Source organism: Equus caballus, chromosome 13, assembly GCF_041296265.1.
Source record: "Equus caballus isolate H_3958 breed thoroughbred chromosome 13, TB-T2T, whole genome shotgun sequence".
NCBI classification, from domain to species: Eukaryota; Metazoa; Chordata; class Mammalia; order Perissodactyla; family Equidae; genus Equus; species Equus caballus.
In genome coordinates this window covers 35,184,778-35,430,557 of record NC_091696.1, presented here as the reverse complement: position 1 = coordinate 35,430,557, position 245,780 = coordinate 35,184,778, and the positions used below count along the sequence as shown (strand labels likewise).

The 245,780-nt window shown below is 44.9% G+C and overlaps 2 protein-coding genes across 13 annotated transcripts; one reads left to right on the top strand and one right to left on the bottom strand.

Annotated features, from left to right (window-relative positions):
* Positions 1-115,601: 115,601 nt before the first annotated feature.
* On the bottom strand, positions 115,602-189,116 carry USP31 (ubiquitin specific peptidase 31). 3 transcript variants are annotated; one of them, XM_023616127.2, is made up of 16 exons: positions 188,360-189,114; positions 154,601-154,738; positions 153,240-153,328; positions 153,057-153,149; positions 152,319-152,454; positions 149,858-150,002; positions 144,576-144,756; positions 141,745-141,856; positions 141,047-141,141; positions 139,344-139,421; positions 138,621-138,750; positions 134,702-134,821; positions 132,121-132,346; positions 127,702-127,860; positions 125,955-126,107; positions 115,602-123,791 (listed from the first exon to the last, which is right to left on the bottom strand). In XM_023616127.2, exons 1-16 carry the CDS (start codon positions 188,996-188,998, stop codon positions 122,221-122,223), a joined length of 4,065 nt encoding a protein of 1,354 aa, XP_023471895.1. In that variant the 5' UTR covers positions 188,999-189,114; the 3' UTR covers positions 115,602-122,220. The 3 variants fall into 3 exon arrangements, with proteins under 3 accessions (XP_023471895.1, XP_023471896.1, XP_070088213.1); XM_023616128.2 differs by lacking the exon at positions 134,702-134,821 and having other exon boundaries at positions 188,360-189,116; XM_070232112.1 differs by lacking the exons at positions 141,047-141,141; positions 141,745-141,856 and having other exon boundaries at positions 188,360-189,116.
* A 144-nt stretch (positions 189,117-189,260) lies between these two features.
* Positions 189,261-244,821, top strand: SCNN1G (sodium channel epithelial 1 subunit gamma). 10 transcript variants are annotated; one of them, XM_070232114.1, is made up of 18 exons: positions 189,261-189,678; positions 197,688-197,830; positions 198,123-198,286; positions 211,067-212,801; positions 217,795-217,929; positions 218,275-218,413; positions 222,161-222,508; positions 224,347-224,656; positions 226,381-226,571; positions 227,851-227,954; positions 230,407-230,570; positions 238,435-238,533; positions 240,124-240,241; positions 240,753-240,831; positions 240,914-240,971; positions 241,166-241,227; positions 242,975-243,050; positions 243,345-244,821. In XM_070232114.1, the coding sequence occupies exons 7-18, from the start codon at positions 222,192-222,194 to the stop codon at positions 243,723-243,725; spliced, it is 1,959 nt and encodes a 652-aa protein (XP_070088215.1). In that variant the 5' UTR covers positions 189,261-189,678; positions 197,688-197,830; positions 198,123-198,286; positions 211,067-212,801; positions 217,795-217,929; positions 218,275-218,413; positions 222,161-222,191; the 3' UTR covers positions 243,726-244,821. The 10 variants fall into 10 exon arrangements, with proteins under 10 accessions (XP_070088215.1, XP_070088217.1, XP_070088216.1 ...); XM_070232120.1 differs by lacking the exon at positions 211,067-212,801 and having other exon boundaries at positions 189,359-189,678; XM_070232119.1 differs by lacking the exon at positions 211,067-212,801 and having other exon boundaries at positions 189,365-189,949; positions 218,297-218,413.
* The last annotated feature ends 959 nt before the right edge of the window (positions 244,822-245,780 follow it).

Genomic DNA, 245,780 nt, shown 5'->3' with positions numbered 1-245,780 from the left:
ACTCCCGTGTGCCTCGAAGGCCTGGAGATGTGTCTGTGTGACTGACGCGCGTGTGGCTGCTCCGCGTCTGACCAGAACATGATTGACTACACAGGACTAATCGAATCACGGCTGACTGACACGTGCTCCGTGGGCACGGCCCGCCCAGCGCAGCTCTGGCTGGAGCTGTCTGGGAGTACCAGTCCGACGTCTGCTCAGCCTCGCAGCGGGGCTGGCATCTTGCCACGTGCTGCTGGGCCTGCAGTCCTGCCCTCAGGCTTCTGGGAAGGGGCTCTGTCCCTCTCTGGGCCCAGAGCAAAGGGTGCATTTATGGCTTGGCTGTAGCTGCTCCTCAGCCCTGCCCTGGCGCTCCTTCCGTGCTGGGCATTTGGCTGTATTGGAACCCAGCACGGGCCCTGCGGTGTATTCCTCCCGGTCGAACCTGGTCCTCATGGGGTTCCGTTCTGGGCTCCTCAAAGTGGCTTTAAAGGCATCTCGTGCCTCCTTTAGAGTCCTGAACCCTCTCTCCAGAGCAGCTCAGAGCCCTCGGGCGGAGGCAGAGCAAGAGGACTCTGAGGAAATGGAGGCACAAAGTTAAGATGGCAGAGGCAAAGAATCCAGGAAACAAAGGTATTTATATAGGACTTCAATCTTTCTCCTGCCTTTGAGTAATGGTTACGTGACTTTTAAACGGGTCTAAGGGGATAAAGTTCTTTCACATACTTCACACCATTTTATCTTTGTAATAACTAAGGTTTTTATTCCCATTTTGCTGAGGGAAGAAATTGAGGCCCGGAGGTTTTTTTTTAAAAGCAACCTTTCTGAGGTCACATTGCTAGAACTCATATCTATAACTTCTAACTCCAAATTCCTCGTCTTCATGAGGAAGAGACTTGTGCCGCAGCGCTAAAATTTAAGTTGTCTTTTGGGAAGAATTTGACATCAACAAGGTTGGTTAGACCCGGGAATGAAGGACAGACATGCGACATCTCTTAGCTAGCGTTCTTTAAGCCCACTATATGAATATCTGAGAAACGGACATAATAGGAAATTGGCATAAATCTTGGTGTTTTGCTTGGGCACGCAGAGAGGGGTGAGGATAACTCACATATTAGTCTTTCTTACATAAAACAATGATAAACATAAAATAATGATAAATGTAAAATAGTAAGAATATGAGATAACGGGTCTATTAAAGGATGCTCTGGGAGATCAAGGTGATACTGTACAGAATACAAATGATGGTTGGTCCAAACTGATAGATGGATGAAGGCTGGAGAATCCTGAGAGGGAGTAATTATTGTCTCGTGCTTCCTAGAACGTCAGCCGTCTGAGTTCCGCATTAGCTGTAGGCAAATGATCCACCACTGATGTCCCCCGTGAGCATACGAAAGACGAGTATTCCGTGACTTCATGTGAAAGACCTTCTAATAAAGAAATTAAGCAAACAGTGAACAAAACTATAATTTATCATGAAAACAACTAAAAAGGAGATTATTATAAAAAGAGGAGGATTACTGGAGTAACTACCGACAGAGCCAAGAATTTGTCTCCCCAAACGGTCCTCAGTTAATTAAAAGATTCAACAAATATCCAGTGATTCTCCAAAACACCATCATGGTCCTAGCCTTGGAGATTCTGCAGTTAGAAAGTTCCAAGTTCCCACATTCACCTTGTAGCACATATACCAGCATATAAGGTGGCCCCACAGCTAGGACAAGCCACCGTTTTCCCAGTGATATTTTTAAGTGTTTTGCCCACTTGAGTTTACGAAGTTCAACCAGGTGAAATTGCCAGAGCTCAGTTGTTTTCACTGGCAAAAATGGCAATCTCGCACAGTCTTCCACCTAATGCAAACTTTCAGGAATTTAGAGGACATCGTGAGCTCTCTACTTGCAATGTCTGATTTTAGTTACTGAGATATATTTAAAACCACAGTATCTGGACAAACGTATGGACTTAAAATGCTGCTTTTTCCCCTTCTCGTATCTCATGAAATGATATTATTTAACTTCTCCTCATTAATCTTTGGCATCAGGATGCTGTTTTGAGTTAATCCAGCAGTTCTCTAATCTAGCAGAGGTTCGGTGCTCTCACCACCGCAGCCCGGGTTCTTTTCCCGGTCACAGAACCCCACCACCTGTCTGGCGGTTGTCACACTGTGGCAGCTGCGTGTTGCTGGGATGCTGAAAGTTAGGCCACCGCTATCTCAAATACCAGCAGGGGCGCCCACAGTGGACAGGTTTCAGCAGAGCTTCCAGACTAAGGCAGACTAGGAAGACGGACCTGGCCACCCACTTCCGAAAAAGTTGACCTCGAAAACCTTATGAATAGCAGTGGAGCATTGTCTGATATGCTGGAAGGGGAGAGGATGGCACAGAAAGACTGGGCAGGGTTCCACTCTGACAGGGTCACTAGGAGTCAGAATCTACTAGACAGCACTAACAACAAGGCGGTTCTCCACCATGCTTATCTCCAGTCCCGGGCACCCATTCCCAGGACATTAGGGCATTAGGACAGTTGACCTTTCTGGTGGACCCATGATTCCATCCACAGAATCACTTAACGTCCCGCTTGTTAAGATGACCTTCCAATGGCTTGTTTAATCCAACACTTGCCCTGTGAGTTCACATCCCAAAGCATAACAACGAGATCCGTGTTCAATTTCTTTTGCCTTCTCTGTTACCAAGTCCATCTGGCAACCTACATAAACATCCCAAATTAGCACTGAGTCAGCTCACTTCAGGTCGTGCAAACAGCACTTCATGGTTCAAAATAAAGTAATTTAGAGACTGTCCTTTAATACAGAGACTTTGTAAGGGCTCAAATATAGGATGACTCCATCTTTTCTGAGGGAATATTTTAGTCAGGGGAGCTGTCACCCCTGATATGTATAAGCATATTTAGAGACTACTTTCAATTTGGGGTACAAGTGTATAGCAATTAACCTTTCAAGAAAATTTGGCAGCGAAATGGCCCCCAGGTAACCGAGTGAATGAAACTTTTGATTAGGATAATTTAATGTTTCCCATTTGGATGCCAAGATTTTTTTGCCAAGTGCAGGTTTTCTTTTTGGCATAATTCACATTTAGCTAATTCTACCTGGCACCATTTAGCCAACAGGTTTGGCTGTTTCATGTTGTCTCCCGGAACCTGTGACTATAACCTTGACATCCAGTGGATACGAGGACACCATCTCCCTGTGTGCCATGGCAGTAGGACATATTTCTAGTTCATCTAGAAATGGCATCAAATTGTTGAAGGACACCATCTTATTTTAAGCCATTTGAAAAAACGGAATTTGCAATCTTACCCACTTTAATTCTTATAGTGAATTGAGAAAAATGAGAGAGAGAGAGAGAGAGAATTAAAAGCTTTGGATCAATACTACTAAGATCATATGACTTGACCCATAAATGATTTATATATATGAAATCAAAGCCAATAATATATCAAGGGTTTTAGTTTATTCGATTTAACCACTCTCTATTGAGTGAAACAGAATCAGGCCATGATCGATGGTCAGATAACTGAAGTACGGCCGCCTGTCCCTCCTGGAGAACGTCAGGACGGGGGACCCTGGTCGGCAGTTTGTGAAGGTGAAACGCGGCATTGAGATTTCAAGGAATAGTAACTGGACCAGTGTTTCCCAAACTTTAGACACTGAAGCATCACCCACCTTTACAATTTTTGCCATATCCACATACTACCTGTACTATTATTACCGTAGTCTTTCCCTTTTAATCATCTCCTTTTTACTTAACAAATAAATTTATTTTAAAAGGAAACTTTGTGTCTCCATCATAATGGAAAATCAGTTCCACTAACCCTAATTAATTAAAACACAAAAGCATAACTATTGCTCTGAGGGAATGTCTTTTCCCCATTCTCCTGGTTTCAAAGAGAAGGCATTTTCACAAAACACTCGTAGATTCTTGCCTACTCTTTCTCTTCTTCCAGAGGTGGCGAGAATTTACCTGGCTGCTGGATGCAGACATTGGGCCTCATTTCCTGGATGGGTAGGGCTAATTTATCAAAAATCCTTGTTTTGATAGGATTCCCTTCTCTCTCCACCCAAACTGGAGTCAGGCAGTGATCGGGTAAGTGGGTCTGTTCCTCAGACTCACACTTTCCCTCAGGTGGGCTACCCAAGGTCCCAGCAGGGGGGCACGGTGTGGAGGGTGTTAGTAGGGTCCCTGGATGCTAATAAAGCCAGGTCTCAGCCTAGCCTTTGTCATAATAAGAATGTCATTGGAATCTCCCACCTGCCTTGTGCTTTTTTGTCTTTGTTCTCAGTAGATTCAGAATTCAGATGGAAAGAATAGAGTTGTACCTCAAACCCCAACAAATATTAATTTTTTTTTTAAATTATCAGATCGCTACCTAAAATCCTCTCACGTACCAACGAGACACTCATCCCACTTTGGGATACACCAAATACAGACGATGGGATTTGGGAAGTCGTGGAAATTTATCCTTTTTTTCTTTCCCTAGCTAGAATAGGTTATACTTTGCATTTACCCTGATGGACTCTATTCAAAGAGTTAACGATAATAATTTGTAATAACTGGGGCACTCAAAACTGAGAGCAAAATCTAAAGCATTCTAGTGACCAGATGTTTTCTCCAGGAGCAGGGTGATAGTCCAAAGATTGAAAAACCAGGACAACATTGTCTCTGACCAAGGAAAATAGGTTCCGGCCATATGCAACCAGCGTGGCCTCCTCCAGCTTAGGCAATGAAAAGTCCTCTGAGACCCCGCTACCCGGAGCAGGTCCTGCGGAGCAGCAGCATCGGCACCCCTGGGAATTGGTGGGTTAGAAATGCAGGCTCAGGCCCGCTCTGGACCTGCTGGATCAGAATCCGCATTTTAACAAGACCCTCCTGTGACCCCCCCAGGCACATTAACATGTAAGAAGCGCAGTGCATTTCTGCGTTTCTAAAAAGTTGCCGGGGGAAGGCGAAACGGGATTTTTGCTCAATGAGTACGAAGTTTCACTTACACAAGACGAATAAGATCTGGAGCTCCGCTGTGCAACACAGTGCCTGTAGTTAACAATACCGCACGGTGCGCTTCAAAATTTAAGAGGGTAGGTCTCCTGTCAAGTGTTCTTACTGAGACAGGAACCAGCCTAACGAGACAGGGTCGTCCACAAGGCCCCTGGCCTAACAGCATAAGGCCCCTAACCAATGGGCAAGGTAAGAGAATCAGATAGAGACCACCAAGATCCATGTTCCCCAGCCTCGGGACGTTCCTGGGCTTACGCATGCGCCCTAGCACCCAGGAGTCCACTGAAGGTGACCCCAGCCCCATTAACATCGTAAAAATCACACCCAGGGCTGGAAAGGTAGCATGTTACTAGTACACGCGTCGCATGTAGTAACATGCCAGGTGACAGTGCAGGCGCAAGCACAGCGTCCCCCTACATGCCATGACAAGCCCCTCCCCCCCAGCCTTTGCCTAATAAAAGCCCCACAATCCCACTCCCTAACGAGCTGGTCACCTGCCCCCTTCCTTTCTGCACCAGCTCCCTTGTGCCTCTCCTGTGCACAAGCTAATAAACTTCTACTTTTCTACTCCCGTTTGTTGTCTCTCTTAATTTCCATCCTGGGAGACAGTAGGAACCCAATGTGCCAGTACCATTACCACAATAATAGTAATAATAATAAATACAAAGGGACACAGGAAATATGTTTATTACCTTGACTGTGGTGACGGCATCATGGGTATGCATACGTCCAAATTCATCAAATTGTATACTTAAAACACACGCAGTTTTTTCGGTATACAATTATACCCCAATAAAGCTGTTCAGAAAAAGACAGTTCTCACGGATCCCCCCGAAACAACCCTGCCAGGGGGTACTAGTGTACAGACCCACTCTAAGTAGGAAGGTTCTCGGTTGTCTGTCGGGCAGGGAGCAGATGCCACCGGACTCCAGACCTGGGAGGAAGCTTGCAGGCACCAAGGCTGGGTGTGCTCCCCCGACTTCCCCCCTGAGGGCTGGACAACAGCAGCAGTGCCCCACATCTTAGGGAGGTCCCTGGACAGCAAGTACCAGCCACTCTTGACCACGTTAGCTGCCTCTTCCACTGTCCAGAATCGAGCTCTTTCCAGAAGGACTTCAGAGAATCCCTGAGTTAACTTTCTCTGAGCACTGAAGCCTTTGATCATGAAAGACATAGATGCCCTAAAAAAAAAAAGGATCTGCAACAAATAGGGCAAATGTTAGCATTTGTTAAACTCCTATGGTGGGTACCTAGATGTCTGTTATACTATTTCCTATATGTTTGAAACTTGGAAATTAAAAGATTAAAAATCTATCAAGTAAAAGTAATAGATACCCAACTGAGATAAGAAAAATTGCAAAGAGGATAAAAAGCATCCATAATTCTAAACGAGACAAGGATGCCCTCTATCACCACTCTTATTTAACATAGTACTGGAGGTCCTGGCCAGAGCAATCAGGCAAGAAAAAGGAATAAAGGAATCCAAATAGGGAGGGAAGAAGTGAAACTCTCGCTGTTTGCAGATGACATGATCTTATATATAGAAAACCCCAAAGAATCCATTGGAAAACTGTCAGAAGTAATCAACAACTATAGCAAAGTTGCAGGGTATAAAATCAATTTGCATAAATCAGTAGCATTTCTATACTCCAGTAATGAACCAACAGAAAAAGAACTCAAGAATACAATACCATTCACAATCACAGCAAAAAGAATAAAATACCTTGGGGTAAATTTAACTAAGGAAGTGAAGGACCTATATAATGAAAATTACAAGGCCTTTCTGAGAGAATTGGATGACGACATAAGGAGATGGAAAGACATTCCATGTACATGGATTGGAAGAATAAACATAGTTAAAATGTCCGTTCTACCTAAAGCAATCTACAGATTCAATGCCATCCCAATCAAAATCCCAATGACATTCTTTACAGAATTAGAACAAAGAATCCTAAAATTCATATGGGGCAACAAAAGACCCCAAATTTCTAAAGCAATCCTGAGAAAAAAGAACAAAACGGGAGGCATCACAATCCCTGACTTCAAAACATACTACAAAGCTACAGTAATCAAAACAGCATGGTACTGGTACAAAAACAGGTGCACAGATCAATGGAACAGAATTGAAAGTCCAGAAATAAAACCACACATCTATGGACACATCTTATCTTTGACAAAGGAGCTGAGGGCATACAATGGAGAAAAGAAAGTCTTTTCAACAAATGGTGCTGGGAAAACTGGAAAGCCACATGTAAAAGAATGAAAATTGACCATTCTTTTTCACCATTCACCAAAATAAACTCAAAATGGATCAAAGACCTAAAGGTGAGACCTGAAACCATAAGGCTTCTGGAAGAAAACGTAGGCAGTACACTCTTTGACATCAGTATTAAAAGGATCTTTTCGGACACCATGCCTTCTCAGAGAAGGGAAACAATAGAAAGAATAAACAAATGGGACTTCATCAGATTAAAGAGCTTCTTCAAGGCAAATGAAAACAGGATTGAAACAAAAAAACAACCCACTAACTGGGAAAAAATATTTGCAAGTCATATATCTGACAAAGGCTTAATATCCATAATATATAAAGAACTCTCACAACTCAACAACAAAACATCAAACAACCCAATCAAAAAATGGGCTGGAGACATGAACAGACATTTCTCCAAAGAAGATATACTGATGGCCAATAGGCACATGAAAAGATGCTCATCATCGCTGATCATCAGGGAAATGCAAATCAAAACTACACTAAGATAAAAAAAAAAAAAACTACACTAAGATATCACCTTACACCCGTTAGAATGACAAAAATATCTAAAACTAATAGCAACAAATGTTGGAGAGGTTGCGGAGAAAAAGGAACCCTTATACACTGCTGGTGGGAATGCAAACTGGTGCAGCCACTATGGAAAACAGTATGGAGATTCCTCAAAAAATTAAAAATAGAACTACCATACAATCCAGCCATCCCACTACTGGGTATTTATCCAAAGAGCTTGAAGTCAGCAATCCCAAAAGTCCTGTGCACCCCAATGTTTATTGCAGCACTGTTTACAATAGCCAAGACGTGGAAGCAACCTAAGTGTCCAGCAACAGACGAATGGATAAAGAAGATGTGGTACATATATACAATGGAATACTACTCAGCTGCAAAACAGAACAAAATCATTCCATTTGCAATAACATGGATGGACCTTGAGAGAATTATGTTAAGTGAAATAAGCCAGCGAGAGAAGGATAATCTGTGTATGACTCCACTCATATGAGGAATTTAAAATTATGGACTAAGAACAGTTTAGTGGATACCAGGGGAAAGGTGGGGTGGGGGGTGGGCACAAAGGGTGAAGTGGTGCACCTACAACACGACTGACAAACATTAATGTACAACTGAAATTTCACAAGATTGTAACCTATCATTAACTCAATAAAAAAAAAAAAGCATCCATAATTCTACTACCCAGATATACCTTTCAGTCCCTTTTCTTGTTAAAAAGGAAACTTAAAGGACTGGCCCAGTAGTGTAGTAAATTCATGTGCTCCACTTTGGTGTCCAAGGGTTCTCAGGTTTGGATCCCACTTGCAGACCTACACACCGCTTGTCAACTTGTGCTGTGGTGGCATCCCACATCCAAAATGGAGGAAGACTGGCACAGACGTTAACTCAGGGCCAATCTTCCTCACCAAAAAAAAAAAAAGAAACAAAATTTGCATTTTTATTATAATTATTTCAGCACATGCTTTTAATTCCTCTCTTTCATAAATCCCAATTAAAATGGTCACAGAAAAATAAAAATAGGTGGGTGGGGGCAGATCTTTATCAGCATTGAGAAATAGGGAAGCTTGACAAGCAACAAGCTGAATGTGGGATTTCCACAAAGAAGCCCCAGCTCAGAGTGATGGGGACAGGACAGAACACAGGACATGAGACGTGGGCCCATGGAGCTGCTGGTCCTGGCAAGTCCCCCGGCGAGCATGCCAAGCAACGTGTAGGCCTTTCCGCTGCGAGCTCCTAATGAGGGCGCTTAGAGGAGGGGGCGGGGCCTGCTAACTTCTGCTGCCAAAAAAAACTCAGAAAGGAAACTGCTGGGCCCAGCGCGGAGCTTACCTCCTGCAGTGCCGACTCCCACGGAAACTCACTTCCTACTCATCGCAGGCAACCCAACCCTCGTCCAACAAAAGACAACGACAAAAATACCAGCTTTCCCATCTCCCCTTCCTCGGAGGCAAAAAGTTCGAACAAGGACCCACTGGCTCTCTGACAGAACCTCTTTTTTAAACCCCAGGAATGAAGAAGAAGATCTGGGTCTCTGAAGATGCCCAAGGACAGAAAATGACAGGGAGGGTGGGGGACCAAGAGACGATTCAGGAGTTTCAATAAAGATTGTGTTAGACTTAAGCCAAAAAAAATGGGAACGCTTTTTATGATGATTCTTATTTCATTTTTTTTTTTGAGATTTGAAAAGACATTACATTTTACAAAAAGACGGTAATTCAGAAATACTGTTTTTAGCCAAAAGAAGGCATAGATTAGGTTAAAGGACAGGCTTTGGATTTAGACAGCCCACTTGGGTTCAAATTTTGGCTCTGCCATTTATTGGCTGTGTGAGCTTGACCTCTCTGTGCCTTAGTTTCTTCCTCTGTAGAAAGGGCTGGTAATGATAGTCCCCATCTCAGAATTCTCAAGAAGATGAATGGGATGATACAGCTCAAGTGCTTGCCACAACAGTCACTAATGGTACATATGCTTCATGCTGTTTTTAAAAAAAAAACTTACCAAATTTTAAAATGCCATGGACAGCTTCTGGTTTCTAGAGAGTGAATTTAGCCTACATATTTACCTCTATTCTCTCTCAAAATACCACTGAAATGATAAAAAGCAAAAATCTTAGCAAGCCTGGAAAAGGGAGGAAACTACTACCAATAGACAAGAATCTCCGGGGAATTCCTGGAGGACGCGAGATGGATTCAGTCAGACAGAAACCCACGGGGGAGCTGGAAGCGCGAAGAAGCCTTGGCCGCTGGCCCTCCCCCCCGGAGGAGCGCTGCCCGAGAGGAGGAACAGAGGGAGCGGAAGTGTGTGTGTAGCGCTCGTGTGAGTGAGTGGGGGTGTGGGTGTGTCCATGCACGAATTGGTACTCCAGGACCTCAGGCACAGCCCTGCGGGCTCCTGTCCATGGAAGATGACCATTTGGGAAACTCAGGGAGCATAGAGAAGGAAGCCCTCGCTGCATCAAATACAAAAGCAGCTGTGTGTGGCAGAACGTGTAGTTACAAACTCCTAGGCAGCTGTCTTCATCCCTCCAGGGTCCATGCATCTTCCCGGAGCGAGCGGACTCAGAGAGACACTGCGGCCTGTTAATAATTTCCATAATCCTCAGTATCAGCTACTAAGCCAGCAGCCTACTCCACATAAGCAATAATAATTTATAGTTGCAGTTAATGGGCTGTTTTATAGGAACCCACAATTATAATTGGATGTCAAGTGTTGTGAATCTCATCGGATGGAAAGCGACAACCACTGGGGCCTGGTGTGTAATTTTTTAATGTGATTATTAAATTTCCCATCTCCTTTTCCTCCATCTTCTCTCAGTGCGGCTTCCAGCTGCGGCCCCAGCTCTGTCAGTGCTGTCTTCTTCAGCCTGGAACTTTGAAATTTACTTCTGCAAACCTGTTTCCAGCCCTATGGTTTTCACTGAGCATGGGTACACAGTCAGCCACTGGCCTGGACCCTACAGAAATAGGGCAGCTACCAACTTTCCTGATTAGGAGTCCCCCCCCCCCAAAAAAAAAACCCAGCCAAGAAAATCCCAGGTCCCCAGGTTTTCTCAGCTCGCTTTGCACAAAGGGAACCCCATGGCGCTCAGCCTGGCCACCCCAGCGCATTCAGAAGGTGACCACAGGGAGTACAACCCAGTGGCCACAGGCTCTTGGAAAGGACGCCTTGGTGTTCTGCAGTCAGAATCCGACATTAGAGTTCTGTTCTAGATTTCAGGACTTGGATTAACATAAGATTCACCAGTGTCAGGGAAGTGGCAGAGATGTTTGGGGAAGTGGTAGCCAGGCTGAGGAGCCGTGCAAAGCAGGCTTTCATACGTCCACTCCTGGTGAAGGGGAAGCATGGCCTTCTCCTAATGACGGTGCGGAGGACCTCCCAGGAGACCAGACTGTAGAGGCTGGTTGAGCAGAGAGGGCAAGAACAATCAGAGAGAGGCTGGCCGGGATGTTACTCTCTAGCGGAGGCCCTGAGCCCACCCTCCTCGTCCATGTCAGATCCCAGCTCAGCCAAGACCCCAGTGTCCAGAGGCAAGTACAGAGCCTAATGGAGCACAAACTTAGTCCCAATCCTAGCCAAAATCACAGCCAGGCCAGGAGACAATTCCCGGGGCAATCCAGACACGAGGCAAAGTCTAATCCAAGTATAACCCTGAGCCCTCTCCATAACCCATTCCAGAACACCGCCAAACCCAGAACCGCATGGAACAGTAGCCCTGAACTCAGTCTTGCCTCAAATCCATTACCAGGGCCCACATCCCAAGCCCAGGTCAGGATGAGCAATAAGGTGGGGAGTCCAGGGTATCAAGTTATGGGAAACAGGCATCCAGTGATCGTTACCTGAGTCCAGAACCCTCTGACCCAGCATTTCTCTCCCGAGAGAGAATCGCACTCTGAATAGGCTTGTCTCATAGCAGCCAAAACACCTTATTTCACATGGCCTTCCAGTTCTCCGGGGACAGAGGCTATCTTCCATTCAACTAGGAAATCCCAGGCTTCGCACAGGGCCCAGAACAGTCAATGCTTGCTCGATTACTAGATGGAAATCATGGAGTCGATTAAGAAGAAGGCGGCCTTTGGAGTCCATCAGACCTGGATGAGAAGCCCTACTCTGCCACTTCTTATCTGTGTGACCTTGAACACGTCCCTTACCCTCCCTCGGCTGTGAAATGGTGTCCACGGGGCAGCTGCGAGGAGAAAAACGGAACAGTGGCTTGAAACTACCTGGCATAGAAGATTGGTTTCCTTTTCTTTCTCTGAGGGCAATGTCTCCCAGGATACTATTAGATAATATCTATTTTTTTCTATCCATCACTGAGTACAGAACCCTCAGAGGGTTTCAGATTCGTAAAGACCCTAAGACCGGTGGAATCTACTTTGCCAACCTGCTGCCCTGTGTTCTATTTTGCCTGTTTCCAGGGTGGAGTCTCTGTAGCTTTCTGTATTAGTTACATATTGCTACAATGGGGCTGTGTAACACTCAATCACAAAACTTCAGTGGCTGCAACAATAAACACTTATTGTGGCTCATGCCTCCCGGCGCTGGCCGAGCCATTTTGCTGATCTGGGCCATTATCAGGCGATCTCATGTGTCTGCAGTCAGTTGGGGCCCTCAGCTCTACTCCATGGGTTTCTCATCGTCCTGCAGGCTAGCCTAGGCTACTTCATACAACACTTGGCAGGGTTCCAAGAGATGAGCACAAGCCTACGAGAGCCCCTGAGCGTGGGCTCAGACCTGACACACCATCACTTCCAAGGTGAGTAACAAGGCCAGCCAGTTTCCAGAGTGAAGAGCCCCTTGAAAGGAGAAACTCCAGAGTCATCTTGCAAGGGGAAAGGATCCAAAGAAGGGAAGGATTGTGGCCATTTTTTGTAATCAGTCCATCGTCCTTCTTTGTCCTCCTTCAGGCTCTTTGGTTTTGAGTAGGTGCATAAGAGGCTAGAAGGAATGATATACTTGGACTGGAGTGAGAAACATTTGGGTTCTAACCCCAGCTCTACCACTTGTGTTACTTAGCCTTCCTGGACCTCAATTTCCGCATCTGTCCAGTGACGTCAATAGTAAGAACTTCTGACCCCTTGGCTTATTCCCATTATTCCTTTGGGGCATGCCCAATCCTCCGGTAGTAAGGGCAGAAAGAAAAATCTAAGTAGAAGATTGCCAAAATCACTGTCTGGTGGGTACCCCAAGCCACCCTTCCTATAGAAGCAAGAATTGACCATCTCAGATCCCAGCCATGACCCCGTGTCCAAAGACAAGTACAGAGCCACAGGTCACCAGAAGGATGGTCTTCCACCATTTCCCAGGAAAACGTTTCTCCAGGCAGCTATGCCGATGGTAGGAAAAAAGTCAATCTTGACAAGCAACTGCTCAATTTATTATCCATTCCATTTTTACCAAAGTCTGTGGGAAAAACCAAAGGCACGCTCCAAGCCCAGTTCTCTCAAGGTAGCTTGTGTACATAACACAAATGTTTCCCTCCTGCCCTCATCTACTGTCAGTCATCTCCCAGGGTGGTGCTACCTGGACCACACGCAGCTCTTTCTCTAATTACTGTTGATTTCATTTGCTTTTTCTCATTATAATGTTATTATCCTAAAGTGAGAGTCCTTTTACTGGGGCAACCAGAAGCGGGGCCTGTGTGGATTCAGTCTTGGCTGAGATCTAAATTTTACTTGGTTAAGATCCACGCTTAAGGTCAAAGAATAAAAAAACACCCCACAGGTCCACATGCCTTCTCTCCTTATTTTGTCTTTCTCCAGACAAAACTTAGTTGACCTCTATGGTTTCTCCCGAATGTACTCACATAATTCATTCGCCTTCTGCTCACCAGCCACAATATCTCATCTCCTCCCATAAGCGGATTCCCCTCTGATCAATACCACCTACTCTAGACCTACTTTGTGGGGTTGGGATGAGGTTAAACGGATAATGCATTTAAGTTCTCAGTTTGTGCTCAGTGCAGAGCAAACAACTCAATCAAGATTAATGACCAGTGGCACTATTAGTATTAATATCAGCGTCAGTATTAGTCTGTCCTCATCTTCCTCAGAAGTCATCGGAGTCTACGTCAGTTGTTACTTCCATATCCTATGTCCTCTTTTCAAGACAAAACCTGCCTCCACAGCAGATTCTTTACTATTCTCCTCTCATGCTCTGTTCCTCACCTCCGCAGGGCTCCACACCAGCAGGTAAACCTACGTCAAGGAACAGATACTGTCTCAGTTGGCAAAGAAGCTTCTGGGCCAAGTCCAGAGAGGAAGAGAGAAGAGACCTTACCCTGCGTTTTCCCTATTGACTCCCGACCCAAGCAGAGGCCAGTGCCATGGGGTGTGAGCGGTCCTGGGGAGGGAGCTGTGGGTGTTCCCCCAGGACGAAGATGAGGAAGCCAGCAGCTGGCAGGAAACGAATATGACACAAATGCTCTGCTGGAATTGCTATAAATAGGGAAAGTCAATGGAGTGGAAAGGAAAGCATTTAACAGCTAAGTGTTCTTTGCAACAGCAGGCTCACACCTCATTTTATCAGACATTATTTACACAAAAAGAGGTGTGATGGTGCTTATGGCATCATTAGGCATGGATTACTTCCTTAACTGTGAATATAGAAGCCCAGGGGAAGCAACCGCTCTCGAACTCCTCAAGGACACCCCGAAAACCAAGTACAGACTCAGCCACTCCCTTAGTCAACCGGAAATGGCGCCATCGCTCCCGTGAAGCGTCTCGTCTGTCACTTGGTTCTCAGCCCACCAATAATAAATATAGAATGGGTGTGAATCTGCATCTCAAAAGTCAGGGGAGCAAGAATGGTCACATCTCTCTATTTGCAGTGACCAGCCTAATTTACCCTTCTGGACCTCTCGGTGCTAGCAGGAACCTCCACCTCAGTTCTTCGGGGCCTCCCTCAGCTCAACCAGGCTGTACTGTCAAGGATCTGGGGTCTTGTGCACTGCCAGGGCCGGGGGCACAGGATCTTCAGTCACCAGTCAGCCCTGAGAGTTCTCTCCTTCCGTCTGTGTGGTGCTTTCAGCTCTGCGTTCTCTTTGCTGCTTCCGCCCCAGGCGTGGGACACAGGCATCTCTGGCGAGGCTGGGAATGCAGGTCCCCGTGGTCTACGTCCATGGACACACCACATACCAGTTTCTTCCTGGGGTCGTTCTGCCTTCCCACTGCTCCAGGGACCCACTGCTCTCTCTCCCCTACCCCAGCCCAGGGGATGTCTCTTTTTTCTTAGTCTGAAGGAAGAATCTCTCTCCTTCCTGAGCCTTCCAAGCCACTCTGCCTCCTCCCACAAACCTTTCCTCAACATGTTTAGGTTTTCAGCAACAATGACAGAAATCTCGGGGGATACTCTGCCTTCAGCCCTGACACATTCCTCCCCCGACACAATCAAACACCAAGCCTGCCACCTGCCTGCATGGGAGGAAGCAAAGAGAGGAAATACAAATTAATGTCTCACAATATTATCCAAACACTAGCATTTAAGAAACTCTGGCTACGTGTTATATCCACCCAAACAGTCTGTCCTTTCAGAAGCACGTCTGCACACTCAGAGGAGGTGGGTGGAAGCATCTTGGAAGCTCAGGATAGGGCCAGGCAGAATCCCTCGTGGGCTGACCCATCCTGCAGAGTGTGGCCCACATCATCCTCTCCTGTTCTTCAGAGACCCCTCTGAAGAGTAAAATCACCATGCTGCATGTACTGAAACACAGAACCGTGACATAAGCGACAACGTGAAGCCATTGCCAATCTCGGCGCCCCTTTAGTCACTCCATGAAGGCAGTGGGTGCCTGCCCTGTGTTGGGCTCCGTGCTGGAGGCTGGGGGAGCTCCACATAGCCATTCACTTTCCAGTTCATCTCACTGATACTTCTTCACGCATACTCTGTGCCGGCCACTGTCCTGAGTTCTAGTGATACAACAGTGAACACGAGACAGCAAGGCGTCTTGTGGAAATAACATTTTATGGGGGAAGACATCAGACAAACAAATCAGTGAGTAAATAAACTGATGACAGAAAGAAGACAAAGCACAGTAAAGGGACAGAGAAGGACAGGAATCTCTATTTTACGTAGACTGATAATGGAAGGTCCTTTGGATGAGGTAACCTGGAGCAGAGATAAGAACGATAAGAAGATAGGGGAGAATAGCATTCCATGCAGAGGGAGAAAGATGGATCGTGCTGGGTGTGTTTGAATAACTAGAAGATAGCCAGTGTGGCTGAGCATAAGTCGTGAGGACAAGAGGGTAGGAGATGTCAGTGAGACACAAAAAGGCCAGAAACCTATACAGCCGCTAGTCATGGCGGAAGGTTTAACTCTATTCTAAGTGCCATGAGACACCATTGGAGAGTTTTACTCAGAAGAGTAAAATGTTTCATGTCAAAATGATTTCTCAGGCTCTGCTGTGCAGAAAGGATTGTGGGGGAAGAGTTGAGCATGTGGTCAAGGTTAGTTAAATGGCTGGTGCAGTACTCCAGCCAAAAATGATGGTGGCGTGGACCAGGATGGAGGCAGCGGAGACAAAGAGAAGTGGACACATGCAGAGTGTATTTTGGAGACAGAGATGGCAGGTCATGCTGAAGCACTGGGTGTTGGGGATAAGGGACAGAAAGGAGCCAAGCATGTTTAAGACATTGTCCCTATACTGGAGAAATTCACAGTAGATCACAAAAGACTTTGGTAAAATACATTATTCCTATCAAATGCCAAGGACCAATTTCTTATTACATGGCCTTGGAACTTTCTAGAAAGATGAATGTTCACTCTCCCTAGTTGCCTGCTCAGTATGATCTAGAGTGTAGATTTCTAACCAAGTAGTCTCCTGGGATGGGAAGGATTCCCACCAAACTGAGGTCTCCCAGGGTTTGAGTAAAACTGGTCTCAAGGAAGAGAGTGATGATGACAGGATTCCTCCTCCAGTGTCCCTGTGACACCAGCCTCTGCTCAAATGCCTCCTCATGATGGGAAACTCATTACTTCCAAGACAGTCCATTTTGGCTATAGATCATTTTGACTACTAGCTTGAGTTCCCTAATAAAAGCTGTTCTTTGAACCAAACGTTAAGGTCTATATGAAACCAGGGGCCAACTTGCTTTAACTATACTCAGTTGTTTGTTTGCAAAAGTAGTTAGAAAATCATCACTAAAGCCCTCCCTATAGGTAACATCTCTGAGGCTTGGGTCACCATGGTAACGGGTGGAGTGCTTGAGCTTTTCAGGAACTGAGACTTGGCCGCTTGCCCAGTTTAGGCCAGTTGAGACCACCAACCCATCAACTGGGCCTGTGCAAATGCTCGACAAATGACATTTTTGACACAAAGGGGCTAAAAACTCCACTCTCAGATCATGGTAAGGGTGCCATTTTGTGAACATGCACCCTATCTTCGTAGGCATGAAGCTTGACTACGCTTGCACAGATCAATTACCTCCAATCATCTATTCCCACTCCTCAGACTGCCCCACCCCCTTATCCCATAAATATCCCTGAGTCCTCATGTTTGAGGAGGCAGATCTGAGATTGATTCTCCTGCCTCTCACTTGGCTGCCTTGTGCTTAAATCCTTTCTCTTTGCAAACTAGTCATCTTGGTAATTGGCATAAGCAGCGGGCAAAACAAACCTGGTTCAGTAACACATATATCTCTTGCTTGAACTTATTTTCCTTTAATGAAAAAGGAGTTGAAAGATCAAAAACTGATGTCTTTACAAGAACCAGAGATTATTGCCTGAACAATGTCTTCCATTCTCTCCCTGTTTTGCTCCATTTACTGGATACTTCTTGTGGAATGAACTCCTTTTCGAGGGAAGGTGCAGATGAGCCCCTGCACATGAGTTATAACAGGGTGTAGTAGTCAGTAGAGGTCAGCTGCTATAACAAACAATCCCAGCATCCTGGTAGCTTAACAATAAAACTTTCTATCTTGCTTACATCACAGTCTGTGGCAAAGTAAATGCTTCACCACTCTTCCAGCTGAAGGATGGGGTCTTTTTCTCCTCCCCTGAATCTGGGTTGGTCTATGACCAGCTTGACCAATGGAATTTGGCAGAACTGACACTCGTTCTAGGTGTAGCCTTTAAGAGGCTGGACAGCCTCTGCTTACACTCTTGGGTAGAAGCTGGCCACCATGTAGGAAGTCAGATTACCCTGAAACTTCCATGCTGTGAGGAAGCCCAAGCTAGCCAGGAGGAAAGGCCACATGAAAGAGACAGAGAGGTGCTGGCCAGCACCCAGCTGTTTCAGCCATCCCAGCACCAACCTGTGAACAAAGAAGCCATCTAGAACATTCCAGTCCCTGGCCTTACATTCTGTGCCTGTCTCCCTCACCTTAGCTCAAGCTGTGCGTGAGTCTCCCAACACCATCCCTCTTGGCCATCACCTAGAGGAGATGACCCCAGCTGTGGTGGGGAGGAATCCAGACAACACAGCCCTCATGGAGCAGCTTTGACCTCTTTAGTTTTCTACAGCTGACACCTCCATGTGTATATGGGTGTGTGTGTGTGTATGTGTGTATAGTATTACATGTGCTCATCCTTGCCTATTTACATGCTACCTAGATCTTTAGGCGGGAGGCCCTAACAGAAACTATTTCTGATTTGGGTTACAGGACCCCAGAGCCAGGATGTCCAGAGGTCAGAGGTGACCCCAATCAAGGGCCAGCAAGGCCCCAGGAAAACATTATACACAAACTCATATTTTTTTCAAAAATCACTCAATCTTATTTATTTGCCAGGCCTTATTCAAAATTTCTTCTCATAGACATTTTGGTTGCTTTCCCAACCAAATTATTTTATTAGCCTTGGATAATTCACTTTACAACTGATCTGTTGCTTACATCAACAACTCCTGCCACTCAGTTACTGAGTTCTGGGTGCCTTGTAGCGAGTGGGTACAGAGTCTACTGTTAAGACCCAGACTCTACGAGCCAAATTGCCTAGGTCTGGATTCTGGTCCTGCCACTTCCTAGCTGTGGGACTCTTGGCAAGTCACTTGACTTCTCTGGTTCTCTTCATCTAGAAATGTGGATAATAGGAGTATCTACCTCATCGAGTTACTGTTAGGATAGAATCAATTCATATATGTCAAACACTTAGTGTAGTGTTTGGCACAAGCGTCAGCTGCTAGTGATGTAAGCATGACCAGCAGGGATAAGGGTGCTGCTGAGTTCTGATTGGCTGAACTGGCTTGGAATGTGACTGGTCCTAATATCAGTGAGTGATGATGGTTGTCCTAGAATGCATTCCCCAGAAGCAGGCTCCAAAACCACGATTCAGGTGAAAGGCATGTATTAGACGCGCTCTCAGGAGAAGCCTGTGGAGGGGTGAGAAGGTGGGACCAGGAAGGGAAGGGGGGAAGCAGGGGTAGGACATCAAGCAGAGTAGTTTCTGTTTATGCAGCAGAACCCAAACCTAACTACACAATGACACGCATTCACACCCTATGGGCTGCAATCACTAACATCTTAATATTAGCATAGCTAACTGTCATAGAGCAAACGCCAAGTCCTAGAGACGGCGCCAAGTTCTTCACATACATTCTCTCATCTAATTTTCAAAACCTGATGAGCTATTACGTCATCATAACAGGTCCTAACAGGCAAATGATGCACCGATGTTTCCGTTTGTTTTAAGAAAACATCTGAGGATGTTGAGTTCATTAGATTCTGCAGATTAAATGTCCTCAGATACGTTATCTTCCTCTAGATAACGGCTGAGAAGATACGCACATTTATTTGTAAAGATATTGGCTGATGCAAACTTTTCTAGTGCAATGAAAGCTGAAATGTGCTAATGCGCAACAACTGTGGGTTGTTCATTCTTAAGCGAGGCCAAAAGAGTATGACTGTGATGTAGCTTGAAGCCTCTGGTCTGCGAGGCCTAAGGCCGGGGACGGCTTGTAGATTTCATCCTGAGCACCAACCCTGATTGACTAGCTGGCGCTTGGAGTAATAACTGATTCTGTAGGCTTAGCAGGAAAGACCGCTGCCATCGATTAGTCATGTCTGCGTGGCTGGAGGACTGTGTCTTGGTCCCTTCGGCTGCCGTAACAAAAATACCATAAACTGCGTGGCTTATAAAACAGAAATTTATTTCTCACAGTTCTGGAAGCTGGAAAGTCCAAGATCCAGGCACCAGCAGATCTGATATCTGGTGAGGATGTCCGCTAGGTCCCGCTTCCTGGTTCATAGACAGCCCTTTTCTTGCTGTGTCCTCACAGGGCAGAGGAGCTGAGAGTGCTTTGCGGGGGGTGGTGGGGGGGCGGTGCAGGCACTAATCCCATTCCTGAGGGCTCCACCCTCACAACCGAATCACCTCCCACAGGCCTCACCTCCCAACACCCTCACATTGGGCGTTAGGATTTAACACATGAATTTGGAAGGGAATGTAAGCAGTCAGACCCTAGCAGACTGGCAGCAAACTGTACGTGCCAAGCCTGTGAGAGCATGTCAGCTTGAGGAACCTAGTTTAATAATTCCATTTTGCAGATGAGGAAACTGAGGCCCAAATAAGTAATTTCTCCAAAGTCATAGTTAGTGAGAGGCAATGCTTGAATCACACACCCAAGCTTCTTGAGTCCAGGGCTGATGCTGACAACCACTATGTTAATATGACAGCCACCTCATTTGACACCAGCCTGCCTGGCCCTTAGGGAGAAGGAGAACAATGGGAGCTGCTTCCGGCTTGGGCTGCAGCCTCCCTTCAGATCCAGGATTAAGTTCCATCTCTGCCAACCCCACCCCAACACACTGCCGCGAATCCCAGGATTCCTAGGATGGAGGGGCCCCAGCCTCTTGTAGGATGACAAAGCCTCGTGTGGCCTGGCTTCGGCTCTGCCGGCCTAAAGTTCAGAGCGCGTCCTGGCCTTGGGCCACTCCCCCGACCCCCCACCCCACCGCAGGGCCAGCAATCAGGCCGGGGCTGCGCGGCCCAGCGCTCGCCTCCGCAGGCCGGGGCCGAGGGCGCAGCTATTGATCCTGGCGCTCCCCGCAGCCGCCTCTGCCAAGAGGCAATTTACCACCAGCTCGGAGGTCACGGGCAGGGCCCGGCCGCCCGCCGGCGCTTTTATGCAGCTATAAAAACCATTTAAAGGGCCACTTTGTGAGCCGCAGCGCAGCTCTCCCCAGAGGAGGAGGGAAGCAGCGGAAGCCGCGGGCCCACAAGCCCTGGAGGCTGGAAACCCCAGAACCTCTGCTGCCCGCTCCCCGCCTTCGGGAGAGGCTGCGGGAGCTGCGGGCCTCTGCGCCCTGGCTGGAGAGCAGCACTGAGAGGCCCGCAAACCCACGTCAGTCAGACCCCCATCCCAGCCCCTCTCTCGCGCTGATCGTCGCGAAGCGCCTGCGCCCTGCTCTGTGCCCGATGCCACCTGTGTAGCAGCTCTGCCGGGGTGGGGGGACAGGTACAATTATCTTCACGCCCATTGCTCGGAGGGCAGGCCCGAGGCTCAGGAAGTTAAGTGACTGGCTCGACATTTCACAGCTGGTAAGCAGCAACACCTGGATGTAAACTCGGCTAGTCCAACTCCACAGCCACTGGTCTTAATCACGCACGACTCCGCAGGACCCACATTTTAATAAAGATACGGCATCCCTTCAGCCTCAAAAGCCGGCTGCATAAGTATAACGTGGCTCACCTTCTACAAAGGTGAAAGAACCCTCTGGCAAACGCAAAGAACCATTGCCAGCCCCCAACGCGCTACATTCCAGGCTGTTTGCCCCCACGTCTGCCGGCTCCTCCGTGCCCTTCCCACGCTCGTCTGTCTGTTCAACTACCGCCACCTGCAGGTAGAGTTGGTCACTGTCTCTTATGGGCCGCGCTTGAATCCATTCATTTATTCATTCATTCGGTGCGTCATTCCACAGACATTTATTGATTTCTGCTCTGTGCCAGGAGCACGGAACTGGGCTGGAGGCTGCAGGACACAAGGTGCCTACAGTCTAGGGAGGAGTCAGACGTTTAAACAGGCGATTGTGATACAGGACAGACGCATGGTGAACAGCGAGGGAAGCGAAGGAGGGCTGCCGGAGGAGGGGCCCTTAAAATTACTCCCTGAAGGATGACGAGAAATGGGGCAAAGAAGCGTCGAGGAATGTGTTCCAAGCAGAGGGAACAGCATGGACGAGGACCCAGGGGCGAGCGCAGGCACAGCACAGGCTCTCTGTCATCAGTTAGGAGAGGAACCACGCCAAGCTTCGCGTACGACAGGAGGGAGGAGCGAGAGAAGCCCAGAGAGAGGCTTGTCGATTTTCTGCCTTCCCGCAGCCTCCCTTCTTTGAGATGGACAACTGAGGTTGTCTCAGTCTTAGGCAAAGTGTTATAAGCGTTCATGCCACTAGAAAAGCTTGTATAACTTCAGGACAAGTGCCCTGCCTTCCTGGCGGGAGGATCTGAGGCCCCTCTGGGGAGAGGATGGGCGGTGAGGTGTGGCAGGCAGGGAAGCAGCGCCAGGCCTAGGGGCCTCGTAAGCCAGGTTAACTCGTTTGGCCTTCCTCAAGCAAAGGGCAAATGGCAGGTCGTCGAAGGGCTCAGTGATGGGGACCCACTCAGATTCTCCTTCCCATATCATCACTCTGGGGACAGTGACATCCTGGCTGCTCTTAGGTTCCTAGGAAGGCTAGGGCAAAAAATGCATGCTTCTCAGATTAGAAATCTTGTCAGTTCTTTTAAAAAATTTTTTAGTGGGATAGGGGTGAAACCAGTCTCTAAAAAAGCCGAGGAAGGAGAGGATGTTTCTGACCAATGTCATCCCATTGGTCTCTCGTTGACCCCGGGGGCAGGACCAGAGGAAAGGAATCAGGCCAGAGCTGCCCTTCCTTTGCCAGCCTTTCTCAACTGCTTCAAGATGCCACATCAGTGTCGCCCGCCTCACAGAGACCGGGAGGCCCCTTCAGCTGAGAGCCCTCAGCTTCCGCCTCTCTCCCTCGGGCTTCTAGGGCATCTTCACGCTCGATGGAGGCTTCGTCACCGCCGCAGAAGCAGCAGCCCCACCCCTCTTGCTTGAGTCTCTCTTCTCAGCGCCCACCCTGGGTTCCGCACCAGCCTGGGTTTTCCAAGGCTTATGCCACCTATTGCCCATCTCTTTCGAGTCATCAATATTTTTTCATTCTCCCTCTGCCAGGGAGCATACTTAAGTGTCCCGAGCTAAATGAACGCCCTTTGCCCTCAGCCATGCCGCCATCTTTCTTTCTCCACTGTTACACTTTTCCCCAAAAAAGCAACCTCTGTTCCCCGCCCCTGCATCCTCACCCTCGGATAATTTGTCTAATGCCAACAAGGCTACCTCTCCTTAAGCATTTGCTGTCTGCCAGCTCTGTGTCACTTTATGTACACGACCTCATCCATTTCACTTACAACCATGTGAATTAGATACAGATGGGGAAACTGAGGCTCTAGGGAGAGAGGGACTCATAGCTCAGTCATACCGCTGGCCCTAAACCCTGCCTCCAGTCATCTAGTCTTAAGGAACCCTCCACGAGGGCAGCCACCTGCCTATTCCCTGCCGTACCCCTGGTAGATGTGAGGCACTCGGTAAGTATTTGTTGAATGAATGAGTGTTCAAACACTGTAATGACATTTTGTCAGCTTGTCTAGAGACCTTTTCTGAAAAGTTTTATAATTTAGTAATAAATACATTTAGTAGTAAAGTTATATGTATCATTGTGTCTCATAATCCCAAAATCCCTTTATGAATTAAGTATCTTGAAAAATAAAATAGAGTGGCATTCAGTGCAATTCTGAGCCCATCTATCTTCTGTCTTCATCCCTGCTGTCAGAACGCCAGTGCCTTCTTAAACAGGAGAGGATGCTGGCTACAGACTAATTTGCTTTAGCTCCTGAACTACACGCAAGCATGCACAGTACAAAACAAAACCAAAAAAAATCAAGGAGACAAAAATAATCAAAAGTGATGAATTTGGCAAATCCTGTAAAAAATGCTGCAGGTCTGAAAATATTTATTGGGAGAAACATACACACGAAAGAAAGGTTATTCAGCAGACAGAAGAGGAAAAAGATATCTATTAGAGTAAAATAGTACACATTTAGAAAATGTTTCAAAGAAACTAAAAATTAAGTAAAAAATTCCCTTAGGCAAATTGCAGAAAACATCCTTATATTTATGTGTACAGGCAACTGGGTGGATCAGCTTTAGATGACTTAGCTGCCATCAATCAGAATGGGTTAAGTTCTGCTGCAGTAACAACCCTCAGACGTCAGGGGCTCAACAGTGAAGATTATTTCTTGCTCACGCCACATTTCCAGCACAGGTTGAGTAAAGCTCTGCTTGAAGTCATCTTCATTCCAGGACCCAGGCTGACAGCACAGCCTCTCCTGGAATCTTACTGAGACGTGGTAACCATGCCCAGCATCAGGAGGTTCTGCTTAGGAGTGACGCATGTCACTTCTGCTCCCATTTGATTGACTGAAGCAAATCTCATCACGTTGCCTGAGCTCACCAGGCAGGGATGTGCAACTCTCCTACAGAAAGGGCAGCACGCAACGACCCTCCACTTCGAGCAAACTGATGTCTGGTGGAATAAGGAGCATTCTGAGGAACATTGAGTTAATCTCAGATGGAACTTGCTATCTGGATCCTTCTCACACCAAATGACCTTTCCTCATGCCTCATTCAAGATGCATGCAACCAAAACCCCTCAAAATATCAGTAACTTGAGCAATATAGAAATTTACTTTTCTCTTGCAATAATAAGAAGCCTTTAGATAGGGAGTCCAGGACTGCACCAGTAACTCACGGCTATCAGGGGCCCAGGCTCCTTCTATCCTAACGTTCCACTATCATTAGCCTATCACCTCATGGTCCAAGATGGATGCTTGTGCTTAGCCATTACATCCATATTCCAGGCAGCCAGAGGAAGGAAAGAAGAATGTCCCCTTACCTTTAAGGAAACTTCCTGGAAACCCTCACACTCCCTTTTACATCTCAAGGGACACAATTTAATCACATGCCATACTCACCTACAAGAGAGAATGGAAGATAGTCTTTTATTCAAAGTGGCACCAAGTCCCACTAAATATCAGCATTTTGTTACAAAGGAGGAGTGGGCTTCTGGCAGTCCCTGCCACATGGTTCTTTGCCTTTCTACAGCATCTCATCAGTGTTGACACCCTACCTTTTCCTACCCACCCCACAACTGGCCTTGGGGGTGCTGCTCTCACCTGCGATGGTAAAGTTCAGCGCACTCCACTTCAGCAGCCCAGGTTCATGGGTTCGGATCTGGACCGCAGACCTACACCACTCATCAGCCATGCTGTGGCAGCAACCCACATACAAAGTGGAGGAAGACGTGCACTGACGTTAGCTCAAGGCTAATCTTCCTCAAGCCAAAGAAGAGGAGGATTGGCAACAGATGTTAGCTCAGGGCTAGTCTTCCTCAGCAAAATAAGTAAATAAATTAATTAATTAAATTAAAAAGGGGGTTACCATATGATCCAACAATTCCACTTCTGAGCATATACCCAAAGGAAATGAAATCACTATGTTGAAGAGATATCTGCACCCCCATGTTCATTGCAGCAATATTCACAATAACCAGGACATAGAAACAACCCAAGTGTCCTCGAACTGATGAATGGATAAGGAAAATGTGGTACATATAAACAACAGAATATCATTCAGCCATAAAAAAAGAAGGAGATCTTGCCATTTATGACAACATGGATGGACCTCCACGACAGTATGCTAAGTGAAATGTCAGAGAAAGACAAGTACTGTATGGTCTCCCTTAGATATGGGATTTAAAACAAGAGCCAAACCCATAGCAACAGGGAGTAGAATGGTGGTTGACAGGGCGCAGGGTGAGGGGTGGGGGGAATGGGCAAATGTGGGTCAAAGGGCACAAACTTCAGTTAGATGAATACTTCTGGCGATCTAAAATTTTGCATAGCGACTAGAATTAACAACACTGTATTATATACTTGAAAGTTGCCAAGAGAGTCAATCTTAAATGTTCTCACCACACACACAAAAACTTGGTATGTGAGATGATGGATGCGTTAACTAATCTTATCACAAGATGTTAAAATTAAGGGAAACTGGATGAAGGGTACATAGAAACTCTCTATACCATTTTTTTTTTTCAACTTTTCTGTGAGTCTAAAATTATTTCAAAATGAGAAATTAAAAAACGAAGTTATTATACAAATATTCATCGCATGGGATCACGGTGATGTTAAAAGAGATTATGTCCATAAAGAATACGGCGTTCTATTTTATCCCTCAGTCGACTTCCGCGGAGCCCCGCACAGCCGCCCGGATTCCGCAGGGGCTCAGTAAGTGCTGGACAGAGTGACTTAGTTGGAGAAAAGGGAAAGGAAAACCAACTTTCCATAAGTTACACCCTTTCATTCTTACAATAACCCTGTGAGGAAGGCATTATCCTCTTTTTACAGATGGGACACGGAAACAGAAGGGTGTACAGCTTCCGCCCTGGAATGCAATTCGCTTCTGCCAGGCTGCGGTGAAAGCGCCCTGGGCCGCGGCACTTCCGCCCACGTGCTCTCCCCGGCACCCGGACCCCACCCTTCCCAGCCCCCCGGGGGGTGGTGTTTTCATAAAAACAGGGCTGCTTCTGCCGGTTTCCTGCTCCGGCACTTGGATTTCATTAGCAGGCACAATTCTAATTGAACTTTGATTCACTAGCCCCAGCTTGGCAATTAATCAGGCTCGTCCTGAGCCTGGAGCCTCTGCTCGCCTCCTTTCACTGAGCCAGAAAAGAGGCAGCAAACCTCAGCGCCCCTTCCCAGGGCGATGTGCCCTGCTCGTGTGCTGGTTCCGTGTCTCCCTGTGTTCCCAGGACACTGTGCACTTAGTAATTTCTAAAGAAGGCTGTTAGAGTCACGTGGTAATCACAGCCCCCTTCTGGCGCATTCCCTGGACTCCTGGCCTCGTTAGAAATCCTCTCGTTGTCTGCTTCCAGCCTCTCGCTTGCAAGTAAAAGCTGGCCTCTGCTCTCCTTCCTGCCAGAATCTCAAGGCACCTCATTTACTTTTTTCTTAATGTAACATTTATTGCCGTTTCCCCCCTGTTCTCTGATTAAAGAAGGAATACGTGTTCCTTGCAGAAAAAATGGAAAACGTAAAAAATCACAAAGAGAATAAGATAACTATAGTGCCATCAGCCAGAAATAAGCACTGCTAACATATGGAGATGCAAGTGATCCTTGACCTTCTTAAATAAAAATGGCTTTCACGCAAATTGCTCATTATACGTCAAAATCCCTAATTCAGAGATCCAAAATGCAAGTAAAAACAGGGGCAGGGCCACCTCATTGCACAATTCCAGGGGACATCATTCATATTAGTCTATGGGAATGACACCCTCTGAAGTTGTGCAGTGCACAACCTGTGCAACTGTACTTGGCAACCACGTACAGGACCTGGGGAGACAACAGGAAGCAAGTTATAGGTAAACTAAAGGGCAGAGCAGCTCCTGAGAATTTTTACAATGTAGGGATGTGGGACCAGTGGGGGCAGAATCTTGTGATTTTTCAAGAGGGGCTAGAAATCTGGATTTTTAAATAAAATCACCCAATTTTTGAATGCTGGCAATTAATTCGATTAAAAACGCTGTGCAAAACAAACAGGCATCATCCAGACTATGGGGTGTCTGGTGACTGAAAATGTTTTTGGGTCATCACAGGACCTTCCCCGCTCCTGGAGCAGCTTCTCTTCCCCCTTCCTACTCCTGCACCCACCATCCTTGCTTTTCCCATGGAGTGGCCTCCACAGCTTTCTTCCTAGGCAGAGAGCCTGACTTTGAATGTCTTGTTCTTGGGCAGTGGTGGGGGCGGGCAGTCCTCAAAGGCCCCGCTTATTCCCTGCCACTAAGACAGTGAGGGAAGATGATTTCCTCTGCCCGTCTCTGGCACTTCATCCCTCCACAAAGGGCTCATCAGCAGATTCCTTCAACCACAGAAGGACCTCTCTTTGAGAGAAGCTTTGATAAATACAATGTTCAGTGACATTTGAGTCCCCCAGCGATGCTTTGATTGATGCCTCAGATGAGGCTCTAGGTGGAAGATTTAAGGTTGGGGGCTGCCCAACCACCAGTCCTGACTCCCAGGAAGAGGAGAGAAGGGCCCGCAGGTCCTGGGGACGTGCTCAAGGCCATTTTCCCAATCATCCCTGGTAAGGGGGACCGTTAACATGTTCTTTTCTTTGAGGGCACATTCGCTCATGTGATTATTTCATGAAGATGTGTCCCACCCACTGGACTGTGAGCTCCACGGGACTAAGAAATGAGTCTGGGTTCATCCCCTGTCGTGTCTCTGGTGCCAAGCAGAGGCGCTGGCACATAGTGGGAACTAGTGAACACCGGTGAGTGAATGGAGGAGCGCAGTGTCCACGCTGTCAAACCCTCCGACCCTCGGCCTAGGCAGAGCACCTCTGGGGAGTCACCCTCTCCGTATGAGATTCGGAGCAACCATAAGTCAGGATTTTCATTGTTTTTGGCTCTCTAGGAATAGAAATCCTTTATAATATGCGAGCCTACTGTTTCACTTTCAGAGAGCCAATTTCCAAAGATACTTCTAGTAAAACATTATAAACATGGGGAACTTTGTAAATACTCCTTCAATATTTTTATTTGTGTGTTATAATACTTAATATTTCAAAATCATATCTTTCATACAACCACATATCATAATTGTTTTCCAGGGACAATAAATATTTTTCTGTAACATTATTTTTTAACAACCACAGAGAATTCCATTGCATGAATGTGCCACAAGTATATTTTCTGTTGATGAGCATTAAGATTGTTTCCTATTTTTTAATGTTGTAAATACAGTGGTGGTAAATATCCTCGTCCAGAAAAGCTGGCCCACAGCTCTGATTATTTTATTTATATCATTTCCTTTATAAATTTATTTGTTTATATTATTTTATGTTAAACTCCCTAGTCATATGGTATGCCAGTTTTGATGCACAGGTTGCCCTATATAAATGTTGTACCAAATTTCCGCATACTGTGGATGAGTGATCATTTCTTCACCCCCTCACCCACAGCAGATTTAGATTTATGGGGCAAGACACCTGAACACCCATCTGAGGTATCAATGAAAGCATCGCTGGGGGACTCAGATGTTACTGAACATTGTATTCACCCAAGTTCCTCTCAAAGAGAGGTTCTTCTGTGGTTGGAAGGAACATGCTGATGAGCCATTGTAAAGAAGTCTTACTTAAGGAACAAATAGATGGCCATTAAACTAATGTCTGAGGGGGGTGGGGTCCAGATAGCTGCAGAGACCTTATTTTGCTCAGTGGAGCATGCAAGGTCAGGGCCAGAGCTGAACTGCTGAGCCACAGACAGAGAGGCTGAAGACTGCTGCAAATTGCCCTCCTTTTTTACCCTTCCCCACAAAGCACTCAGCCAATCCACTTTTTAACCACTGAACAAATGTTTCAGGAAAATCAGTTTTAATCATGTAGAGCGTTTTGCCTCAACTGGCAGGATATCCAGGATAAACTGGTAACTGATGAAAGCAAGCTGAACAACAGGATCTTGTGTATTTCCCACTTTTTAAAGAGAACCTCTGTAAGCACTTATATGTTTCCATGTGTTTGTACAAGCAAAGGAAAATATGGAAGATAATATACATTTTTAACAGTGCCTATTAGATTAGTTTGTGGAGGGGAAGAAAAGATTATTAATTTTACTTCAGATGCTTGAATTGCATCAATTCTTTGAATTGTTCAAACAAGTACATACAACATACATATACTTCATATGTACAACATACATATACAACATATACAACAACATATACAACATACATGTAATTGAAATATTTAATTTTTTAATTAGGTGTGAAGAGGCAGCAAATTGTAACACATCCAGAAAAGGCCCCTTCTCAGACCGTCTCTCACTAGATATTATTATCTTCAAAAATCTTTGCTGAAAAACTGGCAGGGTTAAATATTGAAGATATGGAAATGATAATAGGCATCTCTTTTTGCCCTTTACCATATGAGATTATCTCTAGTATTTTGCTTTTAAGTTAATGAGGATATTTTTTTAAGATAGAAATTCTTTATCATATTAAGGAACTACACCTTTTTTTCTTAATTTTACCTAGAGTTAAGAAAAATGAATATTAATAGTTATCAAATATTTTTCACAAAATCTACAGAGTTGATCATTTGCTTCCCTCTTTGCACTTATTGATGTAATCGGAGATGTTAATAACTTTTGTAATATTAAACCATCCTTGCATTACAAGACTAAGCTTGATTGGGTCATACTGTATTGTACTGTTAGTATAGTGTTAGAACCGATTTGATTAGAATCAGTTTGATGAGGCTTTATTTAGGATTTTTACATCAATATTCATAAGGAAGTTTGGTTGGTAATATTCTTTTTTTGTGCTGTTTTAATCAGATTTTGCTATCAGTTATGCCAGCTTCATAAAACGACTCGAGAAACTTCTCTTCTTTTTATTTGCTCTATCTGTTCAAATAGTCTGGAAATGATTTATTCTTTGTATGTTTAACAGAACTCATGCATAAAAAAATTGAGCATGGAATCTTTTGGAGAAGTGGGGTTTTGTTTGTTTGTTTACAACTTTTACTATTTCTTTCAGGGCTACTGGTCCATCTACATTTCCCACTTCTTTCTTTAGTCAATTTTATTCATTTGTATTTTCCTTGAAAAGAGTCCATTTCATCCAGATTTTCAAATTCATTGTCATTGTATGGTAGTATATCCTTTGATGATTTTTAAAAAATATCCTCTAATCCTATACCTATGATTCCTTTTCCATTCTGAATTTTGCTTATTGTCTTGGATTTCCCAGAGTTTTGTCTATTTCATTGGTCTTTTTAAAGAACCAGGTCTTGGATGTAGCTATCAATTTTTATTGGTCTTAAATTTTCTAGTTCAATTTATGGTTGTTCTTTTATTTTAAGTGCTTTCTCCTGCTTTCCTTGTGTTTATTTGGTTGACCTTCCTTTCTAATTCTTGAGGTCAATGCTCATTTCATTTATTTTCACTTTTTACTTGTTTAATGACTAAAGTATTTAAGGCAATTATTTTTCCTGAATCCAGCTTTAGCTTTTCCCATAAAATCAAAGATGTTGCATTTCATTTCCACTTTCTTTGAAACTGCTTATATCCACAGCTGAGTTTTTAGGAGAGAGTTTTTATGGTTGTTTTTTTAAGTAACTGTTTCAGAGATTATTTTAAATTAAAAATAGGTTCATTATACAAAACAAAAAGAAGGGGAAAATCATCCAGAATTCTACCGCTCAGATGGTTGTATACGTCTTTCCAATCATTGGTGCATATGGTTGCTTCTTTCCTTTCCTTTTAAAAAATCATATGATCTATTTTGTCTTAAGAACCACTTTCTTTCCCAGATATTGAAAGTGTGATTATCAGGACCTCTTGCTTCTCCCTTGGGGCTGTGTACTTTTGGGGTCCTGCAGTAACTTATATGAACCTGAAGATTGCTTGACGGGCAGATTTCAGGAGATTTTGTTGGTGTCTTCTCTCCCTCCTTATGAGAGACAGAAAGAGGAGCTGTGACCAAGACTTCACATCTGAAAATATGGCTTTGCCTCCGTCTCCTTTAAATAGACACCCTCTCATCAAGCTTAAAGACAAAGGGAACAAGAAAAGGCTCCTCATGCTCCCTAGTCCAGGCCCCCTGTCTGCTCCCCAGCATCCCAAAGTTTACAGCCAGATCCATCCTTTACCGACTGGGCAAATCACGGCGATTCCTCGGAGCCTTGCTTTCTTCGTCTGTAAAGTGGGGACAAGAGTAGTCTCTAGCTCATAAGGCAGTGGAGAGTTTTAAATAAAATAATGCATGGAAAGCCCTTATCACAGAGCCTGGCACATAATAAATACAGTAAATGACATCTGTTGTCGTTGTGACTAACCTCGCTACTTTCCACACGAGCCAAACGAACAGAGATCTCAGTTCTCAGCAGAGACTCGGGACCTCGATGCCTGCTACTCATCCGCAGTTTTACAAAAGCAATTAAAGCTCGCCTGCGACCGCGAGCCTCCCGGTCGTCCTTGAAGGCGCGTTACCCTACTGAGGCGGGAAGCGGTGCCCTTGCGCCGGCGCTGGCGCTGTTTATTATGCCAGAGAGGCCGCTCCGACTCATTACTGCTGCGGAATACAGGCCCCCAGGGGCTGAAGTGGAGCCGGGTAATTACCAACAGATCCCTAATAGGTATGGACTCAATGGAAACAAGTCAATCAGGAACGCGGCATTCATGTCTAAACTATTCCCGTCCACGCTCAGCGACACCAGAGACTGCTAATGAGGGCCGCACGCCTGAGGCCGAGGACCCGACCGCCGGCTCCACCCCTGGGAGCCCCGCTCCTCCCGGAACCAGGCGATGCTCACATTCGGGAGAACGAAGAGGCAACCTGGTTGGGTCTGATGGCAGAATCTTCTGGGCCTTGATGGCCTGGCCCTGCCCTCTTCGGTAAAAGACCTGGTTCTCTCAGGAATTCCACCTTTCAGAGAAATCTCTTGCAGCCCGCCTCCCTCTCTGCTCTTCCTTCCCTCGGCTCCTGCTCAGCGGCCCTTCTTCGTTCTTAGCACAGGTAGCACCGTTTTTAGAATCAGCAGTGGCTTCCGAGGGCCAGCTCACCTCTGTTCACCACTTCTCTCAGAGCCACAGCGTTGCCTTCAGGTAACGTGGCTTTATTTCAACATTTGCTATCAGCCTGGCGTGCACACATGCAATTTAATCTAAAACCTGATGGATTAGGATTCCTCATGGACTGCTCCCTAAAGGAAGAATCTCAGTCCACAAATTAGGGGTGCAAGAAATGGAGCTCTCTGGATGGTTCTATAGCTGATCTTCATTGGTATTCCAAGCCCCATTTCCTTTGGGTATGGAACCACAATCTCAGCAATTCAGAGAGGCCCCCCCTCCACGCTTGTTCCCTGGATGGGTGGGACACCTCCATTCTGCAGGAAGAAGGGCCAAGTGCTGGAGGGTGAATGTGGTCCTTGGTCAGTGTCCATGGCCCATGCTCACATCCTCCAGCCACCCTGCTCCTCTCCTGTCTTGGCCATTGTCCACTGTCCATGCAGAGTCCTTGCTGACATCTGCTCCTTCCCATGGCAGAGTCCCCCTGCTCCATCATTCAGCTATTTCCACACCCTTCTCCCCAACGAGCGCACGCTCACCTGCTTTTCTGCCGTACCATTCCTCCTGTGAAGCACTAAATGCCGCTAACTTAATGGACGAGGAAAGACAGAGACTCCTTGGTTAATATCTACAATAATTATTCCCCTACAAGTGTTACAAAGGAAAAATGGTGGGTGGTTGGGAGTGGGTCAAGGGTCCAAAAGGAAGACCCTAACCACTTAGGGAGCATCTGTAACGCAGTGCAAATTTGGACCCAGCTGGTGCTCCTAGAAGGAATGAGATAGGGTGGATCAGTAATGGAGAAGTTAGTGGTAGAAATTATCACAGGGAGGGAGCTTTCTCTGGGTTCAGAGGCCATCAGTGGCTCTCTTCACTCCAAAATTCCATGGAAACATAAAAGGGGCGGGGGTAAACGATCCCACAGATGGCAAGAAGCAGCGAGGTTTCTCTCCTAAGCCTGTGGGGGCGTGTGTGATTATGTGTCATTCAGGCAACAGGTGGGTCCGCCATGGTGGCTTCCCAACACCCGTCTCCCCCTGCCGCGTTTGTTTCTGCAACAAATTGTTTAAGACCACAAACTATGCGAGACCTTGAACAAAAGTCAGAAGTAGCCAATGCCTCTTGAACTCCTGAAATTAGCCTAAGCCAGAAATTCGAAGGCAGTTCATGCCGCCAGACAGCTCTGCCATTCTTGGCCACCATACAACATGCAAATGGTTTGGACCGTCTATCCTCTGGATTTTTCCCATCCCCACATTATCCTGAAGTTCTTCCAACCCCTAGTGAAAAAGAAGTGCGTGCCATCCGACCATCTCTCCCTCTAGCCTCATCGCTGGCATCCGGGACGTCCTGGACACTCCCGCACGGCTTGGATAACTTCAGTGTCCATGAGGATGACCTAACAAAAAGCCCCCCGCTTCTTGGACTCCACACCTTTGAGGTCTCCCTACATCACCTGGAGCCATACCTGGAACTTCTCGGCATCTCCTGGAAGTGCCCCATGTCATAAATGCTCAGTACTCCAGCTGTAATCTCTTATCCTCTGCACTGCTCCAAAAACATTGAGACCTTCAGGGTCTCGTCCTTCCCTTTTTCCTAGCCTGTGAACTTCTTCGTAGCTTCACCTCCTTCCCTAAGCAGCATAGACCCCACAATCTCTCATTTCAACTAACTGCTTGCCACCCACATGTGCAATCCTGTGTTCCTCTGCCACCGCCTGCCTAACTCAGAATCCACGCAGGCTTCTGAAAACCGCTGCAGAAACACACACACATGTCACTACAAATGCGTGATCTCCTCCATCGACTTCACTCTGCAGCCTGTCTAGGAATTAGGTGAAGAACGAGTCAAGTACAAATGTGTTTTGATTTAATTGTCAAACTCAATCAAGTCTTTTGGCTTCGCTGAAATGTTGGTGCTTGTACCAAGGAGAACCTGTGACAAAGGTAAGACCAACCACTGCCTCTGACTCGAGTAGCAACAACGTTCTGTTTTAACAGATTCTGTGGGTTATGATACTGCTGACATCGTTCCATTTAAAAGACCCCCATGCTTGCCCTGGGAACAGTCTCAGAGGCTTCTGGAATCAATTCCTCATCACCTTGCAGTGGAGCCTGGTGGGAGCATTCTTCAAAGACCCTTATTGGTCACTATGTCCTTGCACAATGACCTGAGGAAGCCAGGGGTTGTCCATGTATGGGAGGATTCGCACTCAGGGGCGAGGGCCTCTTGCATGTCCTGAGGCGTTCTTAACTCTAGAGTAAGGATGGAGCTAGTCTCTTTGACAACAGATCTCCCCATCTTTGGGAACTAAGAGCGCACTGGCAAGACTTACTCATCCGGTCCATGAAAGCCATGTGTGAGGGCATCAGAAAGAGGCAAGCCTTTCCCACCAGTATAAGCACATATGACCTTTTGTCTTAAATTCATATGATGTGTTATACTCTAACTCTTTAAACAACGATGCAGCTACACTGGATCCAATTTAGCTCTAGCCATCAGGCCATGGATCATTCCAACACTCAGCCCACATGGCTGCCTTGGGAAACCCCTAAGCCATGGCTTCACCTGTGTGGCCTGAGTGACATGTTGGGGCTCACTTGACTTGTCTGTCTCTAGTACTCACACTGTGACATGGTCACTCACCTCTTCCCAGTTGGCAAATCCCAGGAACAGGCAATAGGCATGCGAAGATGAATTGGGTGCAATTAGTGGGAATTACACCTACTGTGGGATGCCAGAGCTGAGTTCCAGCCATATTCCTTGTTTCCATTCAGGAAACGAGATAACAGATATAAAGGACCTAAAACAGGGCCTGGGAACAGTAGGTGCTTAGTAATGGCTAGTTGGGCAATAATCTTAGGCAGTGTAGGGTAGTGGCTCAAAGCATAGACTCTAGAGCTAGATTCCTTTTGTTCAAAACCCAGTTCTATGGCTTACATGCTGTGTGACCTTGATCTAGTTACTTAGTGTCTCTGTGACTCAGTTTCTCCTCCTTGAAATGGGGATCATAATAGTCACTACCCTGTTGGATTTGTTGCGGACAGCACATAGGAAGTATTCAATAAGTATTAGCTAATTTTATTCACAAGCTGACGATGATGAAGAAGATGGTAATGATGATAATAATGATGAAAACGAAGATGATCAGAGGAAGAAGAGCCCTTTGGAGCTTGCCTTACTGCCCCCCTTTCTTTTTTCCCATCCTTTTAGCCCCATCTGCCCTGCAAAAGCCCAATCCAGGATCCATGCCCCTCATCATCTCTGCTGGGATGCTGGGGAGACATTTTCATCCTTGTTTGGATTGGCCTCTGTGGTGGATTAAAGATGGACACAAATTCTTTGACATTGCTCCCGCTGAGACATGGGGTCTGATTCCCGCCCCTGCTCTTGAATCTGGCATACTCTTAGTGACTTGTTTGATCAACAGAATGCAGCAAAAGTGATGTTCTGGGACTTGCGAGGTTAGGTCACAAGAAGCCTTTCACCTTCTGCTAGGACCTTGTGGACTCTTGCTCTTGAGATGCCCCTTCTCAGAACACAGCCATGAGGCAATGAGAAGCGCAGGCTACATAAAGAGGCCATGTGTAGGCACCCCAGCCCCGAGCCCCGCCAAGCTCCCAGACGTCAGCCAGCATCAACTACCAGCCGGTGAGTGGGCCATTTTGGGCGTCTGACCCAGTCAAGCCTTCAGATGGCTGCAGCCCACCTGCCATCTACCTGCATGAGAGACTCCCATAAAGAACCACCCAGCTGAGTCCAATCAACCCACAGAACCAAGAGAAATAAAAGTGAATAGTTGTGTCAAGCCACTAAGCTTTGGGGTGGTTTGTTAGAGCAGAAATAAACAACCAGAACAGTGTCCAACCTAAAAGAGGTTGTCAGTGCTTCCTGTCGAAGGCCATGCCTTCCTCCTTCTAAGCCTTCGCCCCTCGCTGCCTGCCCCTCGCCTTGCAGCGATGCAGCTCATGTTGCAGATAGTAAAGATGAGCCTGTAGAAAAGATGGAGAGAGAGTCGGTTTGTTTAGAATGCCTGAGGGGCATTAGGCCTTGCAAGTCTTCCAGAAATCCAAGAGGGGAGTCATAGTCAGGCCAGCCTTGGTGAGACTGGGAAGCCGGGGGTGAACAGAACCTGAGGAAGTTCCAAGTGTTTCTTTTTGCCCCTCCAGCGCCCATAAACACCCACCGAGTGCCCACTCTGGACCAGGCTTGCTCTCCATTCAGCTGCTCTCTCTTGATGCTTCCATGCATGTCCTCATCATCTACACTTCATCTTTTCTCTACATTATGAATCCTGTTGCTCCACAATTGTCTCTTGCTCATGACACACACCCCTCCCTCACATGGCCCCTAAGCAACATGATAACCTCTCTAAATGTCCCAGGCAAAATTCCTGACAGCAAGAATGGACCGGCCACCACTCGGGCCAGGTGTCTGTCCCTGGTCCAGTCAACACGTGGGAGGCCAGCACCATGCTGATGGGGAGAGGTTCCTAATAGGAGGGACGACAAAGCGACAAGTCAAGAGCTTAGAGATCAGGGGACCTGCCTCTGAGAATGGCTCTGTCACTATGCCTGGAGCAACCTGCTTCCATCTTAGGTCTTCTTGTCTCCGCCTGAATAGAATGAGGTAGTTCCATCATGTGGGGGGGGGGGGGTGCACCTAGTAGGTGGTCCAGTATCTAAGAGGAGAGAAGCATGTGGCGTTTGGCAAAGGATACTTGCCTTGTCTCTTTCAGTCCTCAGACAACTCTACCCAATAGGCACTTGTATCATCCTCATGTTACAGTTTGGGAAACTGAGGTGTGGAGAGATGAAGTGGCATGCTCACGCTCACCCAGCCAGTAAGTCAGTCAGCTGGGACCCAGACACAAAACTGTGTGCCGTGAGAGCCTGTGTCCCGGGTCATCCCCCGTGCACCTTATCTACGCCACAGTCTGTGTGCCCAGGAGGAAAACGCCGTAAAATAAAAAGGGTTGAGAAATGCTGCAACAACCTAGAGTATTTTTTTCAGCATCACATCTTTTCCTCCTATAGTCTAATATTTTGTTTTGTTAAGCATTTTGGGACATTGGAGGCCTGGTAAATAATAATGAGCTGGATGTAAACCAAAGGCCTCAAGGAGAGATGACTGCTCACAATGCCACCGCCCCCGACAGGGTGATTTCATGATATCACATAATACAAGCGTGGGGAGATGCCTCCTTTTCTTTCTATTAATATCATTCAGTGGAGATTTGTTAAAGAAATAGACCTGCATCAGCTTCTGCGGCTGGAGAAGCGGGCAGAGGCCTGGTCTCTGTAATGCTTTGAGCCCTACAAGGCTTTGCATGCAGAGCATGTGTGGGTCCTGCCGGGTCGATGAGCGCCCCCATTAACTGAGCTCTCCCTCTAGTGAGCACGGCCCCCACCCCGAGGAGGGAGGGCAGAGGCCTGGGTCAGAGGGAAGGGCTCTGCCCTCCCTGCAGATCATGGTCTGGTCCAGAGAGCAGGCTTCGCAGGTCGCAAATGGGCATTTGAATTTCTTTCTCTGTGCCGTCTCTCCCCGGCTTGCATACAGATGAGCCTCCTGAAACACAGCGGCCGCTGCAGCGAGGGCGCTGGCTCGAGCCTATTTCATGTCTGCCAGGAGATGAGGAAGAATCCTTCCACCCAGGGGTTCTCAGCCGGGGTCCCCCCAGACCAGAACACACTTAGCAGCAGCATTAGGGCATGCTCACAGAATGAGGGGGTGAGGAATGCTGATGGCACTTGGCATTCGATAGTTCCAAACAAACTTTGTAGACATCCTTAACATGTATTAATTTTTTTTAAGTTTTTGTTCTAATTACATACGAGATGAGTGATAGAAGCCATCATCGTTTATAATAGCTATGCTTATGTGTAGCACTTACTGTATACCAGGCCCCATTCTGAGAATTTTAAAAATATTAACACATTTAATACTTGAACATTGTAAATTACATGATCTATTTTTATCCTCATTTTACAGGTGAGGAAACTAAGGCACAGGGAGGTTAAGGAACTTTTCTCAGGTGAAACAATGAAATAACGAGGCTGGGATTTCAATCTAAACAAATGTGCACCATAGTTGTATTAGTTAGCTTTTGCTACGTAACAAGCCATCCCCGAACTGAGTGACTCTCAACAGCACACATTTATTATTTCTCAGGGTTACGTAAGATGGCGGGCTGGTACTTCAGGGCTGGGCCAGCTCATCTGATATCTGTGGTCAGCTGGCTGCTAGGGTGGGGCTGGATGGTCTAGGATGGCCTCACCCACATGTCTGACGGTTGGATCCAAGTCAGCTGGGGTGATGGGAATGACTTGACTGCGCATCTCTCATCATCCAGCAGGCTACCTTGGACGTATTCACATGGAGAGGCTCACAAGGATCCCAAGATGGACAAGAGAGGGAAGATCCCAAGGAGCAAGTGCTTTTCAAGCTTCTGTTGGTATCATGTTTGCCAATGTCCTATTGGCCAAAGCAAGTTACAAGCCCAGCCCAGAGTCAGTGTGGGAGGGGATTAGCCAAGGTCCTGGACATAGGGAAGGGAATAATTATGGACTATTTTTACAATCTCCACAATAGTCTTAAGTCTGAACCACTCACTAAGCTGCCTCTTAGGCTTCTAATCATCTTAACTCAACTCTGGCTCTCAATGGAGCCCAGAGCAAGAACAGCCAGGAAGAATCTTACAGCCAAAAGGGACCAGATACTCCTCATGCATGCCCAAGTCATTCCTCCCTTCTCCCATTGCCCCACCCAATTGGCACCCCACCATTGTGTGGAGACAGAATCTGACTAAGCATCTGTGGAAGGAAAAGGAAATGGATTATGAATCAGAGGGTTTCAGTCCCTCGCTGGTTTGATTTTATTCAATTCAGTAGCCCCCTTCATTCAATACACCTTTATTCGGTTCCCACTGTGTGCTAGGCATTGTGTTGGACAACACAGACACAGTTATGGAACTAGATAGTCCTGCCCCTTAGGAAGAATTCAGCATAATAGGATAATGAGCGTTAAAAAATAATCTCAGTAATGAGCATATAATTGCAGACTGAGGTAAGTGCTCTGAAAGGCAAAAGCCCAGTTCTATAAGTTACCACAAAGGAACTTGGTGTAGACCATGAGAGGGAGGAATGAAGGAAGATCCCCTCAACTGAAGGACGATTGAGAGGAAGTTAAGTGGGAGGATAGGGAAGATGACAATTGAACCCAAAGTTATTGGGAGACAATTCTCCATAGGTCTCATGCTCTGCTGCACATCTTGAAAGCAGAGGTCCTGGGTTAGCTTTTTAAGGATGTTTGTATAGCGCACAGCCTTGAAAGATAAAGATGATAACTCCTTCTGGAGCAATGAGTAGGCACGCTCACTGCACGGGATAGAAGGTTCGGATTCCCTAAGCTCTGGGTTCCTCTCCTGTAGTGCAGCCCCTGTGTGCACAGGTGTCACTTGGCCCTCTTCACATCAGCCCATGGGAACCAGGGCTCATAAAACCAACACAAAATGATGATACTCTGGACTCTGCTATTGCTGTGCGTAATAAACTGTCCTCTTTCTCTGACCCAGGTATCTCGTGTCTTTTGCCAGCGTCCATGAAGCTGTGGCACAGCTAACAGGTTAGCTCCGAGGAAGGCAAAACTCAGACCCTTCACAGCTCTCGATACTCACAGGTTCCCAGACAAAGTGACACAACTGAAGCCAAAGGATGAATAAAACAGGAGGAGAGAGGGAGGGAACAGAGTTCTAGGCCGAGAACACGTGCAAAGGCTTGGAGGTGGTGGAGAGCAAGGACATGGAGACAAGATTTGTTCAGTATACAGGGAGTAGAGCACCTGAAGAGGAAATGGAGAGAGGTGAAGGGAGAGGGGTGTGGACGCTGGGCGGCCATGTCAAGCAGGGAGACTTCACCCCACGGGCAGTGTAAGCCGCGGAAGGATATTTGTAGCAGACTAGACTGAAAATCCATCAAGGGAGGTTCTAAATCCCCCCCACCTTAGCCTCCACAACATTTTCTACCTCAGTACCCCCTAGAAAATAGCCTTGGTTGCAGCACAGGTTGGCATAGCAACAAATGATGTGGCTGTTTTTACCACAGTTTTATTTTTACCAGCTCTAGGCTGTAGAGCTGGCCCCAGGTGTGTTGGGACAGTCACAGAGCGCTGGACAGGGGAAGAGGGTCAGAGCGTTGACCTCTGTGGCTGAGGACTGGACAGCGACACGAGGTAATTTCTTTTAGGAGACAGAGACCCCTAACCAGTCCTTTCTGGCCTGACAATCAGGCTTGTTAAATCCAGCCACTCCAGGCAAAGCAGCCTCTTTCCTGTAACCCATGAAATGCAAGGTGAGAGAGGTCATACCTGAGGCTTCAGAAGGCTCTCACTCCTCGTACGGGAGTGTATTCAGTACATACAGTATATTTGAGTGTATACAGGGTGGTCAGACGGCCTGGGTTCAAATCCTGGCTCCTCTGCCTACTAGCTTTATGACTTCAGGCAAGTTAATTAATTGTTCTGTGCCTCAGTCTCCCTATTTGTCAAATGGGACAAAACTTACAAGGTTGTCATGAAGATTAAATAAGGATTAAGTATGTCAAGTGTGAGAACGGTGTGTGGCACATAGTATGTATTCAGTAAATATGAGTTATCATTATTATTACTTGTTTGGAATGTACCTTCTCACAACCTCTGTCATTCAAAAACTTCAAACGTGTACAGCATTTCCACCAGAGCAGGCTTCACACAGCAGATTGAACATCTGTAGTCAGTACATCGTAAAGAAAGAAACTCCCTGTTGGAGTCGGTTGGAATCGCTACACTTTTATATTTAAAACCCGCCACAGGGCAGTCTAGGGGCTTACGTGGACCTAAGTAGTTGATTACTCCCTGGTGCCTACAAAGGTTCCTTGCTAAGGGACGCATAGACCTGGGGGGAGGGTTCCCACAATTGTCCTTGGGCTCCAGGGTCTTTAAACTTTAAACTGGGGAGGCCCCAGTCAGCCCACAGAATGTGAGAAACCATAAACCATTATTGTTTTAAGCCGCTAAGTTTTGAGGTGCTTTGTTCCTCAGGACTAGACAACTGATAGACTGATAGACAACAAAGGCAGATGCCTCACCCCACGCCGAGACTCTGCCTCGTTAAGGCGGGGACAGGGTCTGAGCTACTGTTAATGTGAACCCCCAGGCGGTTTTAATTCACATGATTTCCATCATCATCCCCCACCCCCCTGAACTCCCCTGCAATGCCTTTCCTGATGAGAAGAATCACCTGGAGATTCCTGGGGCCCCAACCCAGAACTTCTGAATCAGAAAGTCTAGGAAAGGGGCCTGCCCTGTGGTGCAGCAGTTAAGTGCCCACGTTCTGCTTTGGTGGCCCGGGGTTCACCGGTTTGGACCCTGGGTGTGGACATGGCACCGCTTGGCAAGCCATGCTGTGGTAGGCGTCCCACATATAAAGTAGAGGAAGATGGGCATGGATGTTAGCTCAGGGCCAGTCTTCCTCAGCAAAAAGAGGAGGATTGGCAGCAGATGTTAGCTCAGGACTAATCTTCCTCAAAAAAAAAAAAAAAGTCTAAGAAAGAAGCCCAAGAACTGAGAGTCTGAATATACAAATGGACACTGGCCAGACCTATAAAAATGGAACTCTGACCCATTATCTGCAGCAGCCAGCCCAGGAAGCTAAACTACACCTCCTGTGGCCATCAGCCCCAAATGCCCAGGACGTGATCAATAGCTTCCCTAATTATTGGCCCCACTTCCGATTTAGGAGCAAGCAGGGAAAGCCAAATACGTCCCCCTAACCCATCACATAGGATGCTCACTTCTAATTAGCCCACCCCAAGCTTCCCCAAGCTGCTGGCCTCCAATCTGGGCACATCTGGAGCCTTCTCTTTTATCCTCTATAGGCCTTTCCCCGCCCTCCGCCTGCCTTTGAGTCTCTGTTAAACTCCAGCGGTGGTGGCTGACTCCCTGGCTAGAGCAAGCTCCGAATAAATAGCCTTCGCTTGTTCTCATTTGAGTGGCCTTCATTTATTTCCATAGAATTTGTATAATTAATAAAAACAAGTGATTCTTATCATCAGGCAAGGCTGGAAAACACCCCTGCTACTCAAACTGTGGTCCCCACGGCAGCAGCAGCACCTGGGAGCTTGTTAGAGATGGAGATTCGCAGGCTCCGCCCCAGACCTGCTGATTCAGAAGCTGCGCCTTAAACAGGATCCTGGAGGTGACCCTCCAGCACGTTGCAGTGTGAACAGCATTGACCAGGAGCATTGATCCAGGTCAGTGGGTCTCAGCCCTGGGTGCACATTAGGATTCTCTGGGGGCTGTTTGAAGTAGCAAAGCCTGTCCTCCATACTCAGAGCATCTGCTATAATTGGCCCTGGCTGGGGCTCGCGTGTCAGTGGTCTTAAACGCTCTCCAGTTGATGCTCACATGCAGCCAGTGTGAAGACCCACTGAGCTAGGACAACGGTTCTCACTTCGGTGTGTGTCAGATCCTCTGGAGAGCTCACCATGGACACAGAGGGCCCGCTTGCCGAGGAGGATAGTCCTAGGCTTGGTGAGAATAACCAAGTTCCCAGGCAGTTGTGAAACTGGCCAAAGCAGGAGCAGCTCTGGTCTCAAGGAACGGCTGTGAGGGGTCCCCGCAGCCTCCCAGGCAGCTCTCCCTTCTCCCTCATTCTTCTTCTTCCTCAATGCTGCTTGGCCAGCACCACGGCTCCTAAAGCACAAGGAACGAGAGATTCTCAGAACTGGAAGGAACAGAGGCATCTTTGAGCACGGTAAACAGGGGTCTGCCAGCCAAACCCAGCTCATGGGGTGTGTGTGTGTGAGCTTGTTTTAATCTGTATGCTTGTTTCTTAAAAAAGCATTGAATCCATTGCCAACATTTTTTTAAGGAGATTTTACATAAAAATCTAGATTTCTAGATTCTCCGGGAAAATCAGGGACTCTAGCAACAAGCACCCCACATTCCTGCATGGCAGCAATTGGCTGGAACTGCCCCTTAAAATGGGGCATGTGTCCCTCAGTTTCCCGTAGTCCCCACGTGACTCATTTTTGTTACCTGCCTGGCCCTGCGAGCATTTGAGTTTGGAACTTTTCATTAGAGTCCAACCCCTCCTTTTGCAGATGAAAAAACCAAGTCCCACGCCCAGTGGAAGCTCAAAGTCCCTGACTCACGGTCAGGCCTGGGACTTAGAGTCAAAATTCTGACAGCTTCCTGTTGTGAGAGGGCCGGGATTCTGCCTCCTGAGAACCGACTTCCCCCCAGGGCACCAGGACCTAGACTCCCCCCCCCCCCAAGTTCCCACTCGGAACTTGAAGTACAAGCAATCTCTGCTTTTGACCTTGGGGCTGTCGCCTACTCAGATGCACCTACACAGCAAGTTATCTAACCTCTCTGAGCCCCAGCGAACTCATCTACACAATGAGAATAACAGCAGTCTGATCTCTCGGGTTATTTGAGGGTTAAACTAAATCGTGTTTGTAAAACATTATTCTGGCACCTGAGACACAGGAAGGGCTCCACAGTGTGCACCAAGAACTACTAATGACTTTTTTCCATGTATGTGTTCCCCTGAGAACGCTGTCACTGTCCGGCATTCACCATGGTCACCGTTCAGCTTCTGCCAACCCCAAATTTACTCAGAAGCATTGTGTTAAGAGAGCCCCCTATTGGATGAGCAGCTTTAGGCAAAGCTCTTAAAACTTGCTAAGCCTCAGTCTTTTCCATCAGTAAAATAGGGATAATAATAGCACTAACTACTCAGAGATGTCTGAAGTTTAAATGAGAAACGCTTGTACTGCGCTTGCCCATTTCAGCACGCAGCTCCCAGTCAATAGCCTCAGGCTTTTAACTCCTCCAAGCCGAGTCGCCACCTAGTGGTGTAAGCGAGTAACTGCAGGGCATAAGAGGAAAGGAAGGCAAAAACAGCGCCCCCCTGGCTGGAGAGAAAAGTCTGATTTGACACTAGAAAGTGAAGTCAGAAGTGGCTGGCTACTCAATGAGCTTAGGAATTGTCCCAGGTCCATTCCTGGACCCCTCTCTGCCATTGCACTCCACTCCTCATGGCAGCCCTGGCTTCTCAGCTTGTTTGGGGATTCTCTTCCTGACCGTGGCCAGCTGGTCCCTGGACTGAACTGCTTGGCCCCTGGTTTTGGTTCATGGTTATTTGGAGTGCTGCTTGACCACTGGTTTGGTTCATGTGTCCAGTTTCTGGTCTCAACTATTTAGTCGTTGTATGCTGCGCATGTTTGGACCCTAATTCGGCTTCGCACCATGACACAGCTCAAGCCAGCTGGTCTTCCCCCAGCTGTGGATAAGAGCTGCTCCTCTCTGCTGGGAAATGGGGCAGCTTGGGGGCCCCTTCCCTTTCATAAGAGACCTGGATACGGACCCTGCCCTGCCCGGAAGAAACCTGAACCACAGTGAGGTGGCATCATCTACTCGACGCTGTCAAATGGGGCCGCTAATCCGCAAAAGTGCCCTGGGCTGGCGTCTGAAAATGTAGCTTGTGGCTTCTTTTCTCTGCCACTGCCCTCATTCTCACTCCTCCCCAAGCAGGAGCCAGAAGAAGAGCAAGATCCTCCTCCTGGAGGGGAAGGGTGCCACGAGGCTCAGGTGGGCTGAAGGGTGTCTTATGTTTCCCACCATCCTAATAATGGCAGGGGGAGGCCATGCCATGTGAATGGGGCCTCTCCACACTTTCGTTCTCCCTCAGCCTCCTTGTTAAGATAGATGAAAGAGCCTATGGCCTCATGAGGGAAAGAGTCACCCAAGGAGATGGAGACTGAAGATTCACTTTCGTCTTTCAACTAATATTTAATCAGCAACTACTATGCACCAGGCGCTGTTCCGGGTGCCGGAGATACAGCTGAGAACAAAGCAGACATTGCTGCTCTCCTGGACCTAAATTCTAAAACAGAGGGATGGACAATAAGTAACTAAGACACATAGTGTATTAGTTGTAAGTGCTAAAGGAAAATAAATCAGGGGAATGAGAAGGTGACATGTGGATGAAGACCCAAAGGTGGGGAGGGATGGAGCCATGTGGCTATCCAGGAGAGGAACACACCAGGTGGAGGCAAGGGCAAGAGCAAAGTTGTGCAGTGGCACGGAGGTGTGTTCCAGGAGCTATGAGGAGGCCAGTGTGGCCGGGGCGGGGGACGGAGGGGAGAAGAGTCAGAGAGGTCAAAGAGGTACTGAGTGGGCCACAAGGCAAAGGTCTTGGGGACCACTGGGGAGTTTTATGCAGAGCAGTGACAAGATCCAAGTTATGCGTAACAGGGTCCCTGTGGCTGCTGCGTGGAGAATGGACTGAAGGGGACAAGGATGACAAGGGGCAAGTGGAGAAGCAAGGCATCCATTTAGGAAGCAAGAGATGTGGTGGCTTGGACCAGGGGCTTGCAGCAGAGACGGTGAGAAGAGTTGGGGTTCTGGAAATGACTCTTTCTGGTGACAAGTCTTACAGCGGAGGCAACACACCTCACGTGCAGACCCTACTACAGATGCAACTAATTCCATAATCATTTGTGTTCTGTCCATCTCACCTGACAGATTGTGAGCTCTCTGCTGTCAGGAACCAGCCCTGTCTCTTTTATTCTGCACCCCAGCGCCCAGCCCTGACACTGAGTGGGCACTCTTGTGAGTGGACGGATGGATGGATAGTCATCTGAATCACAGAGGTGGAAAATTTCACTTCCCCAACTTCGCCTTGATCAAACTATGGAGTTGTGGTTGGTCAACTTTAGAAGGATTCATGGAGCTGACCAGCCAGCTAAGGATATTCCAGAGATGCCCTCCGCTAAAAAAATAAATGTTGTAGACACATCTGAAGCCCTGAGAAGTGAGGACCCCCATCAGATGCTTGGAGGGAGCCAGAACTGGAGCCTTTCCTCCTCTGTAGTCACCCCAACTGAGAGGAGAGAGTCTAAAAACGGGGCTTTGGGCACCATAGGGAATTTTCAGTGTATGGGAAACATCTGCTGACTTAGGACTTGGTGTGTGGGTCTTTTTGTGAGCACTTTTTACATAATCTTGCATAAAGAGAACTCTCGAGGCCAAGCCTACCCCATAGAGTACATATTCCCAAGGGGATAGTCCTGAAGGGACCGCTGTCTGTGCGGCACTGAGGGAAGATTGCAGTGCATGTGGGCATTGTGTCCAAATGCTTCTCCGAGGACCCACTGCAGGAAGAAACGCTTTTTGCCGCTAAGAATCCAGGCTCTCAGGGGCATCAGCCTTGCCCAGACTGTTCTCCCAGCTGTGCCTCCCCTGTAGGCACAGGGAGACTGCAGACAGAGACTTTATCAAAAATAAAACCCACTTTGACTACCTCAGCAGACCATGTCTCAAGAATGGTTAGTCAGGCAGTTCCCAGCCTGGAATCAGTCTGGCCACAAAAGCTTCTTCTGTTCCACCTGGTCATTAGCAGCCCTGAAATCAACAGAGAGCCCAGGCCAGCCCTAAGAAATGGGAGAATAGTCATAGCCACAGGCCTGGGTAAGCTTCTGCGGTGTTTCAGGAGCTCCCTAGGGGCAAAACTTCAGTCAGATGAGTGTATATTTTCCCATTTTCTCATAAAGACATCTGCATAGCAGGCAAGTACATATGTCTGTGAGTGTCTTCAATCTGTCTGTCTCTCTCTGTCTCCTTGTCTCTGTGTATAGGTCTCTCTCTCTCTCTTTCTCTCTCTCTTGTCTTTGTCTCTCTCTCTCTCTTACACTGACACACATTCTGGATAATTTTTTCTGCCTTTATAAATAGCATCTGCAAGCATGTGCAATGATAACGATGTCTGAGACAGTTAGCCAAAGAGAGAAAAGAAATGTCTGCATGAGGAAGAAACAAAAGACCCACATATGAGACAAAAGTTCAAGGGAGAATCTTAAGTAATCATTAAGATGCAGCAACAATAAGGATATAATTGCCTGTTTTCCATACCAAAAAAATGCTCACTTTCAAAGTGGAGAAATCAATCCATATGTTTAAATTTTGTAAAAAAGAAATTTTAATGAAATAATAACTTCTTATAGAAATGTACAAAGAAATATGCAAATAGGTAAAACTTCCATTCATAAAAATTGTTTTAAATGAATATTTATCAGTACCAGATGTGTTCATTACATATTAAGGAAAAAAGTGAAATAAAAACAACATGGGACTTGCATTTCTAATACTGTAATAAACTAGATATCCTGAAAAAAAATCTCAGACAGAAAATATGTAGAAATCCTTTTAAATGAATAGATGAATTAATATGCAAATAACAGAAATCCCCAGATGCCAAAATATGAAGTGAGAGCTAAATATCAGAGTGACAAATTGACCGCGAGATTATAGCAGGCTTGGGGACATCTGCCAATCCCAGTGACCAAGAGGTTTTTACAGTTTTAATAGGTTCATGGGAACAAAGAACAAAGACCTAGACCTACCCATGGTGGGAAAATAAGGCCAGGACCCTCACCATTTTGGTGAAAAGTTTAACTAGAAAATAATTCACTCACTGGCAAAGAGATAAGACGAAGGAAGCCTGTTGGACTCGGTCTGGGATCAGAAAGGGGAAAAACATTTCCCTGAGAATTCAGAACTGCAAAATTATTCTCACGTGCATTTGGCCCCTACATGGTCTGGAAAACCCCAAGCTGAAAAATTAGCAGCATGATTCCAGGTTGGCAGCACTCTAGAGTGCCCAGAAGAAGAAGATGCAAATGTTCTCTAGAGGTTCCCACCCTGTCCCCAAGTCTTCCAGGAATCCACTAAACATTAGCTCATGAATCAAAACTAAGAAACACACAAGTAAATAAGCCACCATGAATGAAATAAGGAGAAACAACAAACAGCAGAATTAGACCCCTAAGAACTTCGTAACATAGAAGTGTCGAATTCAGAACATGAAATGCATATTTTTTTAAAGGAGAAAGAAATGAAACATGATTAAAAAAAGCAGAGTCAAGAGTGAAAAATAACCAAATATCACTTTTGGAAATAAGAAAATAATTTAAATGAAAAATTCAATGAATGGATAAATCAGCAGATTAGAAACAGATAAAAAGAAAATAATGACATAGAAAATAGACCTGAAAAAAACACCCAGAATATTGCACAGAGAGATTAAGAGATAAAATTATGACCAGTTAAGAAACTCTGAATCTAGAACATATTATCTAATAGTATTTCCAAAAGAAGGGAATGGAGAGCTGTGAGTAAGCAAGAGGTGGAATAGAAGATTCCAGCCCTCATACCTCGACAGGAGCATGGATATTGACAACCATCCGTGGACAGGAATACCTGTCTTGGAACCTTGGAGTCCAGTGGAGAGATTCCAGAACCCCATTCAAAAAAAAAAATCCAAGAATAGATGCGATGAAGAGAGTAGAAAGAACAGTTTCCTTTTCACTGTGTCACCCCGAGGCTGCACAGCTCAGTGACAAGAGAGGCGCCCTGGGCCCACAATTTCTCCCATGTGGGAAAGTGAGAGCAGAGTGAGTGCCTGGCATCCCCCAGCCTCCATAGATGTTGCCCAAGAGGCCCATTTCTGCCTCATCCCACCCAGATCACTGAGGGGATTAGCATGACTGACAGTCTGTAAGGAGAAACCAGCAGCAGGGAAAACACACATGGGCTCACAGCAACCACCCCATGGATCTCAAAAATGAGCCACAGATCCTACTAACTGGCTGTCAGGCTCTACCAAGAGGCCTGCCCAGGAATCCCACAGAACTCCTCACCTGCAGCTCCCTCCCCACCCCCGCTGGCCAATGTAGTCCCCAGTACTCCACTCATACCCCCTTGACAGTGCACGTGAGCCTCTGCAGACAGTGTGTGAGGGTTCCTGCAGAGGACCCAACAAACCTCCACACGCCGTATACAGATATCAGGAGTGGGCTCCACTCTGTGGGGTTGGGAGAAGGCACACAACCTTGAACACTTCAGGGCACTGCCCTGGGGAAGACAAACTGGAGGCTCTCGGCCCCTGGCCTGACTTTGTGGGGTGGAGAGAAGGAACGAAGTCCTGTGACTTCCTCTCACCTCCAAAAAGAGAACAAAAGAAGGGAACGGAAAGAATGAAGAAAAGCAATCCTTGAAGAAATAATGAATGAGAATTTCCCAAAATTGATAAAGAAATTAATCCTCAGACTCAGAAAGCATACAAATTCAAAAAGGTTTTTTTTTCTTGTGAGGAAGATTGGCCCTGAGCTAACATCTGTTGCCAATCTTCCTCTTTTTGCTTGAGGAAGATTGTCCCTGAGCGAACATCTGCACCAATCTTCCTCTATTTTGTATGTGGCACACTGCCACAGCATGGCTTGATGAGCGGTGCATAGATCTGCACCCAGGATACGAACCCATGAACCCCAGGCCGCTGAAGCGGAGCATGTGAACTTAACCACTGTGCCACTGGGCGAGCCCCCAAAAAGCTTTTGTAAATCCACACGTGTGCATATTACACAGAAACTGAATAATATGCAAATTCCTCCCTCTCTCCTCCCTCTACCAACCAGGGAGAAAGATCTTGAAAGCAGCCAGAAATAAAAGACAAAGGAATAGAAATTTGAGTAGCAGAAGACTTCTCAATAGCAGCAATGGAAATCTGTAGACAATGGAATGAGATCTTAACGGGCCGAAAGAAAATAACTATCAACTTAGAATTGTATACCCAGCTAAACTTTCATCCTCTAACAAGAACTAAATAGTGCCATTTAAGGCAAATAAAAGAAAATAATGTCTTCACTAAAGAATTAATAAAGGAAGTATTTCAGAAAGAAATAAAGTTGATCCCAGAATAAAGGTCTAAAATCTACAAAGAAATGTGCATACAATCAGATCCATGGATTGGTGATCCTGTGAAAGTTGGTCAGAATCATAGAGCTTGAGGCATCTCAATGGTGTCCTGAGGCGGGGATGGTCGGGTGTTCCTTTTGAAGATGCTAAAGTGTGCAGAAGCTCCCACTCTGAAACATGCTGGTCCAGAAAGTCTTTTGCCACCAGAACTTCATAAAGCCTTTTCTAATGGATGCTTCACAGTTCCTCCATTGTGCCTAGTCTTCTCTCCCCTCTGGATGAACTCAACCTGCAACTTTATCTTCCCCTAAAGCTACAGAGCTGTCAATTTTCCAGATAATCTTTCAAATCCATATGCCAGCCTTCTACTCAACTAACTGCAATTCTGGAAAATCAGCCTGATGCCTTGTATAAGCAGCAAATGTATTTAAGGCACTTATCGTATATTAACCACAAAGTTTCCTTTGCCTTATGAAGATATAGGACAAGAGACAAGCAAGGCTATTGGAAACGTTTATTAACTTTTCTCATTGGTCTTTGATTTCTTGGATAGAGTTTTCCAAGATCTAGGAACTGGAGGTAAATCTTCAGGCATTAAGTCATTTAAAATGTCTGTATCTTTATTTCACTACAAAATCCAGAGAAAATAAGACTAGTGTGGGGAGAGATCAAATCTCCATTTTTGAAACAAGGTTCCATTATAGCCAAGTTCTCTAATTTAGACCTTGGTAACTTGATATATTGCCTCTCCATGAATTGAGTCCATGCCATTCTGCCACAGCAAATAAGAAGAGAAGTACATGCTCATGTGCTGAGGGCATGGTTTTATTATCTTGAACCAAGACTTACTACCATGGACCTCATGAAACAAGTAACTCTGGTACTTAACTCCTATCATAAAAAATTACTGCATATAAGCCTTATAAAATGGAAAATTATTGTCTTTGGTAGACATTCCTCAAATTCATTTGATCAATATTAAATGACTCTCCAGCAAGTTAACATTTTTGGGTGTCTACATATATTTTGCTGCTAACTCAACCTGGCGACTCATAGGGAGACTGTGTTGTCGATATCAAATGTCCTTTGGAAGCATGACTGAGGTTTTCCTGGTCGAGACAGAAATAATAGTATGTACAAATTCACAAGGGCAAGAAACAAAATGGTTTGTTCAAGAACTATGAATATTGCTACTGCATGAGTGTTGGGCACAAAAAGTAGGATGTAAAATTGAAGAAATAAGCAGTGGTCAGCTCACAAAGACTGTGCTGTGCCATGATGACAAATGTGAAACTTTATCTTATAATTGGATTTCTACCCAAAAGGTATTGATCTGGGAAGTGGCATGAAAACTCTTCATGTAAAAAGTATGGGATGTGTCCAACATAGCATAGAAAGGTAAATTTATAGCTTCAAGTCCTACTAATATCTGAAAAGAAAAAAAAAGCATTTCATCTTACATTTTCAAAGGAAAGTAAAAGGAAGGAAATAATTTGGCTCTCAAATCTCATTTTACACCTCACATGTTCCATCACTTAAAATATTCTTGCTCCTTTTTGCCATATGCAAACTCCTACTCATCCATCAAGACCCAAATCAAACCTAAGTTCTGTGAAATACTTCTTGATTCTCTCTATATTAATGCTGTACCTTACACATAATATTTCCGTTTTTGCCATTATTGTCCTATATGTCTCTCTCCATCACTAGACTGTGAACTTCTTAAGGAGAAAAATGGTTTTCCTGTTTATCCCCAGTTCCTGCAACGGCATCTAACATATAGTAGGTACTTGTTCACACGTGTTTATTAAATGAATGAACGGTCCCCATGGCTCTGGATTTACAGATGAAGTTATTGGACAGATAGCGATGATTCAATTACTAGGTAATCAGGTCCTACATCAATATTCTTGATCCTGGGGGAAATCTAGCTCACAAAATGTAAGAGCCCCCAGTAAATACTTTCTAATGAACTGGGAGGATGTGGTCCATTACAAAATAAAGAACTAAACCTCAGCAATATCATTATATTGATGTCCCATGGGATCTGGGGTCAAAGATCTGTGACAAGAAAATAATGCAAAATTGAGACCTGGGACTGCAAGAAATACCGGAGGGCTCTCAGACCTTATCAACCACCATGGTCCTGGGGACATTCAGTGTGAAATTTACTTATCGGGGTTGGTGACCTCTAGATTCAGATTTGTCTCTCTACTCTCTAAGCCACTCATTAATCTGCAGGGAGTTCTCTGAGCCTTGATCATTACTGCCTTATTAGCATACCATTAATTTCTATGTAAAACAGGGGTCACAGACCATCACTGTGACACAATAATTCCAAAAATGTGGGGAATTGAATCACTTAAATTTCTGAACAGAAATGAGAAGATATGTCTCAAAAAATGGTTCACTAATAACAGAACAAGAAGCATCCTTGAGTAAGAAATGGCATTTTGTAGAGCAGGAAAATGAATGTCAAAAATTCCAGGCAAGGGCCCTTGTTAAAAAGGTAAATGTCCAGAAAAGGCAAATCTATAGAGACAGAAAGTAGATTAGTGGTTGCCTGGGACCAGGGGCGGGAAAGGAGATTAAGTGTAAATGAGCTCAAGGGTCTTACTGGGTGAGGGAAATTTCTAAAACCAGATTATGGTGATGGATGCACAACTCTGTCAAGTTACTAAAAGTCATTGAGTTATACAGGCTAATTTTATGTATGGTACGTAAATGATGTCGCAATAAAGTTGGGTTTTTTTTTAATGGTTTTAGTACATCAAGGCAGAAACAAAGTTTGGTCAGCTGCCACTCAAAGCAGCATTGGACCCAGCCACATCAAGAATTAAAGAGACAGAGAGCAGGGAAATGTTAAGAAGGGGTTTATGACAGGATGTTCACAGCAGCGCAACTGTTTAACTTTCCATGATAGAAAATGCCAGGCATATACAGAAGTGGAGAGAAGAGTCTAACAAACCTCCACGTACCCAGCCCACTGTTTCAACAATTACCCAACTTGCGGACAGTTTTATTTCATCTAAAACCCCACCCATTCCATCTCACCCCACATACTAAATTATACAGCACTGTATGTTTTTATGTTTTATTATAGAAAATGTCAAACATATACTGATGTAGATACAACGGTACAATAACCCCCAGAAAGCTACCTCCTAGCTTCAACAGTTATCAATCCGTGGCCAGCCTTGTTTCACCTATCTCCGCCTCGCTTCCCCCATCCTCGCATTATCTGTGAGCATACCTCAGACCCCAAAGCATTTCATCTGCAAATATTTCATTAAGTAGCTCAAAAGGGGAGGACTCTATTCTTTCAACAAAACCACAGTACCAGTATCACCTCCCAACAAAATTAACAATATTTGCCAAATAGCACTAAATATCCAATGTTCAGATTTCCAATTGTATCACAAATGTCAAAAATATACTGTTTTAGGAGTTTGTTTATTTGAATCAGGACGGAATTAATGTTCACATGTTGCTATCTATTGATATGTCTCTCAAGTTTCTTTTAATCTGTAGGCTTCCCTCCCCCCCTGCTTTCTCTCTCATTCCCCTTGCAATTTTGTTGCTGAAGAACCCAGGTCATTTGTCTGTCTAGTTTTTCACAGTCTAGATTTTGCAGCATTATTTTTAATAACAAAACACTGGAACCAGCAGATGCCATCCATCAAAAGGAAGTCAGTTAGATAAATGAGGATATAACCACATAATGGAATTCACAAAAACTGTGTAATTAATTCACATCATCCAGAAAGATGCAACAAATATTTATTAAATATATACTATGTGCCAGGTTCTACTCTAGGTGGTAGAGATAGAACAGTGAATAAAACAAAATCTCTGCCCTCTGGGACCCTGCACTTTAATGGAGGGCGAATTACAAAGCATAGAATGTCAGGTGGTAGTACCTGTGATGGAGAACGACACAACAGGAAAAAGGAATAAGGAGTGGAAGGAGATGGGGGAAGGGAAGGTTGCAATTTCAAATAAGATGGCCAGTGAAGGATCCAATGAGAAGGTGACGTATGAGCAAAAACCAGAGGGAGGTGATGCCTGAGCAAGTTATGCAGTTAAATAGGGGGAAAGAATCCAAGGCAGAAGGAACAGCCAGTGCAAAGGCCCTGGGGTGGGAGTATGTCTGGTGTGTTCAAGGAACAGCAAGGAGGTCAGGTGACTGGAGGGTGGCAGGGAAGAGGGGTAGGAGACGCGGTCCAAGAAGCGTCCAGGGCTCAAATTGTGCCGGGCTTTGCAACCATCACAAGGACGGCAGGCTTTTGCTCCAGGTGAGATGGAGTCACAGGAGAGTTTCCAGCTAAGAAGAGACACGATCTGATAAAGCAGTGTGAAGGAAGAAAGTTGCTACACTCCCTATATGGCTTGAGCCATTTTTGTTTGGTATAAACTCTATCCAGAAGGAGGGTAGTTGGGCCTTGCTGGACTGTTTCTCCATCACCATCTCAGGTCCTGCACATGACCCCATGTGCTGATGACCCATCCTCTTTCATTTGTCAGAGAAGGGACAGTGCAAAGGCCCTGAGCCCTTTCCCTGAGGCTCAGAACAAAGAAATCCCGGGTGGGTAAAGTGCATTAGGAAGTTCTCCCAGAAAGCTAGATTCCGTGACGAGGCCCCGCTTCCTGCAGTCTAGACTGGGTGCTGGCAGTCAGGCTGGCCCTCCAGGTGGCCCTAAAGCAAACTGCAGCCTATTGGGGACCTGTTTTTGTAAAGTTTCATTGGTATACGACCACACCCATCGTTGCCTACTGTCCAGGGCTGCTTCCAGTCAGGGCAGCTGGGTAGCTGTGTCAGAAACCTTGTGGTCCCAAAGCGTAAAATATTTACTATCCGACCCCTTGCAGGAAAAGTTCGCTCAGCTAGGAAAAGCCTCTCAAAGCCCAGGGTCCCCCCAGCGAGGCAATTCTGGGTCTTTGGAGAGTCACAGCCTGGTCCCGGCAGAGACTTTTCGTGCCCATTTTGAGGGTCTTCTTCCTGAGATGGGGACGACACCCAGGGCCCCTCTGCTCCCCCTCCCCTTTCTCTTCCATTGGGAACTCAGGCAAGTGGGCTCTGCCCCATTGACTGCCATTCCCCCCGGCACAGTATAGGGTGTCCTCATGGTTCTGATCCCTGGGCCCAGCCCGCAGCTCTCCACTTGGACACCTCACACAACTTCTCTGATCCTTGGTCTCCTCAACTGCAGAAGAGAGCTGAGAGCATCTCTTCAAAGGCTGCTGAGAGAATCACGGGGGATAGTGTCACTCAGGGAAGTCCCTAAAAACGTTTTCCATGTCTAATGCTTTGTTTTTAAGTTGCGCTTGCTTATAGGAACCAAGGCAAAATATTGCCAGATGGCCAAACACAGAACGGGTCCAAAGCAGAAAGGCACACGGTGCCAATAGGGTGCCACGGGCAAAAGGAAATACATGCAAAAGGTGACGCGTGCCACAAGGGAAGGTCTGCGCATGCCCAAATGCCCCGCCCCAAGCGCTGACACAGAGGCCCCTCCCCCTTCACATCCTGCAAGAACCCTGCTCGCCTTCCCTTCGGGGAGAAGATGTTTTAGAGCACGAGCTCCACCTCCTCCATTCATTGATCAACGAATAACGTTTCTGCTCTGCTATTCTGAACCCGGTCTCGTTCTATTGGTGCGGGCGGCTCCAGGCAAAAGGAGCCACCTGCAGGTCACCGGTCCCTTAGGGCTCAGTAACCCTGGTGTGCATGGAGGCTGGTAGTCACCACTTATGTAGGCCTGTCACCCCGTTTGCTTAGCCAAAGTACAGTTCTACCTGGATGCAGTGATGGACGTTTTATCCCTGACCGTCTCAGCCGTTCCAAGGCTTTGCCGACCTATGCCCGTCGCTGCGTCGTTGTCGTTATCACAGAACCCAACTGTCATTGGAGGAGCCCTGGGTGCTTAGGCACAGCGGACATCTCATGCTTTCCTGGCAACCCTCTCACCTCTTCGCATAAACCCACCTCCCACTTTCAGTCTGTGTGGCTTGGGTGGGGCTGATACTTCAGAAGGAATCTGACAGGAATGGTGGGGACAAAATGAGAGAGCCCAGCATGCCCTCCAGGATGACGAAGCGTCTGCTCTGCAGCAGGTGGAGATGCAGGGGCCTCCTGGGAATCAAGCCCATTGCCCGCAGAGCCTTTGCACTGCACTGGCCAATTTAAAAATGCCCACCCACTGTGGGCACGGGCTAGAAGCAGCCGCCTGTTTCTGGCTCTTGCGCCGCCAGGCTCTCAGAGCCTCTGTGGCTATTAGGTGGACATCATGTCTCTGGTCCCTTTCCTCACCTCCACCTCAGGTGCTCACATACACGTTCAAATCACATTTCCATCCTGCATCATCAGAGAGGTTTCTGGGGCCATAAGGATCCCTGTGGGACCCGACACCCTCCCAGACTCAAACTGCATTATATTTGAAAGTGTAGACAAAAGCTGTCTTTTATGTTTCCTCTAAAAAGGAGAGGGAAACCCTGTTTGAATGTGCTAATGACTAGGTGGGGGAGCTGCGGCGATCAGACTGGAGTCCCCAAGGCCAAGCAGAATAACAGCTGTGTTCCACAGCCACTGCTTTCTGAGGCAGCCGTGCCATAAGTAATGAGAGGGAGCCAGTGGGAGGAGGGGGATCAGAAAGCCCTTCTGGGAAGATGGGGAGCCCATCCTTTCCACGTCTCATTATTTCATCTACAATAGAAGCTAAAGGAAAGAAATTGTTCACTAATAACAAACAAATGGCCAGCAAAGTCTTTGATCAGCTGCAGCCCCAACTGGACAGCCTGCCATATGACAAAGGATGGATGTTCTAAGTCTGGTTGGAGGTGTGTAGAAACAGTGTGATGGACACGTTCTTCTGTCCAGCATACTGTCCAAAAAGCATCATGGTTTTCTTTCATGGAACCACTTTCCCTCCCTGCCCCATCAACCTATAAGTCCCTGAGGTTTAGGTGCAGGTGACCCCACTCTCTGGCTCCAGAGATGGGCAAGTAAGCCAACCTGGCCAAAGAGGGCACTGCCTGTCCTTGGCCACAGTGATGGGTTCAGAAGTGAGTGGATGGCCCCAGCTGCACCGATCAGAGCCAGCAAGCGTCCTCCCCAGGGCTTCAGCTGGAACTCTTAGGCAAGAGACTCTCTCTTCCTTCTAGATGTGCAGGCTAGTTGGCTGTGAGCCTGGAGCCACGGAGCCATCGTCCTTGCCACCACTTGAGGAGGGTCTGCCTGAGAATGAAGCCAACCTAGAGAGTCTAGGAGAGCCAAGAGACAAATCCCGACAGCATTGTCCGTGCCCCTGACTCCAGCTGTGTCTGGAGTTTACTGTTCCCCTGACTTTTACAGTTCATAAGCTACTAAATTATCTTTTTCATCATTTAAACCAAGAGTTCTGCCCGATGCAAATATCTGCCAGCCACCAGGAAGTTAGGAAGGGCTGTTTGAAGCATCCTTTCTGTCTAACCTGTGGGAAATCTCTTTCTGAGCACTTTGATATCCTTGTGTGTTTTTCTTGCCACTGGAAATTTAATATGCTAAATTTTTTTTATTCTCCTTTGGCATTCTCTAATAAAAAGAAAAATGGACTAGGGAGGAACATTCCTTGCCATGGTACAAAGGTCTGTATTATCTAAATGAGTCATTCAGTTTGATAAGAAACTCATCAAAATCCCAGTGGAGACAGGGTAAAAGGCAAAAACAACTTATGCAAATGCAGGGCAGAGAGGAGGGGATATACCAGCCAAGCATCCCCTTGGTGCCGGCTCAGCCTAACCCACTCAGCAGCAGCTTATGTCAGGGGCCTCCTGGGGCCCACAGAGTGATAGCTTCCCAGACGGATGGTAAGGAGGAACGTCTCCAGATCGGGGAGGTTTCCTTACAAGTCTTGCCTCTTGTCCCTCCTGATAGCAGCCTTGCCACTATTCATGGGTCACGGATGGAGATGGCGGGAGAACTGGAGAATGGACGGAGAGAGGACTGTGAACATTTTTTTAGTGTAAAAATAATTGTTCGCTTTGTACAGATTTTATTGGCCATGTACTCCCTGAGCCAGGCTTGCCCTGTTGCCCTTCCTACTTCCGTGATGCCAGATGGCACTCTGAGGCCCAGCCGGAAAGTTGGATAAAATTCTTAAAGCCAGAGTGGTCTCTGCCCTTCTCCATATGACCCTGAGGGCCAGGCAGCCTCATTGACTAAGCAGGGGACAGTCCTGGGACTTCTTCCGGCTCACACACAAGTTGGTGAACACCAGCTTCACTCGGCTAGTCCGAATCCCTCTACCTCTTTGTCCCTCTCGCTCAGTTTTGATTTCTGGAGTAAAGCACTATTCAGTGGTTGACCCCCACTGAGCTCCAAAATCACCATTCCAAGACTGTGTATCCGTTCCCCCATGGATGTAGGCAATCCTTGGGAGGTCACTCTCCCCACAGACCGGGAAACCATCATACTAAAACCTCTCTTCTCCAGGGCCACAAGTACAAAAATGATTTCTTCACATAGCAGCCATAATAATAATCCATGCAAAAACAAACTTTCTTTGCACACCTATTTTGTGGCAGCACTCAGTCAGGCACAGAGAGGACAAAGATAAACCAAGCTTGGTCTCTGCCTCTGAGGAGTTCATGGAAAAGTAGGCACATAGGAAGAGGATGCCCCCACATAAAGTCATCCACTGTGAACAAAATTCCGTATAAAGCTGAGTTTCCAGATTGTCCACCTGCCTCTGTATTCCCCCGGAGTGTGTCGTTGTCCGACTCTCTCCCAAGCCCCAGCCCATCCCATCCCCCCCTCCCTTTGCAGATTTGGGTTCCCTCCATTTCCTCCAGGTCGGGAACCAGTCCTGAAAAAGCCTTCCTTCCTGTGGCTCTGAGCAGGGTGGCTGTTTCTGAACTGAACTCCCTCAGCGGCACCCACAGCCTCTTTCTCCTGCCCCCATCCCTTCTCCTCCTGGAATGCAGCATTAGTCACAGAGCCAGGCCTGGAATCTGGGTGCCCCAGTACTCACCCTTGGGCCGTCTCCTACATTGCATCTCCTTTTCTGCGACTCTGATCTGAAATCCGGTGCCAAGTGATAATTGCTGGGCCCTGTACTGTGCCTCAAGCCGTAACCCTCCTAGTTTTCATCTGCGCTGCCCCTGCCTTCCTCTCTTGCTCTGGCATCATCTGAGGAATAGAAGCACATCCCTGAATGGGGCCTAGAGGCCCTGCCGAGGAACAGCTTCCTCTGAAGAGACAAATAGGATTGTCCAGTGAGGTACCCTAGAAGTTCAGGTTTCCTGGCAGTGAGCTAGAGGGATCAGAGTTTCCACTGCTCTGAGAGGCTGCAGCTCACATCCAACTTCCACAAGGTCTCCAGGTACAAGAAGCTGGCAGTCTTGTGCAATTCCTGCACAGCTGGCACCTACATATAGATTTCCTGTGCCAGACTTATATTCCCCACACAAGACCACTTATACAAAGGCACTACAAACAGGGAAAGATGCAGAGAGCCAGGTTCTTCCCAGAGGACAGCCCCATGTGATGTACAGACCACTCCGTGGGATGGGGAGAGAGTGGGGAGAGAACTGTTGCTCGCCTCATCTCCATGGCTCTTGGTGCAAGATTCCCCGACCTCAGCGCACCGTGGGCTGTTTGCCCTCGCTCACTTGGCCACAGTGTCTCTTGAAATGTGTATCCATTTCCTAAGGCTGCTGTAGCGAAACACCAACAGCTGGGCGGCGGAAAACAAGAGAAACCCATTGTCTCATGGTTCTAAAGCTTAGAAGTTGGAAATCAAGGTGTCAGCAGGTCCATGCTCCCTCTGATGGTTCTAGGGGAGAACCGTTCCCAGCCTCTTCCAGCTTCTGATGCTCGCCAGAGTTCCCTGGCACTTCCTGTCTTGTACATGCATTGCTCCCGTCACGTGGCCAACGTCTCCTTGAGTGTCTTATCATCGTCTTCCCTCTGTTCATGTCTGTCTCTGTGTCCAAATTCCTCCCTTCTAAAAGGACACTGGTCATATCGGACTAGGGCCCACTCTGATCCCATTTTAACTTAATTACCTCTATAATGGCCTATTTCCAAACAAGGTCGTACCCTGAAGTATTAGGGCTTCAGACTTCAACATATCTTTTTGCGGGGGACACAATTTAAGCCATAACAGAAAGGCTCCCTGACAAGACCCACCTGCTTTCCAAATGGCCGATCGAGTATCGTCAGCTCTGTCTCTCTCACCACGGGGCTCCAAGCACCTGCAGGCCCTAAGACTTCCTGAGCGACGGCCCAGGACACACAGGCCCACGGAGCCCGCCCTGCCCACCAACAGCTGGCGCCTGCCGGCTCATCCCAAGTGTCAATCTTCATAATCTGGCCAGACTCCACTTTGGCTATTTGTCTGATTGATTAGTGCCAGACACGGTGAGATGGTTGAGAGAAACCTGCTGAATGCGCCCTGGAGCGTTCTCATCAACTGTCCTCTATACTCAGCAGGTGCTGAATGTCATAAGTCACTAAGGTCTCAAAAATGCGAAATACAAAGACACCATCCAAAGCCATAATGTACGTGAAATTTGCTTAAACTACCTCTTTTGATGAGTAGGGTACCTCCCTGCCACTTGACATGGAAAGTAGGTTATTAAGATGATGAGAATGGCTGAATTGGTTGATGACTTAGGAAACACTTTTCAAACACACATAACTCCTTTGAGTTTGCCGGGCACTCATGGTCCTATTGCCCTGGTGTAGAAAGATCATGACATTAATAAAGCTTCAAAGGTGTTGTGATCCATTCTGGGCTCTGACTTTTCTGTGTTTAACCCAAATGTCCAAAGGGACACAGTCACAGCCTTTTGTCACAGTCCGAATAGATCGTTTCCTCTCCATTCCAGCTGTTCCTCCACTTCCTAAGTCAATGGGACCCCTTCTGCCACCGCCCTGGAACCTCTCCCTGTCTTCGTCCAGCTGGGACAGGGCTGGTAAAACTCCAACAGCTGTGAGTCTAAGAAACAAGGAGCAAGAGAGACAGAAGCCATTCCAGCTGGGTGGAGAGTCTGGCACCAGGATAGATTCGAGATGGTTCAACCCAGAATTGATAATCCTTGTCAAGAGCCGTATGTTTGGCATCCCCTGTCTTATTCTGTTCAATTATTCATCCGTTAGAAAGACACACAGAATTTTTTACTAAGTAGGATTGAACTCTAGTTTGAAACCCACTATGTTTCTCAATTATTCCTCTTCCTTCTGGTTCCTTCCTCCAGCCTGTGTATTCTAGGTATTGTGTCTGGATGGAATGCAGCAAAAGACATTGAATTTCCCAACAAATTTCCATCTTATGAAAACACTCCCACACTGGAGTATTATGTGCCAGGAGTCCAGATCTGTGCTGCTAAGCACTCACTTGTGTCCCGCTTTTGCAGAAGAGGAAGGCACCCAATGGCTAAGAATTTGAAACTTATTCGTTAAGTAGAGGATTTGCTGGCTCAGTTCCCATGCCTACATTTCTGGGAGCCTGGCTACGGCCTCCCCTCTCCAACTCAAAGAGGGTTTCCATTAATCCTTTTGTGGAGTCTACGTGGACAATTTCTCAAACATAAGGGAAATTCTTAGCTACAATTTTCTCCTGCTAAATTAAATTCAAACACCAAACACGTGATATGTGTCAAGCATTATGGGGGACACCAAAATGAGAAAATCTTAGTTCCTGCTTTCCAGGGGCTAGTAAATTGAGAGGGAGAGCTGGATATACAGAAATAAGTGATCTACAGCAGATTCTGCTAAACGCTATGTATGGGGCAACTAGAGGACACCACGTGGGCTGCCCAGATCTTCCCTGTATGGCTTACAGGGAAGCTTCATTCCTCCAGCTGCCAGAAGCATGGGTAGCCATCAGCTCACAGCTGGATCCTTCTCCAGGAGCTGCCCTCAGCTGAGGGAATCTGTCTTGTTTAAGGTTGTACGTCCTTCCTGGGGGCAGCCTCATGCAATGACTGGATGATGTAGGGTTCCAAGAGCCCTGCCTCATTTAAGGACATCTCTGAAGAGTCCTCCCAGCTATGGAGTCCCCTCTGGATCAGCCGAGGTCTCTCTTGCAACTCCAATGCGACTCAACTTCTCCCCTCGCCCATTCCCGCTTCCCTTGCTCCCTCCCTGGTGCTGTGCCCAAGAGCACCCCCCACAACGTTTCCCACGTGCAAATCTCTGCCTCAGAGCCTATTTCCTTAGAACCCAACCTATCACAAGGTAGAAAGGCAAAGGAGTTTATTCTAACTAGAAAATTTGGAAAGGCACTTCAGACATTTATTCAACCAATGTCTACTGGGTGTCTATTCTGACCTGGCACTGTTCTAGGCACTGGGCAAGCAGCAGCTACAGTCACTGCTCTCAGACACAAATAAATAAACAAGGTATTTTCAGTGACCAATAAGTGCTAAGAAGAAAAGAAAGTGGCATCAGCTAATAATATGATAGGAAGTGACAAGGAAGGGCTCTTTTGGGTAGGCGGTCTTCTCCCGAAATGTCGAAGGGGTCAGCCACATGCAGATCTGGGGGAGGAGAGCCCAGAGGGAGGAAATGGCAAGTGCAAAGGCCCTGAGATGGGAACGAGCTGGGTGAGTTTAAGGAACAGAATGAAGACCCATGTGACAAAATGAGAGTGGATGTGGGAGAAAGCCCCACGGGGCCCAGATCATGGAAGTCCTTGTAGATTAGGTGTTTGGATTTTATTCTAAGAAAGATGGAAAGGTGGATTGGCAGAGTCAAAGCTGGGGAGTGATATTTTCTGTAGTTTAGAAAGATGGTTCCAGTTGCTGGGCGAAGAGAGGATGGAGGCAGGGAGACGTGCTAGGAAGCTCCATCACAGTGGGGGTTAGAGTTGTTAGTGACTTGGGTTAAGGAGGTGGCAGAGAAGATAGAAAGAATGAGAGGGATGCTAGACCCACGTGGAAGAGAGACAGCAAGACTTGCTGCTGTCCTGCTAGATATGGGTGAGAAAAAGCAGGGAGGCTAGGACATGCCTAGATTTGGGGTTTCAGCAACTAGATGGACAGTGGTGCCATTTGCTAGAAAGAGGAAGAAGGACAATTAGGCAATTTGTGGGTAGACATTAGCTGAGAAGGATTCCGGTGCAGGTGATATTGAAGCCATGGAGATGGGAAAATTCAGCACACATTTGAGAATGTGCTGCTAGTTGAATGCAGTTGGAGCGTAAGGTGGTGGGGGTGGGGAAGGAAATGTGGAAGAAGTCATTCAACAGGACAAGGAACCCAGAGAGAAAATCAGGTGTGAGACAGGAAGATAACTGCATCTGTGTTGGGCATTTTAAGTCAGAGGTGACTGAGTGGCCTCTAGGTAGAAAGTGCTGTCGGAGATTAAAAGTACTTACCTGGAGTTCCCGAGAGACGTAAAGGCTCCAGACGTAGACTCGCGACGGTCGAAGCGATGGGCGCAAATGGGATTGCACGGGCAGACAGAGCTAGTGATGAGGACTGGGCTGAGGGAGGAGCTCTGGAGGACGGGGTCTGAGGGCGGGGAAGAAAAGGATGCAAAAGGAGACTTCGGGGTCAAGGAAAACCAAGATAGCTCAGAACGGTTGTGGAAGCCAGAAGAGGAGAGAGAGCACTTCTGCAAAGTAAAGGCTCCATTAATGAATAGCCACCCACCCTCTTTCTTTGCATCTTCAAGTCTTCCAGACAGGTGTGGCTCAGGGGTCTGCCCAGGTTTATGGAAAGAGTCGCCGGCGCCTCTCAACAGAGTCTAGGTCCCAGTGGCCAGAGAGCATCCCCAGGGACCAACGCCTCCCTCCCCAAACCTCGCTGCTTCTGCTTTATCTTCTTTCCTCCCTTCGTTTCTCACAGCTGCAAGGTTATGGCTTGGAGACGTTGCCGTCTGGAGCTGAGGTTAACGCAAAGACACTTTACGGCAGTGGTTCTCAACTTTGCGAGCATATAAATCATGGGAGAGCTTGGTAAACTGCAGCCCCAACCCCAGAGATTCTGGTTCAGAAGGTGTAAAGTGGGGTAGGCTCCCAGCTGCTGCCGCCGCCGCAGGACGGCAGACCACGCTTTGAGTTGCAGTGCCTTGAGGCATCCTGGACTGTAGGCAGGCCTCTGGTGTTGTAGTAATATAATAAAAATAAGAGTGCGCATTGATTGAGCTCTGCCCAGGTGCGACTCACTGCCAAGGGCTTCCTATGCCTTATCTTATTGAATCCTAAAATAATGCTATGAGGGAGGCACGATTATTAGTCTCATTCATTCTCAGAGAGATTGAGTAACTTGCCCAAGGTCACACAGTTTTGGTAGCTGTGAGGTTCCAACACAGGCTGTCCTCCCTATGAGCCGGTGACCTTAACCAGTGCTTGCATGTCCTGCCCAAGTGGGTGGGACTTGCCAAGAACCTAGCACACTGAGGACCAGGCCAACCCTGCTGGTGGCCCTGAAACTTCCCGTTCTAGAGAACAGCCAACTGTTCACCGTAACCATGGTTCTCACCCATCCCCCACCACTGACACACATTCCAGGTGGAATTCACAATATCCTTCCACAGACATAGCAAAATTTCTCCTTTGCACATGGGTAAAACATAAGAGAAACTTGCAGCAAGTACAAATCACAACTCACAAGCAGTCCAAGAATTCCCAACTCTCACAGGTGAGAAAACATCAACACGGCCACAGTTGATCACTCTGAACCACGGCTGAGATCAGAGGGTCTGCAGGTCACGTGTCATTCTTCATACACTGCCGGGGACGCGAGAGGGCGAGAGCAAGGCACTATGAGCGAAACTTTAAATCCATTGTAATTTGGGGAGTGCCCATCTGTTTGACATCTGTGTTTTGTTTTTTTTTAAAGATTGGCACCTGAGCTAACAACCGTTGCCAACTTTTTTTTCTGCTTTATCTACCTCACCCCCTCACCCGACCCGGTACATAGCTGTATATCTTGGTTACAGGTCCTTCCAGTTGTGAGATGTGGGACACCGCCTCAACGTTGCCTGACGAGCGGGGCCATGTCCGCGCCCAGGATCCGAACCCTGGGCTGCCACAGCGGAGCGCGGGAACTTAACCACTCGGCCACAGAGCCGGCCCCAACACCTGTGTTTTTGCCTGCCTAATATCCATTCCACCTCCACTTCAGCCTGAAGAACAAGCCCTCCCCCTTTCTAAGGTGATGTGGGTGGAGCCGGCTCCCGTCCTGGTGCCAGCAGTGGGCGTGTGGCCCAGACTTGGCCAATCAGAGCACAGTACACCCCCAGCCAGACCCTGGTTTCCAGAGTGGTCACTTGACTCAATCCGAGCCTGTCAGACTCTGTGCTGGGGCTTTTGTCAGAACTGCTGAGAGACAATCTCTTGTCTCTCCTGTCTCTTGGCCTCAAACCTGGGAGGAGGTAGGCCTGGAGCTCCTGAGGTCCATACAGGGAGTTGGGTGCCCACACAATTTATCATCCAAACCGGGACCAAAAGGAGATGCTATTAATAATTATGCCGGATAATAGGCAAACACTGGGACTGTCTCAGGGAAACTGGGGCGATTGGGCATTCTACCCTTGAGACGAGCTGACAGACAATAAGGAAAGCAGAACTCAGAAACAGACAGAAACTGGGTCCTGCTGATATTTTCATTTTTTTAAAAAACATTTTTTAAAAAGACTTTTTTTTTGAGGAATATTAGCCCTGAGCTAACATCTGCTGTCAATCTTCCTCTTTTTTGCTGAGGAAGACTGACCCTGAGCTAACATCCGTGCCCATCTTCTTCTACTTTATGTGTGGGACGCCTGTCACAGCATGGCTTGACAAGTGGTGTGTAGGTCTGCACCAGGATCTGAACCGGCCAAGCCTGGGCCACAGAGGTGGAACTGTGACCTTAACCACTGCGCCACCGGACCAGCCCCCAGACTTTATTTTTTAGAGCAGTTTTAGGTTCACAGAAAAATTGAGTGGAAAATTCACAGAGTTCCCGTATACCCCCTGTCCCCATACACCCACAGCTTCCCTTACTGTCAACACCTCCACCAGAGTGGGACATTTGCGACAATCAATGAACCTACATTGACACATTATCACCCAAAGTCCATAGTTTCCATTAGGGTCCATTCGTGATGCTTCGCATCCTCAGGGTTTAGACTTGGGTAAAATGTATGTGTCTATGTATGTATGTATCCACCATCATAGTATCATATAAAAGAGTTTCGCTACTCTACAAACCCTCTGTGCTCTGCCATCCCTCCCTCCCTCCTTCCTAACCCCTGGTAATCACGGATCTTTTTAACGTCTCCCTAGTCTTGCCTTTTCCAAAATGTCGTTGACTTGGAATCATAGTATGTAGCCTTTTCAGACGGCTTCTTTCACTTAGTAATATGCGTTTAAAGTTCCTCCACGTCTTTTTGTGGCTTGATAGCTCATTTATTTTTAGTGCTGAATACTATCCCATTGTCTGTTCACCTACTGAAGGACATCTTGGTGCTTCCACATTTTGACGATTATGAACAAAGCTGCTATAAACATCCGTGTGCTAGCTTTTGTGTGGACATAAATTTTCAACTCATTTGGGTAAATACCAAGGACTTAGTAAACTTTTTACTTTGGATCAATTTTAGATTTACAGAAAAGTTGCAGAGATAGTACAGAGTTCCCATATATCCTTCACTCGGTTGCCCCCAATGTTAACATCTTACATTGCTCTGGGACATTTATCACAGCTCAGAAATCAACACTGGTACGTTACTATTAACTAAAGTCCAGACTTCAATCAGATTTCACTAGCTTTTCCACTAATGACATTTGTGGCTCCAGGATCCAGTCCAGGAGACCATTCCATCTAGTTGTCACATTTCCTTGAGCTCCTATAGCCTGTCATAGTTTCTCAGTCTTCCCTTGTTTTTCATGGTTTTGAGAGTTTTGCAGAGTACTGGTCAAGTATTTTGCAGAATGTCCCTTAATTTGGGTTTGTCTAATGTTTTTCTCATGGACTGGAGTTATGGGCTTGGGAGAAAAATATCCCGGAAGTGAAGTGCCCTCCTGGTCCCATCATAGCAGGGAGTACGTGTTACCAAGATGACTTGTCACTGGTGATATTAACCTCGATCACCTGGCCAACGTAATGTTTGCCAGGCTTCTGCACTTGGCGTTACCTTGGTTTTTTCCCCTTTCCATACCCTGTTCTTTGGAAGCAAGTCCAGCTCATGCTCAAGAGAGAGGAGGTAATTAAGCGCCACGTCCTGGCTAATGGTGGTTTTGAGCCCCTGCATCTACCTAAACTTGAGCCCTACACTCCCAGCCTTCTCAGTTACGTGAGTCAAAATGTCCTTTCATTGCTAGAACCAATTTGAGTTGAATTTCTGTCACTTGCAAATGAAAGACCACTAGCAGATGCCCCATACCTCGTCTTGCCTCCTCCAGTCCATCCTCCATGCAGAAGCCAGCATGACTTCTTAAGTGAATATATAAGTTCCCAGAACCACCACTAGGTCACAGCCTGTTTGTACAGCCTGCATGATGAACATCTCTCGAGCTCCCAAACTGATGTCGCCCTGAGGCTTCAGCCCCATCTGCCTCTCTGGGATAGAACATTCTGTTGACCCAACCCTGTTAGGAAAGCGGTCTATTTAGACTTGCTATTTTACCGCATTTAAAGAGCTCAAATAGCCAGAAGTATTTATAGATATGATCTCCACCAAGGTGGGGGAAAGAGGTACTTTGTCAATCTCAGTGACCCAGATTGGAGGTTAATGATCTTGCTGGGTCTGTTAAGTTCAATCTTGTGCGTCTATACATTTCACAGACTCACAAACTATGAGGGGAGCTCTGAAATACTGGAACACTGAGTTCATTCACTCATTCATTCATTCAATAAATATTCATTGAGTTTGTTATGTGTTGGGCACTGTGCCAGGCTCAGGGAATACAGTGGTGGACAAGACAACATCCTTACCACCAGGGAGCTTATTTCTAGTGGGTAGACAGGTAATAAAGAGGTAAACAAGGAAATAAACCAGGTAATTTCAGATGATAAATGCCATGAGGGAAATAACAGAGAGATCTGATCAGAGACTGACTGATGGGGGAGGTGAGGAGAGGGCTTTACATGGGTTTCTGAGGGAAGATGTCTCTAAAAACCAAAAGGAGAAAAGGAACCAATCATGAGAAACACTAAGGGAAGATCTTTCCAGGCTGAGGGAACAGCAATGCAAAAGCCAGAAGGCAAGAAAGAGCTTGGTGTGTTCCAGAAACTAGAGAGAAGCCAGTACGACTATAGTGTGGAGAGTGGGGAGAAGAGCAATGAAAGACTACATCGACGAAGTAAGCAAGGGCCGTCACATAAGACCTCTGTAGCCATGGAAACGAGCAATTGGAAGAAAAGGGGCGACATGCTCCAATTTAAGTTTTGTTTTTGTTTTCTGTTTTTTTGGTGAGGAAGATTGGCCCTGAGCTAACATCTGTTACCAGTCTTCCTCATTTTGCTTGAGGAAGATTGTCCCTGAGCTAACGTCTGTGCCAATCTTCCTCTGTTTTGTATGTGGGACGCCACCACAGCATGGTATGATGACCAGTGTGTAGGTCAGACCTGGGATCCAACCATGAATCCCGGGCCGCCAAAGCAGAGCCAACAAACTTAACCACTGGGCCGCCCCCTCCTGTTTATGGTTTTTAAAGACTCTTCTGGCTATTGAATAGAAAATGGAGTATGAAGTGGCGGAATGGAAACAAGGAAGACCAGCCAGCTGTCACCAAAATCCAGGCAAGAGATGATGGTGACTAGATCCAAGGTCATGGCTATAGACGAAAAGAGAAGGGACAGATTTTAGCTTCCTTATGGATGATAGGACATGCTGTTGAACTAGAAGTGAGGAAAGAATTAAAGCTGACCTCTAGTTTGGGGCTTAATGATGGCACCATTAAGCCTGAATTGATCAGGTGGAGGAGTGTAGAGTTCCATTTGGGACATGTTACACTTGTGACATCTGTTAGTGAATAAAGAAGCGGGGCATCTGCTGAGAGGGAGGTGGGGGAAAAGAAGGAGGTTTGAGAAGAGATGGAAACATTTGCAATAGTCTCAGAGAGCAATTAAGCAAGTTTCATGAGGAACATGTGTTGGGGTTTCTGGGGAGCTTTATGTGCCCATTCAAAATTCATGGTCATGAAGCTGAGGTGCAACAAGGCAGCCCAGGTATGTGATTTTCTCCTGTAATATTCAGTTGCATGAGTACAGAGCGATGGTTTGGTCCAACCAGTAATGATTTTTCTTCTAGATGAAAAGATGAAGGGATAGTGGAGGATAGTGTGATGATAGTAATGGGACATGGATTCTATATTGAATAAGATAGACTGGAAGGATATTCAAGAGGCTAGATGAAAACTTAATTAGGGCAATGGACTAGATTAGAGCCGCTCTGTCCAATATGGTAGCCACAACCACATGTGGCTATTGAGAACTTGAAATGCGGCTGGTCTGAATCGAGATGCACCGTAAGTGTAAAGTACACATGCGTTTCAAAGACAATAGGTACAAAAAAGGTGTAAAATATCTCATTAATAATTTTATATCGTTTATAATGATAATATAACATTTTGGATCTATTGGGTTAAATAGAAAATATCATTAAAATGAATTTAATTCTTTATTTTATATTCTTAATGTGGCTACTAGAAAAATTTAAATGACATGGCGTTGCTTGTCATGATGTGACTTGCATTGTGTTCCTATTGGACAGGGCTGAACTAAAGATCTCACTGAGCTGGGAAAAGGTTTGGAGTGGAGGTATTAGAGTAGGAGAGAAAATAATGGTCAGAAAGGAGGAGATGTGGAATTCAGACTTAAGAGGCTGTACAGTTGCCATCAATGGCAAGGTTACGGGAAGGCTGAGGAGGGATCGGGGAACAATCTTGGGTGTGAGGGAAGGCCAAAGAACAGAGAAGTCAGAAGATTGGCTCCATGTCAATGTCGAAACCACCAAGAAAGATGAAAGGAGGGTGGAAATAAAGATAGTGACTCGTTAGGCACTAGAGTCTTGAAAGATTGAAAGGATGGTAGGTGACCACTTTGAGGAGGAGCAGCTGGTACTGTGATCTGACTTCACTTGAAAGATTCTGGGATTATTTTGAAAGGGAACATGTTTTAAAAGTGGCAAAGGGGAGCCCTGACATGCCGAAGGTGAGAGAGAAAAGCAACCTACAATTGGGAAGACTGATCAGGAGGCTAGGGGACCGCTGGGTTTAAGCCAAGGCAAAAAATGAAAGAAAGTGTTTGGGAAGAGGTTGAGGATACAGAGATGTCTGTGGGTTACCGACGGGGAATTCCAGATGGCACAGAGGAAATGTTTGTTGGGGGGGAGGTGAGGGAAACTGGTCCAATCAGGATGTAGAAAGCACTGTGGATCTAAAGATTCTGAGTGATGACAGATGCCCTAGAAGACTTGGACTTCTGGGGGCGAGTGATGCAATCAGATAGATGCCTGCGAGGGCGCTGGTCCTGATAGTCTCCCAGGGGCAAGTGGATGATCAGCTGAAGCCGCAGTCCTGACTCCCTAGCTGGATGGTTTGGAAGCAAGGTGACAGTCTTCAGCCATCTGACATCCTCACAGTTCTGAGAGACGTTTTAAAGGAACAGTAATTAGTAATGATTTAAAAAGAAGAATCATTATAATGAGAGGTACTGGGAATAATCAGAACTCACAATGATGTTGCTGCTGTGAAGACGAGTTAGAAAGGGCTTTTGATTAAACTAGATCAATGGGGAAAGATATTGGAAACAATGAGTGAGAATGCCTGCAAATGTGTCAGTGGAGACGCGGGTGAAAAATGCTGCTGATGGAGAATTTAAGAATGCTTACCCAGGAAAATTGGCTCGCTTAGAGACATATTTCTTTTTTAGTATTGTTTTAATGGTATATGCAGATTAGTTTATGAACTAAAAGGAACCAGGAGGAATCTACACCAACTAGTTAACTGAGGCCACCAATAGGAATTGAGTTTAAAAAGACATGGTCACTATCATTATTGCATATTTCTGTGATGTTATTTTTATGAGCATATATCACTTTTGTAAATATATATATAAATTTTGAAACTATACATTTTGAAACAGGAAGTATACATATCAATATAATTTGAAATTCTACATAAATCCTTTCAAAAGGATTTGAGGTTTATGATATAATGCAGAGCTTGGCAAGCTTTACAGATAGTAAATATTTTAGGCTTTGTGAACCACACGATCTCTGCCATAACTGCTGGTCTGCCATGCGACATGAAAACAGCCACAGACAATACGTAAATTAATGAGCATGGCTGCATTCCAATAAAAGTTTATTTACAAAAAGAGGCCTTGGACCCAGATTTGGCCCACAGGCTATGGTTTTCGAACCCCTGAAATAATACACACACAGAAAGAAATAGTGGCCAACTGAAGAGAAACGATAATACAAAAGACACAGGCATTCTCTCATGTTTGCATGGTAAGAGTTATTTAATGTAATTCTGGGTGCAATTTGCACCATATGTTAAAATTTTTAAAGAGAAAAAAGGCAATATAAAGCAAGGCAGAGGCAATGAAACAGTTATTTCAGACAATCAAGACTGATAGATGTAACCGACATCCTCCAGAGAACTGACCTTCGAGCTTCTGTGAGGTCAAGGCGAAGAAGGAAACATGAGCGCCTCCAAACCTCCCATCAGCAGATGAAAGGAAACATCCTGGGGCAGCAGGAGAAAATGATCTTTTTCTCTCTTTTGAGCTTCAAGAGAATCTTGTTTGCCTTTGGGTCTTTATTTGGGGGAGGGTGACCAATTTGTCCCAGTTTCCCTGGGACCATCCCACTTTAGCACTGCACGTTTCGTGTCTTAGGAAACTCTTCCATCCCAGTCTTAAAACTGAACGTCCTGCATCCCAAGAATCTCCTTCAGCCTTGGGCAAATGAGGATGGTTGGTCACCCCAATTAATGGAGGGACATTGAGGATGAGTTCTCAATAATAATGTCTACAAAACACACACAGTTCTTTTTATACATGCCCATTTCTTGTATCAATCAAAAATAATGGCAACACATCATTTGTGCAACACTCAAATATGTATTGAGTGTCTACCACGTACCAGGCACTGTAGATACCAAGGTAATTAAAATACTTACCTCCCCTGCCCAGAGTCAGACAGTAGGTCCTAGGAAATGGAACAGAAGCCTGTACAGCTTGCCTGAGTTGATGAGACCACGACGGGGAAGAGGAAGACAAAATCCTGGATTCTGGAGGAGGGATAAGATGAGTTGAACTGTGAGCTTCTAACATGCATGGCAGAGACAGTGATGCGATTGTTTTCGTGGTCACAGTGGAAGAGGAGAAAGCAGAGGAAATCTCAAGGAGGGGACATGAGCTTTCCTCTGCTGAAACCTCGAAGGCATTTCTGACGCAGAGCTTCAGGTTGGGAACTCTGACTTGCAGAGGCCACCTGCAATCTCAGAATTTTTCTCAGTTTGCTGGAGCTTCTAAACACAACTCAGTGAGGACAATGCTGCTGAAGGTCACAAACAGAAGCCTGCAGGCTGGCCCTGGGCCATAAACACCTGCACGTTTGTCATTTCTGTGAAGATCCTTGTATTTTTGAAAATTACTTCAATTTAAAAAATCTGGGATGTTCTGCAAAATCATCTGAATTTTGCTAAAAATCAGAAGACCTGATGATTTGCCCCCAATGGCACAATCAGCTGGAGTTAATGCTGGTGACCCCTTTAGACAGGTGTCCATGCTCCAGTTTGCTAAGGCCCCACCACTCCCTGTTACTTCTGACACTGAGGCAAGGCCAGTCACCATTTACCATCATACTTGCCCTATTCTTTTGTTCACACTTTGACTGCTTCATTTATTTATGTTCAGTTCCTGCCCTGGTAGGCATTTCTACTCAAGTTAGTGACCCCCAGGCTAAGCCAATAAGCTAAGTCATGGAGTTTTCTGGTGCTCCACGGGAACTGAGAAGAACTCAGACTTCACAGACCTCTTTAGATCAGCCCGTAAGTGTTGGAGCTCTAACCTCACCTAGGAGATGGTGTCCTTCCCAGTCCTTGCAGAAGCTGTAAAACTCTACCTCAGCCCTATGTCAATCCCTGCCCTCGTCACCTTTAGCTGACATTCTAGCCTCAGTTTCCCTACTGCTGAACCCCACACTTCTCCTTGGGGAACTCTCATCATCTTTATTATCTGCTACCCCACCGACCATCACTTTCACAAGGGCATGGACTATCTCTGTTCTGTTCACTGCCGGATCCTGAGTGCCTAGTGCCAGAAGTTCTCCATAAAGAAGCTGAATGAGCAAATAAAATGTCCTTCCTTCATCCAAGACTAATCTTGCTTCTGGCTCTTAGTCCCACTCCCTCCAAGCACCCATGGACACCGTGCCGTAGTCAGGGGTCTTCTCCAAAATCTAGCATCAAGAAATCACCCTTCCTTCCCCCTGAGGAAAGATGAAGATTAAACATTCTAAGATTCAAGGGACTGTAGAGGTAGAAGGCAGAATTCTAAGATAGCCCCCAAAATTTCCAGCTCTAACACCCCGGACTGTGAATATGATGCAAAACACACCTGTGATCACATTAAAAAAAACCCTATGTGTCAAAACGGATTTTGTAGATGTAATTAAGGTTACTTATCAGTTGACTTTGAGTTCATGAGATGGGAGGTTGTCTTTGAGCCTAATATAATCATGTGAGCCCTTTAAAAGCTGAGAGTTTTCTCAAACTTATAGCAGAAGAGTAAGTCAACAAGATTCAAAGGATGAGAAAGATTGGACATGCCATTGCTGCCTTTCAGTATGAAGGGGACCAGGTGTAAGGACCAGAGAGTGGGAATAGCCAGCAAGCAGACAGGAACCTCAGTCCTACAACCACAAGGAATTGAATTCTGCCAACACTCTTAGTGATGCTGGACGTGGTTTCTCCCCAGGGCCTCCAGATGAGAGCACAGCCCAGCTGACACCTTGGTTTCAGCCTTGTTAGACCTGAAACAGAGAACCCAGATGAGCCCACCTTGACTCCTGACCCATAGAACTGTGAGATAATAAATAGATCTATTTTAACTTGTTTTACCTAGTTTGTGGTAGTTAGTTACACAGCAATAAAAAGCTAATACCACTAGTTATCACCACCTGGCTCTGTTCAACAGATGAGGAGATACAGGATGACCAAGAGGTGAAATATTTCCCACACCTGAATAACAAGGATGAGAAGACACAAGCCAGGGCGTGTTTGTTCCAGAACTGCTGCCTGTTTATTGCAGGGCCTACTTTCCTGAAGCTGACTGAGTATGCCCTTTGAGGCTCTCTCCACATGAGACAGCCCAAGCCCCAATGTGCAGCCAAGCCTGGGAGGAGAGGAATTGGGAGAAAGAACATGGAAGCAGAGAGCATTACAGGAAAGGGAGCACAAGCTAATAAAAGAGCCCCTGAGATCTGTGACAAGTCATAGAGGAGCCTGGGTCCCACCTAGTTCCCAGGTGCTCTGTTTGTAGTGCTTAGCACACCACACAGGAGAATTATGTAACCTGAGAATGCCCCCAGGCTTACCAGCCTGGGGACACCAATGAGGTCACATCAGCATTTATGCTCATAATTTGCTTGCTCAGACCCCTTCGTTAGGGCACAGGATAAGTTGCTGGAACAGAGACTCAAATACATAGTAGTTCAAGCAGAATAGAAGTTTATTTCTCTTCCATGTAACATCTCAGAGATATTCAGTGGTGCTGGGCAGGAAGGCCACTCTGCTCCACAATGTCACTCAAGTTCCCAGGTTCCTTCTACCTTGTTGATCCCTGAGGTGTTATTCTCATTCAAGTCAGAGCTCATGCACCACCACTAAGTCCACATTCCAGGCCACATAGAAGAGAAAGAGAGGAAGTAGAGGCCAAATAATTTCCTTTTAAGGAAGTGACACATCACTTCCTCTCACATTACATTGGCAAGAATGTGGCCATGCCCAGCAGCAAGGGAGGCTGGGAAATGTAGTCTCCACTGGGTAGCTGCCAAGTCCTATTACTAAAGGAAGGGAAGAGTATATGCTGGGGAGCAGAAGGGGTCTATGTGACAGCACCACCTCAAGTTTTTCTTGGAGCCTTGGAGGATGTTTTACATGTGCTTGAACACCACCCAGGTACCATGGTTCCCTATGCCAGTGCTCTGGGAATTGGAAGAGAAAGCACTGCCCTAACCAAGGGGTGGTCCCCTGAGTTCCCAGCATTGTATGACTTAGTTTAGCTTCCTCAGAGCAGCCAGAGACAAGGAGTTGAGCGCTGGTAGTTGATTTGAGAGGTGATTCCAAGAAGTAGGAGTGAAGAAGCAGGGAGAGTGACAGGTGAAGGAGGAAGAGCCAAAAAATTGTTCTCTGTTGACCTGATTACTACTGTGAGTAACTAGGACTCAGTCCCAGGGTGGACTCAGGAATTGTCCCTCTGAAGGACAGGAGGCTGGGACATTAATCCACCACATCCCTTATCTCATTGATTGAGGACTAACCCTGGGGGCGTTATCTCCCACTGAGGCAGAGAAGCAGAGAGAAGGAGGCACTTGAGGTCCCTGTGCATGAGAACTTCCCACCATGGCTGCTGCCAAAATCTGACAAGGGCCAAGGAATGTGATGTGGGCTGGACTGAGGGCATGCCATCCTGTCTTCTCTGAGCCTGGAAATGAGCACTTAAAACGTCCTTGTCACAGTTCCCTTGCTCTCATGCAACCCACCCATGTAAATAATGCCTGGGGGTCCTAGGCTTCTGGGTCCAGTCTCAGCTGAGGCATAGCCCTAATCCCCACAAAAATTACCCATTAACCTGTCTGTCTTCTGGAGATTAAGTGGATTCATCAAAGCATTGTTTGGCTTTCAATAAATATTAGCTACTATTATTAGCTTGAGGGTTTATGAACAACGTCTGGCTCCTACGAAGTAGGCTGCATGTACTATAAAAGCTAACATTATCTGGGGCCAAGATCACACAGTTATTAAATGGTGGAGCCAGGATTTGGTCCAGGCAACATGATTCCCACTCTATGCTCTTTGCCACCATGGCCTGCCACGTCTACAGGGGTCATCACTGGCAGAATTTTATTCTGTCATATTATAATTGTGACTCTTGTCTACGGGGCTACCTCAGGAAGTACCTAGGAAGAATGCTCAGGGGTGGGAATGGATGCTGCAGGAATTCCCAACCAAACCAAGCCCTCCAAGCAGCCCCATTCTGTCCTCCCTTCCCCAAGCAGCGCTGAAGAGACCATCTCAGCAGTGCTCAGCGCTGAGACCTTTGGCTGCCCCCATCAGACGGAAAGGATCGGGAGGCAGGGACGAGGTCAGGTTTTGGGGAACACTGAACACTGGTGCAGGAGTTTTAGAGCCTCACTGTAAGCGATTTCAGCTTGGTTAGCTTTTTAGGACACTGCAAAGAAATTGGATGTGGAGGGGGCAGGTGCTGGGAGCAGCCGCCGGGCCTGGAAGGCTGCCATGCCACCTGCCATGGGAGAGAACAGAGGAGGAAGCTCATTAACTGTCCCCGGATCATTAACTCATGGTCCCCAGGGGCACAATCACTGAGTTCGGACTTCTCCTTTGTCTCTGCAGGGGTCTCTGGGGGCTCCAGCCTGGGCTGGGGCTCTCGTCTCAAGAAGAAAGTAGTTCAAACCTCCCTTCCAGACAGACAAGTCCAGTGACCATTGTTTGGGCAGACTAACAAAGGCTACTGCCTACTGAAAGCATCATCTGCTCAGGTGGGGAAACTGAGGCTCAGAGAGGTTGACTAACTTACCCAGGGCACACAGTTTGAAAGCAGCAGAGCCAGAGGTCAAAGAAAGCCCATCTAAACCCTCAGCCCATATTCTTAACCATTACCTAGCCCTCTGTCTTGTAGGATGGATGACAACAGTTCTCCATTGCTGGTGAGAGCATCTGAGAATGTACCACACACGGGCCTGAGCAGCCGGCAGAGGGGTGCAGATAGGAGGAGAGCCAGTCAGACGGCGTGGGTTGCTCAAGTACGCACCGATGGTCCCGTGTTCAGTAAACAAGTGTATTTGTTGATATTTATTAAACACATGCTGTTTGTCAGGCCTTGGGGATGGAGGGGTGAATGAGAGAAACTGGGTCCCAGCTCTCACGGGGGGGGGCGGGGGGGACACCAACACTGACCATTTCAGATGGTGGTGGGGACAGGAAGGAAAAAAGGATAAGACACAGAGTGACAGTGACACAGACTGCAGGGTGGTCCCAGAAGGCCTTCATGAGGAGGAGATATTCAGCTGAAGCCTAAATAGTGAGAACTGGCCCCTGAAAGGTCTGGGGAGAGAGAATCCAAGGGAAAGAGACAGCAAAACCCATGCAGTGAGAACAGACTTGATCGCTTTGAGACCTAGAAAGAAGCAATGTGTCTGGAGAAAATGAGTGAGGGAGAAGTGGGATGAGAGGAAGTCAGAGAGGGGGCAGCCTTGATCCCACCCCTGGCTGGGCTCCATGCCTTCCTCCATCTCCCACACTTAGGTTCTAATTTTCTGTGTCAGGTCTGCTGACCCATCTCTGGCACAGGTTGGGGCATGGAATCAGCGCTCAATTGGTGTTCATGGAACAGATCTGACCTGACCCCTCAAGGAGAAGATGGGAACTGTTGGCAGGGTTTGGATGACAGCCCTCATGGCCACCAGGTGGTAGGAAGCAGGTTAAACTTTGCTACCACAGTGAGATGGGCGCCACGGCCTGCTGAGACTTCCCCCTGGATTGAGGCTATTCAGGTCTTCCTACCTGAAGGCCAGGGGTCTTGCATCTTGGCTGCTCCGGGATTAGGCAATGTTCTGTCCCCTCTGCCAGCTCTCCTCGAGGGCTATGTGGCTTGCTCACTCACCTCTTTCAGGACTTTTCTTACCTTCTGAGAAGGTTCCCTGATCACCTCTCCCCCAACCCCAGAACTTCTTGCCCTCTCCCCTGTCTTATTTTTCTCCAGAGCATTTATCGCTCTTAACATGCTGTATTTTATACTTTATATATTGACTTTATCTCTTGCCTCTCTCCCCAGCACTAGAATGTACACTCCGTAGAGGCAAAGATGTTTGTCTTTTGGTTAACCACTGTGACAAGCTCAAGAAATATTTGTTGCATGAATAAATGAACAAACGAATGAATGAATGTTACCAGAGCAAGATGACTCACGAGGCAGAACAAGCATCATCCTGGGCCACCAGTTAAGCAGTGACAGCCCCAAAATAAGACTGCTACCATTTCGGTAAACTTACTCAACCGTCGCCCATTAGCCCATCTAGAAGGAAGCTATTTCCAAACGTACACTTTGTGTTTTATGCTTTAGTATTGCTTTTATTTTGAATTAATAGTGGCAGATCTGGGGAACACCATACTCTGTTCAATCCTTAAAGCCTTTAAACTCACCTTAAATACTGAAGCTCACCATCCTGCCAAAGCTTATCCATAAAACAGAGCCACCTAGTGAAAAACTCAGCTTCCATTGCCTGGATATTTTTTTAACCTTTCCTCTAAAATTTAGAGCTATATCAGTTAAATCCTAATCTTTCACTTGAGTAAGTTTTACCTGACTTCAGCACAGTTTAGTAAAATGCAGATTCCTGGGCCCAGCAGGTCTGGGGTGGAGCCTGGCCACGGACTCTACTACGAGAAACACAGGTCTCACTCCTGGGAAGGATGGATTTCACGTTGGGCTCCATCAGGACACGAGGTCAGAGAAGGGGCACTCAATACAGCTTAGTAAACAACCCACGTACTCCAAATACTCTGAATAGGCACTGAAAATCCTAAAGTGATGAAGAGTTCCGGGGGGGAAGATGGGGACTCCCCCAAGAGGGAGCAGCAAGCGGATTTCTCCATCTCCCGACAGCATTCCTTCCCGATCCCGAATCCTGCCCATTTACACCATGTGGCTAGTTATAATCCTGCACTGGAGAGAGTAAACATTGGCAAAGACTATTTACTCTTGCCCTGGGGGAAGGTGTTTCCGACGGCCTATAAATCTCAGGCAAAATCATCCCCTCGGAGATAAGCTTGAAGCAAGTAACTAGACACTTGAAAACACTAAAGTCCCTCTATTTACTGCCAGCCAGATGGGTCTTTGATAATTTTTCAACTTCCCCAGAACCTAAATAAGCCCCACATACTAAAAAGTGGGGCCCTAGTGAAGTCACCAGCCATGCATTTAAGCCCCTTTGCTGCTCAGTTGTTCACATCTCTTATCTCACTGTCTCTTCGCTGCAGGCACCTGAGTCCTGGAGCTTCCATGGTTTGCCCAAGGTCACCCAGAGGAGTGTGGAAGGAAGTTTCTCCTGGCTTCTGTGATCTCAGCTCAGAGGAAGGCTGGGCAGCCTTCCAGGGACAACCCCAGCTCCACGAGGGAGGGCCGGCAGATGAAGGTAGACTCAGGCTCACAGAGCAGGGATCCCAGCCCAGTACCCACGGAGACCAGGCAGGCAACACTGAAGACCGGAGTGGGCTAGCCTGAAAACCACATGCCCTCTACCTGGGGCAGCTGTTGCTCGGTTTGTTGCCACACAAGATCCTCCAGGTTTGTCAAGACGACCTGAAAGTCTACATTTTGAAATGAAATATCCTTATTTTTCAATGATGTCAAAGAATTCCATTCTTTAAAAGTTGTGTGAGCCATAGAAAACATGTCCATGGACTGTCAGTTTGCAATTCCCTTTACGGATGAGCTGGGAGCCTGGACAACACCCATAGTAAGAACGTGGGATGAGCAGCAGACTGGAATCCTGGTTTTGTAACAGAGAGACAGAGATTGGAGAGCTCAGGACTTGGGGCCAGGAGCCTCTTGATCAGACAGGAGCATCTCAAGAGAAGGGTGGCCTGGGACTCTGGGATTCTGGAGATCAGCCTGCAGGGAGTGACACTCCACTTTGCCTCACAGGATCAGACCTGCTTCCTTCACTCTGGCTTGGTTTGGGCTTGGGGCTAGTCCAGTCCGGTAAAGGAGAACTTAGCCCAGCCTCAGCAGGGCTGAGGATGACAGGGCAGGAGCATGGGAGCAGAGGAGGAGGTGTGGGGAGTGAAGTGTGGAGTGAACATCTTACTTCTTTCCTCCCAGCATCTGCTCCTTTTGCCTCTGGTGTGGAACCACCTCGTTTTTCTTTGGGGACCCACCGCTCTGCTACCCGCAGTTCATGCTGTCTGATGGAACTGGCCATGGCCTAGCACTCCCACAGTGAGCCCAGCACCTTATCTCATCCCTCCACATCTCTCCACAGTGATTGGACCCAGGCCTGGCCAATCCACCATCAGTATCCCACTCTCCAACTGCCTTACGCCATCAAAACTCCCAAATGGAATCTCATTGATCCGGCTTGTTTGAAGTGCCCATCACTGAATTAATCACTATGGCCAGGAGGATATGGATCCTGACTGCACTGACCAGGTCGTATGGCCACCCCTGGAGCCAAGGATGAGGTCAGTCCCACCCAAACATAGAGTGGCAGGAGGGTAGCCACCTGACTTATGAGTTCTTCTTCTATTTGTCCTGCAAATGTTTAAGCATCACAATTACTTAGTTAAGGTAGGAGGTCAAAACAGCCCTTGACTATCTTCTGATAGAGACATAGCCATTGCTGCCGAGTGTGGATAAAACCATGAGCATCAGGTTCAACTTCTGCCTATTCCACTCAGGGACTGTTTAACCCTGAAAAAGTTGTTTAGCATTGTGTGCCTCAGTTTGCTCATCTGAAAAATGGAGACAATGCTCATATCCACCTCATTAAACTGCTTAAGAGAATTAAAGTGCTTAGACAGTGCCGGCCAGGGTAACAGCTGTTATCTTCTTCTGAGATTCAAGAACCACTCCTCTCCGATCATTCTCTCGTGCCATGATTTGGGAGGGAGTTGCGTGCAACTCTTACTCTGAGTTTCCTCACCTGTCAAAAGGAGATGAGAATAGCTGCCCTTGTTGCCTGGAATTCGACCCAGGCACTGCTGGGTAGGCTGGATTCTGGATTCAATACTGAATGGGATGAAGTGGAGGCAAATGGAATGCAGCGAAGGGGGAAGGCTGAAATGAAACAGGAGAGATGGAGTGAAATGGAAAAGAAATGAGTGGAGCAGATGGGAAGCAGAGGAGTGTGGGTTGAAGTGGGATGGGGGTGGGGAATAGGGGGAGAGAAGAGAAAGGAGTGAGGAGGTGTGAGGTGGGATGGAGGGGAGAAGAAAGCATTGGTGAAGTGGGGTAACCTGCCTCCTGAACAAACTTGGGATCCTTCAACAGTCGTTATCTAAACAGGGCATCAAGAGATGGTCTGGGGAGCGGACCCCAAGACTGCCTTCCTTGGTAAGATTAATAGGAGAGGAGGATAGAGAGAGGCCACTGTACTGGTGCAAGTATGGATCCCCCTAAGTGTACTTCTTGATTCTTACCCACTTCAAAGTTCACCAACACTTGTGCTTCCCTCTCTCTCAACCTGCAGAGCATCTCCCTGGACCTGGCTATGACCTTAAACATTCTGTGAGCTCCTCAGTGAAGTGCTGTGACCTTCATGCTATGACTTCATCCATGGTTCTGGTCCAGTAACTAGCCAAAGAGACAATCAGGCTCCCACAGTGAGCCCTCACAGGTGATGGTCAAGTCCCAGGCAGGGCTGGCCTGGTGGCACAGCGGTTGAGTTTGCACGTTTCACTTTGGTGGCCCGGGGTTCGCCAGTTTGGATCCTGGGTGCAGACATGGCACCACTTGGCACGCCATGCTGTAGTAGGCATCCCACGTATAAAGTATAGGAAGGTGGGCACGGATGTTAGCTCAGGGCCAGCCTTCCTCAGCAAAAAGAGGAGGGTTGGCAGCAGATGTTAGCTCAGGGCTAATCTTCCTCAAAAAAAAAAAAAAAAAAAAAAGTCCCGGGCATTGAGGGCAGCTATTCTCACCTCCTTTGAAACTGGTGGTAGTTAGGTGACTTGCCCCATGTCCAACGGCTGGTGTCAGAACTTTAGTGAGAATCTACATTCCCAAAGTCCCAATTTAAACCATTTTGGAGATGGGCTGACCACGGAAGTGAGAAAGAGACTCCAAGGTGTAGGCTCCAAGGAAAACCCGTTGTAAGTTGGAGCTTGCTGCTCCTCACCCCAGGGGGACTGCTCTCATCTCAGGACATCGCCTCACTCTCCCTGTCCTCAGACTGGGCTCAGGACACCCCGCAGGGGGAATCTCGAATGAGAACCCTCAAATATCTGGGAGCTGGCTGGGTCTCGGCACACACAGGGTTGTGAGTTCACTAATGACTGTGGTTGAGCAGGGCTTGGGCTGGCGGGCAAAGTGCTAGGAGACATATAGCAAGCAGGGAGGAGATGTGTTGGGACTCCAGCTTGCAAGGAATAGAAATGATACTCAAACTTACTTAAGCACCGAAAAAGTGAATATACTGCTTCACATGCCTAAGAAGTCCATGAGTTTGGATGCTTCAGACATGAATACAGATGATAGATAGACACAGATACAGATATAGATATAGGTAGAGGTAGAGGTGGAGACATAGATTAATAGATTATTTAATTAATAGGTTAATTCTCTGAAAGGTCTCTGATCCCACGTGGCTCACAACCCCCTGCATCCTTCCCTCTGTGTTGTGGGAGTGGTGGGTACGGAACTTGCACATCCAAGCTTGAGTGTGGGTAAGAGCTCGGGCCTGATAATCGTGGGGTCAAGGCCTCTTTATTGATCACATCATAGAGTTAGAGGGAGAGAGGAAAGGGAAGTTTCCGGAAGTAAAGGACATGACCATTTTCTATCGGATGGGAAGGCGGGCCAGAGCAGAGGGGATGAGCCCGAGCTCTGGAGTCGATCGCCCAGCGTGTGGACCTGGGCAGGTGCCTTTGCCTCCCTCCTCGGTGCTCTCTCCATCCATTTCTCTCATTAACATTAAAAAAACTTTTAATTTTATTAAAATTCTTTTGATTTTAAGAAATTATAGATTCACATGCAGTTTTAAGAGAAAATAGAGATCATAGATTCTTTTACACAATTTTCCCCCACGGTAACATCTTGCATAAATATAATACAATGTCACAGCCAGGAACTTGACATTGATGCAATCCACCAACCTTATTCAGGTTTCACTAGTTTTACTTGCACTTGTGTGTGTGTGTGTGTTTAATTCTATACAATTTTGTGATATGTTTATATTTGTGTGATCACCACAGTCAAAACATATTACCACAAGAATCCCTTGTGCTGTCCTCTTATAGCCAAAGCCACCTGCATCCCTCCCCTGCTCTCTCATCCATAGCAACCATCACTCTGTTCTCCATTTCTATAATTTTGTCATTTCAAGAATGTTATATAAATGGACTCATATAGTATGTAATCTTTCGGGATTGGCTTTTTTTCCCACTCAGCCTAATTCCCTTGAGATTCATCCAAGTTTTTGCGTGTATCAATAGCTTGTTCCTTTTTATTGCTGACTAGTAATTCATGGGATGGATGTTCCACAGTTTGCCTAAACATTCATCCGTTGAAAGACATTTGGATTCTTTCCAATTATTGGCTATTATGAATAAGGCTGATGTGAACATTCATGTACAGGCTTTTCTGGGAACATAAGTCTTCATTTCTCTGCGACAAATGCCCAAGAGTGCAGTTGCTGAGTTGTATGGTAAGCACGTGTTGAATTTCATAAGAAAGTGCCACACTGTTTTTGACAATGGCTGTATCCTTTTACATCCCCACCAGCAATGAATGAGTGATCCAGGTCCTCCACATTCTCACCAGCATTTGGTGTTATCACCATTTTAAAAAATGTTAACCATCCTCATAGAGGTATAATGATATCTCCTTGTGGTTTTAACTTGCATTTCCCTAATGGCTAATGATGTGAACATCTTTTTTTTTTTTTTTTTAAAGATTTTATTTTTTCCTTTTTCTCCCCAAAGCCCCTCCGGTACATAGTTGTATATTCTTCGTTGTGGGTCCTTCTAGTTGTGGTATGTGGGACGCTGCCTCAGCGTGGTTTGATGAGCTGTGCCATGTCCGCGCCCAGGATTCGAACCAACGAAACACTGGGCCGCCTGCAGCGGAGCGCGCGAACTTAACCACTCGACCACAGGGCCAGCCCCCTGTTGTGAACATCTTTTCACATGACTCTCACTAACTCTTACAAGATCAATCTTGAGAAAGTTTTCCCACTTGATAAATGGAGACAGCAGGACTTACCTACACAGAGACGCTTTGAAAGTTTTCATGAAGCACCTGAAGAGTGACTAGCACATAAGTATTTAAGAAACGTTAGCTGATACTATTCCTGTAAGAGAGGGGTTAATAGCATAAGCTTCAGAGTCAAACAGAACCTCACTCTACCTCACTTTATTCCTCTACAGAATGGGAAGAATAACATTACTTACCTTACAGGGTTGCCATGAAACTCAAATAGATAAGACATGCAAGGCACTACTTAACTCTGCTTTTCCCTCCAGCATTCAGCTTATTAGAGGCCCCAATTAAACCTTGTCTCCCTAACAGACTCTTCATGCCTCTCCAACCATTGCTTCCCAGTCCACCAGGGTCACTCTGCTGGGGCTGGGGTGGGAGATCCTGGATGCAAACTCGCCCTTTGAAGACTATTACTCCACCGGGGCCTCCACTGCTCCACGAGAAGAAACAACAGATGTGGCTGGGGAGCCGGGTGAGATCACATTTATGTAAGAAGCTTCCAAATGAAAACTAGCATTTGTACTTATTGCATTTCACCTCCAAATTTGATTACATTTCTCTCCTGCTGTAAATCTGCCTTCCCTTCTGCCAACTTATTATTAAAGCCGGGACGGAATTGGTGGAGTGATACGTAAAATTTCCTCCCTGGCTTTGACATTCCAGGAAGTTACAAACCAATTACAGCTGCTGAGCCTCAGGCCCTGATGAATCACAGAGCACAGCAAGGGATGGAAGAGGCCAGAGCAGGACGTGAGGGAGAGAGTGAGTTGGGAATCAAAGGTCAATTAAAATAAAACAGTCAATTTTAATTTGAATGTCTTGCTTATATTCACATCCTTTTCCCATAAATGAGGAAGCAAATGAAGCTTGTTCGTTTGTGTGGGTGTGGTGTGTGGCTTTTTGAAGACAAGGAGGACTTTTGAAATGGTTTCAGAGTCTCAAAGACTTGAAATTTGAAATGTCCCTGGGAGAAAACATGCAATCTGGTGACCTGCCCAAATGTCAGCAGCTCTTGGGCAGCTGCCTAACAAAGAGCCATTGGCACTAGCCTTAGGGGCGTGAGAGTCTAACGTCAGCACTTCAGCTTTGGAAACCTCTGTGTTTGAGCCCTGGCTCCACCCTTTAATAGCTGTGTGAGCTTGGTCAAAGTATGAGCAACATCTCTGTGCCTCTATTTCCTCATCAGTAAAATGGAGATCATAATAGCCACCACGGCTGGTTATTTTAAAGATTAAGATAAACAATGTACCCAAGATGTTAAGCACAACGCCTGGCCATATGTTCAGTGTCATTTCCTTTCTCCTTGGTCAGTGGACCTGAAGCCCAACCAGATGACCTCAAATAACTACAGTTTAACCAGACCTTAATTTAGTGGTATGCACTTTCCTGATGGGGGCTTAGGTTCCAGGGCAGTAGGTTTTAATTTCCTTCATGTGGACTTCCAGATCCTGTTTCTCTCCTAGAGGCAAATGGTTGGAGGGTTCAGCACCATGGACAGCAACCGCTAACATCCTTACCACGGAGTTCCATCCACCAACTGGTATTTTGGCCCCTTCCTGTCAGCTCATGGCTGAAAGACTTCCTGTGAGCTGTACAGTTGACTTGGTGTTAGGCTGGAGTCTTATGGTTCTGGCCTTCATCAGTGGGGGACAGTTGCTTCCAAGTTTACATTTCTCTTCTCCAGTTCAGGGCAGGGATTCCTCTTGAAGAAATTCGCACTCTTTTCCTTTGAGGCTGCTCGGTCTGCAGGCATGGTACTGGAATGGGAAGAGTGAGATGAAAATTACTAGGCAGAACTAGGAGTGGGAATTACTTATGGTAACCTACAGCAGTGTAGCTTTGGTGGAGAACTAAAAGAATTTTTGAGAAGAGCCAAGTTGCTATAAATCTGAAGGATGAAGAAAAGAGACGAATGGGAGAATGCATAGCAAATTCAGTAGCCAGAAGAGTCAAGTGCAATGAATGGATCAAAGTGGTTCAAGAATATAATCATGAATGGTGAGTGGGCACCAGAATGCACTTTCTATATGATCCATAAAACAGGCAGGAGAAGGTAGGGTATTTTAAAGGTAATGGGTCAGCCTGGTGAGAACAAAAATGGAGCACCCAGGGAACAGAGACCAGAAATGGAGCAAGGCCCAGATTGGCAGGTGAGGAACAGTGTAGTAGCAATGCTTTATTTTCCTTTTTCCTCCCTCCATTGACCTTTCCTAGGACATTGAGAAAAATTCTAGCAAAGGTATTGGTGGTGATGGAGATTGTGGGGGTTTCCAAGAAGGAGGCAAGAAGGGGGCTGTTTCTCCACTCCTTTCTCATATTCCTCATCAAGCTACAAACCACTGCCCTAGACGAAGTAGACAGAGCAAAACCGTGGACCTATGGAAAAGTCCCAAATTAAGTATGCACATGGGAAGAGTTCAAGAGCAGCTCTAGCTGAAGGGGGTGAGGTGGTAGTGTTAGCCTAGGGCCAAAGGGAAAAGAAGGCAGAAAACAATATCCACACATAACACACCTCTGCCTGGCAGCAATCAACATCTGTTAATTCATTTGCAAGGTTTGGTTCTTGAGAACACCTGCTCCTCTATTCCCCAAGCATCCGATGTTGTCCTTGAAACCAGAATGCCAGCTTCCCAGAGAGGAGCAGAGACACCAACAAACACAGCTGGCAGAAGTCACCCAGCCCGCCCTTTCTCCTCCTCCCAGCCCTGTACCTTTGCTAGCAAGGCCAATCCACAAGCTGCTCCCTCCCTCTGCCCACAGCTGAGCCCCGCTCTGCAGGAATCCCTGGCATTCATGTTTGCCAAGGATTCCAGCCACATTTTACCTGGCCCATGCTCTGAGTGATCAGGTTCGGGCTCCAGGCCAGTGGAGGGGAAATCAGAGGGTACCCCTCATTCTCCTCCTGGACTCCTGCCCAGGCCTCTCTGTCTCTCACTGTGCTGTCCCAGATCTGGACTAGGTCACACTTGAAGAAGATTTTCTCAGTTCTTTCCATATCAGTGGTTCTCAAAGTGTGATCCTGGGACTAGCAGCATCACCTGGGAGCTTATTAGAAATATAAATTCTTTGACTCCACCTCAGACCCACTAAAACAAAAAACTCTGGGAATAAGACCCAGCAATCTGTCTGAACAAGCTCTCCAGAGGATTCTGATGCACACTGACATTTAAGAACCCCCGTCTAAAGGAATCGCAGGAATAAGTTACTTAAAATCCCACCATGTGCAATTGTTCTATTGCTCACCCCAGTTGGTGGACTCCTGGATTAGTTCCGATTTTTTCTTACAACAACAAAAAGTCCGTGTTGGATACTCTTTCATACATAACTTCATGGACCCATGCAAGTATTTCTGTAGGGCACATTCTCAAAAATGGATTTGCTAGGACAAAGGATGTACACACTTAAAGACTGGTAGATATGCCAAATAGACCTCTTAGGAGGTTGCACCAATTTGTATTCCCACCTCAGAAGATGAAAAAGCACGTGTCCTCAGCAGTCTTCCCAGCTTAAACTAAGTGTTCTCAATGTTTTCATTTTCTTTTTCCATCTGAGAGGTGAAAATGATATCTTGTTTTGATTTGCATTTCTTTAAGAGTGAAATTGAGCATCTTTTCTTATGTTTATTAGCCATTTGAGCAGAGTACTTTTTTGGTTATCTCTGTGTTTGGCAATCAGCATGCATGATGTAGAATAAAAAAAAAATCAAACAAATGAAAAATGCTGGCCCCTCTTTCCTGCTTAGCGCTTTGCAGTCTCATGAAGGAGCCAGATGGAAGTTTTAGGGTTGAGTGTAGGGTGACCAACTGCGGGGGGCCAGGGAGGGGGCTGGGAGTTCCCAGGATGTGGGACTTGCAGTGCTAAAACCAGGAAAGTCCCTAGCAAAGTGCACAGAAGGAGCTGCCACCTAGTCAAGTGATTTGCTTCAGCCATCACATAGCAAGTCAGCAGCCAGTCTGAGAGGGGGCTCCCAGACCCCTGACCCCTGTCCAGGGCTCCTTCTTCTCCCTCAGGCACCACTCATGGAAAAACACACATGGACACAGGGACATTGGGCAAGAGAACTTTGTCAATCTCCCCCAACTAACCAGGAAGGTCCTTTTGCTCATTTACCTCTTAGACCCAGCATTTATCACAGAGCCTGGCAAAGAGTCGGTAGCCAGAATTAGACTATAGGCATTATCCCAGGTTGAGGAGAGAGAGACCCAACGACTGCAGCAACCCCATCACACGAAATCAGAATCCATCAACTGATTTTTTTTTTTTCCTCAGGAAGATTCACCCAGAGCTAACATCTGTGCCACTCTTCCTCTATTTTGTATGTGGGTCCCCACCACAGCACGGCCACTGACCAGTGGCATATGTCCATGCCTGGGGAACCAAACCCAGGCCACCAAAGCAGAGCACACTTAACTTAACCATCAGGCCACAGGGCCAGCCCCTCCATCCAATGATTTTTACAAGGAAATGTAATTGAAAGACCATGGGCTTTAGAGCAGACAGACTTGAGTTCTAATCACCCCAGTCCATCAGTTACAAGCTACATAGCTGTGGAAAACTGCTCTGATGCTCAGCTTTCTCATCTCTAAAATGGGACCATTAATACCTACCTCATGGCAGAATGGTTAACATAGGAGGAGGACATGAGGAAGAGAAGACAAAGAGGGTAGATTATCCTTTCTCTTAAAAAACAAAATTCAGGGCCTGGCCCTAAGGCCGAGTGGTTCAAGTCCCATGCATCCACTTTGGTGGCCTGGGTTCATGGGTTCGGATCCCAGGCACGGACCTACTCCACTCATCAGCCATGCTGTAGAGGCATCTCACATACAAAGTAGAGGAAGATTGGCACAGATGCTAGCTCAGGGTGAATCTTCCTCAGAAAAAACAAACAAACAAAAGCAAAATTCAGGGGCCAGCCGGGTGGCACAGTGGTTAAGTTCATACACTCTGCTATGGTGGCCTGGGGTTTGCAGGTTCAGATCCTGGGTGCAGACAAACACGCTGTTCGTCATGCCATGCTGTGGCAGCATCCCATATACAAAATAGAGGAAGATTGGCACAGATATTAGCTCAACAACAATCTTCCTCACCAAAAAAACCCCACGAAAATTCAACTGAGTCAATTTTAAAGATCTTATTGATTTTACTCAACAATTCATGAATCAGGCGGCATCCGATGTGGCAGATAGAAAGGAGCTCCAAAGAGCTACACAAGGCAAGAGATTTTCTAGGCAGAGGGAGCAGAACAAGGACATTGTACCAGGCACAAAAGCAGGTTGATTGTGGCAAGGTTACTCTCCTTCAAGGGATGGCAGGGTCTATCAGGCAGGTTACCTCACTCACTGGTTTAAGATGACATTTCTGGGAGAACCAAAGCTGTAACTAAGTCTTGGTTTGGTGACATGGGGCTTAGCATAAGCAACTCCATTTTGGGCCTGTCCTCTTGTTTTTAACACTCTCAAGGTGAGAAGACCCAGCAACCAGTTGCCATGGGGGAACGTGCAGCATCTACATCAGGGCTCTGCACTAAGGTGCCTGCCAAGGGGTCAAGTGGGGCCTGAAATACAGTCCCCACCCTCCTCACCCTGGCATGTTCCCTGGCACGGGCTATATGTGCCGGGAGAAAGAGGCACATTGTCTTCCTAGAAGGAACACCCCCCTTGCCAAATGGTGTGGCAGTGGGGCTGTGTCCACCCAGGGGGGGCACATTTTGCAAATCCACACAAAGGCGCCATATAGGCTGGCAGCGAGCCCTGCTCTGCCTTACCCCTGAGCTCTTGTGGCCTCTCCCATCCCTCCTACCCCTCAGAACATGGAGAAGAGGGTCCTCTCCCATGGACCCCAGCCTTGGCTCAGGCTCACCCTGACAGGTCATCTAAAGAGCAATTTTTTGCTCATTATGAATTACATATCATTTGCAAATATGAAGTTTCCTAAATGCTGGCAGGAGGTATCTGAGAATTATTATAGGAGGCAGATGGCTACCAATTAAGGAGGGCCTCGCCATCATGAATTGAGGATGGCCTCAAACAGGGTGCCTGCAGCGGGCTTTGTTCACAAACTGAGGTTCTGGCTCTGAATGCCTGGCCTGGCCTTGTGTGTTTACAGCCCTGACGAGCCCAGCTGTGGATATTCAGGGACATCTTCGGGCAGAATAGCAATCCTCCCGGCCGCCAGCCCCTGTTCAATTAAGAGAAGAAGAAAAGATGACTGCTAAATGTTCAGTTTACTTCCATCCTTACAAACATCCAACCCAAGGGAGAGGGTAATCTAATATATTCTGAGATGATTTAAACTCATTTAAATAAAAAAAGGAATTCTGCCGCAATGAGCTGCAGAGAGAAGGGAGGTTTGATGATTCCACAGAACAAGCAAAAAATGTACTCAGAAAAGAGGAGAAACCCACAGAGGTAACTTAAAGTACGACCACTCAACTAGCTAGCTAACCAACTAAACAGAGAGGCAACCCAGGACCTGACAATAAGCCCGGAACGCCTTGTAAACCAGCATGGATGGTCCTTAGTCTGTTTTCAATGATAAACCTCAATGAATTCTCCTGGAGGAGGGAGAGCTGTTATCAATTAAATGGAAATAATATGCTGATAAAAGAGCTGTGTGATGATCAAATTAAGCTCATTCATTCAGGTGCTGCACACACATTTCACACCCTCTTCTCAAGGCACAGACTCCTCATCTGTCACATTCACACAGACACAATGCATGCACTCCCTCTGATGCTTTCAGAGGCAAAACCCCACTCCCTCAGTATGCACACCGCTCACCCAGAGACCACCCAGGGAAAGCGCGCCCACACACAGACCCCACACACACAGTCATTCATCACCCACCTCAGAGCCCCGCCTATACTGGTGGCCAACCGTCCCATGCGTGACAAGATGGCGGGAAATTCTGCAGCTCTGGTGGTGTCAACTCCACTCCTCAGGAAGTTGCCACTCCCCAGTGGCTTTGTGTGGCCCCTGGCTCAGGTCACGGCACTGCAAGTGCAGCTCTGCTCTCCCGTGGGTGTAGACTCTGTCCACCAGGACTCCATGTTGGGAGTTGGGGAAATGTAGTCTTTAGCTGGGAGCCATGTGCCTTTCAGACCCACTGCAGAGGGTCTGAAATCCACTGACGTTATTAGCCTCTGCATCACCCTCCTGGTGTCACCGATGTTTGTAAATGATGGGGCCTTTCACATCTTACAAGATTTGGTGGTTGTCATCCACCCAACAACCTTCTCATGTATTTGCAACGTAGAAGCCCCAAAGAAAAAGCTCAACAAGGTAGAGAAGTTCCCAAAGAAGGCAGCCTTCTTGAGTTCTAAGAAGTCTGATAGGGAGGCCTTTGCTCTGGTGCATTTCGGAGGTTCACCATCCAGTTCTTGGTTTATTAGGCTGAAATGTTGTCTGCACTCCGACAGTGGACCAATTTCACGGAGGTGGACTCCCCCACCTCAGAAACTGGGGCTAGACTCAAGCTGTAATTCCAAAGGATTCGTTCACAACGAGAAATACAATTGTTCACTAAGCCCAGCGGGCTGCACACTCTTTGCTATAGAGAAAGCAACGTGGGAAGCCAAATTATAATCAAAAGCTTGCCAATTAAAAATAAAACTGAACAAAATGAGTTTGATTAACCTCAAATGTGGTGGCCATGATGAGTGTGGCCAAGACAGGGCCTCCGACTTCTCATTCACTGCTGAAGCCACTGCAGGCTCTCGAGAGCAGGAATGTTCCAGGCAAAATTACACTTTGTACCTAAAGGCTTTTGTCCCCAATCTAAACCTTCTGAGGCATTCTAGAGGTAAGCCAAAGTCCTCCTCCAACGCAAGCAAGTCTTTCTCCGGGGTCCCTTCCGCCTGCATTTACTGCTTGATCTTGGGCCTGTGGAAGACACGGAGATGCATCACCCAAGTTCCCCTTCAAGAGAGAGCATGGTGCCTGGTGCCAAAGAGTGTGAATAACTGACAGCCTCCATCTGGCAGCTCCTTTAGGTCCTCAGCTTTCGAACCAAGGTCACCCTCTTCTTGCACTGGCCACTGGCCAATGACTGAGCACGGCAGTGGTACCGAGGGCTGGACATTTCTGCCCACGGCAGGACTCCTCTAATGGGCAACCTGTGCTCCGGAGCTCCCCCTGGGCTGGCAGAGACTTCACGAGGGCTGCCATGTAGTCTCACGGCTCCTCTGGCCCCTTCCTGCCTTCTCCCATTTTCTTTACACAGGTGTTACTCCTCATAAAACCTTTTGCACTCTAACTCCATTGCAGCGTCCCGAGGAGCCCAGCCTTCAGAGTACTCTAAACCAGAAGTCAGCAAATTACAGTCCATGGTCCAATCCTGGCCTGTGGACTGTTTTTGTAAATAAAGTTTTATTGGCACACAGCCAAGCCTGCTTGTTGATCTACTGTCTATGGCTGTTTTTGCACTTACAATGGCAAGGTTGAGTAGTTGCAACAGAGACCTGCAAAGTCTACAATATTTAGTATCTCGCCCTTTACAGAAAAAAGTTTGCCAACCTCTGCTCTAGATATTACAGTTTTGATGGCAACCAAAGACTAATGCAATGAAAAAAGAGGGTCTCTTCCCGAGGCCTGGACTCATGAACTTGAGACACCCACTCTGTGCCTCATTTCATATGTGCTCCTCCCTGGTTCATACCTGTTCTCGAACAAGACCCTACAGTAGATAAGGGAACTACAAGTCCAGAGTTCAGAGCCTGAAAGATATTGGAAGATCAAAGGCAAGATGTGCATCCTCTCACCGTGTCCAGGTTGGCTCCTCCCTCTGGCCACCGCCTTCATGATGCAGCTACACCAGCAATCCTACCACGCCCAGAGTGTGTCTGAGCTTAAAGGGACTTATAAGCTTTTGACCATGACCGTGAAAATCAGGAGGTGAGGATGTGGGGTAATCTGTTATGTTACCCAGCAAACGTCTACCACCTTAGGGAATTGTACTCTGATTTTCCTTTGGGAAACCATCCCTCTCCCATTCATAATCATGTTGTTTTCATAGGCGCTAATCCCACCTCTGGATCCAGGGATGGGCATGTGACCCTGGCCTGGCCAATCTGAATGTTCCACTCCTCTGGTTGCTGTAATTGGATTGGGATGGGCACATAACCCAAACTGATCTTTGACTAGACCCATTAGCAGAGAGAAGCCACCTTTGCTGAAAGGCTGATGTGTAAACTTGGTGCTTCCGGGAGCCATCTTGCCACTACATGGGGAGAGCTTGTCTGAAAGTAACGCCAACATCCAGGGAAGCAGAGTCAAGGCTGAGGGGGGCGGATTCCTATGGACATCATTTCAGCACCTGGATCCAGTCATGCCTGAGGCTAGATCTAGCCCTGGACTTCTCAGTCACATGAATCAACAGGTTCCCCATTCTGCTTAAACCAATTTGAATGGGATTTTCTGTCACTTGCAACTGCCAAGACCTGACTTATACTAGGAGTACATCCAGACCACACCCTCATGACACACAGGGTGTTCCAGAGAGAAGACTGGAACTCACCGAGAAGGGGGGAGATGTTGAGAGGATACGAGGAACAGGTGACCTGGGCTTGCGTCTCTACATTCCCAGAGGCTGCAGAAACTCAGACCTCAGCGATGGTCGGTATCTTTGTCCCGAAGCCCTCTGCTACAGTTGTGGTGCCCTGAGCAGGTATTTTTGCAGTTGCAGTGAAACAATTCCTTCATGAAACTGGCTGAAGTCATTTCCAAATCCTCAAAGCTGGGTAACCAGACGGATTTTATTAGACAAACTTATTCTATAATCAGCATCTCACAAGACATCCGGGGCGTCTTTTAAGTTGCCTCTCCTCCCTCCCAGGCAGAATTCTCATGTTGCTTCTCAGCCATAAAAAACTAGATGAAAAAGCCCCTGATGTGCAGGCTCCTGCTCCCGCCCAGCCAGCTGGTGGACATGCCTGCCTTCCGCCTCCTTCCGGTCAGCTAGACCTCCGTGTGGCCGAGTCTGCGTCCGCCGTGGCCAAACCCGCTTTCGACCTGCAAGGCTGAGGAAATGTTGAAATGCAACACAAAACTACACTATTTATATTTTCACTTCTATTAGATCTTTATAATGATTTCTTATTGAACTGAAGCTTAAATGGCTCAAGACTGATCGTAATAGAACATTTAATTGTTTGCTTGTCTAACTCTCTCAGCCCTAATTAAATATTGTTTTTCATTGAGCAGCTTGCCCAGTGATGTTTTTTTCCTGTCACTGAAGAGAACAAGGGGACTGAGGCGGAATTCAGATGAGCCCAGGCTCTCATCCTGTTCATTTTTCATCCAACAATGGGAAGCAGAGCCCTCTGCAGGCAGAATCGCGGAGGGAGCAGCTTTCAGAGATGATCTCATGCAGGTCCTCGGAGTGGAAGAGAGAGGTTAAAAGCGGAGTTATGAGAGATCGCGTTACCTTGCGGGGTCTCCTAGAGAAGGAATGAGTTCTTGGCATTCAAAGCTGCGGGTGGAGCCATCGCCAACACCCCCTTTCTCTCACACTCCCTTTCTCAGCAGCACTATCTTTGGTACCATGAGAATCCAGCCACTTCTCATCACCTCCATGCCGTCCTCCAGGTCCAAGCCTCCACCGCCTCTCACTCAGATTATTGTAGAAGCCTCTTAATGGCCTCCTGCATTTATCCCAGCTTCACTACAGTCTGTTCCCAGCACAGCAGCCAGAGGCCTTCCCGGTCCCTCCCCATCTCAGAACCCTCCGATGGCCCCCAGCTCACTGAGAAGAAAGCCAGGGCTCTGACAAGAGCCTCCACCCCATTGTTCCCTCTGATCTCGTCTCCTAGTCCTTTCCCTTCACTCCCTCAGCTCCAGCTCCATTGACTCCTTGCTGTCTCCTTGAATACTCTTCCCACGCCTCCTCTTTAGGGCTTTTCGCTTGTCATTCCGTCTACCTGGAATCTGTCTCTCCCGGAAATCGGCATGGCTCACTCCCGGCCCCTGCTCCCCCCGTGTCTTGATCCAAATGTCACCTCTCTGAGGGGCCTCTAACCACCCTATTTAAAGTTGCAGCTACCCTAACTCCTTATCCTCCATCTCTGTGTTATTTTTCTCCATAGATCTTACTGTTGACGTACATTTCAGCTGACTTATTTATTTTATTTAGTGTTTATCTGCCCTACTAGAATGTTAGCTCCAGGAGGGTGAGGATTTTTCTGTTTCACTGCTGAATCCCCATAGTCTAGAAAAATGCCCAGCACTAAGTAGGTGTGCAAATACATATTCTTTTGAGTGAATGGAGTAAATGAATACACGTCAACATGCATAAATGAATGAACAGTCTGTCATTCGTTTCTGGCCATGAATTTCAATGGCCACAGTCTACGCTAGGCCAGGAGCTTGGATGCATTTGCACTTTGCATTCTAGGATTCCGGGCATTAAAGAAATCTTCCTGTGGGGGACGGAGATGCTAGGGGCAGAGTGATGTCCAGAGCTCAGAATGAGCCCCAACCTTCCAGCCGTAAGTGCTGATGGAAGCCTAGGGCAAAATGGTGAAAGAGGGGGCTGGCCCCGTGGCCGAGTGGTTAAGTTCGCGCGCTCCGCTGCAGGTGGCCCAGTGTTTTGTTGGTTCGAATCCTGGGCGCGGACATGGCACTGCTCTTCAAACCACGCTGAGGCAGCGTCCCACATGCCACAACTAGAAGGACCCACAACTAAGAATATACAACTATGTACCGGGGGGCTTTGGGGAGAAAAAGGAAAAAAAATAAAATCTTTGAAAAAAAAATGATGAAAGAGGAGGGAGCTTGAACCTGAGTTCATAAAGCACCCTGGTTCACAGCATGAGAAGGGGCATCAGAGACGGGGACAGCTCACCGAATGGATAAGGCAGCCCTGTGGACACCCATGAGGTCTGTGGGTGCTCTGGGAGCCTTCGGATGATTTTGTCTGTTAAAGCATCAGGACAATCCAGGAAAAATTTGGGAAAAAGGAAAAGGGAAGAGACGTAGGATAGCCAGGACCATCCCCTATGTACAGGACCCATGAGATCATGGGGCTGAGGTCATGGTGCCCATCTCCAGGACCAAAATGATTGAGACACGTCCTTCTCCAAAGGCTGTTGAGAGGGGGTTCCACTTCATCCCCTGCTCACCAGGTTCAGGGCCCAACTTCTCACAAAAAAGTAGTATTTTTTCATGAGACTTCACATCTGAGAACCTCATTCAATTCAATCTAACATTTATTTATTCATCAAATTTTCAGGGTATGCACATTTTACATTTTGACAGTTGTGTCAAACTACCTACCAGAAATGTACCAATTGATACTGTCCTTTCTCATACCTTACACTGAGTATCTATCTTTGTTTTCACCTGCTTTGAGGGGAGTCAGACTTCCTAGAGATTTGTCTAGTTGATTTATCTTTTCAAAGTTCTGGTCTTGATTCAATTAATCAATTCCACTCACTTTTTGCTCTGTGATTAATGCAGGCTCTTATCTTTATTAATTCCTTCCTTTCCTTTTGATTTTGCCGTTCATTTTCTAGCTTCTTATTTTGAATTCTTAATCCAATTCTTCTCAATCTTTCAACATTTAAGCACATTTATTTTAGTCATAACAGCCTTAGATTATGGATTTTACTAAGAATAACTTTCATCACATCCCCAAATATATTTTTATACAGTGGTCTCATCATCTTAAATGTCATCTATCTTTTCAGTATTGATATCCACTTCGACAAGAGTTATTTTTTTATTTTGTATAATTTCCAAATGGATATCACTTATCTTACTTTAGAGATACTCTTGCTATTAATGTGATCAGGAAATACAGTCTGTAAGATTTTAATTTGGGGATTTGTTGCGGACTTTTTTACCTGGTACATACGTTGTATCAGTCAGGAGAGGTTAGGTTAAGTGCAGCAACAACCAACCAAAAAAATCTCAGTGGCTTAAATAACATGGGTAACCTGAGAGTTCTTCTCATCATAGTCATTCAGGTACCCAGGCTGCTGGAAGCTTCATTTTGACACATGCTTCCATGATCACAGAGGCAGAGAAAAGAGAACCTGGCTCTTAAAGCCACTTTTTTTTTTTTTTCTCACCAAAGCCCCCCGGTACATAGTTGTATATTCTTTGTTGTGGATCCTTCTAGTTGTGGCATGTGGGACGCCGCCTCATCATGGTTCGATGAGCAGTGCCATGTCCCCGCCAGGATTTGAACCAACGAAACACTGGGCCACCTGCAGCAGAGCGCGCGAACTTAACCACTCGGCCACGCTTTTGTGCCCATGTCATTGGCCAAAGAAAATCAAGATGCCTGAGTTCAACAGAACATGGATGTCTTATCCTCTAAATGGAGGAGTACTGAATATTTGTGAATAGACATTCTAATACGTGCATTCAACAGATCTTTATAAAGGACTATGGAGATACCTCCTGTTGTACACCAAAGATTGTTATAGACGTTGGGATCCTGGCAGATACTGTTATTTGGTGTCCTGCCTCCCATCCCATCCCCATCCCCAACCCTCCTTTTTCCATTCAGCCAGAGGCGGCCATGTGACTGAGCTATAAGTGGAAGTCAGCGGGGTTCCTGAAAAAGCTTTTACTTTTCTGATATTGATGCTGCCCTGTCTCCTTTCTCCTTTTTTCTGTCCTGACTGCTAATGTGAGAAAGGCCAAGCGAATCCCAGAAATATTTGCCTTAACATTGTTGAGCATCTGAACCAATACCAGCAGCTGCCTACTTCCAGATTTCTCATATGAAGAAAAAAATAACTCGTTTGTATAAGTCACTGTGGTTGGGTTTCTTGTTACTTGCATCTGAAAGCATTTCTGAGTCATGAAAGAATTCATCATGTAAACAAGATAGACAATTCCCATCTTTAGTGAATAACAATCCTTTGGAAGTATTCTGTTGTGAGATAATATAATATATATACATATTGGTCTCTGCCCTCAATTCTTTCACAGAGCTCCTAAAACTCTTGTAATATCCTAATAAGAAAAGCACTAGGGGCATCTTTTGCTCTAATATTTGGTCGGTCTTTGACCCCGGTTCCTGACACAGAGTTCCTAAATCCCTGGGAATTTCCTAGGTGATAGCAGTGTCTTTTGTTCTAATAGGTGACTCTTGGTGGGTTCATGGATGGACGCTGGTCACCAGAAACACCAGGCCATGGTTAGAAGCTTGGAATTTGGGCCCCACCCCCCATTCTCCAGGGAGGGGAGAGGGGCTGGAAATGGACTTAGTAATTGATCATGCCTACATGATGAAGCCTCTGTAAAAATCCAATAGTATGGGGTTTGGAGAACTTCCAAGTTGGTGAACACACCCATGTACCAGAAAGGTGATGCACCCCAAATTCACAGGGACAAAAGCTCTTGTGCTCAGGACCTCCCAGACTTCACCCTATGTATCTCTTCATCTCTCTGTTCATCTGTATCCCTTATCATCATCCTTTATCGTCCTGGTAAATGTGGGTGTTTCCCTGAGTTCTGTGAACTGTTTTAACAAATAATTGAATCCAAAGTTGGGGTGGGTGTCATGAGAACCTCTGATCTGTAGCCAAGTGGGACGGAAGTTGTGGGTAACCTGGGGACCTACCACTGGAGATTTGCATCTGAAATGGGGGGGAGCTCGTGGGACTGAGCCTTAACCTGTGGGGTCCTCACTAATTCCACTTAAGGTCACAATTGAATTGAATTGTAGGATACCCAGCTGGTATCACAGAGAATTGCTTGGTTTGAGAAAAAACTCTACACATCTGGTGTCAGAAGTGTTGTGAGTGTGGTACCGTGTGAGAGTAAAGGAGAAAGACACAAGAGGAGTGAGCCTTTCCTATTCATTCGTGGACATCTGAAAAGAAGGCTAAATATGCATTCTAAATATGCAAAAGAGTTTATATGGTTCCAGATTATCATTGATCTTTAAAAATATGCTATGAGAAGAAATAAGATTGGCAAAACATTGATAGTTGTCGTACAAAGAATCTCTTTTTTTCCAATAAAAAATATTTTTATCAACTATAATACGCTTAACAACTGTACTAACAATTAATTAGCCAACTCTAACTTTCACTGATATTATTGATTCACCACCGTCCTATTTTTTTTTTTTTTTTTTGAGGAAGATTAGCCCTGAGCTAACTACTACCAATCCTCCTCTTTTTGCTGAGGAAGACTGGCCCTGAGCTAACATCCATGCCCATCTTCCTCTACTTTATACGTGGGACGCCTACCACAGCATGGCTTTTTGCCAAGCGGTGCCATGTCCGCACCTGGGATCCTAACTGGTGAACCCCAGGCGGCCAAGAAGCAGAATGTGCACACTTAACTGCTGTGCCACCAGGCTGGCCCCTGTCCTATTTTTTATAACAGCTTTACTGAGATATAATTCACATACCATATAATTCACCAATTTAAAGTGTACAATTCAATGGTTTTTAGTATATTCAGAGTCATGCCATCATCACCATAATCCATTTTAGAATATTTTCATCACCCCAACAAGAAATCCTGTACCCATTAGAATTACTCCCTATTTCACCCCAACCTCCCCTCACCCTTTCACCCTTTCCCCATCCCACTCACACCCACAGCCCTAGGCAACTGCTAATCTATTTTCTGTCTTTATAGATTTACCTTTTCTGGATATTTCATACAAATGGAACGATACATTACGTGGTCTTTTATGACTAGCTTCTTCCACTTAGCATGTTTTCATGGTTCGTCCATGTTGTAGCATTTCTCAGTACTTCATTTCTTTTTAATCCTGAATATTACTTCATTGTGTGAATATATCACATTTGGGGGGTGGGGTGAGGAAGACCGGCCCTGAGTCAACATCTGCTGTCTGAGGAAGACAACCTCCGAGCCAACAGCTGCATCAATCTTCCTCCACCCTGTATGTGGGGCACAGCCACAGCATGGTCCAATGAGCGGCGAGCAGGTCTGCCCCTGGAATCCAGACCCATGCACTCCAGGCTGCCAAAGTGGAGTATGTGAACGCAACCACTACACTACTGGGCCGGCCCCAAATCCCATTATTTTATTCATTCATTGGTAGACGGACATTTGAGTTATTTCCATTTTTTTTGCTATTATGAATAATGCTGCTATGAATATTCATGTATAAGTTTTTGTTTGAACACCTGTTTCCGATTCTTTTGGGTATATACATAGGAGTGAAATTGTTTCGTTTTATGTTAACTCTGTGTTTAACTTTTTGAGGAACTTCCAGGCTGTTTTCCACAGTGGCTGCACCATCTTACATTCCTATCAATAGTGTATGAGAGTTCCAATTTCTCCATACCCTCTTCCACCCTTGTTATTATCTGCCTTTTTATTTTAGCCATTCTAAGTGGGTGTAAAGTGGTATCTCATAGGGAGTTTCATTTGCATTTCCCTGATGGCTAAAAATGTTGACGCGTTTTCAGAAGTTTCAGTGGACAAGTTTTGCATCTCTTTTGTTAAGTTTATTCCTGAGTAGTTTTTTTGATGCTGTAGTAAATGGACTTTTTTTCTTAATTTCTAGATTTTTCATTACTAGTGTATAGAAATACAAGTGATTTTTGTATATTGATCTTGTATCCTGCAACGTTACTGAACTCATTTATTAGTTCTAATCATTTTTCAGTGGATTCTTTAGAATTTTCTACATACAAGACCACATCATCTGCAAATAGAGATAATCTGACTTCTTCCTTTCCAATTTGGATGTCTTTTATTTCATTTTCTAGCCTAACTGCCCTGGCTAGAACCACCAGTACAATGTTGAATAGAAGTAGTGAGAGCAGACATCCTTCTTATTCCTGATCTTAGGAGGAAAACATTCAGTCTTTCACCACTAAGTATGATGTTAGCTGTGGCTTTCATAGCATCCTTTATCAGGCTGAGGAAGTTCGTTTCTAGTCCTAGTTTATTGAGTATTTTTATAATGAGGGGATGTTGAACAGTGTCGAATACATTTTCTGCGTCTATTGAGATGATCATGTTGCCTTTATCCTTTATTCTATTCACACGGTGTATTAAATTAATTGACTTTGGGGTACTAAACCAACCTTGCATTGCTGGGATAAATGCCTCTCGGTCATGGTGTGTAACGCTTTTTGTATATTGCTGGATTTGGTTTACTAGTTTTTGTTGAGGACTTTTGCATCCGTATTCATGAGATACTGGTTTGTGGTTTCTTTTTCTTGTGATGTCTTTATCTTGTTTGGGTATCAGAGTAATACTAGCCTCACAGAATGAGTTGCAAAGTGTTCCCTCCTCTTCTGTTTTTCAGAAGAGTTTGGTATTAATTCTGCTCTAAATGTTTGGTAGAATTCACCAATGAAGCCATCTGGGCCTGGGCCTTTCTTCGTGGGTAATTTTTTGTTTTGTTTTACTAACTCAATCTATTTATTAAAAGTCTATGCAGATGTTCTACCTACTTCTTGAGTCTGTTTCGGTAGTTTGTCTTTCTAGGAATGTGTCCATTTTGTCTACATTATCTAATCTGTTGGCTACAGTGTTCATAATATTCTCTTACAATCCTTTTTACTTCTGTAAGGTCGGCACTAATGCTATAAGGAGAAAAAACTCACTGCTTCCCCTCTCAAATCTTTGCTCCACTACTATTCTCATTACTTCACTTCTGACTCCCAAATGTGGGAGGGTTTTCCTACGCCAAGCAGTTCTCCAATTCTCTGCAGACACCAACTCAATGCCTTACAACTCAATAGTTCTGACACTGTCTATCTGGAGTTAGTGCAGACCCCACGGGTTCCACCAAGGGCTCTGTTCCACAAGACTGCCCCCTCTCCATTTCAGACACCAATTGCATGTCCAGGTTGTCACCTGTGCTTCTGGCCAACTAGCTATAAATCAGAGATTCCCACAACGCCCTCCTCAGGTCTGGTAATTTGCTAAAATGGCTCACAGAACGCAGGAAACAGTTTACTTACTAGATTAACCGTTTATTATAAAAGGATACAACTCAGGAAAGCCAAATGGCAGAGATGCATAGGGTTGGGGTGAGGAGCTTCCATGGCCTCTCCAAGCACATGACCCTCCCAGCACCTCCATGTTCACCAACGGGGAAGCTCTCCAAACCCTGTACTTTGAGGATTCTCAAGGAGGCTTCCTTACATAGGTCTGGTTGATTAAATCATCAGCCATTGGCAATTACCTCAACCTCCAGCACCCCTCCTCCCTAGAAATTGGGGGGAGGGGCTGAAAGTTCCAAGCCTCTAATCACAGGGTTGGTTCCCCTGGCAACGAGCACCCCCCCCATCCTTAGGGACTTTCCCAAAGTCACCTCATTAACATAAACTCAGGTGTGGATGAAGGGGGCTTGTTATGAATAACAAAAGACACTCTTTTCACCTTTATCACTCTTATCACTTAGGAAGTTCCAAAGGTTTTAGGAGCTTTGTGCCAGGATCTTGATGAAAACCAAATATGCATTTCTTATTATAAATCACAATATCACAAATGTCCTCTTTTTCTTTCTTGACTCTAGTAACTTGAGTCGTCTCTTTTGTTCTTGATTCATCTAGCTAAAGATTTGCAAATTTTCTCGATCCATTCAAAGTATTGACTTTTGGTTTTGTTGATTTTTCTTTATTGTTTTTTCTGGACTCTATATTACTAATTTCTTAATTCCTTCCTTCTGCTCACTATCGGTTTAGTTTGCTCCTCTTTCTCCCATGTCTTAAGGTGGAAGGTTGTGTTGTTAACTTGAGATCTTTCTCATTTTTTTTTTAAATATAGTATTTACAGCTATAAATTTTCCACTGTTTTAGCTGTATCTAATAAGTTTCGGTATGTTGTATCTCCCTTTTCATTCATCTCAAAGAATTCTCGAACTTCCTGTGATTTCTTCTTTCATCCACTGGTTCTTTAGGAGTATGTTATTTAATTTCCACATATTTGCGAATTCTCTAAATTTCTTTCTGTTGTTGATTTCTAATTTACTCCATTGTAGTTAGAGAACATACTTTGTATGATTCAATTCTGTTAAATTTACTGAGGCTTGTTTTATAGCATATTAAATGATCTATCCTGGAAAATGTCCCATGTGTGAACCTGAGAAGAATGTATATTCTGCTGCTGTTGGGTGAAGCGTTAGACGGACGTCTGTTAGGTCTAATTCATTTATAGTGTTGTTCAAGCCTTCTATTTTCTTATTGATCTTCTCAATTCTATCCATCATTGAAAGTGGTGGGTTGAAGTCTCCAACTATTACTGTTGAATTATCTATTTCTCCCTCAATTTTGTCTATTTTTTCTGTTTTATGTATTTTGGGGCACTGCTGTTAGATGAGCATATATCTAAGTATTATATCTTCCTGATGTGTCAATCCTTTCATCATTATAAAGTGCCCCTCTAGTATCTGGTTTTTTGTTTGAAAGTCTATTTTGTCTGATATTAGTATAGCCACTCCAGCTTTCTTATGGTTACTGTTTGCATGCTATTTCCTTTATGTCCTTTTACTTCCATCTTACTTCTATCTTTGAGTCCACAGTGTATCTCCTATAAATAGTATATAGTTAAATCTTGCTTTTAAATCCAGTCTGACAATCTCTGCCTTTTGATTATATTGTTTAATCCACTCACATTTAATCTTATTATTGATATAGTTGGAATCCTGTTTTTTGAATATCAAGTCTTCTCTTTGTTCAGTTCCTTAGTTTGAACTTTTCCATTTTGCTGGAGAGCTGCTTCAAGTAAGTTTCTTATAGCTATATGTGGATGGTATCTTTTCTGAGTTTTTGAACAACTAAACATCTTTTATCCTAATGCAAAAACAATGGTTGGGAAGGGTATAGAATTCTAGGGTCATAATCATTTTTCCTCAGAACTCTGTAAACTTTTTGCCTTTGTCTTCTAATATTCAGTGTTGCAAGGGAGCAATCCAATGCATCTATTTTTTTCCCTTTTTAATAATCTCATTTTAACCTGACTTTAATATTTTCTTTTTATACATAGAATTTATTTTAAAAAAACACAAAATATGTCCAAGTGCAGAATTTTTTCCAATTAATCCTGAGCATAAATCAGAAAGCCCTTCTGACATAAAAATATAAGTATTCAGGTCAAGTAAATTTTCTTCTTTATTTCTTCTCCATCTACTTCATTATGTATTTCTGGAACTCCTTTTACATAAATATTGAATCATTTGATCTAGTTTCATATCTTATTTTGTCTTTTATGATTTTTGTCTCTTTGTCCTCTTTAACTAAGTTCTAGGGGAGTTTCTTGATAAAGCTTTTAATTTATTCATTTGATTCTGCTATTTCATTTTTTAAATCATACTTTTTTATCTCCAAAAATTCCTTTTGCTTCTCTGACAATCCGTTTTCATAGTATCCTGTTTTTACTTACATCATTGCCTTATCCTCCTAACCCTCACCACAGTCACGTGGCTTCACAATGTGCCACTTGTTCTGAGTCCTCCAGGTGGTACCCCTCTTTCACTCTGATTATTTCTTCATGTGTCTGGAGAGTTTTCTCAGAAATAAGGTGAAGATGCCAGGAGCTGAGAGTGAGTTTCATTAACAATTCCTCATGTTGATAAATTGTGAGACCAGAGAAGGAAATTCTTCTTGTTTGATGATTAGAATGCTTATCTAAATTGATCTCAGTTGCAGAAAGTTGAAGTAAATATACCCCTCAGTTTACGGCATATTATCATCATTAGTCTCTGAAAAGCCTCCTTCTCTTATTTTATTTATGCATTTATGTAGTTACTGCCCTTTCCCCTTAATTCATAACCCTTCTCCATTTGGCTACCCAGCAGGTACTGATCATGGCAGGATCCCACTCTCTACCCCTACAGGTGTGAAGGCAGGTTCTAGGCAGCCCTGTGGAATCCCCACTCTCCGGAACCTCCATCCACGGTCAGAAGCTCAGGACTCGTCCCTCTGATTGTTCTGCTCTCAGTGGTCCTTGTCTCTATCCTCTCACTGATTCCACGAATGCTAAAGGGTTTAGGGAGGTTGGAGGTGGGGGAATCCTTTTACCATTTTAGGAGGCAAGCATCTTCTCAAGGCCGTGGGTTTCAGTGGGCTACTCCTTCCCCCCAGACTGAGCTCTCTACCGACGCTGTTCAAGTTTCAGGTGTGGAGAGGCTCCACTTTTATTTCTAGCAGTGGCTTACAGCTTTCTCCTTTGTTTAAGCTAGGACACTTCAATGGGATATTGGAAGAGTGAGCAGTCAGACACACGGTTTTAAATCATCCCCTGGTCTGTAAAAGCTTATCTTTTGCTGTCCCATCAGCAGGAAAAACCTAAGTCACAGGAATCGAAATAACATTAGAGTTCTTCCCCATTTCCAAGAGAAAAGCTACTGATGGCTAATATTCCTCTCTTATTTTTCTGATAGACATGAGCAAAGCAGAAAAATTCTCCGTGAATGATGTGGGTCTGTGAAGTTATTCAATTAATATCTTTCTCCTCACCTGACTGCAAGCTGCATAAAGGCAAGAGCATGTCACTTTTGCTCAACACTATATCCCCAGGGTCTACCACATTGTAGCTAACACACAGTAAGCATTCAATAAATATTTGTTGAATGAATGAGCAAATCTTCAGCAAACCCACTGGGCAGACAAGTGGAATCTACAGTGAAAATGTGGGGCTTCAGCTGGACCTGCTGTTCCATGTTTTGACCCCAGGAACAGGGCATGGAGTCTGGTTGCACATCATTGCTTCCTGATGGCAGTAAGACACGGGGCTCAAGAAATAATGTCCCTCTGCCCTGCCAGGCTTTGGACAACAAACCAAGAACCTGAGCCAGCTGAGAGCAAACTTGAAGGGGAAATGGGAGCGAAATCAGTGTGTAAAATCACAGTGTGATAAACGCTGTAAACCAGGGGTGCATGGAATCAAAGAGGCGTTTGACAGTGGCTTTGGGGGATGGACCCGGTCACAGTCAAGGATGACTTTTCCCGTACTTGAGAAGAGATTAATAGAGATCACCTAGGTGACAAAGGGAGAGGGAAATCCTCCTCCTCTTTCCTTCTTGCCCTATGCTTCTTCCCCTCCTCTTTCTTCTCTTCTCTGTCCTCTTCCTAGAATTCTAGACTGTGCCAAAATTAGAGCCAAACGAATCATATGTTAGGGTACAGGCTATGCTGTAGAAACAAAGACCTAACAATGTGGTATCTCAAATAAAAGAATAGGTTTTATTTTCTCTCACATAACAGTCCAGAGCTGCAAGATTGCATTGCCCTCCCCAGTATGTGGCTTCCATTTCTGCCCTAGGGGTCACCATTTCCCAGCCAGCAAGAAGCGGGAGAGAGAGGAAGTGGAGGGCAGTCGGCTTCCTTTTAGAAGATATGATGTGGAAGTTGCACACATCATGTCCTCTCACACTCTCCCGGCCAGAACTTAATCACATGACCACACCTACCTGCGGGAAGGCTGAGAGAGGCAGCCTCTGGCAGGGAGAGAAGAATCGGGGATGGAGGACAATTGCCAGTTTCAACTGCAGAGGCAAGGGCATTAACCCAGAGAGATAATTCCATTTCTCAACGCCTCTTAACACCTGTCTAAGTGTTCACAGAAGTTCCTACTTCATGGGCTACAGCAGGAAACCTGATGGCCCCTCAGCCCCAATCCACAGTAAATGATCTATCTCGGAATTCTCCCAAACTCCGGCCATTTTAGAACCACTTTCCTAATTTTTGCCATATTTATCATCCGTGTCCCACGTGAAATCTCATTGCAGCCCTGACACCAGAGGTGTGCACACCTTTCCTGATCTTGTTGTCACCAGTCCTACACACCTCTGCAGATTCTCCTGACTCTTCTCTTCTTTAACAGGGAAATGTGTTGCAGAACGACCATATAGGAAACCATAAAAATACACTGTTACTTGGGTTTCACCTTAGACCAATCGGATCTGAATTTCTAGGCAAGGGTTCTAGACTTCAGTAACTTTTTTAAAACTCCCCAGAAGATCATAGTGTGCAATGAGGGAAGAGATCCAGTGTGTTGACATTCAGAAATACTACTTAATTTCCACAGAGGGCAGGAAAGCTTTGTTCCTTTCTATTTCATAGGAAGAGAGTGCCTTGCTCACTTGGCCCTGGCTTGCATGAAGAAGGTTCATCTCGCAAACCTAACAGCACATTTACGTTCATCCTTGGTGGGGAAGGGCGGCAAGGGGGATTCCTTTTCTTCAGTGAGTCAACTGGACAGAAGAGGATGTATATTTTCCCAAGGCCATTCGGCAGGTTTGCAAGCTCCAAAGCTGTAGTCACATGACCTTTTCGATATGGCTCAAGGCTCAGTCACTGAGTTCCACGGTCCTTCCTCATCCACTCACCTTGGATGAAGATCAGGGAAATCCAAGCGATAATCCAATTAACACCAAGTACCAGACATTTTTCTAAGTACTTTACATATACAAACCGAGGCACAAAAATGTTAAACCATTTGCCCAAGGCCACAAAGGTAGGAAGTGGTAAAGCTGGGGTGTGAACACAGCAGTCTGGCTTCCCAGCCCATGATTTTAAAGCTGCTACACTAAACCATGCCGGCTGCAGGAAGGAGGTGGTTATTCCCACTGCTATGATCATAGGTCAGAAAGAAGCCTGCGTGAGATTCAGAGTGAACAAACATTTGCTGAGTATCTAAATGTGTGGGGAAACTTCTCTGCTACCTCTCATGGAGGTTCTGAAGCAACAGATGCTCAAAGCGCCCCTCCTCCCTCCCTGCCCTCTGGCCCACCTGTTCCCCAGTAATCCCACACCGGCCTCTCTAGAACATCTCTGCCCTGGCCTGCTCTCTGAGACCCTCAGGGGGCTGCTCCCCTCTTCTCTTTGCTTTGCAGGAGCGCTCAGCAAAGACTGGTCAACTGGTCACCCAGCTCTGACCACAGCCACGTCTGCTCCCGCTGGGGTTGGGGGGAGCGGCAGCACGCTGCAGACACACGGCCCGAGCTTCTGCAGAGACGGCTCTGCGCCCTCAGCGCAGGGAGGGCCTGGCTGCTGGAGCCCCATTAGCCCCCACGCGCAGGCTCCAGAGAAGGCGTTCAGGGAACACGAGAGCGGGTGATAAGTAGACAGCACCATGCGTGTCGCCCCTTTGTTATTCCCTTCCTGCACTGTCACTCTGACAAGCTCTGCCTGACACAGGGGCATTAATTTTTCATGCCACCCTGCCGCAGACACAGATTTGTTTGGAGCGATGATAAATGAAATGCAAATGTGGCTGGAAGCCCAGCGCTGAGTCGCCGACGCTATGGGTCACATCACGCTCCCGCCTCCTCCTGTCTCTGCGACACCTTCGACACCTTCGGCTGCATCCCTTGGCTCCTCCGAGGAAAAGGGACTGCGGAGGAGGCGGGACACAGTATTCTCAGCGGGGAGCAGGAAAGCTGATTAAGAAAAATTCACTCCCTCAGTACGGTTTCTGATCTCTTGTTTATCTTCGTTTGAACCGTCCTGGGTAGATGTGTTTTAATTGCGAGCCACTTACATTCTTTCTCCGGAAGTAGGCAGGGCATAAATTATAAAATAAATAAATGATTAAGAAACATCTAATTATTGTTATTAGTTTCTTACTTGAAGGTACTTCCGAGCTGCTTCTTATTAAAGTCATTCATCAAGGAACCACCGTGCCCTTTCTGGAGGCGCTGCTCCCGGGACCAGCGCGGGGCTCGCCGCCTCCCGCCACGCGCGGCGCGTATTAAACACGGAGAATATTGATGGGCGCGAGTTCCTCCCCCACCCTCACCTCCCGCATGATGGATTGATGCTTCCCAAACATGGCGACTATTTCTTCGGCCATTCATCAGCCCTACCACAAACACAGGTGTCAGCCCAAGCGGGCGTCGGCCTCTGCCTGCCTGCTCCAGAGCACACGCAGAGAAAAGCCCGCACCTCCCACACTGGGACCTCATTCATTTTTCATGCGGTGCAGTCCCTTGACTTATTAAATATTTATAGCAATGTCATTATTTACCAAACAAGCTACCAAGCTGTGTCCGAGGCCCCCAGAGCCAGATTCCTGTGTGCACAGAGCAGGGACCTCCCCGGGGCCCCCTCTTGCTCTGAGAACCTCCTCAGGGGAGGCGGTTGCGTCTAGCAGACAGGTTTCCCCGCCTTCCTTCAAAACCGCCTCTGGAGGTCCTCTCCAGGCTTTGGTAGGAGGACTGCAGGCCGAGGGCATCATCCTGAAGGAGACCGAAGCATGAAGAAGCTAAGGGTGTTGCCAAGCTGGGGACTCTCCCACCAGGGTCGCACACTTGCCCCTCTGCCATCCCGGCTACACTGGCCTCACCATTCCCCCGAGCCAGTCTCCAGTCACTCTCTTCTCTCTGAGTCCCCAGGCCAGAGCTCTAACGCTTCCAGCTAATGGCAGGTTTGTCTCCAGGCAAGACATGGAGAACTCATTCAACCTGCAAAGATTAGCTGAGCACCTACAGGTGCGGGGCACTGCCTCGGGCGCTGGGGAGGACACAATGTGGCAAAAACCAGGGGCTGCCCACCCCCCAAGTGCTCACTCCTCTGAGTTTCTTCTCCACCGGAGCCCACCCAGCCACCCCCCAACACTGGCTGGAAATGCCACATACTCACGTCCTTCGCTTCCCTTACAACTTGGTCACGGGCGGGTAACCAAGATCCTGGTCAATGGGGTCCGAGGGGAGGTTTTCAGAGAGCAGGGAGAGGATCTGAGAAATATTTCTCCTCACTGGTCGGGACACCTGGGCAGGGAAAGGTCCTGCCTTCTTCAACAGGATGTTGCCACTGAAGGCCAAAGCTGAGGACAAAGGCCAACATGCTGAGAAGAGCAGAGAGAAGACTAAGAAGAGCCTTGGTCCTCGATGATGCTGTTGGCACTGGGCCAATCTCTGCACCTATCCCACTTCCAGACTTCTTAAGTGAGATTTTTAAGTGTCTTTCTTTCACCATTAGAATACCATAATAACAAAAATCGTTGCAGGCAAGATCCACTAATGGATGCTAAAATTAGTGGGCCAAAGTTTGAGGAGAAACAGGACATTTGTATGATCTAACGGGATCTCCCTCAAGACATTTATTAAGGATAAAAGGAAAAATAGTAACTCTACAGTGGAGAAACCCAGAAGACACCACCTTAACCAACTGACCAAGGTTTTAACACCACCAGTAATAAGACAGATCAATGTCACGTTCTCGCTATGACACACTGAGAAGGGCACCTTGCTTTTGTGATGTTCTTGCCAAAAAATGCAAAACCTCAATCTAATCATAACAATGCATGAGACAAACCTAAACTGAGAGGCATTTTATATCATAACTGGCCAATAATCTTCAAACTTGTCAAGGTCATGAAAGACTGAGAGCTGGCACAGATTGGAGGAACTAAGGAGAGAGGACATTTAAATGTAACGTGAGATCTGGGATTGGTTTCTGAAACAACAACAAAAAAGGTGTTAGTGGAAAAACGGGTAAAAACCAGATAAAGTCTGTAGTTTAGTTAATAGTTTTATACCAATGTTAATTTCAGGTTCTGATCATTGTATATGGTTATGCAATATGCTGACATTAGGGGAAGCTGGATGAATAATACATGGGAATTCTCTGAACTATTTTTGCAACTTTTCTATAAGTCTAAAATTATTTTTTGTAAGTTTCCCCCCAAAAAATTGAGTCAAAATGGCCCTCCTAAATTCTGTTACCAAAAGTAGAAATTTCCTCACTTCCTGAATTTGCTGTAGTAAAAATTACTCAGTGATTACAAATAAAAAGGACTTCATACAATGTAGAAAGATTCCCTTCTAGTAACTGCATTACTAAATGCAGTTGTATATGTTGTTTATTAAACTCCCTTATTTAATATAGTGTAGGGTATTAGAGTAACAATATAAAAAAACAAGCTTTGAAGTAATAGGCTGAAGTTCATACCCAAGATCTACCACTTATTACCTGTGTCATTTCTAGGTAAGTTATTTACTCTCTCTGAGCCTCAGTACGCTCATGTGGAACACTGAAATAATGGAGCTGACTTTGGACATTTTGTTACTTAGCCAAAATGACATAAGTAATAGAGCAAAGACAAAGACTCTGCTCTCATGGTAACTACATTCTGGTGGGGAAGGCACATGATAAACTAGTCAATAAATAAATAAGAATTTCAGAGACTGAGAAGTGCTTTGAGTATAAAATAGATTAGGTGTCAGGACAGGGGTTGAGGGAAAAGGCAGAGTCAGGGATGGATCCCTGGTTTCTGGACTGAGCAGTTGGGACAGACAGTGATGCCCCTTACTGAGTCCTAGAAGAGGATGGAAAAGTGGATGAGATGCAATATTTCAAGAGATAATGGCTGAAAATTTCTTAAGTCTGATCTATGAAGAGCAGGATAAAAACAAACAAATTTTAAAAAAACCCCAACACCTAGGTCCATCATAATAAAACTGATGAAAAACAAAGAGAGGAATCTTCAAAGCACTTAGGAGAAAAAAAGTCATACCCTCAAAGGAACAGCTATAAGACTAATAATTGACTTACCAAGAGAAATAATAAAAGGCAGAAGACCATGGAATAAAAATGAAAGAAAATGACTTCCAACCTAGAATTCTATTCCCAGTGAAAATAGCCTTCAAAGGTAAAGGCAAAATAAAGACATTTTCAATCAAACAAAAGTGAACAGAATGCATCATTAGCACAGGCTTAAAAAAGAAACACTAAGGGGAATTCTTCAGGCAGAGGAAAATGATCACAGAAGAAACTCTGAAATGCAGGAAGGAATGAAGAGCAATGGGAAGTAAACACATTGGTAAATCTGAGTGAATATTGACTTCCACTATTAATAATAATGTTAGTTATATGAGTTTTATATCTATGTATGTTAAATATACATAGCATTAGAATGCACAAGAAATAGCAAATGGTGGAAAGGGTAAATGGAATTAAAGTGTTCTATGGCCCTTAAGGGATAAAAATTACTCATTTTTCTTAGACTCTTATAAACAAGAATGCATGCTGAAATCACAAGGATAACCACTAAAAGAAGAGCAAAAGAATGAATAACAAGCTAACAGAGGTGAAAAATTGGAATTTAAAAAATGCTTGATTGATCTAAAAGGCAAGAAAGACGAGAAAAAGAAACATAAAACAGGTGGTACAAATATCAAAGAAACAGTAGGATAGGAGATAAAACCAAAATTACATTAAATGTAAATAAACCAACCATCCCAGTTAAGCCCAACGATCATATAGATACTATTAGCCACATTTTACAGGTGAAGAATTTGAGGCACGGAGAAGTTGAGTGACCTGCCCAAGGTTGTCCAGCTAGAAGTCACGGTACCAGAATTCTAGCAAAGCAGCCTGCCTCCAGGGCGCGAGCATGTGACCTCTCTGGGAGCGGTCTGCCTCACGGTCCACCCAGTGCTGCTTCAGCTCAGCCCTTCACAGACACCCAGATTCCTCAGCAAGCTCCTAACCAGGGCTCCTACAGCTGGTGCCACATCGCTGCCATGGTGACCACACTCAGGCTCAAACTGGATCTCCTCTCTCTCCTAAATTAAAATCTCTTCCTGGATTCTCATTCACTTCCAGACAAACGTAGTAGGTCATAAAAGGTCCTTCTAGATGAGGCCTCTGCCAATCCCCTCCCCTTCCATCCACTGCTTCCTGCCTTCCTGCCCTACATTCCAGGAAGACTGGACTCCTGGGCTTTCCAGAAAGTACAAGCCGTTTTCCCAGCCTGGAATGTGTGAGTTATACTCTAGTGCCCCTCCTCTGTAAATCTCCCATGAGGGTCAGTGCCCACCCCCGCCAAGTCCGACCCCTACTGTTACGATGATAAATGGCATCCATCATTCACTGAGCACTTTCTCTGCGCCAGGCACTGTGCTGAATGCTATATAGGCATCGTTCCACTCTAACCCTCACAACTCTACAATGCAGGTACTGTTACTCATCTTCTAGAGAGAGGAAGGCAACTCAGAAGGGTTGAGTGGATTACCCAAGCAAATCTATTTATTCAGTTAGTAAATATTTACTAAGTAACTACCATGTGCCTGGCACTCTCTGAGGTGCTCAGAAAGGAGCAGTGAACACAACAGGCAAACACTCCTGCCTTCCTGTGGGCATATATACTGTACATGCATATACACTGTACATGCATCTATACTGTGGCAGTTGGTGATATGAAGAAAATAAGCAGGGAGGAGGGAGAGAATGTGAAGCGGGTTGCAACATTATAAAAGGGTGGTCAGGGAAGGCCTCGCTGAGACGGTGACATTTGAGTCAAGACGTGAAGGAGCTAAAGGAGTGAGCTGTGTGGGCATCTCAGCAACAAGCCTTCTAGGCAGAACAGCAGGAAGTGTGGTGGAAACGAGTGGGAACATCGCGATGTATGATGGAAGAGCACTGAAATGTTAATTATCTATCAACCAACTTGACTCCCTGACTAGACAGTGACCTCGGGGTGTGGTCGTATCCCCAGCATTTGTGCACACAGAAGCCCCTGCTAAAGGCAGGCACCTGGACTTAGAGTGTGGCAGTGAAGGATCACCTTCCCCACTGCAACCTTGTATGGGCTGGCGCCACCCACCCTTGGTCCACACTGGCCACCCTGTGTCTTCCCCTCCCCACCCTCTGAAGGGATGATGAATCTGACACCTGTCCCTGAGCCTCGGAACTGGATCTGTGTACTGTGACCTCTATGAATTCTTCGTAAACAAAGGAAAGGCACAGGAGGGCCTGCCAGGGGCAGGGAGGCCTGATTCTGACTACAACACTGGTGTCACTCACGTTATCGTCCTACTTTCTTTAAGAAAAATTGAGCTGTTACAAGTCCAAAGAGCAAGTCAAATTAACATCATATCCCTGAACGCTCTAAGAAATGGGGTGCAAGGCCACTGGGCTGCAGAGCATCATGAAAATCCAGTCACTCTGGGAGAGGAGAGCCCTTGTCCTCTCTCTCTGCAGCAATGGTTGGCAGGGGGTGAGAAACACGGGGCAGACCAAATCAAGGCTGAATTCCAGAGGGTTCCATATGACATAGACCCAACCCACCCAGAGAGGTGACATTTACGAGATGACCTGTTGGGGACACCTGAGACACGGAACAGGGCTGCGAAAAGGAAAACCGAAAACAACCCCCTGGGAGAACTCAGGAGCTGGCCTGGGAAAGAGAAAGGGAATATTGGAGGTGGGGACAGGCCACAAGCCACATCCTGCAGAGTGACAGCGGCCTAGAATCTCTCACAGGGCACACAGGAACATGTGGTCCAGGGCAAGGGGCTTCATCATGGCTTTGCTTTCTCCTGGAAGATGGATAGAGGAGAGAAAAGTGTTCAGGGACAGAATGATCATTCAAATATTTGTAAACAATCTTCCAAATTCTAAGGCAAGACAAAATGATCCTTAACTACTTGCATAACTATTAAAATCGACATACTTAACGGCATGCGAACACTTTCAGGCATAACGAAGCTTCCTGAGTAATCTGTGTACTACATGGGTAAACTTTTTAAAGAACCCAGCATACAATTTTACCATTTAAAATGAGAGAGGTTTGGAAGTGCTGAACCTTGGGTTTTACGGCATGCGGTTTACACTTGTCCTTGGTTAGGAAGTTTCTCTGCCCCAACCTTAAACCATAATGTTGTGCTTTAGGAAAACAAGATCTGCTCTAGGACCTGTATCTAACGGTTTCTAGGAAAAATGACGGCTGGTGCTACTCATCGACAGTGAACCCCCTGCTCCCTGAGAACACACTCATCTCATCCTGAATGAGCATTTCCACAGAGAGGCTAAGAACACGCCCGGGGGACTTCTACAATACGCTTGATAATGACAATCTTTAGTGCCCCCAAGTGGTCGTAAGTGATGTGATATCCTCAACAGGAGTCCTGTCCTGAAGGGTGGTAAAGACGGCTGGAAAATTTGATCAGAACAGGATGGTTAAACAAGAAGATATCAGGGGCAAGAGAGGGCCCAGAAAAGAATGGTTCCTTTTATGCCTTTCTTCCCATCATAAAGTTTGGCAGAAGGCGATCATATGAAATGCTGAAAATCCACTGGAATGGAGTCAGAATGCAAGCTCTTGTCCAGCACCACGGCCCCGGACAACTGCCTCCTGGAGAGAGTGAGAATCATCACCCCTGCTTGTGAAAATTCAATTAGCATGGATGTGACTTTCCTTTTAAAATTTTACAGAGTATCTGTATGAATCTTTCTGTAATTTGCTTTTTTCATTTAACACTGCGATTTTAAAGTGTTTCGTATAGACTGATGTAGTACAAATACAATTTCTGCTTAATTTCCAAGGTTAGTCAACACCAAAAAGATATAGGCGGGCAAGGGGAGACAGAGGAATATGGCTTGAAGAGGGCATCATGTAATAAATTTATTATATTTTGTTACATTTTCCACTATTCTCTTAATTCCAACTGTATACTGTATTACCAACTGCTGTTCCAGAAATAAAACGTTTTAAACATAAAAATATAAATTCTGCTTCTGAAAAGTGCATACACCTTGAATAAGAAAACATACACATAAATAACAGAAGTCAGTGACACATCCCATGCATTTGTTGTAAAATAATTTAAAATGTATGATACACTTCTCTTCCAGCCTGAAGGAAAGACATCCTGCCTTCCAAATTACTATACAACTAAAGAAGAAAATTACACAGAAATCCCTAGGAACAGGGAATGAACGATCCGAAAGCATTTTTGTGTACAGTGATAGGACATGCAGCTTTTCAGACAGCCATAGAAATTCCAGTGTAGAAACTCAAGAGTTCGCTCCAGAAATTATTTCTGTAATGGGGCTTGAATTCAGTTTTAACCAGTGGTGAGAGGCACAGTTGGTGAGCGAGCCCAGAGGGAACACTAAACGTGTATCTGACAGGCCGACAGAGGGAACTGGAGCTCCGGACTGCCCCTCCCTGCTGCCGCGACCCCATGCCGACCAGAATAGCACCTGGGAGATCTCTACTTCATCTTCACCACGACAGCGGCCCCCATGCTCTGGGCGGCCTTTCTAAAGAGGACTTCCAACTTGGATTTTGACTTACATCTTTCTTCCTTGAAATGTTGAAAACGTCAGGTAAATTGTATTGATTTTTTTTGTAGGCAGCATAATGCTCACCAGGATGAAAGCGCTGGTGAGGAGAGGCAGGGTAGTCTGAAGACGTTGCAGTGTGCTCAGCTCACCATAGATTAAAACTAAATTTCATCTGCTGCCACAGGTAACATATACCTGCCCAGTTTTTGGATGAGTATTATTTGATTTAAGTTACATGAAAAAACGCCAACGAAAGTTGCAAAAAAAGACGACTTCAAATAAAATACTTCACATTCATTTTTAAACTAAAAATAATTCCTGAAACTACATTCTGGAGAAGTAGAGAATGAGCTGAACAGGACATGTGGTGACAGCCTAGGGTTTGCTGTTATAATTACTACAAAGAGATAATCATTCTATCAAAATCAGGGACAGGTTTTCCAAGGCCAATGAAGGCTTTACTTCAGCATTTTCTAACTCAAAGTGACTTCCCTACCCCCCCCAGGGTGGCATCCAGGGGAAAGGCTCTGGGAAGGACGCACACCGCACAGGGCTCTCTGCTAGCTCTAGCAGATGAAAGACCAATTCCCACCGGACTGGCAAGTGCTGGCCACCCACAAAACGAATGCTCCCAAGTCAGGCCTCCACTCAGAGAGGCCCCCTCATTTCAACAGGAGGCTGAAACTAGTAGTTCTCAGTCTTTGTTTCTTTCCTCTTGGACGTAACAGAGGAATCTGAGTCACTCCTGAGTACTTCGTATGGCAGTGATTCTCGCCACAGATCTTGGCAAAGGGAGGTCAAATCACAGTGGTTCTCAGTTCTGACTGCAAATCAGAAACACCAGGAGCTTTAAAATATATGGCAATTCCTGGGACCTGCCCCTACGCTAATTAGATCAAAAGCTTCGGAGGAGGACCCAGGCATTTTCAAAAGTTCTCTAGACGATTCTAGTGAACGCCGGGTATCAGAAATCTCAGACAAGTCATTCAGAAGAGGCTTAACAGAATGTTGAGGAGAGTACGTGTGAGATTTGAAAAAGCTTCCCAGGCTGCTATGCACCTCCCTTCTCCCCAAATTGGGAAACACCAGTTTTAAATGAATGTGAGATGGATCTAGAACCTAATCCATAAATTCCACAAGCTTAGTCTTATTGTGACCAGCGGTTGGGAAGCTCCAAAGCTTTCCAAAACAGCTCTAAGTCTCTACAAAAGTGTTTTAAAATTGTTAGCACTATTAGAAGCCACATTCTCTCCTTGTGACCAGGATAGAACCCTGGAAGATATAAAAAACTAAAATCTATAGAAAATGGCAGGTTATTTTTAGAACAAAATACTTTAGCAGTCTCCAGCTAAATAAGGTATATAAACCAGTGTGTGTTCAACATACCCAATTCCACTCCTGCTTGCAAAATACTTTACACACGATCTTGCCAATGATCAAAGAAATTGGCCAAGAGAAACATGTGCAAAGCAAAACGAAAAATCACATTCGTGCTCTTCTATACTGATGCTTAAGCCACATTTAAAAAAATCACAAGTTCAAAAATAGAGCTCCATAATCTAAGAGTTGCCTTTTTTTTTTCAAACTTACATTTAGTGTCATCTCTATTCTTTATGAGTTGCTTGCATAGGTAGTAACAGCATGCTTTCTGGGTTAGATGGAGGCCACGCAAAACTGTTGGCATTACTTGGGGGAAAAAAAACGATTGGTCACGCCCAAAATGCAGCTGCAAAACACTCTGTGAGCTGACCACAAGGCAGTGTGAGACACTGTCCATTTAAATAAAAGCAAAGTATTTCCCCCAAAATATGTAGTTTGGTTTAGCAGTAACGTACCCTTTATGAAATTAAAGACAGTCTGCACGGTAACAGCTACTTTTTGTGTTTATGTTTATGACACAGGCACTGGTTTGTCAGCAAATTTTGCCCTTCTCAATTCCGAATAAAACGAGTTCAACGCACCTCAAAGAATATGTGTTTTATTGAAACTGTGCTTATGATTTGCATATTATCTCAAAAACCCAACCCAGAAACACTAATTGTCTTTGCATCCAATAATTATAATAACCTACACGGGACACAATAACTTTAGCTGTTCAGTAATTTGTCAGAATGAAACTTAAGGTGAGATGTCAATCTACTTTTAAAAACATGTTTATTTGAAATAAACGAGCTTTGTTCACAGCTCTTCTCTGCTCCAATTTTCCTAACGGCTGCCACTACTGTTTCCTTTACATACTGTTCCTACTTTTTTTCATGATAGCTATTTTACAGGGATGACAGTTTTTCTCTCCACTCTCCAAAAAACCCCCACTTCCAACTCATACAAACGTGGATGACCAAATTCTAATGAAAAGTGACTTCGTAACGGATTTTCAACCCCTAAGTAGTAGAGACAGCTCAGTCTGAAAAAGTGGATGTAAGAGTAAAATGCTCCAGAAGAAGGGCACTTTTGGTTTCCAGAACAGAACAGACTTGCTCAAGAGGGGCCACAAGCCTAAGCTGATTCACCAGAATCCATGTGATCTTTTTGTTCGGGAGGATTGTCCCTCCATTTAGGACATCACTGGCATCCCCTGGTTCATAGGCTGAGCTCCCAGGACTCCTGAGCCCCAGCAAATTCCTGAAGCTTTCAGCTTGCCTTTACGAGTAAAGCAGGGCCTCAACAAATGTTGGCAAAATGAACGAATGAATGATGAAAGAATGGTTACAAAAGAGTTCAGGGCAGCCTCACAGATAATACAATATTTTACCATACCACAAATACTCCCAACATCCGTTTCTATTGGTCCAGCGCAGTATTACTTAACTTCAGTTAAGCTGCTTTTAGGATGAGAAGATACAAAAAGGGTGGGAGATGGTCTTGAGATGACATGAGTTTAACAGTTTCTTTGTGCTTCCACATTATACAGGGGATTACAAAAACAAAGGTTAGGGCTGTCTTAAGGAATGATATAGCCTTAGTGCACTGGATGTTTACAGGAAAAGAAATCAAGAGTAAAAAGTTTTTTTAAAAGCAAACAAACATGCTGCACTACTGTTGGGGGTTATTTTGTGCCTACCAGGAAATGTCTGCTCTAATCGGGCCCCCCTGGTCGTCAAGCAGAAACCCAGGCCTACCATCCTGAGCAGGCGATTCTTAACCCCAAACACATATATGCTCATTGTGCCAAAGAGCAGTGGGAAAATAAAAAGAAACACCACGTCCCAAACCCTCTCAAAGAGCTGAGCTGAACCAAGTCACAATTTTCCATAAGATACTTCACACCTCAAGGACCACTTCCACATTTTGGGGCAAGTTCTCCTTTTCTGTGGCTTAAAGGTTGTACCTCGTAGCTAGGGATGAAATTCTCATTGTTCATCAGGCAGGGAAATATAATAGCCTAAAGATGTCTAAACGATGCCATAATACTTTCTGATTTTTTTTCCATTTAAATCTGAAATAAGGACTAAACTCCATAGACATACAGTTTATAGGTATTAAAATTTTATTTCTAGATCCCATGGAAAATTAAAGGAGTTTGTAGTTTGTTTTTTTTTTTAAGACACTAGTTATAATGGAAAATCCATTCCTGGAGGACTCAAGAATAAAAATATTTACCATTGTGAAAATTAAACTAGTTTCTATTAATGCTTAACTGATTACAGCCCCCCCCCAAAAGTTATTAAAACCCTTTGTGCAGTCAAACTATTTAATTCTAAAACTGTTTCAGAGCTTCAGGTAGGAGATTTCAAATGAGATTTACCTACTAAAGAAAGATGAGAGGCTCAAATCAGACATTCGATTCCTGATATTGACAACCCCATATTTGGTGTATCTTTTTCAGGAAATAAAAACGATACAGGAAAACTAGCAGTGGTTAAACAGCGATCTGGCTGTCAACGTGCTGTCGGAAGCAGTAACAATATCGAAGGCAGCCAGTTGTCGGTAGTCACACTACAGCAGAGGAGGGCAACGCTGCTTTGGGAAACCAGAGGTCTGTCCAGCAGAAGGAGGACAGTAGAGAAGTGGTGAGTCCAGGACTGAGTGCAATGGGCAACAGGCTCATGTTAAATGAATTTCATGGAGCACTAGAGTAACTTTCACAAGGCTGTACATGTGTCTTAAATATTGCAAGGGTCTAAAATTCCAGCTACCCTCAACAAAAATGGCCTCCAGACTTGCAAGTTACCTGCTAATGCTCAAATTAGCAGCAAAATAAAGTTAAGGGACCTACTGGAAACATTTCCCAAGAGGTATTCATGGAAAAAAAAGAAAAAAAAAACAAACAAAAAAAGGCAGTGCAGAATTCATAGCTATGCGTGTACATGTGTTCTAGTTACTTCACACACAGCAATACTGAAAAAGAAGACTATAAATGGATCTGTGCACCAAGAGTTCAGGAAGAAGTTGAGGAATATGATTTTTTAAAAAGTTAACATTTAATAGCATATAAACTTAGCATGCTATATTTCATGGCAAAGTGACAAATGCTATTCAAAGAGAGTCAGGACCATGACTCTCCTCACATTTTAAAAAAAAATAGAAAAAGGGGGGAAAAAAGCTAAAAATTCCCGGGATACCCCCAAAAACCTTGAAAAATTATGCATCTTGCTTATCTGTAAGATTTTTGTGAGGTTCCCTTTTTTCTAAACAAGAAATGCAATTTGCACTGACAATGCCAGATGGAACATGCTCCAATCCTGCTTGTGAGTTCTGGGTAAGAGATTAAATCTTAAGCACAAAGAAGAAATAAATGAGTTACTGAAAAGCAGTCACAACTAAGACCGACAGGCAGGATCAGAGGCGTACATGTAATACTTCGTCACACATCGCTTCAACATACCATCACTGACTTTTGGCATTAGGCAACTTCTTTCCTCTCCAAGTTTCAAGATGAGGAAACATGGGCATGCACACATGGGACAGCATGGAGCTTTCAACTTCTAACATAGGAAAAAGCAACACCAGAGGAGGAAAATGGTACAGATTCATGCATCCAGTTTAGAATCCATTTTTTTCCAGGAATCTTTCAAAGGTGTTAACTGCTCTATTACATTTCAAACTCCCAATGGCCTTAGCTACCAAATTGAGAAGGAAAAAAAATTTAACTACCAGTGACTGACTTTCTGGCCATCCAATTTTCCATCTCTTAGGACACAGCCCAAGAGGCAAGAGAGCTTATGGTACACACATCTTTGCAGATATTAAGGTAGTGAAAGACTTCATTTTTACCTCTAAAAACTTCTATCTATGGCAGGAGAAATGACAGTCACCCATAGGCCACCTTCCTCTCTAATCCTGTTACTGACGCGCATCCATCCTAGACTAGCTGAGTATATACCTGAGAAACATTAGTGTTAAAATATTGCCCTTTACAAAGACTGGTAGATGGGGCCAAAGTGCAGAAAGCAACAGTTTTCTCTCAGTTTGTTTCGCTGTTAGTGTCACAGTTTTTAGAGCTCCTGGTGCCACATGACTATCCGTAGTGAGGACAAATCCTGCTCAGATGAAACCCAAGTCAAACAATTCATCCTTCCACAGAGCACACTAATGATAGCTTAACTGGTTCACAGGTTCCAAAACCCTAGTGTCCAACAAAAGTCATTAGAGTCCTCTAGAAAGAAATATGTACAATTGCTAAAGGGACCATCCAGGGTATCGTCTACAATTATTCCAGTTAGCTTGGTATCAATGCTTTGCCTATGGCTGTTATTTGGTTCAATGGTAGAATAAGGCGACGCTTTTAACAATTTGCAATTGAATTCTCCTCTCTCTCTCACACACACACACACACACACACACACACACGCACAGACGCCCAGATATACACACATCAGGCACGTGACCCAAAAAGTACAAAACAAAAGCATAGAGGGCTTTGGTGGGAGGGACAGGGTTCTAAATAAATAAACATCTTTACAGATAAAACACTTGGGTTGCAGAAATATCACTGAGGTTTTTGAGAAGGCCGTGCAGAGGTTTGCATGCTAGAAGATAACTTTTTTGAAGACTTCTCAGCAGACTGCCTGCCTCCAGGAGACGAGGGCACTCCAGAATCTAGCTGGGAAGACTTGGACTTGCGAGCGGACAGCAGGGAATGTTTAGCAGAAGCAGGGTCCTTGGAGACAAGCTGCTCTTTTCCAACTGCGTTTGCACTCGGCTGCTGGGAACCTGGAGCCTGGTAGCCTTTCTCTGCCTTGTCATCCATGGCATTCTTACAGGCCGACTTGACAGAGCTCCCGCTGGCCTTCTTGGAGAGCAAGGTTGTCTTGCCAAGATCAGTCGACCGCCGAGTTTCCTTCTGTCTCAAGGCTGACTTGAAGAAGGACAGCCCCTTGTCCTCCGACTTGCTGTCCCTCTTCAGACCGGCCTTCATGCTCGTGTTGGGGGAGCGCAGGCTGGCCATGGAAGAGCTCCTGACATGTTTCCCGTCCCCTCGGCCCTCCCCCACCCTGGCCTGGCTCACCCTTGGGGAGTTGGGTTTGGAGCTGGAGGCTATGCTGGCTCTGTCGGAAGCCAGGCTTTGTCTGGAGCCCTCTCTACTTAAGCTCCTGTCTGAAGTCCTGCCCTTCCCAGGAGGGAAGGGGCCCCTTGAGGCAGGGCCTGAGGCTTTTTTGGCAGACGTGGAGGAAACAGTGCACGTGAGAGCAGGGGCCGACTTCTGCTTCTGGGGTGAAGGAGATGACGCGGAGTCCTGGCATTTGGGGGAAGACTCTTTTTTGGGCTGGGCGGGGACAGGGGAGGAATGGCGTCCACTGGCCCTGGAAGAGGAGTCTGCTTTGCTTCGGGAGCGGGAGGGCTTTACAGAAACTTTCACAGGAACAGGAGAAGAAGGGGACGTACTTGAAAGCGATGATTCCTGGCTTGCCAACACTGGTCTCCCCTTCCGCACACCTCTATCTGGCTCAGAAGCGCCTTTGGAGCTGGGGGATCTCTTGGTTGTGCTCTCTGGTTTCTTCGTGAGGGAGCCTGGGTGGCTGGGGGGTTTCACCTCTTTGACTGGAGAGCTGTCTACAGAATCACTCTGATCCACATAAGCAATCTGGTTATTGTTATCAAAAGGATCAGAGATGGGGGGCACACGATCCCCTTGTGCTGAGTTTTTGCTCTGTGCATCTACAACACTGGAGTTCAATTTGCGGGTGTCTGATTCGTCCTTGAACACACTTTCCATGACAGCCAGAGGGGCCCGACCCACAGCCTTGTGCTCACGTCGACTGTGACTATCGCTTGGCTCCTGGTAACTGCTGGAAAGGTTCCTCAAGCTACCAAAGCAAGAGATGGAGACCTTGTCGTCCACTGCCTCCCCGATCTTCTCCAAGGTGGAGGCGGAGGTGTGAATCGGAGAGTCCCCTGAGAATCGGGAAGGAGAATTGGAGCGCATCTGCAGCTTAGCAGACAGGGACCAAGAAGGTCGAATGCAATTTTCAGTGACGGCCAAGGGGCTGGTGACAGAAGATCTGGACGACAAGCTCTGACGCTGGACACTTCTCACGAACGGTCGAGTTGAGAAACCTCCTGAATACAGCAAAGAGAATTTTGTTAAGCTAAATGACAAAACTTGCCCGTAACATCTAAAGATGGAAGGAACATGGAAGGCAGGCAAAACTCGTGGTATGAGAGAAGCATGGCGTTCAGAGCCAGCACGTCTGGGGTTAAAGTGTGGCCATATGACTTGTACTGTCCTGAGCCCAGTTCGCTTATCTATAAGACAGGGACATTCTAACCTAGGGGTTGCCACACTCTCTCTTTACCTTCTTACTCTACGTCAGGGGTCAGCAGACTTTTCCTGTAAAGGCCCAGATGGTAAATATTTTAGACTTGTGGGCTAGCTACCTAACTCTGTCACTGTAGCACCAACACAGCCACAGGGGACACAGAAACACATGGGTGTGACTGGGTTCCAGTAAAACTTGATTCACAAACAAAGGCAGGGGCCATGTTTGGCCTGTGGGGTGCAGTGTGCTGACCCCTGTCCTGACTCACACGGCTACTCTGAGAATTAACTAAAATCTTGAAAGTCTTATGCCCAGCAAGGCACCTGGCATTCACAGATGCTGAATAAAGGTGAACTACTGACCCACCTTCTTCCTCTTACTAAGGACATCCAGGGCTCACCGCAGTGAAGTCCTGCCCGTGATTACAGAGACATTAGAGGCAGTGCTAACACCAGAACCACAACCGCTTGTCCCGCACTCAGTGCCACATGGAGGTTGGCCTGCAATCGCTGATTATCCAAGTGGACTAGTGGGAAGAACTAAAGAGACTTCGAAACAATGTACCCCTATGCAGAGTGACTTAAAACTTTCAAAGACAATATTCATAATTGCGATAATATACTCCCACCCTGAGTGACTTAAAACTTTCACAGAAAATATTGATAATTACAATATACTCCTATTTTGAATCACTTAAAACTTCCAAAGAAAATATTTTAAATTAAATTCTATACATACTTGACACCAAAGCTGTGGTATTTATACAACTGTGTCTGGATGAGATCGTACGAGATAAGCACTGTTCTCTGGGCACCGCCCAGCATCACTGTACGACGAGGATGCTTAAGAGGATATTGATTTCACCAACTGCACTGTTTAAAAATAGATTGGGGGCAAACAATGTCTAGGCTTATTGTTAAAACAGCAGTAAATTCTAAGTTTAAAGGCTGTGCTGCAAATAACCTCTACCTAAACAAGCAAAGATGCACTGCTCAGTTTTTCATAAAATGTGAGGAGCTTAGCAATTATGGCCTAATACTCTTATTTTACAAAGAGAAAAGCAAGAAGCTAGAAGAAGTGGCAGAGCCAGAGCTACGACACAGACCTCTTAGTCTGGCATCCTTCTTCCAACCTCCTGCTTTTTTCCTCCATTTCATGTTCTCAGAATTACCCATCACCACTAGAAGCAGATTACAGCGATCGAAATGCTGGCCACAGAATGAGATTTGTTGGAAGATGAGTCATCGTTCTCATTATAGAAACTGAGCTCATTCTCTCCTCCCAGCTCTCGGTGCTTTGGCTGCCTGATCCTTCCCACACCACCTGGGGGCCCCGTTAGAACTAAGGGCCGAGAGGCCATTACTCAAGCAGTAAGTTGAAGGTAAAAAAAAAATTTTTTTAAAAGAGGTCAATTTTTATCAGATTTTCAAAGTTTTCATATTACGACTATCTTCAGAATCCCTGAGAATTACTTTTATGCAGAGGCGACAGTTTTTGTCCTAGATGCTGTACTTAAAAGAATATGCCACAAATTCCTCTAAAGGTGAGCAGCTGAGAGTCAGGGAGCCTCCATACCAGGCCCAGCACAGCGACTCTTCACCAGGTGGCCCTGGGCTAATCACAACCTCACGGAGTCCCCTTACAGCTATTTTGAGGATCTTAAAAAGCACTTTGAAAAGAAACGTATACACTACTATACAGTTAGCTCCAGCCTGCACACTAGACCTTAAGAGTGGAAAATAATAAAGTGGAAGGAAAAGTCCTAGGGCGCGAGGAAAAGCAAATGCCCCCGTTTTATCAAATGTTACTTAGGATCATAACCCACAGCTATGGAGCCCCACTCTCTGAAACCCCTTTTACGTTCTCCTACAATCTTCTTGGGACTTGTTCCTAAACATGAGGGACTCTCTGCTGTGTCCATGAGTTGCCATTTTGGAAATCTGTGACCAAAACCCACACCTACCATCGTCTTCACTCCTTTCCCCGGTCATTTCCACGGACTCAGACAGCGAGGCCAGGGAGGTGCGTCTGGAAGAAGCTGCAGAGGTCACGCTGGCTTGCTTGCTCCCTGGGAGCCGGCTCACCCAGTGTTCACACAAGGAAGAGCTTGTGGAGCCTGCGGAAAAGGAAGCTGCCGTTGAGGTCAGGCCAGAATCCCAGGGCTGGCCTGCACTGCACACACTCACAGGAAGGCGCTGCCGCCTGAGCTGGCGGGCGGCTGGTGTCCTCACCACCAGGACAGCATGAACTCCCAGACTCCACACTGTGTCTGCTCAAATAACCCCCGTTAAGATGCAAAACTTAATACGGAGGGCAGGTTCCCGCACACATTTGCAGTAATAAAATACAAGCACAAGGATGGACACTTGATAAAGCAAAGTCCAAGTCTTCAGTGCTGGCAACAGAATGGAATATAGTCCATCATTCATTTATTCATTCATTCTATAAAAATGTAGTAAGCACCTACATGCCAGGCACTGTTCTAAGCACTCACAGTAATATTTCTGACACAGAGAAAGAAAATAAAGAGAGGGGTAGTGTGTTGTTATTTCCTTAGCCTCACTGTTTTGTGGCATTTTAAAATCATTTTCACAATATTAACACACACACACGCACACACAGGGCTGTATGTCAGTCTGTCCTGTCTGTTCCAAGGATGCCCGTACGTATAATTAGAGCAACAGAAGCTGCTCTTGAAATTAAGAACAGGACTCAAGTAGACCTCAAGAGGGTGTAATTTCTGAGCCTCTCTCAGACTCGGGAAAGCACTGTGGGAGAGCATTAGAGTACTGGGTTCCCGCTTGCTGTTACCAGAGTGAGCGCTACAGACAGACAGGGGTACTGGGTGGGGGTCTGACTTCAGCAGGGGGTCACTCTGCTTCAGTGATGCTTCCCTTTAGTGGCTTCAAACTTAGCCCTTGAGAGCTTCAAGGGGAGCAGGGATTAATATTCCCTACCCTGAGCACACCTGACCACGCCCCAGTCCTCTGTCATATTCTTTTAACCTCCGCATTAAGAAGCATGCGCCCCCTTGTTTGGATTGTGTGTGGATCCATCCATCTTGGGTGTAGGTATGGGTTCCTGCATTTATTAAACACAACAGACTAGATCCCATCAGGCTAAACCCAATCTATCTAATATTATTATAGCCTTCAACGCTTCCCCTAACAGAAGAGGCCACTCTTTCTGGAAAAAAGAACTATTTCTAATGGTGCTTTACCCTTTAGAAAAGGCTGTAATGTACATTTTCCTCATCTGACGAGTACACCACCCCATGAGGTAGGCACTGTTATGATACCCATATCACAGATGATAAATACGTGGCTCAGATGGGAGGTGCTCCAAGATAGCCCAACCAGAATGTGGCAAAGCCAAGTCTCCATTCCAGTTCCAGATCCCTTGTTCCCTCCTCTCTTAGAGGAGCATGCCCTGCTGCTTTTAGCTCATTCATTCATTCACTTATTCCACAAGGAAATATCCTGAGCTTACTTTGAGCCAGGCTCTACTCCACCTCCATGTGAACTCTGCTGCCCACACACTCCACTCCATTTCCTTGATTGCAATCATCTTGGTTTCCAGATTAAATGCAAATGTAAGAACTAATCTGACCAAACTGACAGAGTCATGAGACTTTCTGGAGAAGTTCTCTGCACCATTAATTATAATCTTCTGCTCTGGAAAAAACTGCCCAAGAAGAGAGCCAGCCTTACCTGCCACTGAGCTGTTGGCCGACCACGACGGTATAGCCGTCCGCCTCTGGTAGAAGAGGATGTAGGCCGTCTGCGTGCAGACCTCCTCTTCTGACAGCGGCTGCACATCGCTGTCGTCGAAGCAGTACCAGAGGCCGTCCACGGAGTTCTTACAGTGCGCTGCCAAAAGAGCCCCCCGTCAGCACAAGGATGGCTGCGCGAGCCGCTCCACTCCACCCACACACCCCACTTCTCTGGCTCGTATAATTAATTCAAGAACTTTGTAAGACTGTATGTAGTAACACAGAAAGAAGTAAGAATTCCAAATCCCATATCACACTCAGGCAAAATGTTTCAAGAAATTCCAAACTAGTCCAAATAGATGAAATTCTATTTAATCTTAGAAAACACAATATCCTTATTTAGTTAAACCAGTGGGTCTCAGCCAGGATGATTTTGCCCTCCAGGGGATATCTGGTAATGAATGGAGACATTTCTGATTATCACAAATGGGGGGATGATGCTACTGGCATCTAGCGGGTAGAGACCAGGGATGCTGCTGAACATCCTACCAAGCACAGGACAGCCTCACAATGCAGAATTATCCAGTAAGAATGTTAACAGTGCCAGAGTTGAGATATCCTGATTTAAGTATGTCATAACATTTTAGTGTTTGTTAAAAGAGATAGAAAATAAGAGAACTAGAAATAATATCAGTAACAGCAGCAGCTAATGTTTGTTTACTACTTATCATGTGCCCAGTATCTCATTTAGTCCTATGAGACTTGTTCTATCATTATTCCCATTTTACAGAGGCTCAAAAACATGAACCAGCTTGCCCAAGGTCACACAGCTGGTGAAGGCCAGGGCACAGCTCATTTCAGATTATCTAGACTCTGAGCATGCACTTACCCCTACCCTACCCTGCCTCCCCCAGGGGTGGCACCAATGATGCCCCATGGAAGTCCCCTGGCAAACTGAGAACATTTGAGTTCATCAATGCACGTGGCCTTCTCTCTAGGCCAAGTTCTGAGCCTGAGATAGAAATAAAGAGCATCCAAGTACCAGCAAGAACAGACAACTTAGTGTTCATGAAGCCACATCATCCTATAAGGATATATCACAGGGCATGATAAGCTTGATCTAGAAAGGTACATGCTTATCCTACTTTCTAAAATACCCATTTACTGGGCTGAGAATAAATGAGCACTAGAATATTTAGCTGAATGCTAGAAGAGACTCACCATGGCCCCAGGGGCAGGGCACATAAGGTCCTGAGAGGCACCACGAGTGACCCCTTCAATAGGCCCCAAGCACTTCTGCAAGTATGGAACCCTAAGAGAGGAAAGGGAGCCAGGAAAGGAAGGACCATACCAGACAGGTCCCGAATAAGAAGAGCAGAATACGAGCCTACGATTGTAGGGAGGAAAGTCATGTGCAGCTATGGCCTCCCTAGAACTAGAAAGGGAGAGAAACGGAGATACAAGCAGCAAATGGAGCTAGTACAACAGCGACTGTTTGGTCAATGGTGGCGAGTCAGGCTTGACGGATCGCTGACCCAGCTGGTGAGGTGGCTGCTATTTCTGGAGGGAGAGTGGGAGCAGAAGTGTAAGGGGCAACATGCCAGGCCCCGTGAGGCAGGCATGACCCCTTCTGGCTCACTAACGTGGTCGCCAAGTTAGAGTAAGGTTCCTCGCCTGGGGTCGCGGAGCTAGGAAGGTGTGTGCAGCTTCTAACCCAAGCTTCTCTCCCCAACTTGTCCTGCCTCCAAGGTAGTTGTGGGTTTTCAGAGATTTTCCAGTCTATTCTACATAAAGAGCAACGTGATAGTTAAAACCTAGCACTGTCCTATTTTTCTCAACAATTTCTTGCCAGAAACTACACAACACGCCAGTGCATATTTTCCTGAGAAACAGCGTTATACATGGAAGATGCATTCTTTACCCAGGCTGAAGGTGGAAGAACACCAACCAGGGACTCCAGCCAGCAAAGGCATTACTACACCAGCTAATGAGTGAAATTAAATTACTTCTAAATCTCTCACTTCTAAGAGTCCATGAGTATATAACTCTATGACTCAGTCTCAAAGAACACAGATATGACTAGTAATGCCACAAAAGCAAAGATCCAGCTAGACACACAACATTTATTATACAAGTGGCCCCCAAAAAATATAAATATAAAATATGCAAGACACAAAATATACTATTATCAGAATTTAAATTTGCTTTAAATGAAAAGACAAGGTGAAATACATTTAAACATTTAATTAATATTAACTTTGTCTTCTATGGACTGAGAGGATCTTTTGAGCTTCTCTATCTCCTCTTCCTCCTTGACAGTGCTTCCTAGGGCAAGCAGAGGCAATCCACACTGCTCCACTATGAGACACAAAGTTGGGATCATTCCTCTCACAAACAATTGTTGCTGGCAGCATCTACATATTGCAGAACTTGAACTGGAAGGGTTTCAAAAATAAAAGATTATCGTATCCAGTGACGCTCTGCATCCCCCACCTCCCGTGGGGAGAGGTTAGAGGGTGTGCTGGGCTGACGCGGGGTTGGGGGCTTGACGGGCTCCTTTACCTTGGTGGTGGAGGTCTCGGGGCTAACTGCGAGGGAAGAGCCTCAGAGACTGAAATACCAACTGGAAGAGCCCACCCTCCTCCACCTCCCCCGATCTTTACGAATCACTAGCACCCTGGAGTCTTGTTGCAGAAACCACTGAATTAATGAAGGAAAAAAGTCCCTGAGAAGCATACATGCCAAATATGCTGAGCATGAAGAATGCAGAAACCCGAGTCCTGGCCTCCCATACAGACAGCTAAATTAACAGTGATTCCCTCACATCAACTCCACATACTCGGGTGTCCAAGTAAGAACCCCCAAATCTACCTGCCTCCCCCACGTCCCGGTATGCCCTTAACTCAATAATTCTATTTCTGAAACTCGATCTCACTGAAACACAGAACTAAAATACAGAAGATACAAATATGCACAGAGATGTTCATTAGCACTATATGCAAAGTTAAAAACCAGAAACAATACATGTATTCAACAATGGGGAACGGTTATATAAAGTCAGAGTTCTATCAACAGAATATTCTGTGGTCATTAAAAACAGTGTTTATGAAAATCAAGCATCTCCCACATTAGCCCCTAAGGTCCTCACTGCAGGCAGCAGGCTGCTCCTCCTGTCCCTCCAGGAAGAGAGTGCTCTGACCACTGTCTCCTCTGGCCCCCTACTCTACCACTGTTCACACTTCCACACAGAACCTATTACACGTCACTCCTCCTTCATTTCATTTGTACCCACATCCCCCTCCTTGATTACACTCTTGGAAGGTAGAGGTTGGGACCTGTTCGTTTCCAATGTGCCTCTCATATGGTACAACCCAGTGTAAGCTATAGAGGAGGTGCTCTGGAAATGTTCACCTAAGCCCAACATGCCAGTATAATCACAAGTGTAAAATAATGGCAAAAACCTACGGAGAAACACTGGAAGGAAACACCAGACATCAAAATGTTACCTACATACAATGAGATATTATTCAGCCTTAAAAAAGGAAATTCTGACATAACGTGGGTGAATCTTAAAGACATTATGCCAAGTGAAATAAGCCAGTCACAAAAGGACACATTCTATATGATTCCATTTATCGGCAGTATCTAGAGTAGTCAAATTCATAGAGACATAAAGAATGGTGGCTGCCAGGGGATAGGGGGAGGGGGCAATGGGAGTTATTGTTTAATGGATATGAAGTATCAATTTGAGAAGATAAAAAAAGTTTTAGAGCTGGATAGTGGTGACGGTTGCACAAAGATGTAAACGTGCTTAATGATGCTTAACTGTATACTTAAAAATGGTTATAATGGTAAATTTTGCTACGTATACTTTACCACAATTTTTCAAAATGTTGCCAGTGGTTATTTTTGAGGGATAAACCCAGGGATGACAGCACTGTTCTTTCCAACTCTCTCTAGTCAATGAGCACTGCTGCTTTTACAAATGAAAAAGTAAATTCAACCTTAAAAGCAAAAGAAACACTCTTCCAAGTCGCTTTAAAGATACTATAAAAGTGGTTCACAATCACTTCAAACAAGGGAGAAGCTAGAACCTCGAGGAAGTGGATCGAAACGTTAACTAAGAAGTGCAGGAGAGAGAAACACAAGTCTGCAGCGACCCAGACGACGCTCTCTCTCTGCACACACCATTGCCCGATCAGGTCAGACAACCACCGGATGGTCCCACTCAGGATAAGGGGAAGAATTCCGTTTCTCTGTTCTTGGACGGAGATCCAGAGGATGAAAACTGCCCTCATAGTTGGCATTCCGCCTACTGGAAGAGAAAGTGAGGTTCTAAAGCAAAGTGATCCTGTCACAAGCAAAACACATCTGAAGGAATGGTCAGCACAGACACCCAGCCTCTCGCACTGCAGACCTGTGTAGTGCCCCCCTTGCATGGTGCCATGATGATTGCACACAGCATACAGGTCATAGATGTAGTCCTCAGGATCCCTCCCGAGTCCATAGGGACGTCTCCACGGAGACCAATGGGATGGCAAACTCCAGCTGCTCTGGCTCCTCTTAACCACATGAGGTGTCATGTCCAGGCCAGTCAAGGGGAACTTGACCATGTTCTGAAGTTTCATACGCCTGTCTCCTTCCTGTTGCAAGAAGAAAGAAGAAAAACAAGTTCTGATGATATTTTCACGCAAGCAGATGGTAGATCAGTTTAGCATGGAATGCAGACTCTATCAGCTGAAGTGGGTTAGAATTACCTATCTGATGTTTCCCAAGACACATACAAAATAAGGAAACAGACTAACAGTTTTAACTATCTGGAGGAACAGGTTTTAACGTCACCAAAAATGGAATCAACAAGGATCTACATATAAGGGGTAACGAGCCTCTCTGGGTCTTCATTTCCTTATCTGATGAAGAGTTTTTAGGTTTTTGACTCACAAAATGACAATTTCAGGTGATTCATCCTGACACTTGTCACAGAGGCATGCGTGGCAAGCAACAGAGTAATAAGACACGTGAAGGGCAAAGCACAGAGCTGGCCTAGAACAGCCATTCAGTAAGCAGTGCCTCTTTCCTCCCCAGCTCCTCCAGCAAGGACATTAAGTTAACAGTGACTTAGCTTAATCTATTCATTTAGCTGACAATCTTGGGTAATCTGTATTTTTCATTAAGCCCACTGGGAAATCCTTTGAAATCCAATCATCAGTTGAATAGATATTTACTGACTGTTTCCTGCGTCTATGGAGCTTTAAAAAAATTAACTGGGCATGGATAATGCCCACTCCAAGGAGCTATGATCTACTAAGAGAAGAAAAATTTTCACGAGAGAGGTAGGGTGGGCCCTGGATGGTCAGGAAGGTCAGGCTAAAGAACTGGATCCTGTTCCGTAGTCAAGAGGGAAGCAGCCAGGCTTTGAGGGAGGAGGTGATGTAGTCAGAGTTGTGAGTGGAGAGCCGCATGCGTGTGCACAACACATGGAAGAAAGGAAAGAGTACTGTAGGTTAAGAGACCAATCAGAACACACTGCAAACGCAACCAGCTGGAAAGTATGACAAGTCTGAACTGGCAGGTCACAGCAAGAACGGGGAGAAAGAGACACAAACAGAAGTCAATGAACGGAGAGGCACAACCAAGCTGAAGAGGTGACTGCCTAGATGAGAGTGACAAGAAAGAAGAGTCAAAGATGACACTGCAGTTTGAGTCTGGGGTGCTGGAACGGTGACGATATGCCTTCAAAAGAAACAGAAAGCAAAGGGAAAATGTGTGTGTGGAAGGAGACAGGGAAGGCTGGGGTCTAAACCCTCAACCAGCCATCCACCTGTGGATCCCAGTGGAAATATGCAGTTGGGACACTCAAAGCAAATGCCCATTCTTGACTACTACAGGAGCTGGACCCCAAACCTGTGTGTGAAAGCCCCAGCCCTGGAGACCATATGCGTGCCACCTCTGACACCTTCACGTCATCAGCAAGTCCTAAGCATCTCTCAAATCTATTCAGGTCTCTCCACCTCCACTGCCACAACTCTATTCCAAGCCAGGAGCATCCCTCCCACATGGATGACCACAATGGCCTCCTTCAGATCTCCCTGTCTTCATTCTTGTGGCCTCTAAGTCTCACACAGCAGGCTGAACGGTCTCTTCAAAACACAAATTTGGTCATCCTGCTTCTTTGCTTAAAACCCTCATCAGAATCCCACCCTGCCGACAAGGTCTGCTTGGATGACCAGCCCCTGCCCACCTCTTCTACCTCCCCTCACTCCTTTCTCCCACCCTCTGGAGCTCCAGCCAAGTGGGCCTACGTGCAGCCTCCTGTACATGCTTTGCACCCACTGCTCCCTCTGCCACTACGCATGTGCAGCCCTGCTTCCTCCTCGCCTGGTAAAAGCCTACTCTTAATCCTTCAGATACAAACCCTGCGAAAGCCGGGCCTCAGAGACTCATGTAACATTTACCTCCCATGCACCTCTCTTACAATGGGGCTGCCCAGGATAGCCCTATCTTTAGGGAATAGACAGGCTTTTTGGAAAAACTGACTCACAAAGCCATACAACTCAAAGCAGATCTTCTTTGTATATATTTATGACTCATCTCCCCAACTACACAACAGCTCCTTGGGAGCAGGTCGACAGCTGTTATTACTTTAGGTAGAGATAGAATTCTACGCACTCACAGAAAGGAGCTCTACTTTTTTTTTAATCCCAAAGTACACTTACCTAAGCACAACATTTACAAACCTAAAGCAAACCCTCAAGAACAAGTAAAATATCTGCAGTATGAACTAAAATGTTTAGGATTTAGAGTCACAGGAGCCCAAATGTTGCTTTGGGAAAGAACAAAACATGACCCCAAACACAGGGGCAGAGAGATGTGTTTCTAACAACACAGACAAACCACTGGATCAGGCAGGGACACCAAAGAACCCCACACAGCCCACCAGCAGGGGGCATAAGAAACTTGGTCACAGCCTTTTTGCCTATGACAGAGGATTTCCTTACCTGTCGAAATCTCTTTAGATGTATAATAAGCACATCAGGCAGGGTCCAGAGGCTTAACGTAATGCTCCCCTGCTGCAGCTGCTTACAGTGTGGGCAACGCCAGGCGTCATCCGGGGCAAGCTGAAAACAAGGAGCACGACTTCCGTTAAGTGCCACTTTAGGCAAGACTTTCTTACAGGAGACAGCTGGACGCACTTCCTGGCCAGGGCACAGTCAACTCAGATTCTCTCTGGAAACTACATATGATGGAGTCAATGGAAAACACAATCAAAAGTGGCACCTGGGCAGAGTTGGCACCCAGATGTTTGCTGAATAGGTTACCTCTCAAAAAGGAATGACTAAATAGGTAAATATTTACAAAGAGGATGTTAAATGCACAGAAGCACCTCACACTCAGCATACTCCCAAACTAACTCACTGCCTTTCCATCAATATAGTTCCCCTTTCTCTTCCTTCTGTATGTCCCACCCCAGCAAATACCACTACCACCCACCACAAGCAGAACACAGGTAGTTATCCCAAACCCTCAAACTCTGTCCTCTTCCTCCTGCTCCACATCCATCCAAAGTAATACTCTCTGCCATTTCTGATACCTGTTTCCTCCTCTCCAATCCCACTAACACTGCCTTAATTTAGTCCTCGCTCATTCTCTTACCTGGACTTCTTCAAGTGTCTTAACTGTTCTCTCTCCCCCAAGCACTGAACTGCCCCAACACTCCTCCCCCTCCTGCTGTCAACAAGACCTTTCTAAATGTCAATCTCAGGCCTCAAATCCACGCATGTCATCTCTGTAGGGAAGGGTTTCAGGATGGGCACACATTTTAGAGGTACCAATAGGCATGTCTGGTGAGAGATTTTAAAAAGCCACTCTGGAGTTTAGAAGATGCATTAGATCTGAAACCATCAACCTGATGAGGTAAAGGAAGCATTGGGAATGGATGGCAATGTCCACCATGATGGAAGAGAAAGAAAGAAGCCAAGAATAGAATCTTGGGGAATGCCTGTTTCTAAGGGAAATACAAAAGTTGAGAAACCACGAGAACCTGAGGGTGCATAGGCAGAAAAACAGGCACATCAGAAGCATTCCCTTTTATGCATACTAAGAAAACAGAGTGGCGAGAACAGGATGGTTATCAGCACCACATCCTATGCAGAGGTTAAAAGCAGACTGAGCAGAGGCCATGAGGAAACGAGGAAACGAGGGGCCACTGAGAACTTCAGAGAGCAGTGTCAGAAATGCAAGTCAGAGAGACGACACAAGGTTTGGAAAGGAAGGAGAGAGGACGGGAAAAGAGCTGAAACCACTAACGGTGAAGTTAGGCAGAAAAGAGGAAGAGAAACACTGGCGAGGTAATTTAAAAGGGAAGCAGAATGGAAGAATTTTCTTTCAAGACAGGGGGACCCAGTCATGTTTGTAGGAAAGGTGGGAGGGACAGAAGTTTGGGTGGATGAAAGTGAATCAGAAAGTTAGACTGAAGGGACCTAAACTGTCATCTCCTAAGTCCACATCTGTGTGACATAATAGTCTACAAACGTGGCCATCCAGCCCAGTGCTTCTGGTAAAGGAGCAGGCTGTTATTTATTTTCAATTTCCAATACATTACAAACACACACTTTTCTAAGATGCAATAAGAATGTCATGACAATGTCTGACAGCTATGATGGTTTCTAAAACACTTCTCTGATTTTTGTACTTATCTTGTTGTAAACTGTTACAAAGAGCTCCCAGACCCACAGACCACACTTTGAGCATCGCTGGTCTAGCTAACTCTGCCTAGCAAATGAAGGGGAGCTATCTCAGGAGGCAGCTACTCCATTTTCATAGTCTGTAACCAAGTCCTTCTTCATATTAAGACAAAATCTCTCCCTGTAATTTCCAATCTTTAAGTTCTGCTTTTTAGAAAAAATTAAGCCCAATCTCTCATCCACAGACAGTCCTTCAGGCGCCTGCAAGTAACTATCGGATCCCCACTGAAGGCCTCCTTTGTCACAGTACATGCAGTGAGTCCTGATTTCCAGATGCACCGTTCCTTATCCACTCTCTCTGCCTGTGCCCCAGTTTGTCAGTCTCCTAACAGCGAACATTTAAGTACTGAAAAGAGCAGCACTATCATCATCTGAGCGCTGGACAGGACTCCTAAGGTAGCATGACAGTGGCTGACACCCACACAACACTGCTGGTCAATACTGAGCTCGCAGACAACTAGACCCTCAAGTTATTGCCACACGGCCTACTGCGAAGTCTCCCCTTCTCCCCTTCTATGTTTGTACTGTTATTTTTGGACCCAGTGACTGACCCTCCCAAGTAACACTCATTCATTCATTCATTCCAGTCTAAATTTATTAGATGTTTTCTATGTGCCAGGCACTGCTAGAACCATGCCAAGTGCCTTCCCACCCCAGGGCCTTTGCTTCCTTTATTTACTTGTTTATCCCCACTAGACTGTAAAGAGCCTGAGGGCAGAAACGGCAGCTGTCTTGTTCCCTTCTCTATCTGCAGTACCCAGCACGTAGTATGTGCTCGATAAACATCTACGGAACGAGTGAGTCCCTACTAAAACGCATCATCCCCCTAGATCAGTGGGATGTTTTATAGAATACGAATGCTGCCATCTATTAGATCTGCTCACTTTTAGCCTTTGTGACATTTTCAAACATCTGCCAAATCAATTTTTAAAAAGTGAAATAGGATAAGGTGCTACACAGAGGATGTAATCAACCAGTTTCAAAGCCAACTATTTTATATAAGCCCCAAACTGAAAAAAGATGTCTTATGAAAAATTATTAAAGGAACTAGCTATGAACAGCTCAGGGCTAATGTTCCTCAAAAAAATATAAAAAAATAAAAATTAAAAAATTAAAAATTAAAAAAAAAAGTGAGCAGTAACAATTGGTGGTTAAAATTATGGTCCTAAACATCAACTCAAGATTGGATAGGGGCCAGCCCCGTGGCCGAGTGGTTAAGTTCGCAAGCTCCTCTGCGCCGGCCCAGGGTTTCGCTGGTTTGGATCCTGGGTGGAGACATGGCACCACTCATCAGGCCACACTGAGGCAGCGTCCCACATGCCACAATTAGAAGGACCCACAAGTAAAATGTACAACTACGTACTGGGGGGACTTGAGGAGAAAAAGCAGGAAAAAAAAAAAAGAAGATTGGTAACAGTTGTTAGCTCAGGTGCCAATCTTTAAAAAAAAAAATTGGATAAACTCCATGTGGTCTAGTCAAGGTTTCTCAAAGTGTATCAATTGGGAGAGTTTTAAAGCCTAAGCCTGGGCCCCATCCACAGAGACATTTATCCATCTATCCGTCCATCATTTCAGTCAAATATTTACTGAGTCCCTACTACCTGCAAAGCACTGTGCTAAGTGGTCCAGAGCATGCTGTCCAGTAGAACTTTCTGTCTATATCTGCACTGTCCAACACGAGAGCCACTAACCACGTGTGTCTATTGAGCACTCAAAATGTGAATAACAAAACTAAGGAACTGGATTTTTAACTTTAATTAAGTTTAAATTTTAAATAGCTCCTACCACCTATGTCCCTAGCACCAAAAAAGTTGAGACTCACTGGTCTAGTTACTAAGGAAAATAATTTTAAATCTCTAAATTGAAACATAATATAAATTTATCAAAATTTATCAAAAATTTATCAATTTATCCAAAAAGGAAAAAAAGAATTAACTAGAAAGGTTCATTTCTAGAGCATTTCAGTTAATCAAGGTTTTCTGGAAACTTACACTACTTTTTGTTAAAGCCCTAAAAGGAATAATAATAAGATGTCCATTATGTGTATAGAACTGTATGTAAATGAAAAAATCCCGGAGAACTTTTTGGAGCATAATTTGTTCCTTCATTGTCATCTTGCCATGCCCCCCTCCCTACCACCCTCCCCACCCAAGAAATGCTGCCCAGTCCTTACCCGTTCCTCTTTGGTGTAGAGTTGGAAACACTGGGATAAAGTGCAAGTTTGAGGCTGATGATGACGCTCCCTTTGCAGACGGACACTTTCTGCATCAGGAATATACTCATCTTCAGTATTTACAAACAAGCTATAATTAGGGGGGTAAAAAAAGCATTGTTATCAGAGACCATCTTGCAAAACGGACACAAAAATAAAATCGCAACTTCACAATGTAACCATAAATTCATAAAAAAAGAGTGTATAAGAAAGCAAAAGCGGTAAGCCAACTTTTCTATGTTCCTAAATGTGCATGAAAAGTTCTCAATCTATAAAGTCATTTTCAAGAAATAACCTGCAGCTGGTTTTTCTGGGATTGGCCATCAACTGTGCTGATTAATTCATATACTATTGTCCTTTGTCTCTAGGGGCATTTGACAGAACTTACTAGAGTTAATGGGCCTGTAATAAAAATCAAAGTAACTGGACCTATACAGTAGTTAATGAATATACAGCTTCTGTCTCATTAGCAGCAAACAAATGTTCTAAGGTTTGGGAGCCAGACAACACAATGTATAGGAAAGAAAGAATAAACTGCTTACATAAAGGATTAGCACTACACTTGGATACTTAGCTAAAGAAAACAGAGATTTGTGTTTCAGCTAATTTGAAAGATCAAAGGTATACCACTAAAATGATCATTAAAACAATGACTCTATAAACACTAAGTAAAAAAATACTCACAAATCTTTTGTCTCCTTGTCCCATTCTACCACTAATTTCACATGAGCAGTGCCACCTGGTCCACAAGATTTTAATGCCCTATAGGATGGGGAGGGGAGGGGAAGGAAGTCACACATTGTTTTCTAAATAAACGGATTTTACTTAAATATGATTATGTCATATCTGAAATTGGAAATCACAATGTGATTACTGAAAATCTTCATCATCATTCTCCATCAGAAAATGGTTCTAGCAAGGCCATTATAATGTCATATTTAATAACTAGGTTACAATTGGACTGAAAAATCCTTAAACTAAAATGTCCACATAGAAACAGAGATTGGAAGAAATCCAGTATCATGTTATAAGGCTGCCCACAATCACTCCTAGATGTTCTTTATGACCTTTCCAACTTTTTGTCCCATTTCTCACCACCCCAAACAGAGACAGGACAACGGTCCCTCTGGGAACAAAGCCTGCTCCTGCCCCTCTCCACCTCCCCCCATATACATGCCTAGTCCTCGGACTATGCCCATGCCAATCTAAGCAACGTGCTCCCTGCAAGGCACCATGCAAGTTCCACCTCCTTCCTTCCTAAAGCCCCCCAGTTCCTTGGCTCACTGCCATCTCCTGAGAAACTCTTGCAGCACTAATAGTCAACGTTACCAAAATGCAGACACTACAATATTTGCTGAAAATATCGTTACAATAAAAACAATAATGGTTTTATACTTATGTATCCATATATGTGCAGTGAATATATATACATATATATACACACACACATACATCTCTTTTTTTTTTTTTGAGGAAGATTAGCCCTGAGCTAACATCTGCTGCCAATCCTCCTCTTTTTGCTGAGGAAGACTGGCCCTGAGCTAACATCCGTGCCCATTTTCCTCTATTTTATATGTGGGACGCTTGCCACTGCATGGCTTGACAAGCGTTGCCATGTCCGCACCTGGGATCCGAACTGGTGAACCCCGGGCCGCTGAAGCAGAACGTGCAAACTTAACTGCTGCGCCACCAGGCCAGCCCCCACATATCTCTCTTTTTTTTATCAATAGAGTAGAGTGTTTTCATGTAACAGAAACATGTAGAAAGCACGGAGGTGGCAGAGTAGAGTAACTAAATCTACCAGAGGGCAGGGAAGGAAGGACAGTGCAAAGAAAGACTCAAAGGAAAGGAATTTATCAACAGAGGAAACCACACATGCAAAGACACACATAACCCAGCATCACACGTGCAAATCGTCCTCAGGACTCTGATATTGCTGAAGGTTTAAGATGCTGGGGAGAAGAAGAGCGAGGCCTGACAAAAGGGAAGTAATCAGAGTTCAAACTGGAGAACCTCACACACTGTGGAACATAGGCTTTTTCTTTTAGGACACAAGTTACCATTTAAGGATTTCAAGGAGCAAGTGGTATAAATAGAATTCTACTTTAGAAAACTTCAATCTTGGTGACTATGAAAGTGTAATTCATCTGTAGTCCTGGGACACATATGAATTTACTTTCTTAACATGAGTCCTCCAGGCTTATCTGATTTCAAAAAAGATCATTGAACTTATCATACTCAAATAGGAATCAAAAAGTAAAATAAGTACTGAATTTCTAAATGCGCCTGAGGAACCTACCACATTTATGTGGAAATTATACCAGACATCACTAGATATTATACATGAGTATGTATGAAATTCCACAAGGTGATTTTTTTTTTTTTACCTTTCTACCGTTGGGTGGCACAGGGGCTGCTCCTCTTGGGGCAGTAAGTATGTTATTCCCACAACACTGACCACACGCAAACTGAATGGACACACCTGTGTCAAACAGTAAAGGAGAATTAGACTGAATTTCTCTTCAAGGGCATCTGTTTCACAGTGGCATTTCCAAAACACATTAGAGGGACAGCAAACTGTTTTGCAAAATTCTGTTAGGTTGTGGAGCCACTCTAATGTACTTCAAATATGATTTACCCAAATGCAATTTACATACCAAATATGTTATGCAGCACAAGTAATATGTTACCGCAGCTGGACACTAACTTAATGTAAGTCTTCCATGGATACCTTAATATAGGAATCATAATTTTGAAATATAAAGACAGATGTTCCACAAAAATCTCTCCAAGCTAATCATGTGCTGATCTTTATTAGACAAATATTATAAAGGAATACGCAGCAGTTCAAGGAAAATCTTGCAGTGGCCAGCTCCCTTCACACAATGAGGGATAAGTCCTCAGCCTTGAAAAGCTGAACATAGCTGACTTTACGAAACAGCTTTTCCGCAGGGCTTCCCAACATTCCAGCTCAGTGCCTAGTGTTCCCTGAGGGCAGAGTCTGAATTTCAGATTTCACTGTAATGACTGTTTCTTCACTGGGTACACACGCGTGCTATGCTGGAGTATCAAAATGCTTACACACCTGAATGCAAACCGTGGGCCTCAAGAAATACTTCATCTTCTCCAAGATTTCCTTCTGCAGAAGGTCCCATGCTATTGTCTTCTCTAAGTGCAGCACAAAAGGCAGTCCAAATCTAACACACATAAATATTGTAATTGCCTTAAAAGTATGGCAATTCCTTTAATACTGTAATTCTTTATTCACGATCTTTTTAAATGGAATCACTATAAAATTGGTTTTAGGATAGTTCTCAAAACAAACAGGAAATTTAATAGTAACTCTCATAAGTAGATAAGGCAGTCAGAAGAAGCTTAGATTTTTAAATAAAATTTAACAGCTCATACACCAAAATGGATTCTAGGGGAGTATAATGCTAGGATATTAGGTAGCAAGAGGACAGGACTAGTGGAGATGGTGAGGGAACCACGTGCGACTGGACATGAGGCTGGCACACGGCATGGGTCAAACATATATGGGGTTAGGTGTCAAAAGAATAGACAGGGCTGGAAGGTCTAGCAGGCAGGCGGCCATATCCCAATAGTCTGACAACAAGGAAGGCACTGGCAAGACAGTGACACAGAAAGTCAGCTCCTGGCCTAGGGTAGAAGCCATGTGGCCCCTGCCAGTGCTGGGCTCTCAGGTGTTAGAGAATTAGAGGCAGTACTGTGGTTCTCAGCTTTGGGTACACACTGAAATCACTGAAGGAACTTTAAAAAACAAGGATGCCCAAGTGCAGCCCCCCAAGATTCTGCTGTAATCACTAGTATGTGGCTTGAGCACTCAGATTCTTTTAGGAGCTCCCTCCCCAGGTGGTTCTAATATGCAGCCAAGGTGGCGGACCACTGGCCCAGCCTCACTCTCACCCAAGCCCCAGTCAGTCAGACCTACTTGCTGTGCCCTGAAGGTGTCCTCCTCACACACCCAGGTCTTTGTGCAGCCAGTTCCCTCAGCTTGGAATACCCTCCCCACCCTCTTCTGGGCTATCTCCTACTCATCCACATGAAAACCTAGTGGAGACATTCTTCTCCAGGAAGCACTCTACAGACTTGTTCCCTGTGCTATCTGCACCACAGCACTAAGTACACTGTGCTACCAAGACTGTCCATTTTTCTGCCTCTACCAATAGACTGAGTTATTCGACAGCAGGAACTGTGACGCATTTATCGTAGCAGCCCCAACAGCCACTGCCTAGGAAATAGTAAATGCTTAATGAACGAAAGACTGAACCAACAAATGAGGAAACAGACAAACCCTGACTCAGGCCGAAGCAGAGGTGCTAAAGTCACCAAGAAACCCATCCCTGACAAGCATCAGTTTACTCGCAATTCTCAGCAGTGAACCTATCTGTCTAAAAATGACTGTGATGTGAAATAAGTTATAAGCACATGTAAATCAGCTGACCATATTTTCACATAGTATCTTTACTTTTAAGCGACCAGCATCAGGAAGGGGACTCTACAATTCCTTTATTTTATGCCAATACGATGAGCTGCCTTTCCTTCTGTCCCTCAAACATGCTAAGCTCCTTCTAGTCTCCGCATCTTTATACTCACGTCCCCTCTCCACGGAGCGTTTCCCCCAGAGGCTCACGCTCTCTCCTCACTGGGGCTCGGCTCAGTGGCTGCCTCCTCAGGGACGCCTTCCCTGACCCCTCTCTCACACAGTTTGGCCAGCCCCGTACCAGGACACTATCACACCAGCTTGTTGTAGTATCTTCACGGCGCTAACGACCGTCTGGAGGTAAACATGTTCGCATGTTTATAGCCAGCCTGTCCTAACTAGGATGTCAGCTCCATGAGAGCACAGACCCTGTCTGTCTTGTTTGCTACTGTACCCCGTGTTTAGAACAGTGCCCGACACACTGTAAACACTTAAGTATTTATTAATGAATATCATAAATTTACACATCAACACATTTTGCTTTTAGGTTATTTACCATCCTTAAATAAGGAACTTATTTCCAACCAATATTTCAAAAGGCCAATATAAATGCTACCCTGACAAATACTGGAAACACAGTCCTTTCTCTGTGAAACATATCCATATCTTGTTAATACTCAGGTTACATTACTACAGTGATAAAGCTTCTTTAAAAGCTAGCCTTAAACTCTCAAAAATTGTTACAAAGGGAAACAGATTTGAGAGAGATTTCTGACATAAGCAGCTGAATGAATAGTGGTGCCATCTGCTAAGACAGGAAATACTGGAAGGCCAGGTTTATAGGGAAAGATAACGAGTTCACTTAGGGACATAAGATTGAGGTGCACGTACCATCCAAGTAGGTATGTTAAGAACTTAAAAAAAAAAAAAAAAGCTGTTAAGAAAGTAGCTGGATATAGGTCTATAGGTCTGGAGTCCCAAGAGGAGCCTGAGCTGAAAATAAACATAAGAAATGAGCCTTCAAAAACCAGATGAACTTGAAGAGCCTTTCTAACTCAGATTCTTTCACTCTAATTTTATTCTCCCCCACCCAGCCCCTCAAATCAGGTCAATTTATACATGTATTCTTTCTAAATATCAGAATCAAAGATTAATTACTAAAAATAAGGATTTTTCATCCCTACTTTTAAAAATGTTTGAAAGTATTAGAGTTTAAAGTCTCAGTACTGGGGCTGGCTGGCCCCATGACTGAGTGGTTAAGTTCATGTGCTCCGCTTTGGTGGCCCAGGGTTTCCCTGGTTCGGGTCCTGGGCGCAGACATGGCACCACTTGTCAGGCCATGCTGAGGCGGCATCCCACATACCACAACTAGAAGGACCCACAACTGAAATATACAACTATGTACTGGAGGGGTTTAGGGAGAAAAAGCAGGAAAAAAAAAATCTATTAAAAAAATAAAAAGCAGTTTCTACCTTTTCCCTTGCTGCCCAGTGCAGGCTCGGTTACACACTAACAGAACAATCTTGTCAGTTCCTGTTCTTGTTGGGGGCAAGTCCACTTTCCCTTGCTTTGCTGCTGTGTGTATAGGAGAAGACAGCCTGCAATGATCCAAGCCAAATTTCAAGTGATTCAGATTGTTGTTTAAGTGGATTCCTGAAACAGAATGAAAAAACAACTTTTTTATCTCTTCAAAATTCTTTCCATTCATTCATTACAAAGAAATTTACCCAATAGGGAAATTAAGAAGCTTTCATTATGTAATTTAAACTGCAACAGAAAAAAGGAACAAATGGTCTGCTTTGAGACTACTCATTTAGCCATCAAGATAATTTCCTTAGTGTCCATTTTTTCCTTTAAACAAGCCTCACCTATCTTAAAAACTGGAAATTAAAACTCGTTCCCTTAGCAAATATTAGATATAGTGTTAGAAAGGCAAGTTTGCAGAAAGAACCTACCAGACAAATTTAAAGGGAAACCATGCAACTAACAAGCAAATAATTTTAAATAAAAAATAAAGACTAGTACATGTGGAATGATTTTCAATATTCCAAGAGCAGTTTCTTCTCCCTGAAGAGCCAGACTTACAAGAAACAAAAGCTAAACTACACTTACTAGACCCACAGCCATTATAGACCACGTCAACTTTAACACCATCCACTAGACTGGATCAACCTACATTACAGTGAACGAAAATATGTTTCACAGGCACCGTTCTGGTTGCGGAAAACCAGGTCTTTAGAAATGCCCCAAAGCAGAGCTATGTGTCAATCAAACGTACTCAGCAACAGCACCTTAGCACAATGCCCTGCACTCAGGAGGAACTCAATAAATGTTTGACTAAATAATGGTTCATTTCTTTAATCCTTTGGAAATGCAGACTAAGGAAATGATACCTGAACAGGAGAAGAGAAGGAAGCCCTCAACTACCACTACACCACCACCTCCCTCCATCACCAGCACGCGCACACACACACACAAATAACAATACCACCAGAAGGAGAATAAAATAAAAAATGATTTACACAAAAGCATTCAGAGCAGAATTCTGGCAATAGCCTAAACATGGAGCAAGGAATACGAGACTTGCTGAACCTATTAAGGTACACCAGCATGACAGCAATTTAAAATGACAAGTTTATGGTTAATACCAAAATAAATTCCAGATAAATTAGAGCTTAAAGAAAGAACACAGAAACTAGAAACGAGGGAAAACTGAATCTTCATCAAACTTCTAGAGGGAAGCAAACTTTCTTTTTCTCTGTTTTATTTTTTATTGAGGTTATGATAGTTTACAACCTTGTGTTTCAGTTGCACGTTATTATTTGTTGGTCACACTATAGATGCGCCCCTTTACCCTCTGTCCCCACTCCCCACTCCCCCTTTCCCCTGGTAACCACTAATCTGTTCTCTTTGTCCACGTGTTTGTTTATGGGGAAGCAAATTTTTTAAGCTTAAACACCATGAAGAAATCAGAAAAGGAAGAGCAGATTTCACTTCAAAGCCATTTGAAACTTGGGTGTGAGAAAATAAAAATAACAGAAGTCTGGAATTGAGACAATGCCTGACTTCCTTTCCCAGGTTCTTGGCAGAAGACTGGGAAGACTGTTCTAAAAGCGATGAGGATCCCTAATGAGATGAGGAGATGCCACAGAAATCAAGCTCTACATTCAAAGTGTAGGCTCTTTACTATCAGCCGGGTAACCCAGGCAGTTACTTAGCCTCTCGAAGTCTCAGCTCCTATGTTTGTAAAGTGGGGAAAGTAGTAGTTTCATATGCATTAAACAAAAGATTTATAAGGCTCTAGAACAGAGGCTAACACATACTCAATAAGTGGGTATATTCTTCCAACAAAAGCACTATCTGCCTATAATATGATAACCTTGGACCTCACCAAACTCACTTAAAAATAGAAATTTAGTCCTAACTCTTAGCAACTGGGGTGCAAAGGGAGATTTGGGGAAATTCTCAGTTGAACACATCAATTGAGCTCTTGTTGTATATTAGGAACTATACTGAACTGCCGGGTACAGAAAGATGAAGCAAAACGTAGTCACAACTGCAGAGAATTTCACAGTAAGGAGGAAGGACAGGGGAGAAAACAGATCATTTCCACACAACTTGCTAGAGTCAGAGATTAGCAGAAGTTACGAGTGGAGCACAGAAGAGCAGGAGTCAGCCAGCCAGCCCAGGGTCGGGTATGTGGGGAAAGGCTTTCTGGATAAGGTGATGATTGGGTATTTTTGACTGTAAAGCAATTAAAATTAGAAAATAAACAAACAAAAGCACATGCACGAATACGCAACAACTGGAAAACAAACAAAAAATGTTCCTGGGTCAAAGAAGAATGAAAACTGAAATAAGAGACTGTCTGTCGACAATAATGCTCACATGAGTAGACCAAAGAAAATTGAATCCTAAACTGGCTATGGAGAAAGCTAACCAACCCATTATAGAGAATTACCAAAAGGTTCTGAAACTAGAGGCACCAGAGATTTCTGGAAATAGGAGGTGAAGGAAGAGAGGAACTAAAATAAGGACTTTCAACAAGGGCATTAAGACATTCAGTGAGAAAAGAATAGTCTCTTCAACAATGGTGCTGACACTACTGAATATTTACATGTAAAAGAATGGAGCTGAACTCCCTACCTCACACCATTTACAAAAACTAACTCAAAATGGACTAAAGACCTAACTGTTAAAAATGACCAAAAAAAAAAAAAAAACAAAACCTCCTAGAAGAAAACATACAGGTAAATCTTCATGGCCTTGGATTTGGCAATGGATTCTTAGATATGAGACAAAAAGCATGAGATGTGACAAAAAGCATGAGCAACATAAGAAAAAAAGATAAATTAGACTTCATCACAATTAAGAACTTTTGTGCATCAAGAGACACTATGAAGACAGTTAAAAAGATAACCCACAGTACAGGAGAAAATATTTGCAAGTCATATATCTGATAAGGGTCTAGTATTTAGGATATACAAAGAACTCTTACAACTCAACAAGAAAAAGACAAACAACCCAATTGTAAAATGGAAAAAGGACTTGAATAGACATTTCTCTAAAGAGAATATACAAATGGCCAATGACCACGTGAAAAGATGATCAACATCATTTACCATTACAGAAAAGTAAATAAAAACCACAACAACATATAACTTCATACCCACTAGGATGGCTATAATCAAAAAATCTGAAAATAACAAATGTTGGTCAAGAATGTGGAGAAACTGTAACCCTCATAATATTGTTGGTGGGAATGAAAATGATGCAGCTGCTGTGGAAACCAGTTTGGCAATTTCTCAGAAAGTTAAACATAGAATTATCATATGACCCAGCATTTCCATTCCTAGGTATATACCCCAATAGAATTGAAAACAGGTATTCAAACATATACTTGTACGTGGATGGTCAGCACTATTGTACATGAATGTGAAATAGCACTAATATTTCACAATAGCCAAAAGGTGGAAACACCCCAAATGTCCACCAATAGAGGAATAAACAAAATGTGGTATATACACGTAACAGAATAACATTCAGCTGTAAAAAAGAATGACGGACAGATACATGCTACAATGTGGACGAACCCTGAAACATGCTAAGTGAAAGAAGCCAGTCACAAAAGGCCACTTATGATTCACCCACGTGAAAGTCTAGACCAGGGAAATCTGTAGAGACAGAAAGTCGATAATGGCTGCTTGGACTGGGTGGGATGGGAGATTGAGGGGATGTGTGCGTAGGGAGACAAAGGAGGAGCTAATGAGACAGGAACTGAAGAAGCAAATTTTCATCAGAGCAAACAGTACGCAAAGGGTAAAAGCATGGGGTATGTTTGAGAAAGAAAGAGGATCTTGGAAAGGGGGGAAGGGGTAAGAGATGGCATATAGCAGAGAGGCTGGAAAGAAAGGCAAGGACCAGATCCTGGGGAACCAGGATTCTTCCCAGGAGTTCAATTTAATCTTACACAAAGGGAAACCACTGGTCAATCAATAAGCATGTAACATGATCAGAACTGTATGTCAGAACAGGCCTGGTGGCACTATGGAGAAATAACTGAACAGGAGAAAGCCCAGGGGTGAAGATAATAGTAAAGAAGTTACTAGAAAAGCCCAGCTGATTCTGGTCTGAACTGTGTCCATGGCAGTAGGATGAAGAGGAAAACTGCACAGAGTGATTGATCAGTTCTATGTGAATTTTGAGGGAGAAGCGCTGGCACCCAGCTTGGGTAAAGGGAAGGATGGTGCTACCATTATTCCACAGAAGAAATGCAAGAGGACCCAGTCTAAGAAAGAACCACTGAGTGTAAAAGCCTGTAGGACTTCTATGCAGAGATTCTAGGGGACAGCTGGAAGTCAGGAAATGGAACCAGAAGGCAAGTGGGGGCTGGTGGGGGTTTTAGTTCTAGAAATCATGGCAGTAGAAAATACTGATAAGGCTGGGTAGAGTAGTAGTTCTCAAACTTTCATGTGCATCAGAATCAGTTGTTTAAACAGATTACCGGCCCCTGCCCCTGCATTTCTCATTCAGAAAGTCTGGGCTGGGATCCCAAGAATTTGCATTTCTAACCAGTCCCCAGGTGACACTGATGCTTCGATAACCGCTGGAGTAGAGCAAAAAGAACAGGAGCTCCAGAACCAGGAAGAACACTAAGGCCGGGAACAGTTGCCTGGCAACTCTAGAATCAGAAATAGCCCCGAAATCCTCCAAGCATAGTGGAGAGACAGGCTAAGTTCCAAATCACAGCCCAAACGGAGGGCAAGATCAGCGCTGTCCAGTTTCACTATCTTTTGCTGCCTATTTATGAAGAGTTACATGCACATTTCTTAAATGCAAGTATCAAGAAAACATTCTATAGCAATGATTTTAGAATTTAGAAATTAAGCATCAAAGCTGGTAGCAAAAACCAAACAAAAGAAAGCTACAGCATACTATACCTTCCTGAGTGCTGTCATAAGGTGCCACATAAGGCCACTTACAGGAGGACATATTCTTGAGCTTCAGAAAGGGGCTGCCCCAACTTCGGACAGGAAAGCTTAGAAATTAAGGAAATAACTTTGCCTAAAACAGTGCCTTCTTCCAGGGAAATGTGTTACCATAAAATTTATACGATCATTTAAAAAAAAAAGCATTATAGGTATTTTATTACAATTAAAAAAAATTATACCATCATATAATAGACATCTAAAAGGGTAGACTTTTGTTAAATCTGCAAATCCAGGTGGAATTCTGGAAACAGATGCTCATTTACCTCTTTGACTGAGAATTCCTTCAGGCCTAAATATTTCTGGAGTCTCAAAGGCAAAAATGCAGTCGCTTTCATGGACTGTTTCCAGGTCATCTGTGTCACAAAAGGAACGATGGAACCCATCATAGTACATTTCTGTTAACACAATCTAAAAATGGGAAAAATGTAAATAGTTGGATAACCAGAAAGGCAATACGAATTGATCTCCCAATTCTGATATGAACTTCTCCAGACCGTCAGGACTCGCAGTGATCTGAGAGGGCTCTGAAGCATCTCCTAGAGCCCACATTACTTGCCTTCGATGAGAGAATCTTAGAAGCACAATATTCTCTATAATTGTATAACAACATACTCTGGTTTCAGAATACTACGGCAGGAAATCCAGAGTTCCTCTAAGTTTTGGTGAGCAAGAGACCCAGGGGACTATAAAATTTAACGCCTTGTTTCACAGGGGGAAGAAACTAAGGAGAGGGAGTGACTTGCCTAAGGGTACACAACTCTTCAGTCTCACAGCGAGGATAGAGACTGCATCTGACTGAAATTTTCTCCTACATCATTACATTTTCTTTTTTTCAGGTTGAAAAATGTCAAAGAACCATGGATATTTGTATAGAAAAAAAAGATGATATCAATTCAAATGTCCAACAATAGGAACTAGTTACATATATTACAGTCCTACCGGAATTATAAAGCTATTACAAAGAATGAGCTACATATATCTGCACTAATATGGAAAGAGCTCCTAAGTGAGTAAGAAGCGAGGTAAACGACAATGTGTGTAAATAATGCCATTTTTAGAAATTTAGTATATGCACAAGATAATGCACAATAATAAATGTAGTATATGCACAAGAAAAAAAAAGGAATGAATATACCACATAGTATTAAAGTTAGTAACCCCTAGTTCTAAGATACTTAGTACGAGATACTTTCACTTTCTAAGTTACGTTTCTGAAACGGTTGAGTATTTTACAATGAAACAGAAAAACAAAAGATGGGGAAAAAACAATGGAGATATTTAGACCCTTCACTGCGTGCTCAGCAGCATTGTTAGTGAAAAAGCACTGGACTGGGCACGAGGAGGTTCCAGTCCCGGCCTGCCACCAACCAGCCCTGTGACCTAGAGTAAGTCACATGGTTTCTCTGGACCCCTTTCAAATGAGAGGGTTGGACTGGACCCCTGAGGTCCCCTCTACTAACACAAACACACTACGAGTCTATGAGGTGAAAGGAGCTGGGGGCATAGTCCACAAATAGTCCAAGATAAATATTCCTGGAACATTTTCCGTCAATGATTTTAATGACCACGTTGTTTTTCTGCAGGTGAACATCACGTGTAACTCACTTTCCCCAGCAAGTTGAGGTCAAAAACAGAAACAAACTTGTACTTATATCACTGAATTAAACCACATGCAAAAAGAGCCAGACAACCCTGGGAGCTTTAAAGATACCACCAGATTTGCCTTAGACACACACCTCTCTCCCTCTCTCTTTCTTGTTCTCCTCATCCTGAAGGAAAGAATAAGCATCAGCGAGCTCTTCAGAGTCAGGAAGAATATGAACATTTTATCAATGTGCCAGTACTTAGCCTATGAAAATATGAGATACTTGCTACACATCAGGGCAACAGTGCTGGCTGTATTTGTTTTACTGTGGTAACCTCCCAGATGAGGTCGCATGAGGCCAAAGTACAAAACACCTTTATTATCCAAGTGATTACAGAGAGGCATCCAGAAGCTATCTGGGGAAAAGCTATTCAGCCACTGAATCATCTTTCTTTAGTAAATCCTAAATAGGAATGTTTTTCCAAATAAAATCATAATAGTGAATTGAATAAAAAAATGTATGCAAAAATATGTCAAGTCACAAATAGGCCAAAGAATTTTGGGTCAATTTAAACATAATTACTTATCAAAAGTTTACCCACAAAGCAGGGGTAGCACACAACTTTCCTTTCTCTTATCTAAACCAGATAAGAGACTGAGGCAGCTTTAATCAGAAAACAAACTGAAGTGAGCATCTATTACGCACTGTACTAGCAAGAGGAGGCCCACTCTGATCACCATAATGGGAAGGGCTTTTCAAGAGCCACCAGCCGAGTTTTCTAAGCCTCTCTGACCCTCAAATACCACAAGGATGCTCCTCCCTCTATCCCAGCGATAAGCATCCATAAAAATGATTTTAAAAAGGTTAAGTAATTATACTTTACTAAAAAGCTAAACGAAAGTCTTGCTGTAAACTCACAGCTTTTCCCTTTAAAAATATATAAACAATTAAACAAAGCATGAAAAGTTGTGTACATTTTTCTCCTTTGGGTCTTGATTTTTTTTTCCCTCAACACAAAAACAATTGGTTTTACATTTATATCTAACCATATTTGGCAGAAAAGTGTTAAAAAATCCTAGGAGAACAGAAAGTGACACTTTTGCGGCTGATGCATACTTCATTTTAGCAGGCTTCTTACCTGATCAGTGGGGATCTTTGTTTCCACGGACACTGCTTCCCGAAGTCTAGCGACAGTCCCAGACAGAGGCACGGCCACACCAATCCTCATGCAGTGAGAACACTTCCCTTGGTACACTACGGTGACATAGAGAGGCCTGTACAGATCAAAGTCAGATCTTCTCATTAGTCGCTTACTTCAACCAAAATATAGAAGCAAAAGAAACCTGATCTGAAATCAACACAAAACTGAAGCTAACCCACATCTTTTATTTGGAAGCCAAATGGAAAAACTTCAGTTGGCCTGAAGTAGAAGTATCAAACAATAATCGAGAGATCTTCAGAAAAGGCAATTTTCATAAAACAAAAATATAACATAATACTTGGTTCTGTGCTTTATATTTTCTTTAAAACAGCATAACTCCTAGAAATTGTGAGAAACAGTTCAAATAAAGCAATTAATTAGAAGTGCAATGTAAGGTCTCTAGAGAATCCAGAAGGCACTTGACAACCTTTCCCCTTGTCCCCCACACTGTCGATGGACAACCACCTGAACAGACTTGCTTGCCCCATGAACCTGGTCACCCTGCAAACTCAGACAGGTATTCATAAATTTCTGTAAGGTTTTAAAAATGCCTGTATTCAATTTATCACTAATCCCACTACTTGTCTAAATAAGTAAGAAGATCTAAGAGGAGCCTACAGAGGAAAATGAACACATAGGAATATACAGTCTTAATTTTATTAAATCTGTTCTTACCTTGTGTGGGGTAGAGGAATTGGCAAAGAAATGCAGAGGAAAGGGTCAAAAGTGTTGCTCTGCTTCTGACAATGAGGACATGTCAAAGAAGATCTTCAAAAACAAAAATGTAACACACTCACAGTAAGATCACCTAGAACTATGTAAGGACACAACATAAGGGAAAATTTAATTTGCTCATACCTGTACTGGGCTTGAAAAAGTTCCTGTACAAAAGTGCTACAGACAGGAAAGGATGGTCCCTCAGGCATCATATCAGTCTCTGATGGTGGCTTAAAGAAAAAAAGTATAATTTCACAGACTAGAAGTACCAATTAGTCACTGAAGATGAACCTGAAAAAGTCACAAATGTCGTTGACTTCCTTTATAAGCTATGTGTCAGGTCCAGACGTGTCAGTGAAAGGCTTAAAGGAACCAGAACCCAGCTGCCAGGATGTGGGTCCCATGGACTCATCTCCTCACAGGCACTCCCATAGCCCATGCTTACCCCTGCCTCTCCACCCCATCCAGGCAGTCATACACTTCTCCTTCCCAAGGATGCTCCAATCTCCCTCCAACTCTCAAAGTCCCCCTCCAACCTCTCCCAGGAAATAATCCCAACCACTTCGAAAGGACCAATTCCCCCCATGTCTAAATTCTCCAGCACCTATTAGCTGCTTATTTTGGTGTCTAATGTCTACTTCATATTTTACTTAACTTTCCCATATCCCTCCACCTAACAATGAGTTACTGAGCATCTGCCACCATGTGCAGCAGCGCTGTAAAGGGCATTAGGATACAAAGATAAATAAGACACAGTGCCTGACCCTGAGAACATCTCAAGCTAGTGGGAGGGTCAGCAACAAGCATATAGTCATATGATAGGACAGAATGTTCAGGCACAAAAGGACCTTGAATCAGAATAATTTAACAACTTACCAAAACTAGAAATTTAAAATTTGAGGTACAGAGCAGAATTATCAAAAACTTTAAAAGTTGCAAGAAGAAGGCAACTCTTTAATTATTTCCATAACATAAATCATTTTACCCATATTAAGGCTACAGGCATAAAAACTGAGAATGAATCACTGTTTCTCAGTAAGGATTTTCAAGGGATCGTTTCCTACACTCAAATACAATCATAACAGCAGAGTTATCTATGTGTTTCCTTTTTGATCGTGTATTCATTCCAGTGATCTCTAGGCTACATGTCTCATTGGACTTAGAAAGCAAATTTGTGTTTTAAAGACAGTTTAGTGAAATGGAATTACTTAAATTTATCTAAAGCTAGTCATATAGGCAAATGTATCCACTCTCACTAGATTGGAAGCTCCCTGGAGACAGTGTCTCTTGTAGCTCACACTGCCAATAGTAGTAAACATGGGAAAATCCTCTAAGTATCCACGAATTTTATACTCACCCAGAGTTTAGTCAATTTCACTATATTAACTAATGCGAACTGCAACAACTCCTCAGTGGAGCCCTGGGAGAAGAATGTACACTCTCCTTATTCCATTCACCAAACAGCCACTCCCTGACTGCCCCAGCGGGATGCACATCCTCACCTTCAAAGGAGGCTGGCCACTCTGCTTCACAGCATGATTGAGGTCTTCGTGAACTCGGTCCAAAAGCCACAGCAGAAACTCCTGGGCGTCATGCTGGGAATTTCCCCGATATTGCAATGCATTCTTTGACACAATACTCTATACAGGCAAATAAATCAGCATGAACAGTTGTGAATTCCCAGCTTTAAAGATAAACTATTCATAACGGCAAAAGAGGGATGTAAGATCTCAAGGGTGTTAGAGAGTACTTCCCAGAAAGAAAACAATGTAAAAACCCCACCCCCAGAAACATGTACCAAAACCCTTTTTTTTTTTTACTTTTTTTGAGGAAGATTAGCCCTGAGCTAACATCTGCTGCCAATACGCTTCTTTTTGCTGAGGAAGACTGGCCCTGAGCTAACATTTGTGCCCATCTTCCTCTACTTCATATGTGGGACGCCTCCCACAGCATGGCTTGCCAGCAGTGCATAGGTCCGCACCCAGGATCCAAACGGGCGAACCCCAGGCTGCCGAAGCAGAACATGCGAACTTAACTGCTGCGCCACTGGACTGGACCCCAAAAACTTTTAAATGTACCTACCCAACAATTCTACTTTTAGGAATATATCTAAAGAAAACCATCAAAACAGCATGTCAAGAATTCTAAGAAGATATTCACCCATCTGGCTTTATAATAGCAAAAACTTCGTAATAAGAAATATTTTAAACAGGAGAATTGGTTAAACAAGTAACATAGTATTTTGAATTATAAACTAAAGTATAAAATAAACAAGTCTACACAAACATAAATGATTGAATGAATAAACAAGTGGGAAGAAGAGACAAATCTTCCTTAGAGAAGAATTCCAAATAATTTATGTCAATAATCCCCCTTCCAGGAGGTGGACCTTAACCCCCACCTTGCATGTGGGCCGTGGTAGTGACTTGCTTGCAAAGACCACAGCATGGAAAGAGGGGCAGCCAGTGAAAGGCTAAAAGTGAACTGGTTAAGATCTTGTGCTCAGGAGCATACAGCCCGGGGTCAAATCTCTGTCCCACCACCTACTATTTGTGAGGCTTGGACCTACTCTCCTCCAAAGTAAAAAGGCTAATAATGATTTAGTGTGATGGCTAAGTGAGAATGCATGCAAAACATTTCACATGTAGATGAGATATAAGCACTCAAATTTTAGCTATGAGTATTAAATTTGGAAGTAGGGAGAAAAAAGGAGAGACAACTACACAAAGGGAGAGCAGTTAGGAGATAAAATGATGAGGCAAGAAATAATGAGGGTCTAACCTAAGGCTGTGATGACCACAATATGAAGAGAGCTTTGACAGAGATTTAGGAATTGAGGCAGAAGAATCAATAGGATTTGTGACCTAATGAAAGTGGAGAATGAAGAAGGAGGCATTAACATCACCCAGGTGTCTTATCTGGATGACAGGTAACTGGTGGTACCCTTCATCAAGGCAAAACAAAAAAGGAAGAAGGCTGGAAAAGAGGATGATGAGTTTCTGTTTGAATCCACTGTATTTAAAGTTATGTGGAACCTCCAAGTGAAGTATCTGATAAACAAGTGAAAAATACAGATCTAGGACTCAGTGGAACAGTCTGGCTAAGGATAAAGGTTTGGGAGTCAGCAGATGGTGGTAGTTGAAATCATGAGTATGGCTGAGATTGCCCAGACATATTCAGGAGAAATCAAGCCAGAGGACAGAATCTAGAGGACACCTATATTTAGGGGGCCCTCAAAGGAGACCAAGAAAAAGCCATCGAAGATGTGGCAAGAAATCAGGAGAATAGAGTCTCAAGAGTCAAGAGGAGAGTTACAAATGAGAGACAGAGCTCAATAGTGTCAAAAGTTGAAAAATGATCAAGTAGGCCAAACAACTAAAAACTGTCCACTGTACTTTCCAATTCAGATAATGATAACAGAGATGAAAAAAAGGGACAGATTTGCAATTCAATTATGAAGAAGAACCATCATAACTCAATGGTCAATTAGATGTGAATGATAACATAAAGCTGATTTACAAAGATTCAAATTTAGGGAGGAAAAATCAAAGGGACACAAACGAGAAAAAATATGGAGGTGTCACTGGCAAAACTTACTAACTGAATAAAGTGAGCAAGAGAGAGCACGGCCCTTACAACAAACAAGGTTTCAAGCGACTGGAAGGATACCACTCGGATGCCATCTCCAAAACAGGTACACAAGTGGAAGAAAGGTGTGGGGGAAAGTCTTCACTATACTATAAAACTTGTCCCACAAGTCAGATGCCACTTCAATCACCAAATCCAATTTCTTTCTTTGTTTTCACCTTCCTCAATCTTCCTATAGCCTTTTATATACTTGACATCTTACTCCATCTTGAAATGGTTTGGCCTGTGGGCTTCTGTTCTCAATTAGGAGAATAGAAACCAGAGCCACTGGTATGGACAGTGGAAGAATGTGAGCTAGAGAAGAAAGAGGAGATTTCCTAGTAAAGAAAAATGGATCAATAAAAAACTTAGCTCTAGCAGTACTGCCGATCATGTTGCTGACTCAGGATGGAAGAGAAACAGGTAACTGGTGACAAGTGAGGTTAAGTCTGGTGCTCAGGAGAGATCCGAGCTGGAAAGTTAAATCAGAGCACCCATACCCGACGGGAGAAAGAAGTTCTCAGCTTATGCATCCTAAGAAACAAATTAGCTGAAATCAAACTCTTCACTGTGTGTCAAAGCAGACATTTTATACACATTGTCTGTCAAATTTCAAGGAAGACACAATATTCAATTCTTTATCAGGACTGCATATCATAAATGTTTGTGCTTCCTGCCTCTATCACTTCAACTCATCCAGCATTTGTCCACCAATCAGCATGCACAAGGCTCCGTGCTGGGGCTGCTTGACAGGATTTTTGTTGGGCATGACCGAACAGGCCACAGGACTTCCACAACCCTCTGGAACTGGGGCAAAAGCTGCTCTGGGTCAACTCCACTCTAAATCACAAACTAAAAGAAATCTTACAGAAAACCTCACTGAACGTACTCAAAGGCTCCTCTTTCTGCCTCTTTTTCTCCCTTCACAACGGTGACTTCTCACTGCAGCAACTCAAAGCACTGTTTATTTTACTTCTTCCCCAGACAAAACAGAACATGGAAAAATCTAATAACCATACTTAGTATGTGTTACGGAAGCAAGAAAAATAGTGGGAGTCGAGAACCCTGGGTTTGAGCCCTGGCTCTGTCCCAAGCACTGGTTGTCTCGGGTGCCTCACTGGACCTGTGATTCCAGGTTTACAGAACGAACAATGGAGCTGGGCCATCGATGAGACTTTGCCTGGCACCCCAAATCTTCACCCAAGCTCTTCCCCTAGAGTCCAGCAAGTGAACTGATTCTTGGGGGGCCCACGTCTGCACTGCTATGATTTGTCTTTATGATTTTTTTCATAATTAAACCTTGGTTTATTTGATGTCCTAAAATTAATCCTTCTGTATTTTTGCAGTTTTAAAAAAAGTTGTATATCACTGGAATATGTCAGCTGTAAACAGAAGCATTACTAACAACTGAGAAATTATTTAAATTTGTCACTTCTATGAAAAATAGAATATAAACTTCTTAAAGTTTATATTCATATTTGTGTCTATTTTATAGAATTTTAGAATTTGGGCATGATGTTTGTTTGGAAAAATATTAAACTAAGTCTATTGGCTTAAATCCTATACATCCTACTATAAATAAATTTGACCATCACTCCAATTTTCCCCTCAGTTGCGATGATCTTTAACATCCAGTTACTAAACAAGAAAGTAAAAGTCAAAATATATTTGCACGGGGCCAGCCCCGCGCTCTGCTTCGGCAGCCCAGCGTTTTGCCGGTTCGAGTCCTGGGTGTGGACATGGCACCGCTTGTCAGGCAATGCTGAGGCGGCATCCCACATGCCACAACTAGAAGGATCCACAACTAAAAATATACAACTATGTACTGCGGGGCTTTGGGGAGAAAAAGGAAAAATAAAATCTTAAAAAATATATATGTATTTGTAGGGCTTTCAAATTTCATAAAATTTCTCTTTACCCTTCAAATAAAACCCTAAGGACTAGAGCTCCAAAAAGGACTTTTCATCCCCTTACAGGAAAAAAAACCAAAAGAGTTGGAAACATGGCCCAGAAAATAGAATGAAGTCTATACACCTGGAGCTATGAAATTAGACATAAGGGTCTTTCTTTCCACAGAGCCCTAGTAAAGAAGCAGCACAATCCTGGGCTCCAGGGAAACGACAGTACACCTGGTTCAAGCCACCCTTTATCTGATCCCAGGAAGAAGACAAAGCAAGGGCCGTGGGTGACTTCCTCCCATGGGGAATGATCGTGGCAATATGGGTCTAACATGACTGACCAAGAGTTGGGTTACTCTTTTGGGGAAAAAGTAACTTGCCAAGACTCATCAAACCCAATCATCACCCACGCTCCTTGATTCTACGCCAGAAGAAATGGAGAATTTACTTCCAGTGATTCTGGGTAAGAAACAGAAGAACTTGGGAGGACAACAGCAGTGGCATTTTAAGAGAAAGATGAAATGTGACCAGCAGGGTTCACAGATGGTATCTAAAAGTGAAACCTGGTTTCTGGAGCACTGGAAAGAAGAGAATGATAAGCACTTGCCTTGAGAAAAGTTTCATCTTTTGAATCTGACTTTCTGGACACCTACTAAGCTGATAAAAGAATAGTTAACTAAAACACAGGGGATGAAATTGGTACAAATGGATGAACACTATAAAAACACATATGATCATGAAACACAGTGAAAAAGAAAGTGTCCATACCATAGTATTTCACACCAGGGTACAGAAAGCAGGCATGCCCCAACAGGGCTCTCTGTGCCCTTCATCCATTCTTTCCTCCTCATCTTCACCTCTGGTGGAGAGGTCTTCCCACATAACAGCACAAATTAGGCTGAGAGGCCCTCAGTATTAGCCAGCTGTGGCAACAACCAGCCCTTGAAAGAGACTCTAAGGCCTCCAGACTTTCTCACACACTTTCCCTATGAGTGGAACGTCCTCCACTCCCATGCCCTAAATGCACCCCCTCACTCTCCTTCCTCAGCAGGATGGAGCTGGGACCGTGGTGGGAGAAGAGAGAGACAGAAAAGGGAGGAGGCAAAGGGAAAGGAGCTTCCGTCCAGGATGGAAAAACAACTCAATGAGAATAGCAGAGAATGCCATGAACAGCCTGTTCATGTGTTCACGTTCGGCCACACAGAAAAGTGAGTTATTTCTGGTACAGAGCTCCTTGATCCTTACAGACAGAAGGGCCTAACACAGGGTAACTCAAGTACAGATGTGCCTTGTATCCAAGAGACACGATCCAAACTCAGGAACTAAATTAATTTGGATAGCGAGGGATATTTGCACAGTTATAAGATTAGCTTTAGATATTATTAAACAAAGACTTGGTCGCAAAGACTCATTGCTGAAATAAAGATCAAGAAAGGATGTATATGTGTGTGTGTGTATAATATAAAGAAAAAGCTATAATAAAAGAGTTGAGAAATGCTTACTATACTTCAAGAAATTATAACTAAGCATAGAAGTATGGTCAAGAGCATTAGGGCCAGGACAAAAGGGAGAAATATAAAAACGAACATACCACGAGTGGTTCAGCCAGATGAAGAATGAGCAAAGATTTCCCAACAGATCATAAAGCTGTACAGGTAGAAAATATAGCCAGCAAGAGAAGACCTCCAAGTATTTGAACGGTGGTTGGAAGTTTGTTAGAAATGCGATAGAAACCGAAAGACTAGATTCTAAAGACTTGAGGTCAAGTCTTCTTTTCATCACCTTTTACTTAACATGTATCTTCTCTGAGCCTTGGCTATCTTTTCTACAAAGGGGGGATGACAATATTTTTTTTAAAGGATTACTATAAGGCCTTAATGAGATCATAAAAACATTTTATAAACTCTAAAACTCTACACAGCTGCTACTATGTAAGTTTAAAAAGTCAAGGAAAAAAGAAAAAGAATTACCCTACAGTATTATATAATCCTGGAAAACGCCAAAGAGAAAGAAAAGGGGACAATATCTAAAGCACTGGCTCTCAACGCTGGCTGCATAGTAGAATCACCTGCAGAAATTTTAAAAAGTAAAAACCCTATCGTGGCAGGAGCCTAGAGATGCTGATTTGGTTAGTCTCTGGTAGGGCCTAATCATTGCTAACTTTTTTCCGAGTGTGATTTTTTTTTTTTTATGATTCTATTTCTAGTGTGAAGCCAAGACTGAGAATGAATATGGCCACACTGGAAAAGCTCTGATGTTTCAATTCCAAAAGCATGAAAACTTATGGGAGGCTCTCTTGTCACAACTGTACTGTATCACTTATTACACTGTATCTTATTCATATCACCAGAACATAAAATCTCATATCTGTCTCCAACACCAGACAGTAATCAGGAATGTCTTACTCAATATTATTTCCCCGTATCTAGCAAATATGACACTTGACACAAAGAGTAACAATAATAATAACAGTTAATATTTGAGTGCTTGTAATGTATCAGGCACTACACTAATTATTTATAGGTGTTATTTCCTATAAAATTAATCCTTAGACATTTACAATCGCAACAAAAAGAATAAAATATCTAGGAATAAATTTATCCAAGGAGGTGAAAGACCTATACAATGAAAACTATAAGACATTACTGAAAGAAATCAATGATGACATAAAGAAATAGAAAGATGTTACATGCACGTGGATTGGAAGAAGAAACATAGTTAAAATGTCCACACTACCTAAAGCAATCTACAGATTCAATGCAATCCCAATCAGAATCCCAATGACATTCTTCATGGAAACAGAACAAAGAATTCTAAAATTCATATGGGGCAACAAAAGACCCCGAAGAGCTAAAGCGATCCTGAGAAAAAAGAACAAAGGTGGTGGCATCACAATCCCTGACTTCAACACGTACTACAAAACTATAGTAATCAAAACAGCATAGGACTGGTACGAAAACAGACACACAGATCAATGGAACAGAACTGAAAGCCCAGAAATAAAACCACACATCTATGGACAGCTAATCGTCAACAAAGGAGCTGGGAACATACAATGGAGAAAGGAAAGTCTCTTCAATAAATGGTGTTGGGAAAACTAGACAGCCACATGCAAAAGAATGAAAGTAGACCATATCTTACACTGTGCACAAAAATCAATTCAAAATGGATAAAAAAGACGTGAAGGTAAGACATGAAATCATAAAACTCCTAGAAGAAAATATAGGCAGTACACTCTTTGATATCAGTCTTAGAAGGATCTTTTCAAGTACCATGTCTACTCAGGCAAGGGAAACGAACGAAAAAATAAACAAATGGGACTTCATCAGACTAAAGAGTTCCTGCAAGGCAAAATAAACCAGGAACAAAACAAAAAGACAACCCACCAACTGGGAGAAAATATTTCCAAATCATATATCAGACAAGGGGTTAATCTCCAAAATATATAAAAGACTCATACATCTCAACAGTAAAAAAACAAACAAACTGATCAAAAAATGGGCAGAGGATATGAACAGACATTTTTCCAAAGAAGATATACAGATGGCCAACAGGCACATGAGAAGATGTTCAACATCACTAATCATCAGGGAAACGCAAATCAAAACTAAACGTCTGGCAGAATGACTATAATAACCAAGACAACAAACAGTAAATGTTGGAGAGGATGCGGAGAAAAGGGAACTCTCATACACTGCTGGTGGGAGTGCAAACTCGTGCAGCTACTATGGAAAACAGTATGGAGGTTTCTCAAAAAATTAAAAATAGAAATACCATACGACCCAGCTACTCCACCACTGGGTATTTATCCAAAGAACTTGAAATCAACAATTCAAAGAGATTTATGCACCCCTATGTTCATTGCAGCACTATTCACAATAGCCAAGACACGGAAGCAACCCAAATGCCTATCAACTGATGAATGGATAAAGAAGACGTAGTATATACACACACACACACACACACACACACACACAATGGAATACTACTCAGCCCTAAAAAAAGACAAAACTGTCCTATTCACAACAACATGGATGGAACTTGAGGGCTATTATGTTAAGCAAAACAAGCAAGACAGAGAAAGACAAACACAGTATGATTTCACTCATATGTGGAAGATAAACAAATATACGGACAAAGAGAACAGATTAGTGGTTACCAGAGGAGAAGGGGGTTGGGGGTTGGGGGATGGGCATAAGGGGTAAAGGAGCATACATATATGGTGACTGACAAAAAGTAATATACAACTGAAATTTCACAATGTTATAAACTATGACCTCAATAGAATAAAAAAATTAAAAAATTTAATACCTAGAAAATTCCCTATGCTATAAGTATCATCATTATTATTATTATTTACAGATGAAAAAAATCAGGCTCAAGAGAAGTGAAGTAACTTGTCCAAAGTTAAGAAACAGCCTTAAAACGTTCTTCAGTAAATGACGTTGTTCCCTTACATGACTCAGGATCACACAGGGCTGAGGTTCCCCATTCTCAAGGTCAATCCTCAGCGCAGACAGAAAACATGTGCTGGAGACTAAAGTACAGCTGCACTAAGCCCGAGGCTTCAGGGAGTTTGTTTGCTTTTAAATAAATCCCTGTTAATCAGTATTTGTTTTGGTGTAATTTGCATTTTTTCCTACAAGTGAAATATGGCCCAGAAACAAAAATGCAGTTTATCTAATTGAGATGTTATTATTTGAGGTTAGTTGGGAGGAATTCAGAATATGCCAGAAGATCAAGTTGCAGCATGTAAAGAACTATGTCCTGCCTTAGTGTCCTAGGACACTAGAGAAAGCAAGCAAGAGAGAGACGACAGTCTGGCTGTGGAGAAATACATGTCTCTCTCACCAGCTAATGTAAAGGGGCGTGTTCTTCCCTTTATACTGCCCGAGCCGCTCTGCTGGTGGAGACGAATTCTGATCCCATCCACCCTTCCCAGCACACTCTAAATGGCCAAGCCCAGTCGCTCCAAGTTTACAGTCAGCTGGAGTCACCAAAATGTGTCTATGCATCCAATCAAGTAACTCAAGACTGTCTTCTTTTTGGTCTCCCTGTCATTTTCCAACACAATCTAAGATTCTTCCCAACTATAGTAAGATGAAGCCTTTTTTTTTTAAGGAGGAAGTGGGGGAAATTTTGGCTTACAACCAAAAAAGTAAATACCCAGTCCTGATGTAACTAAAAAGTCATCACACTGGGAATGTAATAATCTTCAACAGTTAAAAGTCAAAACAGAAAAACTGGAAAAGCATCTAAATATCTAAGAAATTATTACATATTCCTACCATGGAATATTACAAATGTTTGAGAGTTTTAGAAAACATGAAGAAATGAATACATAATAAAATTAAGTGGAAAGAAGATACACAACTACACTTGAACATGATTTCAAACTTTTTAAAAAAAATTTTTAAAGATCTTTCTGTCTTTTTTTTTTAAGACTGGCACCTGAGCTAACATCTGATACCAATCTTCTTTTTTTTTTCTTCTTCTTCTTCTTCTTCTTCTCCCAAAGCCCCTCAGTACATAGTTGAGTATTCTAGTTGTAGGTCCTTCTAGTTGTGTTATGTGGGATGCCACCTCAGCATGGCTTGACGGGTGGTGCCATGTCCTGCCCAGGATCCAAACTGATGAAACCCAGGGCCGCGGAAGCAGAGCACGAAAACTTAACCACTCAGCCACAGAGCCAGCCCTACCTTTTTGTCTTTTATTCTTCTCAATATACACCAAAACATCAACGGTTGTTAACTTAGAATAGCAAGTTTTAGGTGAATTTTCTTTTTCTTGTTAATACACTTCTGTATTTTTCACATTTTCTAAAATGAATTTGTTGATAACAATAACCAAGTACTTCAGGGTGATCTTATGACAGCACACCCTGGTATTTTGGCCAGGGAACCCAAATCTTATGCAAAGAAAACAGGGCTGGCAAAACAAAAAAAGACACCTGATTTCTAGCTGAGGCTTTGGCCCCTAATCCCAAAGAGTTAGGCTGCACCATGCTGAGAATTTCTTTCTTTCTCTGCTGGACAGATCTAGGGAGCCTTAAACCAAAGTTTTCTGCCTATATTAATATTAAACCTAAGCCCAAACCAATCTTTCCATCTTACCACTGAGGGGAAAAAAGTGACAGCAGGTAGCATCAAAGAAAAACGAGGGGGAGAGAGAGAAGAAGAGAGTTCATGCCTACAGCCACCCACTGGGGCCTTTTTAGGCCACCCTGGCTTGCCAGGTGGGAGGTGAAAGCTTAGCCCTAGGAAGAGAAAAACAGAACAGCAGCATAAGCTTCCTGATCAAGTGGAGGGAAACAAAGGAGAAACATGGGCTTGGCTTATGAACTCAGCACATGCTCTACTCACCAGCACAGGGCCAATCAATGTTCTAAGTGGCACTCCTCTTTGGGATGGAAGTAAAGTAACCTACACATCCTTGGAGGTGGGAAAGGGTGGGAAAGACAAGAAGTGGGGAAGGCATGAGGTCAGGCCTTGAACTACCCCAAGGCCAAACATGCATCTATTTCTTCGATAGTCACTGTGTGTGTGTTCACACACAAACACACAAAGAAGCAATGTATACATCCTCTTGATCTGAATATATTGGTATTTGATGATAAACAAATCTAAAATGTTTTTGACCAAATGGCCAATTTTATAAAGGGATTCAAAATATTCTGGAAATAATCTTGCTCTGAATCAATATTCTGTTACTGCATTTTCATAACTGAAACATCAATTAGTAGTAACCAAGAGATATTATTCATAAGCAGATAGAGATGCAGCAAGTTTCACGATAAATTATGTATTTATATTGCCATAAACCTAGAGTACTCCCAATAAAATTTTAACTGGCTAAAGATGCTTTCAAGTCATGGGCCTGCTGTAGCACTCTTCACCACACTCAACACTGCGGTCAAGCCAGGCTGACGTCTAAGCCACACACAGGTGTAGTCTCCAAATCAATCCTGGCCTCTGCCAGGTCTTTCAACCCTCACCACAAGACTCAGAGCGCATAAAACCAGCGCAGGGGCAAGCCTCCAGCTCATCCTGGCTCCAGGGTTTCCTAGCAAAGTCCATTTAGAACTTTCCTAGCCTAGTGTGGCCTGCCCTAACCCTGACCAATTCTAGTCGGTACAGGCCTTAGTTACTGCCTTGGAATATGAAGGCTAAATGGAAGAGTGTGAATTCAGAGATAACAAACAAAGACAAGTCTGTGAAATCAAAATAGCGTAATTCCCTAAATTATCACAATGTTACTGTCACATAGGTACACTCCCACTTCAAAGAAGAGACGAATGCAAATTAGAACAAGAAAAGGTTATTTTTCCATTTATCAACTTGAAGATTTCTTTTTTGCAACAGTGCAGTATGACAGACATTCTTACACTGCTAATGGCATAATCCTTCTGCAAAATAAAGTAACAATATGATTTAAGAACCTTCATAATAGATAATCACTGACCCAGGAATTTCATTTCTATATATCCTAAAGAAATAATCAAAAAGTGAAGGATTTATGTAAAAAATATGTTCACTGAAACCAGAAACTATCCAAAAATAGGTTAAGTACCTTCATACAACCATCTGCAGACTTTTTGTGACAAAAATTACTTACAATACAATATGAAAGTCACATAATGCAAAACTATATACACAGTTGTATCCCAATTATGTTAACACACACACACAAAAGGAAAAATAAAAACAAGAAAGTAACATGCAAAATAACTTCTATCCATCTTCGATTTTCCTTTTTCAACTTTTACGTATTTTCCAAGTTTTCCACAATAATTCAGATATTCTTCTTATCAAAATAGATGTTATCTCATAATGAATTTTAGCAAAAGAAACCAGACACAAAAGAATATACTATATTTAATGCAAATCAAACTACAATGAGAGACCCACTAGGATGGCTATAATAAAAGTCAGACATTAACAAGGGTTGACAAGGATGTAGAGAAATTGGAACCCTCACACACTGCTGGTGGGAATGTAAAATGGTACAGCTGCTGTGGAAAACAGTTGGGCAGTTGCTCAAATAGTAAATATGGAATTACCATATGACTCAGCAATGTCATTCCTAGGTATATACCCAAGAGAAATGAAAACATATGTCCACACAAAAATTTGTACACATTCATAGCATCATTATTCATAATAGGTAAAAAATGGTAACAGCCCAAATGTCCATCAACGGGCGAAGAGATGAACAAAACATGGTATATTCATATAATGGAATATTTTTCAGCCATAAAAAAGAATGAAGTATGATGCATAGTACAACATGATGAACCTTGAAAACATCATGCTAAGAGAAAGAAGCTAAGTGCAAAAAGCCACATGTTGCATGACTGATTTATATGAAATGTTCAGAATAGGAAAATCTGTAGTAACAGAAAGTAAGTGAGTGGAAACCCAGCGCTGGGAGGTCAGGGTGCAATGAAGAGTGATTGCTAATGGGTATGAAGTTTCTTTTGGGGATAATAAACATGTTCTAAAACTGATTGTGGTGATGGTTGCACAACTGTGTGAATATACTAAAAACCAGTGAACTGTATACCTTAAATGAGTGAATTATTTTATATGGTATGCAAATCATATCTCAATAAAGCTGTTTTTAAAAAGACTATACACTTTATCATTTCATTAATAAAATTCAAGAAAAGGCAAAACTAATCAATGATGTTGGAAGCCAGGAGAGCGGTTACCCTTAGGGAGGAGAGAGAAGGTAGAGTTTGGGAGGGGGTAAAAGATGGAGCTTCTGGAGTGCTGGACATCCCCTTTCTCAGTCTGGGTGATACAGTACCACTTTAGGATTTAGGATTCAACACGGTGTGCACTAATAATGTATGCATTTTTCCGCTTGTATGCCATACTTCACTAAAAAGTTAAAAAAAAAAAAAAACAGTTGACTACAAAAAGGAAAACACTCAAGTTTCTTAATTTAGCCAGACCCTCAGGCCCTAACTCAGTTTATTTAGTCTTATTTAAAGCTGACTCTAGTTAATCTGGTTACTTAACTAGAAGCAGATTAGAAACTGCAAAACACAGGAATGAGGAAGTAGGAGGCAGAGGCTCCCAGGACAAAGCAAGAGAAAACGAAGGAAGGCCCATGAAGGAGGCGGCGGGGAGTGAGAGGGAGTATCACAAACAGCAGAAATAAGAACTCAAACAATAGAGCAATCCAGGACCATTCATTAAGTCCTGCATAGTCCCAGTAGCCCCAAGAAACCTTCATCTTACAGAAAAAGAGTGCAATGGATGATGCTCACAAAGAAGACTGTAAATTACCAGACAGAGCCAAGTAGTCCAGATTCTCGTGTGGAATACACTATCAAGCCATCTATAAAAAGAAAGTTAAAATTTTAAAGACCAATGTTCAAATAAACAATTATCTGGAAAGTAATTTACATAAAAGATTTATTCCCCAAAAGGCCAGATGTACGGGTTGTTATTGTGTGACTCAAAAAGCTCATACAATGCCAACACAATGACACACAACATATCACACTGAAAAGTACCCTCTTGGGGGACAGATGCCTCAGTGAGTCATCTAGCACTGCTAACACTGCAGATTTTAAGACAACTCCTAAAAAACAGTCTACAACTCAAGGGGTCAAAACTTAAAGGACACATGCACCAAGGGTGAGCTATCAAACAATTAGAGCTGCAAGGCCAGACCCAGAGAAATTCTGAGGCAGGACACACTTCTCTTTAGCACTTAACTACAGTGCCTTTTGCAGGATCCTCCACATCTTCCCACCAAGGTCCCTTTCCTATGTCCCAGGCTTGCTCCTGCAGGCTGAGTGGCTGTGTGGGCTGGCTGGCTGAGTTTTCCTGCTAAAATGTTCCCATCACTCAGGTGTAAAGGAACCCATGGTTGTTAAACATCACAGTCCATGTGGTTGATATTATTGTACAGCAATGAAAAGGAAAATAAGGAAAGTGAGATTCAGTGCCCAGCCCAAGATCTCAGCTGCACCAGGATTCTGACTAAATTCAAACTTCATGGGATCACAGACTTTCCAAAGGAAAGGAGGAGAGCTGTAGCTAGCTCCCTGGCCCTCCTCCCAGCACTGAGCCTCTGAGGCTGAAGGCCTGAAGCCTGACAGAGAATCCTAGGAAGTGGGTAGGGGGCAGTTACAACAGTCTAACCAGCTGCCTGACATCAAAACAGAGCCTCAAAGAGGAATGACCAACAGGCCTCCAACCTAACCAGCGCTTCCTCCTGTTGCATATAAGATAAAAAGCTGCCAATGCTCCTCTTTCTCTCCTGCCTGCAGGGAAATGAGGCTACTCTCCTCTCTCCTTCCTTCCTTCCTGTCACTATTAAAAGCCTGAAATCATTAACTAGTAGTTATTTCTCATGAGTTGTTGCTTTTAAAGGAGTTTCTCTTTTCTTTAGCTCTCCTGGTTTATCATAACTTCCACAGCACAAAGCCTCTAAAATGAGGGCAATCCACCAAGTTGCCATTGCACTGTTCAAAAGGGACTCCTATTTTAGGATAAGATTAAAGCACATTCCAAGTTAACATATCTTTTTAATACTAGGAGCACCTCTGATCAGGAAAGAGGTTCTTACTACTCTTCCTCTCCAGCTGTAGAGAGCTATGGACTTTGAAGAAAAGGCTGCATTTCCTTCCCCACATTTTAAAAACAGCCTTTCTCTGTCCCCATCATTGCTCGAAGCAAAGCAGATACAGAAGTGAGTTCCCTGCTCATTCATTCACTCATGAACAAGCACACACACACAAGGGACAGGACCAATTACTACGTGGAATAAAGAGAATCACAGAATTAAAGGTCTGCAGACATGCCTCTGTCTCCGCACTTGTAAAACAGAAATAATATGTGTATCCACCTTACAATGTTATAAGGAATAAAGGAAATACCCACTGTGCACGGCATATGGTAAGCACTCACATGTTAGCTACAGGTAAAATGGAAGACAGATAAAATTATACACAGTGTGCTACCATTTATCTAAATAAGAGAAAAACACGAATACAAACATTTGATTACATTAAAATAAAAGACTAAATCATAAAATTTAGGGAGAAAGGGAATAGGATGTAGGAATCAGACAGAAACTAGACTTCTTTGAATAGACCTTGTTTTGCAGATAAGACTTCAGACCATATATTTTATTTTTTACCTAATTATGCAATAAAATTAATTTTAAAAAGCAACCCTTCAAAATCAAAAGCAAAAAGAAACAAATAAATCTAACTATGTATCCAGTTGGTAACAAAGCCATACTGGTAACTATTCTAAGTGACTTTAAAACATATTAATTTGGGGCCGGCCCGGTGGCACAGCGGTTAAGTTAGCGCACCCGCATTCCGCTTCAGTGGCTCGGGGTTCACCAGTTTGGATCCTGGGTGTGGACCTACACACGGCTTGGCAACCCATGCTGTGGCAGGCATCCCACATAAAGTAGAGGAAGATGGGCACGGATGTTAGCTCAGGGCCAGTCTTCCTCAGCAGAAAGAGGAGGATTGGTGGCAGATATTAGCTCAGAGCTAATCTTCCTCAAAAAAAAAAAAAAACCCACATTAATTTGAGTATTCGATTCTAGTATAGGTCCATAGGTCATATCCTATGGACAAGACTTGAACCTTTTTCAAATACTCATACTGTTGGTGGTAGTATTGGGATTATTACTCTAAGACTTATGAATGCACTGTGGGATAATACAAATGAGAATTTACACTGGTGTTAAGAATAGGATTTTCAGCATGGGAGATGGAAATACAAACGTACTATCAACGAGGTTAAACTGAAACTCTGAAATCCTGAATGGAATTATCAATATGAATTCATGATTTATTATACCTTGAAAAAAAAAAGTATACATTTCCTAGCTCTGTCTACTTAGAAGACAGGGAAACCACATGTACCTCTAGTGCCCAGACAGTGGTCTCTCAGTACCATTGGGCACCAAAACAAACCAGGGCTCCTTAAAGAAATGACTGAGTCCAGGCAGGAAATGTATAAGCTGAGCCTGGAATATCTTAATTTCCTGCATTCTGGTCTGACATCACAGATTACCAGTATCATGTCAAAAGGACTTAGGAGCCAACTTGTCCCAATGGCCAAAATTCTGACAATTTGAGCATTGTGGGGGATGAGAATTGGCCACCCCAAAATGTGTCTCTTTGGCTTATTCTTAAGAACAAAAGACTCTCAAAGAAGCTTTGACCTTCCCCTTAACTGCCTAAAAGAATTTAAAATAGAAGGGCCTGTTCCAGGAAGGAGCTAATACCATAAGATAACTGTAATGTAATGTAAAATGTGTCTCTCAGGTCACACTGTCTGTAGCTGGCCCATATGTATTTGCATCTCCATGTAAATTACCTTCTTCCTCCTTGAAGTCCCAAACCAGTACCCTCAAATCCTCCTTTGTCTTTAGCTGAAAATGGTATTTATGGTGGTGGCTTAGGCCATTCTGGCAAGTTACTCAGTTTTCCTGGGTTTCTCCCATGTATACATGTTATAAAGCTTTGTTTGATTTTCTCCTGTTATCCTGTCTCATGTCAGTTTAATTTGTAGACTAGTCAGAAGGACCTAGAAGGTAGAAGAATTGTCTTCTTCCCCTACAGCATCAATAAGGTTAACAACCGTAAACATCAAATATGCACTTAAATCCATGAGTTCATAGAGTTACCACAAAAAACTCACCACATTTGGAAATCAAGTAATTATTTTGAAAACGGAAAAGAAAGAGGGGAAAAAATCAAGTATTTATCTTGCCTTCTCCAAATTTACTTTGGGGTAAACAAGTGCCAAGGGCAAGAGTCTCTATAGAAGTGTTCCAGCTAATAAGTGAAGAAGGAATGTTGAAATTATAACAGCACCATTTTTCAACACATAATGAACTAATGGATCAAGGAATAACCATCAATGACTGCTAAGACTATGAGAGACAAAAACAGACATTATAGCTTCCTGATGGAAGTTTACAACACCACTCACAAACCGGTTCTACCAAAAAGGGGGGTGGGAACTCAACCCTGAATCTCTTTAAGCATCTAATCTAACTACCAATTTACAGAAAATACAGGGACAGAAGAACATTTTAATTCAAGCTACAGGAATACAACTGGCAAAATCAGACCGGGAGGCTCCACAGTCATACTCTTCAAGGTATGATCCACAGACAGATGCCCATCTGTGAGCTTTTGTCACCAGTCCATGACAAGATAAGTACAGAAACTGAGAGTGAGCATTTAGAAACACTTAGAGCTAATTAACAGTAATTTTATGTCTACTGAATCTAATAATTTTTTTAATGGACCTGGTTTTATGTATGCCTTTTTTATTTCATTTTTCTGGAAAAGCTTAAATGCCGAGCTAAGAAATTTATACCACATTTTGTAGATAAAAGAAAAAGTAAAGGCAATTTTTGAGAAGAGAAATAATGTAATTATAGGTAAACTTGAAGAAGATTAATCTGGCAGCAATAAAAACTGTCAATTGGAAGAGAGTTTAGAAATGGCGAAGGGTACCTGCATGACCACAGACCTGAACGAGCACCTCCATTACCACCACCCACCATTTCTGGGAAACTGACTGGGTGAGAGTTTCCACACTAAACCCTCACTTCCATCTTCTCCTGTAACTTTCATAACAACCACACAAGCTTGGAGATCTGGCTCTCCTACTGACTAGCACTGAATCCCAATGTCCTAATTTTTAAAATGGAATGACAAAGCCTCTTTCACAGGGCTGTCGTGAAGATTAAATGAAAAAACTGTATATGAACGTACTTTGCAAATGATCTGGCTTCACGTGAATAAGTGGTACTTTCATTATTACGATTATTATTGTTTCTTAAATCTCCTGAGAATCAGACAGCTCTACCTTGCTCTTAAATATGAGAAGACCAAGAGTTAAAGTCAAAGAATTTACTGAGCTGGTGATGAGCTTACAGAGGTTCAAGCAACAAAAGTGTTTCCTGACCAGTCCTACGAAATCTAAAGCGTGAACTGCTGGTTTGTGGACCATGTTTGCTGCCATCCAAGCCCAACAACTGGAGGTAAAAAGCAGCAGATGTTCGGGGACTGGTCAATTCCTCTAGGAACTGCCACAGTCTGCGGCAGAAAACAATGATTTCCAAACAGAGAAAGATCACAATGAAATGAAAGACAAGACAGCTCGATGTGCTCCACTGCAAAAATGTTGTTTGTTAGACACAAAAGGTCATTTGAGGAATAGCCAATGAGCAACTAATTAGCAGAGCAAACAAGAATATTTTTGAAGGAAAAAGCCACAGAGGACAGAACTTTAAATTACTCAGTTTTGAATGATTTCTTTTCCACTACTATATATAAAAGGTTTTTTTGTGGAAACCATGAGGTCATTGTTTTCCAGAGTCTTTACTATAGGAAACAGCTGTGGGGAACCACACAAACAAAGAACACTGCCCTTTTTAGCAGGCCCTCCTTGTGGCGAGTGGATAGATGGGGACAGGAAAAATCCATCACACCACACACTAATAACAAAACAAAAGTGGCAGAGTCCACTAAAAACATTCAGCCAGACACAGGAAGATGTAAAACAACTAAGCCAGGGCAAGCATCTGTAACTCAGGACAAGCATCTGTATTACTACATCTGTATCAAAGCATCCACATTACTACATCTGTATTGATTTAGAGAGATTTCCATATTTAGACCAGATCAGCTCCCTTCTACATGGGTCACCAAAAACTTAAATGATTCACTTCTGCACAGTGCCTGATACATGACATTCAACAAATGTAACTTACAGAAATAAAGCTTTCCTAGGATTCATGTTCAAATATGATATGACCTGACTAAAACCGAACTTATCCCCCCCACCTCCAGAACGTTTTCCATTCTGTGCTTCCAGTCTTGAGGAGCCCCCATCCCAAGACACCCTGTGTCAATACCTCAAAGTTATTTTCATCTCCTCCTTCTTATGCACCCTTCACACACCCATAAAGCTGTCAATCACTGTCAACTCTGCTTCAAATATACATTTTACATATGTTCAAAACTCAGAGAAAAAGCAGGAGACAAGGAAAAGGAAAGAAACTGAGTCCAGCCCAAACTAGTATGTAGTATGTGCTTCTCCCTTACAATATCACCCAAGACTCTGCTTTAATTTGTCTGCTGATAAAAATATTATTATATAAGGCAGCTCATTTCATTTTCAGACAACTTGCTCAAAAAATTCTGTCTACTGAGGTATGTCACCCCCTTTTCCAATTTCTCCCCCTTCTTCTCATAGCTTAAAGCCCAAGAGCAATCACAGTCCTCGAGCGAGGTCTGACCCACGCCCACAGCAGAAGCGGCCCATGAGCAGCACGTCTACGTGGACAGCTGAGGCTGGTCTGCAAGCTGTCTCTGCTCGTGGCATCTTCAGTTCAGATGAACCAACACACTGTGCACCTCCTACAAACCAATGCTGAATAAGACAGGCTCACTGCCTTCGTGGGATTACAGTGGAATGGAGGAGCCAGACACAAACAGGTTTAAGAAACAGAATCTTCTTGCCTTTGAGAGGAAATTTTTCTACACTTTTGACAGTCATATAACACCAGGATTATCTGATCCTTGGAAGAATGTATGAGTAAATCCATCCAATTCCGTTATCTTTTGGGAGAACAGGCAGTTCTTTTAATAACTCTTTCTATTTCTTCCTCAGTTATCAGTCAATTCAGGCTTTCTTACTATAACATTGTTATTAGTTTACATTTTGTTGAAAGTTACCGATTTTATAGGTGACAGGCAGGCATTCAGCAAAGATGGTTATCTGTCCCAAATTAATGTAGATATTTAACACTAAAATTCACACAGGGTTACTTTATTTTTTGAAACCTAACAAAATGATTCTAAAATGTGTCTGGAGAACTTTTAAAGAATAGCAAGATAGCTCACCTATTACCCAATGTACTAAGAACTTTTCTGCACTGGTTTTAATCGAGTTAATATTGCAAATATAAATGTTTCACAGTGGGGGAAAAAATAACATGAAAAGAAGCATAAGCAACAATAATGCCATGTGATACCAATAAAAGTACTGATGAAAGAGAATACAAAACTCAGAAACAGAACATAAAATTCTAAATATGGAGGAGCCTTCTGCAAACTAGCAGGGTGATGATAAGGTTGGGGTGACTATCAGTTAACTTGCTCAGCACTGATGACATGCCAGGCCAAGTTTTTCTCTTATTTGTTTTTAAAATAACCAAATGAGGTAGATATACTCTTATCCCCATTTTACAAATGATGGAACTAAGCCCAGAGAGTTAAGTGCCCAAGGCCCCAAGGCTAAAGTGATGCAGCCAGGATCTGAACACAGGCAGTCTGGCTCCCCAGCCCAGGACTTCAGCCACTCCCTACACTATACAAGATGGGGAATCTCAAACCTTAAAATCAATCCCCACTTTACACATGCACCAAAGTAAACTCCAAACTACTGAAGAGATAAATATGTTAGAACCTAATAGGAAAAAACTAACAAAAAATAAAATAGAAACATTATCCTATATGCAAGAATAACTTTTTCAGCTATATGGTAACAAAACTAATAAGAGAAAGGGACAGGTTCAAAAATATAAATTAAAACCTTCTATAATACACAAAAGTAACAAAACTAAAAGAGTAAGAGACTGAGGGAAATAGCTCCATCAAATGTATCAAAGGCTTAATGAAGTTGTTACCTTACACACGTCTACATCTATAATAGCACCTATAAAGAGCTATTACAAAGTTTTAAAAAAAGGTAAGGAGATTCAAAATCCTAATAAACACCCTGACCAAGTGGGATTTATTCCTGTAATGAAAGGAGGCTCAACGTAGGAAAATGAATCAAGGTAATATGCCACATTAATAGAATGAAGGAAAAATATCACATGATCATCTCAATTGATGCAAAAACAATTTGACAAAACTGAACACTCTTTCATGATAAAAACACTAAACAAACCAGGCACAGAGGGAAACTTCCTCAATAAGATAGAGGCCATATCTGAAAAGCCCACAGCTAACATCATATTCAATGGTGAAAGACTGAAAACTTTCCCTTAAGATCAAGAAACAAGACAAGGATGCCCATTTTCAACATTTATATTCAACAGGTATTGCAAGTTCTGGCCAGAGCAACTAGGGCAAGAAAAAGAAATAAAAGGTATCCTAATTGGAAAGGGAGATGTAAAATTATCCCTGTTCACAGAAGACATGATCTTATATGTAGAAAACCCTAAAGAGCCACAAAAAACTGTTAAGGGAACTAATAAATGAAATCAGCAAAGTGCAGGATACAATATTAATGCACAAAAATCAGTTGCATTTCTATACACTACTACTGAGCAATCCAAAATAAATATACATTAAGAAAACAACTCCACTCACAAAAGCATCAAAGAAGAATAAAATATTCAGGAATAAATTTAACCAAGGAGGTGAAAAACTTGTATGCTGAAAATTACAAAACTTAAGTGAAAGAAATTAAAGAAAACATAAATAAATGTACAGATATCCCATGTTCATGGGTTGGAAGACTTAATATTGTTAAGATAACAATACCACCCAAAGCAATATACAGATTCAGTGCAACTCCTAGGAAAATCTTAACAGCATTTTTTTTGCAGAAATAGAAAAGCCTATTCTAAAACTCATGGAATCTCCAGGGACTCCAAAGCCAAAAAAATCTTAAAAAACAAGAACAAAGTTGGAGGACTCAAACTTGCTGATTTCAAAACTTGATACACAGCTAGAGTAATCATCATTGTGTGGTACTGAAATAAAGACAGACATACAGACCAATGGAGTAGAACAAAGAGCCCAGAAATAAATCCTCACATATATTGTCAACTGATGTTTGACAAGGGCACTGAGACCATTCAATGAGGAAAGAACAGTAGTCTCAATAATGGTGCTGGAAAGACTAGATATCCATGTGCAAAAGAATGAAGTAACTTTACACCATAGACAAAAATTAATTCAAAATGAATCCAAGAGCTAAACATAAGAGCTAAAATCACAAAATTCTTAGTAGAAAACATAGAGGGAAAACTTCATGACATTGGACTTGGCAATAACTTCTTAGATATGACACCAAAAGCAAAGGCAACACACACAAAAAAACAGATAAACCGGACTTCATCAAAATTGAAAACTTTGTACATCAAAGAACAGTATGAAGAGAGTGAAATGACAACACACAGAATGGGAGAAAATACTTGCTAATCACATATCTGATATGGGAGTAATATCCAGAATACATAAAGAACTCCTACAACTCAACATCAACATGAAAAAATCCAATTCATAAATGGGGAAAGTACTTGGATAGACATTTCTCCAAACAAGATACAAACAGCCAGCCAATAAGCACTTGAAAAGATGGCCCAAGTCTAATGATCATTAGTCATTAGAAAAATGCAAATTAAAACCACAATGAAATACTTCACACACTAGGATGGCTATTATCAAAAAGAAAAAGGAAAATAACAAGTGTTCACAAGGATGTGGAGAAACTGGAACCCCTGAGCATTGCTGGTGGGAATGTAAAATGGTGAAGCCACTGTGGAAAACAGTTTGACAGTTTCTCAGAAAGTTAAACATAGAATTACCACAATCCAAAAAAATTGAAAACAGGGACTCAAATACTTGTACACCTATGTTCACAGCATCATTATTCACAATAGCCAAAGAGCAGAAACAACCCAGGTGTCCATCAACAGATGAATGGATAAACAAAATGCGGTAGATACATACATAGGAATATTATTCACCCATAAAAAGAAATGGAATTCTGCTACTTGCTACAACACGGATGAATCTTGAAAACATTATGTTAAGTGAAAAAAGCCAGACACAAAAGGATTTTGTGTATTGTACTGTATAATTCTAGGTATATGGGGTACCTAGAATAGGCAAATTCATAGAGACAGAAAGTAGAACAGAGGTTACCAGTGTCCAGAGGGGACTTACTGCTTAATTCATAGAATTCCTGTTTGGGATGATGAAAAAGTTCTGGAAATGGATAGTGGTTGATGGTTCCACAATACTGTGACTGTATTAATGCCACTGAGTTGTACTTAAAAGTAGTTAAAATGATAAATTTTATGTTATGTGTATTTAACCACAACAAAAAAAATTGGGGAAAAAAGCCAATAGACAAATGAGCAAAGAATGAATATAAATTGATGATAAATTAAAATTATAAAAGCCAACTCACTCTACAAATGGTTTTTCAGCATCCAACACGCACCATTCACTGGGCTGGGTGAAGTTTATGATCAAACTAGAGGCACTGTAATTTTTTTAATTTCTTGTTTTTGAAGAGTAATATTACAACACATATAAGAAGTCAAAAAGATATCCAAGGGCTGGCCCAGCGGCACAGCAGTTAAGTTCATTCAGTGGCCCGGGGTTCACCGGTTCAGATCCTGGGTATGGACCTACACATCCCTTACGAAGCCATGCTGTGGTAGGCATCCCACATATAAAATAGAGGTAGATGGGCACAGATGTTAGCTCAGGGCCAATCTTCCTCAGCAAAAAGAGGAGGATCGGCGGCAGATGTTAGCTCAGAGCTAATCTTCCCCCAAAAATTTTTAAAAAACTAAAATTAAAAAAAATATATGTTCATAAGCTTTTGATGTTCTGAGGACATGTCTGGAAATTTATGCTAAATAAATAACATGGCAAAACACAAGGCTATACACATGATTCATGTTCATCCTAGTAAAAAAGAGTTGGGGGGAAACGCCCAATAACAAAGGACTGGATGAGTAAATGATCACTTAGCAACATGAAACCATAAATATCATTAAACATTAAACTGTATTATGAGTACTACTTAGACACATGGAAAAATATTTTATAAGTTGCATGAAAAGAATCATGATCCAATGGTCTGGCCAGGACGATAGCAACTGTGTAGATTACGCATGCACGTGGACAAGTACAAAAATGTACACTGATGGCACTCTAAGGCAATGTGCTCAGCAGGGTGAGTGCAGGAACGTTATCATCACACTGCCCTGGGTTCAAGCTGAAGCTCTGCCCCTGCAAATGTATAAAGAACCACATTAGAGCAAATCAAAATAACAGATTTAGTGCTGGTTTATGTTGCTGGCTGGAAAGCTATATTTAAAACCTCAGAATGGTGGTTTCATAAATCCTTCAAGACAGAGTCCACGTACCACCTCTTCAGTGCCCCCACAACCCTCCCATTCCTCCCTCAGGTGATCTCCCTGTTGGATTTGCACGGCACTTTTGCGCTATCTCCATCACAGCACTCATCCTGCCCACTGCAATTGTTTCTTGACCCGCCTCTCTTCCCTTCTAGACCCTGAATTCCTTCAGGGAACGGACCATCTCCCTCATCTTCATATTCCCAGGACCTTTCAACAGAGGACCAGTGCGGGAAATGTGCTCAACAAGTCAGTGGACTTAATAAATCATGTCTACCAAATACCAACCTGAATCTGAGGATAAACTGACATTTCTGCAGCTCTGCACTGTATTCAGGGCTGAGAGCAAGCAGTCAAACCGTAGAGCAGGCAGGCAGGTTTCACGACTCTGCCTTCCTGGTCTTCCACCTACCTGTGACTGCCCCTTCAACAAATCCTCTCCTTCCTCCCAACCTCTTATTTTTAGTTTTCCCCCAGGGCCTGGCCTTTGGCCTCTGACTTTGAGACACTCAATGCTCCAGGCTTCCATCATGACCTCTATGCAGCTGAATCCAAGCCTATGCAGCTGGTCCTAAATCGCACCATATTTCCAACTGTCTATTAGGAACCCCCTTCTTAGGTTAGATATCCCATGACCCCCAACCCCACATGTTCAAATTAAATGCATGATCTCTGCCCCATATGCTCCACAAAACACTCTGCCCTTCCAAATGCTCCATTTCCATCAGATATCCCCATTACTTTCTCCATCACCCAGGTCTGAAACCTCAGTTTCCCTTTACCACTCCATCTCTTGGAGTCTCCTTAATAATGTCAGCATGTCTTCCAAAATGTCTCTTGGACTCACCCTTTCCTCCTCCTCTTCCTCACTTCATACCTGTGATTGTCCTCTCCCTGCATTTACTTTCTCCTCTGTCTGATTCATTTTTGCTCACCATCAGACCTGTTTTTCTAAAACATCTTTTTCATCAAATCAGTGTCTGCACAGCTCAAGAAGCCGCAATTGAGGCACTACTGATTGCAGCCTCAAGGCTAAACCGTTGTGACAGACTTTCAAGGCCACCCACAATTTGCCCCCTCTCATCTCTTCAGCCATCTACATTTATTTCCCCTTCTGTCCACATCAGTGGTTTCAAGCGGGGCAACTTTGCCCCCCAGGATATTTGGCAATGTCTGGAGACATTTTTGATTGTCAGACCGGGGTGGGAGAAGGGGACTCTACTACCAGCATCCAGCAGAGAGAGGTCAGGAACCCTGCTAAACAGCCACAAGGCAGGGACAGCCCCTCACTTCAAAGAATTATCCGGTCAATAATGCCAGACATGTCACCAGTGCCAAGGCTGAGAAAACTGCTCCAAACCAAGCCTCCTTGTCCCTAGACCATGTGCCATCTCTACGCCTTTGCCCAGAATTTCCCCAACAACCTGGAATGTCATCTCTCTTCTCCTTAACTATCCAAGCCTTCAAATCCCATTCTAAGCCAGATCCCATGGCTTTAAACCCATCTACAGGCTGATGACTCCCAAATCTTTCTCTCCAGAGAGCCCGTCTCAATCATCTGAACTCCAGACTCCATTATCCAGCTGCCCACCAGACATCTCATGAGTGTCCTAATTAATCTAAAAATGAACTCCTGATCCCCCCAAAACTGCTGCTCCTCAAGTAACACTGCTCCTGAATCCATCCATTAGCAAACCCTGTGCGGGCTACCTCCAGATAAATCTCAAACCCATCCACTTCTCCATCTCCGTCCACCACTTTTACCTGGTCTATCACAAAACCCTCCCAACTGGTCTGCCCACTTCCCTTCTATTCACTACTCAGCACTGTGGGATCATCCACGTTTTAATGAGATCCTGCCAGAACTCTGCTTAAAACCTGCAACAGCACCCCACTGCTCTTAGAATCAAATGTAAACCCCTTACCTTGGCTATGAGGCCCTATGGGACCCAGCCTCTGCCTATCTCTTCCCCAGCCTCGTCTATCCCACTCTCCTCCTGGCTCTCTAAGCTGCGAACAAGGCCAGCCCGACTTTCAAATGCAGCCCCTTCCCACTGCAGGGCCTTTTGCAACCTTTCATTCCCCCTGCCTGGCCACATCCATTATTCTCTCTCATACCTTTTCTCTTTTCCTCCCTAGCTCTTATAACTTTAAATTTCATATTTATTAGTGTGTATTTGTTCATATCTGCCTCCCCTATGACAATAAAAAATTTCCAGGAAGGAAGGGACCACATGGCCTTGTACCAATTTTTCACCATTACCATACCATTCGGTTTACCACTGTACCCAACGACCAGCACAGCACTGGCATGGAGTCAAGTGCTCAATAAAGTAGTAGCAGCTTAACTGCTGGCAATGAAAGCATCTTCTACTGACACTTCAGCTCACCACATCTCACCCTTCTCTGAGCTTTCCTAGTCAGGACAGTTTAAAACAGCCTCCCTACAAGTAGGGAAGTTCTCTGAGGGCAAGAAGCTTTCCTATAATCTTTGAATTTAATCCTCTATTCCCAACCCCTCCCCTCAACTCGTCCCTTTACACACAATAATTGCTCAGTAAAAGTGGTTTAAGACAGCAAACACGGAGTTCCATAACTGTCCCATGTATTTTTATTCCCCAACTAGTCCTCTTGGAAATTTTCTTATGCTTTCTGATGATTCCCCTCTACCACCTGAGAAGCTCCATACATCAGCTGGACACTTACTGGAGGGCGATCCATTTGTTGAAAAGAGTGGAGAAAAGGAGAACATAGAGGAAACAACACTGATCTACGTGAAAGAAAATAACTGTAAGTTTGAAAAACGAAGAACAGGGCCATCAAAGCGCATGTCAGGAGGCTAGACCCTGGCACGCACCACGGATCGGTCAGAGGATCTTGTCCTGTACCACCTTTTGCTGGGCAATCTGTGAGGTGTATCCACATTTTAAATGCACATCCCCTTTGACTCAGCAATGCCACTTCTAAGACTCATCCTTGAGAAAAGGAGACTTGACGTATGCTGAAGGATTGGCTATGATGGTTAAAACCTTTATACAACCTAAACATCAGTGGGTTTCAATATAACTGTTAAAAAGAATGAGGTAGCCTTGGATGTATCAACAAGAAACAAAGCTATGCTACCCGTGATATATTTTCAAGTCCAGGGTAGGGGAAAGGAGGAACGCAAGTTCCAGAACTATATGGAGAGTATGAGTCCATCAATGTAAAAGATGTATACATGTTTATACATGCATTTAAATAGCTCAAAGGATTCCTTTTTAAGGGAGATTCCCAGAAGTGCCTACGTCTGAGGAGCAGCAGCACATACATAAAGCTAGCTGCAGTTGACCTTACTTTCACCACGATTACACCACAATCTTAGAGGGAAAAAATGCTACACGTTTCAGCACGTCCACCCTGCCTGTTTATGTTTTATGTTAAGACCTGTCGTTTCAGTGGTTGTACTAAGGCCACCACAGATGCAGAACTCAGTGTGCGCCTCCGCAACGCAGGGGTGACAAGCAGTGCAAGTCGGAACTCTGGTTCTGTCCTTCGGCCTCTAGCCATCAGGCGACCCTCAGTTCCCTCACCCAGAAAGGCTAGGGACTACTCACCTCTCACCCGAGTCTCCCTCCAAGCCTACAATTTGACGATTCCACCACCTCCTTTCTCCTCCAGAGATCTAGAGCTTCACTAAAACAAAAGTGACAGCATTTGACAGATGAGGAAACTGACCAGGAAGAGATAGACTTTCTATTTCACACTCCATCAGAAATCTAAACGGGACCTACACAATTTCATTTTCCGCAGCACGAAATCAGAGCTCCCAGCCTGAGCCCATGAGAAAGGTGTGAGATGGAGCCAGTGAAAGCCTGACTGTAGCTTGCCATGAGTCTGCCACTACTCATTTATACACGTTTATTCCCTTTGTAACCTGAGAACTCTCACTAATAAATAAGCATCACCACGCACCAAAGTTCAAGGAAAAAAATATGGGAGAGAAAATTCTATTCATCAATTACTTTTAGTTTCACTGCAAATTTGGAAGAAGTCTCCACAGTTCTTTTATCAGAAGATCACTCTGTTCTAGTTGTTCTTTGGGAGGAAGGTTTGAAAACTACTGCTATGAAACTTATCTTTGTTACTTGAAAGATGACCATCCATCTTTTACTTACTGCAAAAGGCCACTGAGTACCAGAAATCACAGAGCAGCTGTAAGAATCTGGAGCACCCAGGCTAGCATCCTATTAAAGTTAAGATAACAAGCTGATTCCCTCTTAAACAGCACATTTAGTATTCAGATTCCAAAGTGCTTTACTTACTCACATTGTTTTATTAAGTGATCCAGGGGCCAGCCTGGTGGTGTAGTGGTTAAGTGCTCATGCTCTGCTCCAGTGGCCCAAGGTTCACAGGTTCAGATCCTGGGCACAGACCTACATACCGCTCATCAAGCCATGCCATGGCAGCATCCCATGTACAAAATAGAGGGAAGACTGGCAACAGATGTTAGCTGAGGGCCAATCTTCCTCACCAAAAAAAAAAAGAGAGAAAGAGAGAAAGAAAGAAAAAGAAAGTGATCCAAGTGGCCAGGCCAGTGGTGTAATGGTTAAGTTCGCACATTCTACTTCAGCAGCCAGGGGTTTGAAGGTTCAGATTCCAGGCGTGGACCTAGCAGCATTTGTTAAGCCATGCTGTGGCAGCATCCCACATAAAATAGAGGAACACTGGCACAGATGTTACCTCAGCAGCAATCTTCCTCAAGCAAAAACGACAAAGATTGGCAACAGAAGTTAGCTCAGGGCCAATCTTCCTCACAAAAAAGAAAGAAAGAAAGTGATCCAAGGATCCTGCCAGTGAAGTCCAAATTTTACTGAAGTGCTGCTGCAAACACAGCCACACAGAAAGAAGAAAAAGCAGCAAGGTAACCATTCTAAAGGCTGGGAAGCAAGGGAAACTTGTGCCAGGGAGGCTCAAAACATTCCTCCAACAGTTTCTCAACCTCAGCCCTACTGACATGGTGGGCTAGAAAATCCTGTATTGAGGGGGGCCGTCTGCACACTGTCACAAACAGCCCCATCCCTGGACTCTCCCCCCTAGATGCCAGTAGCACCCTCACCCCAGCTGTGACAACCAAAGTATGTCTCCAGATTTCACCAAATGTCCCCAGGAGTGAGAGGCTGGGAGAAGGCAGAAGCACCTGGTTGGAAGCCACTGCTCTGAGAGCAGGAGAAAAATATCTGCCTAAAAAACAAAAACTATATAGGTGGCAGCTAGAGAAGTTTCCTAAAGCACACCAGGGTTGGTCCAGTCGACCCATTTCACTCTGGGAAATGAAAATCCAACCTTAACAACTATCTAGCTCATCCAAAACCAAAATTCCATTACCAGGCAAGCTCCTTAAGCTCCAATCAATGTGGTCAGAAAGCAAGAAAGAATTCTAATTGAAAAACTTACAAAGAAAACCATTAGTAACTTACGGAAGCTTAAGAGATAAAAGCACATTCAAAGACATGCCGAGTGCTTTTCAAGACCTCAAGGCAAACTATCTCATGATGGCAAATGATTTCTCTCCTCTGCCAACTCCAATCACCTGGTACGGCTGCCCTGCCCGGAGCCCAGAACTGAGCAGGATCCTGAGGCGGAATGTGAGCTCAAGAGAAGAGTATCTGCCTCAAATATCGACGTGTGCCACCAACAGGCGAGGGGTTGTGGTGAAGAGTATGCCTCGCATCCACCTTCTTGGGGTTCGACTTTTTCTTTTCTTTTCTTGCCCAAAGCCCCCCAGCACATAGTTGTATATTCTAGCTGGAGGTCCTTCTAGTTGTGGCATGTGGGACACCGCCTCAGCATGGCCTGATGAGCAGGGCTAGGTCCACGCCCAGGATCCGAACTGGGGAAACCCCGGGCCACCGAAGCAGAGTGCGTGAACTTAACCAATCGGGCACAGTGCAGGCCCCCTCAACTTTATGCTCAAAATAATACCCATCAAGTCTGGCTGTAAGAAAACATAATGGAAAAAAAAGGGAATCCTCCACAGTGCCAAGAGGCTTACCTAACTGCAGGGGGAGTGGATCTGACCCTACTACTCTCCTGCTTGAAAACTGGATCTGGATTCTCCGCTTTCAGAGGATAAAGTCCAAACCAGCACAGCCTACAAAGCCCTTCAGAACCCGTTTACAACACACTTCTCCCAGACTTTCTGCATCCCCATTGCTCTCCACGGCGTAACCAGCCACCAAATGTCTCACTGTTCCCCCAAAACCACATGCCCTTTCATGCCCCCTCACCGCTTCTCTGCCCAGCAAATTTCTATTCATCTATCAGAACACCACTCTGTGATGCATTACTTGTTCCCTGGAGCCTGCTGGCCAAAGTATGGTCCTTGGCCCAGCAGCATCAGCATCACCAGGGAGCTTATGAGAAATACAGAATCTCAGGCCCCACCCAGCTCCACCAGAGGCAAATTTGCTTCCTAACAAGATGCCCAGGAGAAGTATGTGCACATTAAAGTGTGAGAAGCGATGTCTTGGGGGATTTACCAGGTCCCACTAGACTCAGTTCTTCACAGGCAGGTACAGGGTCTTCCCCAAACGAGAGTGCCTGGCACATGGCAGGTGAGGCACTTTGGCAGGCTGCCGAGGGGGCAAACTCCTCCTTTACTCCTCTCTTCTATTAAGGCAGGAAAACCCAAATATTCACCTTCCAGCCTCCAATGTAGCCACAGGTGGCCAACCAACACGATTATAGTCAACGAAATGTCAGCAGAAGCCTGCTGAGGGGACTTCTGGAAGAACTTTTATTGCCCTAATGACTTCATACCTTCACAAACATCAGGGACCAAAAGCCAATAACAGCTAAGGACAACAGGGTGGAAACACAGAAATGGTCTGGGTCCTTGTTGGGCCCATCGAGGCAGTGTACCACCTTAGAATCACCTACCTCCAGACTTACTGTGTGAGCTAATTCAACATCTCTATTGCTTCAGGCATCATCATTAGAGCTTCCTCTTTTTTGCGCTGAATGCATCCCTAACTGACTGAGTAAACCCTCAATAAATGGGAAGGAAGGAATGAATGCAAGGTGAAAGCTACTAAAGGTTGAGATTACATTTTTTAAAAATAGGGCCTCTAAGAATCTGTTCAACTTTGCCAAAGCATGCCTATAAATCAGCCTCTGCATTTGTAGAATTATTGACCCATTTCTGTTCACAGCTTTTTCACGGATAAGAAAATGAACATAACCTCTTAAAAAGCAATGGAAATGTTCACATACAAAAATGCTGTAGAAATTGATTTTCACATTTTGGAAAAGAGTAGAAAACCAACCTTGACACAGTAGCTCTGACCTTGAAAAGTTTGCAATTGCTGCGGCTACTTACAGGAAACTACAAGCAAAGAGAAAAAAGAAAGGCTTATAGTAACTGGTCGGTTGCCATTCTCTCCTATTCCTTATTTTGAGATCTCCGACACGGATCTCACTTTTTTCCAGTCCCTATCCCAGTCAAGTATTGCCATTCAAACTTCCGAGATCAAACAGCAAACATTTTTTCTCTTTGAGAAAAACAGGGCAGAACAACATAAATATAAATAAAACATAAGTAAACTGTATTAAAAGGGGAGGGGCACACCCTGGCAGTGTTGTTCCTCAGCAAGAAAGTAGGCCACTTGAGTGGCCGGGGGCTCCCTGGTTCAGATCCTGGGCATGGACCTATGCACTGCTTATCAAGCCATGCTGTGGAAGGCGTCTCACATATAAAGTAGAAGAGGATGGGCACAGATGTTAGCTCAGGGCCAATCTTCCTCAGCAAAAAGAAGAAGATTGGTGGCAGATGTTAGCTCAGGGTGAATCTTCCTCAAAAAAAAGAAAGTACGTCCTCTACCAAGTGCTGACTCCTCAGAAAGATTACCATTTTAATCAAATCATTTGCTTTTACTTAAACAAAATTATTTTAGAAAGAAGCTTCATAGCACCAATGGAAAGCCAGTACCAGTTGCCATAAATAGAAGACAAATGTAAAAACAAACCCAATGAAAACAGAACCTTATTAAATTCTAGCTCCTGTTGCCTACTAAAGCCTCTAACTTGAAGCTTGTTCTCCCTTGTTTAAAAAAAAAGGTGGGGGAGTGAGCAAGAGGTGGTAAAGACGGGCTACAACCACGCTGAGACTTTCTCTTGGGCATGATCAGGACAGAAAGAGAGGAGAAAAGGAATTCACTTTCTCACTGTGCGATTTCATTCTATTTAATTTCATTTTATTTATATCCACTTCCTACCTAAAAGTATCCCTCATACAATCTCAAACCATCTTCCCCTTCTGCTTAGATAAGAGCCCACTTCTTTAGTGCAGCCTAAATGGTCCGACACCATCTGGCCCCAGCCCACACTCTGCTCTCAGCCACTCACTACAAGGACCCAAGGGCCGTACCCAGCCCACTGCCTGCTTTTGTATGGCCCGTGGGCTAAGAATGATTTGCAGAGATGAATACTTGTCACCAATTTGATGACAGGAAACACTAATTTTGAACTCCAATTAAGCTAAACGTAACCCTCTTCAAAACAAGAAGCCCATTCTCATTAGTAGACCTGAATTACGAAACACTGGACTCAATTATTTTATTTTTATTTTAGTCAATAGAATATTTGTGGAAATTTGCTTTTTCTTGTCATATGAGTACCTACATAACATCCTCGATTTTGCATCTTGATGGGCAAAGCCTGAACTATTTCCCATGCGGCCCTTTACAGAGTCTGCCCTTCCCAGAGCCACACGGCTCCCAGGGCACCAGCTCACTCCCACCAAAGGACTTCCACTGTCCTGACCTCCCCAAGGCTGCCTCTCTCTGGGGTTACTCAAGTCTCAGTTCTAACACCACCTCCTCCAAGAGGTCACCCTAACCTCCCCCTCCCCATTTAAAGCAGCCTGCTGGTACGTCAATTCACATCGCTCGCTGGGTTTTCCTTTCTCCAAACCACTATTTGCTATTAGCTCCTTAACCTATTAAAGTTTACCATAAAAATAGTCATGGCAGCAAATATTCATGGTACTATGCACAACGGAAGCAGCTTACATACTAGTTTGCATCCTATGAAAGTGCCAATCCGGAAGGCTTAGTGTCGAAAATGGGTAATTTCAAAGGGTTCAACCACACATATCAAGTTTGCAGCTCACGACCACCTTAGGAGGTCGATACCAGAGGAGAGGAAACGGTGGCACAGAGAGGTTGTGTACCTTGCACGAGGTCACACTGCTACTAAGTGGCAAAACCAGGATTTGAACCCAGGCTCAACACTCCCACCCGCAAGAACGCAAGTTCCAGGAAGACTGTGGGTCTCGTCCACGGTCAGAGCCCTCCCTCCCCAGCGCCCCTCGCAGGGCCTGGCACGCGGTAAGCCCTTAACAGATACACGACGGATGGAGGGCTGGGTGAGTGAATGAATGAATAAATGAATGAATGACTCTCCCCGACAGACCGCGGGATCCGTCCCAGGTTGGGGGCCCGCACCTCTTCGGACAACCGCGGGCCGGGAGGAAGGGCGGGAAGACGACGGGGCAGGCGGGGCCGGGGGTCGCGGGCTCACCTTGAAGTCGCGGCTGTGCTGCGGGGTGTACTCCAGGGTCCAGAGGGCCCGCACCAGGTGCGCCAGCTGCTCGGTGACCTCGCCGGGGCCCTGCGCGCCGCGGCCGGCCGGAGGCTCGGGCTCGGGCTCGGGCTCGGGCGGGGGCTCGGGCCGGGCCGCGCGGTACTGGCCGAGCGCCAGGTACTCGGCGAAGAGCTCGGTGTTGCTGAGGCACTGCAGCGTGGCGTTCATGAAGCACGTGTTGCCGTGGTTCCGGAGCCCCGCCACCCCGGGCACCGGCTCGGCGGCGCTGGCGGCGGCGGCGGGCGGCGCGGGCGCGGCGGGCGGCGGCGGGCAGGGCGGCGGCGCGGGCGCGGCGGCCGGCCCGGGCGGGAAGCAGCTGCGGAGGCCGCCGCGGTCCGGGGCGGCGCCCTCGGAGCTAAGGTGCGAGAGCGTGGACAGCGTCTTGAGGACGCGGCTCATGAAGCTGCCCACCGAGCGTGCCGACGAGGGCGAGGCGGGCGCGGCCGGCCCGGGGCCCCCAGCGCCGCCGCCGCCGCCCGCGCGGCCGCTCCGGAACAGCCGCTTGCTGAAGGAGCGCTTCTCCTTCCCGCCCGCCGCCGCCGGCGGCCCGGGCCCGGGCGCCGTTACCTTGGACATGGCGGCGGCCGCCGACGCGCATCACCGAGCCCGCCCGCCCGGCCCGCGGCCCCGCCACGGCCGCCGCCGCATCCCGCCGCGCCGCGCAGCGCTGCGCCTCACCGGGCCGGGGGCTCGACGCCCAGCACACCTCAGAGCGCCCGGAGCGAGCCAGCGAGCGAGCAGCGGCCGGCTGGGCGGGCGGGCGCGCGCGCGGTCCGCCCAGCTGGGCAGCTCACGTGACGCCTCCCGGCGCCGCCCGCCCCGCGCTGAAGCCGCCGCGGCCGCCATGTTAACTGTGGGAACGAAGCCGCCCTTTCAGCCCGACGAGATGGCCCCACGGCTGGGCGCGGTCCTGCTGTGTGAAGCCCGAGAGAGGCCATGTCTAGTGTGGGCATGGTCCAGGCGCGGCGGAGAGCGCGGGGCTGGCGCTGGGTGGTGGACCCTTGGGGGAGATCTTTGGCTTCGCTAATGTGATGGCGGAGGCCTTGGGAAAGTCCAGGGAGCAGGACGCCACCCCTTACCCGACCCTGGAAGAGGTGATGGACACGGCCCTGACCAGTCCTGGGCAAGCCAGCCCCACCCGGCTCCCAAGGGACCCCGACCGCCTGCGTGCCCACCCGAACGCCATCACAGAGCCTGGCACATCCCGGCGGGCTTGTCTTCCAGGCGGCACCTGGAAGTGAAACCGCAGTGAAACGGTATTATCAGAATTACTGTCCTTTTCAGATCAACCTTTAAAACCCCGCCGAGCTCTACCATCCTTCATTCATTCAACAGATAGTTATTGCTATGTGCCAGGCATTGTGCTAGATGCTGGGAATATGACGACGTATGAAGCTAACACGGTTTCTTGCCTGCCCTCCTGCGTCTTACACTCCTAGTGGATATTGATAATAGCTGCTGTGTTCCAAGCATTGTGCTAAGCGTGGAATATCTCCTTCGATCTTCAATTCAGTGCCTTTGAGAGTGGTAAGACTCTTATCCGTTTCAAACCCGTGCGTGTTTCAAAGCCCCTAGACTTGATCTCTAAAGGAAAGGTCACAGACCCAGAAATATCACAGGGACCAAGATAGGTCATAGCAGTGAGTGAAGAATCCTGATGTTTCAATCATCACATTAACCTGTTAATACTTCAGTGTTGGGGAGAATGTAAGGAAGGGTGGGGACTATAGCAAACTGCAAATCAACATCCTTCTAAAGAGGGTGGGTGCCACTTAACTCCAGCCAATTGCCCTCATGCCAAATTGAGGGCTCAGATCATCTTATTTTTTAAGAGAAGGTGGAAATCCTATTTTTAAATGTTGATTCAATTAAAAAAGAAAAAAATAGTGCAGAGGCAAAAAAGGACATCTTTGTGCTGCCTTCAGCCCAAAATCCACTGGTTTGAGACCTCCTCTCTGTAGATTTTCCTCTTTGCTAACCCTTAGCCTGAGTCCTGGTTACTGCAGAAGGGAGAAATAAGGGTAGGGAGAGCCCTTCCCCTTTTTAAAACATAAAGCCCACCCTACATCACAGTTCAAAGTAAATGGCCTTTGCCTCTGGCCTCCCTCCGCATGGTAAGGGGCCCTTATGGTGACACCCCTGAGGTGCTCAGCACTAGCCCCCAGATCACCTCTATTCCCACCTCCTGGTCCAAATGTCCACTCCTCACTGCACCTTGAGCTCATCTGGACGTCAGGAAGAAAGCAGTCTGATTATTCATGCTAAAGAGTGAATGCGATGGCCCTAGACCTTTGCAGATATGCGTGAGTTTTTTCAAACATGAAAATTGTGAGAGAGGGAGGGACAAAAACAGATACAGCTTTTGGTAGAATTTCTAGCAGTTTGATAACAATTTTATCACAATATCCAGTCATTATGTTAAAAGTTTGCTTGTTTGGGGAGATGGGAAGGATCTTGGGGCTGTGGTTTCCCTAGATGTCAAGCCGACTTGGAAGTTAGCCTCCAAGGTTGGCTTCCCTACGCAGCTTTTTTTTTTTCTAAGCACTTTTCCATTTTGAACTCACATGTTCATTGCACCCATCACACTCGCTCAAAATCCACAAAAGACTGTCAGCCCTTAAGGCAAAGACTAGGTCTGTTTTGCTGACCATAGATGTCCAGCACTGACCGTCATTCTAACAAATGTTTGCTTGAATGAATAAACTGCCTTAGAGAGAAATTGAGCATAGCAAAAGCTTTTCATCCCCCATGTCTTGTGCCCTAAGCTCATCTCTAATATCAGCCACAGCTATAAACTGTGTAAGCTGTGGCATTGTGACAACCCCCCACTTCAAATGCCTGCCATTTATCTCTTTGCTTTTCTGCCTGAAAGTTCTCTCCAAGGCCAGAGATCTCCCTGGGGGTGAGTTAAATTCACAACTCTCCCTCCACCAACAGAGGCAACCCTCAACCGGTGGGAAAGACCAGCCAGTGGATAAGCGTCCCAGCCCCCCATCCTTTGGATGGACATCCCTGAGGCACATCCGATAGAGTTCTTCAGGGAGTCCCCAGAGGGATTGAGCCCCACATGCCCTCAGTGGTAATAACAAGTTCAATAACAAACCCTTTTCTGGATTTCTCGACTTCCCTCTCTCTCTTCTTACTCCCTCACTCTTGCTTCCGGGATCACCTCCCAAATAAACTACCTGCACCCAGGTCTTTGTCTCAGCCTCTGATCTAAGGAGAACCCAATCTAAGACGTTGGGCGACTTTATTTAGCACTAGGAAATTCAAACCTAAGACAGATCTGGAATTGGTGATGGGGTTTTCTCTCACCTGCTGTAAGTAACCCTCGGACTCCTCCACCAACAGACCTTGTCCATGTGACTCTCCCACTGGCTGCATTACAGAACACCATTCCTTCCTTTACTAGCATGTGTGCCCGGCAGACAGTAGGTGCTAACAAACGTTGTTGGTTTTTTTAAATGTACTAAACTGAGAGTCAAAAACCAGTGGAAGTTTGCCACCCTGCTTCTCTTCCTTATCCCGGAGCCTTAGTCTCCTTTGCCCGGGCCTTCCTCTCCAATCCAAGCTAGCCACTTGGAATCCCATTCTGTCCTGTGCTTCAGAGAAATTAGGACTGAGCCCATCACCAGATCTGACTCCCTTGATTTCACACCACCAGACAGGGGCAAGCTGGGCTTCACCCATTGAACGTTGCCTCCTCCCCAAGCCCAGTACTACCTAGCTGCCACTGCCACCTTTTCCCACCAACATGGAGCCAAAATCCAAATTGTACTTGGTATAGTTCAGCAGTAATCTGGAGGATGGTTTCCTTGGTCACTGGAGTCCAGTAAAATGCAATTCTCTCTAATCTTCCTCCTGTAGGGGTTGTCCTCCAGTCCCCACTTAGAATCCAACATCCAGGAATGTCTTGGTCTTCCCTCCACACCCTCAGGCAATTTGATCCAGACATAGGGAACTTCACTCAAGCTGTTTCCTGTCGCCAACACCTTTCCTGAGCCTCTTCACTTTGCTAACCTCTCCTGATCCTTAACATCTCACCTTGGGGCTCACCTGCTCCAGGAGGCATCCCTTCTGCAGGCTTTCTTGGGACCTCTCAGTTGTGACACCAACTTTACCGTACTGGAAGTCAGCTTACAGTCTGTCGCCTGCCCTAAAACGTAGGTGTCAGCCCAGCAGTGGCTCATCTTACTCATTATTGGATACCTAGTAAGGTATAGCATATTGATTATTTGGCAGCAGGATATCTAAACAACGTCTGAACTCCTTGGTGGGACATGTGAACCCCTTCCCCGACCTGGCCCCTCCTACCATTCCAGGCTTATTGGTACAATGGGGCCCCAAAGCCATCCTATCCCAGATTGGCCGGAACAGGCTTGGAAAAGAATCTCTAGTTGGAGCACTCAGATAGTCATTCTTTGACATCCACCTCAAACAGCATTCTGTAGTAAATGTTCCACCATCCCTCTCTGTACCCGCCCCTCACCCCTGAGCTAGGGAAACACAAATTAGAAACAACAGCACAGCGAACATCGTCGTGATCTAAACTTGGCTCATTCCTGCAGCTATCTCCTTAAGCTGCCACCTCAGATCAAAGGGTATGCACATTTCGTATTCTGACACCTATCGTCAAACTGACCTCCAGAAAGGTTTTATCCCACCAGCAACGGACGGGGAGCACACATTTCCCAATCCCAAGACAGTGTTGAGTTTTTCAGTCTTTTTCGCCTTGCCAAATTCAATGAACGAAAGGTGGTATATTAATGTGCTTTTATTTGTAGGAGAGAAGTTGAACATCATGTGTTGGTCTTTCAGCTCTCCAGTGTGTAAACAGACTTCCTCTTTGGAGGGAACGCCAAACCAGACAGGACCACTCAAGCTCCCACTATAAAAACTGGGCAGGGGATGGGGAGCAGGTATTTCCCTTCCCACCCCTGGAAGCTAGAGTCTGGGGAGATGACCTAAGAAAGACCAATCAGGTGCTCCCACCTGGCCCTTGGATCTGGTCAATACAATAACCTTGTACTGATTGATCAAGGTTAGTTGGAGATAATGCAGTGAATTAAGGAATCTAGCACTCTATATTCAACAGTGAGGGTCCAGTGGCGTCAGTGCCAGGAATGGTAACAGCGAGCGTTCAGCCAGCTGCTCTAGTGGCAAGTTCTTACTGGTGTCTGCCTTCCTGGGTTTCTGCCCAAGCCTGTTTCTCTGGCTCTGTTTATTCTCTGAGCTAAAGTGATAGGCTTCCCATAAATTCCTGTATTACTGAGACTAACCAGTGTCCGTTTCTGTTTGCAATCAAGATAATAACTAGTGATGCCTTTTTACTAGTAATTTGTATTTTTACTGGTGTGATTTACCTGCCCACATGATTTACCCATTTTTCTTTTGGGGTGTTCCTTTTATAAATGTTGGCTAATAAAAGTACTTTGTATACGAGTTATATTATTCTTTGGTCTATACCATTCCATTTGGTTATTTACCTTTCATCATATTTATAGTGTTTTCATATCAAATAGAGAATTTTAACTCTTTTATATAGTCAAATTGATCAGCTTTTTCATAAAGGTTTCTGATTTTTTTTTTTTTTTTCAGGACTAGGCAAACAGCCTTTCGCCACTCCAAGATCTTAAGAATACTCATCTGTGTTTTCATTTAGTGCTGTCATGGTTACTATTTTTTTTTGTTTTTCTTGCTTTTAGTGTTGGCTCCATCTGGAATTTATTTCTGTATAAGAAATGAGGTAGGCATCTTGCTTTCCCTCTCTACCTGGCTAGCCAGTTGTCTCAGCACCATTTTTTTTAAAACATAATCTAATCTCTTCCCACTGCTTTAAAATATCACTTTTTTTCATATATTAAACTCCACATACATTTAGGGTTTTAAAAAATTCCATTCTTGTTGATGTGTCTCTACATTCCATGATAATACAGGTTAGAATATATTGAAAAATTTGGTAGGGCAATACCTCCTAGTATTTTATTAGCTGTTTGGTTATTCTCTCAGATAATTTAATCATTTGGGGACATTAATTTATATGGATTAATTTAGAGAAAATAGACATCATCGTAATATTTATATTCTTATCTGAGATTAAAGTATGTCTTTCTAAAATTACACAAGGGCTTTTCTTGTCTGTCAGAGAAGTATAGTTTCCTTCCCTATGTCTGTGTTGCATTGATAAGCTTATTCCTATTGGTTGCTATTATGAATGGGATATTTTTATGCCATTATGTTTTCTTAGCTCTAGGACAAAATTATTTTTATAACCAGCCACCTTGATGTCCTTTAGTTCTTTCTCATAATTCTCAGTTGACGTCTTGAGTTTTTCAGGAATTCATATCAGCACATGAGATAATAACCTCGCCTCTTCCTTTATGATATTTGTAGCTCCTCTTTTTTTCCTTTTGCCTAATTGCCCTTCCAGAAGTCTGTTAAGTAATAGTAATGAGAGTGGGAAAGCCTGCTTTGTTTCTGACATTAATAGCAACGCTTCCAGTGCTTCACCATTAAGCGTGATGCTTACTTTTGCTTTGAGATATATATTATTTATTGCATTAAAGTGGTATCCATTTATTCCTACTTCAGAAAGAGTTATCAGAAATGGATCTTGAATTTCATCAAATGCCTTGTGGGCATCAACAGAGATGAGCATACGCTTTTTTTTCTTTGAGCTGTATGCCTATCATAGGTTCTTGGTAGCAAACAACGTAAACTACTTTTAGCTAATGTAAGCTGAAAAGGAGTCTATTGGAAGGATGGATATTGAGCTGTTCACAGACCTGTCAGAAAGCTTTAGAATCAGACTTGGGAAACCAAGGAAGCCAGTACATAGCTAGGACCCTGCTCCAGAAAATGCTGCTTATGATGTCATTGTTGACACCCTTGGTGAAACTGGACACTTGCTGCTACCCCCAAGGATGGCACCACCATTGGGCAGTGGCAACCACACTGCTGGACTCTTGGTTCTGCTATAGCTGCTGTGAATAACCTTGAATAATTTCTGATTGTCCTTGCACTTTTGCTATCATACCTTCAAAATTCTAAACCCAAAGTGGAAGCATCCATTGTGTTGGGCTAGATCCTAGGTCTGGTCACCAACTGCTGGGAAGTAGGGAAGGGACCATATCTTCTTACAGCTTCCATAATGGGAGATGGAGCTGCCTCCATTTATCTTGAGAGGCCCTCCAAAAGGAAGATTATTCAATGCTGGCAGCAAAAATGACAAAGGTTCAGTACAACCTATGCATGAGTGTGTCATAGGGATAGCATTAAATGCATTCCTTTATCTACTCGCTAACATTTCATATAGAATTTTATATCTATTTTTTATAAGAAAGCCAGCCTGCAGCCCGTGTGTGTGCTCGCTATCCTTGTCAGGTTTCATTTTTACCAGTTTTTGAAAAACTACTGTGAAGTGTCCCTATTTTCTTTAGGCTCTGGAACAATTTAAATGATGTGTTTTCAAATGTAATAAGAATTCACCCAATGTACTCTCTGGATCTAGTAGGGCAGGCAGTTCTTTGAAATATTTTGTAATTTTCATCTGTTAATATCGGTCTGCCTACAGTTTCTTTCCCCTCTTGAATTAATTTTAGTCATTTTATTTTGCAAGAAAATCACACATTTTCTAATTTGTTAACAAAATCTTACAAAGAATTATCTTAAAATTCTATTTTCTTTTTTTAGCTCAGGGCCACGGAAGTGAGTTAAATGTATTCCTCAGTTTGTGACCCCTTTATCATCGGTGTGCGGTGATGGCCTTCCCTGTCCCCTAGTCGTTTCTTCTTTCTGAGGACATTCACTCATCTCCAGGATTGTAGCCGGCGCTCTTGGTGTCCCACCCAGATCCCTTGGGATCTTTTAGCCTTTTCTGTGTGCCTGTCCCTAACTGTGTGCTTTGCTTCAAATGGCTGCACGTGTGACCGTCTTCTGACCTTTGGGCTACTGGCACCGCCTTGTCTGCACCCACAGAGAGCTGGAAGTGCCTAGAGTTTATGTTTCCTGGGGTGGCCCTTAGCCAATGACTGTTGGGTACAGGAGTCTGGGAGCCAGCTTTTGTGCCTCCAGTCATAACAAATTCTGAGACGTAACTTACATTCCAGAGCTCCCTGCAAGACTAGGCTGAAGGTCCTCTTTCCAGGACCTTGCCCCAAATCCTATCCTTGCTCAACTTCTTCCTATTCCATGACCTCCTCCTTTCACCCCTTACGAGCTTCTTCTAAGAGTTCTTCCTTAATAAATCACTTGCACGTAACTTCTCATCTCAGGTTCTGGTTCTGGGCAACTGATCTAAGACAAAGTTGACTTAACTTAGTCCCCACCCCAAAGACCGGCATACCAACTAAGGAATTACACTGTAACACCTGGACATTGCATAGAGATGCAAATGAAATCCTGTGAGAGTACAGAGGATAAAGTTAATAACCCAGTTGGGAGGAGATAGCCAACACTTCGTTTAGAAAGTGCTGGTCAGTCTGGGTTTTACAGGATGAATAGGAGTTGACCAGATAGGAAATACAGTGTAGAGGTGAGGTGTTACAAGCAGAGTCAAAATGGGCCAAAACTTAGGATTATGAATAATATATGGTTCCTATGCTTTAGGAATTCAAAATATGGTGAGTGAACTTGGAAAGCCGAACGGGTCTCAGAGAAATTACAACACAAGCAATCAATAAAAGTTAAAATAAACAAGATGTTGTTCTTGCTTCGGAGAACGGAGCTGGGTTTGGAAGAGTGAAAATGAGTTTTCCAGGCAGAGAAGGGAGTGAAGGAAACTTGAGAAGAGAACTTCACATGCGTAATGATGCAGGGACATGAAAAGGCTCGGGGTGTCAAGGAGGCTCAAGGTCACAGTAGCTCTGCAGACTCAGAAACGCATGATAGGCAAAGTACGCGCTTGGCATTCACTTTCTTTTAGAAGGAAAAGTCTCAGTGTGGGGCTAGTATGTTTTGTAAACCTCTCCACCGCTTGCTAATAGTCTCTTCCTTTCTCTCGTTTTTTAAACACAAATGGAGCAGGCCTCAAGTTCACAGCCTTCAGCAGGCAATGGTGTTGGGGTCATTTGCGGTTTGTACCCCATGCACCCTCTGAGAACCTTGCCACTCCCCCATCAAGAGTAGAATCTATACCCTCCTCCTTTTGAAACTTGGTGAGCTTCTGTGACTACGTCGACTGATAGAATTTAGTAGAAGTGACACTAGGCGACGTCTGAAGCCAGATGGTAAAAGATGACATTCCTTCCATTTGGCTCTCTCTCAGGATGTTCACCCTTGGAACCCAGCCCCCATGCTGTGAGGAAGCCCAGGCCACACTAAGAGGCCCACGTGGAAAGGAACCAAGGCCCAGAGCCCTAGGCCCTGGCTGAGCTCCGGTTGACACACCAGCACCAACTTGCCAGCCATGTGAGTGAGCAGTCTTGGAAGTGGGTCCCCCAGCCCTCAGTCATTCCAGCCCAGTGATGCCCCATAGAGCAGAGACGAGGCTTCCCTGCCGAGCCCTGCCCAGATTCAGATTCACAGGCAAAACAAATTAGTGTGTTGTTTTCACCCGTTAAGTTCTGGGGTAATTTGTTACGATCAGATAACTGAAGAAGTATCGAGATAGATTTTAATCACGTTGTTTTGTTTTCCTCTATTCATTTTTACTTTCATCCTCTATTTATAGCAACACTGATGATTTTCTACTTTCCTGCAGTGATAGGAAGTTTTCTTTCAAAATACACTTTCCCCTTGAGTGTGGGCTGGACTCAGTGACTCGCTTCCAGAGAACAAAGTGTGAAAACGGAGAAATAGTAACAGCGATGGAGAACCCAGCAGACACTACCTTCACCAAGTGATCAACGTTCACGTCACCCAGCAGTAAGTCATGTTGATATCAAGTCACCCCTTGTGTTAGTCAGAGTTCTCCAGAGAAATAGAAGTAATAGGGTGTGCATGTGAGTGTGCGTGTGTGAGTGTGTATAGAGAGAGACTTATTGTAAGGAACTCACTCACAAGATGGTTATAGAGGTTGACAAGTCCCAAGATCTGCAGTCAGCAAGCTGGGGACCCAGGAACAGCCAGTGTTTCAGTTTGAGTCCAAAGGCAGGAAAAAACCAATGTCCCAGCTCATGCAGTCAGGCAGGAGGAACTCCCTCTTATTCGGGGCGGCGGGGGGGGTGGTCTGTCTTCTTGTTCTACTCAGACCTTCAACTGATTGGACGAGGCCCACCCTAATTGGGAAGGGCAATCTGCTTTACTCAGTCTCAATTTAAATGTTAATCTCATCCCAAAAGACCCTCACAGAAACACCCAAAATGGTGTTTGACCAAATATCTGGATGCCCCATGATCCAGTCAAGTTGATGCACAAAATTAAACATCAAACCCCAATACAAGGTAATGAAGAAGGCAATTCACCTGTGTGGTATTCTTCACCAAAAGCCACAACCCAGTTTAATCATGAGAAAAAACATCATATAAACCCAAATTTAGGGACATTCTACAAAAATGACTGACCAGTACTCTTCATAACTGCCAAGCTCAGGAAAATCAAAGAAAAACTGAGGAACAGCCACTGACCAAAGGAGGCTGAGAAGATGTGCTGACCAAACGCAGTGTGGTCTCCGGGACTGGATCCTAGAACACAGAAAGGATGGTGGTAGAAAACTGGATGAAATACAAACAAAATCTGTACTCCAGCTAATAGCGCTATACCAATGTTAAATTCTTAGTGTTAACAAATGTACTGTGGTTGTGTGAGAGGTTGTCATTTGGGGAAACTGAGTAAAGTTTATATAGGAATTCTCTCTATTATCTTTGCAACTCTTCTGTAATCTAAAATTATTTCAACATTAAAAAGGTTATTAAAAATGCATTTAAGGGGGCCGGCCCCATGGCATAGTGGTTGAGTTTGGTGTGCTCTGCTTTGGCGGCCCGGGTTTGCAGGTTCAGATCCCAGGCACTGACCTATACTGCTTGTCAGCTGTGCTGTGGCGGCATCCCACATATAAAGTAGAGGTAGATTGGCACAGATATTAGCTCATGGTTAATCTTCCTCAAGCAAAAAGAGAGGAAGATTGGCAATGGATGTTAGCTCTGGGCTAATCTTCCTCAGCAAAAATAAAAATAAAATAAATGCAATTAAGTTTTTTTTTTAAAAAAAGGAGGGGTAGATTTAAAAAATAATATTGAGTAATCAATAAGCCAAATTTTCTAAGGATGGCTGAGAGTGACTGAGGAAATAATGATTCCTTTGAGGGAGAGTTCATATCTGGGCACCTTGAGAGGCAACTGATGTGTTTGTGTGGTACAAGGGGCACACGTTGGGGTTCTCGACTTCAGGTCTCTGAGATCAGGCGAGCCAGAATTGGGGGGTCGGGGGGGGGGTGTCTGGTGACCCTTACTGATGCAGCAAAGGGTGAAGGCAGAAGTCCTCCTGTGAATCCCAAGACCGTCATAGACAGGAGTCAGGAACAATAGAATGGAGACTCTGGGGGAGTTGAAGATGCCTGAGTGGAGCTCAGTGGAAAGAAAAAATAAAAAACCTATAACTTCCTTTACCAAAATAAGAGAACTGTGAGATTCATTCCAGTGTAAACATTCAACGAATATTGGAGTGCAGACTATGTGGCATGTGCTTTTTCAAGATTCTGGGGATGCAGCAGAGGAAATACAAAATGTTTTCCATTCTAGAGAGAGACAACAGGAAGTAAGCAGATAAACGAAAATGTAATTTAATTTCACCTACTGATAAGTGCTTCGAGGAAAACTAAAAGCAAGTAAGAAGATAGAGAGTGAGGGGAATAGACTGTCTTACGTAGCGTGTTGAAGAAGGCCTCTCTGAGGAGGGATGTTTGAACAGAGAACTCGCTGAAGCAAGGAAACGAGCAGGTTTGGGAAATCTGGAGACCATTCCATACAGAGGAGTCGGGGAGGAAGAAGTTTTCCTCTATCCTTCTAGGGTCTTCTAGCTAGTCTAAGAATTAAGTTGACGTGAGACAGATTAAGAGGAGAAAATGAAATTTAATTTTGTATACACAGGAACCCTACATACATGAGAGAGCCAGAGACCCCACATACATGAGAGATGCAGAGGCAAAAAGGTGAAATGAGGTGTGTATGCCATCTTGAGCTAAGGAATGGGATAGGAGCCTGAGGCTTCAGAGAGGAGGAGGTAATTCACAGGACGATAAGAAGAGCAGATGTTTGGTAATTAGAGATTTGCCCTGCCGTACAGATAGGTCATAAAAATTTATTTGTGGTAATAGCTCTTATTATGGACAAGGCCCCTAATTTAAATTCTTTAGGGGAGAGGTAAAAGTTTCTCTTGAGCCTACAGGGTCTCAATTGCCTTTAGCTCAAAATATTCCACATGCTGAAGTGGCGCATCTTAGGGAGGCCTGTTCTGAACCCCTTTAATAGGAAGAGGTGGTGCAAAAACCCTGAGTTGAGAATGAGTTTGGCGTGTTCAAGGAAGAGAAGGTCAGGGTGGCTGCAGTGAATTGAGCAAAGTAAAAAATGGCTGGAGATGAGAAGATGAGGTTAAGGAGATGGCCAAGAGGTCAGATAATGTAGGGACTTGTGGCCATGGTGAGGAGCACCGAAGATGAAAATGTGCACAAAATGCAGAAGATGCTGTCAATTATAATTTGGATATGATGCTATGGGTAATGTGTAATTGTCTAAATGAATCAGAACTTTAGAAATTTGAGGACAGAGATATTTCTAGAAAAATGTGCCAAATAAACATACAAACTTTCTTCTGCTCCATACCAAAACACTACTAAGATGAGAGTAAAGGAATAAAAAAGATATAAATCCACAAAAGAGAGATCAGTAAAGGAGAATTCGGTTGATGAGAGATTGTATAAGTCCAGGTTCCATGAGGAAAATGGAAGCCACTCAGTGTGTTTTGAGTAGGAGAGGGGAAGTTGAGGCTTACTTCACAGTCACTTGGAAGGCTGAGGAATGAAGGGCAGGCAAGCCACTGTCAGCAGTCTCAGCCTGGAGCATCAAAGGGAGGGAAGCTCAGAAGCGACCTGGAAGCTCTGTTGCAACCCAAGGGCAAGGTCAGGCCTAGGGTGAGGCTAGTGAGGAGTCACCTTGGAAGCAAATTTTAAGAGGGCACCGAAACACTCGTGTATTAGTCAGGGTTCTCCAGAGAAACAGAATCAATAGGATGTATAGAGACATATATTAAAGCAGATTTATTATAGAAATTAGCTCACACAGTTGTGAAGGCCAAGAAGTCCCACAAGCTGCTGTCTGCAAGCTGGAGGCCCAGGGAAGCTGGTGTAACTCCCAGTCCGAGTCTGAAGGCCTGAGAACCAGAGGTGCCGACGTCCAAGGTCAGGAGAAGAACATCCCAGCTCAAGTGAAAAAGGCGATTTGCCCTTCCCAAGCCTTTTTGTTCTATTCAGGCTTTCAACAGGTTGGATGATGCCCAACTGCCTTGGTGAGGCAGATCTTTACTCAGTCTACTGATTCAAACGCTCATCTCTTCCAGAGACACCCTCAGGGACACACCCGGAAGTAGTCTTTTACCAGCTCTCTGGGCATCCCTTAGCCCAGTCAAGTTGACACGTGAAATTAACCATCACAACTCACCTATCAAAATAAAGAATAGTTTAATACAATATTTTTTTAAAAAAACAAACAACGTAAAAAAAAAAATCCATGATAAATAAAATGTCAAAATTTTAAATGAAAACAGAATCTGACCCTGAACTTGCATGACCCTGCCTCATTCAACCTCACCCTATTCCCAGCCCTGCTCAAGAGCTCTGGGAAGACCCACTGTCTTCTCAGCCACCCCCAGCACTAAAAGGAAGGATTCGTAGTAGCCTGCCTGGAAGCTAATGAGAACATCAGGTCTGCAGCCTGCTCATTCCACTGCTGCGCCAAGGAATAACCACCTCTCTTTTATCTTCCAAATCCTTTGCAAGTACCTCCCATTAGCAAACTCTAAGAAAGAGATTCTTGGAAATGTAATTCTAGGCTTCTTCCCCGTGATGCAGAGGAAACTATAGAAAAGGGAGGTAATACTGTCAAGTTCATAACAGATGATCCAGCAAAGAAATGTCAAGAAGTTTCAGAAGCTGGAAATCAGGTAAAGAGATTAGCAGAACTGAGAAATATGAATATCAAATAGTTGCAGAGAGGAAGAAAACAAGCAAACCAATTTGTAGAATCTCTGAATGGTCGATGTTATGGGCTGAATTGTGTCTCGCTCCTCCCAATTTATATGTTGAAGTTCTAACCATCAGGACCACAGAATGTGACTGTATTTGGATATAAGGTCTTTAAAGAGGTAATTAAGTTAAAATAAGGTTATTAGGGTAGGCTCTAATCCATTAGGTTTGATGACCTTATAAGAAAAGGAAGTGAGGACAGAGATATACACAGAGGGAAGACCATGTGAAGAAACAAGGAGAAGACAGCCGTCTGCAAGCCAAGGAGAGAGGCCTCAGAAGAAACCAAACCAGTCAACACCTTGATCCCGGCTTCTAGCCTCTAGAACTGTGAGAAAATATATTTCTGTCTTTGAAGCCACCCCGTGTGTGGTAGTTTGTTATGGCAGCCCTGGGAAACTAATACAGTCAGGAATTAGAGGCATCAGATGCACAAAAGATTGGGTAAGTCGTGGGACTTTAAACAGGGAGCCTGGTTGAAACTCTACATATTTAGACCCTTGGGGACACTCACTTATCACGCACATCCAGGCAACAATGCTTCTAGACCCCACCTCCAACATGAAGTATGTTTGACAAAGACATTAAACTAGAGAGGCTCCAAATTTGGAGAAACAAGGCCTAGAAAGGGCCGGGAATTGGAACTGTTCTGAAAACTGAGTAAGCAAGTAAAAGATCATCACCTAAAGACTGAGACGCCATCCTCGACCCAACCCACTTGTGCCATTTGGTCCAAGACTAGCGTAGAAGACGATCAGAGGAAATTAGTGCTCTTTTCTAGAGAAATAGGGCTCAGATAAAGGTCTGCACACAGTGACATGTGGGAGTCTGACACAAATGGCTGGAGTCCATCTGAGTATCTTACATTGAAGCCCTCTGAGTTGAAAAGTTACGCTTCACATCCATGGTTTTTTAATACCTCGCTGTTAAAGGTGAATAGTCAGCTCAGGATCATCAGACAATGAGGAAGGGCCCCCAACTCTGATAAGCAAGAAATTAGGGGAAAAAAAGGAAAAAAACTCGGAGGAAATTGAGACAAGGCAGAGAGCTGAAGAAAACATTAAAAATTGTACTTACGCTCAAAGAGATAAGAAAAGATATTGCATCTATAAAACAACAACACTATTTTTTAAAAACAAGAATATAGGGGCTGGCCCCGTGGTTCAGTGGCCCAGGTTCAGTTCCCTGGTGTGGACTGGCACCAGTCGTTGGCTGCCACACTGTGTCAGCAACTCACTTACAAGGTAGAGGAAGACTGGCACAGATGTTAGCTCATGGCGAATCTTCCTCAGCAAAAAACAAAAATAGAATATAAATGGCTTTTCGAAATTAAGGATTTGATAGAAGAAATTTAAAATTGAACAGAAGCGTGGGAAGATAAAGTTGCAGAACTCTCCTAGAAAGTAGAATTAAAAAAAAAATAGGTGGGAAAGAGAAAAGATAATGAAATTAGAGAATTAATTCATTGAAGTTCAGTAATCAATTAATGGGAGTTCTACAAAGAAAGCGGTAATTTCCACTAGGAAATAAATAGAAGAAAATGTCCAGGACTGGAGAACATGAGCGTCTGGATCAAAAGTATCCAGCACAATGTATTTGAAAAAGATCCCCACTCAGGCATGTGACTGGGAAATTTTAGAACGCCAAGAACAAAAGAGCTTAAAAACTTTCATGGTAAAAAAAAAAAAAAAAAACAGGCCACAGAGTCAAAAAAAAAAAAGAGAGAGAATTAGACACTGGAATCTCATCAGACTTTCAAAAGCAAAACAAGAAGCTAAACATGATGAGGCGATGCCTTCAAAATAATGAGGGATTATTATTTCCAATCTAGAATGCTATTCTCAAACTATAGCCATCAAGTGTAAAAATGGAATAAAAGCGTTTTCATGCAATGCCTCAAAAAATGTATTTCCCACGAAACGCTCTTTGTCAGGAGGCTATTGGAAAATACAATCAACCAAAAAGAGGGATTAGACCGTGAAGACTGACGGGACAGCCAGGGCTCAGAAAACCCGACCCCGGAGGAGGCTAAAGAAAATTCGAGAATGCTTGGAGAACAAGTTCAGACTGAGTAAGATTACAGAAGGCTCCAGGAAAAATGTCTCCAAGGGTGAAAAAAGAGAAACTTGATGTGTCTGACTACATGAAAAAAAATTTTTTTAGTGAGATTTTGCAATTCTGGTGGAGAATTAGGAAAGAATTAGAGACGGTGACGTAGAAAACCAAACAAACAAGTACAAGAAGCCATAAATCTAAGGAGAACAGAAAAGTTGACCAAGCGAGGAAATGTAATCACAGCACATGACACAGATCAGTGTGGAACAATATTTACACAGTCAAAATAACATAAAACCTTAAGTTAAATAACAAGTGTGCCTTAACCCTACTGAAAGGATGACAGGAGTTCACGGTGCTTTGAAATGCTCAATTCCTTTCTACACCGTGGCTGTCACTGCTACGTGCCCACCTAATACCTGTTCTCCCCTTAAGGTTTACCAAGAGAACTCCGATTTTGTTTGGGGCAGCAATGTACAGAAATGACAGCAACTCCGTCTTCACCTCCCCTGCATCTAGGAGTAGCTGACACTGTTCTAATGACTGAAAAGGAACAGAAGTCTAGAGATTTCTGGGAAAGTTTTTCTTTCCTGATCTAGGAGCCATAGCTTCCACCTTGTCACTTGCTTCTTCTTCCCACGAAAGCAGATTCCAGACGTGGGGATGCAGCAGCCTCCTTGTGACCCTGAGATGCTAAGGATGGTGGAGCCAAAGAAACAGAGGCTGGTCCTTGACAACATCCTTGAGCAGCTGCACTAACTTTTAGGTACTAGTAATACACAAGCAGAAAATGAAATTAAAAACAAAACTATTTGGAACAACACCGAAACCCATAAAATATCTCGGAGTAAATCTGACAAGAAACATAAGACCTCTACACCTTACAAAATATTGCTAAAAGAAATTAAGAAAACCTAAATAAATGAAAGGATACCTCACGTTCATGGTTAAAAGACTCAATATTGTCAAGACAATATGGTAAAGCCAGTTCTCATACAACTGGTCTGTAGGTTCAACACATTCACTGGAAAAATCGCAGTGAGCTTTTTTCGGGAAATTGACAATCTAATTCTAAACTTTATGATGACATGCAAAAGACCTAGGATAACCAAAGCAGTCTTAGAGAATGAGGACTTACGCTACCAGAGATCAAGACTTTATGTAAATAACTTATCTTTATTACTTTGTTGTTATCTGCTGTGTTATTTCCTTCCTTCTACTTTCTTTGGGTTTAATTTACTATTCGTGTTCTAGCTTCTTGAGATGGAAGCTTAGAGCACTGATTTTCAAAAATTCTTTTTTGAAAGCATTTAACTTTTTTTAACTTTTTATTGAGATTATGATAGTTTACAACCTTGTGAAATTTCAGTTGTACATTTTTGTTTGTGAGTCTTGTTGTAGGTGCATCTCTTCACCCTTTGTGCCCACCCCCACCGCCCCCCCTTTCCCCTGGTAACCACTAATCTGTTCTCTTTGTCTATGTGTTTAATTTCCTCGTATGAGTGGAGTCATACAGAGATTGTCTTTCTCTATCTGGCTTATTTCATTCAACATAATACCCTCCAGGTCCATCCATGTTGTTGTGAATGGGACGATTTTATCCTCTTTTATGGCTGAGTAGTATTCTATTGTATATATATACCACATCTTCCTCATCCAATCATCAGTTGATGGGCACTTAGGTTGCTTGCACGTCTTGGCTATTGTAAATAATGCTGCAATGAACATAGGGGTGTATGGTTATTTTGAAATTGCTGATTTCAAGTTCTTTGGATAGATACCCAGTAATGGGATGGCTGGGTCATATGGTATTTCTGTTTTAAATTTTTTGAGAAATCTCCCTACTGTTTTCCATAGTGGCTGCACTAGTTTGCATTCCCACCAGCGGTGTATGAGGGTTCCTTTTTCTCCACAACCTCTCCAACATTTGTTACTTTTTGTGAAAACATTTAACTTTTTATTTTGAAATAATAATACAAGACTCACAAGGAGCTGCAAAACTAGTACATAGAGTTCCTTGAAGCCTTCACCCAGCTTCTACTATAATGATATCTTATATAACTGAAGTATAATATCAAAAGCAGGAAACTGACGTTAGTATGACGCTATTGAATAGACTACACACTTGATTTGGTTTTCACCAGCTTTAACGTGCACTCGTGTGTGTGTGGGAGGAAGGAGCTCTGGGCAGTTTGGTCCCATGTATAGATTTATGTAACCACACTACAATCAAGGTACAGAATAGGTCTGTCACCAGCTCCTGCTGCCCCTCTATATTTCCACTCACCCTATCTTACCCCATCCCTCTCGCTTAGCAACCAGGAATCTGTTCTCCATTCCCATAGTTTTGTCCATTCGAGAATGTTATATAAATGGAATCATATAGTATGTGACCTTTTGAAATTAGCTTTTTGCACCAAGCATAATGCCTTTGAGATCCATCCATGTTGTTACACTTACCACTATTCATTTTTTTTTTTCTGCTGGATGGTATTGCACTGTATAAATGTATCAGAGTTTGCAAACCATTCACCTACTGAAGAACTGGGTTATTCCCAGTTTTTGGCCATTATAAACAAAGCTGTTATGAACGTTCACGTACAGGTATTTGTCTGAACATAAATTTTCATTTCTATGGGAAAAGTGCCCAATGCCCAAGGATGTGATTGCTAGGTTTTATGGTAAGTGCACGTTTGGCTTTATAAGAAACTGACAAACTGTTTTCCAGAGTACCAGTTTACTTTCCCACCAGCAACGTGTGAGAGATCCGGTTTCTCTGCATGCTTGCCGGGAAATGTTAATTTTAAATATGTGCATTAGAGTTACAAATTTCCCCCTGAGCACTGCTTTAGTTGTGTCGTCCGGACTCGGTTGTTTAAGCTCCTGTTAATCAGGGCTTCCAACACTCAGAGCGGAATGAAATCTTAATTAATTGCTCCCTGCACAACTCCAGGGGGCACCATTAACGTCATGGTCTAGAGTTTCGTAAAACAAAATTTGAAAGCTTCCATTAGGTATCTCGAATTCAGTTGTGTTGGGGGGGGGGGCGGGAACTTGATTGAGATAATCTGGAGAAAACCTGGAATCTCTTAAAAAGTGTTCTCTTAACTTTAAATATGTTTTTAAAATCCTGCTTACTTGCCTCATATTTTAATGAAAAGTTGCTGGCTGAATGGGATAAAGAAAAATACTTACAGACCAAGTGGCATAGGAAATGCTAAGCAGCCATTAAAAAGAATATGATACCTCTTTATGGATTTACATGGAAAGATGACCATAATTTGTAGTTAAGTGAAAAAAGAATATTGCAAAGAAATATAAACCCACTCAGGTAAGATAAATAGCTTTCTATATTTATATAAAAAATTTTAAGTTTGAAAGAATACACAAAATTGTTAATAGTGAGGTGGGATTGTGTGTCTGAGGTGAGTGGTTGTTAAGCAAGATTTTCATTTTTTCTGTATTGCTTAACATTTTCACAGTGATTAATATGATCAAACAAAATTTAAGTACATTTCAATTTTTTCTAAAGAGATTGTTGAGAAGATACTAACAACTATTGAAATAGCAAACTTCCTCTTGATAATCTGAATTAATTACTTGCTAAGAGATGCTTGAAAACATTGTGAAAAGCAAGCAATTGTTCAGTAAGCTCAATATAATCAAACCATGTAGATCAATAGTAAGATCAATATGATCAAACCAGGAGACAAGAGATCCTCAGCTTCATCACTAGATGAATAACAAGCCTGGAAATGTACACATTATGTCAAAAGACACATATTGCTAACTATTTTACTGATTTTCTAAACTTTTTGTTATGAAATTTTTCAAACATAGACAAAAGGTGAAAGAATAGTGCATTAAACTTCCATTCTTTTTTTCCCCAATACAAACAGACCAGATCCTTGCCCTCATAGTGTTTAAAATTTAGTAAATGTTAGCTTGCCTATTTTTTTTCTCCTGCAGAACCTGAACTTTCTGGCCCATATTCTCACTCTGACTGGCTTCTCTTCTGTTCGGAAAGCTTCGAGTCCAGCTGGATTCCGTTAATGTTTGCTGCAGCAATTCCCCACTTTTATCCCTCACAATGTTCTTAAATCCAAGCAATCTGCATAATTTATGGGGCCCAGGGAAAGTGAAAATACAGAGCCCTTTGTTCAAACATTATAAAGAATCTTAAGGAGCTGGCTCAGTGGCATGGTGGTTAAGTTCGCACGCTCCGCTTTGGCAGCCTGGGGTGGACTTAGCACTGCTCATCAAGCCATGCTGTGGCGGCATCCCACATAAAATAAAGGAAGATTGGCACAGATGTGAGCTCTGCAACAGTCTTCCTCAAGCAAAAAGAGGAAGATTGGCACCAGATGTTAGCTCAGGGCCAATCTTCCTCACACAAAAAAAGAAGAATTTTAAGATGGTGACAGCAGAGCATTAAACCCAACACAAGGCCCTTCTAAGTGTGGGGCCTTGTGCAACTACACAAGTCGTACACCAATGAAGCTGGCCCTGTGTGTATCATTTACAAACAGGTTTCAGCCCTCATGGAACAAACAAATTGTAATATAACTGTCTCTCACCAGCCCATTCAACTCCCCAGGCTGCAGTTAGCCGAGCATTTCCACTGTTTGAGACACCTCTTTCTTCTCAGGCATAGCCTTCTAGAGCCAGGAGAACCAACCATAATCCAAACTAGAACGGAGTCTGTTATTTTACTCATTCATTTATTCATAAAATAAACATTGAGCCATACTGTGTGCCAGGCACTCTACACTGGAGACAGCAATGAACAAAACAGGCAAAAATGCCTGCTGTCAGGGAGCTTTCATTCTAATGGGGGAAGACAGACAACAAGCAAGTAACATAAACAGTGTATTAGATGAAAATTGATGATATGGAGAAAAATAAAGCAGGAAAAGGGAATAGAACATTTTTGTAGAGGCTGAAATTTTAAATAAAGTGGTCATGAAATGCTTTCTGGGGAGTGATTTGTGAGCAAAGAAGGAGGAGAAACAGTAAGGTAGACAAAAATTAGGAAGAGGGTTCCAGGCAGAGGGAGAACAAAGCAAAGGCCTCGAGATAGGAACGTGCCCAGGTGTGTCTGAGGATCAGCAAGGAGGCCAACGTTGCTGGAGGGGAATAAATGAGGGGTGAGTAGTAGGATCTGAGGCTAGAGTGGTAACTGGTTTTGTGGTGCTAAATCATGTAGGGCTTCAAGACAGACCATATGGTAGACCATAAAGCAGCCCCCAATACGAAAAAAAAGATTGAAATAATATATCATATGTCCTCTGACCACAACTGAGTGAAATTAGAGATCAGTAACAGAAAGAAGTATGGCACGTTCACGAATACATGGAAATTGGACCAGACACTCCTAAATAAGCAATGGTGAAAGAAGAAACCCCAAGGCAAATTAGAATATACTTTGAGATGAGTGAAAATGAAGACACAACATGTCAAAACTTATGGGATGTGGCCCAAGCAATTCTTAGAGGGAAATTTATAGTCATAATATCTATATTAAAGAAGAGAAACATCTCAAGTCAATAAGCTAAACTTCCACCCTAAGACACAAGAAAAGGAAGAGCAAACTAAGTAGTATAGAACTTTATGGCTTTGAGCTTCTACAACCTCTGAGTATCTTTTGTATCCTGAGACCTGGCATGATGGTTAATTTTACATGTCAACTTGACTGGGCATGGGGATGCCCAGATAGCTGGAAAAACATTATTTCTGAGTGCTTCTGCGAAGGTGTCTCTGGAAGAGATTATCATTTGAATCAGTAGACTGAGTAAAGAAGATGGCCCTCACCAATGTGGGCAGGCATCATCTCATCCACTGAGGGCCTGAATAGAAGACAAAGGCAGCGAAAGAACAAATTTCCTCTCTCTCTTCTTGAGTTGGGACATCCACCTTCTCTGCCTTCTTATTTGAGCTTTCATTCTGTAAACAACTGTTCTTCTTGCAGTCTATTTAGGGCCATGTTTTTCACATTTTTATGCCTTTTTGTTGGTGATTTTGCTGTTTAAAATGGTCCCCAACTGTGGCGCTGAAGTACTGTCCAGTGTCCCTAAACATGAGAAAGCTGTGATGTGCCTTTCAGAGAAAAGATATCTGTTAGGTGAGCTTCATTCATGCATAATTTATAGTGCTGTTGGCCATGAGTTCAATGTTAGTGGATCAATAATATATGTTAAATAAGATATCTTTAAAAAGAAACACACATTTCAAAAAGTTATGCATTGATCAGTTGATGATTATGTTGTGATCAGAGCTCGCAAGAACCTAGCTCTATATTTCAACGAAGAGTAATGGTTCAGTATTTGGTAATTCACTGTTTGTGGCAACTTTACAGAACATAACTATTGCAAATGCAAATATCAAGAATTGACTATACATTTCTGTTTCTGTAGACAATCTGACTGTGACATCTCTCACCCGTAGCAACTGAATAACCTGGCTGGAGGAGGTCACTTTCACTACTTCATCCTTCTTACTGTATCTATCTCAAAGCTGCAAGTGGCATTTTGTGGGAGAGGAGCATCCCATTAGAGACCTCCTGCGTGAAGGGCGAGCCCACAACAGCGTCCATGGCTGCTGTCCGTGGTGCTGATCATCTACAGCTAGCTTCCTGCAAGAGAAGAAGCATCAGAAAAATCATTGTGAAGTTCACAATAAGTGAATCTAAGGATCCTACCCGCTACTCCCTATGATCAAGGAGAGTAGGTTTCCAGAAAGACTAGGTTAATGAGCATGCTTAAAGAGAAAGCCTTCATCCCATCCTCGTGAGGCAAGATAACATCCACAAGATCTGAGGGCCGTCATTCTAGAACCACAGGAATCCTGGAAAGAGTCAAACTTGGGAGCAAGCTTATTACCACTGGGTTCTCACACTTAGCCAATCCTGTGCTTCTGACACCCAAGCCTTAGGATCAGTTTAATCAAGCCTTCCAAACCACTTTAGATCTCCTCTGACTCGCCAGAAGATTTAAGATCTCCTGTTAATTGTCATGACTGGCTTCCTGAGTCCCTAAACGCCAACAATGATCCTCTAAAGTCCGTAAACTCTACAGAGGCACTACAAAAAGTTCCAAGGAGTATAAATAAATTTTAGAAAAAGTGATATATCAGAGAAGCCAAGAGAAGAGAGAGTTTCACTGAAGCAACTATCAATTATAAATGCCAAAGAAGGCACAGGTAGGGGAATGATGGAAGGCTAGATGTTTTGCAACCCAGAATTTACTCTTATTTCGCTTTTGGGGAACCACCCCTTCCTCAGTCTCAGCCAGTTGGTTTTCAGTGAAGCTGGTTGTACTCAAAGGTGGAGCATGTAATCCAAACCTAAACCAATCAGTGCGTTCCATTATTCTAATCATAGTGTCCAATTAGAGGTTGAAACATACCTCAAGCAAAGTAATAAAGCCAAATTCAGAACTAAACCTACAGTCTTTACTTGAGCCACCAGTCCTGCTGGACTTAGTTATGTTCGTTTCGAAGCTGGAGCTAATGCAGTCATCTTATGAATGAACACTGAGAGTAGAGCCAAGACTCAAAGGGAGAGAAACCAGGACCTGGTGACATCTTTTGAATCCAGGTTTAAGCTGCGCCTGAAGAAAAACTCCCAAGTACATGAGATAATTTGTTCCGTCCTTAAACCTAAGCTAGTTCAGGGTTGTTTGTTTCTGATACTTGCAATATACTCTGTCTTATTTAAATTACAAATAAATACTAGAAGTGGACTGTTTTAGGTGATGCATGCTAAATATAGAACTGGCAAGAGCCTAGTAGGTGGGATATAGAGCAGTGAAAATCCTGACACAGCTGGGAAGTCAGCAAGACTTTTCATCTGTTAGCAAAAATGCTGGTTAAGCTCTCCCCAGGGGAAGTTTTTCATTGGCTCACTTGGGAAGCATGCCCTTCTCAGAACCAACTGTGGCCAGAGAGAGAAGTGACTGGTGCTGAGAGTGGGGTTCCTACCACAATCACATGGACATGAGGTAGGGGAAGATGATTCCCCAATGGAAAATGCAGGCTCTGTTGCCAGTTGAAAGTGGAATGGATTCCATGTAGGCAAGAGAAACAGATTCCAAGAAATCTCCTGTGATAGTCATCTTGTGTGTACTTTCAACAAGACTCTCATCATCATAGGTAACCTGTGCATGTTTCTTGATCCTTAAAGAATATGATTAATAAAAGAATGTTTCTTACACTGGGAAAATGATGCTAACTTTTCTCAGAAGCATGTGTACCCTTTGGAGAAAGTAAGTGTCCTAGAAAATGGATGTAGCCAAATTTGCATTTCTGTAATATTGCGACAATTGATGCTAGTGTCCCAAGCTAAGACTATACGCAGAAATAGTTGCCACGTCATTGGGGATTAGGGTCTGATTAATAAATAAGAATGATCTTTTATCATGCCACCACCCCTCATAAGCCCAGCAGCTCATGGAAGACCTTGTTGATGACTTCTCAGAATCCTACTATTCTATTATATAGTATAAATATGAACCTGGAAGTTTGGATACCATTGACCCCACACCTGATTTACATCAAGCTGTAAGTCACCTTGCGGAGATAATTTGGTGAACTTTGGGCTTTATTGAGATAGCTAAGGAGGTCCAGGATCAAGAACAGTCTATTCTCTTGTCAGAGTTCAAATTTCCCTTTTAGTAGTTCAGGGTCCTCATGGGTGTCATCTGGCATTAAAAAATGTTCCCCAGAAGATTTGTAGGTCCTGAGTCTGGAACTGGATACAGAATACACAGGAACAGAAGATGGCATCACCTCATCCAAGTAGGAAGATAGGATTTTTCTTATTGTGGTCATAATAGCTTATAACACAGTGAGATTTCATTTGTACGTTATTATTTGTCATATTCCTTATAAGTATGCCCCTTCACCCCTTATGCCCACCCTCCACCCCCCTTCCCCTGGTAACCACTAATTTGTTCTTTTTGTCTGCAAGTTTGTTTATATTCCACACATGAGTGAAATCATATGGTGTTTGTCTTTCTCTGTATGGCTTATTTTGCTTAACATGGTGCCCTCAAGGTCCATCCACGTGGTTGCGAATGGGACAATTTCATCTTTTTATGGCTGAGTAGTATTCCATTGTATTTATATAACCACATTGGGAAGATAGGATTTTTATCCTCTATATTACTTGGGACTCTTTTTGGCTTCTAGTGAGAAAAATTGAGCTAAAAATTTCTTAAGCAAAATAGCAAATGTATTGGCTCATGTGACTAAAAAGTCAAGGAGGTAGACCCAGCTTTAGGTTGTGCTGGGTCCAAAGACTCACAATTTATTATGAGGGAGGGAACCCTCTCCATCTCTAAGCTCCCCTTTTCTTTGTGTTGGCTTCACTCCCAGGCACCACATGATACTCCCCACAGCTCTTAGATTACATATTCCTTTCTGCTAGTAGCTCAAACAGAAAGAGAGGTTCTCCTTTGCAATCTTCCAGAAAATGTCTTCAATGGGCCTGACTCTCATTGGATTGAACTGGGGCCCATGCCAACTTTTAAACAAAACACTGTGACCTGAGTGATAAGATAAGTTGATTGGCTAGACCTAGAGCCGGGGGCGGGGGGGGGGGGGCGTGGGGTCAACCCAACTTGAACCATGTGGACTGAGAAATGGGAATGAATAGTTCTCCAAAAGAAATTCGGGGATGTCTCCAAAATAAGAGAAAATGGATGTTGGTAGGAAAAAAACCCAACAACAACAAATAATCACTACATCATTGTTTTGGGCGAGCAAGTCTATAAAATCTGTCTATTTAGGGGACCCTGTAAGTCTAATATTGCCTTTTCCTAAGTAGCCTAGAAATGGTATTATTGATAACAAAACGAAGTGTTGGTTCACTTCCTTTTAAGGTTCCTTCCTCATTCATAGCCATGTTCTCTGAGAATTGCCCATTCACCCATAGTGGTGGACTTTGACAACCATATTTGTTCTATATGTTCCTACCCTCATGGTGCTAGCTGATTGGACCAGGGAAGAGGACACCTGAGCTAAAGAAGCTATCTCATTGGCAGGCTAGCAGGCAATCAGATTCTTTCTGGGGATCCACTGAGACTGAGAGAGAGTTTGGGAACTTAAGAAAGCTAACAAAATCCTCCTCCTGAGGCATCTGGATCTTTACTAGTTCCCATTCTCCTGAGGCCTTATTTGTGTTTCTTTGGATTCTGTAAAGGACTTCTGCCTGTATCCATTTAATAATTTCTTGGTTTTGCTTATGCTCATCTGAATCTGTTTTTGTTGCTTGAAACCAAACAACTTTACCAAGACTAATTCCAGTCACAGGATTTGAGTAGCATTGTGGAAGGAGTAGCTGATCTTGCATGTAAATGATTTTAATGCTCTCTGAACTTGGCGCCCCTGGTGGTTGCATTTCCCAGGGCATGAGCTCTTCTATCAGTGACTTGCTGCTGAGCCTGTCACTAGTCCCTGTAGTCCTGAAATGTTTGGGTCTTTCAAAGCTTCTGTTTGAATGAAGTTGTACCAGTTATCAATTGCCACAACAATATGGCATGACCAGTGCACCTAGAGTCAGCTGGAGGGTTGGTTAGGCAATTCTGCTTACCTTGATTGGGCTTGCTTTCCAGAAAAGTAACACAGGAAGGAGGATAGGGAGTATTAGGAAGATGCGAAACATTGTGATTTTAAATAGGGTAGCCAGGGAAGTTCTAACTGATTAATAATAAAGCAAAGACTTGAAGGCAAGGAGGTGATCCACATGATTATCTGAGCATGTGTGTGTGTCAAGACCGTGGTTCAGGTAGAGTGAAGACCGGTAACAAGCCCTAAGGCAAGATTGCGTCAGTTAGATATAAGGGACAACACAGAGGCCAATGAGAACAAAGCAGAATGAGCCAGAGTAAGAGTGGTAGAGATGAGGGAAGGGTGACGACACGGGTAAGGTCATGGAGGCTCTGGTCACTGACCATTTGGCTTTTACTCTTAATGAAGTAAGAAGCCAGCGAACAGGTTTAAACAGAGGAGTGACATGATCTGACTCTAATTGAATAGGATCCCTTTGGCTAGTATATTGACAGTAGGCTATAGGGGGCCAACTCAGCAAGACTAATTAGGAGGCCACGGCAATGATCCAGATGAGAGACGATGATGGACTGGAGCACGGTGGTGGCCCCAGAGGTGGTGAGAAGTAGATCGCAGATATATTTTACAAAACTTCACACTGATGCTTCCAGAGGGAAAGGAAGTTGCCTATGGTCTAATGATGACAGGGGTGGTTCAGAGACAGCACCACTCTGTACCCAAGATAGTTTTTGTAACTTTGATTGACCATGCCCTGTGCAGTCATCTTGACAGGAAGCTTGCTGCCCTGTGGCCTACAACGTGAGGGGCTTCTCTCCAACTCAGCCGTTCTGAAGACTTTTTGTCATTCCTCATGTGGGACCTGGGAGGATGGGGGTTGGTCCTACTCACAGAAAGATTCTCGTGCAGCTTTGTGGATAAGTGTGGTGTCAGCTTTGGAGAAGAGCAGATTTGGATGCAAATCTTGGTTCTACCACTTACTTACTGGTTAACAAATGGTAAACTTAACCTCTCTGAGATCTGGTCCCCTCATCTGTAAAACTGGGTAACCAGAGGCAATAGTGACATGGAGGAAAAATGAAAGTCAGAATTGAATTCATGAAAGAAACCAGACACAAAAGAGTATATATCATATGACTCCATTTAGATGAAGTTTAAGAACCAAGAAAACTAACCTATTGTGATATAAATCTGAACCGTGGTTGCCCGGGTGGAAATTGAGTAGAAAGGAGCTGAGGGAACTTTCTGGCAATGTTCTACGTGTTGGTTAGGGTGATGGTTACACGAGTGCATACATTTACCAAAATTCATTGAACTGTATCCTTAAGATCTATGCATTTCACTGTATATAAATTTTAACTTGATTTTTAAAAAGAAGTCAGTTCAGCCTAAATTCACTCTATCTGATAGTGACATAGATCTGATTTCATAGATTTCATCCCTGACTTCAACTAGCTTGCTATCTTTTAAAAAACATTCTTACTTATATGGCACAGGTGATATATACATAGATATATATTTAATATATATAAAATAAATCTATTTTAGATATTTATATATAATCTCCCCGTTATAGAAAAACAATAAAACATGGATAAGTAAAAATTACTTGTAAGCCTACTCTGAGAGATAACATTTTTTTAACATTTTGATATATATTTTATTATTCTACATACTATGTTTGCAGCCTGCCTGCTCTTTTCTTTTTTTTTTTTAACAGACTGATTTTTTTAAAGATTGGCACCTGACCTGACAACTGTTGCCAATCTTTCTTTTCTTCTTCTCCTCCCAAAGCCCCCAGTACATAGTTGTATACTATAGTTGTAGGTCCTTCTCGTTGTGCTATGTGGAATGCCGCCTCAGCATGGCCTAATGAGTGGTCCCATGTGCGCACCCAGGATCCGAACTGGTGAAACCCTGGGCCACCGAAGCAGAGCACACAAACTTAACCACTCAGCCACAGGCCGGCCCCCAGCATGCTCTTTTCTAACGGTTCTTTTTGTAGTGCCAATTAGACCGGGAAAGTATATTGATAGAAAAGAATTCCACTGGTAGGAATTTATTCCAAGGAAATAATCAGAGATGCACTTGAAGATATAATACACAAAATATATTAGTAAAAAATTGGAGGCAACCTTAAATATATCAATAGATTGAGTAAATAAGTTATGTGAGTGGAATACTTAGGTAAATGTATATATTGGCAGGGAACATTACTCGTAATGTACCATGAAGTGAAAAAGCTGGCTTTATTTTACCATGAGAATATAACTGTGTAGTATATTGTCATGAAAACAATTTTACAAAATTAAAAAACTGTGTTTCATAATCCCATTATATACGTAATATGTACACAGTTATTATATATATATATATATCAAATAATAACCAAACCGTTAACCATGCTTATTTAGAGGGGTTGAAGATTATTGAAAGACTTCCACTTTCTCTTTATTGTTCAATTCTTTACAATAAGCATGTATTGTTAAAAAAAACACTTGAGATTTTTTTACAGGCTTTTCTTTAAATTGTCCTCCAAAAATACTGAACATGTTTCCATTCACCTTGTTGCTCGAAGTGTGGTCCTTGGACCAGCAACAGAGGCATCAGCTGGGAAATTAGAAATACAGATTCCGGGGCTGGCCTGCTGGTGAAGTGGTTACCTTCGCGTGATCTGCTTCTGCAACCCTGGGTTCGTGGGCCCAGATCCCAGGTGAGGACATACACACAGTTCATCAAGACATGCTGTGGCAGCGTCCCATATACAAAATAGAGGAAGATTGGCATAGATGTTAGCTCAGGGCCAATCTTCCCCATCAAAAAGGAAAAAAGAAAAAAGAAGTGCAGATTCCCAAGCCCCACCCGACCCCTACTGAATTAGAATCTGCATTTTAACACAACCGCAGGTGATTGCATACACGTTAAAGTCTGAGAAGCTCTGAGCGAGAACAGATCCCTTCCCCTCTCTGGCCTGGTTCTTCCCTACCCAAAGGGGATGTGATGGAGGTGTCGTCTGTGGTCCTTCCCAGTTGCAATTTTCTAAGTTCATTTCTTGTAGTTATCACCTTGAGTCCCTGTAGAAAGGCGGCTGAAGAGACCGAAGGATGAGCAGCCTGGCTGAACAGGCCCTGCTGCCCACAGCCCAACGCAGGTGGAGGATGAAGCCCTGGGCAAGAGGCTGTTTGAAACTTCTGCTGGTGAGAGGACGCCCAACTGGACAAGAGTAGAAGGGGCTGGGCAGTAACAGGACGGCAGGAGGCGCTGCCAGGTGCTTGGGTGCATTCCCAGAGGGAATGCAGGGTACAGGGCCGCCTCAGGGCGGCACCAGGCACTGCGCGGTGCCACCGGAAGGCACAGCGCGGGACGGGCCGGGACGCAGAGAGGCCTCGGGACAGCAGGGGGCGCTGCGGAGTCGTGGCCCGCTCTGGGCAGCCGCATATCCTCGGCCGCGTGGGGATTACACCTGGGCAGGTGAGGGCAGGCCCGAGGGGGCGGGGCCCCAGGGCGGAGCCCAGGCCAGGCCCACAAGAGCCAGTGGCCTCTCCGGCTGCTGGATGCCTGCGCTGCACTGGGAGCAGAACAGAGCGTACCCAGCTCGCGCTCACGCGAGTCCCGGACCCTTTGGAACTGAGTGAGGTGAGTCCAGCCGGGTCGGGTCGCACAAGTTCGGGGAGTTCGGGCACCGGAGCGGACACGGGGCCCTGTGGCTTCCCGGACGCCGTCCGCACGGTCGATGGCGGTGCCGGCGTCAGCCCTAGGCTGCCCCCCCGAGGCTGGGATGCTGGGGCACCTTCCCACATCAATCCGGGTCCAGATCTCTGGCGTCTGCCCGCGCTGTGGCCCGGGGCGCAGAGCCGAGGTGGAGTCAGTTCTCAGTAACGAGGTCCAGGGCTCCTGGACTCCGGGGCCGCCCCTCGCCTCTCCGCCCAGCACCTGCTCGGCCTCCTTCTTGGCCTTGGTGAGATGCATGGACTTGACCGCGATTGTTCCCTTTACCCTCTGGAATGTTTTCTCTGGGGTGATTGCGGTTGCGGAAAGAAGCAAACACTTGAAGCGAGTTGGTTGGATTCTCTCCTGCGGCTTCGGCCGGGGCTGCCCTGGGGCGGACGTGGCTTTGGCCACAGGACAGCATCCGGTCGGTGGCTCTGCGCGGGGTGGCCAGGGGCTGCAGAGTCGCCCCGGAGGAGCTCGGGTCCTGCGCCCAAAGCCTAAGGCTCGGGTTTCCTCACCGTGGTATGGGGATAAGGTGAAGTTGGGGGCGGGAGGGGCGGCGGGGAGGCGAGCGGGATGCAGTAGAGTCGCTGGCGTAAACCAGTACCCTGGCATTCCAGAGAATCCTTCCTAGCTGTGTGGCCTTGGGCAAGTTGCCTTACCTCTGTGCACCTCCGTTTCCTCTGTGAAACGGGGGTAGCACTAGTAGCTCATGTAATTATAGTGAGGATTAAATCAGATGGTGTGTGAAAAGAGCTGAGTAAGTTGCCTGGGAGTAGAGTGAGGGATCAATATATGATAGCTGCTATTATTGCTGTTGTTATTATTATGGGTGGAGCGGCATAGCTAGTAGTTAAAGGCTTGGACTCCTGGGTTCAAATCCCAACTCAGCCACTTTCTAGGTGACCTTGGGTAGGATAACCTCTCAGTGTCTCAGTTGCATTTGTGTAATGGAGGAAGTTATGGTAGCTACCTCAGAAGACTGTTGTGGAAATTAAATGCCTAGAAGAGTGAGGGCTGTGTGTCAGCTACTAATTCTCCCACCATGCATCATGTTTAATCCTGCAAAGCGGTGCAAAATAATAGCAGCTGCAACCTTGCTTTGAAGTTGAAACATTGTTTGTGCGAACATTTATGTTTTGTGATGAGCTCGATCGGTTCATTTCTTTCACTTGTGGCTTCACTGACATTGGTGGCTGATCCACTGGGGTCAAGGTCAGTCCTGGGGAAGGGGCTGACGGGGCAGAGGGACCCCAGTGATTAACATTCACAGGAGAGACAACCTTCCCTAGGTTGCGGTTTTATTTGACAATAAATTGAACCTGGACCTAGGATTTGAAAACAAACTCTTGCTAACTGTTTTTGAGAGAGGAGGTGAGGATGGACAATATTTTAAATGATAAAACAAAATAAATTACATTCCTCTTGCCAAGAGGCTAATAGCATAATTCTGAGGTCAGAGATGGTTTCCTTCATCCCAGCAAGACCATATACCTCTGTGGAGGGTTTGGAGCAGTTTGGCTGCATGGCCTCTACCCCAACCCACTCCCCCAGCCCCGCCCTGTACTCTATTTCTTTTGCATCATAAACCTGAAACCCATTAGCATCCTAAACTTGAAAGCCTCCCAGCTTTGCCCCAGCTCCCGATTTGGGACGATATCTTATGGGTTCAGGGTGGAGAAAAAGTAACTCCTCCAGTCCAGACTCCTGTCTGAAGAACCCGATGGGCCAAACTAAAGTTCTTGTCCTGACACAGGCCCTCTGGGGGCATGGGGACCACCCTGTATATCCTTCTCCAAGTTACAATATGTCCTAATTTGTGTCTGTCACCTACGGTAGGCATCGGGGACAGGGTTTCCATATACCTCCTCCCGAAATACCAGTGCTCACTACTGTGGGAAGCAGTCACATCTACTGTCCAGAGTTTGGAAATTAAATAGTTCAAAATCTCTTCTCTTTCCTCCTTCCTTTAGTTCTGGGTGCTGTTAATTAACTGTCTTGGGGAGGGGGCAGCACCCAGCGCAATACCAGGCCCCTCAGAGGCAGACGCCATGATGGTGAAGGCTGCACTCTTCCACTTACTAGTTGTGTGAGCTTGCACAAGTTACTCCACCTCTCTGAGCTCAGTTCCTTCCTCTGTAACATGGAGATAACAATAATATGCATGCCTTGTGGGGTTGTTGAAATATGAAATGAAATATATAGAGATCATGTGTGTGTATATATATATATATATAGACAGAGAGGGAGAGACTATATATTTATGAGATTAATGAGACTATATATGTTGTAAGCATGAGATGACCCTATACATATACATTAGTTCATTTCTAAAAAGAATGTTATTTCACATTGTAAAGTTCCTGTAATTGAGATGCATCACGTTCATTTGTGAATGTGGTAATATGCTTTCCAACACTTTCCCCCAAACAAAGTTGTTATTAAATCAAAGTGTATTCCCTAAATTAGTGGTATCTTAGAATCAAGGAAATATGACACAGTGCCTGGCAAATATTAAGTGGCCAATGGTTGTAGGCTATTGTTCTTTTAGGCGCTCTAGAGACACGAAGGGCTTTGACTGTAAAGGGAAGATGTGAAACAGAAATGAAACAGAAACACTCCACTGGCAGTCAAGCCCCAGGCAAGGGCTGGGAAGACACGGTCGGGAAGGGACTGAACACGACCTAGGGAGGCTGCGGGGAAATGCTCTTGGCAGATTTTATCTGTTGGAATCGATTTGTTCAGGCTTTGCTCTGTTTGCTCAGTGCCAGACACCGAGCTGGGCACCAGGGGGCAGGACGGGGTAGGATGCTGCCCTCGAGGAGGGCAGGCTAACCGAGGTGGTAAGGCGTAGGTGGCAAGGCTTGAATCACGGTAGAGCATACTAAGAGGGGTGCAGAGGCTGATTGGAGCTGCTCCAGGCAGGAGGGAAGGACTGAAGGTCCTTCAAACTTGTCCAGGGATCCACGGGTTAAACCTCACCCAGCCCCCTTTGGCCTGGCCTGGGGGCCGCAAGAGGAGAAGGCAGCTCTTTGGCAGCTATGGTGGCCAAAAAACAAATATCCTAGAGAAGAGGCCAAGGCCTTAGAATGCAGGCTGTCCAGCTCACAGCGGGGAAAAGGAAAGTGGCCTCTGAGGGCACGTGGACTGGTGTTTCCCAGCACCTGGCCTCCAGGGACGTGCCAAGAGGCCAGGTTTGTGAGCTCGCCTGCTTTTCTTCTCTGCCCCTCTAGCTTGCCTGTGCCCCACAGTCCCATCCCTGCCATGGCTCCTGGAGAGAAGATCAAAGCCAAAATCAAGAAGAATCTGCCCGTTACGGGGCCTCAGGCGCCCACCATTAAAGAGCTGATGCGGTGGTACTGCCTGAACACCAACACCCATGGCTGCCGCCGCATCGTGGTGTCCCGCGGCCGCCTGCGGCGCCTGCTCTGGATTCTGTTCACGCTCACAGCCGTGGCCCTGATTTTCTGGCAGTGTGCCCTCCTCGTCATCTCCTTCTACACCGTCTCTGTCTCCATCAAGATCCACTTCCAGAAGCTGGATTTTCCTGCTGTCACCATTTGCAACATTAACCCTTACAAGTAAGAGGCAGGAGCAGGGACATGGAGTGCTGGCAGATGCCAGAGCCCCTTCTGAAGTGACACACTCTGGCCTGCAGACATGCTTTGTAGAAAGTGGAATTTGTCGCCAACCTTGGTAAACTTCTCCCTCCCAGGTTCTAAATCTGTACCAAGTGTTCAGTCCGTCACCCACTTCTGAGGATGGGCTAACTCGGGGAAGGCAGGAGGGGGAGCCTGCAAGGATCAGTTTCGCTTGCAGGTTGGGCCTGGAATGAACTAGAACCCTTCACCCTGGACGTGCACACACACAGACACACACGCACACACACTAAGCCCAGCGTAGCCATATCTCCTGAGCTCTCCAAGTTCACACCCTCACTCTCCCCAGACTGTGAGCTCGAGGCTGACTCAGACATGACACTCAGGTGACTTCCGGAAGCATCTCACCTGCCCCAAACCCTCACCTGAGTGAACCCAGCCCCACTAATTGAGATGGCTGGGCTCTGAGCAGGTCAGCTGTTGGTACTGCCCTATTGTCTGCCGCAGGACCTGTTCTATATATGTCATTGGAGTCCTCAGGATTGTCGAAAACTGCTCTGAGGCAGGTCAGAGTCTGGCAGAATTTCTCAGAGCAGGTGTGGGGGTTGGGAGAAGGCAAGAGCAGGGGAGGGAGGTTACCAAAGGGGAATAACCGTTCCAGAGTCATCAATGAGTTGGTGGCAAAGCCCAAAATCAAAATCAGGTCTAAGACTCATCCTCCACCTCATGGTCTTTTCTTTCTTTCTTCCTCCCTCCCTCCTTCCCTTCCTCCTTTCTTCCTTTCATCCATTGTTTGTTCCATAATCATTTACTAATCACCTACAAATTGTCATGCTCTGTGCTAGGTTCTGAGGCATAGAACTGAACAGCCCAAACACAGTCTTTGTCCTGGTGGAGCTAATGTTGTAGTAGAGGAATGAAATATTATCAAATGTAATTATGCTAGGAAAAGTAATAATAGCGACCACTTGATTACATATATATACACACACAAGCACATGTAGACACAAAGATAGATAGATGGATAGATAGAGATAATAAACTCATTGACTCTTCCCAATAACACCACTTTACAGATGGGGGAACTGAGACACAGAAAGGCTCGATGACTTGTCCAAAGTCACATATCCAGAACCAGGGTGGGGAACTGTACCCATGTAGTTTGGCTCTGGAGTTTATATGCCCCATCACTATGCTGTGTTGCCTCTGCCCAGAGCAAGTGGAGGAGAGAGGGGAGACAGGGGGGAACCTAAGAGGGAGGCCAGGACCATTTGGTATCATGAAAATTAAAAGTTGGTGTCATTATGCTTCATGCGGTCAGCTCCTGTATCCTTATTCCTGGGGGTTGTCGAGCTGACAGTTACACGTCTTCCTTCCCAGCGCTCCCAGACTCGAGGACAGTCAGTGGGCAGGGGCAAGTGTGCTGGGTGGAGACAGAGCCTGCCCCTGGGTGGACTCTTGGTTAGCAGTTATTTACCTGTCCTCACTGTGGCTGGTTTATGGGAGTACTTGATAGTCACCACTCCAGAAATGCTGGTTGGGACAAACTTGCCAACACACCCTGAGAGCAAGCAGAGAGTAGTGACAGAGGTAAAGCCACAGGAAGTCACACAAGGGTCACACCGGAGCCTGTCCCCATTTACTCGAGCTGGCAGTCACTTTGGATGGGGCAAGTCATGGAAGGCCTGGTCTTCTTGGCCAAAGGGGCGGGAGCAGTGGGCACCAGGTTGACACACATTGATGGAAAGCAGCACAAAAATTGTGGGCATTCCGCCAGAGGGGCTTCCACTCTTCCTCACTCCTCCTTCCCACCTTGACAGGTACAGTGCTGTGCGGGACCTTCTAGCCGACTTGGAACAGGAGACAAGAGGGGCCTTGAAAACCCTGTATGGCTTTTCGGAGATTAAGTCTCGGAAACGCCGAGACGCAGAGTCCTGGAGTTCGGTCTGGGAGGGCACACGGCCCAAATTCCTCAACCTGGTCCCACTGCTGGCCTTCAAAGAGGGTGAGATGGGCAAGGCCAGGGACTTCCTCACAGGGCGGAAGCGGAAAGTCAGCGGGAGCATCATTCGCAAGGAATCAGATGTCATGAACGTCCACGAGTCCAAGGAGGTGGTGGGATTCCAACTGGTGAGATGCATGTTCTTACAGTTTGGGGCATGGGATGGGCTGGAGATAGTGGGTCCAGGGAGCTTTCTCCTTTGCCATTAGCCCCTGCAGTCCCCCAGGTAGAAACATACCCAGATAGGGTGAAGTGGATGCAAGCAACCGAAACTGACTCAGGCAATCTTAAGCAGAAAAAAAAGTCTTAGACGGTAACCAGTAGCTCAGGGAGGCATCTCAAAGGACAGAAATTAAGGAAGATCCAGGGATCTTGGTGGCAAAAAATGCTGGAAAGTTATTTCATATCTACTACTGGAGTAAATAAGCTTCAACTATTTGCAGTCTTTTGTTAATCCATCCATAAAGATGGATTCAAGCCCATCTTGGGACTATCTGACTGGTGAAGACTGGATCACCTGATAGTTTATGGAGGGTGGGGCATCTTGATGGACAGTCTCACCAGCCTGTATCCAAAGGGGGAAAGGAAATTCTGCCAAAGCAAAATTGGGATGCAGACGTCAGAAGGAAGAAAATAGATGATAAACAGCAGAAACTCCCAGTGTTCCTTGTAGTATTTGCCTTTGTGAGGTGCTTATAGCCTGACTTCTCATCTCTCCTTCTTGGTCCTACTTGAGGGGCTCTGAAGAAGCAGTCATTCACCAAAAGTGAATCCCATAACCTTCCTGGGCAAACTCAGTCACCCCCCTCCTCTCCATGCCCCAGCCACCTCTGCCGGATGAGAACTACTTCCATCCATTATAGGCTTGATTGAGATTATGAGACCTCATGGCCCCAGTCACAAATCCGAAAAAATGGCCCTTTCTCTTTTACGGAGGAAGATTAGCCCTGAGCTAACTACAGCCAAGCCTCCTCTTTTTTTCTGAGGAAGACTGGCCCTGAGTTAACATCCATACCCATCTTCCTCTACTTTATACGTGGGACGCCTACCACAGCATGGCTTTTGCCAAGCGGTGCCATGTCCGCACCCAGGATCTGAACAGGCGAACCCCGGGCCGCCGAGAACCGGAACATGTGAACTTAACCGCTGTGCCACTGGGCTGGCCCGGGCCCTTTTTCTTAACCGTTGAGACTTTTCAAAGTCTTCCTGGGTCCTTTCATAAGATACCCATGAGGTTCTCTTTGATACCAAAATCAGTCCTTTGATGTCCATCTTTTAGGAGAGTTTCCAAGCCCTGTGGGATGAGAACTTCTAGAATGTACCACAATTTCGCTGTAAAGCTCTCATTATTATATATTTTAAATGCTGGTCCTCTCAACTACCATGTGAGGTTGGGAAGGATGGTATTTTCATCCACATTTTGTAGGTGCAATAATGGATACATAATGCCTTGCCTAAGATCCAGCAGAGAAGTATTGTCAGAGTTTGGGCTAGAATCCAGATTTCTAGACTGCTGATCCACAGGGAAATGGTAAGGGTTGTATAGGAACTCAGTGGAATGATCAGCTGCAGCCTGGATGTCTGGGGAACCTGAAGAAGCTGGGTTTGCTTCTCTCCTGATAGGGAGTCAGGAGAGTGAGACTGTGTTGTCCTTCCTTGCTCAGTCCCTCCTTGGTCCTTGAGGCTGGAGGATGATGTCTCCCAGAAGTGAAAGGAAGCCCATCTTGCCCCAGGTATCCCTCCTGTTCCCCTAAGTGTCTGTTCTCGAGTCTCAGTTCCTCATCCGTCCAGTCCTGCTGAAGGTCAGTGGTAGGGCCAATGGCTTCAGCCCAGTGTCTCCTCTTATTCACAGTGTTCAAATGACACGTCCAACTGTGCTGTCTACACCTTCAGCTCGGGGGTCAATGCCATCCAGGAGTGGTACAAGCTGCACTACATGAACATCATGGCCCAGGTGTCTCTGGAGAAGAAAATCAACATGAGCTACTCTGCCGAGGAGCTGCTGGTTACTTGCTTCTTTGACGGGGTGTCTTGCGATGCCAGGTCAGGAAAGGAAGCTGCTCTCTCAGCTCGAGGCTTCTTGCATGCACCTGCAGCTCAGCTGTGGGTCTTGGGAAGGAAAAGTGCTCTTCTCATTGACCTTGCCCTTTGGAAAACAGCTTACACGGGAGCTGGGCTCTAGAGTCAGTGAGGAAGTGGAGATGGCATACAGTCAAAATATCCTTAAACTCATCAAATTACTCATGAAAACCAAGTAGCTGATGGTGTACGTATAACCTTGTATATTACCATCATGCATACCAATGATTGATAACCACCGATCTAGCACAGAGGAAGACAGGAAGGAAAGAAGGAAAGGAAGGAGAAAGGGAAGAAAAAAGGTCTGTGTACAGACGTGTGAGCTTTCAAACCTTTCTGCCCTTAAGTTAACACTCGGATCCCTGGTTGTGACTGAGCAGTGATGGGACATTCCCATTGGGGCCAGCACCCTGGCATAGTGGTTAAGTTCAGCACTCTCCACTTCGGCGGCTCAGGGAGCCCAGGTTTGCGGGCCCAGATCCCAGGCGTGGACCTACACCACTTGTCAGCCATGCTGAGGCAGCAACTCATATATGAAGTGGAGGGAGATTGGCACAGATGTTAGCTCAGGGCTAATCTTCCTTAAGCAAAAAAGGAGGAAGATTGGCAACAGATGTTAGCTCTGGGCTGATCATCCTCAAGCAAAGAAAAGAGGAAGACTGGCAACAGATGTTACCTTAGAGCTAATCATCCTCAACAAAAAAATAAAAAATAAATTGTTCCTGCCTCTCTGAAGGGCTTACCTCATTCTTTTTAAATACCAAGGCTTTCTGTATGTTGGTAGTTATATTGGTCTGCGAAAACTGAGTGATTAGAATCATGTCTCCCTAAGGATTGGGTTCTAAAGTCAGTGTGAGGGCATGTATGATGTGATTACTTCTCTGGGGATCATTTCCTATGGATGGAGTGGAAAAATGTCAAGTATTGGCTGAGAAATTCAAGAGCAGAGGAATTTGGGACAGATACGTTGGCACAAGGAATACCAAGTTAGGATGGAGACAGCGGTGAGAGGATTAAGAGGGAGAACAGAAAGCACAAAGTAGTTCTCCGTCAACATGTGTCAACCAGATGAGGAGCCTTGTTTGTTATTTATCTCAGGAAAGGTGGGGCAAGTGAGTCGTGTCTGTCATCCATTGTCCACAGAGAGAGCTGGCCTTGTGGGCACTGCCCATCGAGACTTCAGCTCAGACGCATGAGGGACTCCCCAGCACAGCCCTTTCTGACCCAGAATCTTCCTCTACAGGAACTTCACACTTTTCCACCATCCGATGTATGGGAATTGCTACACATTCAACAACAGACAAAATGAAACTATCCTCAGCACCTCCATGGGGGGCAGTGAATATGGTAAGGAATTCTGCACCAAGGAGATTCCGGGGTCCTCTAACAGTGAGCATGCTGGCCACAGGACAATTGGGGCCACTTGAACCTTCCAGAAATACAGGATCTGTCCACCTGGCTGGAAACCAGGGATACCATTTTTCCTTTTGCAGTGTTTCCATTAGCTTCTGTGTTGGTTCCTTCCTTCTTTCTTGGTACCTGTTTTCCTTTTTGATGTCTCCTCTTTACTTTTGAGAGAGCAACAGGGACGTTGCTGGGGTTCCTCCTCCAGGGAAACCACTCTGGTTTGGCTTCTTGCTGGATTGAGTAATGCAAGGCAGGTGGCTTCCAGATGGAGTTAAACCCAGATATGCTGAACAGGAAATTAGCAAGGCAAGCACACCTTTATCTTAGTCGACAGATTCTGGAGCCAAAACCCAGCTCTGCCTCTCACTGTGTGACCCTGTGCAAGTTGCTGCACTTCATCTGTAAAGTGGGGATAATGACAGTATCTCGGATACAAGATTATTAAGAGGGCTCAAAATGTATAAAGCACTTAGAATAAGACCCGATTATACTGTATTAATCTACTCAGGCGGCCATAACAAAATATCACAGACTGGGTGGCTTAAACACAGGCATTTATTTTCTCACAGTTCTGGAGGCTGGAAGTTCATGACCAAAGTGCCGGCATATTCGGTTTCTGGGGAGGCCTCTCTTCCTGGCTTGCGGACAGCTGCCTTCTTGCTGTGTCCTCATGTGGCGTTTCCTCTGTGGCGTGCAGAGAGAGAGCTCTGCTGTCTCTTCCTCTTCTTGTAGGGATGTCCCCCCCCATGGGATTAGGGCCCACCCTTATGACCTTGTTTAACCTTAATGAGCTCCCTAAAGGCCCTGTCACCAAATACAGTCACATCAGGGGTTGGGGCTTGAACATATGGGGAGGGGGACACAAAATTCAGTCCATAGCACACACTAAGCACACACTAAATGCTAGTTGTGGTTGCCGTTACTACCATTACTACCATTACTAGCATGGCTCTGTTCTACCATTGCTGCTGCTTCTACTGGCACCACCACCAATACAACTATCACTACCTCCAGGATTACCATTACTACCATTCTGTTACCACGACTTTTGTAGGGAAGGCAGGAGCTCAACAGGTTGGCCTGGCTTACCTATAAAAAGAATTCTTGAAAGGCCCTAAGCAAATTGAATTTACTCCCACAAAGAAAGGCCAGGCCTTGTCGTGGAGGAAAACCACATTGGACTCCTGGCCCTGTTTCTGTGCAGTCTGTGCTCTTACCAAGAGTGCCAGGAAGTGGAATTGAGGGCACAGACTTCAGTGGGAAGTTGTCTGGGAACTGGGAGCAAGGAGTTGCACAGCCCAGGCTCTGCTACATATAGGCTGTGTGACCTTGAGCAAATCACTTCCCCACTCTGGGCTTTGGTTCCTTTATTTATAAATGAAAAGAGTCAGAATGACTCTCTAAGTTCTCTTCTTTCAATCCATAGAGACCGTGCTTGTTCAGTTCACTTGTTCATTTACCAATCATTTATTGAGTATCTGCTGTGTGCCAGGCCCTCTTCCAGGTGCCTGTGAACATGACAGATGCCGTCTCTGCTTTCAGGAGACTTGCATTATAGTGGAGAGAAGCAGATGAGTGAACAAGTGCATAGACATTATCCAGTTGTAAATGCTAATGAGGAAAAGAAAGCAGCACCGGGGAAGAGAGAGGGCCTGGGGTTGGGATGGGGGTTTTATTTCAGATAAGCAGGTCCAGAAAGGCCTCTGTGAGGAGGGATATTCAAGGATGAGAAGATATGTCTGAAAGTCCGCAGAAGAGCATTCTGGGCACTAGCAAGCATGAGATCCTGAGAAGGAAATGAATTTGATATGCTCTAGAAACAGAAAGACCAGCGTGCTTGGAGCTTCTCAAGGGAGGAGGAGAGTGGGAGGAGAAGGGAGCGCGTCATCAAAGCCTGACAGCCACAGTCGAGTTTATGGATCTTATTCTGTGGGTTCCCATGTATCCAGTGACAGGTTTCAGGCAAGGGAGTGAGCTGATCAGATTTCTGATGTAAAAGGTCCCTTGGCTGCTGGGTGCAGAATCGCCTGCAGGGTGAAAGCAGGAGCAGGGAGAGAAGTTAGGTCCGTGATCAGATAGATGCACCATCAGTGCTTCTCCCTGAGGGTTTAAGCAGCCACAGTGTTGCCCGTCCCTCTGCATGCTCAGCAGAACTCCCCATTTCAAAGGGCCGTGAGGAGATGCATGTCCCTGGCAGGGTAGCAGTTCTCTGACTTACGTTTAGCAGAACTCCTCGCCTCGTGGAGCTTCCAGTGTGGCCCCTGTCCACCTTTCACTTGTTGGAAATGCTTGGGTCTTGGTCTTGAGGCTCCTGAAGCAGCAGGAGAGGCAGGCTGCCTCCAGGGAATGTTTTCCTAGCCTTTGACCACAGCAGGCTGCCTTGTCCTCCCAGGGCTGCAGGTCATCTTGCACATAAACGAAGAGGAGTATAACCCCTTCCTGGTGTCCTCCACTGGGGCCAAGGTGATTATCCACCGGCAGGATGAATACCCCTTCGTTGAGGACGTGGGAACGGAGATTGAGACGGCGATGGCCACTTCCATAGGGATGCACCTGGTAAGAGGACATTCTGACTTCTGTAGGCTCGGTGAGGAGGGCAGACTTCTTTCAGGGATAATCTAGGAGGTGCGGCTTATGGAAAAGGGTGTTGGTTTCAAAAGGGAGCATGGTCCTGTATTTTCCTGATGGCTATCTCAATGGTCATTCCAGTAGTTACACTAAAGACCATCTTTGTATCTTCTGTATGGAGGAACAAGGACAGGATGCCATTTGGGGAAAGAATTTAAGGAACCTTCCTTGTTCCAAAGACAGACACCAGCATTTATGGGACCTGTGCTGGAAGCAAGGAATCAGACACTAACTGTATATTTGTCAGTAATATAAATAGGGCAGATTAACACCTTCTTTCTGGGCTGCCTAGAGGCCTATGCGGCATGTAAACTACCGTTGAAAGGCTAAGGGAAAGTCACTGGGCCATCAAAGCTCTGTTTAACCTATCACACTCCCATCAATTTCACCTCATTTATCAAGAACCCCCTTCTCCCTCAAGTCTTTGACCTTCTCTGACCTCACTGGGTGTGGAGAACACACATAGCTGTCAACAGAAGCCCATCTGGGCTGCAGACTCCAATCCTGGGTCTGCTAGCCCAGAGGGAGCAGAAGGACAAGGAGGGGAGTGTGCTCTGACACCCTGGTCACTCCACTGCTTAGGCAGTTTTCTTGTTTGCAGGCCTGGCGTCTTTTTATGCTAGTCCCTCTTTCTCTTTCTTGCTCTCTCACTGTCTCTTGCTGTCTCTAATAGAATGACTATAAAGAACTTATTTAAAGTGAGTATATGCACTAAATAAAGAACCCAGACCACACCAAGGAGCATACCATGATGAGGTATCTCCCTTCCATCTCTGACGTCCAGTCCCCTCCTTCCTCTCCACGTAGATCATGGTTGTTGCCTCTGTGTCTTGGCCTGAATTTTATAGTCTTCAAGCATCTGTGTATAGGTATAAGCATTTCTCCTTTTATGCAAATACAAAATACTCTTCTGCCCTATTTTCTACTTGACACTGTAGGTTGGAAATGGTTCCATATCAATATGTATAGATCTGCCTTGTTCTTCTTAAAGACCCATAATATTCCATTGGATGGATAAGTTCTTGAAGCAATTCCCTGTTGATCAACATTAGGTCATTTCCAGCCTCAACCATGGTGCGATGTGCTGTGTATTTGTCTGATTACTCCCTGGAAGTATGTCAGACAGTATGTGTGTTTGTCAAATTGCCCTCTAGTGAGGTTGTAGCAATTTCCAACCTCACCAGCAATATGTGAGAGTAGCTGTTTCCCACACTTTCACCAACACGGGTATTAGCCAACTTTTAACCTTTTCTAATCTGTCAAGAGAAAAATGGTATCTATTGTAATTTTAATTTACAGTCCCTCTTAGTGGCGTTTTTCCACCTGTTTGTGGGGGTAAAATCTCCTTGTGGACCATCTGTTTCTGCCTTTGTTTATATCCAACCTTAATGTCCCAAATTATACTTCTTAGCCTTCTTTATCCCTCACAAGTTTGTCCTCCAGAGCAGTAGTTTCTAAACCGGGTTGATATCAGAATGAGAATCTTTAAGAGATGAGCCCAAGGATCCATATTTTTACCAAACTCCAGTGGTTATTCCAGGAGGCGGCAAACTCAGGAACCTCAGCTTTAGAAACTGAAGTAGTTCTGAATGAAAGGAGAAGCCAATTGTGTCTTCTTAGGAGAAACTAATGGTAGAATGACACAAAAGGTATAGCCCAGCCATAAAAGATGGCTTCATATCAGGTTATAAAGTAATATGGTGGGCCTTAGAGCTTGTATGTCCATTCATCATTTATCCATCCAACAAGCCTTTTCTGAGTGCCTCTTATGTGCTAGATACTGGGACTACATCAGTTTGGACGATAGTGTCCCTGTCCTGTTGGAGCTTAGAGTCCAGCAGAAAGAATCAATAACAAAAAAAAGATTATACAAATGATTAATTATAATCATCATAAGTGCTAAGAAGGAGACGTGGGATGCGTGAGAGCTTGTCACAGGGACGCCTGACCCAGGGCTTTTTTAATGGGGTGAGGTGGGGAGTTCAAGAATGCTTTCCTGAGGAAGCGATATTTAAGTTGAGACGGCAGAGATGATGAATGGGAGTGGTGACGTTCCAGAGGAAATCTGCGGCTTCTGTGCCTCATGGTGCTCCACCAAAGGGCAACCCTGGACAAGAGAAGCTGTCAGGACGCTTGTCTGGGGACCCAGCTTCTCTCGGGAGGCATGTCGTTTGGGAGCTTTGTTCCAAGGTGGGAAATCGTTCCAACATGAGAGGTACTGTGTGCCAACTCAGGCAGTGTGAATGATGATTGTCCAAGAAAAAAATCTTGAGCCCCAACCTGCTCGAGCTGTAGCTTGAAAAGACCTTGAGGTACCACTTAGGGAGCTGGGTCATTGATCCCTTTGTTCACCGGCAGATCTCGAGAACGCCAGATCAGAATAGTGACCATTTTGACCTGACGTTTCCCATGTGGCTTTACCTGCACCCTCAAGAAGGACCTGGGATGTGTGCACATCCTTACCTTATTCTTTTGCCCTCTCTTTCCCTTCTGCCCCTCATGGTGCCTGCACACTTGGAGGAGAGTTACAAGAGCTTGGAAAAGTACAAGAACCAAGGAATTCTGCCCTCTGGTTTTCCTCTCTGAGCTTAGAAATACCTACCACATTGTTAAGCAAATGTTCTCTTTACCAATGGTGGGTAGACAAAGGCCCGGGTGGGTTGTCTGCTACACCTAATTTGAGATGTCCAAAATCAAAGCCACAGAGCAGGAACATTCAGCTCTAGTTCTGATTTATGAGCATCTAGAACAACAAAAACTCAGGGATTACTAAGACGTCAGCAGGGAGTCACTAACAATAAATCCAAACAAACTAGTCTTCCTTTCTTATTTAATTTTTATTTATTTATTTATTTTGATAGGCACATTAAGCTGATAGACCCAGTCATGTCTTTCTTCATTCATTGAGTGACTGTGTGTCCAAAGCACTGGGTATTCAGAGATGAGTACAACAGAGCACCTACCTTCAAAGATCTTACCTTTAAGAGGAGAACACAACACACCTTTGCAATGCAGTTCCCAGCTCTGTGGGAACAGGGAACTTCTCTGTCTTGCTCCCAGGCCCAGTTCCTAGAAATAGTAGATCCTCAGTACATATTGTTGGATGGATGGATGGATGGATGGGAGCCAGGCAGAAGCTGTTGGCGAAAGCTTTCTAGAAGATGGATTCTTGAAGGACAAGTGTCAGGCGAACAGTGTCAGGAAGGGCTAGTCCAGACAAAGGGCATAGCAGTTACTAAGGGGTCACAGAAAGGATTTTAAGCCGTGTAGTGAAACTTTTTTAAAAATCACTGTGGCTGAAGTGCAATCAAGATACTAGAGGCAGCCTATTTACAGTCATGTGTTGCTTAACAATGGGGATACGTTCTAAAAAATGCATCATTAGGTGATTTCATCGTTGCAGGAACATCACAGAGTGCATTTACACAAACCTAGATGGTATAGCCTACTACACGCTTAGGCTATACGGTACTAATCTTATAGGACCACCATTGTGGATGCAGTCCGTTGTTGAGCGAAACGTCATTATGCGGTGCATGACTGTACAGTAATTCTAGAAGGAAATGATGAGGACCTTAGTGGAGGCAATGGCTGTGGGGATGAGCAGAAGTGAATGGATTTGAGGATATTACAGCGTGGAAGCAACAGGGTTTAACAACCGAAGTCAGCGAGGAAGGCCAGGGAAGTTAGATTGATATTTAGGTTGCAGCTTGGGCAGTGGGGTGGGTGGAGGTGCTAGGCTCAGAATTAGAGACTACAAGGGGAGGCATAAATTTGGGGGAGAAGGTGATCATTTCAGTTTGGGATAGACTCAAGTTGTTGTCCTTTAGGAAATCAAGGTGAAAACGTCCAGTAAGTAGGTGCTATGAACCTGGAGCTCGAAGAGAAACCCGAGGTGTGGGGGCATCTAGCATAATTCTAGACTTGGAAATAAATGCCATCACCCAAGGGAGCTGAGACAGAATGCAAATATTTAAGGGATGAGCAGAAAGAAAAGGGAGAAATAAAGGCAAAGAAGTGGGAGCAGAAGCCAGAAAGAGTTGGCGTCAGATAAAGGAAGGAAGAGAGTTTCAAGGAAGATGTGAGCCACATTGGCCAATGCAGTTGAGAGGTCAAGCAAGATAAAGGGCGAAAGGTGTTCTCTGGGTTTGGCTACCAAGAGGTCACCAGTGTTCTTTGCCAGAGCAGTTTTCAGTGAAAGGAGCAGAACAGAAACCAAAGTTTGGGTTGGGTCATGAATGGGAGATGAGGAAGTGGGCAGTTGTGGACAACTCACCCAGCGGGGTGTGGAGCCAGGCTCCGGAGACAGGGAGACATCACTGTCCTTGCAAACCCTACTGTACCTTTTTATCTTAAAGCACAACACAACTCTTTTCACAAGCATATGGGTAAGAGGGATTAAGTGCTCAGACTTTGGAACCAGACAGCTGAGATTCAAACCCCAGCTTTGCACTTTGGTTGTGTAATCTGTGTCTCAGTCACCTCCTCTGTAAAATGCGTATGATAATAAAAACATTGCTTCATAGGCTGGTGAGAATTCAATGACTTGATTCACACGCAGCACTTACAACAGTGCTTGGCAAGTAGTAAGTGCTCCAAAAATATTGCCAATCACTATACATTTTTTTAAGAAAAGAGATGTGAAGGGAAGGAAAAATAAATTTGAAGCAAAAAGAGGCGTTAAGGAAGTTTCCCTTGCCCTTTGTGACACCCCCGTCCTTTATGAGACGTTAATCACTTGCTCATATATACAAAGAATACAAATTATTTGCCATATGTGTTGCAAATATCTTTCCCAATTTGTGCCTTCCTTTAGTTTTCTTTATGCTACTTTTTCACGTGTAAAAACAGCAAATGTTTACATAGTCAAAATCTTTGTTTTCTTCTTTTGTCATTCTGTTTATTGAGGATTTTCCCTCCTTGAGATCAGATACTGAGCTGAGTTTCCTTCCAGTTAGTTTGTCATTTCATTTAATACTTTAACCCACCGGCATTTTTCTCTGCAGGATGGGAAGCAGAGATGGAATTTATTACTTCCTCCAAATGGTTTACAAACAGCCCTCACTTCATATGTTGAGTAATCCTTTTTTGTTCTCCATTGATTAGAAGTGTAAACTTTATCATACACAAATAACTTTTGTAATTTATTGCAATATAAAAACAGAACAAAAGAAAAAAGAGTTAAACCACCCATAATTCCATCGAGGGCATTGTGCTGCCACCTGGGCTTTTCCCTGGCACGGTTCATCTTTTAAAGAGGTGAGCTAGAGCCTCCTGTGCAAATGCCCTCCTCCCCCAGGATTCCCAGAAGGAAGCAGATGGAACCTGGTTTGATACAAACAGGTCCTGTTTCCCACATGTACACCCACATACACACATGTGCACACATACACTTAGTCACACCTACACATCCCTGTGCATGCACGCACATATATCCATACGCATATACATACACTCACACACACGTATGCAGAGACATGCATGCACACTCACACATAGGTACACATAACTTGCTCACAGTCACACAGACATATACCCATTCTCACTTTTGTGTCCCTAGGGGTCAGGACAGAAGCCAAAATGTTTTCCCACCCTGCAAAAATCAGCAGTTCTGGAAAAGTGATGGTGGAGCAGGGGAGTGAAAGGTGGGAGGTCGAGAGAGAGCTCTCTTGAACTCTGTCCAAGTTCATCCAGCTGAGTCTTTGAGAAGCTCAAGACCTCTGTCCCACTTTGCAAAGGCCATTTACCCCATCTGCCGTACCTCAGTTGCTTCGGGCAAAACCCAAGAGCTCTGAGTTCAGTAAGCATCATTGCAGAGTAAAGGGCCATTGAGTTCTCAAAAAGCATAAAAATCAAAAGATGATATCTCATAATTGGTTTCCTGGAAGTGGCCCAGGGGCTGGTTCTCAGGGGAGAAGGCGCCCCAACCACCTGTGCCAGCTGCTGGCTGCACGGGGCTTACCCGAGTGGACAGACCCTCTCGCTGAGATGCCAGGCCTGGTACTTCCCCCAGGCAGGCCGAGCTGCAGCTGACACTCTAGGCTCTGTGGACAGCTCAGCAGCACCTGGGGGCTCCAGGGAACATCTGCCCAGGGAGCCTGCTGCTTGGAGAAGCTTAGAGGGTAGCACTGAACTGAGGCGCCCTCAAGGGAAGCCACGGCTCGGCGTCGTGGTACCCCCGTGCCCAGCCCAGCCCTGGCGTGTGCTGGACGCTCGAAATGTGTTTGTTCCCCAGCTGTTAGAGGAATGAAGTCAGTCTGTTGATTCTGCACTGACGTGGAAAGACGCTCAGTCTACTGTTAGTGACAGGGAGTTTGCAAGGCAGAGGGAACGTGGAAGTATTTGTCTGCCTGTCTGTCTGTCTGAGATCGGGATCTGCTCTGTTGGAGTGGTAGGTACCCTGGGGAAGAGACTAGATGGCTACTTTCCCCTTTGTGCGCTTCTGCTGTTTAAATGTTTTAAAATGAGCCCTGCTAATTGCCCTGAGGTACTTGCGGTTAATCGAGGGAGACTAATTGGTCTGCAGATGAGTTACAATACAAACAGAAAGAGGGCCTAGCCGGCTTGCTCGAGGGGTCTACAGTTTCTACCTGCGGCAAATTTCTTGATTCCTTCCCCACACCCTGCCCCTGCCACCCCATTATCATTCTCTCTATCCAGTCACTCTTCAAAGAAAAAAGAATTTTCTTCCTTCTCCCAAATCTGCCATCCATTTTCCCTTTACCCGCACTTTCAGAACAAAACAAAACTGTGTACACACGCACACACACACACACACACTCACACACACACACCCTGGGACCTAGTATAAGCTGGCCACAATTTGTAATCTATTATTGTTCCCCCTTGCGAGATGTTATTCTGGGGTTTTTTTTCCTTATTTGGCTTGTCTGATTGTTTATTTGCAGTGACAAATGTTAAGCTAGAGCCAAACTTAGTCAGCCACAAGAAACATGATGTAATACGGTTTTCAACTGCAAGTTAAGATGCCCTGACCTCTCTCTGATCAGGGGATCACTCTTCTCTGTTGGGCATTCCTTGGCCCTCTCTAAGAAAGCCCATTTTTCCAAGTCAACTTCTGGGGCCAGAGGACAAAAGGGTAGGAATTGGATCCTCTGCCAGGATGAAAATCCCGGGCAGCTCCCAGCCACCGTTCATCTTCTGGATCCTTCCTGCCCCTCCCGGTGGATCCTCCACGGTCACTACCATTCTGAAACCCAAACCTAGATTCTCAGCACAGCAGAGGGGGCCGACATGATGTGACCTCGGCCTCCCTCTCTGATGTCATCTCCAGCGACTTCTCTCCCTTTTGCCATGTTCCAGCCGCCTGGGACCTCTCCTACCTCCAGCCTTTGCGGCTCCCTCTGCCCAATCCTTGTCCTCCATTTCTTAGCAAAATGACGTCCTCTCTTTCTTGCCATTCCATGTTGCCATTCCAGATGAGTCCCTTTCTCAAAGATGTCTTCCCTAATCACTCTTCTGGAATGACTACCCTCCTGCTCCCAAACTCTCCAGTCTCTCTGCCCAGTTTCATTGATCATTATCCTAAATTATCTGATTTATTTATTTGCTTTTTAGCCATCTGTCTACCCTACTAGAATGTAAGCTGCATGAGAGCAGAGAACTTGTCCATTTTGATGGTTGTTGATTCCACAGTGCCTAGAATAGCTCCAGGCACTTAGTAGGTACTCAATAAATACGTGTTAAATGAATGACTGAGTGACTGCTAGTGATGCCCTCTGTCTGGTTCCTGGGGGAGGGCGGGGCTGAATGTGTGCTGCTGTGATTACAGACAGAGTCCTTCAAGCTGAGTGAACCCTACAGCCAGTGCACAGAGGACGGGAGTGACGTGCCAGTCGAGAACATCTACAAGGCTGCCTACTCCCTCAAGGTACGGACTGGAGGGGACACCCAACCCTGCGCTGTGGCCTGGACCCAGGACACAAAGTTCTCTATAGGCTGGGGTGTGTCTTGGACCAGGAACTCTGGTGAGAATCCTTGGGGTTCATCCAGAGACCTCAAGAACAAATGATGCCGGCTGGTTCCAGTCCTCTTCCGTCCGTCTGTAACCGGAGCTTAACTGATTCACTGAGGTTTGCCTGGAACGCAGTGTACAGCTGAGACACGCCTGCTTCCTAAATGGGCCTTGGCGAGTGACAGGCAGGAGGGAAGCAGGCTGGGAGAGGCTCTGGCTGGGGGTCGAAAGCTTGGCTTCTGGGCTCACTTGTGTCCCTCACTCACTGATGGCCTGGGGCAAGTTGTGTCATCCTCAACGGTCACAGGGGGAGGTTGGATTGGATCCCCCAGGCTGCTAACTGGCAGCTCCCAGGACCCTTCCAGGCTGCACTGGTTTTTATGGCCTGGATGGTGTTTAAAAGTCAGGGAATTTCACAAGAAAACCTGGATTTCCAGCTTCTCTTGAAAAACAAGATCTGGCAACACCGGGCCCATATTCCTGTAGGATAATCAGTGGATGGAGTTGCCCTGTTAACTGGTACAGGTGTCCTCTCACTCCTCACATCCTCGTCCCCCCCAGTGAATTACCTATGTCACTGGCCCCTGTCGGCATTTGAGTTTTCAACCGTGAGTGCGGTCATCGGGTACGCCTTGTCTCACATTCTAAGAGTCTGCAATTCATCTCCGACTGGATACCCAGGGAGTCGATGAAAGTCATCCCAGCAGAATGAAGGACCGACCAGGGGCCCTCTGCTCTGAGTCCTCCAGCTTGCCTCAGAGCTGAGCTAAGAGGTTGTGGACACACTGAGTACAAAGAGACTATTAGAGAATGTCTTCTTGTAGGAAATAGAATACAATCAAACTGATTTCAAGACTCCCCCCGTAAAAAAAAAGGATCAGTTCATTGGAAAGACACTCCTGGGTAATATTTAGTGAGAGGCTATCATGTATAAACACTTTATATATATTGATTCATTTCATGCTCACAACAACCTTGCGAAGTAGGTATTGCTATACTCATTTTGAAGAGGAAGAAACCAAAGCATCAGAGAGGTTAAGTAGCTTGCCCGAGGTCACACAGCTGGGAGGTGGTAAAGCTGGGGTTTGCACCCGAGTAGGCTGCCTTCAGAGCCCCTGCTGTCAGCTTTTATGCTGTAAGCTTCACAGAGGGCTTGGACCTGAGAACTGGAAAGTTGGAGGCTGCTGGTTTCTCTCTGTTTCTTGGTATCTGCTCCAATTTTCCCCTTTCTGTCTGTGTCAGCACTCACATGATGGAAAATGACCACCCCAGGCCCAGCTCCAGCTCAGCCTGGTCTCTACATCTCAGTTAGTCTAAATTCTCAGTAAATTTTCTAGCTTGGTCCGTTTGGAGGCAGGGCGTCAGCCCTGGCCCGCTCAGCTGTGACATAGGGCAGGCTTATGCAGTCTGCCAAGGCTGTGGGAGGCTGGCCCTCTGGATGGGGAGGGAGCTCTCTGGCATCCACGTGTGAGGATGTTGAGGGAACCCCCAGGTCTCCTCTTTCAGATCTGCCTTCACTCGTGCTTCCAGACAAAGATGGTGGAGAAGTGTGGGTGTGCCCAGTACAGCCAGCCTCTGCCCCCAGCGGCCAACTACTGCAACTACCAGCAGCACCCCAACTGGAGTGAGTGAGACCCACCCCGGCCCTGCACACCCCGGCCCAGCCAGCACTAAGGCCTTCTGCCTGAGGGAGGGATTGGTGTTAAGCAGACTTTTACTTCTGTTGTCAAGCCTGGCTGGAACCGAGTTTCCCAACTAAGGACCAAATGCTCCACCCCAGCCTGTGCTAAGAGCTTGATCACCTCAGTCAAGTCCAGGAGGCAGGAACTACTGATAGTCCCCTTTCACAGAACAGGTAACTGAGGCTCAGAAAGGTTAAGCACCTTGCCAAGGTTACACAGCCAGGGAGTAACAGAGGTAGACCCAACTCGAGCGCTGCCAACCTCCTGACTCACGTCCTTACCACCGCAGTATTCTGTCTCCCAACATCACAAAGCAGCATTTGTTTGCAGAGAACCAGTGTTTATAGAGAGTAGGAGGAGAAACCATTGAAAGGAGATTCTGGGGACCACTGGAGACCTCAGGAAGGGTCCCGTGCTCCCGAAGCTCACGCTGTCCTCTGCCTTGTCCCTCAGTGTACTGTTACTACCAACTGCACCAGGCGTTTGTCCGGGAAGAGCTGGGCTGCCAGTCGGTGTGCCGGGAAGCCTGCAGGTGAGTGGCCCGGGAGGGATGGGACAGGCAGGGCTAGGCTGGCCCGGCCACCCATGCTCACTCCATGCCCTTCTCCTCTTAGCTTTAAGGAGTGGACACTGACCACCAGCCTGGCGCAGTGGCCGTCTGAGGTTTCCGAGGTAAGTTCTTCTGCCCACTCTTCCCCCTCGAGCCCTCCACCTGGAGCCTCGCTGAGGTCCTGGCTGTGTCCTCTGGCCTCGAGGGTCATCCATAGGGGAGGCCCGGGTCCGGGGCTGGGGCTGAGGGGGCAGGCAGACAGGCTGGCCGGGCCTCTCTGGGCCTCCCCAGACCACTTCCTCTTTCTCCATCACAGAAATGGTTGCTGTCCGTTCTCACGTGGGACCAAGGTCTGCAAATAAAGAAAAAACTCAACAAGTAAGTTCACCTCTGCCCTGTTTCTTCTGCCTCCGCTGGCCCCAGGCCCTGGGCCCCTCACTTGCTTCCTCATTGCCAAACCCTCTCCTTTTCATTCACTCCTTGCTTTATTCAACAAATATTTATCAAGCTGGAATCATGAGCCAGGACCTGCTCCAGGCCTGGGGCTCTCAAGCTTTTTGACCGCAACTTACAGTATGAAATTCTTTGGCGCGGTGGCGCATTGAATATGTAACCAAAATAAGTCTCGTGGAACAGCGCTTCCTTATGATGGGGGATGCTTTTGGGCTGATTTTCAGATGGTACACACGAGGAGCGCCAAACCAATCGTTCGCATCCCTTCTGCTTAGTCACAGCATGATTCTCATTGATTAGTGCCCATATGGGTTGATAAAAATTTTTATTATCTCTGTGGATACAATCTGATGTTTTCTATTCTATTTCACGTCATAAAAGATACTGTTCATGGCCCAGTAGATTTATTTCATGGCTCCGTGGTGTAGCATGACCTAGCTGGAAAAATGCTTCTCTGAGCTTTGCAGCTTGTAACTGCAGTTGAATTTTCCACATTGAAATTCACTTCCAAGGGACCTTTGGCAAAAATCAGGCAGGCCAGGGCTCAGGGGCCTCAGCCGATGGAGGCAAAGGTGGCAGAGGGTGGGGAAATTGTCATGTGAACTCGCATCTCTCTGCACCATCCCCATCTCCTTGGTGCCCAGCACCAGGCCTGGCCGCACTGGGAGCCAGACTGGCCTCCGGCATTTGTTGAATATCCACCAGGCTCCAGTCGCTGTGTGAAGTGCTGGGGGCACCATGTGGACCCTGCCTCCCGGGTGCTTACAGCTTAGTGCCAAAGATAGACTTTGATCAAGAAATTGCAAACTATTAAACTGAGTATTGCAAACTGGTGACCCCCCCAGGCCAAATCTAGCTCCCCAAAAGTCATCCATTGTTTCCAGTTGTTTCCGAAAGATCAAAAGTAAGGGCAGGAGCAAACCTCCATTCCTGCATAGCACCCAACGGCTGAGGAGTAGCCGCCCTTTTGGAGTAAGCGTGAGCTTTCTGGCTTGCACCATCCTCTCAGGAGGCAGGTTAGCACAGCAGTTAGGAGCACGGACTTGGAAGCCAGAGCCATCCAAGTTTGAACCCTGGCTCTGCCAGTTACGAGCTGCGTAGTCTAGAGCGAGTTACTTAAGTGATCTGTGTCTTAGTTCCCACATCTGTAAAGTTTATGATTAAAACATACCTACCTCGTAGGGTTGTTGGAATTAGTTAATTCACGTAAGATTCTTGGAACAGTGTTTGGCAGCACAGGAAGTGTTGCCAATAAATGCCAGCTGCTATTATGATTATTATGATTATTACCGTATACTCAGCCTACCTCACTCATTTACATGACCTGCCCGTCTCCTGCATGTATTTGAGATTACAATCAAACAATCACAAATGTCACAGTTTAACGAAGAACAGAGTGCTATGCGAGTATAGCTGGGTGGACTCACTTGGTTTGGAGGTTGGAAAATGGTTTTTGAGTGAATGAACGGCTTGAGCGTCCAGGCCCAGGCTGGAGAGGTGTTCTGGCATATAGAGGAGGCCCGTGGGCCAGGTTCTGAGGCCCCCATGGAGCTCAGAGCCTGGGCCGTGCTGGCAGCTGGGCAGGAGGCAGACAGCCACACTGAAGGGCTGGTCATCTGTAGAATGCAAAGGTGCCGACTCACCTTGGCCCTACCTGTTGGAATTTCTGCAGGACAGACTTGGCCAAACTCTTGATTTTCTACAAAGACCTGAACCAGAGATCCATCATGGAGAACCCTGCCAACAGCGTGAGTGGCTTCTTCCTGGGACCTGTCCTTGGTGTGCACATGTGCCCATCTGCCTAGCCTCCGGGAGCAGAGTGAGGTCATGGGGGTCCAGCCTGAGCTGGTGGGGCTACTGTAGGCCAGCCAGGCCTTGGATCAGAGCAAGCAGAGTAGGAGACGACAGGAAGCCTGTCCGCTTCTTCCTGCAAGCCTGTTCAGAGCGAGGGCTAGCTGGTGGCTCCCTTGGGGATTGGGGTGCCTGCAGGAGGCCAGCTTGGGGGCTTCCCTCCTGATGGTGTAGTCTGGCCTCCCTTGCAGATCGAGATGCTTCTGTCCAACTTCGGTGGCCAGCTAGGCCTGTGGATGAGCTGCTCCATCGTCTGCATCATTGAGATCGTTGAAGTCTTCTTCATCGACTCCCTCTCTATCATTGCCCGCCAGCAGTGGCAGAAAGCCAAGCAGTGGTGGGCCCAGAGGCAGGCGCCCCCCTGCCCCGAAGCTCCCCCCAGCCCTCAGGGCCAGGACAACCCAGTTCTCGATATAGACGACGACTTGCCCACTTTCACCTCCGCTTTGCACCTCCCGCCAGCCCCAGGGACCCAGGTACCCGGCACACCGCCCCCCAAATACAATACCTTGCGCTTGGAGAGGGCCTTCTCCAACCAGCTCACAGACACCCAGGTGCCAGCTGAGTTCTGAGGCAGGGTGGGCAAGAAAGATCTAGCCAAGACTACTAGTCAGGGGCTGAGAACTCCTGGACACAGAGAGGACCCTCTGCGCCCTCTCTGGGCCTTTCAAAGACATTGACTAAAAGTCTGCCTTGAACAAGATGGGCCTGGGCGTGTGCAGCGGACTTGTTGGACCATCCAGATTGAGATAGATCCTGCGGGCCTAACCCTTCGCACATCTGCTGCAGAGAGAGATGGGGCCCAGGAAATGGTCGGCCTGGGCTCAGGCCAGAGGGAAGTCTGACGGAGCTCTTCGCCAGACCTGGAGAGAGAACGACTCCTGCACAGCCCCACCCGGGGTTTCACTTACTCCCCCAGCCCGAGCTGGGGCCCAAGGATGTGACCTTAGGTACTGAGAACGGACAACCACTGCCTGTTGCCAAAGAGAGGAGGAGGCACCAGCCTGGAGCTGGAGCTGTTTGTGAAGAAACTGTCCTGAGTCATTGACAGTGGGGCAAGGTCTCCTGTGTGCCCGCAGGCAGGGAGCTGGCCCGAGGACCTTGGAGTGTGTAGCTGGGAGGGGCGACTGCGGAAGGCCTGCAGGTGTGACAAGAGGCCTTCACTTGGGGGTGAGGGTGGGGCCATGTTCTGAGCAGCTGAGCCAGTGCCCTGGGCCCCTCACCCAAGCAGAGAAGGGCCAGTTAGAGGGCATTGTGGACACTCCTGTCCAGCGGTAGTCCAAGGCTTGGAGGACTGGCTACCAATAAGCTACCTCAGCTGCTCTTTCTCCAAGGCAGACCCCCACCGATGGTCTGCCCCTCACCAGCGAGCCAACCACCGTATTCACGCTTCTGACGTGAGAATAGCTAACGGGTATCAAGTACACAGCAGTTGTTCGATGTCAGAACCGTGTCCTGGTGCCTCTAGGCACGGACAGAGATCAGCATGGGGGACAGCAAACTGCAGCCCGCGGGCCAAATCTTGCTTTTGCCCGTGAGCTAAGAAGAGCTTTTTTTTTTTTCATTTTTAAATGGCTAAAAATATCAAAAGAAAAATATTTGGTGACTCAGGAAAATTCTATGAGATTCAAATTTCCGTGTCCATAAATAAAGTTTTATTGGTACACAGTCACGCCCACGCGTTTACATATTACCTATGGCCGCGTTTTCACTGCAAGGCAGAGTGGAGTAGTTGCAACAGAGACCCTATGGCCCTGAAGCCTCAAACGTTTACGCTCCAGCCCTTTACAGGAAAAACCTGCTGACCCCTGGATTAGCACGTTAAGTAGGTATGATTGTCCCATTGTCTGGATGAAGAAACCCAGACATAGAAAGGTGGTTCCTCGCCCGCCCGGGGTGAGACAGCTAGGAAGTTGCAGAGCTGGGATTCGAACCCAGGCAGTCTGACTCCAGAGCCCGTGCACTCTAGCCCTTCATCATGTTGTGTCCGATCAGCCTCTCTGCCTGTTAGGGTGAGGCTCCTGTCAGTTTGGGCGGGCAGTGGGGGAGGATTAACACCCTGGCTGCAGGGCCCAAGGAAGTCCTTTGTCTGCAGGTGTGGAGAGGCCTGCATTTCAGGACTGCTTCCCGCTAAGGATGGCTGCTAGTGGAGGCAGGAGTCTTGGTGAAAGAGCAGGGGCTGTGGGGACCTGCCTGAGCCCAGGGACATTTGGTCCAACCCCACCCCAGACTCATGGCTTCAATAGCCATCTTGGCCCCGTGTTGTGATTCCTCTGGACCTCACGGGGCAGGCTGCTGCCAGGAGGCCTGACAGCCAGCACGGAGGACGTCACTGTGACCCCAGGCTGGCTGGAGCTCCCCCAAGGAGTGGGCTCAGAAACTAGGGCTGATGCAGGCAAGCATCAGGTTACAGAGGGCGCAAGCCTGGCTCCTGTCCATGCTGGGCTTGGGTGGCTGCAGCCGGTGCAGGCAGGGAGTGCAGAGTGGATGCCTGCCTGGGCATGGCCCAAAGAGGAGCTCCCTCCTCCCCCACAGCAGGAGGGTGGGGGCTGTGCCCTCAGATTCATTCGAGAAGTGACCAGCCTCAGCATGATGTCACCGGCAGGAACATTTCCAGCAAGGCTGAG

Bases quoted from the DNA above. Each gene is read 5' to 3' on its own strand.
- USP31 (XM_023616127.2), bottom strand. From the start codon at position 188,998: ATGTCCAAGGTAACGGCGCCCGGGCCCGGGCCGCCGGCGGCGGCGGGC. The intron at 141,857-144,575 runs GTAGAAACTGCT...TATGTGTGTTAG, and splicing joins ACTGGGCAGCAAGGGAAAAG to ATTTGGACTGCCTTTTGTGC. The intron at 141,142-141,744 runs GTGTGTAAGCAT...TGTTTGACACAG, and splicing joins GGCCCACGGTTTGCATTCAG to GTGTGTCCATTCAGTTTGCG.
- SCNN1G (XM_070232116.1), top strand. From the start codon at position 222,192: ATGGCTCCTGGAGAGAAGATCAAAGCCAAAATCAAGAAGAATCTGCCC. The intron at 226,572-227,850 runs GTCAGGAAAGGA...CTTCCTCTACAG, and splicing joins GGGGTGTCTTGCGATGCCAG to GAACTTCACACTTTTCCACC. The intron at 243,051-243,344 runs GTGAGTGGCTTC...CCTCCCTTGCAG, and splicing joins TGGAGAACCCTGCCAACAGC to ATCGAGATGCTTCTGTCCAA.